At 38.5% G+C, this 288358-nt stretch overlaps 7 protein-coding genes and 1 long non-coding RNA gene across 18 annotated transcripts; 4 read left to right on the plus strand and 4 right to left on the minus strand.

The window, feature by feature from the left end:
- Positions 1 to 3698: 3698 nt before the first annotated feature.
- Positions 3699 to 39944, minus strand: mcrs1 (microspherule protein 1). Of its 3 annotated transcripts, none has more exons than XM_039747334.1 (15): positions 39761 to 39944; positions 35956 to 36059; positions 27660 to 27813; positions 27325 to 27499; positions 26092 to 26256; positions 25879 to 25988; positions 25676 to 25784; positions 20682 to 20820; positions 20395 to 20470; positions 20113 to 20141; positions 19146 to 19238; positions 18914 to 18996; positions 18710 to 18797; positions 10474 to 10601; positions 3699 to 3884 (listed from the first exon to the last, which is right to left on the minus strand). In XM_039747334.1, the coding sequence occupies exons 2-15, from the start codon at positions 35966 to 35968 to the stop codon at positions 3798 to 3800; spliced, it is 1449 nt and encodes a 482-aa protein (XP_039603268.1). In that variant the 5' UTR covers positions 35969 to 36059; positions 39761 to 39944; the 3' UTR covers positions 3699 to 3797. The 3 variants fall into 3 exon arrangements, with proteins under 3 accessions (XP_039603268.1, XP_039603269.1, XP_039603267.1); XM_039747335.1 differs by lacking the exon at positions 39761 to 39944 and adding an exon at positions 39390 to 39574 and having other exon boundaries at positions 27361 to 27499; XM_039747333.1 differs by lacking the exon at positions 39761 to 39944 and adding an exon at positions 39390 to 39571.
- Positions 38629 to 72001, plus strand: LOC120525222 (protein S100-B-like). 4 transcript variants are annotated; one of them, XM_039747339.1, is made up of 4 exons: positions 38629 to 38729; positions 43485 to 43583; positions 63909 to 64045; positions 70588 to 72001. In XM_039747339.1, the coding sequence occupies exons 3-4, from the start codon at positions 63917 to 63919 to the stop codon at positions 70735 to 70737; spliced, it is 279 nt and encodes a 92-aa protein (XP_039603273.1). In that variant the 5' UTR covers positions 38629 to 38729; positions 43485 to 43583; positions 63909 to 63916; the 3' UTR covers positions 70738 to 72001. The 4 variants fall into 4 exon arrangements, with proteins under 4 accessions (XP_039603273.1, XP_039603272.1, XP_039603274.1 ...); XM_039747338.1 differs by lacking the exon at positions 38629 to 38729 and adding an exon at positions 39131 to 39272; XM_039747340.1 differs by lacking the exon at positions 38629 to 38729 and adding an exon at positions 40022 to 40042.
- Positions 72002 to 73959: 1958 nt separating this feature from the next.
- pan2 (poly(A) specific ribonuclease subunit PAN2) lies at positions 73960 to 125082 on the minus strand. 5 transcript variants are annotated; one of them, XM_039747343.1, is made up of 28 exons: positions 124996 to 125082; positions 121911 to 122009; positions 120060 to 120095; positions 119546 to 119847; positions 118614 to 118783; positions 118368 to 118488; positions 114926 to 115003; positions 113342 to 113609; positions 112789 to 113134; positions 112187 to 112283; positions 108978 to 109097; positions 108777 to 108896; positions 106065 to 106193; positions 102103 to 102302; positions 101601 to 101749; positions 101363 to 101469; positions 99759 to 99857; positions 85134 to 85207; positions 84755 to 84896; positions 78450 to 78587; positions 78310 to 78369; positions 77911 to 78001; positions 76630 to 76787; positions 76397 to 76540; positions 76128 to 76307; positions 75648 to 75741; positions 75034 to 75240; positions 73960 to 74455 (listed from the first exon to the last, which is right to left on the minus strand). In XM_039747343.1, the coding sequence occupies exons 4-28, from the start codon at positions 119837 to 119839 to the stop codon at positions 74430 to 74432; spliced, it is 3612 nt and encodes a 1203-aa protein (XP_039603277.1). In that variant the 5' UTR covers positions 119840 to 119847; positions 120060 to 120095; positions 121911 to 122009; positions 124996 to 125082; the 3' UTR covers positions 73960 to 74429. The 5 variants fall into 5 exon arrangements, with proteins under 5 accessions (XP_039603277.1, XP_039603275.1, XP_039603278.1 ...); XM_039747341.1 differs by lacking the exon at positions 120060 to 120095; XM_039747344.1 differs by lacking the exon at positions 120060 to 120095 and having other exon boundaries at positions 121907 to 122009.
- Positions 125083 to 165268: 40186 nt separating this feature from the next.
- On the plus strand, positions 165269 to 174464 carry LOC120526780 (interleukin-23 subunit alpha-like). The gene is made up of 4 exons (XM_039749929.1): positions 165269 to 165408; positions 165919 to 166017; positions 169186 to 169314; positions 173184 to 174464. Exons 1-4 carry the CDS (start codon positions 165397 to 165399, stop codon positions 173370 to 173372), a joined length of 429 nt encoding a protein of 142 aa, XP_039605863.1. The 5' UTR covers positions 165269 to 165396; the 3' UTR covers positions 173373 to 174464.
- A 21147-nt stretch (positions 174465 to 195611) lies between these two features.
- ormdl2 (ORMDL sphingolipid biosynthesis regulator 2) lies at positions 195612 to 206196 on the plus strand. Its single transcript, XM_039747346.1, has 4 exons — positions 195612 to 195773; positions 196273 to 196450; positions 203595 to 203746; positions 204921 to 206196. The coding sequence occupies exons 2-4, from the start codon at positions 196277 to 196279 to the stop codon at positions 205054 to 205056; spliced, it is 462 nt and encodes a 153-aa protein (XP_039603280.1). The 5' UTR covers positions 195612 to 195773; positions 196273 to 196276; the 3' UTR covers positions 205057 to 206196.
- A 3698-nt stretch (positions 206197 to 209894) lies between these two features.
- dnajc14 (DnaJ (Hsp40) homolog, subfamily C, member 14) lies at positions 209895 to 233715 on the minus strand. 2 transcript variants are annotated; one of them, XM_039747348.1, is made up of 7 exons: positions 233558 to 233715; positions 226564 to 228231; positions 222043 to 222149; positions 221727 to 221846; positions 217819 to 217979; positions 217461 to 217563; positions 209895 to 210323 (listed from the first exon to the last, which is right to left on the minus strand). In XM_039747348.1, the coding sequence occupies exons 2-7, from the start codon at positions 228184 to 228186 to the stop codon at positions 210242 to 210244; spliced, it is 2196 nt and encodes a 731-aa protein (XP_039603282.1). In that variant the 5' UTR covers positions 228187 to 228231; positions 233558 to 233715; the 3' UTR covers positions 209895 to 210241. The 2 variants fall into 2 exon arrangements, with proteins under 2 accessions (XP_039603282.1, XP_039603281.1); XM_039747347.1 differs by having other exon boundaries at positions 209895 to 211529; positions 233558 to 233711.
- Positions 233716 to 233793: 78 nt separating this feature from the next.
- LOC120525228 lies at positions 233794 to 245659 on the plus strand. The gene is made up of 2 exons (XR_005632911.1): positions 233794 to 234058; positions 245221 to 245659. It is a non-coding gene; the product is annotated as an uncharacterized LOC120525228 (long non-coding RNA).
- On the minus strand, positions 242348 to 261426 carry nemp1 (nuclear envelope integral membrane protein 1). Its single transcript, XM_039747349.1, has 9 exons — positions 261228 to 261426; positions 260647 to 260771; positions 260282 to 260501; positions 257677 to 257749; positions 250278 to 250371; positions 249447 to 249561; positions 246700 to 246925; positions 244550 to 244723; positions 242348 to 244234 (listed from the first exon to the last, which is right to left on the minus strand). Exons 1-9 carry the CDS (start codon positions 261370 to 261372, stop codon positions 244039 to 244041), a joined length of 1368 nt encoding a protein of 455 aa, XP_039603283.1. The 5' UTR covers positions 261373 to 261426; the 3' UTR covers positions 242348 to 244038.
- Between the last annotated feature and the right edge of the window lie 26932 nt (positions 261427 to 288358).

Consider the following 288358-nt stretch of genomic DNA (forward strand, 5'->3'; position numbering starts at 1 on the left):
GACCAGAACTTGCATTACTATTACTGTTGATTGTATTGATTTCCCAGCAAACCTTTTTTTTTCTGTTTGTTTTTTTCTGTAACTCTCTCTTTACCAGCCTGCTTGGCCCCCATTCTAAAACTGCTCAGTCATGGCATACATTTGCATCCGTTTTGCATCAAAAGTTGAGTGCACTTTAATGTGTCAGAAACAAATGTACAACTCAATATGCTTTTTCTTCCTCATTTGCTACGTTTTAATTGCACTGATGCTCTTTAATACTGTAGTTTAAACATCACAAAAACAGACAAGCCCTTGTTAGATTCTATTATTTATGGAAATAATGAGTACAAGTGTGATCACAAAGGCTGCTAAACAGAAAAGAGGACACCATTACAATTAGCAAGAGCTGCACGGAATTGAAAATACGACTTCTTAAGGAGAAGTGAATTAGCTGCAGTACGAGACAATTTCTTATTATTGTTTATTAACTGCACAGCTTTCAAATGGTGTGCTGTCTGATGTCTCAATCATTCCAAACGCATCTGTTACACAAAACTATTTTCTGCATCCTCTCTTCCACTCACCTTGGAATTAGTGGGTTGTTGGTTTGCTCTTCGTGTTTTTGAGTGTAAAATGTTTCAGGAGATTAGCTGCCTCATACAAGGAAAGCAGGGTTCACATCGCAAGTGATCCCACTGTGGAGTTGGTGTGTTCTCCCAATGTCTGTATGGGGATTCCTCCCACAGTCCAAAGACATGCAAGTTAGGGGAACTGCCATTACTAAACTGGCCTGCATGTTTCACACTGTGATGGACTGGCACCTTCTCCAGGGCTTGTTCCTGTTTTGTATCCCCTTCTTGCTGCGACAGGCTCTCGCCTCCCAATGAACTTGCTCATGATAAGTGGGTTTGGAAGATGGAAGAATGAGGATTTCTTACATCATTATTATTATTTTTAAACTTACCTTTCTGATTAAAGTGCTCAAAAATTAGTAGTAAGAGTAGTTACTTGAATCATTTGCATTGTGGGCAACACAGTTAAGTCTTAAAAGCCTGTACAGAGCCGCGACCGAATTTGCTCATTGGATGATGAAAATTACTTTGTTGCCCATCCTTGGAGCATCAGTTCTGAAAATATTTTATAAAGACTGCATATGCTGGGCTAAAATGGTGTTGAAAAAAGTACAACTGTTCTTGCTACAGTTGATTTTGAAAGCATTCAGACTCCTTCACTCTTTGTTAGGTTTTAGATTTGAGTTACAATCATTTAAATTCACTTGAAACACGACTTGGATGCATCCCATTCTTCTGATCATCATCAAGATGTTCCTACACCATTCAATTGCCTGGACATTAATAGGCAAGGCACACAACGGTCTATAGGAAGCCCACAGTTCATGTTTATCAGAACAAAAAACCAGCCATGACGTCAAGGGAAGTACATGCAGAGTTTAGGGACAGGATTGTGTTGAGGAACACATCTTGGGAAGGCTACAAAAATTTCCTTCAACATTGAAGGTTCTCAAAAGCACAGTTGCCTTCATAATTTTTAAATGGAAATCTGGAACAACCACAACTCTTCCTAGAAGTGGCCATTCAGCCAAATCCAGTCAACATTGTGGAAGAAAGGTCTTGATAAGAGTGGCGTCCAAGAACCAGATGGTCATTTGGGCCAAGCTCCACATAATCTGTGCCATCACTGCAACACTACACTGATCTGGGCTTTATAACAGTGTGGCAAGATCGAAGCCTCTCCTCAGTAAAAGACAATTGGAAGTCCACAAAAAGGTGCCTAAAGGACACTCAGACTGTGAGAAACAAGATACTCTGGGGTCTGATGAAACCAAGATTAGTATCATGTCTGGAGGAAATCCAGCACTACTCATAACATGTGCAATGCCATTCCAAGGGTGAAGCATGGTGGTGGCAGTATCTTGATGTGGAGTTATTTTTCAATGGCAGGGATTGGGGGACTAGACAATGTTGAAGAACAGCTGAACAGAGCAAGGTTCAGATATCCTCAATGAAAACCTACTCCTGAGCTTTCAGACTGAGCCAGAGCTTTCATCTTCTGGCAATGACAATGACAATGACCCTAAGCACAAAGCAAAGACAACACAGGAGTGGCCTAAGGACATCTCTGGGAATGTCATTGAGTGGCCCAGCCAGAACCCGGACTTGAACCCAATTGAATATCTCTGAACAGACCTGAAAAAAGCTGCCCACTGTCTGTTTCCATCCACCCTGACAAATCATACCCAAGATGACTTTAGGCTGGAATGGCTGTCAAAGGGGCTTCAACTAAGTACTAAGTAAAGGGTCTGAATACTTGTGTCTATGTGATATTGAAGTTTATTACTTAGCAAAAAAAAAAAAGGTAAAATCCGGTTTTGCTTTGTTATTCAGAGGTATTGAGTGTTGCTTGATGTGGGGAAAAATTAATTTAAATGATTTTAGAAGAAGGCTGCAACAGAACATACATGCCATGATCGGGTGGAATATATGGTGATATCGTATTGTCTTTGATATATGGTGATATCGTATTGTCTTTGATATATGGTGATATCGTATTGTCTTTGAATGGCCACTTCTGGCTGCTGTGTCACTTAAGTGCTATAAAAAATTCAATAAAATCTTTGCCAGGCACTGTCAACTACTCAAATATCCTGAAAAATAAAAAATGACACTTGGTTTTGGTTGCTTGATTTTTTTAGGTCCCTTACCACTTCTCTTTTTTGCAATCACAGAAATCAGCTCAGGTCAGTCCTTGACAACTTTTAAACACATATTGCTGTAAGAAAATGGCAGATAGACAGCTTTCTTGTCAAGTACAAAAGAAAATGTCTGCTTTTTTACCTTTCTTTAGTTATTTCAATGACTTTAAAATCACTTTTCAACATTGTTAATATTCATCTAAGCTACCTCAGCCAACATGCAATGTGACTGTAATCCAAGTATACCTTCCAGCATAACACGAGTGTAAACTGCATTCTGGTTTTGTAGCTCTGGGTTGGTACACTTCCTAAAAAAAACTGATAGTGTAGCTTAAAATGAAGATTTAGGTCAACTCCATTACATTTATGCAACAACCAAAGGGAAAAAATGAGAAACTTATATTTTAGTCCTGCATTTGTATATCTTGACCACCTGCAGCAAACTACTTACAGTGATGCAAAGAATTGGGTCAGGTCCTGCAGGACCCTTACAGCAATGCAGGCCTCAAGATTACTTCAGAGGTCTGAAAAGAGGAGTTCAAAAGTTCAAAGGTTTCATCTGTAGGTCGAGAATCTAAATTATTCAGCTGCTGCAAAAGTTCACACTTGTTAAATTTTTCAAAGAATGAATCTTGTACATTTGCTTCTCTTTAACCCCCAATATAAGTTTTCGTGACCCAAGGGAAAAAAAAAAAAAACCAAAACGTTAGAACATTTAAATATTTTATTAGTCTTGTAAGACTATAGCTGCATTTTCAACTGTTGGCAGGTAATTATAGTTACTCTTTTTTCTGAACACAAAGTGTGCTCTGTAGGCTGCTCTTTACACAGTTAAAGTCCAGGCAGGAGAGCTGCTGCCCTTTACAGATAAACAGACTTGGCTAGGTCCCATCCTGCACCTGCCCCCAGCTCGAAAAGTACTGTAACTGCATAGCTCCAGCAGCAACACATCAACATGAAGAAGTGGCCACTAGAGGACAAGTATTAATCTGGCATGGGGACTTGTATCTTTTCCTGTTGCTACATGGCGGTGTGCAGATGGACACACACAGGAGAGGAAAAAAAAAAAAAAGAAAGTAACGAGCCTTGAATCTTCTGTTCGTCACTGCTGGGTAATCTTTGCTGCCTCAGCTTTGATGAGGGAGATGAGGTCTTGATTGATCAAAAAAACAAAGCGAAGTCCTGCAATCTGTCAAAGACAATGAGAGTTGTGTGAAAACATTGCAAAGACTGATCCCAAACTGCGTGAAACTGGTGTATGAGGTGTGATATTATGTAAAGTAGATTTTTTTGTCTTAAAGAGATTAAAGGTGGTGGAATGTTTTCAGTAACTTCACTTTAAGATGTGGAGCATTGGTGCAAAGAATTTTTAACAAATATGCATCAGCATGTAGGAGCTCTAAAAGGAAGAACTCACCCATAAATATACAGAAGACAGTCATGTGATCAATGTGATAAAACATTCTTAGGTAATATTACCAAAAAAAAAAATCTCAATCTCTATTGCAGAAACAATTATATTTCTTAAAGTACAAGCCATGAAACCCTAAAAACCATTTACCACATCACATCTCCCATTACCAGAATGCCATGCCTGAGCGCCACTGCCATTGAGCAGTGTAGACTGTACAGCATTGACTTCCTGCTTAATCCGTTACAATGTTTAAAGATGCTGGAGCCTGTTCCGGTGTAATTGGTCACTAGACATCCATTTTCACCAAGAAAATAAATAGAAAACCAATGTCTTTAGGGTGTCAGAGAAATCAAACACCCTGAGAAAACCAACACATGGAAATTCCTTCATCAACTTTTTCAGGAATTGAATTTTATTTCCTTAAGCTGTGAGGCAGTTTGTCAGTGAAGCAGGGTGCCTTACTGAATTAGCTATAATAAAGTGTTACACGAACGTCAAATAAGGAAAAAAAAAAACATGAATAAAAATGAATTAATCTTGAGTAACAGGAAAAACCAGTTTGGAGAAGAAATTTGTGGCTTTGTAACATTGTTTTATATTGAGAGAAGAGAGAGCTTGACTACTAATGCCCTCTAACATATGAACATTTAAGTCTATACAGTTTATGATGATATCTGGGAACAGAAAATCCCCAACACAACCAATCACAGAACCAAAAGGCAACTTTAGGAGGAAGTACAGGAAGAATCCAAAATATGTTTTAAGGGCTGAGTGACAAGACAACAGTGAGAGGTGATCTTTTAGCAAATATCTCAAAAACCTAAGCAATGCTTAACACATATTTTAGTGCATATTGTCCATAGATTGCATCATGCTCTATCTCCAGACACTTTGGCGCTCCAGGAAGATGAATCTCTTCAGGGTGGAGTTAAATTACCTGCATATGGAACCAGTATGAGGGTATGACAGTCAGGGAGACATGCAAAGGCCTGCTGAATGTTTGCTTCAGAGGTGACTGCCATACATGATTTGCTTACAGTATGATAGAAAATTATTAACATTATCAAAATCATTCACAATGCTTATTAGCACAGTAATGTCATGGGGGAGAGATTTAATAATAAGCAACAGAGTAATTAACAAATATACCCAGATTGTTTTACTAAAAAACATTACACATAGTAAACATTTTAAAGAAATGTCTAAAAAAAAAAAAAAAAAGTACATTACGCGCCTCAAGAAAAGAAACAATAAAATTACATCACATGTATAAAGCCATCCTCAACTGTAAAACATTTTTAAAATGCTCTGCAGTCTTTATCATCTGAAAAAGTACAGAACAGAACACCTTGTGTCTTTCATTTTCCCACTGTCAACTCGGTCTAGGTTGAAAAGTGAACTGTGGCTATGCTCCCACTTCTACTCTCGTCTTTATTTTTTTTCTCCCATTTGTTATCAGACCATTTTAGTTTCTTCTTTTATGTAATCACTTTCCTGTTACAATTATCTGTTCGTGTGCTGTTTTTAACCATAACCAATTTTTAACTGTGGCACCGATTCATGCATACTTCCTGAGTGAAGTTTCGTTATATAGTACTTTATTATGACTACTGATAGATCAATCTCTCTAAATATTTGCCATTCTTTACATTTTCTCAGTCATTGTGACCTCTCACTTATTCACAAGCCCGTGTTTTATAAGGTACTGAATATGTTCACACATGCTTCTGTGTAAGATGCCCATAAATACACTTTGTGGTTACTAGATTAGGTACATGTATCTAATACTGGGTATAACTTGCTTTTGCCATCAGAACAGCCCAAGTCCTTTGAGATTCAGGTTCAACAAGTTGCTGGTAAAATTCTGATGCCTTTTGGTGAATGTTAGCTCAGTATTATTATTTGGTCCCTGCAGAAATTTCTATCAGACATTCTTGCTTCAAACCTCCTATTCCAATTAATCTTAAAGGTGTTCTAGGAGACTGAGATATAGGAACTGTGCAAGCCATTGAAGTAAACCAAAGTACTGCCACTTACTTGAAACAAGCTTGAGATTATGCATTTTTGTAAAAAGGTACGTTACTATGTTACTCAACTGACACAATCCAATTTAAAATGGGTTGCCTTAAAGCTTTCAAATAGCCCTCAACTGGTATTACCAGACCTAATGTGTGTGTGTTTATAAAGAAAACATTCCCTACGCCCTTACACTATCATATTTGGCCTAGAAAAGTGACAGCTCATGGTAGATCCACATACTGTTGTTTACTCTACATTTTGACCCCAAAAATCAGCATGCCATAGCAGATACCAGGATTTGTACCATAAAACATTTCGCCAAATATCAGTTTTTTAATTTTGGTGATCCAACACTGTAGCCTTATCATACTGTGCTTAGCTAAGAAGAGTGGAACCCAAGTGCATTGATGTGCTGATATATGCCATCTGCTTTAAATCTAAAGTGTTGTATATTCAGAGATGCTCTACAGTACATCACTGTTTAAAAAGCTGTTTGAATATTTTTGGCCTTTTTATAAGCTTGAATGAGTCTGACCATTCTTCTCTACCTTCTCTCATTAGAAGAACTGGAGGGCCTAGTCTAGTGCACGAAAATTCTAGGAGGCGTTTCCAAGATGCCAGAACCATCACATCTGACACCAACAATCATACCATGGTCAAAATTATAATGCTTGGACAAAAAAACTCTCCACGATATACATTGAATTTCAGCCTCATTATGGGTTATTTGGAGGAGTGGGCTATGAGTGTTAACAAGCAGGTACAGCTAATAAGGTGGCCAATGAGTGCATATTTCATTTGTTGTGCGGTACGTATCCAGTCATATTTTTAAGGTAAAACTTGTACCTACATTTAGGTCTGCAGATTTTACCTTTCAATTTAATGTACAGGTCCACCAATGTCTTTATGTAATACATTTTGTTTTTTAGTCATTCACACCAGAAAAGATTTCCTGAAACTGCCATCCAGATGGCCACTGGTGATGATGAATGGTGTTAATCATAATATGTATGTTATCTACTTTGAAAGTCATGCGTTTCCTGTTTCCTAGGGTCAGTATAGTTTTAACTCAAATGTGCAAGACTGTAATTAGGCATAACAATGGTTGTATGGCAACAAAGTAGATACAGAAAAGCAGATGAAAGGTAAAGAGTGTACTTCTGACAGAAAATATTCATAAAGAACAATATAACACAGGGAAACCTTTAACAAATCCTTGGAGAATGAAGGGAAATGCAAATTGCATCACTTAAGTAACAAAACTAAAAAAAAAAAAAAAACCTCAGCTGGAGAAAGAAATGCCCAAAAAGGATCCAAGTTTATACTGACAAAATGTATTCAGCCTCTGAATGGTGCTCAGAATAATTTGAAAGACTAACACAGTACTAGGTTTTAGATTACAAAAATAATAATCTAGAAAACATACAGCTGGAATCCTTTAATGTGCTAGTAAAACCATACTTGGTTTACCGAGTGAAAACCTCATCCCCAACTATATTTTTAAATAAACTATACAATTCAGGTACCTTTCCACAAAATGCAATTGCAACAACTAAACATCTTAATGAAATCACTTATTTGTTGCTGTTGTCTCTTTTTAACTGAAGTTTTTTTTTTTTATAAACCAAGCAATTAAATTTGACTATATATACTCTGCATGCTGCTTTCCCTGCAAAAACATGAAGGACAAAGAGCCGGTCACTCTCCACTTCCCTGTGATGCTGCTCTCCAACAAGGAGCTGTTGGGCAGAGGTCTAGCGACACCAGTTCTTGGAAGGCTAAAAATTGTGTATCTGGTCATTAGTGCTGAACCAATAACTAAGACTTAAATATTAGAAAATAAAACAATCCTTGTTTTATTATAATGGAATGAGAGTTAAAAATTCTGGGGGCTAAAAACATACCTCATACAGTATAACATATATAATACTGTATATAATGTATAACATAAGCTATGAGATAATTCATGCTGAGTTTTAACAGTAATTTGTTATTAAAACTTCCTCTAAACTGAACTCTATTCATTAACATCCATAAAAGTAACTGCACAGATACTCATCTTCAATTTTTTTCAATGTTATTTATTTTTTAAATCTTTTTTTTTTGGTAACACATTGTTGCTTGGGTTGGGTTACATTTACACTTCCAGATTTTGCTTTGCATGTGGTCAAAACACGGCATTGATGAAGAATTATGACACTGTAATTTACGATCTATTCTTTAAAGGACACATGTAACCACTGTAGCTTTTAGGTTAATGTAACAAACACTTAAAAAAAAATACTGTCTCTTCACAAAGCACCTCAAGATTGGTCCAGAATTTCCACACTCAACTCCTGTCCTGAATATACAGGTATACAAAAATCATACAACTGTAGTTTTGTTAGAAAAACAGTCCCAATGCTGAATGAAAGCTAACTATGGTACTCAGTTGCAATTTCCTGCTAAACACTCAAATGTATTTTATATACAGTATCCTGTGAGACACTTTGGTTAAATGCATCAGACAAATAACAGTAATAATAACCCCTCAGTAATCATAAATTACAAATGTCTCCATTTAAGATATGTGTTTAACCAATTATCATCAATTTCATCAGCATTTTTGGGTAAAAATTTTCCATGGAAACACTATGCGGAACAAACAAAATGAGAAACATAGTGCAAAGTGCACTCTTTTCAGTTTTCCATCTGACTGAATCAGCCTGTGTGTGCAGATAACTTGAAAATGGCCTCTACAGGAAACACAAATTGGCATTTAAGCACCCTTGCCAGCAGGCATTTAGAAATTTGACAGCCTCGGGCTGCTGACTACTCAAGAGGAAAGAGTGAAAAAAAGGACATCATTGTTTGGATTATTGGAAATAAAAAGGATTAATCACACATATGTAAAAGGCTGTTCCTCAAAGTGAGAATACAAGATATCAACCTGAAAAATCTGGCAATGTTACATAATAGAGCACAAAGTAATAAAATGCTGATTGCTGACATGAAATTTTCAATACAATTTTGAATATTCAAATTATTATATACATTCAGATATATTCATAATTTAGAAATAAAGGCGACAGTTCTATTGCACACATCAAAATTTTAAGGTGTGATATTTAAGTTTTTTTTTATATGAGGTTTGCAAAAAGCGCAACATTTTCCTTTTATATACATGGTTTAAAAAGATGCAGAATACTTTTAAATCGTGGAGATTTTTTTAAAAATCTGTCTTTATATGTAAATATGTATACAAACAATAATCAACATCAGAAGTCATTTCATAACCTAGTGCATTCTACTAAGGCTAAGAAAATTCAGTATCTTAAGTGGGTTGTTTTTGAAGAATTATTTATTTTTTGTTAATCTTCATGGGCACTGACAATCCAGAAGACTTTTTCTAACTAATCAGTGAAACATACACCATGTATTGCCATTATTGATCACACATATAAAATAAAAGAAATCAGGAAAAACTAAATTTACACATGGAGAATGAAGCAAATCTGTAATAAACTGCTTGATCTGCATCATTTAAGAACTGACTTGAAGAAAGAAACTAAATTTTATATAAAAATAATATGAAAATAAAAAGGCAACTAGCTTATTAAAATTGAAAAATAGATTCAAACTTCTCTTGCCTTTAAGCAAATAATATTACTTGATGAAGAGGCAAATAAAACAAGATCGACAGACACTACCAATCATCTTCTTCTTTCGGCGGCTCCTGTTGGGGGTCGCCACAGCAGATCATCTGTTTCCATATCTTTCTGTCCTCTGCATCTTGTTCTGTTACACCCATCACCTGCATGCCCTCTCTCACCACATCTATAAACCTTCTCTTAGACCTTTCCTCTTTTTCTCTTGCCTGGCAGCTCTATCCTTAGCATCCTTCTCCCAATATACCCAGCATCTCTCTTCTGCACATGTCCAAACCAACACAATCTCGCCTCTCTAACTTTGTCACCCAACTGTCCAACTTGAGCTGACCCTCTAATGTACTCATTTCTAATCCTGTTCATTCTCGTCACGCCTAGTGCAAGTGCCTCCTGATTTTTGGTCAGTGCCACCGTCTCCAACCCATATAACATAGCTGGTCTCACTATCGTCCTGTAGACCTTCCCTTTCACTCTTGATGATACCAGTCTGCCACAAATCACTCCTGACACTCTTCTCCACCCATTCCACCCCGAGCGCACTCTCTTTTTCACCTCTCTTCCACAATCCAATGAAGGTGATAAAAACAAAATTAAAATAATCTAAGGATGTCATCATTTAGCAAAGAGTCTAGTAAGTTATTCAAATTGTAGTCAAAATAGTAGGAAACAAACTACAAAATCACTATGATATTCCTTACCTCCACCACAGAGTTATTGTTGAGCTTCCATTTGTTTCCAGTTAGCACTGGTCGGCCATCAACATAGATGGGTCTTCGTCCTTCATTGGCAATGAAAAAATCACCATTGTTTTTCAGTTTAATGATTCCTAAACAAAAAGTGACGCATATGATAACATTAGTTATGAGAAAATGTCTAGGATTTTAGGAAGACTGAAAATGAAAAGCTATGAACACTTGGTAACATTCTTATTAACGGAGATCAACCGAATGTAGTGAAACTCTTGCTAGATACAAAACTGAAAGAGAGCAATAAATAAGAAACATAAATACTCTACATCCCTCATGCTACATTTTATTAGTATGCCTCATGTCCATTGTGCAGTTTTATTTTTAATAGCACATATAGAAATTGAAATAAAATAATAATGTTTGCAAATTAAGTCTCAAAATGCCCACAAACAGGTCCAATGCAGTTTTGAAAAAGACATGCAATAAAATGACATACACCTAGTACTGTGCTAGCATTAGAGGAAATTTAAGTTTTAAGCATTTAGGTGTGAAATGCTTTTGATTTTACAGTGTTCAATGTTCTTTAAAGTAACTCAGCTGTAATACTGTCAAGTCATGAAATTGGGCCGGTGGCTTCAAACTTTTACTTCACCCTATTCATGTTACAAGGAAGCCATTCACTTATTGCTCAAATATTCAATGTAGTAAAAAATACTTTATTATGCTGGCTATTGCAGTTTTGTCATAGAAGCTTTAGTATAAAGTGATACACATTGTAATCTAGGATTACCGTAATAGGCAATACATCACTGTATAATACTACTACTCTCTCTATATTTCTAATGTGTGTTATCAGGATTCCTCTGCATTTTTGGTGTTACCCTGTTAATATTAATATATAATATAATATAATATATAATTATTCTGAAATTTGTGGACGCTGCCCTTCCGTGCTTAATGGGCAGAAGGTCCAAACAATTCCCAAGTCCAAAACTTAACATGAAGAGGTCGGTACATCTTCTTAGATGTAAACCCTCCATCATCTTAAAAGAATTTATCACAAAAGCAACCTTGAATGTTGCGGGGTTTTAGATGACCTGAACTCACCTTAAGGAACAGTAGGTAGTCGTGAAGCGCAATTTACAAAGAGAGTTTTGCTTCGATGGCGCCGATCACATTCATTCGCAATGATTTCCACTCTCCCAGGAGCTAACAGGGCACTTGAAGTGTCACAAACAGTGAAACTGTGAAGCTCTCGACCCGGCAGAGCAGCCCGACATTCCGCACCACAGAGTGTCCACTTTGTTCTCACGACCCCTCGCCGCTGAAGGCGGTGTCGTCTTCACATTGTTTACAGCTCGGCGCAGTTAAAAAGTAGAAAGACGCAAAGCTGTTTTCCTCATCTCTTCTACTATCAAGTACTGCCAATTAAAAAAAAGTTATAATGTGGCAGTTTCCGTGACAGTCACGTGAACGAATAAATAAACCTCTCTGTAAGAACACGCCTGGCTCAGCCGGAGGGCTGGGAGAGGGTGACGCGGGGCACACTTCTAAGGGATTGATTGCCGTGTTTTTGTTTACTTCTTTTCAATATCAGTAAAGTAACTCTCACACAAAAAATAACATTTCATAAAGGCGTCGACAAACAAAGTGATTAGTTCCTATATTATAATATGTTCTGTGGTCATACGTAATTTCCGTTTCGCGTGGTCATACGTAATTTCCATTCAAATGCGGAAAGAATTTTATATATATATATATAGATTATATAAATACATTTACTTAATCATGCTGTCCCCAAATCAAGTAAACAGGGTAATAGTGCTGGATATAAAGACCTGTCTACAGAGCTAGGGCACAGGATTACGTCGAAGCACAGATCTGCAATTCCCATGTGCACTGTGGCATCTATAATTCTTAAAGAGAATAAGTTTGGAACAATCACAAATCTTCTAAGTGTTGGCTGCCTGGCCAAAAAGCAGTCAGGGAAGAAGGGCCTTGGTAAGAAAGGTGATCCAGCATCCGATGATCACTCTGGCTGGGCTCCAGAAAACCCATATGGAGATGAGAGAAACTTAATAGAAGGATAAGCATTGACTGCAACACTACACTAAATCAGGGTTTTATGACAGAGTGGCTGAAAACACGACAGCCCACCTGGAGTTTGCAAAAAGGCTCCTAAAGGACTCTCAGACTGTGAGAAACAAGATTCTCAGGTCTGATGAAAGCAAGATTCTCAGGTCTGATGAAAGCAAGATTTAACTGTTCGGCCTCAACTGTAAGCATCACATCTGGTGGAAACCAAGCAGCAGTCATCACCTGTGTAATACCATTCAAACAGTAAAAAATGGTGATAGAAGTATCAGGCTGTGTGGTTGTTTTTCAGAGACTGAGAGACTAGTCAAGTTTGAATAAAGGAGCAAAGTAAAGAGATATTCTTAACGAAAACCCGCTCCAGAACACACTGGACCTTGCACTGGGATGAAGGTTCACCTTCCTGCAGCACAATGACCCCAGCTTAGGGTCAACTATGTGAATGTCCCCGAGTTGCCCAGCCAGAAACTTAAACTTGAACCAAACCCAACCCAACATCTCTAGTGTGACCTGAAATTAGATGTGCACCGACTGTTTCCAACCAACCTGAAATAGTCAGAGAGGATATGCAGAGATGAATGGCAGAAAATTCCCAAATTCATGCGTGTGAAGCTCGTTACATCATACACTAAAAAGACTCCAAGCCATATTGTTGAAGAGGCTTCAAGTAAGTAAGTAAAAAGTCTGAATGCTTGTGTCAATGTATTAGTTTTTTATTTTAATAAATTTATAAAAAATTCTAAAATCCTATTTTTTTCTATGATTTAAGCATAAGGTTGCAACATAAAACGTGTTAAATGTGAGGAGTTCTGAATACTTTCTGGAAGCACTGCTACTACTGCCATCTAGTGGTTAAAACAAATACATGCCACAGTTTTTGATTTAAACTGCTTTAATTAAACTCATTTAAGGTCAAGTGGTTTCTTTGACTATACATTGTTATTAGATGAAGTACCCAGTGTTGCTTGTAAATGCACATGTTGCTTAATTACACTAAAGTCTGAATTAGTCCAATCAAAGTCAATTATTATTTGCATAAAAACAAATCACTTTTCCCATTTTCTCCATGATGCTTAAATGGTTGTCACCAGTAAAGTAATAACAGGTGAGTGAAGCAACTGCTATACGCATCATAAATGATAACTAGAAAAGCTGCAGGTACAAATATGAGAGTGGGAGGTGGGCTTACCAACACTCCTTGTTTAGTTCTTGTTCTTTTTCTTGCTTGCTCATTTAAGTATTGTAATAACAATGGAAATAAGGAACAAATCTAATGTACAATGCAACATATTCTTGATTATAGGTTACTCTTGAATATTAGCAGAAAATCTAACATTCTCAACATTTTAACTAGATATACTATAAACTGTGAATTCCGATGACAATATTATTAAATAAATATTAATAAAACACACACATACTAATTATTAAGCCAGTTTTACAATAAATTTGTCATTTACAGCAAGAGAGACTGGTCACATGCAAATGTGCTTTTTGTACACAGTCATTATTTTATGAGTTAAATTTATATGAACATCTCTTAAATCCTTGACATGGATAATTCAACCATAAAAATCTATTGTATATTTTTAATACATCAATTTGTTATTTTATAAGCAGTTAAAGTGTTAAATGGTCCGTAATTGTAATCCTTTTCTAAAAAATGTATTTCTGGTAATTCATGTAACAATTAGATGTCTCATTAAATAACACATTTCAAAATGTAACTTTATACTCCAAATAATGATAACTCACAAAGTCAAAAGCTTCCTTAAAACTGACTAAATGGCTTAATCCATGTTTTTAAGATGACAACTGAACTACTTCAAGTAAATATACAGAAAAAAAAACACTTGTGATTTAACTAAGAAAAAGAACATAGCCTACTTGTTTTATAGACTGAATTAGCATCACTCTTTGTGGTCAGCATTTTCTGACTGTGGTTAGTAAAGGAAATTATGCAGGGTTTTTTTCCCCAGATATATTCTTGATTCTTCAAAATACAAGTACATATTATCATTATATTTCTGTCTGTGGAACTTCTGCTCAGCGTAAAGAAAAAAAATAATTTAACTGGAAAAACTGAGAGGTTTTAAACTGCTACTTTTTTGAATAAATCTTTTCCAGTAATAAAGCTGCTAAATCTATCAACTTCCATCTCAACAATTTGTTAGTGTAATAAATGAACAAACAGTCTTTTCTATGTGACTCTCTGTGGTCAGTTGCCCAACTCAAACACTTCAATAAGATGACTTCATAGTCTGTCACACCCATTCACAAAGAATCTACCACATCTTGATGATGAATGCACAGCTGTAGTTATGGTACATGATATTGTAAAGGTGCATGTAATTTTCGTGTATTTTATACATATATATGTATTTGAGTGTATGGGGGTATTTATAAGAAACTATATGATATGTGGGAGGATGTGGGAAGAATGCTAAAAATTTGATTCAAGAAGTATTTTTACTTAAGAGTATTTAAGTATATGACATGCAAACTGCTAAAGAAACAGGAAAATAATAGAGTCTGAAAAAAATAAATTGTACTGTTGCATGATTAATTATTAAAAAAAAGAAATTATTAAATAACCTCATATATCCATGTTGTGTAATGGAAAGCATACGCAAAATATACATACTAATTTGACTTGTATTATTTATCAAAAGTCATATTAATGACACACATTTAGAAAAAGAAACAGTGTACTATGGCAAGTAAGTTTCAAACAAAAAGTCTCAATATTTGTAAGGAAAACTAAAGAAACTGCACAGCAGCATTACTAATTTCAAACAGTAATCATCAAGCAAATGCATGTTAAGAAAATAATCAAAATGATCCCTGAATATCAGTTAGTCTGTACTTATCAATTATAAACTATTATATGCAGCAAAGACTTCAGTGAAGACAAGATAAAAGGTTATAATTTTTCAAATAAATGCAAATTAATAAAAACAATCGATGAAAAAGGTACTGACATCCAAAAGACAAAAGGTTTTTGACATTAGGGAAGTAATCAACGTAGCACCACCATACAAAAGCGATTTGTTTTAAACTCAAACCACAAGTAATGTATCATGTCCAAACAGCAAATAGAGAAAATATATAAACAAACTACAGTAAAGTTCACTGTGGTTGTGTCATACTCCCTTAACTGTACTTAATTGTTGACAAAGGGGAAGAAAAAAAATTAACAGAAAACAAAGCAAACATAAGTAGTCAGACAGTGCAGGAGTTTTTGCAGCAAAAAGGGGTCAAGATATAATTTATTGATGGTAAGCACTGTGTCATCAACTGGTAATACATGTCATGAGACCCATTTTTAACAGACACAGAAGCATGATAGAGTTTTGCCATCACAATTTTCAGTGGGGAGTTCTTTTTTTTTTTTTGGCTGCACTCAGGAAAGCAAATGCATTGCTCTAATTGTGAAGCCTATACGTTTGTTAGCACAGATATTTTCGCATGAAAAATTGCTAAATATATCAAACATACAAATTTATATTAATACATGCATATTTAGGAAATGATGTGTGCTAAATGCACCTCATGCAAGTATGTATTATGCATAGAAGAGAAACATATTTTTAAAAGTGTTGCTGCAAATTTCCCCAGCTTATCCTTTAGGACAACAATGTATTGCTTTGATCACAATATGCAGGTATGAATTTTACTATAGTATCTTTCCATATCAGCTATGACTTTTATTAGTTATTCAGTATTTTTAAACATTCTATTAGTTAAAAAAAGAAAAAAAAAATACTTTTGTGAGCTTTTTCTAATGTTTGAGGAAGAGTTCTTGTATGCAGATAATTCCCCACTTCTTGGGAGGTGGAGTTTACACTATGCAATGAAGCTGTTTTGTTCTATATTCTTAAAATTTAACATCTCATTTAAATGTTGGCAGGAATGTCCTGTCTCTACTTTATAGTGTCACTACTGCCACTAACATGTGCAAAAACAAAGTCACTGCAATCTATATTTAATGCACAGCTGCTCACAGGTCTTGGCCAATACATTGGGCTGTTATACTGTACTATGAAATATTAAGATGCAGCTACTTACAAAAGACAGACAGAACTTTATGTGCATTCTGTAATATACCAAAACTTTCACATTCTAAGATCTTGACCAATGACCACAAAATGTCCTGCATGCAGCTTTATTTTAACTGGTAACTTTAAACTCCAACTAATTAGCGGTGTTAAATATGTGTACTTTGTAATGACCCGTCTTGAAAAGGCAACAAAGTAAAACCATTATTATACGATATGTATTAAAAACATGTATCTGATTTAAAAAATACTTTAAAACAATCTACTCAGGTACAGAAATGAGATTAAACATAATATGTTTTTTGCACCACTGTACGTTAGTAACAACTGATTTTTCAAGCAATGGACATTGCCTACCCTTATCTTGTGTACTGTTCTATAGATGGAAGGATAGTAAAACATTTGCAGGAAAACCCAGATACTCATCATGCCAAGGCAAAGGGGACAGAAAAATATAATTCTCAGGTAATTCCACCAAGAAGGTATCTTGTGTTATTACATGAAGTTGCAGATAGTAAGAAGTGGCCGATTAGAGAAATATCTATACATATTCAAAGGGCTTTTGCTTGCTTACACAAATTACTGAAATATAACTGCTCAAAAATTTAAAAGAACTCTTTTTTAGTCAGAGTATAGCATCAAGTCAATGAAAGTTCTGGGCTATTGATCTGGTCAGTTAAGTAGAAGAGGGGGTTGTTAATCAGTTTTAGCTGCTTTGGTGTTAATGAAATTAAGAACAGGTTCACTTTTCCCTCCTCGTCTTTTCTGACTTATTTCACTAGTTTTGCATGTGGCTATGGTCAGTGTCACTACTGTTGTATGAGGCAATACCTGGACCCTAACAGAGGTTACACAGGTAGTTCAACTTCTCCAGGATGGCACATCAGTATGTGCCATTGTCAGGTTTGCTGTGTCTCCCAGCACAGTCTCAAGGGCATTGAGGAGATTCTCGGAGATAGGCAGTTACTCTAGGAGAGCTGAACAGGGCCATAAAAGGTCCTTAACAAATCAGCAGGACTGGTATCTGCTCCTTTGGGCAAGGAGGAACAGGATGAGCACTGCCAGAGCCCTACAAAATGACATCCAGCAGGCCACTGGTGTGAATGTCTCTGACCAAACAATCAGAAACAGACTTCATGAGGGGGGCCTGAGGACCCGACGTCCTCTAGTGGGTCCTGTGCTCACTGCCTGGCACTGTGGAGCTCAACTGGCATTTGTCATAGAATACCAAAATTGAAAGGTCCATCACTGGCGCCCAGTGCTTTTCACAGATGAGAGCAGGTTTGCTCTGAGCACATATGAGAGACGTGAAAGGTTTTCAAGAAGCCGTGGAGAATGTTATGCTCTCTGTAACATCGTTCAGCATGACCGGTTTGGTGGTGGGTCAGTGATGGTCTGGGGAGGCATATCCATGGAGGGATGCACAGACCTCTACAGGCTAAACAACAGCACCTTGACTGCCATTAGGTATCGGGATGAAATCCTTGGACACATTGTTAGACCCTGTGCTGGTGCAGTAGGTCCTGCGTTCCTCCTGGTGCACAACAATGCCAGGCCTCATGTGACGAGAGTATGCACGCAGTTCCCAAAGAATGAAGGAATTGATACCATTGACTGGCCCCAACACTTGCCTGACCTAAATCCAATAGTACATCTCTGGGACATTATGTTTTGGTCCATCCAACGTCGCCAGGTTGCACCTCAACTGTTCAGGAGCTCAGTAATGCCCTGGTCCAGATCTGGAAAGAGATCCTTCAGGACACAATCCATCGTCTCATTAGGAACATACCCTGACATTGTCAGGCATGCATACAAGCATGGCCATACAAACTACCGAGGACGATCTGGAGTTGCTGCAATGAAATTTTGGCAAAATGGACTAGTCTGCCGCATCATTTTTTTACTTTGATTTTCGGGATGTCTTTGAATTCAGCCCTCTGTAGGCCGATAATTTTCATTTCCATCAAATGGTACAGCATCCTTTCATTCCTGACACATTACCCAGTCCATATCAGTATAGGATATCCATCATGATTTTCCTTTATTTTTTTGAGCAGTTATATTATAACAGCTTTACAGTCTAGTAGCCTCACCTTGTCTTCGTGAGATCTTCCAGGCTGGCCCTTCTAATGACAGGTCAACATCAATCTGTCTGTCCTTGGTGGCACGGCCCAATGTAATCTGCATACACAACAAAAGTCCAGCAACCTTAGCCATGCACCTGAAGCCAACCCATCCATGATGGCAACTCAGAGAGAACAGTTTCCGTTGCAAAAAGTATAAAATTAACATACTACCTCTCGAGATCGCATCAAATAGCGAACCATCCTCCCTCGCAGAGCAGCAAGTGTTTGGTTGTCAAAATCTGGAGAATTCATCCCTAAAAGGGAATGAATGAAATTATATGACTTTTCAGAATCTGCACAACCCCCTACATCTTACCTGACCACAACCCACCACAAAACTAGCAGGTTTTTGTATGACTAATAAAAGTATGGACAATGAAACACTACCAGGTAGCTTACTCACCTGTAATGCTGTCCACCAAGACCTGCCAACGTGGCAACTCCTGCTCAAGTTGACGAATCTCTCTCTTCTGGTGACGATCGGCAATCATGAGCTCTACATAGGTAGATAGAGGGTACATTATTTGTTCCAAGGGGAAATTTAGGTTTTTCCAGAAGCTAAAGAAATATTATAACAACTAATTCCCAACCATCAACAGCAAAATATACTGAGCTACAGTATCACAGTGAGACATGATAAAGGCATTTTGTTTTAAGTATAAAGGATTACCAATACAATAATACACTGGCTAAAGGTGCTCAATGATACTGTGTCACAGAGAGGGTGCTAAGCACTGTTAATGATGGCCATCAGTTTTGTTTTCATTCTCTCCCACATTACTACTTCCAGGGGGCCAAAAGTGCATCCCAGACCTAAGCCTGCCTCATTAATTAGCTTGTTGATTTGGTGGGACTTTCCTGAAGAAAAATCACACTGGTTATCACAGAGTTACAGAACAAGTAATGAATGTTACTATACAAATTAAAGGAACACAGCCTCCTAAGAAAGTAACAATCTACAATGCCCTATCTATTTCTAGACTAGTTCACTCCCTCACTGATGTGGCCCCTGAAGTATATATAGCAGTGCACCACCTCCATATTCATTCCCTGAATGGTGATCAGGAATAAAACTTCTTGGGTGTGGTGAAAGTCAATAAGTGGCCCCTTGGTTATACTGATGCTGGTTTGTGGAAAATTCTCTTTAATAGAAAAAACACACTTCTCTCCCTGACTCCTATACTCTGTCTCATCCTCCTTAATAATACAGATATTGCTAGTGCAGAATCATTACAGAATTTCCGTAAATAACACAACTTTGTGTTATACTTATAGTTTGACCTTTGAATCACAACTAAAAGCTGTGTGTCTTTGTAAAAATATCAACACAATTCAGAAAGAGCACAGACTACACAAATAAATGAACTCACCATGCTCGAGGACTTCATCTCTAGTGTCCCTAAAATATACCAAAAAAATTAAAAAGGAACTATTAATGTAGAATTTCTACCCATACTTTCTAGAAACCTGCTATTTCAATGATGTTAATATTTTCTTACTAAAAATATTCTGTAACAGGCAAACTCCTTCAATTCTCAGAACACTAAAAAATTTACAACAGTATTATAAACTTTAGCCTTATAATCCACCAACAATGAATGACCCCTTTAACTCTAAAGTTTCAAAATAAAATGAACATATTGTATACATACTTCAGCTTGTTATCATCGACCAGCTGTTCAGCATCAGAAAAGTTAAGAACTTGGTCTCCTTTGGGTAATGGCTGGACTAAAACCACAAAAGAAAAAGGCCCTCACTTATGACATTTAAATAAAGATGTCCACTAAAATGGAGTGAGAATAGTTGACATGGTCAAAACAAGCAGAGAACAGACGTAAAAAGGAAAAGAAAACAGCACTAGTATGAAAAGAAGGCAATGACATATACTTAAGAGTTTAGCAAAAGACTGTTATATAAGAAGAGTGTGAACCCTCTTTACCTGTCTGGTCGTCCAAGAGGTAGTACTGCTTTAGCAGTTGCCAGTGTATTTGTAGGCTCTTTGCCGTTCGTGAAGGGTAAAAAACACCAGGGTGCTTGTTCAGCAGCTCTTGAAAAACATCAATCTTCGGCTGGCTTGTCTAAAATGGGGAAGCAAGAGTGCGAGATACCATTTAGAACAATTCTGATGACAAATGGCTATTCAGCATAACAAAGCCTACAAATCCCAATTGTCCCAAAATTACATTAAGTCACGTTTTGAAAGTTCCTAAAGTAAAACTTTCTACACTAATTGGTAATTATTTTCTATGTGTGTATGGTTTTCTTTGTGAAGGAAAAACTTTGTAATGTTTGTGCAAAATTTCCCCTTAAGTTTTCACCTGTCTTCAAGTTGAAGAATTTAAAGTAGTAACTGTGATCCATCGTACTAATTCTTTTTATAATTAAAAAACTTCAATCATATTACCTCTTAATTTCCATTTGCTTAATCTCAAAATGTATAACTCTTTCCATTTATCTTCACAGCTCAAATCCAGAAGTCCTTAGATCAGTCTAACTGCTTTTCTCTGGACTTTCTCTAGCACTGCTTTTTATTATTGTATTATGAAGACTAAATTATGCACACAGATTTCCAGAAGAGGTATTACTTGTGTGTTTTATAGGTTAAGTGTTATTTCCCATTCTTCTATTCATTGTGCTATATACAGTATCCTAAAATCTAATTAGCCTGATGGGTAAACTACGATTGACAGGTACTTCTTACAAGTTGAATTTTGAAGTTTCAGATTGCCCATTGTGTATTCAAATATACCATTTGTACTTCCTGTGTGTAATTACTCACATTTATTCAAATTAAATTTCGTCTTGCACAAATTTGCCCATACCTGTACTCTGTGCAGATATCTTGGCAATGATCTGGCTGAAGACTTTTTGCTATTACACTGAAGTTTGGTATCATCTTCAGCAGGTTTTTATACTCTTATCTGAATTATATATGGATTGCGTGCTGAGCCACTCGAAGGGCATTGGGGTGACCCTCCGTTGGAGAAAGCGATTGTATTTAAAGAGTTGTTATACAGAAGAGTATGAGGGGCACAGGAGGAAGATGGTTTGGTCCTTAGTTACTATAGATAGAAAATTGGTCACTTGAGTATTTCATTACAACTGTCTATTTTAAATAACAATGAATAATAAAACATAGTAAAAAGTAAAAAAAAAAAAGTAGTTGTAAAAAAGTAAAACATAATAAAAAGTAAATAAAAAAATGTAATTATATTAACACCACTTCAAAAACAATATTATGAATTACTTTATCCTCTAACTTAAATTCTATAAACGCTTTTTTGCATTTCTGTTTGCATATTGTTTGGGATATTATCTCTTATTTTTTTCATTGGAGGATTCTCTTTGTTCTTGATTTTTTTAAATGTAGCTCTTTTTTGTTCATTTTCATTTTTTCAACGTTCATTATTAGCTCTTGCCACTACTTTTCTATCGCAATCTAAAATTTGATGTTCTTGAATAGATAATCTGCTTTCCTGCCTTGCTATAATAACCGACTACGTTGATGAGCGAGTTAGCAACACTGAGAGTGTCATGGGGTGGTACGGAGAAAGGATGTGTACAGTAGGAGTAATGACTGGGCAAGCAGTGTGGAGGGGTGTGGTCAAGGCTGAATAATGCAGACATGACAGAAAACTTTAATATAATAGATAGTAGGGGGCTTCACTCGCCAACCCCCGTGTTAGGTTTTCCGGATACACACTTTTATGATTTTTTTTTTCTTTGAATTGTTGCTATTTCATTAGTTTCACTTTTATTTCAGAACTTCTGTAAAAACAATATTTGGAATCTTTCGAGTCCCAATATGCTGAATCTTTTAAATGAGGTCAGTGAAACACATATTTAATGACTTTGTACCATAATTGAGGATAGGTTTCTCGGTTTGGAATTTCAGCACAGACAAAACGATCTACATCATCAGCAGCTAATAATTTTTTTTGCAAAGTAACCAATAAATGCATGTGAGGTAAACCCCGTTTTTGAAATTCTCTGACTTAAACTTCAAAGCCTTACAATATTTACATACTTCTAACATATCACCTATGTCCATATATTTGATCTCTATTCGCCTTTTCGTTATTTCTCCAAGTAATAATTTCTCTTTTTTTGCGCTAATGCAATGTTTACTTTCTTTGTTTTGACACTGTCGTTTTTTTCTGCCTTTATATTCTGTATCTTGCTCTGCATGTGTTTTGCACCTATATTTTGAGTCTTTTGAATTTCACTTTTCATTATCTCTAACCTGCTCTGCATGTGTTTGCCCCCCTTGTTTTTTAACCTCTTTATGACACTTTACTTTGTTTTCTACTCTGTCTTTTATTTCTGACCTCGCTTTGTCCTGCTTTTTTTTCCCCAATGACACCTGGTCCGTGGTGATTATTTTCCCTTTCTCGAGTAATAATTTCCATTTGTTTGTGCTACTGCAATCTTTACTTTCTTTTTTTTATACTTTAACTTTCCTACTTTCATATTTCATACTTTAACTTTCTCCACGTGTATTGCGTCACTTTTTTTTTTTTTGAGCCTTTCGAATTCCACTGCTTTCATTATCTCTAACATGCTCTGCATGTGTATAGCGTCAACGTTTCTGAACGTGTTTATGAAGTTCTACTTTGTCTTTTACTCTCTGTCTTTTAATTCTGAGCCCAATTGGATGTGCTTTTTTTCAATTCCACTTGTTCCGGGCTGATAGTTACTTTCCTTATTTTCTGAATTTGTACCTAGATGATTCTTTTTCTTTTTTCTCTCCAACGCTTTTGAATCTCCATTCTCCGCGCTGCTTTCTTCTTCGCTTAGTCGTCGACGTTTAATTTCTAACGTATTGTCCTTATATGCTTTATATGTGCTGAGAGCCCTGCATCTGTGTGTGCTCAAAGACTTACACGACTGAGTGTTTTGCTGCCCATAGTCTTATTTGATATTGTTTGTAAGTAGGGTGTGTCTTGCAAGAATCTCATGTTCTACATCATGACGAGACGGTCCTGGGTCAATCTCTTGGCAAAGTCTCATGTTTAAGGTCCCAGCGAGACGCTCCATGGCCAATCTCTTTCATCTCGTGGGTCTTTTAAGAGTCTTCCACGATCTTAACGTGAAGATCATGTCTCTTCTCTTGTCTTACTCTCCCAGGATTTTTTTTTTTTTTTTATATATAAATCGATATATAGATAGATATATAGATAAAAAAAGAGCAGCACTGATCTCTGAGGGATATAACTTAACATCTCCCAGTTCTGAAAAAGTTCACCTCACAAGAACTGTTTTTGTTGTTGTACCTAATTTTCTCTGTGCCTTGAATTCCCCACTTACTTCACAGACTTCCAATGTATTTGTGAAACATGATCTTCATCCTCTAACGGTTTACCAATATACCTGTCTCTGACATTCGATACTAAACCTGTTTCCTTAACCTCCTTGGCGTGTACCCCGAGCATGACTCGGGCTCAGAGTTTTATGCAATTATGTTTAACCCCAAATCAGGCTCAAGGTGACATGTAACGATATGCTTTTTAGTTTTAAGCCTGAATAACTCTTTGAAGAGTATTGTGCTGTCAATTAGTGGATGAAATAACCTCATGCTGAAAAAAGAAAAAAACATGAATATTACTTCTATGCTTTCAGCTACATTATGATATTTATGAGTGAGGTAGCACCTCCAACAAAATACATTATAGCAAACAAAAAATTGTAAAGTAAATTTTACAACAAACTGAAATTGAACCATTGCTCAAATTCAGCAATAGTGATAATGATGTCAACTGGTCATCAGACATTGACATGAAAACTGAATCTGATCTGAAACTGTACAACTGAACAGCTGTGATATGCCTAGTGGATTCAGTTACATGAAGCTTCACTGTGGTGTGACAGTAGCTGTGTGACAAAAAGGCAAAATAACTGAACAGGTGCAAGGACAAGCAAGACATTAGCCCCCTAACCACTGTTCACAATGCGACAATTGTCAATATTTGTGTTAGGAGAAACGTGTAAGTCACTAAGCCTTGCACTGTGGTAGCCTGCAATAACACAAGGAGTGTGTCAATAGTGCAGGTCAGGCAATGATATTCTACCCTCTCACACGCAAACAGCAGAAAAAAAATGAGTGCGCAAAGAAATAAACTTCTTTTGTCCCAATCGGGCTGTGTGTTTGTGACTGTCTCAAAATGTATCACATGAAGGGCATGTACTAAATCTGTATCAGTACAGTAGTGGACACTAGACATACCTTTTCTACTGCATTTATGTTGAGGTTTTCATATTTGCCAGTTTCTTTTATATGTAATAAAATTTTTTTCTTGTTGGAAAAAAGAAATTCAATGCTTCTGTTTTAACCGAGGGTAAACATAACACTAAAACAGGTTAAAAATTGCTACTCTTAATTTACCTGTGATGCATGCGACACTTACTGGCATACAGTTAATTGTATTAACTTGATCATCTTGTTGAATAATGGGATAATATTTGCTAGCCTTCATACCTTAGGAATTAGACCGTGGGAAACAATTTTTGAAAATAAGTGTCATCAAGTAAAATATGCACATACTAACCTCCTTAAGTACTCTGGATTTTATCTAATCCTGGCAGTTTGTTAGATTTTAGCCTATTTAATCGATGCAGCACTTTTCCTCTAAAATTTCCAAACAATTGGGTACCTCAATGACTGCCCCTCTTATGGTTGGGAGGTTATCCATTTCTTCACATGTGTAAACTTCAGAAAATTGCAAAGTCAGAGCATTCACTGTTTCACTGTCTAGATCTTTATTTTGCTCTCATTGCTCCTGATACACGTTGTCTCCCCATCACCTGTCCTTTAACCACTGTAATGCTGGATAGCAAAGATTTACACTGCCTCCAGATGCACTTTCAGCTGCCTGTAATTGCTACCTGAGGTCAAGGTAAAATACTTATTGTTAAGTTCATAGGCATGTAACTTACTGATCCAATTTTGGCAAGAAGTGCCTCCTCTGCTCTGCTGAATAGTGCCTTACTCTGAATGGCAGCAATAGCCTCTGGGTGAAGCTGCCTCATTGCTTGCCATGCCAGCCTGCATAGGAAATCAAGCATTGCATAAATCAGAAAAAACAAGTACTGACCAGATAAAACTTAAAAGCTGAATATCTTAAAACTTTGGACCTTACTTGGAAATAACTGTGTCATATAGCAAGGCATACCAGCGCTCCTGTATCTCACGCAGAGTGAAGCGGCAGCTGAACTTTACTCCGAGATGAACAGCCACTAAATCAGTGGTCTATTAAAAGAAGGAAAAAAAAATAAGGCAGCACAACGGAATGGATTGCAATGTCAGTGTTTTATTTGATTATGACACAGTTATGTCTTTAGAGTTGCCTTACCTGTAGTACAGCATTGATAAGCAAAAGATCATCTGTGGGCTTCCACCTTCCCAGGTCTTTGGTGACCTGTAGCGGCTGTTTACTTTTTTTTACCCGTTTGGTCAAACTAGGAGGAATGCTAACAGTGGCCAGAGGGGGTGTAGGTGTGCTGCTTGCTTTAGATATCTGGAAAGGAAGAATGTAGAATAAGTAACATACTGCAATTATCTTTTCTTTGTATAATGTCATATCAGTTAGGTTAATCCACACCACCATTTCTGAAAAGTACATTAAACAGACAGTTGCAGAGCAGTCAATGTAGGTGGATCTCTGACAGATAGCTTCTAAGTATAGAAACAACTGAAGCAATATGCCTAACAACCTTATATTACAGTATATGGGTTTCATAAAACATACAGTCTCAGAAGATATGCGCATTATACCACATCAAACTCAAAATGCTTATTATTACAGTTGGTAAGTGGCAAGTGTACTCCAATATACAGTACATGAAAAAGATTTATATGATAAAAAGAAGAATTCCTCACAGAACAAAAGAAAAAGGAAAAACCAAAATAGTCAAAGCACACGGTTTGCTCTGAATGCTTTTCAGGATGTGGAGGAGGATGTGTACTTTCTTTCAAAATGTACTATAACCATTTCTAAAACGTGTAACCTAAAAAATGTTTTTATTCTCAAAATTTCACTGTATACTTAACAGGATATTTACACATATAGCTGGTACAAGGAATGCTTTAAAAAGAATTCACTATATAAATCTCAATTTAATGATCACTATAAAGTTAAACAATTCTAGTTAAAAATGGCCTTAACTTGTTTCAGTATTCAGCTTTGTGCTTTTGCTCATAATAAATTTATAATGTGAAATAAAAATGTATTTTGTCTACAACTATGTGAAAAAAAGAAAACAGTCTAAACATACAGACAACATAAACAAAAACCACTCACTTTCTTTCAGACATCAGATTTGAAGCACTTTGAGCATTAGAAATGTGATATAGAGAAAATATTATTATTATTTACTCTATATTAATAGAAAACCATTATTAAAAATATGGTCATTTTTTTTTAAATGAAATACGTAGAATGATTCACGTGACAACAAATATTTATACATTATCAGTACCCGTAACAGTGGTTAGCCACTAAACAATTTGGAGTCATGCATGAAACAAGCACATAAAATAAAACCACCAAGAACTGCCAAACAGTATCTATCACTTCAGAGGTCACCTGCTGTTGCCCAATTAGAATCCCAAAGCTCTGCACCTTCTTCTTCTCGCTGGATGAAACTTCACTGCCTGAATAGCGTGCTGGTTCTGCTACCGGAGGACCCTTAGCACGGGATGAAGACTTTGCCAGACTGCTCTCCACCAACTCATCATCAAACTTTTTACGTTTTATTGACCTAGGGATAAAGGATGTTTTTAAAAGCTGAAAAATGGTAGACTTAGTTATGCATTATTTTTTCATTGTTGGTCATCACTAATCATATTAGAAGAGTATTTCACACCTTGACCAATATCTACAACCCATGTCATCAAGAACAGCCTCTGAAAGCTACTAACCTAGAAGAGCTCCTCCTTTTAGGCACTCCTACACTAAATGCTTGAGCTGCAGTACGTTTTAGATCTTTTGCCCCTGTCAAGTCCTCATCTTCAGAACGACTTTGTGGCATAGCACTCCCAGCAGACAGAGATATGCCACCTGTGGCCTGCATGTCTGCAAAACAAAGAAAATATTAATTCCCAACATTTGAGTGACTCAAATCAGCAGCTCTCAGGACTGGAAGAATTTACTTTTTTTTGTTTTTTGTACTGGCTGCATGGTGGCACAATGAGTAGCTTTGCAGCCTCAGAACGGCATTCAGTGTGGCAGAGTGGTTAAGGTTTTGAACGTCAAACACTGAGGTGGGTTCAAATCCGGCTACTGACACTGTGTGACCCTGAGCATGTCACTTCACCTGCCTGTGGTCCAATTGTAAAAAGAAAAGAAATGTAACCAATTGTATCTCAAATGTTAGAAGTCACTTTGGATAAAGGCGTCGGCTAAGTAAATGTAAATACGTCCTACTAGGTGCAAATCCCACACCAAGACATTATCTTCATGGATTTTAGTGCTTCCCCCCATGGCTACATTGGTTTTACCATGTTGTTTTCCTTTTAACAAAACCCAAAAAGAAATGTGTCATTTTTTTGTTAATCATTTTGTGTAACTAAAATAGAAATAACAAAATGTTTGAAAACTAGAAAAAAAATAAATAAATAAAACTAAACAAGTTTTTGTAATTTTAATTTTCACCACACTAGTCTTTGTGTATAATATACATCAAGTATGGAGTGGCTGGTGATTTAGTAAATATTATTTAAAACTGCAAAGTAGTAAATTTGGTAAGGAACAAACTGATTCATAAGCATGAGCAAGTTACCCCTTGTTGTCACCATCCGAATCTGTGGATTTCATAGGTTATTTCAAACATCAGTAAGCTAATCTTAACACATTTAGAATGCTGCAGTATTGCAAAAACAAAGTAGCTTTGAGTAGTTTGCATCTCAGATTGAGGGGACTCTTTCTAGTCTGTTTACTTTGCAGTGTCAAAGAGGTCAGGCTGGGATAGAAACAAAATATACGTTATATATTGGTTTCATAAAATATATAGTCTGTTTACACCTTTGTTTGAATGGCATTATTGAGGGGAGGTGGAATGGTTTGTGCAGCTATATTTTGCATAATGTTACAGGTAACTAGAAAAATAACAATTTGCACACATGCCATCACCAGAGACTAAACATGCCAATTAAAGAATTTAAAAACATTCTACAGTATATACACTCTCATATCACTAAACTCCAAATGCTTATTATTACAGTTGGCAAGGGGGTAAGTGTACTCCAATATAATAATAAAAAAAAAACCAATTGCTCACAGTACAAAAGAAAGTGTAAAAACCAAAATAGTTAAAGTACACTGTTTGCACTGAATGTTATTTAGGATGTGGAGGAGGATGTGTACTTTCTTTCAAAATGTACAATAATGATTTCTATCCAAAAACATGTAACCTGAAGATTTTTTTTTATCCTCAAAGCTCACCCTACTTGCATACATAACAGGATATTTACACATACAGTATGTCTGGTACACTGAATGCTTTATAAGGAATTCACTATATAAATATAATATAACAGTCACTATAAAGTTAAACAATTCTGGTTAAACAATGGCTTTAACTTGTTTCAGCATTCAACTTTGTGTTTTTGCAGCTGTTACTTATAAGTTTATAATGTGAAATAAACAACTATGTTAAAAAAAATTAAATACTCTAAATGTATACACAACAAAAACAAAAAAACAGCTGTTAAATGGTCAATGCTGTCAATTACTTGGCCATAAAACTGATAACGAAATCCACTTGTATCCTATTCATTGTTCCTTATCACCATAGGTGATTATAACGCATACATTTATATTTTACATGTAATTGTACAAAAATTGTGTATTTGTTGCTTTGTTCCGTATCATTTGTTTCTCAATTTAATTCAAAAATTTGACTTTGAAAATATTTATTAATTTTGATATTACTTTGCATCCTGCATTACTAACATTTTACCTTTTTTCTATTGTACTTCTTTGACTATTTTTGAAGCACTTTGAGCATTCGAATGGTGCTACACAAACACAATGCATTAATATTATTGCACAGTGTCATGAGCTCAGGTTTGATTGCTGAAGTGCTCAGTGTCTGTATAAGAGTACATAAAATATGTAACTAAGCATTCTCATTTGCCAAACTCGTTTATTCTACATGTGCTGTTAAATTACATCCTACCAGTTTAGGCGCAAAGGAAGCTACCCAGGTTTTGCAAGTTGCTTATTAAATGATCTGAGATTTTGTTATAACGGACATTTAGTATTCAATGTAAATGGAGTTCTTGTACTAATGTAGTATATACCAAGGCTGTGGAATCAGAAGCGATTAATGGGTTACAAGAGTTGGAAAAATGTTTCAACTCGGATGAAATGTAAATTGTAGTATAATGTGATAAAGTTTTCAATTTCACAGATACTAATTCAAATTTTTTTCTTCTAGTCTTTTGATAAAAATAAAACCTTTAATTTTGTAAGTTTTGTCTTTTATTTAATGTTGCTCAATGTTTGTAACTTCTTTAATAAATATTATAAAAAAGCCAAAATGGCATTGCTACAGCTTTAAAACCCAAACTTTAACAGGTTAGGATGCTAAAAAGCAGCCTGATGTATGTTGTGTGCTTTGAGTCAACATAGTAAATACACTGCTGTCCAAACATTTGGGGTCACCAGTATCATCTGCAACAGTGAAAATACGATTCTGGGATGCTGGCCTTAGGGTCAGAGTTTCAAAGAAAAAACCATATGTGAAACTAGCAAATAAAAATAAAGGTTAAAACTGGCAAAAAAAACACAGCCACTGGACAGAAGATGACTGGAAAAGTGTACTATGCTAAGAATCCTGGAGTCATCTTTTTTCTGTTGCAGATGACACTTTTGCAGACAAATATGCATTTGGTGTGCACTTAGTGATGAAGGAAACTGAGGGCCTGTAAGGTATTTGTTTCACAAACTCCAATGTTTTTTATCTTACCATCTTGTCAGTATTTCATAAAATAAGCAAGTAAGAATTCCTTGAAAAAAAATAATTGTTTTGAAAATGACTGAATGACATATAGTACACATCAGTAGAATATAAGAGGATATGTGTGCATCTGTCTTACTACTCACAAATGGAATATCAAAAAAAAAAAGAAAGAATTTTTCAAACAAATAAACAATTTGCTTAAAACTGCTGAAGGTTAAAGTAACAAATAACAGCAGAGAACACTGGTTATTTGCTTCTTGCATTTTAGATTATATTGGAAGCCTTTCATATTATCAGGAGACAAGAGAGTTCTGTCACAGAGAGTAAAATTATACTTAAGTTGACAGGTACAATATGAATGACATATCATTTGACAACTAAAAAGAAGACTGTTTTACACTTGAACGACTGTGTCTGTGTTAGTTTTTTTCACACCAAAAATGTTAATTGTTGAAAAACTAAATCCAAATAAAAATAAAAAAATAGAAAATGGCAAAAAAAAAACTAAATAAAAGCAAACTAAAAAATATTTTAAAACTAGAAAAACACTGGTTTTACTTCAAGTACTCCGTTTTTTATACCACATCTTCCAAAACATGTTGGAGATACTTAATTGGCTTTGATTCTTCTCTTGTGACGAGTGCTGAGGGGTTTTCTCTGACTCCCATCTTGTGAATCTAAACTTGATTAAGTGGGTTTAAGAATTTTATAAATTTTAGGCCACTGCAAGAGATGTTGAAAACAAGTCCAAGATGATTTTGTCACAACACACTTAATGAGCTCAAAATCTGAAATGCAGTTGGTATGTCTACAAAAAACAACATACAGACTGGCTTTCATTCATAAACACTAATATTTTAACCTACCAAATACAGCTTCTTACATTTACTGGTTTATGGTTTGAGCTCCCACTGTCATCCAGAAGAAAACTCTTTCCTGCACATCTTTAGTTCTCTCTTTTCTTTAGTATTCTTCATTATAATTTATTATTTGCAGAATACTACTTTGGACACATACAATCAGAATGAAAATGAGATCTGCTACAATTTTTTCCCATTTTATTTCTCAAAAGAATTTCTTTGAATTTCTAGATGTGTGTACATAAAAGGATAACATACCTTAAAGAAAGAACTAACTGGCCTCAGATCCTGTTTAATGCCTTTACGGTCAGAATGTTGAAGAAAGAAGGTAATCAGGGTAAAAAATAAAGGTAAACAAGAAATTAGAGAATTAGACCAAGAGAATGCTTTTAGACTAACATTCATCATGACTGAAAATGCCAAAAGTGTTAGGAACAAGGGACGTGAGCTCCAAGCCTGTACCCGCTATCTTTGAAAGGATTAGCAGATCTGATTGATATGCCTTTCAATGCCCTGGATAACAATATTGGACCCTTACTTAGCTGTCGATTTATTGGGACTTTATTTTTGTGAAGATGGAGGGTAATCACAACTTTGAGAAAAAAACAAAGACACTGCAGTTTGCATATTTATTAATATGAAATACCACAACCCATTTTATATTAGAAGAATAAGGAAAAAATCTAACTTTTTTTTATGTTGTTCATCTGCTGACATTTCAGCTACTGCTACTACTGATATAAGCTGACCTGAGCACTTAGAATGCATTCAGATTAATCACGAGAGACTTTATTTTCGACAGTTTGAAAAAACTGTGTGCCAGACTCCTTGCACTGCATTAAATTCAATATCTGGAGCATAAATCTAGGTGTTCTTGATTTGTGCTTGATTGGCAACATTAACATCACTTGTAGCTCTAGAGGGGACTGCCAAGTATTGGCTACTGTGATCACAACACATAAAAAACATTTAATAAACGAGGAGACCATTTAGCCTATCAAACTTGTTATAGCTAAGTTGTTCCAATATTGGCTCCAGCAGACCCCCCGTGACCCTGTAGTTAGGATACAGCAGGTTGGATAATTGATGGATTTTATGCATATGCTTTTTAAAAAGTTGTCAGAGTTTCAGCTTCAACTGCATGACCCTGTGGTTACAGATTTCCACAATATTTGTATTGAAGAACTCATTCAGTCTTCAATTTACTTCCGATTGCTTTTCACAGGTGTTTTCAAATTTTTTGATTCCACAAATAATTGTAAAAATTTTGTTTGGATTACTTTTATCAATAACTTTGAGAATTTTGATGACCTGAATAAGGTCCTCTTACAATTTTCCCTGAACAAAGCTAACAAAGTTAAATTCCCTTATCTCAGTGGTTTTTATGTTTAGTCTGAGGCACCCACTGTGATTTCAAGTTTTTATACCAAACAAATTAACAATCAGCGAGTCATTTTGTATCTTTAATTGATCTCATTGATTGACTACCGGACCTTTCTTCCTTCTCTTATTTCACATTCAAATTGTAACACTGACATTTATAGCAATGGGTTAAGGAAAAATGCCAAGATCTGTGTGTCTTTTAAATGGTGACCCTGTTGTGTTTGCTAGGTGTCCCATTTGTCATGCAAACTGCCTCTCTATCAATGTCTCTGCTATTGTAAGTTGAGTATTTGTTATTTTTGAGTCTGACTGGATTCCAGAATTGTACCTTGCTGGGTTGTTTTTACTCAAGGTGGACAGTGTGTTTGGATGTTTTACTGGCTCTAGCCAACAGGTGGAACTGGTGTAAAAACTGTACCACACAGGAAAAAGCAAACCACCGGGATCCCCAGAGTAAAAATAGTGAGATTCAAAGTAGTCTGTCCTGTCCATATGATTCTAAACAGCAAATATGCAAACTTTGGTCCAAATTGGTCAAAGGATATAGGACTGCATAGGGAATAAATAGACAGATAGATTAAGAAATATTTGCTTTTTTTCCTTACCTTGAATTTATAAAGAGTTTTGCAATTTATTATTTTTTTTAATTCATGATTTTTGTGCAGTCTTCTCTCTTAAATGTATAGAACATAACCTTTTAATTCCTGGAAAATCACTTAGCACCTCTAATATTAACGGATATGTATTGAGGAACACAGAAAACAGAACTGTACACAGTACTCCACATGCATTCTCATTTTACAATCTGAGCATAATGTCCTTTGATTTATACTTACTTAAGAGTATTTACAAATAAACCCAATGTTTGCCTTTTTAATTGTTTCTGTACATTGCCAAAATGATGTGAATAGTGTGTCAAATACCTATAGCCTTTCCTGAAGCTGCTTCCTGTACAGTATCACCCTAATATTTACAAACAATGTTTATATTGCTTGCAAATAGAGTTTGCACTTCTCTACATTAAACTGCATTTTCCAAAGTTTTTGGACAACTTGCTCAAATCTTGACAATCATGGCACAAGTTTTTCTACACACTGTGTTGCATATCATAAAAATAAAAGTTAAAAGGAGGCTTGAGGTTGATCAGCTTAAAGAAACAAGACACTTCATGGTTGTTTTCAAAGCAAAGCTAGGATATTCTTGCTGGTGAATAGAGAACATCAATGAGTCAGCAATATACGTCTCAGGACATGTCTGCATCTTCACAGAAATGTACATTTAAAAAGACAAGACCTAGATAAGTCCAGAAATAAAAAGAGCTGCTAAATCAGAAAAGTTATCTGCACAGTGCAAAATGGGTAAATGATTGTGAAGAGAAGATTAAGAAATTTAAGGAAATACTGCATATAATGAAGATGCAAAGAAAGCATGATATGGATTACTAACAAATTTTGGCTATAAGACCAGGAGTGACTGTACAACTGCTGAAAGGTTATTTCTTTTTAAAACAATCGCTTATTAATTTTTCACAGGTTGTTTATTTTCTTTGGTCTATGTCCAGGTGCTCTAACTTCAGTGTAAATTAACTGATTTCAATAGACAGTATTAAGGCACCGTCTTCAAGAACTTATTCCCTTCTAGGAATTGAACTTTTCTGCATATTCAGGATCAAGAGGTTTTAAGGAAGCACTGCCAGACACACTGAACAGTACCTGATCTTCTGGAGGAAACTCAGTTATAGTTATAGTAATGCCCATACTATAGATTTTATTATTGTTCTCCATACTATATATCCACATCTACTAAATGAGACATTGATGGCTTTTGGAGTTGATTTGAAAATTAATTCTTTGGTTGCACAATTCATTGTATATCACTTCAAGCACAGGAGTTTTGCCTCTGCTCTGTAAAGTCTAAAAGCAATTAACAGTAGTACAGGGTTCTGTTCTCTCTTTAGTATTATACATTTAACGGACAAATGTTTGCTGCACTTTACATATAAAACTCACATATATACACTGAGAATATTGCACTGGTGTAGTGTTTAATAAATAAACAACTCTTTCCAAGGAGTTGGTAACAGTAAGCTATTGAATTTTAATACACACCACTCTGATAATGTCAATTGTCAATGTAAATATGAATAAAACTCAATTATAAATTGTTAAATGAGAGAGCCAATAGTACGACCTTCTCAAATAAACAGAGAATTAGCTAAGTAAGTCACATCCCACAAATATTTTGGAAATAAAGGTCACTTGTTTTTGACTAAACCCAGGAATTTACACACAAACTGGTTTACTTATAGAAATGAATACTGTTGAAATCCATAATTGTTCTAGGTATATGTTTTAAAGTGTGCTGTCCTTTGTACCTATCTGTGTTTTTGAAAAGAAAAACAAAACTACAATGTATGATTAAATAAGCAGAGAGATTAGGATTGATCAAATGCTGTGGAGAAACTAAATGCTGACTTAGTGCTAAAATGCTTGATCAAATCCTTAAACATCCTGTTTACTGTTAATTCCATGTCAACCATTTGACAATCAATACAATTCTGAAATGCAAAATAAAAATGCGTTGCACAAGATCACTTATACCTTCAGCAATTAGAGTACTTTATAAAAAAGAGTAATATAGATTATCTGAAGTAGTACTGGAACTCCATTTTATCTTATTGCTTGTATAGGCTTTATGTTTCTACAATCTTCCTTGTTTTCATTACTTATTTGTCATGCACATTACCAAATTAATTTTCCCATTTAGTGATAATAAAGTTTACTTTGACCTTCACCATTATGATGCACTTCACTCCTCCTCCTCCTACTACTGACGTACTAAGGATATGGTGGAAGAAAAGAAATGGACAGGTACTCAAACTTTAAAGTTATTCCACAAAACTTATTAGTTAGAGGGGAACACAATGCAGTTTTCTGGAAGTACTCTAGAAGTGTGTTAAAGCGAGAAATTAGTTTTCATGGTTTCTATATGTGCAGTAAGGTACCTTACCCTTCTCCATCATGTCCCCACAGCCTGAAGGTGGATTGTGCCTTCAGGCACACTTTTGCGTCATGATTTCTTTTTAGACCTGCCACTTCCAGGCGAGTATTCACCTATATGAAAATAAAAATAACTAAATAAATAAATGATCAAACAAATAAGTGTATACAAAGAAGAACCTGTGATGTCAAATAGTAAGGAAGAGGATTAGAAAAGGACTTCCATAAATGCCAAAAAAAGTATCACAGCTTATTTGAACATTCTAATTTAATTCAGACAACACAGCAAAAAATTAAGACTTCTGAAACCCAGTAAAATATAAACCATCCATACATCCATCATCCAACCCGTTATATCCTAACTACAGGGTCACGAGGGCCTGCTGGAGCCAATCTTAGCCAAAACAGGGCGTAAGGCAGGAAACAAACCCCGGGCAGGGCACACACACACACACACCCACACACACACTAGGGAGAATACAAACCATTTTGAGTAAATAGAACCATTTCACTATAAAATGTAATAAACAACTTGTTCTCTTGTATGCCTCCTATATTTTGTATTAATGTTAGGCTCCCTTCATCACATTCCAAGGACATTGAGCCAAATATTTTGTTGTCAGTGTGGAGTTTTCATGTTCTCTGGCTACGGCAAAATTCCCCAACACATGTGTGTACTTGTGATTCTTAATTAGTACTGAGAGAACACAGGGGTGAACATATAGGACCTGCAAACAACTGGCACCATGTCCAAAGCTGGTTCCAGAGTTGTGGCCGACAACACTAGGATATATCAGTTACCCTGACATCTAAGTGAAGAAGTCATGACAACGTCTTAATGACCTCGGACGCCTTAGGGATTTGCATGCTACCTTTCCAGTTACTAAGGAACTTCTACTACCCACCATTGTAAGTATCCTGTTAGGAAATATTACTGCCTGGTTTGAAAACAGCATGCAGCAGGAACAGAAGGCCGTACAGAGAGCGGGTACAAGTCAGCTGAATGCATCATTGAGTGTGCATTGTCAGACTTACAGGACATCTACACCAAATGATGTCAGACAGGGTCAACGAAATTATCAGCGATACCAGCCATCGCAACAACAGCCTCTCTTCCATGCTGTAGCCAAGAAAACACAACCGCTGCCTGAAAACCAGTTCAAGAAGCCTGAAGAGAAGCTTTTTTAAGTAGTCTATCAGCATCTTTAATGAGGACGGTGTCTATAACTACATTGTGCCCTGTAGTTAATTCTCTTATATTATTGAGTTATTTATTTATTATATACTTTAAAACTCTTATATAATGCATACTGCTGCATTCTTTTAACATGATTTCTATTGATATTCATAAAGTTGTGTCTTATTTATCATTCTTTTATATGCTTCTTTGATTGACAGTCTTCGAGTTTATCAACTAAGCATTTCACTACATACTATGTGTATAGTTGTACGTGACAAGTACAATTTTATTTGATTAGACTAATTCACCTAAGCAAAGTAGATAGGATGGCATTACAGCAGCACTGATTAGCACCATTTTAAATTTTTCAGTTATGAACCTAGCTGCAACACCAAAATGGATACTTGCCATTTCTAAATGTTTGTCTGCCTGTTACATTGCTATTACTATCAGTATAAAAATTCTTTTAAAGAATCAATGCTATTTGGTGGTTAATGCTGCGACAAAATAATTTTTGTCCTCAGATCAAGTGGCTCTGATAGTAGGGTACTGCACCGGCAATCAGAAGGTTGCCGGTTCACATCCTGTAAATGCCAGAGTTGACTCTGTTGGCCCTTGAGCAAGGCACTTAATTGCTTTGTCCTGGGTATGATGTTAATCTGCATCCAGCTCTGTAAACAGGTCGACCAACTTACAGGGGAAAAAAAACCTTGGGTCGGTGGCAGGATTGGCACTCCAGCCACTGTAAAAAAAAACCTCACACTATTTCAGTGTGGTGATAAGTTGTCACCCACTGCACTCGGGTCCCAAACCAGGTGATTTGCCATGTGCTGGGTGCGGCAAGGTTGTATCAGCGCATGCTGCCAACTTTTCTCACTCTTTTAAATTATATTCAATAACATCTGACCATCTGATTGACAAGACAACAGCTTTAGTTTAAAAAAAAAAAAGGCAATTTCCATTCATCTGAAGTTTACAAGGGCATGCTGTTTGTTCATAAATAAAGCATTTAACAAGAAAAAGATAAACCCTGTTAAATGTACATATTACTGAAATGGAACGGAAAGGTTGTTCTTTCAAAGCAATGCTTGTAGCACTGCTTCAACATGGTGTGCATGTTTTCTTAAATGTTTACACTTACTGCTGGTGGTGCTGAATTGATCCATATTTGTTGTTTTCTAAAAATATATTATTAATTTGTTTAGAGTAATTAGGACATATGCCTAGACAGTCTAATCTTGACATCTCTTGACTTTATTTGTGCAAAGTGTTCCATTTGCAGCTCATACTCCTCTTTAGCCTTATTGTTGTGCGGCATTTGTGAGCTACCTTGAATCTACTAGGGCTCTTGAAAGTTCTAGTAAATAAGTGTACAATATTAAACGTAGACTGGAAAGATCACCTGGAATTTCAATCTAGACATTTCTCCATGCCCACCTGCATTGATTCATCTACATCTAGACTGTTAGATAATCTGTCAAATTTACTTCTACTTAACCAAACTCTCGTACGGATACATTTTCAAAATCACACTTCCTTGCTCGTAATTCTGGAAATCCACGGGCATCGACAAAAAACATAGCTTGACGGAATACAATCAGAAGGTAGATTACAATCACACTGGAATAATTTTGAACACCTGCTGATCAGCATGTCTTCTGAAACACTTAAAGGAAGTGATGTCAGAACATTAAAAATGAATTATTCCATCGGATACTGGCATAATTTGTTTTCTTCCAGGAGAATAAAACGGACAGATGATTATGCCGCTTGCACACCTATTGGACATCGAAACACACATACCCGCGACAGACACTCGCGACAAGCATGACCATGAGGATGGAGCAGAACAAAGCGAAAGTGACGCTGTGCCGCCCTTTTAAAGGCAATGCGTGGTTTAAGGCTTGTATCTTTGCAACCCAATCTCATTTGTTTTTAAAGCAGTGCAAAATCTGAAATAGCACGATCAACTTCAGATGCGGCTAGCCTGCAATCATAAGTGGACACCGACCCACTTCAGTCCATTTCCTGTAGCCACTTAACCCATTTACCATGCAGCATTAACATGCAGAAAGGCACACTTAACTTGAGGAACCCATAAAATCCTTGCATTTCTAAAATTATTCTGTGACACGTTTCGCAGTAAGGTAGGTTTAACTGCAATTGGCTACGGCGCGATAATTTATAATTTGTATCACATGAAGGCCGCTAATCCTCGGAGTCACTTAGCCCGCTTAACCGCCACAGTCACCCTCCCACCTTACCGCAGTGTCTGGCTCGGCAGCTTCTACGGCCAGCTTGATGCACAGGCTCGCTGTTTGCTCTCTGTTTTAATGTCAATTTTATTTTAATCCAGCAGTTTAAATAACAACAACAAAAAACAAATAAACAAAACAAAGCCTTTCAAAGTCTGTTTCCGCTTGGTAGCGGAAATAGCGTTTGAAGCTAACCCGCTGTTAACTGTTCACGTGATCTGAGTTAGCAGTCTGGACCTGGTGACGTCACATATGGGGTACGCCTTCTAGTTGACGTAACTGGTGCTTTCGCCCATGTAAATATTGTTTTACTCCAAGATACAGCAATGCCCTTCTCCTTTTATCAAAATCACAATCGCAATCACTTTTATAATACTTACTATGTAGGAATTTAACTTTGTAGTTTTGAGCTGCTTATAGCACAACAGGGCGAAGTGGTGACTCAGGCTAGGGATCTGCCGGTTCGAATGCCGTAAACGCCAGAAATTACTATACACCGTTGGGACCTTCAGCAAGGCCTTTAACCTTCGTCCTGGGTATGACGTTTATCTGCATCCAGAGCTGCAAGCAGGTCCTCCAATTTACAGGGAAAACTTGGGGGTTGGTGGCATGATTGCCACTCCAGCCACCGTAAAAAAAACTAACACTGTTCCAGTGTGATGGTGAGGTGTCACCCGCTGCAGTCGGGTCCTAATTCAGGTGGTTCGTCGTGTAGTAGGTGCGGCAACGCGCGGTCAGCGCATGCTCCCAACCTCTATAGCATACAAATAACACAGAAATAGCATACATTGTAAACATTTGCAGAACAGTGTAATGCGTAATTATAATGGGGATGTGCACATGACAGCGTGTGTGTATGCATGCACATATACTGTACATAAGTACACACACAATCGGACCATCATACAATTTATGAAAGAACACAGAAGTGTGGGAGACAGAATGAATTACTGGTTTGCAAGAGCTATAGATGTGAGAAAGAAACTGTTCATTTTTCTGTTAGTTTTTGTTTTAATTGACCTAAGCAGTTTACCAGAGGAGCATTTTTTGGAACAAGTGATGATCTGGGTTGGATGAGTCTGTGATGATCCTTTTTGACATGGTTTATGACACTAGATGCATAATGGTCAGCAGCAGATGGAAGAGAACAGCAGTTTATTTTCTGAGCAGCCTTCACAACACACACTTTAATTTATTTTTGGAGAACACCGTTGCTGAACCAAACCAGACAGCAATGGAGAATGCTTTCAAACTTTCAACTATGGCTTTGTAGAATTGTTCTAGGATGGGTTGGGAAATATTTATTTTCTTTAGTTGGTGTAAAAAGTACATTTTTTTAGTGATGGCAGTGGTGTTAATGTCCCAGTTAAGAGTGTTTGTGATAGTTATGCCCATAAATTTGAATGATTCCACAATACTGACTGTAGAATCATTAATTTCTAGAGGGAGAGCTTGCAACTGCTTTTCAGTGAAAGTCAATTACCATTTCCACCGTCTTGGTGGTATTGAGTACCAGGTTATTGATTTTACATTTATTTATTTGGCTGACACCTTTATCCAAAGCAACTTTCAGCATAATGAGATACATTTCTTTTTGATTTTCCAAGTCGAGCAAAAACATGTGAAGTGACTTGCTCAGGGTCACAATGAGGATATGAACCCACATCCTCTGGGTTTCAAATCCAAAGCCTTAACCAATACACCACACTACTGACTGGCAGCACGCCACCGCTCAAGACAAGTCACCTCCTTTCTATATGAGGTTTCATTTCCAGTGGTAATTAGTCCAATGATGTTGTTTTTATCAGCAAACTGATTTTTTACTAAAGGGTCAGTGAACCCACAGTCATTTGTGTACAAGGAATATGAGGTGTTTGAGGAGCACCTGTGCTGATACAGAGATGGTCTGAGAGGTGGGAGCCTATTCAAATGTACTGTTGTCTGTTAGGTTAGGTGAATTGGCATTGCTAAACTAGCACTAGTGTGCATGTGTGTGTGTTTGTGTGAGAGTTTGTATTCTTGCTGCGATGGACTAGCATCCTGTGCAAGACTATTTCCTGTCTTGCACCCAGAATTGCTGGGATAGGCTTTGGCTCCCCACGACCATAAACTGGATTAAGCAGGTTTCAGAATAAAATGGCATGACATAATTACTACAGTGCCCAACCATTATTCTGTTATAGCAGCTATGTCTATCATTTCCTTTACACATATACTATAATTTTTTCAAAATAAAGTCATGTGTTGAATAATGATATTGAAATCTCATGATTTTGATAAATAGGAGTGAAACCTAAAGCAGGACTTTACATGCTTTTTTTATTTGGTAAGAGCATTTATATATATTTCTATATACAAAAATGCATAATTTCATATGCATCAAGTGGCAGAATATGTTTTTTTTATTATTTTGTTTTGGCTAGTGATTCGTACATTGAAGCTTAATAGTTGCCTGATCCTCTGTGAGGTAAACCACTCTACTTAAGTATATAATTAATTGCCGTTGACACATAAGCAACTGTTGTTTTTATATGGTTATTTTGGAGCTTTTGCAGCATTTTATGAACTGATTATTTCAAGGGGAAAATGAAGAAATAGTTTGTCATTTTGAGAAAAGCTCCTTGCAATGGCAAGCAGGATGAGATGGAGTCAGATTTGTGTCTTCTTCTTTCTGACCCACCCACCTCTAACCATGCTAACAAAGATAATGTTACATTGGAAGGGTCAGATATCCTTACCCTGCCCACGTCAGTCACCACCCTTCGCTGTGCATCCCCGTCACATTGACTCCCATCCCTTCCCTATCCCAGCAGGGAGGAGTAGTTACCATGAACCTGCCTTGAATAAGGTAAGGAAAATGGATGGATGTAAGAACAAAGCAAAATTGGTATGAAAATAGCATTAAATAAAGATAGAAAGCAGTTCTTTTAGGTTGAGTTTGTGTAAACAAATTAATATTCAACATTTTTGGAATATTATTTTTAATAAGGTTGAATGATTGTTTATGTAAATAGTGGCACATTTTTGGTGCTGCTACCTCTCTACTTAAAGGACTGGTTTCTAAATCCAAGCCTGATCACAGCCTTTGTGGAGTCTGTACAATTTGCTAACATCTCGGTGGATTTTTCATTGTGTACTGCAGGTTTCCTCACATACGGTATGTGTGTCAGGTTAATTGATGACCCTTACCACGTCCAAAATGAGTACTTCCTTGAAAGTCTGGGACTCTATCCAAATATGGCCCCTGCTGGTTTAGGTTCCAGCAGTGCAATTCCAGACTGCATTATACAGGCTTAGTAAATTAAAACACTAGAAAGATTTAAACAAGAACAGGCCATTCAGTCCAACAAAGCTCACTCCTCTTACTCACTTAATTTCTCCAAAATTATAAATTGAGTTTTGAATGTCCTGAAAGTTCTATTATCCACCACAGTACTTGGTAACTTATTCCTTGTGTCAAAGTTTCTCTGTGTGAAAAAACAGCCTAATGTTTGTGCAGAATTTACCCTTAACAAGATTCCAAGCAGTTGCTGGTCAATGGAAGAAAAAAAAAAAAAAAACTTTTATTCTTTTCTTTTGTTTGAACAGTTTCAGAAGGTTTAAATCTGGATTACAAAGGCCCTCAAAAGGCCCTCTCAGTTCTTTTACAGTGAGAGCTATAAGAGAACTGCTTCTCTTAACATACAACCTGGGAAGGATCATAGTGTGATTCCATGACAAAACCCTTGGTTTAGATATAAGATATATTTATAATTAATGGGTTAAGATTATAATCTGTCACTTTTTTGATTTGGTCTCATTTCAAATCTGACTACTACCCATCGTTTTGATGCTTTAGTTATTAGACCCAATTTTTATGGTCACTCCTCAGCTTGTTTAGTACAAAGATCACATAGCCTTTGCCAGCCTAAATAAAGTAATTGATCTTGTGGCTTTAAAGAAAGGTTTATATACACAAGGAAGGAACAAAATATTTTAGTCCTGAACCTGAAAAGGGCTATTCTATGGTGATGGTTTTATAAATGGTTAAAAGTTTGTCTGCTAAAATATATCATTTACTACTTTCTAGCATTTGTAGTTAATAATGTAGTTTTTCTGTTTCAGAACCAAGTCAATATTGATGCTGAAAACCACAGAATGAAATATTGCACTACGACTGATAGTGGTTTATGTAGGGGAGAGGCCCTGGCACACATTGAATAGGTGAGTATGATTCTCCAGCATTAATCATCCATTGTATTTATATATATATAAATATAGATATATATTGTGGTGGACGATTAGAGGTGGTACCCAGCCAGGACACCCAGGAGGACTGGAGGAGGGCTTGCGCCTCCTCCAGACCACGAGGGGGCGACCGCCGTGGTTGTGTTGGGGGCCACGGGTAGAGGGCTTGGAAGCCCAACCCTGTAGGGGCCCGTGGTCACCTGCATATGCTGGGTTCAAGTCCAACTGTCTGTTAATGGCGTTTTCAATAGAGAGCCACGATTCAGCCATCTCTCTGGCACTCTTAGTATTGGCTCTGATTTTTACTTTCACAGTGTCCCAGTTAAATGTGTGTCCGGTGGAACTTGTATGTGAACACTGAGACCAGAAGTGACATCATGGTTTTCAGTCTTCCAGTCTCCAGAGAGAGGAAGAGAAAAGGCATTTGTTGACAGTGCCCTCTGGCTTTCCAGAGGATTAATACAATTATCTGAGCTCTTAAACTGAGTGGAGTGGTGGATCTGAGGCTAGGGATCTATAACGACAATTGGAAGGTTGCCAGTTTGAATCCCATAAACGCCAGAAGAAGCTCTAGACCATTGGACCCTTGAGCAAGGCCCTTAACCTGCAATTGCTTCATCCTGAATATGATGGTAATTATGCATCCAGCCCTGCAAGCAGGTCCTCCAACTAATAGGGAAAACTTGGGGGTTGCTGGCATGATTGCCACTCCAACCACTGTAAAAAACCACATACTGTTTCAGTGTGATGCTGATGTGTCACCCACTGCACTCGGGTCCCAATCCAGGTGGTTTGTCATGTGGTGGGTGCAGCAACGTGTTCTCAGCGCGTGCTTCCAACCTAAACTGTCCCCTATTCGCAAGTGTGTGACAATATATACAGTGTATATACAGTATATATATATATATATAACAGTAACACCCTAGTCTATTCATTTAGGGCCAATTCACATTTAAGTATTGTAAATTTCCAGCTTTTGTTAGATGTTTTTCAAGTATTTTAATGTTGCTTTACAGGAATGTGTGTTTCTTCAAGGGGCATTTTTCCAGTGCTTTTCAAACATTTTTCCAGCACATTCAAAGAAGCATTTTGCAGGGAAAATATGATTGACATAATTTCTATTTTATAATTTGTAAGGTGTTGTGAAGTGATTGTTGTGTTTCCAGAATGCCTTCTTTGACATTAGGGCTTTAAATCCTGGTGATCACAGTAATGAAGAGCGGGTGTCATCAGCATCGTGAGTGCACATTGGGTTCACCCAGTTGTACAGCAAAGGGAGTCGAGAGAGCAATTCTGGGCTCTCTGTCAAGCATGCCCCTCTGATCATGGAGCTTAAATTACTATGCCTTACACACTCATCTCATAGCTGGCGTGTTAACCCCGTCATTAGCTGATTGGCACTGTAAAGAATTCATATCCAAGCAAATTGATTATTTTCTAGAGACAAATGCATCCTCAAAAGGCTCTGTAGAAAAAGTCTGGGAAATTCTGAAGGCATTTTTAATAGGACAGATATATATCTTTCTCACAAAAATAAATTGGATACTAAGAAGGCGTCCGAGTTAATCAACAAAATTACCAGAAAAGATCTAGAATACGCCAGGTCTCCAAATGAGGCACTTTATGGTCAAAGACAGGTTTTGCAATCAGAATTTAACTTCTTGACAACTAAAGAAACGGAACATCTCATTTTAAATCACAACATCATTATTATGAACATGGAGAGAAGGGCTAATAAGATCTTAACTCAACTAATCCACAAGCAATGCAATAACAGTAATTGCCAACACAGACAGAAATAAAACCATTGACCATAAAAATATAACCCACACATTTAGAGAGTACTGTAAGTCCTTATATTCTATTTATTTTAAAGAAGATAAGACACAGTATAATGAGTTTTTTGATGCATTACAGGTACCAACCACAGCTAAATACTCCTAGTGCTGTGGAACTGGATAAACCTCTGAAACTCTCAGAATTATTTGATGCTATGAACTCATTTCAGAGTAGGAAAGCAACTGGCCCAGATGGCTACCCAGTGGAATTTTATACAAAAAATTTAAAATAAATTAGCCCCACTATTATTAGCAACATTTATAAAAGCTAGAGGCAACAAAATTCTACCTCAAACTTTTAAGCAAGCATTAATTTCTGTCTTTACTAAGAAAAATAAGGACTTACTACAATGTGCAATATACAGACCAGTCTCAGTCCTGAATAATGACATTAGGATACTCTCCAAAGTTTTAGCCAGAAGGATTGACAAAGTGTTTCCTTCTGTAATATCACAAGACGAAACCAGATTTATTAAAGGCAGACACTTAGCTTCTAATCTTCAATGTTTGTTTAATGTAATATATTTAACCCATTAAATCTAACACCCCAGAGATCTTATTATCTTTGGATGCAGATAAAGCATTTAATATGGCTGATTGAGACCACGTACTCACTACATTGAACAAATTTGGGTTTGGCCCAAACATATGTGCATGGATCAAACTACTCTATACTAGTCCAGAAGCCTCAGTTTGTATTAACAACATTATTTCAGACTACTTCAAACTAGAACTTTAAAATGCCCTTAGGTACCTAATAAGACTTCTAGCAGTTTACTATTTTTAAATATTTTTTATTGATTTTATAACATTTCATACAATCAAGTCAAGCTTAAAAAAACAAAATTCAACCCCTACCTAAAAGACAGAGAGGAGAGCAAACAACCAGAGCAAATCTTTAAAAGCAGCAAGGAAGGAAGAGAATCCCTTCCCTGATATAGAAGCTTATTCTAAAATGTTACTGATTAGATCCTGCCATATTTATAAGTTTTGAATAAATCCTGTAAGTGAGAATTAGATTTTTTTTTAAATTTTATATAGTATAGAACATCAGTTACCCACTGACTTAAAGAGGTGGGATGGGATTCTTCCAACTACAGTTTGTTTGTCCTTCTCCACTTTAAGCCCAACAGGCAGTCCACCAAACAAGAGCAGTTAATGAGTTAGGAGTGACTGTGACACCAAGGCTGTCTGATAGACATTCAAAGATTTTTGACCAGAATAATGTGAATTTGATGCCAAAATATGTGGCCCAGTGAGGTTGGAGCTATACTGTAAAGTTCACAGGTTGGATGCATGCATTTAGGACAATTTTAAGCAAGATAAATGCACTCGATAAAAGATTTTAAGTTGAATGATTGAATTCTTTGCATTCAATCCAAGTTCTTCCACTGCTCCATGGTCCAGTTCTGATGCTCATGTGTAGAAGCTTTCAGCTGTGGACAGGGTTCGGCATGTCCACTCTAGCCTGTCTGTGGCTACACAGCCGCTTATGCATTGTGTGTTCTCACACCTAGAGAAGAGGTTTAGGTTTCCCTTGTGCCACTAGAACAGCAATGACCTGTTGACCTGGCTAGCATTACATTTTAACACCTTTTTATGCTACAGAAGCTCTTCTGTAGGATTGGACCAGACTGGCAAGCCTTCACTCCCCATGTGCATCAATGAGCCTTGGGGGACCCACAATCACTTTTAGTAGGTAACCACTGCATACTGGGAACACCCCACAAGACCTGCGGTGTTGGAGATGTTCTGACCCTGATGTTTTGGCCCTTGTCAAAATCGCTCAGATCTTTACACTTGCCCATTTTTCCTACTTCTAACGCATCACATTCAAAAACTAACTGTTCACTTGCTGTCTTATATATCCCACCCATAGGCACAAGCCATTACGTGATTCACTTCACTTGTCAGCAGTTTTAATGTTGTGGCTGATTGGTATATGTATGTACAATATAAATATATATAGACGGAGACACTCAAAATTTAAATCTGCTTGTGTGAAACAAGCCCCACCACAAATTCCTAGACAGTGGACTGAGAACTCCAGATACCTCAGCCTGTTTGGTGCCATCTACTGGAGGGCACTGGAAGTAGGCTGGACAGGACACATCCTAGTAGAGTCACTGGAAATTTAAAGGTGCCAGCTCCCAGGAAAGCTGGAATGAAAGATGGAAAATTGCCATGTCCAGTAATGTGAATCCAAAAGAGAATAAATGCTGATCATAATTGAAAGTTGTGTCACAAACTCCACACAGAGCCATAGCAAGGTTTGGGGCAGCCACCCGTATAATTGGTTTCCTGGCTGCAAATGAATGTTTTAAATAATTGCACTGCTGTGCACAAAACCAAGGCCAAAACCGAACTGAGGGAATAGGGAAAAGGTAGAGGCTTTTAAAGGGGAAGACAGGAAGTGAGAACAAAGGGGTCAGGCTCAGGAAGGTCTTCAGCCATAGGTTCAAGCTTGGACGTGACATCACAGGGGCCGGAGCCGGCAAGGTCTTCTTCAATAGGCTCGGTCCCGGAAGTGACGTCAAGGTGGCCAGGTGATATTTCCCATGACTGGTCTGCAGGCAAGGGAAAAGAAGAGTCAGTGCACTCTGCCACATGATTCAGAACTGCCCTTACTCAAGCCTTTTAGCTTCCTCCCATGCGCACGTATGTGACAGCTGATATGAATGAGAAGCAGACACTAATAACAGAGCCCTAGCCTGCTAACAGGGGGCTAACATTGCATATTTAATTTGCCAATGATTCAGTATTTCCTTCAAGGGAGAGCATAATTCTGTTAACTGAGGAAAAGAAGTCTCTCTCCTGAAACAAGAACTGTTGAAAATTCAATTTCCAGTATGTCTGGAAATAAAGGCACTTACAGTATCGCTGACCTGCTAGGTGCCCTATAAAATTATGCTATACTTTATTGTGTTTGCCATTTTCTCTAAGGAAATCTGGATAGGAATCATTGTTAATATGTCATGTCAGATGCTCATGCATGTGTGGTTACATTAAAGTTACCTGCAATTTAATATACTGCATGGCATATGAGATCATGTACCCAGGAAATTAAAATCAGATGTTTTGAAATAAATGAAATGTTGTGAAAAATGCCTTTGATTTTGACGAAGAGTCTTTGATTTTATATATAGAATGCTAAGCCTTGCCTATTTTTATACTTGTAATTGGAACTAATGAAAGTGTTGTCATCATCATTTACTTTCAGCTTTTGTGTACTGCATTTTAAGAGATACTATTAAAACTAGAGTTCCAATACATTTGACCATGTGTTTATGTATGTGTGCACATACACACAATTTAGAACTTTAAAAATGATCTATTAGAAAATAAGTAAAAATAGCATAGTTGTCCAGCTAATACTTTCTGCCACATGCAATTGTGCTGAAATCTGAAAGAGAGACTATAGGAGAGGGCAGTGTGTTCCTTGCTGGTGTGCTAAGATTGGAGATGGCATGGAGTAAACTAACAAGTTACACATCTGACAGAAAGATGGGGAACATCTTTTTTTAAGCTTAAAATAAACGTTTAACATTTTTGCAACGTGCCGTGCTCATTCCAACGCTTTGCCTTTACAAAATGATATTAGTGTCGGTTTAAGTACCTCCTCTGCTCATCTGCTTACTCAGTTATGAAGGCATTAGGCTCGCGCCCCGAGGGATACCCACTTGCCCCGCAGTAACCGCTGAAAGCCTTTTAGATGCCGTCAGGCAAGGAAGTGGGGGCAGCGACTCGAAAGGAGCAAGGGCGGGGTGTTTATATAAGGGATTGTTTGCAGCAGTAGTCTGGTGACACGCAGGGATGTGGAGACGAGGTTCCAAGGGGAAGGAGAAGAGCGAAGCCGATGGGTCCACCTCCTCAGGTACGTTACGCCGTTCAATCGATGCGCACCTCTCAGGTGGGCAACACGTGAACCCTCGTTACCCTTATTAACGGCCTCACTGGTATAATTCAAAAAGGAGGAGAATAACAGGAAAAAACTGTATGAGTAGCCGTATGTCACGTCACACCAAAACTTATTACCGCACTTTTAAAAGCGTTCCAGTGAAGGGTGATAATATTATGTGAGCCATCCTATTTGTATGAGTCGGGTGGAGTTGTACTTGAAAACTACGGGACTCTCATAGGCAACCGCATCCTGATTACTCGGAGGACCAGGGGGAGTTGGGGTGGAGGACATGAATTGCGTAAACTGCAGTAATCTACTGCGCTCTTCCCTCTGTAATTAGGGCAGAGTGTACGTTTACGTCGTCGGTCCACACCGGCGCTATTTCAAGACATTTATTTGGACTAAATATACAAAACAAGTCATAGTCGTTCATCTACTTTCTAACTTGCTCTTCCATTTAGGGTTGCAGAGGGCCCATGCCTAAACTGACGAATACGGGCGCAAATGGAATGACATCCCATTACTGGACCGCTGCGCAGGCACCGCTAACGGAGGCGGGATGGTCTTTAAGAGGAGGAAGACTGGAGTAGCAGGGGGCTTGGACTTAATCAACTGTATTTTGTATACCAGCCTTATTTTATATAGCGCCTTCTATGCACTTTTTTAACAAGTAGAAGACAGACCTGTTAACCAAAGTTGTAAAAAGTAATCAAAAACGGTACATGAATAAAAGTGGAAATACTTCTTCCAATTTTTACTTTTACTGAAGTAAGAAATATTTTAGTTAAAAAATAATTAAAGTAAAAAAGTATCAGCTTTCAAAAGTACTCAAGTACCTAAGCTAAACGTACATTTTATAATTGTAAGAAGGTGCAAGGCTTTTTTCTAGAGAACACAATTTGTTTATTTTATTATTAAACAAAACTCAAACAATATGCATTGCTACAGAAATGCACTTGAGAATAAGGAATCACACAAATGCAATCCTGCCTTTAATAAATACATACGTGCAGTCAGTGTCATGGTGATAAACCAGTGTGGTACTATTGAGTGTGCATATGACTTACACTGTGCCTCCCCTATTGGGATACCTGGCAACAGTATAGCTCATCATCCCTACTTGGGAGAATAATAACAAACTAAATTACAAAAATAAGAATAAAAAATTTGGACGTGTGCTTCAGTAGGCTTTACACACATAAGGAGCCAAGTTACCCAAACTATTCTATAACATTTCAGTAATTACATACCGCTCTGATGCTGATCTTTCTGATCATAAAATAGGTCCTTATAATAACAATTGACAAGAAGCGTTCATAATTAATTGTAGAATCACAGTATTTAAGGGTTCCTCTAGAGTGCCTCTTTCTCTTACATGATTTGGCTCAAAAACTAATCAGCACATTGTTATCTAACAGGTTTAAGTTTCGAGTTTGGTGTTTTTCTGTCCCTCTGCTTTAGCTCTAGACTGTTCTCAAGAAACTGTGACACACAGACACCCATCATTGAGGTATTGATGTTTTCTGTATCAGGTGGTCCTAAAACGTTGAGATTTGTCGAAAACTGGACATTGAAACTTTTGACATAGACCATAAAACGATAGGTTAAGTGAACATCTTTTAACCTTACCACTTGAGTAGATACACAATATAAAAAATGATTGAAAGACAACACAGTTTTTGTTTATTGTAGTTCAATGAAGTAAAAATGGATTTTAAAAGGGCAGTTTTTATATTAAATAGTAATACAACAATTTCAAAATTGTGGTTTATCTTTAAAAAGAATGGAGGCCACTGGCATGTTTCCCCCCTTATCTTTTCTGACTGTTTTTTCACTAGTTTTTCATTTGGCTACAGTCAGTGTCACTTTTGGTAGCATGAGGCGATACCTGGACCCAACAGAGGTTGCAAGGGTAGTCCAACTTCTCCAGGATGGCATGGCACATCAATACGTGCCATTGGCAGAAGGTTTGCTATGCTGTGTCTCCCAGCACAATCTCAAGGGCATGGAGGAGATTCCAGGAGACAGGCAGATACTCTAGGAAAGCTGGACAGGACCATAGAAGGTCCTTAACCTATCAGCAGGACTGGTGTCTGCTCATTAGGGCAAGGAGGAACAGGATGAGAACTGCCAGAGCCCTACAAAATGACCTCAAGCAGGCCACTGGTGTGAATGTCTCTGACCAAACAATCAGTTCATTGCCTGGCACCGTGGAGCTTGATTGGCATTTGCCAAAGAATACCAGAATTGGCAGGTCCACCACTAGTGCCAAGTGCTTTTCACAGATGAGAGCAGGTTCACCCTGAGCACATGTTACAGACGTGAAAGAGTCTGGAGAAGCCTTGGAGAATTTATGTTGTCTGTAACATCATTCAGCATAATCGGTTTGGTGGTGGGTCAGTGATGGTCTGGGGAGGCATATCCATGGAGGGACACACAGACCTCTACAGGCTAGACAATGGCACCTTGACTGTCATTAGGTATCGGAGTGCAATCCTTGGACCCTTTGTTAGATCCTATGCTGGTACAGTGGGTCCTGGGTTCCTCCTGGTGTACGACAATGTCCGGCCTCGTGTGGCGAGAGTATGTAGGCAGTTCCTGGAGGATGAAGGAATTGATACCAATGACTGACCCCTACGCTCGCCTGACCTAAATCCAATAGAACACCTCTGGGACATTATGTTTCGGTCCATCTGACGCCGACAGGTTGCACCTCAGACTGTCCAGGAGTTCAGTGATGTTCTGGTCCAGATCTGGGGGGAGAGCCCCCAGGACACTATCTGTCATCTCATTAGGAGCATGCGCCCCGACATTGTCAGGCATACAAGCACTTGGGGGCCATACAAACCACTGAGTATGATTCTGAGTTGCTGCAAATAAGTTTTGGCAAAATGGACTAGCCTGCTGCATCATTTTTAGACTTTAATTTTTGGGGTGTCTTTGAATTCAGCCCTCTGTAGGTTGATAATTTTCATTTTCATCAAACGATGTGGCATTCTTTCATTCGTAACACATCACCCAGTCCATATCAGTATAGATATCCACCATGATGTGTTTTCCTCATTGAGATCTGATGTGTTTTCAAAGTGTTTCTTTAGTTTTTTGAGCAATTTATATAGAGTTCAATCACTTTCAGCTGCAAGGACTTTGGAGTTTTGTTCACATTAACAGTGAACACCTCTCTGCAATAAAGTCAGGATTCAGGATGGCAAAGTCCTCAAGTGTTTGTGAGCTGTGATCATTCAAACTGGATCATCGAACAGGTTTTGCATGTTTAAGTTTTCTCAGATTACTGTAAAGTTTGTTGAAATGAGTTCACCTGTAACTGTTCTCTTCTGACCCAATGATGAAGCCTCTGATAGACATGCAACTTACCAATTGACACAGTAGAGATGACACTACCAGTTAGTGCACGTTACTCCTTGTCTCACCAGACATGCGGGTTGAAGTCCAGGAATAACCCATTTTAGTTTGTCCACTACCAGAAACACATTTCTATTCTCATTACCTTCTTTTATATTTGTAAGTGGTGCTCTTTATATGACACAAACTCAGAGTCACTCCTGAAGTTCTGCTGCCAATAAAATCCATCACTGATACAATGGATGAAACATGGATGAAACAGGGTCATTTCGCCCTTCTCTCAGCCCAGGTCTAGTCTTCCCAAGTTTGACAAACCTATTGATCGGGCAGACTCAGCCCCCATTCCAGTCCATTTGTGGCCTGTTCATGTCCTGTCACTTGTTTTCTGCGGTTTCAAAGGAGGCACACATTTAGTTTCAGGCAAACAAGAAAGAAAGGATATACAGGTAATGAACCCGTGAATTGACTTCTCAAACCTGCTTCTCTCTCAGAGTCATAAATTTACTGATCTGGTGCCTCATGTGTAAACGGTGCATACACACAAAAATGTTGCGTAAGCCCATTTCCACATTCAAATTCGTAATGTATAAAATCTAAACTTGGTGTAAAGCCACACACATTTTCATGGTAGCTCCAACCCTGACGTACGCAAGTTCTCCGTTCAGTTTTTCAAACTGGCAGCACCCAGTGTCAAAGCAGTGCTACTGTTCCAGTGTGGTTTCCCTTTCTTTTTTAGATCCACATCTCTGATACAGCTTTATAAATACACGGAAATTAACTGTTTATTAGTTTAATGCATCTGATTGTAATTAACCTGTAACAATATAATGGTCCACAGAATGGTCAAGCTATTCTAAATACCATAGCTGCTTTAGCGTTGTTTCTCTCACTGCACCTTTTTTCTTCTTCTTCTTTCAGCTGCTCCCATTAAGGGTTGCCACAGCGGATTATCTTTTTCCATATTACTCTCACTGCACCACTCAGAGTATTTATATCACTGTATCTGAGTGGGGAATCACAGCTCTACAGCAGCTGACTGGAAAGAGAATTATCTGTATACAGCATCAAGCACACGCTGCCTTAGCCATGCTGTCTATAGAACTGCTCTCATACGACAAACGCTTCAGAGCCTTTCCTCGAGGTCCAGAAACAGTTTCATCCCAAGAACTCTAAATGCACTCCATCAATCCATCAAGTGCTCCTCGTAGAATGCTTTGTACTTATAGGTAAAATTACCTCACTGTAAACTTGCACTACAGTTATAATATTGCACAACCTGAGCCACTTTATAAAGCGCATATTTACATATGATGACAATATCATTTTTAATGTGAAATGCAGCAAAATATGTTTATTATATTATACAGATAAAACTTCATTTAAATAATCTACAGTATATTGTTAATAATTAAACATGTGAGGACAAGGTGCTGCAGCGCTAGCGAGGAGCTGGCGCTCCATTCACGGATTGTTCCTGCATCGCTCTGTATTCTTGCTGGGGCTGGCGCGACACTGGAAAGGACAGATGGATAGAATAATTAAACACGTACTACAAAGATATTCCAATTTTCCTTAAAAGTTTTGAAGAATCGGCGTTCTAAACTTACAGATGGCTTAACATCTATTACAAAGCTGATTGTGTGGTGATTGGTTACTTGGAGAAAGAAAAGGAAGGACAGGAATTGGAGGTTAGTACGTTTGAGAGAGACAGTACTGCTGCAATAAATGATTTAATCGAAGGTCACGCATAGTGCAGCAAGCATCTTGCGTAAGGCATGAAGAATCACTGCGCCACCGTGTTCCCATATTTAATAACATGATTAAACTCCTATCATCATGAAAATGATATCAGGTATACATCTAAGTATTTTAATTATTCAGAGAACTGTAATATTATGAATGTAATTGATTCTGTGTCCTGTCGGAGGAAGAGAAAGCCCGGAAGCATTTAGGGATTCACACACACAGAACACATAGAAAATCAAATACAAAACAAAGCATTTAACGTGCTACTTTAGTTACGATGGGATTTGAGAAACTAGTAAATTAAACAATTTTAAGATGAAGTTTATGATGTTTTACTTTAATGATAAAATAAACTACGTGATTAAAGTCGAAATTTACAGATTAAAGTTAATATTTCGTGCTTTTTCCCACTTTGTGCCTATTTTTTTTTCTCTGTACCCTAATATGCTTTCATATGACACTCAGCTGGTGAGCTATGACTCGCCTTTTCATGGCAACTTTAATATCTGAGAATTTCTTTTTTATTTCGGGCACTGTGTGACTTTGTCAACTTGAGCTTTCGAGTTTCTTCGACACACTATGTCACTCGATCAACTTCCTTTTGTTGTTTATACCACTGTTTAAACCAACAAATAGTACATTTTTCCTTGCCTCCACTTGATATTCTCTGAAATTCTTCTATTTCCCCCCTGTGCTTTTGCCATTGCCTTTTCACAGAACGCTGAGCTGAGGCATAATTCTGGGAGGAGATGGGGTCGGACAGCAGGCGTGTGCACGAGCGTTACTTTTCACACTGATCGGGATTTATGTAGCAGAAGAACGTGGAAGTTGGTGTTCGCACAGATTTATGTATCTGTTTTTTTTTGTGCGTAAGCACATTTCCGCTGTTGTCCGTACGCCATGTTATAGTGTGAATTCTACGCACGGCGTTATGCATGAGGCCCCTGGTAAGTAGCAGATGTCCCAGAACAACAACTGGCTTATTTGTGCATTTTAAAAACAGTTATACAATAACTTCCCTTCCTGCTCTTATATTGTTAGACATCTGTAATGGAAATATTATAAACCTATATGCTAGATATTATTCTTTGTTGCACACTGCATGGTAACTTTTTATGCATAAACCAGCCAAATGCAACATCACTTTATTAAGAACATCTGATAAGGGCAGGGATATTATAAATCTTTACAAGAAGCTTAGTGTGCCCACTCCTGTTTTAGAATAGAACTTGTGGATTGGTACGTGTGTATCGTTCAGGACTTTTATGTCAGCATTCCAAGTAGAATTTTCTGAAGGCAAAGTGTTCACCTACTGCTTATTTAGTCCTTAATATTAATATGGGCTTGTCATTCCTACATGGCGTGGCCAAAATGTATGCAAATACCCTTAAATGAAAGTCTGCCTTGTGCACTTTGATCTCCATGATTTTTAGTTTTAAACTGTGGAGCTGAGGGGTAAATCAAGGGAAAATGTGTCTTTGCCCCAAACATTATGGAGGGCACTGTATTTCTTAAATTGAACACTGGCTGAAATTTTGTTTGTAACATTATTTTGTTTACATTTTTATTAACATTTTGGTTATTTACCAGTACTCAGGGATGTGACTACATGCTTTGTCCATATATTCTTCCACTGCTACATACTGCTGTTTCTTTCTTAGGTTTTTACAAATTCATGTAGCAATTACTGTGTTCCATTTCAAAACCACAAACTGGTGGCAGGAAGAAAGGATAGTAGATCATCGGTATTAAACCTTTTTGTGTTTCATGTACCCCAGGAGAATTTTGAATTGCTTAAACAGAGAAAATTAATTAAAAATTATATTTTTATATAGATATATTAACTATCTGAGTGCCAATGAATGTAAGGTACACTTTTGCAGGCCGCATTCACACATACCTGGTAAGTCCCATTCAACCTCAATGGATAACACATAGACACAGATCTATCTATCAATCATATAATGCCATTACTATCTATCTATCTATCTATTGTATAGTGCCATTACTGTGTTTAGTATCTATCTATCTATCTATCTATCTATCTATCTATCGTAAAAGAATACACAAACAAGCATAAAGGTTTGGGGTTTCCGGCCCCGTATAGTGTAGAAATATCACAAAATATGGTACAGTTATCATCAATGGTAAGTACGTGATTGTATCACAGAGTCGACCGCCCAAAAATGGCGGAGGAGGAACATTTATGGAGGAGGGACCGGAAGAAGAGAGGTATGCTGGGTAGGAGCCAAGATGGATGGTGGGATTGCTGACGTCACAAGGAGTGAACAGAGGAAGGGCAGAAGTAGCGTAGTGCGGGTAGTGATGCAGGCAGATTCATGGCGGCAGTGCGTCTTTCTTTCTGCGGGAAACAGAGAAAGGTTAGTACCCCACCACTCCCTCCTGGCATATGATTTCGCAATATCATTTGGGTCCGTCCACGGCCCCCTACTCGCACGTGCGTGACACGACCCCCCCTCAGCCCAGACCCATCAGGTCGGGCGGACCGAACTGAGAGGTCGTGGAGTTGGGAGAGAGCATCGGCATTGGCCTGAAGGTTGCCCCGACGATAAGTGCCGGTGAACTCTTAGGGCTGCAGGTTCAGAAACCACCTGGTGACTCGGGGATTCAACTCCTTATGCAGTGCCATCCACTGAAGAGCAGCGTGATCAGTCACCAGAGTGAACTCACAACCCAACAGGTAATACCACAGATGAGTTACCGCCCACTTAATGGCCAAGGCTTCCCTCTCCACTGCCGCATACCTGGTCTCCTGGTCCAGCAATTTCCACCTCAGGTACATCACGGGGTGCTTGACACCATCGACGCTTTAGCTCAACACGACACCCAGGCCTGTGTCCGAAGCATCGGTCTGGAGAATAAAAGGCAGAGAAAAATCAGGGGTTTTAATATTGGTGCCGAGGTTAGGGCCTTCTTCAAGTCACTAAATGCTTGTTCCGCTTTGTCATTCCATAACACATATAAGGGAGCGCCCTTCTTTGTCAAGTTATTCAAGGGTGCTGCCCTTTCAGAGAAGTGGGGCACGAACCGGCGGTAGTACCTCGCTAGCCCTAAGAAAGCCTGCACCTGTCTCTTGATATTCGGACGGGGCCATTCCAGGATGTCTTTTACTTTGGAACATTGTGGTTTCACCTGTCCCCGTCCCACTAGGTAGCCTAAATACAGTACTTGGCCTCCTTCAGGCCGAAGAAACATTTACGAGGATTGATGCGGAGACCAGCCTTCGCTGGTGTCGTGAGGACAGCGAATACCTGCAATAGATGTTCCTCCCAGGTGCCGGAATAGATGACTACGTCATCCAGGTAGGCGGTACAATAGGACTGGTGAGGCTTTAGCATTCTTTCTACCAGACGCTGGAAGGTCGCTGGTGCCCCATGCAGCCCAAATGGCAGGACCTTATATTGCCAATGTTCACTAGGGGTACTGAAGGCAGTTTTTTCTTTGGCAGATGCCGTTAAGGGAATTTGCCAGTACCCTTTAGTCATGTCCAGGGTAGTCAAATATCGAGCCATACCCAATCGTTCAATGAGGCCATCCACCCGGGGCATCGGGTAGGCATCGAATTTGGAGACCTGGTTAAGACGTCTAAAGTCGTTACAGAATCTCCAAGAGCCATCTGGCTTGGAAAATGAGAACGATAGGACTGGACCCGGGACTATGGCTTTCTTCAATAATGTCCATGTCCAACATGTGTTGGACTTCAAGTTCCACCTCTGCACGTTTTGCTTCCAGGAGGTGATAGGGTCTCTCCCGGACTACCATGCCGGGTTCTGTGATGATGTCGTGCTCAATCAGTGAAGCACGGCCCGGTGACTCGCTCACCACTTCTGGGACGGACAGGATCGTTTGTTGTAAGTCCTGTCGCTGTAGGGGCGTTAGGTCTGGTCCGAGGTTAAGGGCTGGAGTGCAAGCAAAAAGGGAGAGGGTCCTACCAGGGTCAGGAGCTTCGTCCCTGTCTTTCCAAGGTTTTAACAAATTCACATGGTATACCCTCTTGCTCGGCCGACGATTTGGCTGTTTCACCAAATAATCGACGAGTCCCTTTCTTTCCTTAACCTCGTATGGCCCTTGCCAATGAGCCAATAGTTTGGAGTGGGAGGTGGGAATGAGCACCATCACTCGATCCCCAGGATGGAATTCCCAGAGAGTCGAATTGCAGTTATAACACCGTGCTTGCTCTGCTTGCGCACGAGTCATGTGATCTTTTAGGAGGGGTCTAATTCTGTTTAGTCTGTCGCGCAGTTGCACCACATACTCTAATACATTCATGGAGGGCAGAGTCTTAGCTTCCCATCCTTCTTTTATTATATCCAAATGTCTCCGAGGCTGGCGTCCATATAACAGTTCAAAAGGGGAGAAACCCGTAGAGGCTTGGGGTACCTCCCAATAAGCAAAAAGTACAAGAGGCAAGAGCTGATCCCAGTTCCTACCGTCCGCACTGACTACCTTGCGCAGCATCTGCTTGAGAGTCTGATTGAACCGTTCTACCAACCCGTCTGTTTGCGAGTGATAGAAAGACATCTTCAGATGCTTAATATGGAGTAACTTGGCAGCCTCCCTGAACGTATCCGAGGTAAAGGGTGTACCCTGGTCTGTTAGGACTTGTTTGGGTATACCCACCCTAGAAAATAGGTTGACCAATTCCCGTGCGATGTTTTCTGTGTTAGCGGAGCGCAGCGCAGCGGAAGCGCCTCTGGATATCGAGTCGCGTAATCAAACATGACCAATATATATTTATGGCCACGGTTCGAGGGCTCCAGGGGTCCTACAGGGTCTACCCCTATCCTGTCAAAGGGAACGTCAATCGGGGTATTGGAACGAGAGGAGCACGGTCCCTCCTAGGTATCTGACAGGTCTGACATTCCGGGCAGGACTGACAGAAACATTGGACCTCCTCATTAATTCTGGGCCAATAAAAATGGAGCTTTATTCTCTCTAAGGTTTTCTCGGCCCCGAGGTGGGCGCCTAGGAGGTGGGCATGAGCTAGTTCGCAAACCTCCCGCCAGAAGGTACGCGGTACTAGCAACAACTTCCGTACCTCGCCCTCATGCGTCGCGACTTGAGATTATTTTCTAAAACAAAGTAGGGCTCCCGTGGTATGGAACTGTCAGCCTGGCGGCTGCCGGGGAAAACAATAGCATTCCGGGCAAACTTCAGGGAATCATCATTCCACTGTTCCCTTTTAAATGATGCAGGCGTGGATCTGAACTGATGATCCATGCTGGCTAGAGGATCTTGTGAGTCGGGGAAAATAATGGTTCCTTGGCTCATGCCCTCCCCAGCGGATACTTCCTGAGTTTCTTCACCCCGGCTCTCTATGTCATCATTGTCTGCCTGAGTGCACGGTGTGGGAGCTGCGGGGAGGGTGACGGGGAGGGTGGGGATGGTGGGGAGGGTGACCCGCCCTGGGAGGGTGACCCGCCCATCCATAACCAGACCCAATGAGGCCCCAGGAGTGGTTGTTATTTTACCGCTGGTTGTATATGACCAGTCGTGCCCCAAAATCACTGGAAAAGGGGGCTCATGTAACACAGCAACCGACAACCGGCAATATAACACTCCGCGGAACGATATGATCTGGTCGTACCATGTACACAAGTGACTTGTAATTGTTGTTTTAGCCACTGTTGCCGTAAAATATAACAGCGAGCTACAATGGTTATGTTGCTGCCGGAATCAAATAGAGCCACAACCAAGTACCCATTCACCAATACCACTCCCGTATTAGGGATAGCCAGAGGGTGTGACAGAGCACAGTACCTTTCAGCAGTGGCCCAAGTGCAGTCCATAGACTCGACGTTGAGTGGACAGGCTGGTAACAGACACTTCAAACAGCGCGGAGAGGCCGGCTTTTCTCTGGGCTTCGTTGAGGTTTCCACAGCGCGGCAAGTGGGCTCGGGGTGACGGCACGACCCGGTCGGGCCCTGCGAGCTGACCTTTCCGACCCCCCAGTTCGGTGAACCGCAAGCTGACGCTCCAGGACGTCCAAGAGACCCTTCATGTCTTTGAAGGGGTGGTGTCAGACCTGCTGGGCGAGGTAACTGGGCATGGCGTTGACTAGCCCCTCACACGCCACTGTTTCTACGACTTTCCGGGCTTGGGGACCTTCGAGCCGTAACCAGCGCCCTATCTTGCCCCAGAATTCAAAGGCCTGGGCTCTTGCCAGCCGATCGGGGACAAATTGCCAGTTACGCCACTCACTCGCCTGCTGGTCCGACGTGATGCCGTAGCACCCCAGGATCTCTGCTTTCAGGAGGTCATAATTCGCAGCCTCCTCCTTGGGGAGGTTGTAATAAGCCTGCTGCGCGGGACAATCGGAGGAGGTGGAGGTCGTGGCGGATCTGGTCTTACCGTCTCTACTCCAATCTTGCCTTAGTATCTTCGAGTTCCCACTTTGTTGCAGCCTGCTCGAGTTGAAGGGACTGTATCTGTGCCGCCATCCTTTGCTGCACGCTGTTCAGGTCCTGTCCTTCTGACATATTCAGACATTTGAATCCTGCCAGCTACGCCACTGTAAAAGAATACACAAACAAACATAAAGGTTTGAGGTTTCCGGCCCCGTATACTGTAGAAATATCACATAATATGGTATAGTTATCATCAACAGTCAGCACGTGATTGTATCACAGAGTCGACCGCCCAAAGATGGCGGAGGAGGAACATTTATGGAGGAGGGACCGGAAGAAGAGAGGTATGCTGGGTAGGAGCCGAGATGGATGGTGGGATTGCTGACATCACAAGGAGAAGACAGAGGAAGGGCGGAAGTAGTGTAGTGCAGGTAGTGATGCAGGCACATTCATGGCGGCAGTGCGTCTTTCTTTCTGCAGGAAACAAAGAGAGAAAGGTTAGTACCCCGCCACTCCCTCCTGGCATATGATTTTGCGATATCATTTGGGTCCGTGCGCGGCCCCCTACTTGCATCTATCTATCTATCTATCTATCTATCTATCTATCTATCTATCTATCTATCTATCTATCTATCTATCTATCTATCTATCATATGTGGTACTAGGACATAGCCTGCTGGTTTTCCCATGAAGAGCCTTCTTGTCAAGCAAGGGCTGATGGTATGTGGTCCAAAAACATTTTGAGCTCCAAAATAAACAGCGTGTGTCGAGGATGTTAATAGTTAAAGTGTTAACTGCTGTTCTTGAGATTCTGTCTGGTCATTAAGACTAGAGCTTGCTGGTGATACATGTTGCAGTATCTAAATTATCCTGTGCCCGAACCATTGGAATGAAGGCTGTAGAAGAAAACCCCCTGAGGAAGACAAGGCAAGTTCAATCAATTAGATTTTTATTCAGTCACAGAGTTGAGTACCTGGATTCTGTGTTGCAAGGCAGAAGAACAAAGTTACATTTTTTGATTGGCTTTTTATAATTTCTTCTTCCTCCCCCTTCCCCTTACTTAATCAAAAAGCATAATATCGTTTACTTAAGCATTTTATTTTATTATGCCAATGGGCCATCTGTTCTTATTTTTATCACTTGTCAGATAGACCCTAAAGAAGGAAAGATCATCTTTCCTGTGTCAAATAGACACGTTTCTAAAGAAACTGGAACTTGTCCTAGGTCAGCTTACTGCACTGTCTTATGACAGACGCATGTATGAATAACCTGCCATTATAGCAAAACGACTTTGTCAGCTATTAACCCTAAGTAGCTTGAAAGTAGTAATTTTTTCTTTCACAAGGCATACAGTATGTTACTAGAGTACAGTTGTAGGGTATAGACCTATGTTAAATGAGGCCAGCCAGTGCAAACATTTAGCAGGTGCTTTTTATCCAAAGCAACGTACATGTTCTTGATGCAGAACAATTACTGCTATATATTTAATATAAACTGCTAAAAAAAAACTTAAAGGAACACTTTTTAATCAGAGTATAACAATAACAATAGGTGCACTAGAGAAAAAAAAAACAGGAATGGTTTAACAGGTGGAGGCCACTGACATTTTCCCTCCTCATCTTTTCTGACTGTTTTTTCACTAGTTTTGCATTTTGCTGCGGTCAGTGTCACTACCGGTAGCATGAGGCGATACCTGGACCCTACAGAGGTTGCAAGGGTAGTCCAGCTTCTCCATGATGGCAAATCAGTATGTATCATTGCCAGAAGGTTTGCAGTGTCTCCCAGCACAGCCAGGCAGTTACTCTAGGAGAGCTGGACAGGACCCTAGAAGGTCCTTAACCCATCAGCAGGACTGGTATCTGCTCTTTTGGGCAAGGAGGAACAGGATGAGCTCTGCCACAACCCTACAAAATGACCTCCAGCAGACCATGGTGTGAACATCTCTGACCAAACAATCAGAAACAGACTTCATGAGGGTAGCCTGAGGGCCCGACATCCTCTAGTGGGCCCTGTGCTCACTGCCTGGCGCTATGGAGCTTGATTGGCTTTTGCCATACAATACCAGAATTGGCAGGTCCACCACTAGTGCCAAGTGCTTTTCACAGATGAGAGCAGGTTCACCCTGAGCACATGTTACAGACGTGAAAGAGTCTGGAGAAGCCATGGAGAATTTATGCTGTCTGTAACATCATTCAGCATAATCGGTTTGGTGGTGGGTCAGTGATGGTCTGGGGAGGCATATCCATGGAGGGACACACAGACCTCTACAGGCTAGACAATGGCACCTTGACTGTCATTAGGTATCGGAGTGAAATCCTTGGACCCTTTGTTAGATCCTATGCTGGTACAGTGGGTCCTGGGTTCCTCCTGGTGTACGACAATGCCTGGCCTCATGTGGCGAGAGTATGTAGGCAGTTCCTGGAGGATGAAGGAATTGATACCAATGACTGACCCCTACGCTCGCCTGACCTAAATCCAATAGAACACCTCTGGGACATTATATTTCGGTCCATCTGACAACGACAGGCTGCACCTCAGACTGTCCAGGAGTTCAGTAATGTTCTGGTCCAGATCTGGGGGGAGAGCCCCCAGGACACTATCTGTCATCTCATTAGGAGCATGCGCCCCGACATTGTCAGGCATGCATACAAGCACTTGGGGGCCATACAAACCTCTGAGTATGATTCTGAGTTGCTGCAAATAAGTTTTGGCAAAATGGACTAGCCTGCTGCATCATTTTTAGACTTTAATTTTTGGGGTGTCTTTCAATTCAGCCCTCTGTAGGTTGATAATTTTCATTTTCATCAAACGATGTGGCATCCTTTCATTCGTAACACATACCAGTCCATATCAGTATAGATATCCTGCAGGATTTTTTCCCAGTAAGATCTGATCTGTTTTCAAAGTGTTCCTTTAATCTTTTTGAGCAGTATATTTGCAAAATAGGAAAATTAAGTGAGTCATCAAGGACACAATGTGTATCAGAGGCAAGAATGTAACAAATTAAGATAATTTCAGTCTAATATGAGTGGTAATGCTGCTTTACCAGTTTCCAAAGTGACAGTCTCGATTCATGTGTCAACAGGGAGCGGCATGTCTGAGATCGAGAACAGCATGGTGTGCATCATCCAGATCTTTCATAAGTATTCAGGGCAGGAGTGCAAACTGAAGAAGGCGGAGCTGAAGGAGCTCATCAACAATGAGCTGTGCCACTTCATACAGGTGGGTGGAGCCATACTAGATGGGGTGGAGCCAATGGGTTGGCTGCTCACACGGTTAAGCTCATGGGATACCAAGTCGAAGGATGTCATTTGCAGTGTGTGGAGAGTGACATCTTTTTCTAATTTTCTTGCATATTTCCAAGAGGATACAAAAAATTTGATGAATCAAACTGCGTTGCTTCCTTAATTGTAAACATTTCACAGTTTAAAATGATACCTTACAGTCAGGTCCATAAATATTTGGACAGTGACATGATTTTCAGAATTTTGGCTCTGTACACCATCACAATGGATTTGAAACAAAGTAAATAATGTAATGATCATTTTCAAAATTTCATTGAAAATCCTTTATAGTCAATTACTCCCTGAAGATTGGGAACCCCTGGCCATCTCCAACTGCTGAGTTTTCTCTCTTTGCCAGTTTGTTACTGCAGCTGTCTTCAGTTGCTGTTTGTTTGTTGGACTTTCTGCCATCAGTTTTGTCTTCCGCAAGTAAAATGCATGACCAATTGGGTTGATGTCAGTTGATTGACTTGAACTTTGAGGAATATTTCACTTCTTTACCTTGAAAAGCATTTGGTTTACTTTTGCAGTATGTTTTGGCTTATTATTCATCTGTATTATGAAGCATTGTCCTATCAGGTTTGGCACATTTGCCTGAATCTGAGCAGATAGTATAGCTCTGTACACTTCATAAATCATCCTGCTACTTATGCCAGCAGTCATATCATCAATAAATACCAGTGACCAACTTCCATTTGCAGCCATAAATGACCATGCCATAAAACTACCTCCACAATGTTTCACAGATGATGTGGTTTTCATGAGATTATGAGCCATTTCCTCTCTTCTCCATACTCTTCTCTTTCCAACATTCTGGTCTATATTGATCTTAATTTCCTTTGTCCAAAAGTAATTGTTCCAGAACTGAACAGGATTTTAAAAATGTTTTCTGACAAAGTCTAATCTGCCCTTTCTATAGTTGTAGTTTAGCAGTGGTTTGCACCTTGTGGTAAACCCTCTGTCTTTACTTTCATGAAGTCTTCTCTTGATCGTAGACTTTGGCAATGATAGGTCTACGTCCCAGAGAGTGTTCTTGGTTTGGCTAAATGTTGTGGAGGGTTCTTCTTTACCAATGACAGAATTCTACAATCACCGAGCACAGTTGTCTTCTGTGGTTTTCTAAACTTTCTGGTGTTGCTGAGCTCACCAATGTGTTCCTTCTTTTTATGAACCTACCAAATGATTGATTTGACCACTCCTGGGGATTCATGCATAATGGCATGCATAGAATTCACACTATAACTTGGCGTAAGCACAAAAGCGGAAATATGCTTACGCACAAAAAATTCCAGATGCATAATTTGTGCGAATGCAAACTTCCACATTCTTCTGTTCCATAAATCCTGGTCAGCGTGAAAAGTAACGCACATGCACGCACCTGTTGTCCCGCCCAAATTCCTCCCAGAATTACTCCTCTTTGAATATGCAAATTAACATAAATAGCCCTTAAGCTCAGCATTCTGTGAAAAGGCAATGGCAAAAGCACAGGGGTGAAATAGAAGAAGTTCAGTGAATATCAAGTGGAGGCAAAGAAAAACGTACTATTTGTTGGTTTAAACAGTGGTATAAACAACAAAAGGAAGTTGATCGAGTGACATAGTGTGTCGGAGAAACTCGAAAGCTCAAGTTCACAAAGTCGCACAGTGCCCGAAATAAAAAAGAAATTCTCAGATATTAAAGTTGCCATGAAAAGGCGAGTCGTAGCTCACTGTCTAAGTTTCAAATGAAAGCTTACTAGGGTACAGAGAAAAAAAAAATAGACACACAGTGTGAAAAAAGCACGAAATGTCAACTTCAATCCCGACATTTCCACTTCAATCACGTAGATTATTTTGTCATTAAAGTAGAACATCATAAACTTCATCTTAAAATCGTTTAATTTACTAGTTTCTCAAATTCCATCGTAAATAAAGTAGCACGTTAAATGCTTTGTTTTGTATCTGATCTTCTATGTGCTCTATGTGTGTGAATCACTATTTGCTTTCGGGCTTTATCTTCCTGCGACAGGACACAGAATCCATTACATTTGTGATATTACAGCTCTCTGAATAATTAAAATACTGAGATGTATACTTGATATCATTTTCATGATGATAGGAGTTAAAGCATGTTATTAAACATGGGAACATGGTGGCGCAGTGATTGTGTGCGACCTTCGATGAAATACTTCACTGCAGTAGTACTCTTTCTTTCAAACATACTAACCACCAATTCCTGTCCTTACTTTTCTTTCTCCAAACACCTAATCGCCATACAATCAACTCTGTAATAGACGTTAAGCCATCTGTAAGCTTAGAGCGCCGATTCTTCAGAACCTTTAAGGAACATTGAAATATCTTCGTAGTATGTGTTTAATTATTGTGTCCTTCCAGTGTCACGGCAGTCCCAGCAAGCATACAGCGCGAGGCAGGAACAATCCGTGAACTGAGTGCCAGCTCCTTGCTAGCGCAGCGACAGTGTCCTCACATGTTTAGTTATTATCAATAAATGATTATTTAAATAAAGTTAAAGTTTTATCTGTGTAATATAATAAACATTTTGCTGCATTTCATCTTAAAAATGATATCCTCATCATATGTAAATACGAGCTTTATAAAGTGGCTCAGGTTGTGCGATATTATAACTGTATCGCAAGTTTTACAGTGAGGTGATTGTACTTATAAGTACAAACAGTTCTACAAGGAGCACTTGATGGACTGATTGAGTGCGTTTATAGTTCTTGGGATGAAACTGTTTCTGAACGGCAAAGTCCGTACAGGAACGGTTTTGAAGCGTTTGTCATATGAGTGCAGTTCAATAGACAGTGCGCATGGATGAGGCAGCGTGTGCTTGATGCTGTATACTGATAATTCTTTCTGATTAGCTGCTCCGAGTGAGAGTAATATGGAAAAAGATGATCCGCTGTGGCAACCCATAACAGGAGCAGCTGAAAGAAGAAAAAGAAGGTGCAGTGAGAGTAACAATGCTAAAGCAGTTATGGTATTTAGAATAGTTTAATCATTCTGTGGACCATTATATTGTTACAGGTTAATAACAATCAGATGCATTAAACTAATAAACAATATGCAGTTAGTTTTAGTGTATTTATAAAGCCGCGTCAGGGATGTGGATCTAAAAAAGAAAGGGTAACCAAACAGGAACAAGTAGCACTGCTTTGACGCTGGGTGCTGCCAGTTTGCAAAACCGAGCACAGAACTTGCGTACGCCAGGGTATGAGCTACCGTGGAAATGTGCGTGGCTTTACGCCAAGCTTAGGTTTTATACATCGCGATTTGAACGTGGAAACAGGCTTACGCAACATTTTTGTGGGTACGCACTGTTTATACATGAGGCCCCTGGTGTTTCTGCTATCTCTCTAAATTGCATGTTTTGTTTCTCAGCCTGGGTGGTTTTTACTTGAATGAACAGCTCTTTGTACCTCATATTGAAAGCTCACAGTGACAGCTTCCAAATGCACATTAGAATCAATTCCAGACCTTTAACCTGCTTAATAGTTAATGAAATAATGAGGGAACTGCTCACAACTGGCTGTGGAATAGCTTACTAGTCAAATGTCCAAATATTTCGGAGCCCCTGAAAACAGTGGCACCATGTATCAAAATGGCTGTCATTCCTAAACGGCCCATACAATATTTTTGGTAAACCCCTTAAATTAAGGCTGCCAGTCTACACTTTAATTATATAATGGGCTGCTTTATTTCAAATCCATTGTGGTGGCATACAGAGCCAAAATGATGAAAATTGCCTCAAGGTTCAAATACTTATGTACATGACCTTAATTAAAAAAACATTACATCAGAGTGGACTGTGTGATCTGTTATGAATAAATGCAGAATTGTAGACATTAAGGACAATTAACATACGAGGGGTGCTCAGATATAAACAGGAATTTATAAGCTACACTTTATTGAATACAATGAAATGACTTACACACTATTTTTCTATATAGTCTCCTGCCATTCCAATCCACTTGTTCCAGCGCTCAGAAAGCTTCTTAATCCCAGGAGAGTAGAAGTCTTTTTGACTGCATGTTGACCCATTCTTGCACAGCATCAATAACCTCCTCTTTCGAGTTGAATTTCTTCCTTCCTAAAAATTCCTCAAGTGGACCGAAGACATGATAGTCCCTCTCTGAATGACTTGCACCACCATACACTCTCAGCTGAGACAGACACTCATCTGCAAACTGTTTTTTAAGTCTCAAATAAATCTGAGATATAATGACTCCATCATTTGTCAAAAATTGAATAATGTGCTGCGTGCGCAACACTACTGTGTACCTCCTGCTCTGACATGTTGATTACAACTGACAGGAAATGGAGAAAGAGCAGCTAGCACTACTAACAACAAGTTCATATACTGTATGCGTGTGTTTGTCCAAGGAGTCAGGTCTACCTTGCACTCTTTATAAGAAAAGAGCAGGAAAATTCCATAACTGAACACCCCACGTACTTAATGTATGACAATTGCGCTTGAGCTGTAGATCACAGACTGACGACCACACATTCTTCTTCAGCACTTTCCTCAATTATGGTAAACTGCCCAGGCCTTGAAACAGCAAAGCATCCCCACACCATGTTTGAAAACTGGAAAACTGAGTTAGTTTTATGCCAGATGTAACAGGATCCATGTCTTCCAAAAAGTTCCATTTTTTACTCAACAATCCACAGAACATTGTCCCAAAAGTTTTGGGTGGTAATCGAGGTGTTTTTTGTCAAAGGTTGGACAAACCTTTTATATTTCTTTTGTTCTCCAGAGGTTTTTGTCTTGCTGCTCCCACGTGAATATCATTTTTGCCCAGTGTCTTTCTAATGCTGGAATCAGGAATGATGACATTAACTGAGCTGAGAGAGGCCTGCAGTTCCTAAGATGCCTGTCTGGGTTTTTCTTTGTCTTCCTGGATACGTTTTCAATGTGCTCTTGGAGTAATTTTGCTAGACTGGCCACTATTGGGACAGATTCTCCACTGTTCCACGCTTTCCCCATTTGGAGATAGTGGCTGTCACGGTGGTTTGCTGGAGTCCCAGTGATTTAAAGATTACTTTCCAAACTGGTATTTTCAATAATGTCTGAAAGTTCTTATCATTTAGGCATGGTTTGCTGCATGTTGAGACCTTTTAATCCACTTCAGTTTGCTAGAAAGTGATGTTTAGATTCAGTAGGGCTGGCAGAAATCAAGCTTGGGTGTGTCTAATCAAATTTAACACATTATCAGTTAAATTTAGTTCATTGATTGATTGAATGACTAAGGGGCAATTACTCTTCCTCATGGGTGATGGAGCTGTTTGTTTAAAATTGGTGTATTGTGTTTACTTAGGTTGTCTTTTGTATTACTCAAAATGTATTTGGAGATCAGAAACAATCATATTATGAATAAGTAAAAATGTAGGAAAACAGGAATGGGGCAAATAATTTTTCACGGGACTGTGGATCCATGTAAACACACACCTTGCAGATCATGGGTTCGTGTCCCAGACCCTCTCTGTGTGGTAGCACTTTGAGTAGCGAGAAGAGTGCTATATAAATGTAATGAATTATTATTTTTATTATTGTTTCACACACACATTATATTCTATATATATTTTAACCACAGTGTGGGTATTTGATATAAGCCTTATAGTTCAAGTTTAAGTTTTAATTGATACAATTACCAATTCATTCACCCATTTCATTAATTTTCTCAATTAAACTTCATGCTTATAAGGCGATGGTGCCTTTTCCTATCAGCATACAGTTCAAGATATACGCCAACCCAGGAGGGGATGATCGACCAGTGCACTGCAATTCTTATCTACCTGGATTCTCCCAGTTACATCATCAAATAATCAAAAGGAAAGAAAGACTGCACTTATTCAATGTAACAGTTACAATGATTTACAAAGGAAGCAGCATATGGATTTGTCAATGCACAATGCAAACATTTCTGGCAAAGTCGCTTTATTTTAGTAGTGTTACCAGTGCATCCCTGGTACGGATGGGTAAGTCGAATTGTTATTTTGTACCGGCATTACAATTCTCCTGATGCTCTGTCTTTCCTGTTTTATTGTGCTAATAAGCCGCATTACAACATGATTGGTACAGCATAGCAAATTTAAAGAATCCTATTGCTTCATCTTCCCAAGGGAAGGCATTACGGTGCCTTTTTCAGTATGACCTCACTTATTGGAACAATCTGCCCAGAAATCCCCATCAGTCTTAGAAGCAGTCTAACACACTTGGGTGGTAGAACTGGGCATAGCTTCCTTACATATAAAAAGGAATTTACTCTAGCAATACTAATTGAGAGAGCTTAATGTTCAAACAACATAACAACTTACTTAATTTCTTGTGGTTCACCGTATAGTAGAAAATAATGGTGTATTATGTGTTCATCTTTAGTCAAGTCATGATTTATTAATAAAACTGTGGTAGATGAGCCTATGAACCTTCAGACCAGTTCAAGCTGTAATCTTGGCTTTCTTTGTTTCCTTTCTCTCTTAGAAAATCGGTGATCAGGAGACACTTGATCAGCTTTTTCTGGACTTAGACCAGAACGGGGATCTGGAGATTGACTTCCAGGAGTTCATTGCTCTAATTGCCATGGTGACTTCTGCCTGCCATGAGCTTTTCATTTCAACACAACATGAATAGGATGCTCAAATAGAACTTGAACATTGTCCAAGGTGAACAATAAAGAGACCTTTCAGTAACATTGTGATTAACATTAGATACCCTTTTGTGAGCCCTCTGGACTGAGGCAGATTTTTTTGAATGGAACATTCCTCTAAAAACGTTTGTTTGAAATGAACTTAAAAGTCCATTTTCCGTTATTTTTGATAGACTTTCAACTAGATGTCTTCCTTATTCTGGGAAGATGTTGAAGTTGCTATTTTCTTCTGTGTCATCTCTGGATCACAGCTAACCTGTCCTTCTCTGGTAGGACTATGGACCAGTGGTATATGTTTTTCTCCAGTCAGCCCTTTTTGTGTCTACTTTGAACAGATTGTCGAATTCAGCTTAGTTTTACTGTTGTTAAACTGCAAGTTAGAAAACTTAAATACTTTGAAGTCATAAAATGCCTGGCAGGGAAGCACCTGTTAATATGCATTGACCACCACGGTTTTACCTAGTAAATTATGCCCGCTACAGACTGTATACTTAATCTCGTTACTACTCTTGAACTCCCTGCCTATAGAACAGGGCTCTGAAATTCATCTTTGGAAGGACTGTTTCAGCAGAGTATTACAGCAGAAGCCAATAAATCCTGTTATTTATATTTTACTCTATAGAGTAGTTTAAAGCAGTGTCAGACATGCCTTCCACAGAATCGGAAGAAATTTCTTCCTGCTATGCTAGTCAACTACATACCTTTAAACTGCTAACTTTACCAGACTTCTTACTTCCCTCTTTTTACATCATGGCATCTACAGAAACAATGTAAATAGGTCTGGGAAATTTTCCAATTTGTGAAATGTGGAGGCTGCTGCATATTCTGTCAAATACGTTACTAATAATCAGGCGACCTCGGTCTGTGTTCTGGTAACTGACTGTATTACCGGGGACAGCAGTACTGAAAGTAAAATAAAGGAAGGGCCTTGGAATTGTACTAAGACGGTTTAACATGGTATGTTAAAGGAATAGGAGTTTTAGAAAGATCACGTCAAACACATAATGTACTGTGATTGAAGTTATGACAGTTTATCATTAAACCTAAATGCAAACAAGAAACAATTTAAGTTAAAAGAAAAACCTAACCCCAAATGAGCATTTGTAGACACAAAGATACCACCAGGCAGTGTGTTTGAGAATCCTGCTGTAGAATATGGCTCCTTGTGAGGTGTATGCATGTGCCAGGCAAGCACCTGGGGTGAGTAATAGTACATTTAATATGGAACAATACCAATAAAAAGTTTCAGGCTGGTTTCCACCTCTGTGTTTTCATTTATCTCATTACAGCCAACTTTAATGTGTTTTTAAGAACATTTACGTAATGACTGGCCATTACTTTTAGCACCAGTAAAAATCCACATGAATCAAACATGTGGGACAGGCATATCTCATTTAGCAGAATTTGTTAGTCAACTGTATTATACAGCAAGGATGACTTGGGTTATATTATACTGGGTTCCCCCGCTCACTTCGCGTTTTTGTAGCTCGTGTTGTGAAAAGGGGGGATGAACGCACTCCAAGGAGATGCGACCGCTCCTCCAAAACCCCCTCTTAAACAGTGATACAATGGGAATAAATAGTTTTATTTTTTTTTTTACCTCCTCTTTGCTCGATTTGCTGCTGTGTGATCTTCACCTCGGCGCTTTGAACATTTAAAAGCCTGTACAGCAGCTCTCTTTGTCATCTACTATTTGTATTTTATTTCCAACCCCAGCGTGGTTAAATCTGTTGGCACAAAACCTTGTCTCGCAGGATGCGAGTTCTTGATATTTTTTAATTTATAATTTAAAAATGAAATACGAATCTGAAAATCTAACATCACATTAAAGTTCGAAAAACTCTGAAAAGAATGATACCAAACATATATATATATAGGTGTTAAAATTAGCCTGATTTAAAGCGTGAGAAAAAATCATTGCACTTTTAGGCTTAGGATTATATATATAGAGAGCAGATTATAAGGATGACTTCGGTTTCAAGGTAAGGTGGTTATGCTCACTAATCACAGAAGCAGAGAGCACATTCAAGTAATTTCACTGTACTCTGTAAATGTGACAATAATTACAGAAGAATGTAGTGTTGAATTAATTACTGCAGCAAATTGTAAATGTCAAACAGCTATGATACCTCCCAGAATAGTGTGAGAGTAAATACATTCCCATTCTTAATATTATGTACATTTAAAACTCAAAGCACCATGTTACCCAAGTCTTTCAAAATATGACATAAATGGCTTTTGAATTGTGAATTGTTTAAACGTAAGTATCCTACAGTAACAATGGTAATCCTAGCGTCATGTTTGTGATGTAATTATTTTCTTCACTGAGTTTTTGATGCCGTGGTATTGTTTTTAAACAATTGTTAGGCAGCCAGCAGTTAATGTGCTCATTTTTAAGCCCTCTGTGTATTAGTCACACACGTAATTTGATTTAGAAATCAATTTAGTAAAACATTGTTTTAAAATAAGGCCCATAATTATATTAATTGACAGAATTCTTTCCCATTATGTACACTTGGAATCATATAGGCCAAAGTTGCTGCAATTACGTATATACTGTTTTCATTAGAAGCAAATCTTAGTTATCCTTCCCCTGCAGTGTACTGGGTACAAGGAAGGAACTAACCCTGGACAGAGACAACAGAGCTCTACTCTAATCTAATATGTACTCTTACACATGCAACCACACTTAACCTAACACTCTCATGTTTGGGATTTGGAAAGAAACTGCCTTACACAGAGAAAACATTTATTTGCACGGAAAGAACGTGGGAATTCCATAAAGAAAGTGATCGGTCTAAAAACTGAACCTGGACCCGTGAAGCTGAGAGGCGGCAGCAGCAGCACTATCTTCTGTGCAATTCTACTGCTCAAAAGTAAACAATGTCTTTGCTACAATTCTCACTTCATTAAGTCAACTTTTCTTCAGATTCATTAGCTTGACAGACATCTGTTGATTGGGGAGAACGGAACATACATCTGGGCCCAGTAAGACTGTAAACTGGATGCAGACTGACAAATTACATTAGGAATCACAACTGCAAGGGTTTGGATTTTGAACACAGCCCACCTTCCACTCTTTTCCCTTGTCTCATTTCATGAAAGGGTTTTCTTCTGTAGCATTCTGAAATGGGAACCAAGTCTGAGAAAAAGCTGACGGATGAGGCCAGAATGCTTTTCCAACTTTAAGGAACACCACACAAACATAACAAAAATCAGAACTTTATTCATTTATACTGTTTTTTTTTTCCTTTTTCTTTGTTAAATAAAAAAGGAGGTGAAATAACACCCACCTGATAAGTTCAGTTCACAAAATAAAGTGAAAGAGTTCAAAATAATGCCTGTTTAACCTATTTGTGCGAAGTAGGTCCACCGGCATAGTGCTTGCAATTACTCAGATATGCCTGTCCTGATAAGAGGTGACTGAACTGCTAAAAAAAGGCCCACCTTGGCAGGATAAATTTATAACAGGTGGCACATCAGAAGTTGTTTGTTGAGGTAGTGGTAATTAATATGTAATTACCAAATTAAAAAAAGGGGAATGGACAAATCCAGGCAGCAAAATTGCAATGAGGGGCAAAAAGTTCATGGTTAACAAAAAAAGATGAGCTTGTGCCAAGTCACCTTCCGGAAACACTACTCTGGTTACAGATGTCTCTTCTTTTCAAGATTTGTCTCATAGTCCAATCACAGCAGGGAAGTCTGTGGAAACAAAAGGACAAAAAGTATTTCAAACTGGTGGCTTCAGCCCATAAATTATGCAATTTCATTTTTTTTTAATCAGATGTACTATGATTGGTTACAATGATACAGGAGTCAAACTTAATTCAGGCACAGTAGCCCCAGGAGTACAATAACACACAGTACAGTGGTTCCGATTCAAGGTAGGTACTACCATAAGATTACAACCTCTTCCCTATTATATACAAGACCTTTAATAAAATTATTGTTATTCTGCTTGAGTGAAATGTTTGGGACTATCCATCCATCCATTATTCAACCCGCTATATCCTAACTACAGGGTCACTGGGATCTGCTGGACTATTACATGTGAATTATCACTGTATATGGAGGTGATACAGAGTCTTCTTTGCCACTCCACATAATAATGGGAACTTGATACAACTCTTACGGTCAGATGCAAATCACTTTAAATTCTTTTTTAAATTTAAGAATATTTGTCAGATTGGACAGCTTCAAAATATTTTTGTTGGGTTTTGCCAATCTGACACTTTCAAGTTTAACAGCCTACAGTCTCTAAGAACTAACTGAGGACTTACTCTTGGGACTGCTTTGGCCCTCATTGCCATCACAATCTGGAACCTTCCAGTCAATTTTTCTGCCTTTCTCGTATAACGCCTTCAACACCTTGCGGAAGTCCTCTTGGCGGTTACCACCATGGCTAAGCTCTAAGTACTTCCTGTATAACTGCAGGGCAGTTCGTGCATCCTCAATGCTGTCATGGGTTTCACTCTGAATCTTCAGGTCTGTAAAATTGGAAACAAAAGTGGTGGAAGCATTAATCGAGGAAGTAAAGAAAAATTAAACAGCACACTGGTATTTTAAGTCTTTCCCACCACTGCTAATGACCCTAATCACAAAGATGAAGGATGACTAATGGCTAAATGCCCTTAGTTATATTATCCTTCTGCACTATTCAAAGCTTCAACAGGGGCATAAGTGACAAAATAGCAGGAGCATCATGCTTACTATGAATGGCAATCATCACATTAAATCAAAACCTGCTTTACTCTTGCCTCCACCCACAAACTTTAGTTTCTCAAAGCATCAGATCACTTCCATTTACCACTGGTCACTACCCTTAGTCTGGAGATGCACCTTAGGATTCTTTATTTAAAATGTTACATAGAAGCAGAAACTTGGAAAGCCTCACCAAGAAAGTACCAGGCCAGGAAGCGCAGAGAGATCATTCTCTTGCGGGGCATATGAAACAGATACACAGTGTCAATTACTTGGTCCTTCAGAACCTATAAGTGAGCCAAACATTAGGATATCAATAAATTAGCAACAGACACAATGTGCAATTTTCATAGAATACTGGATAAAAAAAAGATATAGTGTGCTATGTTTCCAAATAACACATAATTCTGCAATTTAATACATTCTACATTTCATTTAGATGATTAATATGTATGTACTCTATACTGTGCTAAACTACATTATGTCTATTAGGAACTAATAAGAAGTTACTTCAGTTTCCCATACCAAGACCATTTCTTATAGACAGAGCACATAAGAATTTTTTTGTTTTAGGCACATAAAGACATTTAAAATGCAAATTAAAGGCATAATAATGGATTCTTTTTTAGGTAAATAGCAAATTACAATGCTTAGCAATACAAAATGAACAAACCAGAAGATTAATGACTCTGAAGTCTTTCTGTAGCCCATGGCCCACAAACTTGACCCCAACATCAATCAGAAAGCGCAACTTCAGGTAAGTAGATTTGAGAGTGGTCAGGTGCTTTGAAGAAATCTTAGCATCTAGGTCTCCAGGTTTAATTCCTGAGTACTGTGTCAGATAGTCCACAACCTTAGGAGTAAAGAAAGATGTTGTATTTGAAATATGAAGAATTGTTGGGGGAGCTTATGCTTGTGTTCTACTATGAAAATGTTTCTAACCTGTTCTTGAGTAGAGATGTAGTCATCTATGAATGGCACCCCTTCATTAGGTCCTTGGCCACGCACACATGTGATTCTAGCCACAGACATCTGACTTGGCTTGATGGTAGACTTTGTTCCGTCACTTCTTAACTCTGCCTCTTCCTGCAAGATTGGAGAGAAGCAAAGAGAGTACTGAGCATGTTTGTTATTATCATCTGAAAAAGTGCAGTGTTCACTGGTCTCTTACTCACTTGATTGAGTGTCACAAACTCAGCATCCAAGCCCACTAGATCCCCAGCCTGTGGCATCTCACTGAGCATTAGTGGGATGAATGTAGCATGTGTCTTTCGCTGCTTCCTTGCAAGAGAAGCCTCAGCTAGTAGTACACTGGCCTCAATGGGGTTCTTGACTTGCATTCACAAAAAGGTAATTACATTAAAAAAGTCAGAACTGGTAAGAATTACAGATACGTAAAATATTGCTACATATTTATGACTGCCATTAAAAACTAATGTAATGTAAAACTAACGTTTTCATGTGAAATGGCTGAATTTTTTTTTAAATACAAATGGAAAACAAAGTAGAGGAAATCAGTTACACTACTATTGACCAGTATATTATTTAGCCAATAAATCACTAACTTTAACAGAGCTGTCTAACCACTCCCTTTATAATATGATATAAAGGAGTATATATAAATAATTAAATACAAATGTAAAATCGTAAAATTTGTTTTTCTTAAGCATTTAAAAAGAAATTGTTAATAAGAGAAAACCTCCTTACATTCTTTAAAGATACTTTATTTTTCATCTTTAATGCAACCTATACTTATTATGTAATATTAGAAAACCAACAAATTATTAATTAAAAAGCACCTATAGTGAACACCATTTTAATGTGGTTTACTATTACTGAAAGACAGTGTCACTGCTTACGTCTGGGAGGTTAGGGGCCTTGCTTAGGATCACACAGTTAAGTGACCGATCCCCGTTGTAGTTTAAAGTCCAGTCACTAGGTCACCTGCTACAGCTTTGCATCAACATTCTCCAGCAGTTAAAAGATCAGTGGCCCCAGCGCTAATCCCTGATGGTCGCCTAGTTCTAAAAAAAGTTCCATAACACATTGCTTCTTGTGTTTTAACTAGTTTTGCACCCATTTCACATTATGCATTTACCTTTCACTTCTTTTAGTTTTATAACTCAAATCAAGATAAATAATATAATATGCACCACTCTATGTTGCTTCCTCATAGAATTCCAGCATATTATTGAAACGCATTTCCCTTCCAGGTAGACCCCATGCTGACTGTTCATTAACACTAGAATACCTGAAGCCTACGGGAAAATTCGTAATCCTGGGCCACCTTAAATTCCCTCGCACCTCCTCATCGAAAAAAAACAAAATGGGCATCTAACTAAAGATTTTAAAGGGAGGGGGGTATGTGCTCTGCATTGAATAAGATGAAATGTAGTCATTCTAATTAAACATTTAAAAATCAATAAAATAAATAAAAAAAAGCCTTGGCCTCTTACTGCGCAGGTCGTATTTTGTATGATAGTTCCTCCTGGCATAGTACAGGATAGCAGGCACTTTCCAACTAAGACTGAACTGTGTTGATTCATACTGAAAGACAATTAAAATCCAAGAAGATAAAGTTCAGAATAAGAAGGGCATAGTACAATTTTGTTCCTTATATATTCAAAAAGAGATGGCCTTCAATATGATACTGATAAAAACTTAAGACAACAAACATCATTATTACATAATTCGTCAGCTTTCTTTATGCAAAGAGTTTTCCTAGTTATTTAGGGGAGTCTTAACTGATGCAAAACCCACACCCAATCTCCCCAAAAGAAACCACTCCTGTGAACTCAACAGTTGTGTGCTGAAACGTTCTCCCCAACCAGAATCCATTTGGTCAGAATTTTCACCTTGTCAATAGGTTCGATGAGGAAGTCATTAAACAGGTACCATTGTTGATGAGTGACTCCCTGCAAAAAAAAAAAAAACTACATATAAGGATGAACATGAGATACTAAGCTGTAGAATGTACGTCTCAGAACTCACTCACCTCTTTCCTTTGATGGTAAGTCTCACTGACTTTGATATGTGCCACCAAATTACCTCCAGTTCTTGAGTCAAGGATGTGAGGCACAGTGGCCACCAGATCATAGACTACATTGCCAGCAGCCTCTTCTTCTGGACTCAGCTGCCAAAAAACAAAGAGAAAATCTCAGTGACCATATAACTAGGTGATACAGTCAAAATAAGGTTATTCCTACAATGGCCTTCTGTACAAAATATACCAGAATTAGACTGTGGCATTAGTAAAGGAACTATACAAATTAAATGTGTTGTCAATCAGTAAATTTTATAGGTACTTGCAGAGAAAAATGTACTGCTTCTACATTCTCATATGGCGGACATCTTCTATTCCCATTACAAACTGCTCTTTCAACATTTATATCTAGTTGTTGGGTTAACTTTGTTTTAAAGAATGTTAAAGATAAGAAAATGGTTGAAATGTAACATATGAAAATCAAATTCTCCTTTCAAACTAGGACCTCTATCTCTCTCTTTCCCCTCCAGATGATAGCAGCTCTTGAAAGATGGGCTACACTGAATTTTTCATTCTCCACCTGCACAAACTGATGTAATATAGATTTTTCCTACTGACACACAGTTATGAGAATTGTGTGTAGATGACACCTTGGCTAGAACCGTTCATCATTTCCATCAACAGTAGTTACATTCATCGTTTCCAGGTGAAGTGTAAATGTGGACTAAGCTATAACAAAGCTCTGTAAAAAAAGGTTAATAATAAAGGATTCCCTGCCACCCCCATAACCGTTATCTGTATTTGAGATGCAAATATAGTTTAGTGCATTTTACTTATATATGCCTGATTAACAAATAATTTACTATGAAAACAGCACATGTATAGTATGTACCTCATACTGGAATGTAAATATGTAACCCCCAGAATACTAAAAACACAGTGCATACACAGAGCAGCCACATTATTAAAACCACAAACAGATGAAGTGAGTAACATTGATTATCTTGTTACAACGGCACCTGTCAAGGAATGGGAAATGCTAGGCATTGAGTGAGCTGTCAGTTCATGAAGGTGACATGTGAACTGTCCATAACTGAAAACCAAGTAAGGAAACAACTAAGGTAAGCTACAGGACCAGATGGAGTCAGTCCTCAAGCTCTTATGTTCTGTGCTGACCAACTCTGTGGTGTCCTCTGTCACCAGTTCACACTGTCCCTATGGCTTCAGAAAGTGCTGATGCCTTGGAAAACATCCTGAATTGTTCATTTTCCAAAAAATGCAGGCACCTTTTCGCCTAATGACAACAGAACAGTGGCACTTATGTCTCAAATTATGAAGACCTTTGAAAGGATGGCCCTGGACTAGATGAGTCCTCTTGTGGAGGACCTCCTGGACCCTCTACAGTTCCCCTATCAGACTGGAGTGAAGGATGAAATTATCTATCTGCTTCACAAGACTTATTCTCATATGGACAAGCTGGCAGCACTGTGAGGATTATGTTTTCTGATTTCTCCAGCCTGTTCAATAGCATCCAGCCACCCCTCTTAAAGGGTACACTTAGAGATATGCAGGTGTCCTGTTATCCTCACAGGTGTCACAGTGGTAGTGCTGATGCTTTGCAGTAAGGAAACTGTGAAAGATTGTGGGTTCGCTTCCTGGTTCCTCCCTGTGTGGATAGCGCTTTGAGTACTGAGAAAAGCACTATATAAATGTAATGAATTATTTTATTATTATAATGGAGTATCTGTCTAACAGACCAGTTTGTGAAACTCAAAAGACACTATTTTTCTGATACGGATGTGAACAACACTGGAGCACCACAAAGAACAGTTCTGTCTCCTTTTCTCTTCACTCTATACACATCCTGCTACGAATATAACACCAGGTCATGTCACTTGCAGAAATTTTCTGATGATTCTGCACGTTTTGATAAAGTGGATGAAACAGAGTATAGGAGTCAGTTGGAGGACATTGTTTCTTGCTGCAAAGACAATAGGTCTTGTGGTATTTTCACAGTACGCAGTGGTTAGTACTTTATGAAAAGTGGCCCGAGGAAGGACAACAAATTGCTGAAAAACTTAATACTGGCTATGAGAGAAAGGTGTCAGAACACACAGTGCATTGCAGCTTCTGCATTTGGGGCTGCATAGCCACAGAAAGGTCAGAGTGCCTATGCTAACCCCTGTCTATTGCGAAAAGCACTTACAATGGTCATTTCAGTGTCAGAACTGGCCCTTGGAACAATGGAAGAAAACATCTTCAAAAACGTCTGATGAATCATGTTTTCTTATAGATCATGTGGACAGCCTGATGTGTGTGTGTTGTTTACCTGGGGAAGTGTTTGCTACAGGATGCATTCTGGGAAGAGGGCAAGCTGACTGAGGCAGTGTGATGCTTTGGGCAATGTTCTGCTGAGAAGCCTTGGTTCCTGGCATTCATGTGGATGTTACTCTGACATGTACCACCTCCTTAAAAGAATGTTACTGATCATGTACACCGCTTCATAGCAACAGTATTCCATGATGGCAGTGGACTCTTTCAGAAACATAAAGCCATGTCACACTGCAAATGCAGCAGGAATGGTTTGAGAAGCATAACAAAGTGTTCACGGTGTTGCCTTGGCCCAAATTCCCCAGATCCCAACTGCCTGTGGGATGTGCTAGAAAAAAAAGTCCGAACCACTGAGGCCCCACCTTGGAACTAATGTTTTGGTGCCAGAAACCACAAGACACCTTCGGAAGTCTTGTGGAGTCCATGACTCAATGGGTCAGAGCTGTTCTAGGGGGCTGTCTAATTAGACAAAAAATAAGGTTTGAATATTCAAACTGAAAATAAATATAAAGTATATTCAAATATATTCCAACGTAGGTTAATAATTCTGGGAGTTGCATGTATGTCTGCATGTACTTTTTTATATTTTATTATTATGGTATTACGGTCACAGAAAGAACAAACACCAACACCAAAAAAAAACAAAAAACAAACCCTAGCTGTACTTGGCATCTGTTATTTAAACATAAGAGCTACTAAGCCACTGTACTCTATAAAAGGGAAACATCTGCACTACAGTCTTGTTTTCAGTCTAGTACTGTTGAGCCTTAAACCACTCAGCTTGTTTGGCATGGAAGGTGTAAATATCACGGCCCTGTGTGGGAGGTTTGGCAGTGATATTCTACGCATGCAAGGGTGGAGTGGAGGTGGGGGTGGGAGGTTTGGTCTGTGCATGTCAGTTTGGGGTATAATAAAATTGAAAGGGATACCTGGGACCACTCAGTATTACAAACGTGCAGTGTTTACAGTGTCCATCCTCTCTCTCTTCTAAGTTGTGCTAGTGCTGTTGTTTACAGCTTGTTTTTGATGTGACAAATCCAACTCCTCCCATATTTCTCTCTCCAGGTGTGTAGTATAACTCCAGTGTGCAACCACATTTTACTGCATCCTCGGTGAACCTTCCATCTTCCACTTCAGAAGTCATGCTATATATCATCCCTTTTCTTTTCCCTTGTCAAAACAGCTCAGCTTATTCACTCATCTGTCCATGCTATTGGCGAGTGGTGCTGGCAGTGTTTAACTGGCAGCCTGTCTGTGCTGAGCAGAAAAAGATGGAGTGCCTTAAAAGAGCCCACACGCTATAGCATTATTATTGGCAAATGTCAACAAATAACAAAAACTATTGGCTAATTTTCTGTATCATCACCAAATTTTAATGAAATCAATCAAAGCATTTTTGAGATTTTTGGGGTATTTATATCTTCTATTCTTTTTGTTTTTGTACTCTTGAAAATTGATATACTGAAATGGCCTCCCTTAGCCTAGCCCCCTTGATGTACCATCCTGTCAAATTTCAGCTTTTCATTATTATTATTTTATTATTTATTTTTGTTAATGACTGAGCGAATGAGTGAATAAGTCAGTCAACTTTACATTACATATACTGTATATTGATAAATGAATTGAACACAGTGCCAGTACACGTGGCTTCTAAGGATTTAAGCTCCCTTTTTGCTTTCTGTCCTGACAAGGATCAGAAGGAATAAGTGTCACTTAGTAAGGCCACAACAAGATGAGAACAGTGAACGAAGTAGAAGTGCAGGCAAAAGGCAGGCAGGTCGAAGATGGACTTGTTTTATTATTTTGGAGGTGTCCAATGGATAACAGCAGGGTACCGCATATATCGTAAACTAAAAACCTATTAACTCACCCGGAACAAAGGGACCGTCACAGTATCAAGGCAATGTTTCCACAATCTGTCTCTTTTTTTTCTCCTTTACAAATGCAGCAATAGTTTAAAGGTGGCCTGAATATTTTCAATTGCACCTCATTGTTTTAAGCATTGTGTGTAAAAATCAATAGCAATGGATTAATTGTGGTACATGGCATGGTGCCTGACAAGGCACTTTATAGAGGGGAATTTTTAAGTGGTGTAATAAAAGGAAAATCACAATTACACCAGTTATTTTCCATTTACTTTAATAAGACGGTCTTAGTCTGAAACAGGTAGCGTTCTCAGGTTTAAGAGTGAATGGTACAGAATCCGATGCAAGATGGTACTTTTAGGGCACCAAAGAATCATTTAGAAAAACTGCTCAGAGTACACTTGTAGATCAAAGTGCATTGCAGTGGGAAAGAGGAAGATAGAGAAAAAAAAAGATGTTTTTAAGAAGTCTGGATATAAATATTACTAATGAAAACAACAAGCTAACTATTCAAAAGTATAAAAAGGGTGATCGTGGAGGTGAAGTGCAAAAACAGATCAGTAAAATACTGCAGCTTTGAATTGGGTAACTGGACTAATGGGATGCCAAAATTTGTGCAGGTAAAACAAACAACCATTCTTTTACAAATTAAATGTCAGGTTTACTATGCTGACACATTAGTGGGATATAATTTCAGCTTTACTGTCTGCCAAATAAAAAGGAATGAAAAATGACAATATACTGTAGAATTGAATGTTCAAAATATTGCATAAAACAATAAACTGTTAAATTATTATATCCTGATAGTATCATATTGCAGTGTACTTGGCAATCCCACCACCAATACCCAAAAAAGAGTAAAACAGAGTTGTACCTAGCATGATGTACATCATGGGAAACCATAGCAATGCAGTGGACCCAAAGGCTTTGGTCTGAATACTATGCTCAGTCCTGTCTGTTTGGGGTTGGTTCATGGCTTTAACCTGACATTGTCTGACCCACCAATAACCCTGAACTGGGTTAAACATGTTTTATATATTATATTATATTATATTATATCATATAAAATGCTCGACCACCACCACCTATAAGTATTTTCCTTATCACCATTTTAATGTCTCAGTACATATTTTTACTTATTTATTCTATTTATAACTTATTCCGCAATATCATTTTTATGCTTCTCTCTCTCACACACAAAATATTTTCCACCCGTCTTTCTCATTATGTGTAGGTTAGTAAAAAAAAAAAAAAAGAAGACGACATTACAATTTTAAGTCGCTTTTCCTATTACTCAAAGCACTTTACATAGAGAGTGTGGAGCAACTTCAATTGCCATCAATGTGCAGCATCCATGTGGATAATAAGATGGCAGCTATTTTGTGGCAGCATGCTCACCACATATTACCTATAAGGTGGTGAAGAAGGGAGAGAGACAGTTAGGCAACTAGAGACAGGGAATGATGAGGGGACTAGAATGACCAGGCCTTGGTGGCAAGTTAGCCTGGACATTGGGAAACACTCTGTTCTTTATGAAGGATGTCCAGGACCTGTTCTAAAGTGCATGTGGCATGTATTTCAACACTAATGGTCAGTCTTTCTTCTGCCTTCACCCGCTGCACTTGGGTTTCAAACCAGGTGGTTCAGCATGAGGTGGGTGTATGTTCCCAACCTTTCCCTATATCTTCATTTCCATCCATTCATCCATCCATTATCCGACCCATTATATCCTAACTACAGGGTCACGGGGGTCTGCTGGCGCCAATCCCAGCCAACACAGGGCGCAAGGCAGGAAGCAAACCCCAGGCAGGACTGTGAGAGGAAACCGGAGTACCCGGAGGAAACCTGCGCAGACACAGGGAGAACATGCAAACTCCACACAGGGATGACCCGGGAAGCGAACCCAGGTATCCTAACTGCGAGGCAGCAGCGCTACCCACAGCACCACCGTGCCGGCCCGTACCTTAATTTTAAATACTTTGTAATACTCTGAAAATGAAAAAAAGCTGTATCAATCCTCACATTCACATTCTTTTTGTTTCCAAATTTATCCCCCCTTCAGCTTCACTTCTGCTTTTAACAGACTTACTGGGATAATGTTTAATTAAATCCACTTCTTACCTCCTCACTCTCATTCCAACTGCAGACATCAAGTTCTTTATTTTTGTTGAGGTTCAGTCGCAAGGACAAAGGAATCCACACATGCCTCAGCTCCTCTGTGGAGCTATAGAGGTTCAACCCCTCTACCGTGCAGAGATCTTCCCTGTAAATGTGAACACGTTTATTTGTATGTTTTCATCAACAAGCTAGATTAAATAATTCTGGTGTTTTGCCAAAATTCTCACTTTTTGGAAACAACAAATGCCTTTTCTTGAAAGGTAAGATACAAAATTAGTTATTATTTAGCATACAAATCAGTTATTTTGGAAGCATCAGCAGCTATATGAACAGTGAACCCATCCTGCTATGCCCATTTTTCAAATAATGAAGCAGTACATACCATTCTGTAGGGTGAATGTCTTTAGGTTTTGGGATATCCACCTCTTCCTTTTTCAATAATTTTTTGAATGAATACTGGCATGGTAAGAAAAAGAAAACAAGATATAATTAAATAAAATGGCTAACAATAGCACTTGGTAAGGAAGGACTCTTAAATTCTAAATGCATTGATTTTATTGTCAAGTCAAGTCTTAGACATCTAAACCATGAGCCTGATTGTAATATGTGAACCTAGAGATGAGGGGAAGGCTACTATCTGACCAGAATGATCCAGCCTTCTCACTACCTCTTAACAATGCAACCCAGGTCTTTGGAAATTAAATCTCACATCTTTAAAGGAATACGAAATTCTGATTTATTTAAAATAGTTCTGTATTTGATATCTAAAATGATGAATGTGGTCATTTTCTTTTTTAATTTAACTTTGATTTTACTTATTTATTTTTGACTTTTGTATGCAATACAGGTTGAAAATCATAATTCAAAACGTATGGCACTAGAAGTATTTTGGAATATTTACATATTTTGCATATTTTCATCTTCCTAAAACACCCACCTTCAATTTCACCAGTCTGTACATTTTAAACTACCGGAGTTTCAGGGAGAAAGCAAAAGAAACTAAGCAAAAGTCTTGACACTGTGAGAAAGTAAATAGCTAGAAGCTATTATCCTCTCAAGATCTCAGTAGCACAAGGTAACTGAAGCTTAAAGATTAATGTATACATGAAGAGACAGGGAGACCAATTTAGCTACATGGTTCCAAATGTTTGAGAAGTGCTTCTGTCTATTACAATATTTCTGTCATTTTGACTATTGCATGGTCTTTTGACTAAGGTACGACAACAGAAAATGGAGTTTAGATAAGCATTGTGGTCTATTTATATACCGTGTGTTAAAGCATCTACCGTATATTCAGGCATGACATGTTTGTATTTCCAACTGACAGTAATGTTAACTTCCTTTAGTTATTCATTCAGATGTGTGAAAAGTGAAAGCTATGCAGCCTTCTCCGTGCTTTTTCTGGTTTTATTTGGCACATTTACTGATTTGGGTGTTTTGGGTACCGTAATCTGCATTTGTTGTGGTTCTCTCTTATCAACTCTCTTTAACAGCAGTCCTTTTCACTTCCTTTTGATAGGGTGTGACACATCGCTTATGTTTAATGCATATTGTACAATTCATATTTCTGCAAACATAGCTGCCAATTCCTTCAACCTTAGATCAACTCCTTCGCTATTGTTGTAACTGTACAAGAGATGGCATACACAGCAGCTGTAACGTATCCTTTACTTTTACCACTAGTCCAGTGATGTCTTCAAATGCAAATGTATAACCTGAGGTTACAGATAGGTCTGTTCCTTGCAACAGGTTATGTTTATTTTAAACACATGCAATGTGTTCTGGGCACATGTGACAAACATTTATATGTTTATGTACTGTATGTATTATATGTCTCGGTCAGCGAGACTAGGTTAGGAGTGAAAATTTTCCCTTGGGATGTCATGTGTATGTTCAAAAAGTTTCAGATTTTGAAATTTCGGATCAGGGACAATCAACCTGTATGTTTAAGTTCCTTGGAAAGGATAATGCCAATAAAAACTACTGTTATTTGAGGGACATTTTCCTGTCTACTATTGCTTCACTAATTCTGTTCTGTTATGTTTGATTTGTTGTTGGATACTATACCTCTGGAGAACCAGCTCAGACTTGTACCTGTCACAAGTGTCTAAATGTATTGCTGTTTTAAGTTAAAAACTAAAATAATTATATTGACACAAATATTGATACTTCGTTATATGTACTGTATATTTGTGTCTTTTTTGTCTATTGCTGTAATCCTGTAATTTCCTTCAAGATTAATAAGTCAGTTTGTTTATGTCTATCTATATTCAGATCCTTTACTGTGACACTTGAAATATATCTCAGGTCTTCTACACTTTGTCTGGATTCCACCTGTGGTAGATTCAATTGATTGCACATAATTGGAAAAGGCTCAAATCTGTCTATATAAGGTCCCACAGTTGACAATGCGTATCAGAGCAAAGACGATGCCATAAGGTTTAAGGAATTGCCTGCAGATCTTAGAAACAGGATTGTTTTGTGCCACAGACTTGGGGAAGGGTAACAAAAACACATGTAGCACTTAAGGTTCTCAATAGCCCAGTGGCCTTCAAAAAATCTTAAATGGAATAAGTTTGGCACAACCATGACTCTTAGTAAAGCTTGTTGAATGGCCGAACAAGAGCAATTGAGGGAGAAGGGCCTTGGTAAGAGAGTTAGCCAAGAACACAGTGGTCACTCTGGCTTAGCACCAGAGAACTTGAGAAACCTCCAAAAGGCCAACCACCACTCCACCGATTAGCCTTTAGGGCAGAGTGGCCAGATGACTCATGAAAGTCAGCTTGGAGTTTGCAAAAAGACACCTAAAGTACTCTCTCTGCACTGGTTATAGTAGTAAATGACTTGGAGGTTAATGCAGACAAAGGGCTGCATATCTGCTCTTGAGTGCAGCATTTGACACCATTGATCACAGTAATCTTATAAATTGCCTTAGTCAAAGAGTGGGCCTCTCCAGCAACATCTTAAATTGGTTTCAGTCTTACTTAACAGGTAGAAAATTCTTTGTTAGTTGTGGTGATTACACCTTGGAGATCCATGATATTTTATATGGGGTACCACAAGGATCTATTCTGGGTCCACTGCTCTTTTCGATCCATTAGGTCAGATTAATCTCAAAGCATAAGGTGAGCTACCAAAGCTATATAGATGACATACAGCTGTATTCATTGATGACCCAGACGCTCTTGGCTCTTTGATCCTATGTCTTACTTGTATTTCCAAATGGATAAGTGGCAACATTTTCAAACTAAATAAGGAGAAAACAGAAACCTTAGTTATTGGCAAAAATGTATATAGTGAAGATATTAGAAATAAACTTGATCCCTTAGGCTTAAAGGAGGTAAAGCATTTAAGAGTAACTATTGACTCTGACTTAAATTTTAAATCACATATTAATTAGATTTCTAGAACTAATTTTTTTCACTTAAGCAATATAGACTAAAGTTAGACATCTCATCACTTTGCAAGATGCTAAAAAATTACTTCATGCTTTTGTTTTCAGTCGACTAGATTTGAATGCAGCAGGAAGAATATTAACTAGCAAAAGAAAATCTGAGCACATGGCATCAGCTTTAGCATTGTTACATTGGTTACCTGTGTCATTTAGAACTGACTTATACTACTAATGGTTTACAAAGCCTTAAATATTCTCACCCTGTACTATATTTTGGAATGTCTGTCTCCTGACACTCCAAGATATAACCTCAGATCTTCAAATGAAGGTTTGCTTATAAATCTAAGAGCTAACTGGAAAAGAAGTGATAAGGTGGTCTTTTGCTGTTATGTACATAAAATCTGGAATGCTTTATAGAAATTTGCAAGGTAATACTGCAGAATAATTTTTAAAAACTTCTAAAAACCCATTATTTTTAAATGGGTTTTTCGTAGCTACATTTTAGTTTTATCCCTATTACACCACAAGGGGATTTAATTATTTTCCTCTGTGTTCAGCAACTCCCTACGCATCTGTACTTATTCTCTGCGGTCTTTTCCAGTTCTTCTTGGTGGTGATCTGCAGCACCACTACCTGATCAAGGTACCATGATGCCCTGTGGATTGAATGGCAGGTGTCCCAGATGTCCACATGACTATCAACATCAATTACTTCAATGTGAGGCCTGAAAACCATGAGAACTAATTTAGAATACCTATGTTAGGTAGAATGCCCAGTGGGGATGTGTGGTCTTATCGCCTTAAATCTCTTCAGATTTTGTTTCTGTCTCCAGCCTAACATGAGTTCCCCCCCCGTCCATTCAACCTTACTTTTTTCTTTGTTACATACTGTATAATATTGTTGAATAATCTTGCTAGTTTATGTTTTATATTAACTTTCTTTATTTCATTTTGTAAAACACTTTGAGTTACATTGTTTGTATGAAAACATGCTATATAAATAAATGTTGTTGTTGTCTTACCATGACTAACAAGTTTCTTTGGTCTGATGAAACCAATATTGAACTGCTTGGCCTTAAGTTTAAGTGTCAGGTCTAGAGGAAACCAAGCACTGCTCATCACATGTGCAATGCCATTCCAATGGTGAAGCATGGTTTCAGCAGCATCATGATGTGGGGTTGTTTTTTAGCAGTAAGGGTTGGGAAAGTAGTTAGTGTTAAGGAAAAACAAAAATATGGAAGTACAGAAGAATCCTTAAAAGAAAACCTGATCCAGAAGGTCCAGGACCTCAGACTAGACCAAAGGTTCACCTTCCTTTACCTTCCAACAGAATAATGAACCTAAGCACAAAGCAAAGACAACACAGGAGTGGCTTAGGATCAGCTCTATGAATGTTGTTGAGTGGCTCAGTCAGAGATCACCAATGTGTTTGGCCACATAACCCATGGCAATGGACACATATTTTTACTGGACCATGTGAGAGACACATGTATGACCATGGTTGATGCTCATTTGAAATATTTAGAAATGTAGATAATTGATTCCATAGCCACAGTCAAAGCCATTCAAGTGCTGAGAAATCTCGTGAGACATTATGGAATACCTGAAAGCCTTATTAGTAATAACAGATCACCTTAATTTAATCCTAACCTTTAACTGAGGTCTCCTAAGGAATCAAATACTATTTAAGAATACTGGACACTCTTCCACTGACGTAATGGTTGTATACAGTTATATAATAATAAGCATGTTCTGCTATGATGGGGAGTAACCCCTTAAGTGGTTTGACGGTTGGGATAGCCTGCTTCCTACCACTAGTATAGTTTGTCATTAAATAAATGAAATTGCTTCAGAATTATTTTTTAATGTGATAAGAGGAAATACGATGTAGGTGTAATGATCTCTGAATACAACTCACAATATATGAAAAAATAATTGCAGTCTTACAACGGGGGCATCATCTTTAGTGGAAGTGACTGCAGCCAAATTCTTCCTATAGTTCAACATCAGTCTTCATGTCACCACTGTCACACACGTGTGCATGGGAAGCAGCTGAAGGGCTTAGGAAATACTGTTTATACATCTGCCCATGGGGGGGCGGGGTGCACTGACGCTCTTTCTGAGTTCTCTGCAGGTCTTACCCGGGAAATCCCACCAGGAGCCGCCATTTCCAGGAAGGACACATCACTTCCGGTTCCGGCCCCAAGAATGAGGTCACTTCCGGTTCCGGCCCCAAGGATGATGTCACTTCCAGTTCCGGCCCAGAGGACGACATCATTTCCGCCCTCTGTGCTATAAAGCTCACTGCCTTTGCTTAGGCAGGCAGTTCTGTTTTGGACTCTGTTGTGTAAACAACTGTGTAACAATGCCTCAAAGACTTTTGCAGCCGGGAAACCGTAATAAACGGGTGGCTGCCCCAAACCTTTCCACGTCTCTGGTCTCCACTTATTACAGTGGCGTAGTCGGCAGGATGGTGTCCCCGATGAACCGGGACACGAACTATCACGGAACCAGGTGGGTGAGTACGGGGCCGAGTTTGGGGCGGGAGTCGCCAGAGGGTCAGGAAGGGCGGTGCAGGCTCTGCTCCATGAGCATAACTCGGTGGGGACCACCCATCTCGTGGAGAACGTAGAGGGGACCCACAGGCGTGGGCTGGCTTCTGGGGAACACACACGAGTGGCTCAGTATGCTCTCCTTGGCAGGAAAGCCGAGCTGCCCATCGGGACCAAGGTCCCAGTTAGCGATGGGTTGTCCCCAGGCCGGCAGGTGAAGGAAATCATAAACTGGGAGTTTAACCCAAGCAAAGGGCTGTCAGAGCAGGCTATGGCTCTCTGGCAACAGGTGGGTGAGTGGCTACGCCATTCGAGTTAACCCCTTACAAATAGTGCAGCAAGTGGCCTGTTTTCTGCTGCTAAAAGACTACCCCAGGAATTTGCCCAGCCGCCTGGGGAATTCCATTCTATGGACGAGCTGCTGCAGCTCTTGCAAACCCAGAGGCCGGCTGTGAAACCTGGGAGGGCAGAACAGCCGCTCTGTGGACTACCGGGAGCTATGTCCCACTAAAGCAGTCCCTTCCACGCATTCCAGAGCTTGTTCCGAAGTCGCCGGGCCGTCTGGCTTGCGACCTGTCGGGGAACAAGGCGGACCGTAGGGGACAATGGCGGGGTTGTTTGTGTGCCCTTAGCAATCCCTGGCGGATAAACATACGGGGAGCTTCTTATTAATGGACATAAGATAACAGCGCTGTTCGATTCCGGCAGTAGCGTGTCTGTCGTTGCTCGCCGTTTATTCTACCGCAACAGTGGATTAAAAAGAAGACCAGTCTAAAATGTATACGGAGATATCCGCACATACAATACCGCCCGGTGTTACGTATGTCTCGGAGGAACCCTTCGACAGCTTACCGTGGCGGTGCATCCGGATCCTCCGTTTCCCGTAATCCTCGGGCGAGACTGGTCTGATAGTAACGCGTAGTTTAGAAAGCATTCCCCGAAAAACTTATGGCCTCGTTATAGATGACAACGATTCATCTCAAGTTGCTTCCACACCGTGTAATCAGCCGACAGGGAGTGGGGCGGTAGGCCAAGAGAGTGACGAAGACACTCCCGGACCGTCGCGGGCTACTACGTCATCCACTAGCGCCCGGCAGCGAGGAGGAATCTCCGCCCCTTGAGGTCAGACCGACCCCTCTCTGAGTTGCACTTTCAGTTTAGAGCAACACCGCTTCTTTCAAGAGAGAACAGTGGAATGGCGACTCTCTGAAACACATAAAGAATGCAGTGGTTCTCGTTAGCGCCAACGCGCATTTGCCCATGCCACAGGGACCTCACTTTGTCATTGATAATGATTTGTTGTATCGGGTCGCTGAACATGAGGGAAGGTCCGAAGTTGTTGCTAATCCCGCGGACCTACCGCGGCAGGTTTGCGAGTTAGCACACTCCCACCTTCTTGGAGGCCATCTCGGCTCCGATAAAACATTAGAGCGAATTAAGCTCCGTTTTTTCTGGCTGGGGATTAATGAGGAGGTTCGCGCTTTTGCTTTCCTGTCCGGAATGTCAACTGCGGCAAATTCCTAGGAGGACCGTGCTCCTCTGGTTCCCCTTCCCTTATTGGCGTTCCCTTTGATAGGATTGGGGTTGACATAGTAGGACCCTAGAACCCTCAGCCGAGGATATAAATATATACTCGTCCTCGTGGATTATGCTACCCGATTCCCTGAAGCCGTTCCGTTGCTCGGCTACCACAAAAATATTGCACGGGAACTAGTAGGAGTCTTTTAGTAGGCATTCCTAGAAGTCCTGACGGACCAAGGAACGCCTTTTACCTCGGAAACGTTCAAGGAGACTGCCAAGTTACTGAAAATAAAGCATTTAAAGACCTCGGTGTATCATCCTCAAACCGATGGCCTAGTGGAGAGATTTAATCAAACTCTCAAGCAAATGCTACGTAAGGTAGTCAGCAAGGATGGGAGGGATTGGGACCAACTCCTCCCCCTTGTCCTCTTTGCATATCGGGAAGTTCCTCAAGCCTCTACGGGTTCTCTCCATTTGAATTACTGTACGGAAGACAACCCGGGGTTTATTGGATATTTTAAAGAGGGCTGGGAAGGGAGGCACAGCCCTCCACTAATATTTTGGAATATATCGCCCAATTGCGCGATAGATTTGATGCAATAAGACCGATTCTAAAAGTCATATAGAGGAGGCAATCAGCACAGGCCCGCCTTTATGACCGTGGCACGACTCTCCGGGAGTTCCAACCGGGGGATCGCGTCATGGTATTGGTCCCAACTTCTCACTCTAAACTGCTCGCCCATTGGCTAGGCCCCTCTGAAATTAAGGAAAGGAAGGGATTGGTTGACTATTTGGTGAAACAGCCCAATCGCCGACCAGCTGGCGAATATATCATGTAAACCTGCTGAAACCGTGGAAGGAGAGGGTCCCGATCCCTCCTCCGGACAGCCCTGCTCTCTCTTGCTGAAGTAAGTTCCCTTAATTTCGTGAGCAGCTACCCCCAGGCAGAAACAAGAGCTCGAAGCAGCTATCCGCTCTGTCCCAGAGGTGGTAAGTGAAAAACCCGGTCGGACCTCTCTGATTGCGCACGACATATTGACTGACCGGGGGTGATCGTCCGTGGCGACCCTACAGACTCCGGAGGCAAAGAAAGTAGAAGTGGAACTGGAAATCAAGCGAATGCTGGCACTAGGAGTAATCGAGGAAAGTAGTAGTCCCTGGTCCAGTCCCATCGTCTTGATTGCTAAGCCTGGCGGCAGTTGGAGGTTTTGCAATGACTTCCGTCGGCTTAACCAAGTTTCCAGATTGATGCTTATCCCATGCCTCGCGTGGATGACCTCCTCGAGACTGGGACCAGCCAAATTCTTGACTACACTTGACATGACAAAGGGGTACTGGCAGGTTCCTTTAACGGAGTCCGCGAAGGAAAAAACCGCGTTTAGCACTCCTAGCGGACACTGGCAGTATCGTGTCCTTCCATTCGGTTACACGGCCTGCGACTTTTCAGCGTCTGGTGGACAAAGTGCTCCGGCCCCATAACTCGTTCTGTGCTGCCTATCTGGATGGCGTCGTCATCTATTCCAGCACCTGGAAGGAACACATACAGCAGGTCACAGCAGTATTACGGACACTGGGAGAGGCGGGCTCGAATCAACCCCAAGAAATGTTTCTTTGGATTGAGGGAAGCCAAATATTTGGGCTACCTAGTGGGCCGGGGTACTGTGAGGCCACAGTGTTCCAAGTTGCAAGCCATAATGGCCTGGCCCGTCCAAAACCAAGCGGCAAGTCCAATCCTTTCTCGGTTTGGCGGGTACTACCGCCGGTTTGTGCCTCGCTTCTCGAGAGCGCGCCCTGACCGATTTGACAAAGAAAAGAGCTCCTAATACGGTGGTATGGTCTGATAAAGCGGGGCTGCATTCAGTGACTTAAAAGGGCTCTGACTTCAGCACCTATCTTGATCTCCCCTAACTTCTCTCTCCCTTTTATCCTCCAGACGGACGCTTCGGACACAGGCTTGGGTGCCGTGTTGAGCCAAAGCGTCGGCGGTGTTGAACACCCGTTATGTACCTGAGCGGAAACTGTTGGACAGGGAGACCAGGTACGGCGGTGGAGAAAGAGGCTCTGGCGATCAAATGGGCGGTAACTCAGCTGCGGTACTACCTCTTGGGTCGCGTGTTCACTCTGGTGACGGATCATGCACCACTGAAGTGGATGGCCCTTCACAGGGAGTCGAATCCACGGGTCACGAGGTGGTTTCTTGACCTGCAGCAGTACAAGTATACGCTCGTTCATCGACAGGGGTCTCTTCATGCCAACGCCGATGCCCTCTCCGGGCCCACGACCTCGGTGCAGGTCGCCCGACCCGGCGGGTCTGGGCTGAGGGGGGAGTCTTGTCACACTGCGTGTGCATGGGAAGCAGCTGAAGGGCTTAGGAAATACTGTTTATACATCTGCCCAGGGGCGGGTGCACTGGCGCTCTTTCTGAGTTCTCTGCAGGTCTTACCGGAAATCCCACCAGGAGCCGCCATTTCCAGGAAGGACACATCACTTCCGGTTCCGGCCCCCAAGAATGAGGTCACTTCCGGTTCCGGCCCCAAGGATGATGTCACTTCCAGTTCCGGCCCAGAGGACGACATCATTTCCGCCCTCTGTGCTATAAAGCTCACTGCCTTTGCTTAGGCAGGCAGTTCTGTTTTGGACTCTGTTGTGTAAACAACTGTGTAACAATGCCTCAAAGACTTTTGCAGCCGGGAAACCGTAATAAACGGGTGGCTGCCCCAAACCTTTCCACGTCTCTGGTCTCCACTTATTACACCACAGAGGAATTTTAGTCCACCCTTCTTTGCCCAGTTGCTTCAGTTCAGACACATTCATTAGGTTTTTGTGTATGAATTGTCTGTTTCAGATTATGCCACATCATATCTGTTGAGTTTAGAAATTAACTTTTGACTAGGCCAGTCCAAAATGTTAATTTCACATATTTTCAGCTATTTACATGTGAACTTGCTTCTGTTTTGTGTATAATGTACTTCAGCTGAAGCTAATGGATGGATGACCTGACATTACTATTAAGAGTTTTCCAAGCTGTCCATATTTGTAAGCAGCAAAGTACACCCACACAATCACACTGCCACTGCCATATTAGATAACAGGTATAGTATTCTTACTATGGAATGTGCAAATATATTATGTCAATCATAATGGGACCTATAATAGAACAGTTTATGAAAAGGTTTGATGATTTTCAAGGCATTGTCTGGTAAATCAGAGACAAAGATTTATTTTTTTCTTCATTACCAATGGTTTCTGCCTTACTACCATCCAATAAAGCAAAATATTCTACAGGGTCTCTTTCATTGTGAAGTTAAGAACACTAGCTTTTGTTGAAGCAAGAGAAACATACATCTCTCTGGACATTTTTAGGATCCTTTGAGAGTTTCTGAATGATTTTACACTGCACTCTTAGGGTAATTTTGGCAAGCTAATCACTACTGTGAAGATTCATTACTATTGTTGGTGTTTTCGATTTGGAGATTATGGCTTTGAAATAACTCTGAAGCTCTTTCCATAGTAACAGATCCCTTCAGCAGTTGTCTTTGACTGTGACAGTAAATGCTTGGTGAATCGTTGTGATCGCAACTTGACTCTGATGTTAAGGACCAAAATAAGTAAGATTTACATTGAGTAAGCAGGATTGTAATCAAGCCTGGCTATACTCCGTCATCTAAATCTAATTATTTCCTTAACTTTAGTTAATTAACTGGGGGGCAATTTTGTTTTACAGTTGGTGCTCATTGGTATTGAATTCATTAAATAAACAACTTAAAAATGGTCTGTGTCCTTTATCTATTATGAGAATTTGGATGAATGACTGAAAACATTCAGTTTCATAAATTTGCAATAATAGAAGAAACCAAGAGAGGCAAAGTACTTTTTGATGTACTGACTTTAAAACAGAAATAACAAAAAAAAAAACAAATACTGGGATACTAAAGATAATTCTCAGACAAATATCCTAGTTAATTCATCTCATGCATTTCTTTAAAAATATTTCAAGGATTTTGATGAAAAAACATTAACTGAACAAGCACGTCATGTGTTTAAAAATGCCCTCCAAAAGAATTTACATTGTTAAATTTCTCTAAGTTCAAGATAAAAAAATATGTCGTAGCAGGCAGGGAAAAAAAGCACACAGTAGTATGAAACCATTTGGATGATTATCTTTCCTGTTTAACAATAAAAAAAAACTTAAATTGTCATATTCACTCATGTTGCTAAACTCATCTTCAAGGCAATATTCTATTTTTTTTTCAGTGCACCACAATTACACACAAATTACTTTTATAATAATGTGATACTCTCTTTAAAACCTTGCAATATGGTGCACTGGTAGTTGTTGACCAAGCTCCACTAGTCTTATAAGTCAGAGTATCACGCATTTCCACTTCAACTCACATTTGGAGATTTATTACTGTTACCGATTATCTTCATACAAAGTGATATATTTGTTAAAAACTAACTAACCGTATCTGGACATTTACTAGAACTGTCCGGAAAACATTTAATGAAAAGTTAAGGAGAGAAACAACTTACTATGCTTCACAAAAAAAATTCAAAAGGACACCAGTATTAATCTTCAAAATTAATGATAATTATGCATAATCAGCTATACAAAAATAGTTCAATGCGCAACCTGCAACAGAAATGAAGTGATTACTATTTAAATCAAGTCATTCTTATTATGGACAGAGGGGAAAAAAAATTAAGAACATGATAGCCCATTAAATATATAAGAAACAGGTTTAGAGTGCTATTACAGAAACCAACAATACTGGTAGACGCAAAATTATTAACCAGAGAGAAATAAGCAACATTTAAAAGAATATTTTACAATTCAACAAGTTATTTACAAAACCAAAATAAACAATAGAATGTAATTACATTTATTAGTAGTGCACAAAATCATTGATGGAATCAAATGGGCTAACTTATTCACAATATTAAGACATTTTGGGTTTGGATCCAACATATCTGCATAGAGTAAGCTATACAAGGTCTGACAATTAAGTACGCAAACACATCCTAGAAAAAGTGCTACATACCTCACTGCCAAATATCATTACAGTCACCTTCGAAGTACTCCCCTTGGGAAGCTATGCACCGATGCCAGTGCCTAGTCCACCCTTCAAAGCAATTTTGGAAATCTTTTTCTGGAATGGCCATCATAGCTGTTGTCATATTACGTTTGATGTCCTGAATGTCATCAAAATGTCTTCCTTTCAATATTTACTTTATCTTCAGATAAAGAAAAAAGTCACTGGGGGCCAGATCAGGTGAGTAGGGATGGTGTTCCAATACAGTTATTTGTTTACTGGCTAAACACTCCCTCACAGACAGTGCCATTGAGCTGGTGTTTGTTGATTGCTCTAATGCAAGCTCTGACATTCTTGCGTTGGGACACAAGAACACACAATAACACTAATGAACGCCACGCAGCAAGACACCGCCACACGTTGACATGAACACAGCTGTCAGACACTGGCATACCAATGTTAAGACACCTTACTGAGCTGTTTGTACAGTGCTGCCAAAGTACACACACGGTGGCAACTTCGTGAACTTAATTGTCAGACCTCGTATATTATGATTTAAATCAATAGCTATTGCAATCAAATCTCTTACCATGCACTTGTTTAAACATTTAGAAATTTGGGAAATTGGAAAGGGATAAACTTAGAAAAAAATTTCTAAGCGGATGACTTGATACTCTACAGTACATTACTGATTTGTACTCATCAGTTCCATATTGACTAATTTAATGGATGCATTTTACAAAATTTAAATGTCACAAGAATAACACCATATTTTTTTATGAACAGTCTTACATATTTGCTTATCTTAAGGTGATATCTTTCAACTGCCTAGAAATCATAATTAAGTGATGGTTTAAACACTTTCTCAATTATTTTATTTTATGCAACCTGATTGATTGTCTTAAACAACACCTTACCAACTTGACATGACTTCATGTCATTTTAGCTGGAAGAATTCATATTTTTTCCAGTGCATTCCAACATATACAGTAATATATAAAAATCCTTCTTTAAAAACATTGGATGAAATTGCAGCTTAATTTATTTTCTGACTTTCAATTTAATACTTGGTAGTAAATATATATACTGTACTATGATACTATGGAAGGTATTGGACAGAAATAAACCTGTACCCATATGAGATAATTGGTGCCATAGAGAGAAAACATTGCAAATAATACTCCATGTAAGCTCAGCTCTGTGCACCAGTTTCCATTATGTCTGCCAACTATGAAGAAGTTTGGTGATTCAATATTACCAGTACAGAAGACACTAGAGCCTAAGATGTTACTCTGAACAGGCCCGCACCTAGAAAATTCTGGGCCCCAGGCAGCTGACAGGGTTCGGAACCCTTTCGTGTTTCAAATATGTGCGTATATAAAAAAAAAAAAAAAAACTCAAAAAAGGGTGGGCCCCTATCTAGCTCGGGTCCCTGACAAGTGTCATTGTTGTCACCCCCCTAGGTGCGGGTCTGCTCTGAACTGCGCCCTTCTAAGGTAATCATATTTCCACCATTACTAACATAAATAATATTTGTTATTTAGAATATTCTGGGCATTGGGAAGCTTCAAAAGGTCTGTGCAAAGATAATATATTTACACCATCTGAACAACTGTGCCTCCAATATAAACTTTTATCAAAATATTTCTACATACAACTAGAAGGTTTAGCAAAAGAAACTTGGACAGTTTTCCTTATTGTTTCTTACTATCTACGGCTGCAAGGAAGAAGTAGAATAACCAGCTAGTATAGTGGTGTATTCAAAAGAGTACACCACTACATAAACTGAGACAGTGCTGGGAACAGGACTTAGTCTTAGGTTGAAGTGCATCTTAGACAACAACCTGCTTGTGGGAAAATGCCTTACTGGGTCACATGTTTTGGGAATGGTCTCTTCTTAGACCTAACAGGAATAAAACCTTTACTTATTTAATAGATGGTGTTCGGTTCAAAATAATCCCTAATTGTATATTTGCAGTATCACCCAATGAAATTACAAAAAAAAAAAATCCACAATGAGAACTTGCCCTACACTGCTAACACTTTGTCTTATCTTCCTCATCCAGACAAAATAGAAAAGGATGTCCTATTTTACTTACAATTTGTAAAAAAATAAAGACACTTTACAAGGCACATTTCAAACAAATACAAGATATCAGGTACATTTCCATGAAATGATCATGACAGCACCTTGATAATTGACAGTAAATATATGTAAGGGCGCTATGACATTTTGCATGCTTTACCTGGCAATTTTCTTGCTTTTGTTCAAACATATGCCAACCAACCTGGGAAATTGTCTAAAATTATTTTAGGTATCAGATCCTAGGGAATTTTGACTCAGCTTTGTTCATGCATGCCCTCAACCAAATAATTTAAAAGTAAATTCTTCATATAGCCTGCATTTATTTAAGAAGCTGTAGACTTGAAGCATCTCAGCAGATTTACCATTCATTAGAAATAAACTAGCCCAGCTCAAATAAATAGTGAAAGAAAAACAGTTATTACCTCAGCTTGAACTCTCCAAAACTCTGCTTCTTTTGCACTATTCACCTCACAATTGATTGCCAAAACATCAGGCAGACAGCGGATGTTCCGTGTTTGGACCTTAAGAGTAGAGAGAAGATAGCAGAAAACATTTTAGAAAAAGAGTCTTCAGAAACCTCCCACCAAAAAAAAAAACAAACAAAAAAAAAAAAACTTGTGCCCTGGAGCAGGCAGAACAGATATCTTAAGAGTTATTCAATAACCATATGGATTCCAAAAATGTAGTCTACATCTATACTACCAAGTTTTCATTTAAAAATCCAATTTTTAAATCAAAACAATCTATCTATACTAGTGTTTTTACATTGTTTATGAAGGATTATGAAGCAATAAAACTACTAAAAATGTATATGATGTAGTTGTTCTCCTACTTTCAGCATGCGTGCACTAGCAAAAAAAAAAAGAACTGGTGTCAGTGCCTCCAGCCACAGTATTTATCACAAAAGTGTAGTGACCAGTAAATTCTGCACATGTATTTTAGAATAATAATTTTAGGGTAACACAGCTTTCATCTTAAAGAAATAGCATAAAGGGTTAAAAAAATGTCAAAAACCTTTGTAGGAATATCAGGAGACTACATAAAGGTCAAGTGAACAACAAAATGTACTGAAAGATGACTAAGAAATCAGCAGATGTCCTGTAAAACAACCAGATTGGACAGTTGTTATATGCACAGACATTTTAAGGATGGTGGCTCAACTCAAAAGTATAAGATGAACCAGAACATAATAGATTTTAATTTTATATAAATCATTTGGGTGTAAACCAATGAACCAACCAGAGTAAATGTATGCATTGATTCACACTGTACGGAAATTCAATAGTTTATAAAATTAACCTCTATTCTTTATTTCTCTAATCATTCTGACCATGCTGTAACAGACTGCTTCTGAAGAACGCTCCCTCTAAAGCATTTTGTTGAGAAGTAATTAAAAGACACCATGAACAGCTTTTCTCTGGCCCGATATCTGATTGGTCCTGTTAGAGGATGTTTCTTTCATAAGATGTTACATTTCTACTACAATATACAACATTCAAACTTTACAAAATGCAATATAGATACATCCAAGAAATCAATTCTCTAAACGCCATGGAAAGTAACTCTTCAGTGTCTGGTATTTTTGAATATGGTTTGTAAAGGGAGATTATTTGGAAAATAAGGTGTAATTAGTAGGATGTATGTATTGAGCAAAAGCAACATAGAGGATGATCCTGTGATTTTAATAGTCCATGTTTTGACTTGTACACATTACAATGCCAAACCAGCATGTTTAAAAGTATAGGCCCTGTTTTGAAGTATTAAAATCGCACAGGAAGGATGGATGAAAGCTGAGAGTGGAGAATGATGTCTGCGTTTTTAAATGAAAACATAGTAGTGTGAATGTTGTTGTAAAATTTCTTAGAGTAAACCACTCCACTTCGTCCCACTGAGGCCAAACAAAATTAAATGGATTACTTTGAACCAAAGAATGAATGGTCATGGGTACTATGACTAAACAAGTGAATATCCAATCCCCTGTGCTGTCTGGCGGTTACTCACAACTTTGTAGGTGGACAAAACTCACTGTTGGCTGATATTTCTCACAGTTCTCACACCAAGCTTGTGTGTTTTGCTCAAGGCAAATGCTTTTCTTCAGGATATCAGCAAAGCTGCTTTCCTTTATGGTTTTTTCTGAAATGTAAATATGTAACTTATCAGTGGCTAAATATCTTGGTATCACCTAAGACTGCTAACAAATCATCTACAGTTGAAGCAGATTATAGTGCACTCATGAAGTAGGAGAGTATAGTCATCATACTAACCAGTGCTGCTAAGATCTGGGTAGTGCATAGTGAAGAGCAGAGTAAGTGTAGACCTTACTGTTTCCTTCCCACAGCGACATGTACTGCTGTTCTCAACCTCACAGCCAAAAAGTCGGCCTATCACCGACTCCCCAGGAGAGCCAAACACACTGTGAAATACAAAATTAAAATTTACCAATCTTATACAGCTTACTTCTAGATAGATAGATAGATAGATAATATAATGCATTTACAAACTAAGGGAAACGTGCAGCAAAACAGAGAGGAATTTGTAAACTCTAAATGGAATTTCAGTTCCCACCAGGTGCCTCATCCTTCAATTATAACTGATGGTAGAAGACATAGCAATGCTATTTTATGAAAGACTTTCATCTTTATAATAGCTCAGTGGTATAAAATGCTATTTTTTGTCAGCTCTGCAAAAATACCCCTCAAGAAGAACACTCAGGGAACCATATAAGGTCTTTAAGTGAAATAAGAGGTCTTTAAGATAATGACTTGCCTGTTTCCAATACCCCGGTAAGCTTGTGGGCCCTCTTGTTCTTGTGTCTCTTGGTGCAACTGAGTGAGAATGAAGCGATTCCAGCTTTGGATTAGGCGGCCAAGATTAACCTTTCCAGTCTGTTCATCAGAATCAGCTAGGATGAGACCTAGGGCCGAAGCCTCTGGGATGGTGCGGAATGCTCGCAAGAAGTTGCTGGCCTGCAAAGTAATTAAGGTAACAAACAACACACAATAACAAATCAAGGTTTAAAAAAAAAAAAAAATTAATCTACACTCCCGCCAATATCTCATCAACAAGTTCCCATTTGTCTACAATGTACATTTTACAAGAATACAGGTGGTACTTACTTCAGAATATCATTAATGAATAATTTCCAAGTTACAGAAAAAAAATCTGGAGCACTCCTGGCATAGAGAATTACATTTTATAAAGTTTTAGATAAGAGATTTTCCCTTTGGGTTCTGAGGAATAGATTAGGAGGTTCCCTAAGCAGATCTTCATGTGAGCAATAGTAGTATTGGATATCACAATATTTCTCACTACATTATCCTGTGAAGTGTTATTGGTGGCAGGGGAAAGCGGAGTTAGACAGCACAGGATGGTGGTCTGTAGGATGATGTTGGAGATCAAGAAGTAGAGTAGAGTGAGGGTAGAGCCAAAGATCAAATGGTGGAAACTGAAAAAGAAAGACTGCAAGGTTGAGTTTAGAAAGGAGGTAAGACAGGCACTGGGTGACAATGAACAGATACCAGACAGCTGGGCAACTACAGCAGAAGTAGCAAGGGTGACAGCAAGAAGGGAGCTTGGCATGACATTAGGATAGAGGAAGGGTAAGTACAGGAGAGTATACAGAGGAAGAGGATGGTGAAGAAGAAGTGGGATAGTCAGAGAGATGCAGAAAGTAGTCTAGAATACATTGAAAAAAAGGCTAAATAAAAGGTGTATGGTGAGTTGTATGAGACGTTGGACACTAAGGAGGTAGAAAAGGGGGACCAAGCTGGAAAAGATGTGCAGCAGGTTAGGGTCATAAAGGATAAAGATGGAAACATACTCACAAGTGAGGAGGGTGTGTTGAGAAGATGGAAAGAGTAGCTGATAAACAAAGAGAGAGAGAGAGAGAGAAGGTTGGATGATGTGGAGACAGTGAATCAGGAAGTGAAACAGATTAGCAAGGAGAAAGTAAGGACAGCCACAGCATGAAGTTATTGGAAAGAGTAGTGGAAGCTAGGTTAAGATTAGTAAGCAGCAGTATGGTTTCATGCCAAGAAAGAGCACAACAGATGAAATGCTTGCTCTGAGGGTGTTGATGGTGAAGTATAAAGAAGGCCAGAAGGAGTTGCATTGTGTCTTTGAAGACCTATAGAAAGTATATGACAGGGTGCCTCGAGGGGAGTTGTGGTATTGTATGAGGAAGTCGGGAGTGGCAGAGGAGTATGTAAGTGTGATACAGGATATGTACAAGGGAAGTGCGACAGTGGTGAGCTCTGCGGTAGGAGTGACGGATCCATTCAATGTGGAGGTGGGATTATGTCGGGGAACGGCTCAGAGCCCTTGCTTATTTGCAATGGTGATGGACAGGTTGACAGACGTGATTAGACAGGAGTCCCCTTAAACTATGATGTTTGCTGATGACAATGTGATCTGTAGCGAGTAGGGAGCAGGTTAAGGGGACCCTGGAGAGGTGGAGATATGCTCTAGAAAGGAGAGGAATTAAGGTCAGTAGGAACAAGAATACGCATGTAGGAATGAGAGGAAGATCAGTGGAATGGTGAGGATGCAGGGATTAGAGTTGGCGAAGGTGGATGAGTTTAAATACTTGGGATCAACAGTACAGGGTAATGGGGATTGTGGAAAAGAGGTGAAAAAGAGAGTGCAGGCAGGGTGGAATGGGTGGAGAAGAGTGTCAGGCGTAATTTGTTATTAGCAACAGTGAAAGGGAAAATCTACAGGATGGTAGTGAGACCAGCTTTGTTATATGGGTTGGAGAAGGTGGCAATGACTAGAGTTAACGGGGATGGACAGGATTAGAAATGAGCACATTAGAGGGCTGGTTCAGGTTGGATGGTTGGGAGACAAAGTCAGAGAGGCAAGATTGCATTGGTTTGGACATGTGCAGAGGAGAGATGTTGGGTATATTGGGAAAAGGATGTTAAAGATAGAGCTGCCAGGTAAGAGGAAAAGAGGAAGGCCTAAGAAAAGATTTATGGATATAGTGAGAGAGGACAAGGTGATTAGTGTGACAGACCAAGATGCAGAAGACAGGAAGATATAGAAAAAGATGATCTGCTGTGGCAACCCCTAACAGGAGCAGCTGAAAGAAGAAGATCCTGTGAGGTGTTATTCTGAATTTTGTGTTAAAAGATTAGGAATAATTTTAGATCTAGGCCTGTGTGAAAGAGACATGCATGTTTTAAATCAAAATATTCTGAATGGAGACAATTCACACAATATATGACCTACAGATGTAGGCGATTACTAACACAGATACTGTAGATACTGTACATATAAATGTGTATTTTTTTGGCTGAATTATGGGACACTCTGCACACTATAGATGGCTTCAACTTCAACTTTTTTATCTGAAATTTTTATTGAAAAATCCCTTCAGCATTGTTTTCAAAGGTCATCTAGGGGTGAATTCCTGGAAATATACTGATAAGAATCTAGAAATATTGCCTGTGTCATAATCAAAACTGGCCAATTACGCTTCAGGGAAATATACTGATAGAAGATGAGGGAAAGTGGGCAAGTTGCTTTTGACAAAGTTTCTAGCTTGTATACAGAAAAAGGTGAGGTTTGCGAAACAATCATATTTAATATGCAGTAGTTTAATCAGCGCATTCACAGTATCTATACAGAAATTTCTAAAGGTCCATAAAAAGAGTGAATTCTAAATATTAAATACTGTATGGGTAAAAGGAGGATGGAAAATAGAATTACAATGTGCGTGGCAAACACATAAGAACATCTCACCCTTAAAGTATGTCCCACAATCATACCATGTCTTAAACAAATCATTGACTACTTAATTGCTAATAGATTAACAACAATTAGCAGTGCAGGCTTGTGTGATTCAACTTGGTACTTTCCAACATGGGACAACAGTTTAAGCGCTGCAGGTGGGAGCCACTTATTGAGCAACAACATATGGGATTATACCTCTTTTTTTTTTTTTAAGTTGAAGTTGTAATACAGGTAACGGAAATTTTTTATTTTGTTACACCTCATTATTTCAGGCATTGTGTATCATGTCAGCAGCCAAAAGTGTGTGTAAAACTGCAGGTTATCTCGCATAACTAAAATGAGCATTGCCAAGATTGAAAGGGCCCTTTAAGAATGGTATGAGACTTCTTATACTAACAAGAGAAAAATCAGAAATAATGCCAGTTAATTACCACTGTCTTTAATAAGAAAATAGGCCAGTGCTTGTTACATTGATGGATGCTTAACAGTTCTTGCATAAAACCTGTAAATCAGGGATCTCACGTTAAAGACATGAGAAGTGAGATAGAAAAATCTGTCCCAAAATGCACTGTGAATAATTATGTTTAAGGAGAAGACATTTTCCTAATAATGACATAAGCTACCAATCAAAAATATGAATACATTTATTTGAAGTTTTAATTTTAGCTTTTGAAAATACACACAAAAGAAACCGAGAAATACTAAAGGAGACGAAACTAAAATGGATGGAAAAATATTTTTTAGCCACACGTTTTTTGAGCCCCAGCTGTTCATGTAAATGTTATATTTTGAAAAAGAAAAAAAAACACCAAACTGATTACTTCCCCAATATTTAATTTCACAGGAATCTGCATTACTTGGATAATGCATGCTTAAACAAAAACAGAATATGTGAATTTGTCAACAAACATTAGCAGAAACCTTCTACATAGGTCCAGTAACAAGACAGAAACGTTTAAAGTAAAGTGGATATAATTAACAAAAGTGACTGTTACCTGGCAGGGGTCTCCTCTTGACAGGTCCAACATGTGGAACAGAAAGCCAAGCTCACAAGCCAGACAGAATTCCTTCTGGCACAGATGGGACTGAACAAGGCATCGAATTGGCTCTAAAAAGTATAGCACCTAGAAAGTAGTTACAGGGGAGACATTACTTTTCCAATAAAAAAGCTCCTTTGTGGTAGAGCACAACAGCTGTTCAGTAAATACAATACTTTACATACACTTTACATATCAAGTCAGGCTGACATATACTGGCTGCCGCTCTGATTCACCCCATTTATACATTTATTCATGTAGGGTTTTATTCCATCTTAAATCATAATTTGCTGACAATCATGAATTAATCCAGTATGTTTATTTACTAAAACATTTCTGCTGTTAACTGTTGGACTGCAGTTACAACCATTTTATTCCAAGATATAAAATAATCTATCCATAATATTGATATTTTGAACATTTAGTGTCTTCATTATAACAGGACTGATGTATATATTTGATTTACATGTCACTATATGATAGTGTTTTGTACTATTTTTAAACCTGCAGATATGAGTACAAAAAAGCCGGTGATTTTTTTCAAGTGAATTTCAACTGATCTTGACCTAGCAACTTTCTTTTTTTTTTTTTTTACTAATGAAAGAAACAAACTAGTTTTGACATGAAAGAAAAAATAGTAGCTGTCAATAATGGTTAGAAATAGTGTTGTACACCAGTGTTTTTCAATACTGTTAACGGGTTGGCAGCTGAGGTTAGGTTAGGAGCACGCACAGATACAGCGCATGGCTGCACCCAGCACACAACAAACCACCTCAGGATCCAGATTAGGTACAATGGGTGATACCTCAGCACCATACTAGTTCAGATGAAGTGGGAAAAGTGTGAGGTTTTTTATGGTGGTTGGAGTGCCAATTCTGCCACCAACCCCCAAATTTTTCCCTGCATTATGGAGGGGCCTACATGCAGGGATGGATGAAGAGTAATGTCATAGCCAGGACGGCTAGCAGCTGAGCAGGGCAAAAAAAAAAAAAAAAAATCACCAAGGAGGACCCATTTCTTGATATCATATTCTGGAATTTTTACATAGGCATATTCAGTTTTTCTATGCACTACTTATGCCATGTGGGATGATCTTAGATATTGTTGAAGTTCTCATGGCACGCAAAAAACTTCATGTACATCACTGAATTTTAAATGTTATGGGGGAAAATATTGTCTGGAGTTGTAACTGATGAAAGACAGATTAAACTGTGCCCTGAGGTCAAATGGTTAAGAACCACTGCTGTGCACTACAAATGTCGTCACCATTTTCAATCATATTATGCTTTCATATGCATATGCCACCAAATGTTCCCAGCAGCCACTCAATAAGCTCCATCAATACCAAGAAGTTGATCAACAGTTGCCTAATCAGCTGGGTCATCAGAACCTGCTGCTTATAATTCCTAGTGTTCTAAGAATGTGTTCCAGTTATACCATCTCAGAGAGCACAGGTGTTGGGAAAAGTAAGTAACACTCTTAGAAATTCTTCAGCAAAGACAGCATATTTATGCTGAGGGATAAATCATTAGTTAGTGGTAGTTTTTCATGCCATTATTATGCCTTTTCAACTATTTGAAGTACTTCATTTTCCAAAACTGTAGGAAGCACAAAATCAACATACTATATACATACTCGTGATTTATCTTAAATTATTTGTTGTGATTTAAAGCACAGTAATATTGCTTTGCTGTCATTTAACCAATTAAGTTATAAATGTTTTCTGTAAAATAAATAATAAAGCATTATAGATTTTTGATGATACCATACTTCCATTAATGAACATTTTCAGAGAAGACCTAAGAAACCCATGTTACGACATCAGCATGAAAGGAAACTGATTTGAAACTCAGAAGCAGCCTGTCATTCTTCTATAAAGGCTATCAACATCCATTTCTGCCTAATTATAGAAGTAAAATATACATTTCATTAATTTTAAGAAAAACTGGAGGAACCACACATTCACAAAAAAAGGGTAAAATTTGGAGTAGATCAAAAGGTTTTTACTTCATTAGATACATCACCAAGTCATGAATTTGACTCAATCAGGAATGTGACTTGAACCACTTAATAAGGAGTCTTCACCCATGAAAATAGTTCTGACACCTGTCTTGACACTGATACCACGTGTTTAGGAGAAATCTAGCAACAATGGGTACCGCTGATTTGACTTTGTGTCAAATGAGTGGTTGCTCACGGAGTCCTGAATGAGGCACATTACCTGCATTGTGTGGAAGCATCAGTTATAGAACTATGACTTGCAGTATACTCATTGTTGAGGACTCAAGCGGTTGGACAAGGCCAAGAGGATGCCCACATAACACCTGGCTGAGGCAGATAGATGGTCATTCCAAAGGTGGAATTAGACTGCTTGTCTGTCTGGGCAGTTGCTAACTGGAATCCCAAGCTGTTTCGTCAAGTGGTTGGTGCAGTAATGCGCCGTACCAGTGCAACCTGACCTGACTCGACATAAATGCCCATAATGTGTGTTGATCCAATGTACTGCAGTTAGTGGTTATTTTCTATTGGGAGAACCTCTCATATAATAAATAAATCTGTTAACCCATAAGTATCAATAAATTATTTGGAAAAGGCTAATGTGTAAAATCTTGCAAATAAATTTGCAAACTTCTTATTAAAATTGAACCCTTGCTTCTACTCCCAACTTACTTGAATCATGCAGTTGCAATATGCATTGGGAATGTGTGGCTCTAGCCCTGCAAACAAAGTTTTGTTGTAGTGCTTGAAGTCAAAGTCTTCCAGGCCCAGCTTGGAATATTTAATGGTCACCTGAGAAATTTCAAAACAGTAGAGTAAGAGTATGATTCAACATCAGGAGGATCGTTTAAGAAACACTTGGAAAACCAGTACCTTCCTGTACTTCTTAGGAACCATATACAGATGAGGTTCCTCCTCTCTCCCAATTGGGGACTCCGGCACTTGGCTATAGCTATCATATTCACTGTCATTCTCCTTTGTCTTATATGGCACCTGGAATGAGACAAGTATACTTTATAACCTATCCCAAGTTTTCAAACTTTCCACTACATTTTACTCAGCTATGATGGCACACTTTATAAGAGAAGATGGCTATGAGTCACTCAAATACCTACAGTTTTAAGGTAACAGGTCTGTAGTCAATAAGACAACACACAGAGGAAGGTTTATGTCAGTGGGGAAATCCTAAGATTTTAAAAAACATCTAAAAACAAAACTGTTCCAACATTTTAAAAATACCTAAAAAGAAAAGCATGTTGACTGACAAAGGATTAAAGTGTCCTTGTTGAAATAAGGTTTAACAGATGCTTATCTGCGGTCTAGTTTGAAACTGCGTTACATCATGCTCCTGAATGACAAAGGGCACATTCATAATTTTTGTACATCAAATATACAGTTAAACACACTTAGTATGTGAAAGCAAAGAGTTTCACTTTGTTCTCATTAGTTAAATGAAGACCATACAAGTACCAGCCACCTCCATTATTATCTGTGTTTATATCATTTTCAATTTTGTTCTTAACATCAGCTTTGGCCCTCTGTACTGTGTGCTGGAAGTGATAACAGTTCTTACCCACAGGGTGTGAAATGCATAAACTTAACATTTTGATCTTGTCTAACTGCTTATGTTAAACTGGTTTCAGACAACCATTAAACTATGAAGATTACTTGTATACCCATGTTGCATGTCTATACTGAAATTTTATTTTTATTATCTTGAACAAACATTAGTTAATGCAATTGACCCTGTTATTGCAATAAATACCATACATTTTTGAATGTAAATTGCAAAAATAATGTTAGACAAAGCACAGAAAAATACATTAAAAAGAAAAACTAATGAGATGACTGTACACATTTTTATGAGTTATACAACAAAGAGGAAACGTCTTAAAGAACACTTCTCTAAAGAGAAGGTGAAAGTCATGCAACATCCGGGAGGAAATATACATTGTGCATACACACTAATATTTGTACGCACACTAATAGTTTTCCAATCTAAATAACTTATGAAGTGTTCTGCATCCATTGACAATGGTGCACCGAATTATGTCATGTTAACAAACATTGTACCTAGATTAAACAGAGCTTTATGGAAAAGAATCATCAGCGTTTGTATTTACGGTAGAATCAAACATTTTTGGAAATGTAGTTCACTGCCACTCTGACTTTGCAAAGGACCATGTTGTCTTGTCATGTGTTCATAGTAAGATCAATATTGTCCAAAAGAGACAACTTTATACAGAAGAGATGTTTATTTAGCCAGTTTCAAGAACTAGAAAGGCAGAAAAGGCCTTTGATGGCAATCAAGTGACAAAGTTCTTTTACAGGGGCAAATCAAAGTCAGAATCTAATACCAGGTAGGAGTCAAAAACCTAAAGGACTATGACAGAACCAAGGGTCAACATTCAAAACCAGAGGTCAAAAAATTAAGGTAACAAAAAATTTTGTTATGAATCCAAAGATTTGAGCTTGTGGCCATGTGTGCCACCAACTTATAAAGCGACAGTGTGATAATTTCATAAGCTACACCCAAATGATATTGCATGTCACAATTAAATGAAAAACAGCAGCAGTTTTAAGATCAAACAACATGTTTCTGATCATAATAAGATGCTGTGAAATGGCACTGTAGATAAAAAAACCTTATGGTGGTATAATACACCAAAACAAATAAACAACAATTAAAAAGCAGGAGCAGAGACACGTTCTTGTCAATACTGTTATATCTAGGAATATCTTATAAGACAAACACAAGTTAGACCTTTTCTACCACTGCAAGACACGGAGTAGGTGAGACATGCTTTTGTTTTAAGATGACAAGATTACTGTAATGCACTCTTAGCAGGATTGGGGAAGAGACATAAACAGGCTACATATAATTGTCAGATTAGCATCCAAAACTACAGCAGCAAACACCCCAGCTGCACCATATGATAGTGTGGTGCTCAACATTTCTGCTGTTCCACCTGACAAAATAGTGCTCAACATTCTTGTTGTGTTGCCTGACAGTACTGAGTCAACAACACAATGAGCTGGCATTCCATTACTCAAAAGAACAGATTGAGTGTCACTGCAGGTGAGCCTATTAAAAAGGTGATATTGATACAGTCACATAATCACCACTGTAGTATGGCTAAAGTGAGTGATACTTCAAAGGATAGCACACTACCTAAAAGATCAATGAAATGAGCAAAAATCCATTAGGTCAGTGCTGGCAAGCACCACACAGTGCTACTATTAACTAAAGAAAGTAGAGTTTAAACAAGAAAGCAGATAAGAGAAACCCTTGTCTCATTCAACTCTTTATTTTAACTTATTTATCATTTACTTCAGCAGTATTTATAATAACCTTGGTTTTATACGATAATATCTTGAATACTTTCTATAAATGTTTTCAAATTCTCCAGATCCACTTGCAAACAAATTTATGAAAAGCTCCTCCAAATCTTTATTCACTACTACAAATTCTCCATTGTCTCTTATTGTCAGAATATAAAGGGGGTCTTATTCTACTGATATTATTCTAAAATATTAAAGTTTGTACACACAGAAATAAAAGTTAACATTCAGTACTTCCACCTTATCCATCCATCCAGTGTCTAAACCCACATCTCAAATCTGAACTGCTTATATTTATAGCAACAATACAAATTTTGAATTTACTGTACCAAATTTTAAAGAACAAACTGAACTGTATGTACATGAGAGTAGTAAACAATGGACACAATTTAATAGTGCCCCTTTCCTGTCTAAAGCATAACATTCTTTAATTCCCTTGCATTACATATAACACATACTCTAGTATTATGCCTTTAGTAGTGACAGTATATTTTTAGCTACCAAAATGGGCCCCCTATATTTTGTGTTTATATTTCTAAGCAACAGCTTACCCTACTGAAGTTATATATTTTCAATGGAGAAAAAACTGAAATGCTTCATTAATATATAATTTAAACTCATAAAGCATGAACTGTATCAATTTTCAATACTTATACCAGGTTCATTGTCGATAATATTTTGGACAGGGTAGACAGCAATGGCAAAAAATTCTGTTACCCAATGAAACCTCTAAGATTTACCTGATTTCGCAGCTTGTTTCTGGGATTAGGAGCATATCCAATAAAACCTACTGTCTTCATGGTGCGCAGAATCTCTGGGTCAACTGGTGGAGCACGTCTATATGTTAAGCACATGAGAAAATTAAGACAATAAAAATAATATTTGGTCTGAACCAAAAATATTGGCATTAATAACTTTACAAGCCAAAAGTGGAGTGTTTCTTCTCAAGTCACGTGTTATCAGATTACCTTCTTGGATTGTTGGGAGTACATGAAAATGTAACTTAAGATCTAATACCTAAAGTTAAATATGTCAACAAAATGTTTTTGCATAAAATCTGATCAGCTCACAAAATGTCTGTTCCCTCACTTAGTAGGGATGTTGCCAAACAGCTAATCAGCAGAAGTGTTTTGAACTGGCTACTCGTGCTTGTGATAAACAGATGTAAGAAAGAAACTTAACAAGAATAGCTCTAAATGTATCAGTCATTTTCAAAAATTTGGGGTTTTGGGGGTTGCTTTTCAAAGAAGAGATTTACAGGCACAGCTTTATCTATCTTGGCATTTGTCAAAAGAAAAATTGTAATAGCAGGGGACTATAAATCTCAACTCTGTTCATTCACCTGGGTTGAGGACTAGAAAAAGCAGAAGGCCAGTCAGAGAGAAGAGGCTCTGATCCAGTCAGTGGAAATGGAATAAGAGACAGAGGCATCAGCTCATGGTTCCAGTCCAGGTGATGCACAGTGTCCACCATGCAAGGAAGTGCAAACTCTGTTTCACGTGAATATCTGTTGAAAGTGACATCTGCTGCATCTGCCCAAAGATGGACACACCCCCCAGAGTCCCCAAACACCAGGGCCTGCTTGCTGGAGGACACATCAAAGCTCATCACCAACTGACCCACAGTATTTATATGAAATATATCAGCCACATTTGCCAAGCCTGTGGGCTCACAGAACTGGCACTGACCTGAGGGAGGAAAGAAGGAAGAGACCATCAAAAGGACTCAAAACATAAATTGTCTTGGATTATGCTTTTCCCAGTGATACCTTAATATAACAGTGCACTCCCACTCCTAATACCTTTATACCCTCATCAAAAACAACCTCCAACTGCATTTATAATAAAAATGCATTCATCCCCTATTTTATTAGAGTAGAAGCTTATATTTGTTACCTGTCTGTGAAATAATAGCTAAACGGGATGTATAGGTTGGGATGAACCTCAGAAAGAGGGGATCAACATGGACTTGCAGTGGAGTGATAGCTCTCATCATTCGGAGGTCATACACCATCAGGAAACGGTCACATGCTAGTCCATTCATCCGGCTAGAGAAACCGCATGTAACCAGTAGGTTGCCATGTACATCAAAATCTGACAGGCTTCCAGAATAGGCATCAAACTCCTGCTCCAGCTGAAAGGTTCGCAAGTCCCGGAGAGTTACCTTCATACCAAAAAAAAAAAAAAAAAAATTTACTGAAGACTGATGTCTCTTGACTATAATATGCCCAAAAGACCTCATTTTCACACCATGCTGGCAAAGCCCTTACATTTTAATATTCTGGCCAACTGGACCATGTCTTCATAGAAAGATCAGTAGGACACCCTTTAAAATGGTGACTAGATACACACTAGGAGTGTGCAATATTGAGAAAAAAAGATTTGTCGATTTTTTCTTGGATTTTTGTTACTAACAATAAGTTGACTATATTTTATATCCATCAAAAATGTGTTCCAGCTCAGCCTTGTTAATAGGATTTTAACTGTTGTTTTCTAATAATATTAATGGAATCAACACATTTATTAATTTACTTAAAACTGAATGTAGAACTAGGGTCTTGTACCGTGTTAGCCATTATGAATATAGTAAGAAGTCAAGCAAAATGACACCTTTTATTGGCTAACTATAAAGATTACAATATGCAAGCTATCGAGGCAACTCAGGTCCCTTCTTCGCTTAAAACTGATTGTAAACAAAATACAAAAACATTACCAAGTATTACTAGGATCAAACAGTGTAAGTATGATTGAGCCATTTCAAAATTGCCTACAGGATTTACTTTGTAAAAATTTGCACAAAACAACAAAAACCATTATAAATGACTGCAATAGACACTTCCCCTTAATATAAACAAGACATGGATCCAAGGAAAAAAAACAAACTAATCAATCATAGTACAGGATATGGATAAACATTTATCTTCTTTAAGGTGAACTGCAGAATATAAGCAAGAACAAAAATCTAATCTATTGTACTTTAAGTCATTAAACACATAGTTCACATTCTATCAAATACTGCTCAAGAAAAAAAAATATTATAGCATTTAATGAGCACACACAGTAGTTTATCCTACTAGCTTATACTTTTGATGGCAGAATATGCAAAATCAAATCAGTACAACATTATCAGAATGGTCCCTAATATAAATACTGATAGCTTGAACTTCAGCCACAGCCTTGCCACATGCAATATCTTAGCTGCTCTATCTTTAAAATTATACATATGTTATATATTAAATACACACATATTCTGATTGTCTCTGTTCATTTTTATTATCTTGTGACATTTATGAAACGGCAAAAAAGACACTGCAAGAACACTTCACAACTACATTTCAACAAAAGAAGTTATTTATATGCAACATTCACTTTTAAAATTTATTTTCTTCACTTTTATCATAATTACCATCCTATTTATGTGTTATAACCTTGTTGGGAGGGCGTTCCTCTGTTACAAGCGGCAACAGAAACTGAACTTACCTTGCCTGAGGTGTGACCACAGAAGAAAAATCGGTTGGACTGTCTCATAATGGCAACCCCAGGAACTTCTACGGAGAACTGATAGACAAATAAATCAGTCAAACAGAAGACAACAGCACACAAAGATCATACAAATTTGCAAACAAATGCAGTAAAACAGAATAATGGATATATAATCTAAAGCACATTTGCTCAACTTTGGCCCTGGAGGGCCACAGAGATTACAGATTTTTACTTTAAGCAAACTCTTAATTAAAAAGCAATTAATTTAGTTTAAGCAACATTTAATTTAATTAGATATTCAATTCCTTGTAACTATTATCATTCTATTGTTTACATCATGATACTGTATATAAGGATGTTATTGTTCTAGTTGATATATATGTGTTTTTAAGAATGTTTACATTCGTTTTTTCATTCTTTGTTACTTATTCTTTAACATTATTGCCTAATCTTATTTGTTTCTCTTTTCTCGTAACTTTCTTTTTGACATCTTATGAAGGACTTTGAATTACATTGTTTGTATGAAAATGTACTATATAAACGAATGTTGTTGTATGTAAAATTTCATAAAGCCTGTATTTGAACTTTTCTGAGAAAATCTACAAAACTGACTGGGAGGGATTTAGAAATTCAAACCCTCAAATTTCTTTCTATCCCAATGTATTTTATTAAACTCAACTATGTAATAAAGAACATACATGCAGGTTAAACAGGGGGTAATTCTAAGTGATTAGCTGTTTTCTTCCTCCTTGTTTTAGGCCCATGATTATTTTTTTATTTACAATTAAAGAAATTATAATTTCGACAGGCAAGTGAATTACAATGAAAGAAAAGGGTAAAAAAACAAATAAGGTGACTCGTGCACTTAAACTAATATACTGCTGGACAGGCCACTCTAGACAGCTTCAGGTACAATAATGAGATGCTAAGAAATAAAATACAAAACACTTTAAACATTTGTTGCTTAACATGTTTTAGGATTAAAGTTTAACATAAATATATCTGGATGGCATGATGGCATAGTGGTTAGATCTACTACTTATGGATCTACCATCCAGAAGAATATTATGTTCAGTTCCTGCTTGCATAAAGTCTGCATATTCTCTTCATGCTTGAATGGAGTTTCTCCAGGTGCTCTGGTTTTCTTTCAAAATTCTCCTAAAAAAACATTTCAGATTGACTGGCGATTTTTAATTTTACCTAGTCTTAGTGTGGGTGTATACATTAGGTTTACCCTATAACACACTAACATATAATGCAGGGTAAATTCTTGCCTTGTGCCCTATACTGGTAAAATAATCTCCTGCTACCCTCTGACCAAGTGTTCCTGAATTGGATTAAGTGGATTTCATAATGTCACAGTATGTCAAATATATCACTTAAAAACAATTACTGCCCACCCCCCCCAAGTCTACAGGATTCTCTTAAAAATATTCATCCATCCATCTTTTAAACGTGCTTATCCCAGTGTCAGATAAGAATCCACAGCTTATTGCAGATTTATCAGATACAAAGGAGGAACCGGCAGTGCAGTCCATCACTAAGCATGTTTATACTTGGATGATTTAGATTCAACAATAAATTTAACAAGTACTTCTTTGGAATATAAGAAACTTTACTATTCACTAAAAAACCACGTGAACACAACAGATTCTGGAATTTCAGTGGATTCAGAAAGTATTCAGAGCCTTTCACTTTGTGTTCCCTTTATTGTGTTGTACATTACACTTTAAATAAATAAATGTGCTATTCCTGCCCATCAATCTTTGCCTAATAAACCACAATGACAAGGTGAAAACATGTTTTCAGAAGGTTTTGCAAACTTATTAAAAATCAAAAAGTGATTCATCTGATTCAACTGACTCATTCATATAGGTATTCAGGCTCTTAGTTCAGTAGTTTGTTGAAGTCCCTTTGGCAGTGATTACAGCTTTGAGTCTTCTTGAGAAAATCTCTACAGGCTTTGCACACCTAGATTTGGGCAGTTTATTCCTGTCAGATCGTTTCAAGCTGCATTAGATTAGATGGGAAGCATCTGGAAACTGACATCTTCAGATCTTTCCACATATTTTCTGTTCTGTTTAGCTATGGCTGGGCTAATCAAGGATAGTCAGAGAAGCCACTCAAGCATTGTCTTGGCACTATGCTTAGGGTCACTGATTCCTGATAGGTATTCCTGATAAGCAAACCATTGTCCCAGGCTGAGGTCACATCTACTCAGTCGCAGGTTTTCTTCAAGGACATCTTTGTATTTGCTTTCATCCTTCCCTTAATTCTAACCAGTATCTCTATCCCTGCTGCTGAGATGCACTTGCCACAGCATGCTTTAACATAGGGATGGTATTTGGCAGGCAATAAGTAATGAACAGTGTTTGCCAGACAAATGTTTGGAGCTGCTCCCCAAATGGTTGGTTTTTGTCCCATTAGACCATAGAATCTTTTTCCTCATGATCTCAGTGCAATTTAAATGCATGCCATTTAGCAAACTCCAAGCATATGCCTTTTAACCAAACATGTTGCTGAGAAGATTGTCCTTTGGCAGGTTCTCTTTTCTCAGCATAAGACTCCTGAAGCTTTGTTAGAATGACTATTGCATTCTTGGTCACTTCCCTAACCAAGGCCCTAGTCTTGATGGTTCCAAACTTCTTCCATTTCACAATTACTGAAGCCACTGTGTTGGAAACACTCAAAAGCTTCAGAAATTTTTTAAACCCTTGCCCTGATTTATGTCTCACTACAATTTGATTATGGAGGTCTACAGAGAGTTCCTTTGACATCATGGCTTGGTTTTAGTCCCGACATACAGTGTAAATTGTGGGACCTTATATACACTGGCTTGTGCCTTACTAAGGTATGTTCAATCAATTCAGTTCATCACTGGTGGACTCAAATCAGGTTCTAGACACATCTCAATGAGAATTAATGCAAACAGGATATACCGGATCAAAATCTAAAGTGCCACAACAAAGGGTCAGAATACTTTTATAAATGAGAGATATCTGTTTTTTATTTTTAATAAATCTGCTAACCTCTCTGAAAACATGCTTTCAGTTTGTCATGATGAGATGTTAAGTGAAGACTGATGGCAAAAATGGAAAATGCATCTGTTTAAAATTAAATCTATAATACAATAAAACGTGCAGAAAGTGAAGGGGTTTAAATACTTTCTGAATCCACTGGGAATATTATAGAAACTTCAATCATCCTCATCCTACATCTTTCTACAGTTTTGAAGTCATCACCAGCCCCTATATTCCTATTGTGTGCATTTGATACAATGTGTACCATAATACTCCATACTTTCTGTTCATCTCAGCAGAACCTAAAAACTATACTGACAGTGTGCCAAGGTTAAAGCTATTACATTTTTTTGTGAAACTATTTCTTAGCACCCCACAAGAATAAATAGTAAAATCTAGCATTTTAACTAGCATCTCACCCGTTGCGTCTCTTGAATAGTGGTAAGGTCAACCTCTACCACATAATTCTGTAGTCCACCCATCAGTGCTGTGGTACTGTCAGTGAGTAGTAAGCTATGCATATCTACAGATTCTTCCATTCTGCAATTAAAAGAAAGGAAACATCAAAAAATAAAAAAACACCATAACCATATAGAGATTTTGCATTTCAACAAGCCTAGCCAGCCTTTCCACCTTTAACAGTCAGCTTAACCAAAGTCACTTACGGAAAGTCAAACATGATCAGGCCACCGCGTGTCAGACACTTAAGGTTGTTCTTAGACAGGAATAACACTCCATTCTCCAAAGTTTGAATCTGTCGAATGTCATCAGATGCATGGACCTGAAATGAAGAGTATCGTCCCATTGTTGGGCCAAAAAAGGAAGTGGCATGACCCTGTTAAGAAGGACAAATGAAATGTGTTACACAAAATAAAGACAAAATAATTACAACTTGTGCACTTTTAGAGATGGGCAGCACTTACTTGTGTGCTTCTTTCTCATCCTTACCCGAGAAAGACAAACAAAGATAAAGAAATAGCTTTAATCAAAAAAAAAAAAAGCTGTAATTTCAAAATTAAACTTCTCTCTAACACAGATTTTTTTTTACTTATTTTAGGAAATGTGTAGTAAACAAATCTCAGAATTTAAATTTTTTTTCCACGATGGGAGCACCTTTTGAAGCTCTTCAAGCAGCAACATGGCTAGATCTATTTTTTTGGGGAAGCCTGAACTGAAACATAAAACTCACCTCTTGTGCAGGTATATTGGGCTGGAGAATCAGATCACCTTTTAATTCTTTCCATGAAAAAAAAAACTATTTGTTTGTTCTTATTTACAGTGTGATGCTTTTTTTTATTTTCATCCTGTTTTTACAAATGGTGGTTGGATCCCTTTTAACCTATTGACTGAGCATTGCTCATGTTTTCATAATACTAACACACGTATAGCTTGAAAAATTAACATTACCTTTGCTGGTAAAATTATGAACGAAAACTGAATAGAACTTTACAAACAGAACTTAAAAAATGGTCCATTATCTGATGCACACAAATCTGGATAAGCTTTTGTGTGTGTAGTGTACATATAAATTCAAACACACATACATGGATGTTTTTAGCAAATAGTTTCGGAATAATGCACTTTTGAATTTACATACCCTGTGATTACCAATCCACAAAAGCTCTTCATGTATATCAAAATGTGTTGCAGACACAGGAACTCCCACTTCAGACACTACTGTGTGTAACTCTGAATACATGCCCTCCATAAGGTGGACCGGCTCAGCCACCTGAACTGGCACACCTAGTGCTTCAGGGTCCAATTCAACGCCCTGTAGTAAAGCTGGGTCTAGACGAGGGTCCAGAGGAGGTGATAATCCAGGATCTAGGCTGGCATGAAGGGCTGGGGAGAAATCCCCCAAACCTGGGTCAAGTCCATCAAAATTCATCATTGGAGCAGCTGTATGGAAAACAGAGAGGACAACTAAATTGTAAATTAGAACAGAAGCTTTGATGTTAATTTCTTTCATGCAAGATTAAAGCATAACATGCTCAAAGTTTAATTAAGTTTAATCTTATGTAGATATGTTACCACTTAAAAAAGAAACAAACACAGTGTTAGTACACACTACATACACATAACTTGTCAACAGCAACTCATTATGCTATTACCAGTGTTTACCACAAACCAATTCCCTGTATTTCTTCCTAAAACAAAGAAATGAATGAAATGTAGTTACTGTATCCATGACTCACTTAGTATGTTACAAACACATGAAACCTTATAAATTGTCCCAATATATTTGTTTAATTCATTAGAAGTGTGTTCCTTAATTTTGCGTGACAGCTGCAGTAAGGAAAAAAAAATCAAATCCCCATACCGTAAAATAATACAGAATGGGGTGTATTTCAGGATATTATGAATTCTTAGCTAAGAAAACAAAAAAAGAAGAAAAAAAAGATGTAAGCTCAAAAATAAGCAGTTGGTTATAAAAAGAAATGAATAACTTTCACTTGCTCAAAACACTGTTAAGTCTTTCAAAATCAAAGCACTATTTCTGGGCGAACTACCTGCAATAAAAATCTTGCATACAATATATTCTGCATTTCAAAAGAAAGTTTACCACAGACTGTGAAAATAACCCTGGAGCAACATATGAAACTGGTGAAGCAGAAGGTACAATAACTAAATAGTCATTTGAGAATAATTAGTGAAAGCAAGCTGTATGCTTCGTTACAAAAGAGGGAATTCCTTACTATGTAAATACAACAGCGTTTACACTTTCTTGTGCTTGAGCAAATAAAAAATTATAAATAAATAAATGATCCTAATTGGAAATGTTTTTTTAGACCACACAGAGACAAAAGATAGAAATGGGGGATACAACAGCTCAAAATACTAATAATTAATAAAACAGCTTTAACAATTTACTAGTGTTTGTGAGTAAACGGACAGACATCAGTAAAAAAAAAAAAAAAATCTCCTATTTATGTAACACAGACAAATAGACAGACCGAACTTTGTCTCCTGGGAGAAATGTGAATGCTTACAAAAGCTCTTTAAGTAAATAAATACAGATAAATGATAGATAAATATACACACACATACAAACACTATGGTTTAAATACAGACCAGAATGACTAAAAATGAAGAAAATAACAAAGAAGGAAACTTTTTACTTGGCATTTACAGTTACAGTGAGGCATTATACAAGTGTATCGCTGTAGGTGAAAAACAGCCCCAGTTGCATTTCCTAAGGCACTTATGCTGAAAGCTTTTTTGGCTTAAAATTACTCCATGTTAGTGTGTCAGGCAGATGTTATGCAACATTGTTCATAAAGGCGCTCAGTTCTGCTTTAACTCTCTCCTTCACTACAAACTCCTGGGGTCCAGAGTGCATTTTATAACTGAGTTTGCCCTTTTAATCAACTTGTTAATTCAGTGGGCCTCTCTTAAAGTGATGTTACCAGCCCAGCACAGCATATCATAGAAAATCGCACTGGCCATCACAGAGTTATAGAAGATGTGAAGGATGTCATTACCCACATTAAAGGAACACAGTTCCCTAAGAAAAAAAGGACGTTCTCTGCCCTTTGTTATATACAGCAGATCCTCTGTGTTATGAGACTAGACCAATATGTCATTGATGTGGACCCACAAGTGTTTGTAGGAGTGTACAACCTCCACATCCCAGAATAGTGACCAGACATAGAGGCTCTCTGATATTAAATTACAGATAATTACTTCTATACCAAGAAACAAAGTTCTGCACCTGATGCACCTGACTCCTAAACTCTGCCTCATCCCCTTTCTCGATACACCCCATAAGTTGAGAATCATCTAAGAATTTCTGCAAGTAACATGACCTGGTTTTATATTTATAATCTGAGGTGTACAGAGTGAGGAGTAAAGAAGACTACACTGTACCTTGTGGTGCTCCATTGTTACTGACAATTGGGCCTCATAAAATATTGGGATAATAACTGAAGTATAAGGACATTCAAGAGGAAATGCTTACTCACAGTACCACAAAATGAACTACTCCAAGGTGTAAAGATTACTGACAAGCCGGATGCTGTGCGGACTGATAATTTTCAGGCTCCTTGGTGTGGAGTGTCTTTCTGTAAGAACAGATTACAAAAAGAGATGGTAAAAGTGGAAGCTAGGTGAAACAGACAGGCTGGCGTGTAGAAAGTAAAAACATTTTTGAAATTATGTTTAAAACAATGTTAGCCCATAAAACGCAAGAGACACTTTAGCATACCACATTGAAAACAAAAATTGAGGGAGCATAATAATGTAAATGAAGGTTACAAAAAGAGGATAGTTGTTATTGACTGTCTTGAGTTCTGTAACATTTCCAACAGCACACAAGCAACAGGTAAGAAAAGCACAAAGAAAAGCTTAAGGATATTAGAAATAACTTTTAAATCATTTAACACGAAAAATAAAATGGTCATACCTAACCACACAGGAGCTCATCTTCTACATATACCCACCGAAGTTTGTAAAAAAATATAGTATATATGTATAATATGGACATTTTGTTGCTGACTGTGAATGTGGAGCACAAAATAACTGCAAGTAGTTAACCAAGTGTAACTTATGTAGTACTACAGTACATATGTTTAAGTTTTACCCACAGTTAACAGAACCAAAACAAAAGCTTTTCAGGAAAGAGTGATAATGATGCTAAGTTTCTCATCAGAAGGAGAAAGTGAAGAACTGTATATATCATAATTATGCATTATTATGTATAAATAGCCTTTTTTTTAAAAAAAAAACAAAAAAACATTTATATTTATATCTGCAGGCAGCGCAGCAGTGTAGTGCTTAATTGTGCTGCTTTGCAAATCTAGTGACCTTGGTCAAATCTTTACACTTGGTTACCGAGTGTGAATTTTGAACACTGTTCATGGGCCTATTTGGGTATTTCATAGGTACTTCATGTTACTTCTGTGCAATGTTATGGTTGATTGGCAAATTTGAATTAGCTCAGTATGGTGCATGTGCCTTAAAATGGGCTGGTTCTGCCACATACAAAATATGGTTAAGATATTTTAAAAAAATAATCAACGGTTGTTTATATTGTCCTTTAATGGTTCAGTTGTTTTAGATGGATTTTTAAAGAATGAAATTTCACATTTCAGGTGTGTCGGTTGCAGATATGTATAAAGTAACGAAAGAAAAAAGGTCCTGGGAGACAGAAAAACTGAAAATACTTTCTGAAGCTCTGCAAGTAAGAAGGCTGTATAAAGATGTATATGTTAATCTGATGGGTGACTCAACAATAGCTCAACATAGTCAATGTGAACACTGATGGACTTGTACCTGCTGCTGTCATGATAGGTTCCATACTAATGAGCAACTTAACAAAAAAGAATAAATGTATTTAGCTATAGCTATTTAGTGATAAACTGAAATTAAAATTATTTTAGATTTTATTATCCAAAACTAATCTATTACATCAAGAAGAAATATTATTGCATACAAATTATTGAATTGTTAAAAGAAAAATGTACTAGCCTACAGTCTGAACTTGTCCTGCAGCTTCTTTCCAGGGGATATTTATCTTTTTACGTAACTGGGATTATACAAATATAAAAATGAATGTCAGACCTTTTTTGAAAATATGTGTCAACTATTCATTAAGAAGTATGAATTGCAGAGAAAAGTTTCTAACTCTTTTGTAAAATATTAAATATTTTTAAAAAGATGGTTATATGTATTCATTAATTACCTTCACCACAAACACTGGGGAAAATGATACTGGAGGCAAAGGGGGCACGGCCAAGTATAGGGGCTTCCAATAGAGTAACTTTTTGTTTGTGTTGCTTAAAGATAATTTAATGACTTTTTTATTAAAATAATTTATAGTGTAAGAGATAAACTGATACATGGTTTCAGGTACAAGGAGTACATCAGGTAAGCTAATTTCCTTGTGTGTACATTCATGCTTATCATGGCATTAGCAAACATAAACGTGTTGCATGCTGGTCAGACATGCCGTAAAATTTCACTGTTTTCTGGGCACACAACTATACTAATCCTACTACTACTTCAGTGCAATTTGTATGATAATGCTTAATACAATTGTTTTCAAGAGTCATTACTGTAGACGACTGTGGCTGCAGGTGCTGATTTCAACCAACGTCTGCCTTTAACTGGACTCCTACCATTAAGCAAGCTGTTAATAGTCCAGTTTCTACTTTTTTTTTAATGTAAATTCTGAAATTACAATTTATTTGACCAGCTCTTTACTGGAATGTGGCAAACAAGGGGAGAATTTGTTTTCTTCATGCTCTTTCTCTTTTTTAACACGTTGATTATTTAAGCCTTTTTTCTTAATAATTAGTATACAACGAACGGTTCATCTTCAAGCATGCCATGATATTTACATTCATATCTGTATGGGTGGTCTGCATTTAAATTTAACTAAGGCAGAACTGCAGAAAAAAATGAATTACTTGTAACACTAATGGGAATTGAGTATTTAAAGCTACGGCAAAAAATTATAATTTCTCCTAAATTCTGCTTTAATTGTAAAACAACAGACGAACAGGACTGAGGTAAATACTAAATTTGATCAATTAGAAGTACGACTGACCCACGAGTAACCGAAACTGCTTATAATAAAACCTTCCGCCACCGCGGTAAAATGAGTCTGCAGTTGAGAAACGTGTTACTAGTCATCTGCAGACACGGGATACCGGGGGCTGCTCGAGTACCCCGCCTGGCCCCGATCTCTTTCATGCCCTCAATATGCAAATGTAATGGCCTCCCAAGTTTCCCCTCATACATGTGTATGATAGAAGTCCTCACGAACTGGATTCACGTATGACGCCCCAGTTCCTCGCTATACTTGACACGTGCCTTTGTTATCATCGTCTACCTATTCGCACACGCATGAGGTCTTCTTACAAAAATGAATGCGTAACTTAGCTATCCGTACCCCTCACATTCACCAGTAAACCTCCTAATAGCCTGCGCTCGTAAAAACGTTTATGTATGATGTTCTATACACCTATACGTAAGTATAATAAGCATATTCAGGAATGAAACGCTTAAAAAAACAGCCCCATAACACCCTACAAGCACTAATGTTACCATCCAGTGAGGTTGCCCGCTCCTCTGGTCCATGATATAAACACAACAGCACTTCCGACCTCAGCGTCGAATCGCGCACCAAAGGCGGAGCTTTCCAGTTTGATTAACAACTATTTCTTCCAATCGGAGCCAACCGTTTACGGGTTTGTCACAGCAGCTGGCCAATCTGTCCGGCTAACACGGTGCATGCAAAAGCGCATTGATTTGACGTCAGAACAGCTGAGCGGGAAGAAAATAAACGATACAGAAATGTGGCTGGTATAGGACTTTCAGACTCACGAGTATTGGCGTTTATGAACACCTGTTTGAAACTATATGCGTCCTCTTGTTGTAGACCACCTGGACCCACTGCAGTTTGCCTGTCGGCCAAAGATTGGAGTGGAGGATGCAATTATTTGTCTGCCCCACAAGGTTTAGTCTCACCTGGACAAAGCTGACAACACTGTGAGGAATATGGTTTCTGATTTCTCCAGTGCCTTCAGTACCATCCAGCTAACTCAGGGATGTTCAGGTGGATGAGCCTATGGTGTCCTGGATAAAGGACTATCTGTTGTGCAGAACCACAGTTTGTGAGACTCAAGGACTGTGTTTCTAAAACAAATGTGAGAAACACTGGAGCACCACAAAGAACAGTCCTGGCTCCTTTTATCTTCACTCTGTACACCTCAGATTATAAATATAACACCAGGTCATGTCACTTGCACAAGTTCTCGGATGATTCTGCAATTATGGGATGCATTGATAAAAGGGATGAGGCAGAGTATAGGAGTCCGGTGAAGAAGTTTGTTTCTTAGTGCAGAGACAATTGTCTGCATCTTAACATCAGCAGAACGAAGGAACTGGTTATTGACTTTCACCGCACTAAAAAGCTTCTATGTCTGGTCACTATTCAAGGAGTGGATGTAGAGGTTTTCCACTCCTACATGTACTTGGGGGTTCACATTAATGACAGGTTGGATTAGTCTTGGACCACAGAGGAACTATATAAGAAAGGGCAGAACTGGCTCTTTTTTTCTAACTAAACTAACTGTGTTAGTTTAATGTGGGATGTGACATCCTTCACATGTTCTCTTACTCTGTGATGGCCAGTGCAATTTTCTATGCAGTAGTGTGCTGAGCTTTTAACATCACTTCAAGAGGGGCCCACAGAATCAACAAGCTAATTAAAAGGGCAAGTTCAGTTATATGATGCACTCTGGATTCCCAGGAGGTTTTAGCAAAAGAGAGAATTAAAATAAAATTTAGCACCATTCTTTCTCTGACACACTGTATGTATTATTGCACCCAATGTATTATTGAGCAGAAGTGTGTCAAGAAATGCTACTGGGGCTCATTTATACCAACAGTAATATGTCTGCTTAATGCCTCACTGTGACAATCAGAACAAAGTCTGAACTTTCCTTCTTTTGAATCTTCTTGCTTTATAGTCATTCTGATGTATGTTTAGACCAAAGTCAGTCCGTCAGTCATTCTCCAACCCACTATATCCTAACACAGGGTCACGGGGGTCTGCTGGAGCCAATCCCAGCCAACACAGGGTGCAAGGCAGGGAACAAATCCCAGGGCAGGGTGCCAGCCACACACCAAGCACACACTAGGGACAATTTAGGATCGCCAATGCACCTAGCCTGCATGTCTTTGGACTGTGGGAGGAAACCGGAGCATCGGGAGGAAACCCACACAGACACAGGGAGGACATGCAACCTCCATGCAGTTAGGATCCGGGAAGCAAACCCAGGTCTCCTTACTGCGTGGCAGCAGCGCTAACCACTGCGCCACCGTGCCGCCCCTAGACCAAAATGTATGTGTTTATTTATTTATTTGAAGAGCTTGTGTAAAATGCTACATTTTCCACTGTGGACAAATAACGTTCTTTCTATCTGTTCACACCATTTCCTATATCATTTATTTATTTTGCAGGCAGGCCAGGTATATGTGTAACCTTATAAGCAATAAACTAAGATAAATGATTCAACATTCAGGTTTAAAGCCATGTATGCATGGTACAATGAAACTGTTACTTTCATGCCTCGCACAGAGTATGGAAAGTACTGTACAATCCCAAAAACACACACAAAAATACATTCAGTGCAATATATGCAAGAAACAGTCATGCAGTTCGGACCTAGGTTTTTATATCAATATTTTATTAGTTGAAGGTCGACAAACTTTTAAAACACTGAATACTGTTATATTTAAGATTAAGGAGTCTTTATTTGCCTTTTGTATAAAAGCACATAGGACATTTTAATCAATCTGTACAGTCAGGTACATGGAACAGTACAGGTCACTCATATACCATACGACACAACAAGTACAAGACAGCACAAATACAGCACAGAACACTTACTTAACTAAGTAGTATGTTGAAGAATGTTTTATTTGTGTTTAAAGTACAATTTACTTATACTAACTATGGTGCACATTATTGAAAAGAGAACAGCTTTTTTGAACTGAGGGGTGCCTAGCTTTGATACTAGCATACCTATAGCTGGAACTCAGTTTGGAAAACAGACTGTACCCAAGGTGAATAGGGTCTTGCACAAAGTTGCATCAGTCCTCTTTCTGCAGCATTTGGTTTATATGGCTTCCATTGTGGGAAGAATAGAGCTAATAATACACTGTGCTTGCTTCACCATCCTTTTTAGTGATTTATTTTCCTGGGATTTGGCGTTTCCATAGCAGACTGTGATCATTCCTGTCAGTACGTTCTCAGTAGTGGTGCAGAAGAAGCTCATCAGTATTTATTTTGCATATCGAATTTCCTCAGGGTGCTGCTGTATTTTTTTAAATGAAGCCAGTGACGTGTTGTGACCAATTTACTTTCTCTGACATGTAGAGACTGAGAAATTTGAAACTGCCCCCTTTCCATCAGTGTTCCAGAAATGTAGACTGGTGAGTGAAGTCTAGAATAGTTTTGCTTATGTTCAAGGTAAGTTTGCTGGTGTGAAAACCAGTTCTTCCAAATTACAATAAATAAAGAACTTAAGAATGTGAGCTCAAACACAACACTTCCTTTTAATCACTCACTACTTCTTGCATACAGTCTTCTGTACATCACTATTCAGTGCAAACATGTACGTTAATGGAAATGTCATACAGGCACTACAAAGGACAAAATACAAATCAACATCCCCCTTATAAAGAACAACATATACAGAGCACATTTTCAAACAAAAAAGAGGTGTAAAAAAGGTAACATAAAAAAATACAAATTTTTAAAGGTAAAAAATAAACAAATTGATGAATGAATAAAAATTAAAATATTGAAAAATTCCTGTGGGAATTAAGCAAAAGTTAAATTGTTGAGAGTAGGCAATTTTGAAGTATCTAACATAAAGTATATAGGCTGAAATAAATATCACACTTGATAACATATGCTTTCGTCAGATGGTTTGAGAGGAGGGGAAAACAAATGCTCTGGTTGATAGGACGATGGAAAAAAAAAAATCCTCCAAGACCAAAAGATCACCTGGTCCTACCTGGATATTCTACATAAACATGAGAAAGTGACTCATAATTGTTGCCCTAACCTAGAAAATTTGATGTTCAGGTTTCATTCATAGTTGTAGCATTCATATCCTTCCTAACATCAAAGGCAGCTCCATAGGGCATACTCTGTTTAGGTTCAGCAATAGTAGGTCTAATGTAAACCTTAACCTTATCCATTTTATATTCATTTTAGTTGTTTTGCTAAGGAAAAAGGACACAGAATTATACTCTCTCTGTATATAGTGTTCATGGGATTTCCGATAACTTAACAACGTTTTAAATGTTTTAATGTTTTTTTCACACCTGTGAAGTGTAAAAGAGAGAGTATAATAGAAATATCAGGTCATCTGAGGTAGATATCCACAGGTTCTCCCCAAAGGCGTTCTCCAGCATCCACATGTACTGTATATCTTTGCCAACCCTTTTCAGGTTAGTCCAAGTACTGTGGCACGCGGCTGGGGGTGGTAACCAGCTGGGATGCCCAGGAGGACCGGAGGAGGGCTTGCGCCTTCTCCAGACCATGAGGGGGCGACCGCACTGGTTGCTTTCGGGGCCACGGGTGCAGAGCTTTGAAGCTCAACCCTGTAGGGGCCCGTGGTCACTGCCAGGGGGCGCCCCAATGCCTGGAGAGCCCTGAACATCAGCACTTCCGCCACACCAGGAAGTGCTTGGGGGAAGAGGAGCAAGGACACCCAGAGTGCTTCTGGGGATACAGCCGGCACTTCTGCCACACTGTGGCGTGTCGGTGGAAGATTGCCGGAGCACACCTGAAGCACATCGGGGGGGACATAAAAGGGGCCGCCTCCCATCATTCAGGGCTGGAGTCGGGTGGAAGAGGATGAGGTCTGGATAGAGAGAGAAGGAGGCAGTCTGAAGGAAAGGCATTGTGGACAGAGGCCTGAACTGTTGGGGTGATTGGTGCTGCGGCACTGGGTTTGTGCACTACTTTATTGTGTAAATAAACGTGTGTTGGACTTGAAATGATGTCCGTCTGTCTGTGTCCGGGCTGCTTCCCACAGTACATATATTGTTAACAGGTGCATAAAATCAAACACATCACCAAACAATCTCTGTTGACAAAAACTGACAGTAGAAAAGGTCATACTGAAGACCTCAGTAACTTTAAATGTGGTGCTGTCATGGGATGCCACCTATTTCACAAGTCAGTACGTGAACTTTCTGCCTGCTAGATCTTCCCTGGTCAACAGTAAGTACAATTATTGTGAAATGGAAATGTCTACATGCAACAACAGCTCAGCCACAAAGTAGTAAACAACACAAACTTACAGAGTGGTACTGCCAAGTGCTGAAGTGCATAGTGTGTAAAAATCATCTGTTTCAAACTGCCTTTGGTAGCAACATCAATACAAGAACTGTGCTTTGGGAGCTTCTTTAAATGGGTTTCCATGGCTAAGCAGCTGCACTAAAGCCTAAAATTATTGATTACAATGTTAAATATCAGCTGGAATAGTGTAAAGCACATCGTCACTGGACTATGGAGCAATGAAAACATGTTCTTTTGAGTGATGATGAATCATATTACACTATCTGGCAGTCTGATGAATGAGTATGGACTTGGTATGTGCCAGAGGAATGCTACCTTCTGGTCTACTGTACACTGTGCCTACTGTAAAGGTTGGTGGAGTTGGGGTAGTAGTTTGGGAAAGTTTTTTAAGGTTTGGGCTAGGCTCATTTGTTCCATTAAGGTTACTAATGAGGCTGCAGCATACAAAGACATTTTAGAAAGTTGTACTCTTCTATCTTTGTGGCAACAGTTAGGGGGAAAATTTTATGTTCCAGCATTACTCCTTTGCAAAAAGCCATGTCCATAAACTTATTGTTTGATGAGGATGGTGTGGAGGAACTCGAGTGGCCTGCACTGAGCCTTGATCTCAACCTTATCAAATATCTTAGGGATGAATTGGAACATTGATTGTGAGCCAGGTCTTCTTGTCCATCATCAGTATATGACCTCACAAAATTTGTATTTGCTGAATGGGCAAAAGCTCCCACAGACACACTTCAAAATCTTGTGGAAAGCCTTTGTGAAGGCTGTTTTAGCACAATTTTGGCACAATTCTATATTATTGCCCCTGGTTTAGAAATGGAATATCAAACAGGCACATGCTGTATACTGTAGGTGTTATGGTTAGGTGTCTACAGTCTTCTCCTAGATTTCTGCATTCAGTCCATGGCCACTAGGTGGCATGATAACATAGTGGTTAGAATTGGTGTTTCATATATTCAATGCCCAAAGGTAAAAACTTGTTTGCAGTTGTTGTCAGTGTGGAGTGTACGTATTCTTCCTGGGCCTTTGTGAGTTTTTCTTTGGATATTCCAATTTTCCTCTCATATTCCCAAAGATGTGTGAGTGTTGGACTAATTGATGAATATAAATTGGCCCCACTCAAACTATGGTGTGAATCAGCTCTGTAATCAGCTGATTCTTGGCTTCTATAGATTTGGGAATGTAATAATATTATTTATATGATGTATTTTTTGAAAAGTGTGTCTTTTCCACAGACTAAACATCAGCACAGTTTAGACATGTACTGTATATGCATATTTTCTCTATGGAGTTCAAAACCTGGCATATTGTTCAAAATAATAATATAAAATGTTAGCAAAGTTTTTTTTTTCCATATTGAGCCATTTCATGAATAGCTGTACCTCAAGAAACAGCTCAAAACACTTGTTTTTTTCCCCCAATTTTATATACCTCCTCCACTTGTATTTAAGTTTTAATTTCATGTATTGCGTTCAGCACCCTGCCTGCTTTGCTCACATCTGTCTGCCAGTGTGTAAACATGGCTCTCTGTCTCTCTCTGTTTGATGTCTTTATGTAAGCAAAAACAAAGCTCTTGATTAATTACTACACTAATCACAGATCATAACACATGTACATACTGTATGCATATTATACATATATTGTTTAATGATTTTCATCATTTGGTTCCAAATTATGTATTTGCTTATGCATACTTTTTTGGTGGGTTTACAAGGAATGTGCAAAGCACTATTACAATAGCCACTGTCTGTCTGTCTTCCCATATGAAACAACTCGGCCTGCACATGGATGAATTTTGTTGAAATGTTTTATTCTTCAAGGGAAGTTGTTGAGACAGTTCAATTTTCATTGAGATGTCTTGTATAGATCATGCTGTATGCTATTTTAAAATTTCAAAATCTCCCATTGAAAAGCATTGGCAAATTTGCAAACTTGTCTATATTAAAACAAAGAATTTAGCTTACTGTTTCAATTTTATTTTGTGGGCAGTTTCTCCAACTTGTGACTTGCAAGTATGAATTAGCTTGCTGTTTCAATTTTATTTTTAGAGCAGTTACACCAACAAAGTATTTTGTGTACTTTCCTAATTTTCACCTCTGATACCCACTATTGACAGCAAACAGATCCCCAGTACAAGTTAATAAAGTACCAGCAAACTGTGTGTGTGAAAAGGAAGTCGCTGTCACTGGCTCCTTGAGCGCATGTGAGATAGCAAATCTGTCAGCTAGTTTGCGAGGCATGCGGAAACCTCTATATCAGCAAGATGTTTCTGCTGCTTGTACATGACGTCTTCCCAGCAGCTTGAACATGAGCAGAAGAAAACTAGCAAATCAGCACCTCAGTCCTCCCAATGTTTTAAGTCAAAACAGGTAAGTTAAATGATCTTCGTAAATATAAAAATATAAAATGCAATCAATAAAATTAAAAGGTTATCTAGATATGGATGAAGTATTTGTGCTGTTATGCACAAGCGTAAATAAACATTTACTCAGCATTAACCTTACATTAAGCCAACCTACAGATTATGATGATTTACTATTTCCCCGCAAATATAATTTACTAAGTGACCAGACTTGCCATTGACTGGGACAGTCCTGGTAAAAAACTGAAGAATATCAAAATGTCCATGTTTTAAAAGGCTGTACATCTAATAAAACATTGCTCCACGGAAACAAATATCCTCTCAATATATTTAGAATAGCGCAAATTAAGCTCCAAGAAGAAGCCATACCCCACCCCTATACCCCTGGACCTCCACCTTCTCCTTGAGGTAATTTACGTATAATTGCACAGTGAAAATTTCTGAGTGGGAAAAGTTGATTAAAAATTTTTGTTAAATTTGAACAGAATCACGATAAGGACAGCAGAACCAGGCAAAAACAGAGTGCTGACATTTACTTGTTTTTCCTGTTCCCTGATCTCTCTCTGATGAAGATGACATAAAGCAGGCATTACAGAAATGAGTATGAGATTAATGCATGGGCATATCTTTTACACAAGTGTCTCAGTTTGGAACTTTGAAATTCTGACCTTTCTATAATTTACCATCAAAGTACAATGTTCATCTAATATCTGGAATAGTCAGTCAGTGCAATAAAGTTTAATTTTTCACTTATATTATTCCCTAACATTTGTCATAACTGACTAGCTCTGTAAGTCTCATTTCAGAAAAAATAGAAGGGCCAGACATGCTCAGATAAAGGAGAAATTAATTTTAAATGTTTTATTATTTATATATGTTAATTATTAAGTGCAAATAATGGTGTGTTTGTGTCTTTTAATGTGTGTGTGTGTGTGTGTGTGTGTGAATGAGAATGTTCCTTGGGGTGTTACTAGCCTGTTAAGGCCTGTTTTCAGCCTTTTGCCCTGTCCTGGTTAGATTCGACTTTGGCCCCTGAAACCCTGAGATGGATTATGAAGGTTCTAGAACCTACCTACTGAACTCATTCCATTGAAGGCTACAGTGCCTGCACAGTCCTTGAACGCACATGAATGTTACACCTTGTGTGTGCCATTCCTAACTTGTTCTTGTCGGTAACAGTCTGTATGATTTGTGCAGATATTTATTTTATAACATTTATCAGCATACTGGCATCTCATATGTTGCATTCAGTGCTCTATAAAACTTCTTGAATATTTTTTTCTCTACATTATAGGCAGACAATTTAAAGGACTGGCACCAGGAAAGAATCTGTAAGGGGGCTCTTGAAGTTCTGAGGAATGTAGTGATATTTTGGTGGAAACTAGGCCCTTTCAACTACTCAGCAAAACTTTACTTTTATCTTCATTCCCAATGTACAGTAAATTAACATCTCCCTATTAAAATTTGACATTATAAAGTCACAGACTTTTATTTTATTAATTTATATTTTATTACCTTATTAACCTCTGCTCACAAAGTAATATGGTTGTACTGTATATATCATTTCCCCCAATAATCTTAATTGACCAGCAGGGCAATTTATACATAAATGTTAATGCATAATAAATGCACTATATGTTAAATATCCACTATTGTAATTAGGAAGCTCAGTTCACCTGAAAAACAAAAATACAAACACAAGACAAATTTGGGTACATCAACAAAGACAACAAAGACTGTTGTTTTTAGTCCCACTTGTAGCGTTTCAGTAGTGGAGGTGGTGTGGAATAGACAGATATGGGACTGCGTTATATGGAAATCTCAATTTTGGTGTGACTTAGGTCTTAGCGATAGTTATCTGACCACTGATAAAGTACAAGTATTTTGAGCACTCAGATTAAGTGGATGAAAGTGTGCTTTGCAATATGGTAAGGTCTTGTCTTCTTCCATCTGTTGCTTGTCTGCTCATACAGTATACAATGAAACAGTGAACGTATCATGCATCTTTGTTTAGCATGGATTCCGTTTTGCTGAGGAGACAGAAGGACACATTGCAGGTAATATTGTCCTGCTTGAAATGTCACCCCCACTAAAAACAACAATTTGCAAACAGCAGAGTTAAACCACCTGCTCTAAACTCTTCCTTATCTGTTCCTTGTTCCATTTTATTGTTATCACTGTCAGGCAACATGGGGAGAGCTGATGTGGAAAAGAGTGTTGCAGATTTTATTTAATGTTCAGAAGAAGTTGTGAACAAGCAAATAACAGTGCTGAACACTGCAATGTTGGCTGTTTTCTTATATATTATATCAAATCAAAAAATTACACAGTAGTACTCTTGGTAGCAAACCCATTGCTAAAGTAAGCACAGCTAGCGGCAGGGATTTCACTGTCATTGGGGGATTACCGAAATTTTCAGTGCTGACATCAAAGCCTGGAAAATTTGACAGTTCTGGAGTCTTATTTATAAACTTTGCATATATTTGAGCATTTAAATATGCATATGCAAAAAAACTAGGAAAATATGTATGCCAAAATAAAATCAGATTTATAAAACCTGGCATTTCTGCGCATTTTAACTCTTGTGAACTTTGACCCGGACACAGACAGACGGACATCTTTGTTTTCACCCAACACACCGTTTATTTACACTACTATTTACAGATAATAAACTCAGTGCACTTCCCAGTGCCTTCTGCACCGTTCCCCCAAATGTCCAGGCCTCACAGTCCTTGTGCCTTTCTTTCCTGGCCGCCTCTAGTCCTCTCTCCAGCTCTGTCCACTTCCACCCGACATCCACTGCTCACTGAAGGGAGGCGGCTCCTTATATATGCATCCCGGACAAGCACCAGGTGTTCCCGGCATTCTTCCCTTGGCCACGCCCCAGCGTGGCGGAAGTGCCGGCTGTCCTCCCGGCAGCTCTCCGGGTGTCCTCCAAAGTCTTCCCCGGCACTTCCTGGTGTGGCGGAAGTGCCGGGCTCCCGGGATAATCAGGCACTGGGGCGCCGCCTGGCGGTGGCCAAGGGTCCCTACAGGGCTGGGCTTCCAAGCCCTCTACCCGAGGCCCCCAACATAACCAGGATGGACGCCCCCTCGCGGTCTGGAGGAGGCACAAGCCCTCCTCTTGTCCTCCTGGGCGTCCCGGCCGGGCTCCAGCCCTGGCCGGGGACCACACTATAAATCACAATCATCTTGTAGATGTGCATAATATAATATGCCTCACACCCTGAAACACTCATACATAGACTATGCTAATGAACCTCGTACATAAGCAATCACAAAGCTGTAGACCTTCACTGACTGGTAGTGCAGCCTCTCACCCTCTACCGCCAATTGCATTTCAGGACTTCTGTGGTGCACTAGATACTGCACTGAACCATCTTTTCTCAGCACTCTGGAGTTGGGCAAAGATTAAGGTAACAGTGTCTGACTGGGTAGCCATTATCACTTGGAACACGTAAGGACATGATTACTGTTACAATGGATATTATAGGACATTTAAAAAACTGCAGAATCAGCCAGTTACCTTACCAACATGCCAGCCATCATGTACAACAGCACCACATGCAAGTCACGTGCCAATGCTACTTTCCCTTAAAATAAATGAATAATGAGTTGATCCAGGCTAGAGAGCCACAAAGTTTGTCAGCCTCACCTTTGCGTCACAGATAACTTGTATATTAATGGGATGTTACTGCTCGCAGTTAACAAAAACAGCGTAATTCTCACTAAGTGCCCTTATTGCTATGAGTGCTCTCAATTGCCCTGATTACATTAGGAAAACCAAATGCTTCTTAGAAGCCTAAATTGGCTCATAAGCCAGCCATCACCATGAGCAAATAAAAAAATGTTTAAAAATCCTGCTGGTTCGTAAAGGCTTTTCCCCTTCATATAAGGCCTTTTGCATGGTTTCAAATAACGGCAGACAAACCATGCTATATCAAACTATTAGGCTGTGAATAGACTGTAGAACATGGAACTTATAGTTGTCTGCTCACATGAAGTAAATCAAGCCTGTGTTTTTACTGCATTGTGGTTTCTGGTCCTGAAAAGTGACAACAGGCATTTGTGCAGTGCAAGTACACAGCATTGGCCTTCTTCAAAGGGAACTAAAATAGTCTATAACTCATATTTATGAGTCAATACCTCATATTTATCACTTTTGAGCTTTAACTTGTTTGTCATTTAAAAACATATTAAACATAATGTGACATTATAATAACAACGTGGTGATATGAATTCTTACATTTTGCTGGCTTGGCTGCATTTCCCTACTTGATCAAGGGTGTCATCGTTTCTCACTCTCTCTGAAATATGACACATGGATGGCTCAGAGTTGCCTTAAAGTTCTCCCATCAAGTTTTCTTTTATAAATCCTGACTTTTGCATGTAAAGTTGTGTACAAACTTGTCACACTTCTTACCATGTGTGAACAAGTTTAATAAAACTGAACCCGGGCCATTTCCTTTTCCCAATAATACCTAAAAGGATTGTTTGTTGAGACACTGTTCATACTTGACCTGTACCTGCTAGGGTTTTTTTTTTTTTGATTTGGTTGTGTTTTGTTTTACCTAAAAAACATATGAGATACATTTTCAGACTCACTTAATACATTTCATAGTTGAATGCAGTCTTCGGACAAAAACCTGACAGAGGATTGGAACAAAGGGCTCTAGACCTATTAGGCAGTGATGCCAACCAGACACAGATGCACTCTTCCTTTCTTTACTTAATCATCCCTTTCCTTGTGTTTACTTTATACATTAAATTGGCCTGGAAATATCAGTTATTTTTAAATGCAATTATAACATGTAATTTGCCTGCCCTATCACAGGCTTTGTCTATGTCTAAATTTAGAAAAGCCGATTTCCATTGACTTTTGTAGGAAATGTAATTGCAGTACTTAATATGCAAAGATCATTCATTACTTTTCTACCAGGTATAGGGCACATTTAATTACATTATATTGTTTTCCAGGAATTCCATTTTAGGTAGTAATTATTATTTAAAAAGTGTAATCTTGTCCCAGGCTGCCCACTGCAATCCAGTGGGGCTACCATCTAGTGCTCTGGGGAGGTAATGCCCTGTGTACGCTTTCTCCCCTGGTCTTTCCATTTGTGGGCATCCCAGCAGGGTAAAGCCTACACCCCATACTAACTCTCACACTAGGCCCATGTAAAGTTTCCAACTCACCCATCTTTATAATGTAGGAGTAAACTGAATTACCCAAAGAAAAACCTACAAAGGCAAGGGGATAATGGGCAAAATCCACATAGACAGCAACTGGACATGGAACTTGTACTCAGAATGTCAGCATGCTTTCTTTGTGCAATCAAATATAGCTCTAAAACAAATCTTTCATGGTAAAATTTTGAGAGTGAACTTCAATTCTCAGGTGTTATGAGATATGCATCTAGCAAAATAGCATATTCACCAAGGTCATTCTGTTCTGCCTATAGAGAAATGTTCTTTTACATTTAAAGTGTCATTGTATTTGCATTTTAAGTGTTTGTCTCTCACTGTAACAATATGTCCAGTTAAGTGAGATTTGAAAATTAATGGAAATTTTTCTGACCCTCCAAGAATAATAGGGGAAATTAATGGCTTTACATCTCTCTATCGCAGGACAGTAAAGTGCTGGTACTACATCTAGTATTGTGTAAACATACAGTACAACAACACTAAGGGGATCTGATATTATAGGTCTGGGTCTCCAGGACGACGTAAATATTATTGCACACAAATAAGGATGTGAAACCACAAGAGAATTTCTGAAATGTCAGAAAATAAAAAGATTACATAAGAGTGGAAAGGTAAGTACACTGTCATCATCTTCTTTTCATTTTGGCCATTGCAACTCTGGTGACTCTAATGCTGGAAATCCAGGAAAGCTGCAGTAAACTGTATACATTACTCCTAATAGCAATGGCAAAAATCTTCCTATTAGATGGTTAGCCTAATTATGACTAATGTGATTAACACATTTCAGTTTTTTTATATTAATTGACACTTGCACAAAAGCGACTTGCATATTACATTACATATTTTTTACATGGTTTTTAACAACAGGAGCACTGTGACTCCCTGAAGGTGTTTGGGTTTGGATTGGCACACTGATTGTTTATACTCTAGCACTTTTGCAACTACCGTAGGTCTGAAGCTGCTATTGTGTGTATTGGTGCCTTCTTCAGGGTCATTTGCTGCTTTAAGCTCAAGGCTCCCAGAATTGGCTTTAGCACCTAAATGGTCCTGAAACAGGTTGAACAGTTTTATGTTAAGTAAGATCTCTTGTGCTTGTACACATCCTATGGTCGGCTGAGGCTCCTTTGCATGTCCTCAAGTGCAAGGCAGCAGAAGACCATACTGCTCAGTTGTGATAAAGACTGAAAAGAGAGCTGGTCTTTCCTGACATCTGCAGTACATAAAACCTGAGCATCATGGAATATTTCTGTATATTTCATTATAATCAGATTAATTTTTAATTATTACTAGGGGACTCCACTCCCCTGCTCGCTTCGCTCTCCCACCCCCAGGTTTGGTTTACCGGATATACAATTTAAAGAGATTGTTATTTTCATGGGAATTGTTACATATGCATTATTTTCACTTTTACTTTGAAACTTTTGTAAAAATAATACTGTACTTGTCCTTTATTTCCAGCTCTGGGCATGGTTAAATCTCTCTCTCGCAGGACATCTAACGCTGCTCGCGTTGTGAAGGGGGGTCGGCTTAACGCAAGCTAAGGATAAGCAGTTGGATCATCTGCTGGCTTGTTGCTGCTGCTGCTGCTGCTGGTGAGCTGCGTATTCTGCTTGTCGCGCTGCATGTCGATCATTTTAAAGCCTGTACAACAACTGTCCTTTTTCCACTTCGCATCTCTGCTGCTCGTGTTGTGAAGGGGTGGTTTGCTTGAACGCATGTTAAGGAGTAACAGTCGGTTCATCTGCTGGCTTGCTGCTGCTGGCGAGCCGCGTGTTCTGCTTGTCATTGTTTTAAGAGCTGGGAGCACATGAAGTGTGTCTGCCAAAACATTCCAACAACTGCTAGGTTAGATGTCCGGAAACTTGTTTTAAATGTTGTCTCACTGCCTTGTCTTGCATTATGTTAAAGTGTCTCTCACGAGACGTCAAATTGTCTTCCAAGAAGATCCGAGAAGATAACGTCTCATCTCCCTTCCAAGATTTTTTTTTTTTAATAATAGAGAGATACAGTAGTCTTTATTTTGGTACTGCTATCACAACACCATTTTGTTTGACATGAACAATTACATTCTATTTTCTTCTGTCAAGGGTGATACCATATTGTTTACTGTTGCTTTGCCTATTGTATGTTATATTGTCTTGTTCCACCTATATAAGATGGAAGTGCACAGTTTCTGGCATCCTAACTTTCAATTTCTTTGGTTTCTCATTTCTCTTTAGCATACTGGGAGCATGAAAGGAATACTTTAGTGTTAGGATTTCTTACTTTTTCTCCCTGTAACAGATTCCATAAATAGCAATAAACAAATGATTAGAGATTTGTGAAATACCAAAGAGTTTATGATTTTAAAGGACTATTGCTGTGTACTGTACAATAACACAGGCTAAGTTCAGGTTTTCTTGATCTGCCAGCATCCTGCTAGGTAGCCTATTATACATTAAAGATTTCTGTTTTGTCCACATATCAAGAACCTTTTCAAAGGACCAACTTCATATGCACGTATAAATATTTTGCACCTGGCCTTTGGTTTTCCTTTTTGAATTCCTGATGATCCCTTTAGCTAATCTTCTTTTCCTGGTCCATTTTAATATTTCTTGTCCTTCTGGATGAGTATCTTTTCACTCTACTCACATTAATTTGATGGGTTACTAATTAAAATTTCTGCACTCTCACAATTTGATAATACTAGATCCCTGGCATTAAGCATGCTTCCTAACTCATTTACCCCTTCACCTTACCTCATTTAATTAGTTTAGATTCAATAAGCAATGCTTAAGGGAAAAGCTTCTAGTTTTGAGGTTTACTTGCTGGGCATCTACAATGACATCATGAAATGAATTATGAAATCTTGCAGTAATTCTGAGTTTTGTTATGTATTTAGTTTAGGTAGAGGGCTATGCAACTCTGTACTAGGTACATTGGCCCAAAGGTTAATTATTGATTTTGTGGTTATACCAGTTAATCTTTTGTTTAAACTCTTTATTAAGTTCCTTAGCAGATTTTTGGCAATGGAAAGCAGGGCCTAGCCAGTGCAGGTTGTCTGGGCATCTATAGAGGGTATATCCTACTAGAGACATGCTGGGCGTAATTCACTGAGAGGACACCCCAGATGAGATGCTAGAGATGCTGCTGATTATATGTACCTCTCATAAAGCCTGGGAGCATCTTTGAATTACCTAGAAGTTGCCTGACACTATACTCTGAATTAGGTTTGTATTGACCAGTTCAGGTTGTTAGCACCAGAACATTCTAGTTGATTGAAAATGATTATTATGAAGATTACTCCTAACAGTTTAAGAAATACCAAAAAGATTCTATCATTGCACTAATGCTTTTTTATTGTTTTATTTCAGATATAATTCTTTCTGATAACTTCAGATAAATATGGCAGCTCACTGTACTTCAGACTAGATGTATTAGTTCCCAAAGTGCCGTTCGCATGAGTCAAGTGATCTGCAACATGATGGTTGTCATATCTGAGCTTTCAAATCTTTATGTCAGAATATTGTTTTCTTAACAATATTTTAAAATTTAAACCTACCTACTGTTCAATTACATAAACCTTTACTTAGTAACAATGAATCATTGAGCAACCTTGTTTGTCATATAATAAAAGGCACAGCAATTTTATTTCTACAGCCTATTGTGGAACAGAGTGACTTGCAGAGTCCCATAAATAGTGCAAGCTGGGCCATCCTCTTTAATTGCAAAACAACAGAAAGCATTGTCAAAGAAATAAATGGGCATACAGGAGCACCAAAACACATAGTACTGCCTGTTGCCAATATGAGAGATGTGACTCAGAGCTCCATTCTGAAGAGAGTTTGTATCATAAATGAGATACCACATTCCGGGGGGAGCCTGTTTAATATTCTTCTGACCAAAAGTGACAGGACTTGTGGAGACAACGGGGTGAGGTTAGTGAGCTTCACAGGCTGTCTTCTTTGAGACATGACAGTTAGCGGTAGTGCCTCCTCTTGTCCTGGGGTGTTACCAGAGACCTGAACAGATCTGGCAAGGTGTCCCTCAGACACAGATGTGTGAAAATGTTTTATAATGACCATGTGCAATGGAAGGGGATAGATGGAGGAATGAACTTGTACTCAGACAATGTTGGTGACCCTACAAAAAGCTCTAAATGCCATCTAACTGCTCAACTCTTTGCTGGGACACTTGATTTCCTACTCTTGCAGTTTGGTTCCCTTTTTATGCATTCCTGCATTTGTAAGATTGATCATTTTCATTTAGATATTTTTATATGTGTACATAATTGGTTTTGATTCTTAATCTAGAGCAGGGGTGGGCAAAGTCAGTCCTGGAGGGCCACAGTGGCTGCCATTGCTTAACTAGAAAATAATCTTGCCAATAATTTAATTTCATGACTTGTTAATGCTTTAAATCTGCCATGTCAGGTCATTCTCATATCCTAGATTTTGTTTCCTTTCTAAGGATATTGTCCAAATTATTTGAAGTCTAAAATTGAGGAGTAATTCTCAGCCATTTACTTTTTTCTCTTCACAGTATTTAATTAAACCAAATAGTGCACATTAAATACACACAGGTGTAAATGGAAACAAATTAAATGGAGAAAGACTAGTTTCTTTTGTCATTTGCATCTTATTGCTAATAAGGAGCAATTAAAAAGCAAGAATACAGCTGTTTAAGACTAAAATATGCAATAAGGGTTCAATATCTTAATGAGCGAGATAACTAAAATGGAGAAGTGTTACCTGAACAATAAGTGCTTCTGATTAAGTAACTGGGTTAGAACAAAGACCTGCAGCCACTGCGGCCCTCCAGGAATGACTTTGCCCACCCCTGATCTAGAGTATCTAGATTTGTTTGCAATTTGATTGCTTTCTTTAGCAATTAATTTTTTATATTTTAAATATAGTGAATTTTGAAACCTTTGGAGATTTTTGAGCTTTTGGATAAACATAATAAATTACTGTAAATATGAATAGTTTTGTTTATTTTGGGCAAGGGATTTGGCAGTCCCCTCTTCCATAAAGTGTAGACCTAAGGCATGTATTGAATTTGAGGCCTTATTTTAAACATTCAGACCTTTCTTCAGTTTTGTAGCCTGTATTCACAACATTGATATACTCAGTAAGAAAGTCCTTAATGTAAGACTGGACAGAAAGAAGCCACACGTGAAAAAACCTATATACATCCTTACCTGCAATTTCTGCTGGATGTCTTACAGAGAATGCTACACATAACACTAATATGAGCAGTAGTATTTCAGTAGTATGAATACATACAACGACAGTTGACATAAACAGCAATATCCATTACTGAGAATATATTTAACAGAAAATTCTGGAGATAAAATGGTCACTTAGCTTCGTAACATTGTCCATATTAGAATGTAAAATAGCTAGCTAGCTGTTGTCATGTTACGGCCAGGATTTTATCCCTGGCTTAAGTATCTTCGCTTTCTATTCAATGTTTTTGTAGTTCTTTAAATATTATTTAGTACATTGTCTTTTTTATTTTCTTTATTTGTGAGTATTGTTTTGTTTGCTAATTTTACATTATTGATTTATGTTGCTTGTGCACATAGTTGAACTTTAAGTTATAACCCTTGCTCTTTGGGATTTGTGTCTGGGGGATCGGGGCCACCAAATGTTGCAGCTGGTTAACTGATGGCACTACTACAAGTATTTAATAGCCCAGCGGACCACAGAATGACTAATAGTACCTACTTCTGTCTTTCAGTGTCCCTTTTTGGACTTTGGATTACAAGTTTCATAACTGATTTAGGATTTAATTCTTTTGGTCATGGACTCTGTATTTGGCTAAAGATTACATTTTTTTGGTATTGTGGACTAATTTTGTTTACTTTTTTTATAATGTAATTTTATTTTTGCTTTTGGTTTGTCTTTTGAAAATGTATTAATACATCTTTTAAAGAAATATAAGAACATTAATTTTGGGGTCAGATGATTGAAAATTGCTCTTTACTTTTCCTTTTTTAATTCAAATGCTGTCATACATGTGTGTTGGAGGACTCCCTTACAGTCTCTGTCAAGATTAATAATAGCCCACCAGGGACAGATGAGGTGCTGCTGCTAACACTGTCTTCTTTTTTCCCTTACAGATCAGAGAATCCACCCACGCCCCTTCCGGTCCCGCCGACACAAGACCTGGAAGTGTCAAAAGGAGGCGTCACTTTTGGCACGAGCAAGCTGTAGGATGCAGCTCCTTAAAATCTAGACCCAATTGAAAGTATTTGTTAAACTCCCATATGGGATTTGTGCAAACACTTTATGTTTCCTTCACAAAACTTTTTTTTCTTTCATCCTACAACGAGTAAAAGGACAACCCAGTTGGTGTCCCAAACATTTTTCGACCTTGAGTCTGTCACTAATGTGCCCAACCACAATGCCTACCCTTTTTTGTGAGGCCTGTATAGCCCTGAAGTCTACCTTTCAGGTTTAGTGTAAAGCCCGTTTATGGTAATAAGGCAGATAACTACTAAGGCTGACTCCTGAAGGTGAAGCCATCTTTAAGGTTCAGATGAGCCAGACACCTCAGTTACAATCAGAATAACTTCAAGAAACAACTACTACCCAATGAATATTTCTGTAGATTAAATAAATCAACTGGCTGATGTGTACTACTGTATAATTTGACTTGTAGCATTGATAACTGAATACTGTTAATGCATTCTAGAGATTCAATATAATTTTCCAGACAGTCATCTGAATAGACAAGCATTTCCTGTACTGAGCATATCGGAACCAGTAATTTTCATTACATCTTCATTCACCAACTGTAAGCCAAAACAAATGACACAAAGGTACCATTAAAATGGAAAAAAGTTACTTTTATCTCATGGTCTTCTCTCTTCTTTTTTGTCTTGCTTTTCTCTGCTACTGATAGATACAACTTTTTAATGACACCATTGCCATTTGATCACAGTGCAATGGTATTTGTGACATTGCAGCTCATTCAATAGCAGGGCTATTGGACAGGTAATGATGAGCTAGAGGTGTGCCTAAGAAGCTGCCGTAGGCATTCTAACTGAGATCTGATCCATTTAATTATCTGATGAAGAGAAACTCTGCTACTGGAATTGTTAAATAAATGAAGGTGATATGTCTGTTATAAAATAAATAAGGGCTCCTAGTTTGCAGCATGCAGTCTAAAAGTCACAAAGGATGTGTGGGACACAATTTTTCAATAACGTGTGCCATAATCTGAATCTTCTGGAGCCTGACAAGGTACTGGCCCAAAGAGCTGGTGCATTGAAGGTCTGTTATGAAGGAGTTGTTAAAATTCCTTCTAGCCTAAAAAATCAAATGAAACAAAAAGCACAGCAGAGACAGAGAAAAATTAGTGACCTAAGTTTATAACCAGGAAAGCTTCATGATTTGAGCATGAAGACGGGGCAGAATTTTCAGTGTTTGTACTTCTTTTGTCTTATACTTGTGGGGTTACAGTTAGTGAAAAAATGACACACCTTCCTTGGTTGATATGAGGAGAGACACAACCACTATAACTAAATAAAACAGCCAATGTGCCAAAGAATACCCCAAGGTGATTTTAAAATTTACCATTGTTAAAAGAACTCAGTTTATTTGGGTAGTTACCTTTCTATTACTGTTTTATGCTGTCATCCTGCTCTGGGAATTGCCAGACACCATCTCTGCCTTATCTAATGTTAAATCCGTTCTTCCCTTTTTGCTGTGCTCTTCTTGCTCCTAAACTGAAACAGGATGAGGCAGTTATGGAAGAACTCAGAGGAATGCTTAGTAACTTATTTGGAAAGTTTTGGTTTTGTTTTGATATGTGATGATTTTCTAAAATTCTCGATTTACCAGTTGATCTACATCCATGTCCTCACCTATGATCAGGAGCTATAGGTAATAAGGGAAATAATTAGAGCGTGAGTACAAATGACAGAAATGAGGTTTCTTTGTAGAGTGGTAGGGTGAAAAACTGACAATGTGCGAGAGACGCAGAGTAAAGTTGCTGCTGCTCTGGATTGAGTTGAGTCAGTTGTAGTGGTTTGGACATGTCATAAGGAAGCCCCCCAGGTGGCCTTTGCTAGTCCTGCTACATGCATGTCTACATGTATACAGAGACCCTGTGGCAAACCCAGGACATGCTGGAGGGATTATATCCTTTGGCTGATTTGGGAACACCTGAGAATTCCCTGGGAAGAGCTGGGATCTGTAGTTAGGGACTGAGAAGTCTGGGCTGACTTGTGGCTGCCACCACAACCCTCACCAGGGAAAGTGGTTACAGAAAATGAATGAATGAATTTTTATTTCATATTGTTTCAATTGTTACTGTTTCCCAGTGACTTTTCTTCAGTGCCATTTTGTGTCCTAACTAAGAAGGAAAGAATTAGTTTTTGAATAGTGAATAAGAGTTTGATTTTGGTCCAACATGTGGTGGAAAATAAAGAATGATTTCTGTAAAGACACTACTAAATGACATTTCCTTTATTGATTCCCCCCAAGAGAAGACTTTTTATATCTCTGCTATTTTCTAAAATCTTTATTTAATAGAAATGGCATTTTTCATACAGAACACTGATAGCATATGAAGGAAAAGTTAGACAATGAGATGATACCACAAACCAGTGTGACTTGCTTCTTGCTGGATGCTTGACTTTTCGGTGATCTCAGGGTAGTCTGGGTAATGGCCTCTTGATCTCCTCAGTTTCAGAACTGATTGAGAAAAGCAGAACTCACCATAAGGCATGTTTACAAAATACAGGATTAAAACTGAAGAAAAACCTATGCTCTCAAAAAAGAAAGATGAAATTGGGAAGGAAGTTTATGTCCAACAAATAACATGCCTTACATACCCAACTGTTGATTTCATTTTGTGCTGAAGAGAATACAGGTTTAAACTAAAAATCTGTAGCATGACTTCAAAAGTGCCGTCAGTCAATGATCCTCCAGTAATTTGGCAGACACAGAACAATTCTCTAAGGAATGATGAGCAAACAGTGCCAGATTGCCAACAGACATATATAATTTTCAGTGATGTGTGGTGGGGTTCATGGCTGGTGAGAAACTGACTCCTTCAGAGTCAGATTTACAAACATATGAACCCAAAAGAGAAGCTTATTCACTATTCAACTGGCAGCATGACTACTGGTTGTGTTTCATACCTCATCAGCATTCTTTACACACACATCGGTAAGGCGCATATTTGGCTAAGAAAGAACGTAGAGGCAAGAGAGAGCGAGGAAAGCGCATTTGCTTTGCACCCTCCATATGTTCTAAATTTGCCGTTGCAATTCCACAGTTCATAGTCATTCAATACAAATGAAAGTACAGAGTGGTGTACAAAAAAATGGATTTCAATTTTGACCTTAGTTGAAATATTTAGTTGTTTTTAAAAGCTTTTAATTCTGATGCTTTAATCAATTTTAATACAGACTGTTCAACAAAAGGATAACAAGAATAACAAAAGAATATTTTGTTTATGGTCAAAATTAAGTTTTTAAATATTGGATTGTTTTTTTCTTAGTCTGATCCCATTTTTTAAAAAACTGAAAACCTTTTATGTTCTTGCCTTTATTTGTAAAGGAAGTCCATGCGCCTATTCTTCTCCACGAAAATCTCCATCACTTTTTTGTAAAAGTCCTTCCTTATTTTTTTATAGGATATGCTCAAATTATGACTATGAAAATTATCAAAATTATTGGAATCATACAGAAAACAAATTTATAGCACAGACCAGTGGACAAATTTATTTTGTTATCATTATTAGTTTTTTTACTTTTCATGATGACAGGTGAGGCTCTGCCTCAACCTGCCTCCCCTGAATGCACATCCCTGAACATTTCTTTCCATACTGATCACCAACCAAAGGAGATTTACAGATACGGTATAGTCTATCTGTTTCCTTATTTTTGCATTTGGATCCCTGCAGCATTAAATGACATTGAAAATGTCAAAGTTGTGATGTAAACAACAACATTTATTTCTATAGCACATGTTTATACATATCATGTAGCTCAAGGTGCTTTACAGGATATCAAGGAAGTAGTTATATGTAAATAAAAACAAATTACAATTATATAGGAATAATAATGCATAAATAGTAAACAAAAATGAATAATGCAAATTTACATAAGAGAGATATACAGTATATACAACATAATTAAGAGAAATGGAGTCCTTGAATTTTTAATAGCTTTTTAAGTCCCTAAATGGCAGTCCAATGATAAGATCAGTTGGCCAGAGTGGGCAGAAAAAATACAGTCCAATGCATTATCCAACAGTGCATACAACCTGCCAGCCAGTTTACAGATTCATCAATATTTTTATGTCTGACATCTAATACTGTAATTCTGGTACATTATGTCTTATATTTGCTAAATAAATTGGGATGTACAGCATTTAACATAATTTTACATGGATTTATTAGTTATTATACTAGTAGTTTTAACTTCATCCATGCATTGCGGGGTGATAAAAAAGGGAATAGACCAATACATACAAATCTGAATAAAAACATACATAAGGTTAATAGATGCTAAGTTGCTGTGTTAGAGATTAATAACAATATTTAAGGTTGGATTGTAGCATAAACATGTTTGGCATGCAAAGGATTTACTTTGTACAAATGACAACATAAATAACATTTTTTAGCATGATATGTATAGTATTAAGCCAATTTGGGGAGACGGTGGCGCTGTCAGTGGAATCAAACATTTTTGAAGATGAGAATCAACCCTAAAAGTGCCCCCACTCTTTTAGCAAGATACTTAGATTAAGAAATGGGAGTCTTAATACAAAACACCTCCTTATGTCAAATTAGGTATAAAAATGTAGAGCAAGCAAACTTATTTGCCCAGAGGGCCTCTTGGATGGAGAGCCCAACAAACTAACAAGTCGGATGATTAGTTCATATAAATTTAATTTGGCTCTGTCACATGCTTAGTACGATTGATATTTCCATAGTCTCCAAGGGAAATTCCCCTGAAAACATCTGGAACTTTTGGATTTTTTTATGTTCCCATACTGCTCTAGGGCATCTGAGGGATCATCATATTGCGTGTGGCAAAAGTGTAAAAAGATTCCATCAGAGTGTCAACATTGTGTAATCACAGGGTGATTCTGGTTTAAAGCCATTCATAAGGTGCCGTACATTGTAAAATAACAGAGGATTTTCAAATATGAATGGTGAAACCACAAGTTATCCCTGCCCCTTTTGGTTTTTCACACAAATGACTGAAATGTCATTCAAGTTCCCATTTAGTGCATTCCTAGAATACAACATGTGTGACTAAGTGAGCAAATGTGACAGATAACACACAATCATGCAACAAATAAAAAATAGCTACATTAATAACTCCTTTCAGGTTGCTAATTTGAAATAAAGGAAAGTATTAATTCTGCTTTAACAACTTATGAAGTACATGATATCCTAAAATCTTCACTTCTATCCCTACATACAGTACATCTACCCAGATTTAATTTCTGATTGGTCTAATATCCAAACCTTAAGAAATGTTTTAGCAATTATGGAACATAACGTAACATGCTAACATCTGTTTAATCTAATTAAGGAACACAAGTGTTGGGGTCTACCACAACAGCAAAGGGTGCAAGGCAGGAAAGGCCCTGGACAGGGCACCAGAATATCACAATGCCCCTCTCCCACACACAAACTCACACATACTCATGTAGGGCTATCTTAAAGTCAGCGGTTAAGCTAAACTGCATTTCTTTGGGGCTGTAAGAGAAACATCCACATGAGCATAGGGTGAAAAGTCACCTCTGAACAGATAATAACAGGGAATGGAATCTCGATGTGGCAGCAGCACTAACCACTATAGGCACCATCAAGGAACAACAAGTGTTAAAACTGTGTGTTCTTTTCATTCATGATTATACAAAGGTATTAGCCAATTGGTGAGATGGGGTGATTACATATTTTCTTTATTTTTCTTTCTGAAACACACTTTATTTTTCCAGTGTCTTAGTATTAATTATATCTAAATATACACTTAATAAGTAAATTATTATGAATGCTATGCTAATACTGGGTAGGGCATCCTTTTCCTCTCAGAAAAACCTCAGTTCCTCATGGCATGGATTATTCAAGATTTTGGAAACATTGCTTTGAGATTCTAGTTAATATTGACATAATTGCATCACACAAATTCTGCAGGTTTGTCAGCTGCACATTTATGCTGCGAGTCTTCCATTTGTTTGTTTCGATTGGCTTCAGATCTGCCATCTGGGAAGGCCACTGAAGAGCACACTCAACTCATTGTCATGCTCACAAAACCAGTTTGAGACAAATGTTTCTTTGTGACATGGTGCATCATCATGCTGGAGGTGGACATTAGAAGATGTGTAAATTGAAGAAATGCACATGATCAGTTATAATGCTCAAATAGTCAGTGGCATTCAAGCAATCATTGATTGATCCAAAGTGTGTCAAGAAAACATTCCTCACATCATTACAGCACTTCCACAATCTTGGACTTTTGACGCAAGGCTGTTGGGTGCATGGTCTCATGTTTTTGATGCCTGCCATCTTGTGTCTCAGCAGAAATCAAGGTTTATCAGACCAAGCTACATTTTCCCAGTCTTCAACTATATAGTTTTGGTGAATATATGCCCACTGGAGCCTTGGATTTGTGTTCTTAGCTGACAGGAGTAGAACTTGACATGATTTTCTACCATTGTAGTCCATCATCCTCAAGGTTTCACATATTGTGCATTCTGAAATGCTTTTCTGCTCACCCCAGTTGTACAGAGTGATTATTTGAGTTACTGTAACCTTTCTGTCAGCTCAAACCATTCTGGCCATTTTCCTCTGACCCCTTTCATCAACAAGGCATTTCTGTCGGCAGAACTGCTGCTGTTGTTTTTCGTACCACTCGGAGTAAACTCTAGATACTGTTGTGTATTTTTTTCTAGCACTTACAGTAGAAGTTGATATTACAGTCCATATTTTGTAACCTTGGCAGAATGTAATACTGATTCTACACATTCAAGGGTTAGTGTCAATCAACGAATCATCTTTCATTCACCCATTGGCAATCCTGCTTAATTATCCTCTTAATTCTGGTTGTAATGTAAAGAGAGAGGACAACATCTCAGGTCTATTTCATTTAGTCACATTCACATTGACCCAAACTTAGTGTTTAACAGTAGTTATCTTAACTACTAAGAATGGCTAACATTTACTCGCGCCGATTAAAATGTAAAGATGTCAGTTTTGGTAAGTTCAAGTCCTTTGAGTATCTCGCCGTTGTTGTTCATGGAGATTCTCAAGTTCTAGTATTATCCGTGTATAGACCTCCTAAATATAACGCGTCTTTTTTTGAGGAATTCTCTGACTTAATGTCAATTTTAATTACTAACTATGACACACTCCTAATAGTTTTCGACTTTAATTTTCATATAGATAATCAGTGTGATCTAAAAGTAAAAGAATTTATGAACCTACTGGATTCTTTTGATTTGAGACAGCTCGTAAATCAGCCTACACATAAAGCAGGTCATACGTTAGACTTAGTGATTACTAAAGGACTGAAAGTTGATATAAAACAGATCATTGATATTGGTCTATCAGACCATTTTCTTCTACTTTTTAATATAGAAATAATGATAAAAAACACTCATGAGAAGCATATTGTTAAAAAACGCTTTTTTGACTCGGCAGCAGCTTTAAAACTTACAAACATTCTAAGCAATCAGTCCGTTTATAGTGCCAGCTATAATAGTGAGGATAATGTAAATAGTAAGGTGGAAAGATTTAATACTAAAGTGAGAGCTGCTGTTGACATAGTTGCACCTGAAAAGACAGTGAAAAAATCTTCTAGCATTGTTATACCATGGAAGACCCAAAGAGTGTCTGATTTAAAGAGAACATGCCATAGGGCTGAGCGTAAATGGAGGAAGAGTAAACTTACTATCCACCACGAAATATTAAAAGTCAAAATAACAGAATACAATAACACTGTCCGTCTTGAGAGACGCTGCTATTTCTCAAGATTATAAATAACAATGCTAGTAATCCCAGAGTCTTATTTTCAACAATTGATCGCCTACTAAACCCAGGTAGCTCAAAGGAATGCCTCCAAAGTCTTCCAGTGAAACCTGTGAGGCTATCGCTGTATTTTCAATCAAAAATTAATGATATTAGAAATAACATAGTATATCTCCCCAACACTAAGGATCCCCCTAAACCCCAGCATCCTGTTATAAACAAATTAAACTCTTCCACTAGGATAGATTTACCTGATTTACAAAAAAAAAATCTCTCAATTAAAATCCTCCACCTGCAACCAACAAGGTTTTTTAAAGAAGTATCAGGCGTGCTAATTGATAATGTTCTTGACATAGTAAATTCGTCACTAGATACTGGGGTCTTCCCAGACTGTCTTAAGACTGCTGTAGTTAAACCCCTACTTAAGAAACATAATCTTGACCCTCGCTCTTGAAAATTTTAGACCCATCTCTAACCTGCCTTTCTTAAGTAAAGTTCTGGAGAAGGCAGTCATTATGCAGTTAAATGACCACCTCAATAAACATGCTATTCTTGATAAATTTCAGTCGGTTTTAGAACAAATCACAGCACAGAAACTGCACTCGTTAAAGTAGTAAATGATTTGCGAGTAAATGCAGACAGAGGCCATTTATCTGTTCTCATCCTCTTAGATCTGAGTGCTGCATTTGACACCATTGATCACAATATTCTTAGAAATCGCCTTAGTCAATGGGTGGGCCTCTCTGGCAGTGTCTTAAATTGGTTTGAATCCTACCTGACAGGGAGAAAATATTTTGTTAGTTGTGGGAATTACAACTCGAAGACACATGATATCCAATATGGTGTTCCACAAGGCTCTATCCTGGGTCCGCTGTTAATTCTCAATCTACATGCTTCCGTTAGGTCAGATTATCTCAGGGCACAACGTGAGCTACCACAGCTATGCTGATGACACACAGCTGTACTTATCAATAGCACCTGATGACACCGATTCTATTGATTCACTAACACAATGTCTGACTTGTATCTCAGAATGGATGAATAGTAACTTTCTCAAGTTAAATAAAGAGAAACTGAAATTTTAGTGATCAGCAATAATGGATACAATGAGGCTATTAGAAATAAACTGGATACATTAGGATTAAAAGTCAAGACGGAGGTAAAAAGCTTAGGGGTGATTGTTGACTGTAATCTGAATTTTAAATCACATATTAATCAGATCATTAGGACAGCATTTTTTCACTTAAGAAACATAAGTAAAGTTAGACCTCTTATATCACTGAAAGATGCTGAGAAATTAGTTCACGCTTTTGTTTTCATTCGACTAGATTACTGTAACGCACTCCTCTCAGGACTACCCAAAAAGACATAAATCATTTGCAACTAGTGCAGAATGCAGCTGCTAGAATCCTAACTAGGAAAAGAAAATCGAACACATTTCTCCAGTTTTGATGTCACTACACTGGTTACCTGTGTCATTCAGGATTGACTTTAAAATTCTGCTTATGGTTTATAAAGCCTTAAATAATCTCGCCCCATCTTATATATCGGAATGTCTGACACCTTATATTCCAAATCGTAACCTCAGATCCTCAAATGAGTGTCTCCTTAGAATTCCAAGAACAAAACTTAAAAGAAGTGGTGAGGCGGCCTTCTGCTGTTATGCACCTAAAATCTGGAATAGCCTGCCAATAGGAATTCGCCAGGCTGATACAGTAGAGCAGTTTAAAACACTGCTGAAAACACATTACTTTAACATGGCCTTTCTATAACTTCAATTTAACTTAATCCTGATACTCTGTATGTTCAATTCATCATAATAACTATTCATGGTGGCTCTAAAATCCATACTGACCCCTACTCTCTTTTCTGTTTCTTTTTCCGGTTTCTTTGTGGTGGTGGCCTGCGCCACCTCCACCTACTCAAAGCTTCATGATGCTCCAACAATGATGGATGGATTAAAAGGCAGAAGTCTACGTGACCATCATCATCATCAAGCCCTTCCGTGAGAATCCAAAATCCAAAGAGGACTTTCATTTATGTTAGGTAGAATGCCCAGAGGGGACTGGGCGGTCTCATGGTCTGGAATCCCTACAGATTTTATTTTTCTCCAGCCGTCTGGAGTTTTTGTTTTTCTGTCCCCTGGCCATTGAACCTTACTCTTATTCGATGTTAATTAATGTTGATTTATTTTGTTTTTTTATTGTATCTTTTATTTTTCTATTCTTTATTATGTAAAGCACTTCGAGCTACTGTTTGTATGAAAATGTGCTATATAAATAAATGTTGTTGTTGTTCTTGTTAACAAGTTGAATTTAAACTATGAGAGACAACCTGAGTCCCAGCACATAAGACAACTACTGTACCTGTGAATTTAAAAGCAACCCCAGGGCAAAACTGGATGTTAGTACAGATGGATGTGGATTAAAGAATTGTCCCAGGACTGTAACTCAGACTGGTCCACTTAAACAATTCACTACATGTACACTTCACATTACTTAATGCTTTGTAAGTAAGGAGTTATCGTGTACTCACTTACATAAGGGCACACACTATGCAGAAGCTGCACTGTCCCCATGACTCTCTCTGACACTTCTGCAGCTGCTTTGTCTTCCTGCTTCCCTGTAGACATTAAAAGAAATGAACAATATTTGAGGGTGTAATATGTACAAAGTTACATTTTAGTCATAAACTGCTTGCTAACTATTCTTAACACCACTCCACATGCATAATGTTTGAAAACTTGAATGCTTGTAAATAAAGCATGAAATTATTTATATCTTTGGCTGCATGAAACTAGAAGTACATTCAAAAGAGGCCTGCTAACTATGTTGTGGTTAACACCATGTTGCTATCATTTCAGGGTAGCACCGCTGTTTCTGCTTAATAAATCATTTTAAAGGTCTATTAATTTGAGCGTCCCGATGAACTGCCTTGGCTTGTGCAGCATGGTAAGCGGTCATGTTGAAAAGGATGCTAAGTTGACCACTTCTACACTCTGACACGGCTGCCATACCCCCCTCTCATAAATCGATAGGTTTCCTAACAGCAAGGCCCACCAGGAATAATCTCAGTAGTCTTTATAGTCAGTCGATCTTTGGTTGGAAGTTAGTAGTGCTTGTTGCTGAACCACTCATCAATCAATCAATCAATCAATCAATCAATCAATTCTTGTAGATCAACCTAACCAGAAAAAAAGGGACAGATACAACAGTGATAGCGATCTGATGGGGTATTCCAGCAGAAAACACTGCATGGATCCAAAGTTAATTAAGTAAAAGTTAAAAATTTGTTTGACAGGGGTGGTGGACGCCAGCAGCAGTGCTGGCTGTGCTTTGCCCAGCGCCCCACTCTAATGATGAGGCCAGGCTTTTTAACAACATTCTAGTGTTTCTTAATATCAAGCCCCACATGGATAACTTATATGGAATGCAGTGTTTAAGTTTAAAAACGGCATATCTTGATTGTGTACATCTTGTCGCCTCCACATATTATTCAGCTAAATGGTTAAGCACATCAGGGACACTGGAGCGCAAAAACAGCAAGAAGAAGCTCTCTTGACTTAAACTTTTGTTCTGCTCACTCACTTATTTCTTTCTTGCCAACTATAGCAGTAGGTTGTCGTACTTGTTAGCCATTACGGATGCAATGAAAAGTCAAGCAGAATAACATATTTTATTGGCTAACTGAACAATTACAATATGCAAGCTTTCGAGGCAGCTAAGGTCTCTTCTTCAGGCAAGATTTTGCCTTAGCTGTCTCGAAAGCTTGTATATTGTATCTGTTCAGTAACCAATAAAATATGACATTTTGCTGGACTTCTTATTTCTAGCCAACTGACGACTATACACCTAGTCAAAGGTGCAATGACAAAAGTGTATACGAAGAAGAGCGAAGTAACGAGGTGGAGAGAGACGGATCGTCCGCTGAAGAGAGCGATCGCGCAAATAACACAAAACAGTGCGACTGTTGTAAAAATGAGAAATGGATGAACGTACAGCAAGTTATAATGCTGACAGTGCCAGTAGTCCATCACAAGTTACCAGTACTGATCCGCATTGGGCCCAAAATCATACGCTCACCCCGATGTAATAATTATCGATTACACTCTCAGTCCTTGAAATTAGTGTGCGTTGTGCGTCATGCGCATTATTATCGCAGGGTTGCTCGCGATCTCATTTTTTTTCTTTTGCTGAAATGGCATCCCGCTCGTTAATGGGTGTTGTAGTGAGCTTTGTTATTTTATTATTTTTAAAGAAAGTACGTACTATCGAGAACATTTATACATTTATCATGGGCCCTTAGCCTGCAATTGCTCCGTCATGGGTATGTCGTTAATCCGCATCCAGCCCTGCAAGCAGATCCTCTAAATTGCAGGAGAAACTTGGGGATTGGTGGCTGGATTGGCAATGCAGTCACTGTTAAAAAACCTGTCACAGTGTTCCATTCCATTTGAACTAGTGTGGTACTGAGGTGTCAACCGTTGCACGATTGCTCTGGTGTCCTAATACTGTATGAGATCGTGAGGTGGTTGTATCAGTGTATGTTCTCAGCCGTACCCCTGGACGATACAGTCGTATCACACACATCTTCGTAATGGGCAAGAAACGTAAATTATTTTTTACAAATTACAAAAAAAGCACATATTTTCCCGCAAACTAGTTAAACATTATTTTAACAAAAACAGTGACAACTGAGTAATTAACTATAGCGTTACTTTGTATTACACGATATGCATGGAGTAATAACTCATAGTTACATTGTTATACAGGTTATTGCACAATAATTACAGGGTAATTGTGGACACTTAATATAAAGTGTTACCTTTCTGTCTGCCAATAATCTACAAACGTTGATCTTAAAAGAAAACTGAAACAGACAGCTGTGCTTAATATTATGTTCTTGAAGTGAGATGGCATAAAAATCACTAGAATAGTCCAGGGGATGTCACGTGGACAGCAATGAATAGGTAAATTCATTTAAAATACAATGGAGCGATAAAAGGAGTCCTGTGTGTACAGCATGAAAAGTTTTTGTGGTGCGCCCTTGACCCGACCCTTCACTCTTCCATCGGAAAAGCCAAAAACAACACCTGCCTTATTCTTTTATGCAAATTAGCGGTTCCCGCTGCGGCTTGCCAGCTGTTCCGACGTCACAGTTGTGATTCAGGGGATCTGGCCGTCCACAATAATGACAAATGAGGAAGCGAGCAATTTTACGTATATCCTACTTTATTCAGATACTCTCTAATGTGTGAAAAGTGTATTCCACGTAAACTACGCACACCTTTTCTCTTTTCCCCAGACGCGGAGATCCATAGTGTGAAAAGCAGCACGCGATTGAGTCACAGAATAGACCGTCGCAGTCCCCTTCTATGCCCCCTTGTATAGCCTTAACTCATCATACACTTCCATCACTTTTTATGACGAATAACAGGTGACAGTTGCGTGCCAATAGGGTGAAATGTATATTGCGAACTGACTAAAAAGAGAGAACTGGACAAGTGTAATATCAATGAATCCAAATAAATAAATAAATGATAAAAAGGGTGCATGTCCTTATAGCTGGCATTTACTTTTTCCATTTATCTGAGTGTTTGTTTCTGTTCCTGTGCAGTTTATGTTGTACTTTTCATGAAGGGCATAATCCCTTTATCTTTACCACTGTAATATGATCTCTTCACTTTTAACTTATTAAGGGCATACTTGAATTGGAACAAGAAAAAAGGAAAAAAAAAGTCAGATGTTTTTTGCTGAGCTTTTAACCTTCAATTATATCCCACTTTCAGTGTTGGATTATAAGCCATGTGATTGTAGATTCAAATCCCACCACTGACACTGTGTGACCCTGAGCAAGTCACTTCACCCACCTGTGCTCCAACTGGAAAAACAAAACAAATGTAACAATTGCATTGCAGATGTTGTAAATTGCTTTGGATTAAAGCATTGGCCAAACAAATTACTAATATTACTTTACTTGTTGTACCATATAAGCATTAAATATGCACACAAATAAATAAAAAGTACAACATAGCTAGTTAGCTAGATAGCAGGCAGTTTATTCTGTCTTTTACAGAAATTCAATAAATAACTATTTTTATTAGGAAAGAAACTAAAAAAAAAAACAAAACAAACAAACTTCTGACTTGGCTAAAGATGTAAAAAGCAGTCCCAGTCATGCTCAAGCATTATGAAGAAGTATTGCTGTTGGTATAAAGGAGCCCCAGTAGCATTTCTTGACACACTACTGCTGAATAATTCATTGGCTGAAAGTCCTCAGTGTTAGTATGCAGCGTTGTTCATAATAACACCCAGTTTTGTTTGAATTCTCTCCATTGCTATGACCTCCAGGGGTTCCAGAGTGCATCTCATAACTGACCCTGCCCTTTTAATTACCTTCTTAATTCGGTGGGACTCTCTTGAAGTGATCTTACCAACAAAACATAAAAAAATCACATTGGCCATCACAGAGTTGTAGAAGATGTGAAGAATGTCATTACATATAATAAAGGAGCTCAGTCTCTTAAGATAAAAAGAGTCTCATCTGCCTTTCACTGTATTAAGAGACCAGTCCATCCTGTCATTAATTTTGTCCCCCAAGTACTTGTAGCAGTGTACCATCTCCACATCCATAGTGACCAGACATAGAGGCTCTTTGGCACGGTGAAAGTTAATAATCAGGTCTTTGGTTTCACTGATGCTAAGTTGCAGATAACTCTTTTTGCACCAAGAAACAAAGTTCTCCCTCTGACTCTTATGCTATGTCTCATTTCCCTTAATAATACAACCGATAAATGTGGAATCATCTGAGCATTTCTGCAATTGCCATGACCTAATGTTATATTTACTGTCCAAGGTAAGGGTGAACCGAAAGGCTGTTCCTTGTGGTGCTGCAGTTTTGCCAACATCCAACTCACAGACACTGTCCTTTAGTCTCACAAACTTTGATCAGCCCGACAGATTTTCCATTATCCAGAACACCATAGGCTCATCCACCATTAAGACTTAAAAACTGACCCAATATGATTAGAAATAGTTATGTTTTAAACAGACTAATATAAAGTGGTGTCACTTCAACTAGAGAGCAAAACTCTTTATTCGAGCAAACCTAATCATACTTCCATTTTTATGTCTGCTTCACTGAATTATTGGTATGGTGGGTCAGAGCATATGAGGACAACATCAGATGTAAGCAGGTAGCAAATGTGTTTGGAGTGCCAGTCTATCAGATGGCATGTGCATGTATAAAGGGAATGTAGAGGTACCAATAAACCTAACACACACACACACACACACACATTAGCTTGAGCTCCAGTGTGGCTGGGATAGGCTTCACCACAACCCAAAATTGGATTAAGAAGGTTTGAGAACGTTACATTGGTCTTCAGTCACAGATACAGTTCCAATGCGCTTTATAAGTAAAGGATTATATCATTATTTTTTTACATGTATTAATTAAAAATAACAGATAATAAGCGGATTGCCTTTATGAATGACAAATGAGTTCTCATTCAGCAACTCTTATACACAGTAGGCCAGATTATTGTGAACAATATTTAATGCTTTGCTACTGCAACAAAGGGTAAAGTAAGATACATAAAATACTACAACAAATGCTAAGTATTGATTAACCACAAAATATATACCAACCATATGAGTTAGTGGATTACCAATTAGACCGATAACACATTCAACTCATTGTGAAGTAATTGTCTTCTTTTTTGAATTTTTAAAGTGTTCCTTATGTTATCCATGCAATTTCCGCTATGAACAATCTTTCTGTGTTAACTGGAAATGTCCATTGATTTACCAATTAGACAAAAGAAAACTGGTGCAGCTCAACTTAAAATTTCAGACAGATTCCTGATCCCCTTACTAGCTTTATCTACAAATGCCTTACATCACATGGAGTCCATTCAGTTTCCTTCTGGACTTTCTTCTGTGAAGATTCCCTGTGAAGGCATCAGGTTCCATTCTCTACTCCCTGTCTAAGGTCATTATATTCAGTTGTTTCTCCAGTATAGAATGGGCCAGTGTAAATAAATATGGGCCAGTATGACTCACTATGGACTGGTATCCTATCTGTGGTTTATTATTATAATTAACTAGGGGGCTTCACCCCCTGCTCGCTTCGCTTGCAAACCCCCCAGCCTGCGCTACGTGCCAGCCACTTTATGTCTCTGTCGCTCACGTATGTGGATTTCACTTTCACCAAACAACAAATCTATTAATTCTTGAGGATACGCCTCTTCATTGGGAAGAAACACTACTTTTCCCTGATGGCAACACGAATTAGACGATCTACAAGCCTCCGACTTAAAGTTTAAATCCGAAAAAATATATTTGATCTCTTTTCGCTTTTCTGTTATTTCACTGAGTAATAAATTCCATTTGTTTGTGCTAATGTGATCTTTACTATCATTTTCTTGAGACTTTAGTACTTTTAGTACTTTCATTATCTCTAACCTGCTCTGCAAGTGTACCGCCCAACGTTTTTAACTTGTTTACGATGTTCTACTTTGTCATCTACTCTTTGGCGTGGTTAAACCTCTTGGCACAAAGTCTTGTCTTGCCGGACATTAAAGTATCTCTCTGAAAAAGTCACATCTCCTCCCACAATTTTTTTATATAATAGAGAGATTTATCTACAATAATCAGTCCAGCATTGGATTGGAAAAATGCAGTTTAAGGCGATGAATGAAAGGATGGATCTTTGAAATATAGCCTGTATCCTGCATTTCTACTTCTTATTTGTGAATCAAACTCTATTTAAGAATCAACTGTTTCAATCTTTTACAGAATATGATACTAGAAAAAAACTCTCTCAAAGTGTGAAGGAAGGCACACATTCAAAGCCACTTACTTACTTACCTAAGTGTTGCCAAAAGAGCAGGACAGACAGGCACTTCAGTGGTGTAACTCTGCAGTGGTTTTATCAAATGAAATCACAGGCCCGTCCAAAAAGATTATTTTATAGAACAGCAGTGAATGAATGATAAAATTAAATTTCTTCAAGGAATATTTCATCCACACGATTCACAACATATATTGCCATTTTCTTCCATCTAGGGCAGTATAAGATAGCACAATAGCAATGCACAGCTACACTCCATTTAACATTATTGTAAAGGTGATATAGAGCTCCCAGGCTGGCTCTCTGTCCTCTGGAGGCCTAAGTTCCATTACTTTGATTTTTTCTGATGTGTCCAATAATAGGGCCGGGTTTGAGAAGGAGAGCGGATCTGGGGGAGGCTTCTCCTTTTTGTTGTTTTCTTTTGTATTATTTTTTACATATAATCAAACATTGTTAGAAATTGGTCACTTTTATCATGCTATCTTTTTTACATATAGTAAAAGGTAATCATAAAAAATAGGTTCTCTCTATTAATATTTATAACACATATTGTATCTTGATTATCCTTTACTGAAATGCGTGTCAAATTATACAATGTGTGCTTTTAACTTTCTTTTGAAACGCAACTAATGTACCTTATGGTTTAGTGAATTTAGAAATAACTCTGATAATAATTTTATACTTTCATGATCTGAACACACCCTTAGTTTTTTTTCCCTAATCCTTTTTAAGTGTAACCGATTTTACACTAATAATGAAAGGTGAGATTCGGTCTTTCATTTTGGACAGCTGAGAAGCAGTGCTGTCACACATTTCCAAAAAGGATATTGAAATGTCACACAGTTCTTGAATGGTCAATCATTGTTGATTTCTCATTCCTCTTTATACAATACAATACAATTTATTTTTGTATAGCCCAAAATTACACAAAAAGTGCTGCAATGGGCTTTAACAGGCCCTGCCTCTTGACAGCCCCCCAGCTTTGAACCTCTAAGAAGACATGGAAAAACTCCCAAAAAAAAGCCCTTGTAGGGAAAAAAATGGAAGAAACCTTTGGAAAGGCAGTTCAAAGAGAGACCCTTTCCAGGTAGGTTGGGCGTTATATACTATATATATATATACTCAGCAAAAAAAGAAACGTCCCTTTTTCAGGACTGTGTATTTCAACAATAATGTTTTAAAAATCCAAATAACTTTACAGATCTTCATTGTAAAGGGTTTAAACAATGTTTTCCATACATGTTCAATTAACCATAATCAATTAATTAACATGCACCTGTGGAATGGTCGTTAAGACCTTAACAGCTTACAGAAAGTAGGCATTTAAGGTCACAGTTCTAAAAACGCAGGACACTAAAGAGACTTGTCTACCGACTGTGAAAAACACCCAAAGAAAGATGCCCAGGGTCCCTGCTCATCTGCGTGAACGTGCATTAGGCATGCTGCAGGGAGGCATGAGGACTGCTGATGTGGCTAGGGCAATAAATTGCCATGTCCGCACTGTGAGACGCCTAAGACAGCGCTACAGGGAGATAGGAAGGACAGCTGATCATCCTCGCAGTGGAAGATCACGTGTAACAACACCTGCACAGGATGGGTACATCCGAATATCACACCTGCGTGACAGGTACAGGATGACCACAACAACTGCCCGAGTCACACCAGGAACACACAATCCCTCCATCAGTGCTCAGACTGTCCACAATAGGCTGAGAGAGGCTGGACTGAGGGCTTGTAGGCCTGTTGTAAGGCAGGTCCTTACCAGACATCACCAGCAACAACGCTGCCTATGGGCACAAACCCACCTTCGCTGCACCAGACAGGAGTGGCAAAAAGTGCTCTTCACTGATGAGCCACGGTTTTGTCTCACCAGGGGTGATGGACAGATTCGTGTTTATCGTCGAAGGAATTGAGCATGTCTGGGACCTGTTGGATCGCAGGGTGAGGGCTAGGGCCATTCCCCCCAGAAATGTCCAGGAACTTGCAGGTGCCTTAGTGGAAGAGTGGGGTAACATCTCACAGCAAGAACTGACAAATCTGGTCCAGTCCATGAGGAGGAGATGCACTGCAGTACTTCAAGCAGCTGGTGGCCACACCAGATACTGACTGGTACTTTTGATTTTGAGCCTCCCTTCATTCAGGGACACATTGTGAAACATTTTTAGTTTATGTCTGATGGTGTTGACTCTTTTAGTGTTCATACAAATATTTACACATTAAGTTTACTGAAAGTAAAAATAGTTAAAAGTCAAAGGACATTTCTTTTTTTGCTGAGTATATATATATATATATATATATATATATATATATATATATATATATATATATATATATATATATATACACCCAGAAGGAAAGTGAAGAGAAAAAAAGTGAAGGACTGAGAATTACTCCTCCGTTTTAGACATCAAATCATTTAAGTGATATCCTTAGAAAGGGATAACAAAAATCTAGGATATGAGAATGACCTGACATGGCAGATATAAAGCACTAACAAGCCATGAAATATTTTCTAATTTGGCAACTGGGTTGGAACAAAAACCTGCAGCCACAGCAGCCCTCCAGGACTGACTTTGACCACCCCTGAACTAAACTGTCTAAAATTCTTTTCAAACTTTTTGAAGACAAAGTCTTTCATTTCCAGTTCAGCAACTTGTAAAATCCCAACGGCTTGGGGATATTTGCATTTTAAAACAATGCTTGTCACTAACTCATCTCTTTCTTCCAGATAAATATATGAAGTACAAGCAGGTTGGAGACCATTTCACCCATGCAGTCCTAACCACTGAAGTGCCAGTTTCTGGCTGTCAAAGAAGCACAAGAGGAAGAAAAGTGAAACTTCTGAATGTAAAATGATTGATGTAAATTCTGTAGTTTATTTCTTTTTAGATCTTCTTCTGCATTTTTTTCTGGTGGCTGGTAGGCCAACCTTTCATTTTTATATTAATGTGATATAAATCATATATTTTTAAAATTAAATTGGCACTGATTTTAAAAATTACAGTACAATACCTGAATTGCAAGTCCTGTCAGACTTAAAAGCCAACATCTCTTACTCGATACATTTTCTATTAATGATTGTTCATTTTACATCTTTAAGAATTTTTACATAATCATTTAACTGCTTTGCTTACATGTGACCGACATTTAATTGAATGTAATCTTTAATTAGCTTAAGTGTATAACACTGTTACTTTGTCATCAAAAGCAAAGCATTATATGTAATACACAGCAGCAGCTGCCCTCCAAGATTTCTTCAGGCAGCCTTCCATACAACACAACTCCATTTGTCCATCCATCCTTCCTTTAACTTTCCTAGCCCTCCTCCTCCTTAACAAGATTCCAGACTGACAGCATTGGAAGCAGGCAGTAATGAGGCACACACTCACTAATGCAGGGCCAGTTTAGAGATGTCACTCAGTTAAATACAAGAAAACTGGAAATTGTGGATAAAACCATCACAGACAATGAAACACAGCAGCTTTCTACAATAAGAATAATAAACTATTAATACACAATATAATATTCAAGATTTAGCAGTAGACCCGGGTTCGCTTCCTGGGTCTTCCCTGCGTGGAGTTTGCATGTTCTCCCCGTGTCTGCGTGGGTTTCCTCCGGGTACTCCAGTTTCCTCCCACAGTCCAAAGACCCACAGTCCCAGGTGTGTGTGCTTAGTGTATGTATGTGTGTGTATGCCCTGCGGTGGGCTGGCACCCTGCCCAGGGTTTGTTTCCTGCCTTGAGGCCTGTGTTGGCTGGGATTGGCTCCAGCAGACCCCCGTGATTCTGTAGTTAGGATATAGCAGTTTGGATAATGGATGGATGGATGGATTTAGCAGTATCCCTAAACCTACTAGAATTTCAAATGCTTATAGCTATATATATAGGGATAAAAGAGTTCTCAAATAGTTTGCCTTGAACCATGGATCATAAATCCAAAAGCCTGACATAATAAACTAAACTTAAGAAGCAGAAAATGGCTACTGCCAAGAAACTCTTGTCCCAGCTATAAGAGCCATGAGGGTTCAAAGGTCCTCCTCAGCACTAAACAGAGCGGTTTTCTAATTTAAATTGAGCATTTGTTAAAACTTTGCAGTTAATTTTGGATATACGTGTAATTTTATTTGCTTAGGAAATGCTTTCCCAAACCCAAGCAGCTTACAAAAGAGAACAACATAATCGAGTAAATAACAGTAGGAGGACTGTTTGTGAACAAATGTTACAGGAGATGAAAAAATTATGAGCACATGGTGATGATCTTACATTTAGGCTGCATTAGCATAATATAAAACCACTTTACATTTCCGGAATAAGACCTAATGAAATTACATTAATAAAAATGTATTTTTTAAAAGAATTTGAACACGTTGTTAAAGAAACAAGGGATGTGCGTTCTTGCATGCATTTGCCTGACGTGACCTTAACTGAAAAACAGATATCTAAAACTAATAGTTAGAGCGAGGGAAATTCTTTATATATTTGTATGTAAATATTATGCTTTTATGAATTTGTATATATACTTATTAGGATAACTGTCATTTGGTGTGTACATATATATATATATATATATATATATATATATATATATATATATATATATATATAAATCCGTCCCTTTGCCACAGATTTACTAAATAATTGATATGGAAATAAAAAAGAAAGATAAATAATTGTTTTCGTATTATTTCTCTTTCCATTTAAAAACACAAGCATACAATTCAACAACTTCTTTTACTTTAAAATTAAGAAGTTTTTAACGAGCCTAATGAGATTTCTGTTGTTGCAGTCGTCTAATCTGCGGAGTCTTCCGTTTAAATGAGGAAGTCGAATTTGGAAATGCACGTAACTTGACCAGGTGTCTCCTCCTTTTTAATACCACAAATATTAATAATGAAACCAAAATCGCCTCGAGTGTCTCTGCTATGTACCTCTCAGGTATCTGCAACTCCTGGGGAAGTCCCTTTAGCTCACCTTGCTGGTGACTCAACACTCAAAGTAAAATATAAAAAAACTCCCAACGCGATGTCCCGGAGATCACTAGCATCCTCTGCTCCACAACAAAGTAACGAGATAAACAAACAAGCAAAGGAGCCACAATGCCTGGAGCTCATCTTGCCGTTTTGTGTGTGCTGCTGCTAGCGTTGCGAAATGCCTGCGGGAGTCCGCTTCCCGACTGGAACCACTGCCGCGAGTCTTCGAGGAACTTAAACGATATCGTTAACAGTATGATCGCCCAGGTAATCACAGATGGGAACTTCGGTCGAGAAACTTTCGCTCTTTCGCACAAATATGAAATTGTTATATATTCTCTTTATGGTTAGGATTTTGTTTTAAGATTTAACCCATTCGGAATAGAAAACAAAATCCAACTGTAATAAATCAATTTAGAGTACCTTAATTCATTGTGTATCGTTCATGGTAAAACGCGCTATTTAATCATAATTTATGGGTCGGTAAAAATGAAACTGAACAAAACAGATATATAAAGCATATCTAGCTGTTGAGGTTAAAAAATTCATATCATTAGATTTCGAAGCGTTCTTAAAGACACCTCGATGTTGTTTTGGCATGCGACGTTCATGGGAATGATACAATGTGTAAAATATACAAATGTCAGACCGTGCAAATGCCGGCTCAAACTAATTAGAAAGATAACGGTAAAATGTTTTATTTATAAAGGCTTAGAAACACTATGAATTAGGTCAACTTTTGTGGAGACCCGTTTCACATTTCTTTCTTTTTTCCAGATGCAGGATGTTAAAGTAAAGGTTATCATGATGGATGGTGTTCCTTATATCGAATCTGCAGACAGGTGTGATCCTGCTGGCCTTCGATCGAACTCTAAGGTAAGTGTACGATGGCAGGCGAATTTTCCTTTACAGTACTGACAAAAATCCAGAAAACGCTAAATTTGATCGTGTTTATTCTTGTTCAGTTTCTAAATTTTGTACTAGAAATATGCCTCTGGCCATGCAAAATGCTTAAGGCAGCTTAAGGTAAACCGTTTCGCGGCTCTTAAAATGCTTTGCCTCTGACTGTGCTATTTTAGGTCAAACCCCTTTTAGCTCCATTTACTAAATCCCTGGGCAATTAAGATGATAGACAATTAGTCACAAGTCACTCAATACGACTCGTTAAAAAAAACAGTGTGGTGGATTAGTAAAGGTGGGGTTCTGAGGGTGATGGTTTTAAAATCTTTTTTAATAATAATAATAATTTGAATGTTCTTTTTAAGCCTTTATATGCAGGATTCATATGTAAGTTTCTGTCAATGGCATTTTCATTTGATAGCCACGATTTAGCCAGCTCTCTGATTTACCCTGAATCTTGCTTGCACCGTGTCCCAGTTAAACGTGTGTCTGGTTGAATTGGTATATCAGAGACCTTGTGTCCTTCCTTCTGACAAATTTGTAATGTTCTTATACGTCTCCCTTTGTGGATTTCTATGCAAACCGTATCAGAGACCTTCTCTCTCTCTCTCAATATATATTTCATCCTATTGTAAAAAAAAATAAATAAATAAAATTACTGTGATATTCCTAATAATCATCAGAGGCAAACGTAGCTATGCTGCTCGATAGATAGATAGATAGATAGATAGATAGATAGATAGATAGATAGATAGATAGATAGATTTATATAATGTATATATGTAAGCGTACTGAGAGTTGTTCGCTACAAAAAAGTCATATTCAAGTAAATTGTGATTTCTGTCGTTTGGCATCGAGTATACTCACTGTATTAAAAATTGACATCTCGCGGTTTCTCAGCTTCAGCGTACACATATTATAAGTCATCCCTCTCAATGTGGCATTACGATAAAATCATTCATGTCTATGTCACATTCTTGAGTAAATCCTCAACCTTGATGTTAAATATAAACGTCTGCTTTATAGCGCTAGTATAAATAAAATATTATTTTTGAATAATTTCTTGAATGGAATGTTTAATTTTTTGCTGCATCCAATAAATTAATTGATCAGACAGTTACACATGTGTTTTTCCCCCCCCTCTCTCTCTCTCTCTCTCTCATATATATATATATATATATATATATATATATATATATATATATATATATATATATATATATATATATATATATATATATATATATATATATATATATATGCAGCTGGAGATCCACAAAAGGAAAAAATGAATCACGTATCATAAAGTAGTTTTTATTCCTGAACTTTCAGCCCCTGCCAGGGGCCTTCATCAGAACATAATGCTTAGACTTACAAAAATCAAAGGCATTATATAGCAAAAATGACGTGGAGGTATTATAATAGCCAGCTTTCGATGAAAGTTCGTTGAAAGAAGACATTCTTTCATTCTTTATCTTAAACGTCAGCACGACAAATCTTGATCAGAGATTCGGGGAGCGCTATTTTATTATGCCTTAGTTGGACGTGTTTGGGACTTTTTTTTTTTGTTTGTTTAAATTAATGTAAGACGACAATGAGAAGGTGCACAATATACAACAAAACATATAAAAAATCGTGCCAGTCCAATAAAATTAATGTTAGTGGAGTCTGTCGAGAATGCCATTTTTACTGGTTCAGGATGCTGCAGCGTTTATCAACGTCAGAGGCTGCGATTTTATGCAACCCTTTAACACCGGTCAGTACGGTCGGAAATTATTTTTAAATGATCATATCCCGTTCTATTTTGTTCTTTTTTCGTACGTTTAAGGAGGTTTTGTGATCCATGGTTTTGAGTTTAAGTATTTCTTGAACGGTTCAAACTTTCATTTTTTAAGACCAGCACATTGTGTATGTGTATTTGCTTGTTTGGAAGTAGTGGTCATTATAGTAGGAGATACTGACATTTCCATGAAGGTGGTGCAATTGTCAGCCATAGGCTTTTCTGTTATTTACATAAGAACATAAGAAATTTGACAAACGAGTGGAGGCCAATCAGCCCGTCAGGGTCGTTTAACACTAGAATTACCAGAGCCTACAAAAAAACTCGTAGATCCGTCTCACCTTAAATCGCTTCTCATCTCATCGTCAGCGTCTTTTGTCCTTTAAATGTGTTGATAAGCAGCAAGCAGTCTGCTATCACATCCCCCACCGGCACACAGTTTTCTCAGCTCAAGTCTGTTTACCTGCGCGTCAGTTGCTTGGAGTTGTATAGAGTGAGAAGTCAAGCAAAATCACACCTTTTATAAATACTATGTCATTTAATGTGTGTTCCGTATCTACAGCGATCTACTGTATGTACACACATCGTTAAAAAAGAAATGTTTTTCATGTTTTAGTAATAATTGACAAAATGTAGACATGAAGTTTATAATGTGTGAAACCTGAAGTCCGAATATCACATTAAACACTTTCACAAAAGGTACAAATATAACAGAACAAGTGCACTTTTATTCAAAAATATAACTGCAGAAAAACAACACGCGTTAGGGTGCGACATTGACATGCATTTATTACGACTGCTTCGGTGGCGCAACGGTATCAGCTGTTGACTGGTTATCGAAGCTTTACGGGTTCGATTCTGGATGAGTCTATTTTGAGAAGTGAACTGCTCTTATTTTTAGTATTTTAGAATAAAAACATACATTTGACTTCAGTCTGTAACAGCCGGTGTAAATGTACGTTACTCTTAATAGCAAAGAGCTAACTTTCCCAATTTCGCAAAGGCTTCCGTTTCAACTACATGTCTCGGTCGTTTGTTTCAGATTTTCACAACTGAAATGCTTATAGCTTCCGTCCTAAATGTATTTTCCCCCGTGACAGAAGCAACAGTAAAATCAGTAATATAATGAACATAAACATTGTTGCAAAAGGGAGTATTGTAACAACAACGATGAACAATTATTTTTATGGAAAGTAAAATTAACGATTAAAAGGTTTATAGTATATAGTTTTCTGGTATATGACAAGTAATGACATATATACCTACGGAATACCTGACATTGTGTTCCTTAGTGAGACGTTACAATTATAATGCACATTCGCAAACGCATGGTTGACCGTCTTGTACTCTCATTTCATTTCCAGCTCTGTCTCTCGAAGATTTCAGCAATTTTGCAGACATACATTGGCTTGTTTGAGAAGATGGGCGGTTCCTGTGACTGGGATAATAGTGACCTTAAAGAAGAAATGTTATACCTGCAGAAGCATTTGAAGGTAGGTTGTTAAACCGTGATTGTAAATGCTGGTAATCAAGTGAGGTTAAATGTGGCTGCAGGATTCAATTAGATGATAGACTGCTATCTTCATTTTATGAGTCCTTAATTTTTACTGTACCAGATTTTTCGACTTCGCCATTTCAAGAAAGTACCGAAGTGGCTGTATCTGTTTGAATCTGATGCATGGTTGTTAGAATACCTAATTTTAACATAATAGTCCAGGCTCACAGGGAGCCCAAGCCTATCCAGGCAGCACTGGGCACAGGCAGGAAAGAGCCCTGAACAAAGCGCCAGATAATCACTTATACAGTCAGTTTGGACTCGCCATTAAACATGAACTATGCCATTGTGGACGTAGGAGGACAATACACATAAACACAACAAGAACTTGCAAGCTCCTCATAACTTTAGGACCTGGTGTTTATTTAATGAAGCGGCGAAGCTAACCACAGCGTTTACAGTCTTTTTAGCCGCCAGACATATTTGCCAACCAACAATAATACAAAAAGCAAATGATGTACTAATGTGAGTTAAAACACACGGCGCAATGCGCATTTACCAGTGTCGCTAATTTTCCATGCCTTCATTCAAATCTACACATTATAATATTATGACCGAGTCATAGTGGGCTACTAGTACATTTTGCTCCTGTATCCTTCTTAAACCAGTTTTAAACACCTCAGAAATCCACTGCTTTGATTAATTATTTATGAACACATACATTTTGATGGGGTTGATGACATACGGTGGGCGCAGATGGTAGCGATTGCTATTCGCTGTTGCCTCCCATCTCGTGAACAGGCAGTTTCACTGTCAAGCCTGAGACCGTCCCTGCTTTGCGTGCCAGCTCCTCAGAAAAGTGCTAACTACTGACTATGGTCTCACGCCACCCTGTATTGAAGAAGCGAACTCGATTTTTTAAAATGAACACTAGAAAACATTCTAGTTCGATTTTGAAAAAGAATTTAAAGTGAATGTTCACCGTCCTTTATTGTATTATAAACAAATATAACCTATAAACAGCTTACGTTAATTTTCGTAATTTTAAAATATCTTCGTTAAGAGTTTGTATGGTTATCTTCTTCTTCTTTCTCATCGGTAAAGAAATGACAGTCTATATAGTATCGCCTGTTATTACAGTAAAAGCACTTGGCAGGAACATTTACTGAAAATCCTTCACCTCACCCATTTGTCATAGTCATCCATGTTTTGCCAAACGATTAATCGACAGTTTATCTTTCGCTTGAAGTCAACTGATGTGGTCACAAGGAATGAATGGAAAACGACTGGACTAATCATCTGACTGTCCCGTTGTTTCCTTATCATTACATTCACCAAAAACTCCCTCGCTAACTCGTGCTTTATTTTACGTAAAAGGCAGATTGTTGTGTATTTATTACCCAACTGAAATACGTTATAAAGTATTGTGAAAAATTCTCTAAGGATTGTTTTATTTGTGTTGCCTTTTAATGTACCGTTGTGCAGTGTCGAAAGTTCCGCTGCGAGGCGCTATGTAAAATAAACAAGTATTGGCTGAAAGTCTTACTTCCAGCTGGGCTTTGAGTCCTTATAGGCTCTTTATCTGTTTTTGCATTTACTAGTTGTACACGTGGACTTATCACTTTTAAAAATAAAGGTGCCATCGGATAATTTCTGTGTATGTTTTAAGTTTCTTTGAGTTTAAGTTACTTCAAAAAGCGCTTAAGGCTGGTTGTTGCTTGGTATTTCGGTATGCAGGTGGACAACAGTACGTGTTGGCATTTTCAACACTAAAATGAAGCTTACGCTTGATCATGCGTACCTTACCGGTCTGAACAGTTGTTCGTTTGAATAGCAGTTGATCATAGCAGTTAGTGCTCATAAGAGATGACAGATTTTTTTTTTTAAGATAAAATGAAGGTCTGGGAAACAATGATCTGGTCTGGACCAGAAAACATACTAGTGGTGTTTTCAGAAACAAACAACAACAATTAGGGGTTCTCAAACTTAAAGAGTAAGTCATTTACAATTAAGGTAAAATATATCTTTGGCATTAAGAATAACTTGTAACTAATTAAGAAAGTAGCTTGAACGAAAACCCGCAGCCACGTGGGCCCTCGAAGATCTGAGTTTGACACCTGTGAATTATAAGTAGAATGTTGATCTTTTTATGATCAACCACATCTCATCTCAGACTCAACCTTAACAATTCATTTAAGGTTTACCGCAAACGTTTGTCATATAATATGGATAAAACACAATATAAAACGTTACTACAAATAGCATAACCATAAAAACGATAAAGCTATTTAGTTTATAACTTTTTCCCCCCATTTGGACGGTTTTCTTTGAAACACAATCCAGATTGAACAGAAAGACGTACTGCGAGATGAACGCTGAAATCCAGGTAGACAAAGAAATTGCTATTCCATAGTGGTTCACGTGATAATGTATATAAAAGATACAGAGGTTGATATCATTGATGATATTCCAATTTTGATGATGCTTGAGTTTTAAGGGGCACTTATCAAACCGTTCATCGCATGGCCTGATGGGAACTGTAGTACCCATGTCGGCATTGGCGCAAAATTGTGGATAAAATGAATACATGGGGACCTGGGGGTTTTACATTGATATATAACAAGTGTAAATCAAAAAGTAAACACAGTTTTAAAAATTACGCAGCGGATAGGAGCTGCCAGTGGCATATGGGTAGTTCGAACATGTTGGGCAGCGCGTTGTCATTTCAATTCTAGTTAAAGCCAAAGTGAAATGAACGTGGATGCTCCGCTTGTTGAACAACAGTGTGCAGTGATATTTCTTTGGGAAGTGGGAGTGAAACGTACTTAAATTCACCAAAGGATGTTGGCACATTATCGAAGTGAAATAGCATGACTCAACAAAATGTTTATGAATGGGTAGAATGGTTTAAAGTGGGAAGAACAAGTATAACCGTCGAAGCTCAGTCTGGGTGAACATCATCATCACGCACACAAGCCCACAATCGGCATGACAAATGCACTCTTCAGAGAAAACGTTGAATCTACACATGCCACAGTGCATGATGACTTGGGGTCTGTAAAGATTCAGCAAGATGAATATGCAAAAAGCTTACTGATCTTTAACACCCTATGGTGAATCTCAGCAGGTTTCACTTCCTTTTCTGTTGTGTGACAAATGATACCAGCTTGACTGCAAGGGTGAGGCACACCAGTAATAAAAACGTTCTACTGTACTTGCAGAAGGATTTCCTTTTATTTCTAAAACATACATATAAGGTTACATAAAAGTAAAGTTCCATGTCAAAATAAAGTAATGCATCAATGGACTGTCATGTTCAAATCACTATCTGCATGGAGTCTGCATGTTCCCCTTGTTTCTCTAAAGTATTCCAGTTCACTCCCACAATCCAAAAGAAGTGTGTGTTAAATTTACTGGAGACTCTGGTTTGGTGTGAATGTGTGATGGGCTGAGATCTCAAACTGGGTTGATTCCTGCCTTGCAGAAGCAGGTTTGATAACAGACAGATGAATGGATGGAAACTTTTGCTGCTCAGATTTCATCAGATTGAAGAGATGAAAAACTGACAGTCCATCACAACACACAGCCAAATACTGCAGGTCTCTTCATTCAGATCAATCAATCAATCAATCAATCAATCATTCAATCAATCAATCAATCATGCCTATTTTATACTTGCCTCTTTCTTTGTGCTACTTGGAGGTGACAATTTCAGCAGTCATATTTAATTCATCTGTTTAACTGAACCAGTTTCTTTTTATTTTTTGTCAGTGCTTGGCACATGGAGCTATTCTAGGTCATTTTCTTAATATATCCTTGTTTAGACATCTTAAATTGAATTACTTTTATTTCTCTGTCTTTTTATAGGCTCGTGGCATCAATGAGTCTGGGAAAAAAATGGGTGCGGTGCAAGCGTGGATGTGCCACAGTTTACCACAAGCACTCCTTCAAAGGCTCACGTCCTTCTCATCAATTGTCGCCCGTGTTTTTGCTCCTGGAGACCCTGCCAAGCATACAGAGGATGACAACAGCTTTTTAGGATGTGGTTTACAGTGAGAAATTTCACAACCCACATAAAAGGTCACTTGGATCCTTATACACATGCCCACTTATAGTTTACTAAAGGAGACCACCCCCCCAACTTACCACAATTTTACAGACTTATCCTGATCTCTAAAACCTATTTAAAAAGCAAAGCCAGTTTAAAATCTACCTTTACCAGAAATCATGGACTCCAATACTTAATGCGTATGTTTTGTGGATAATCGTATGGGTATTCACACTCTGCACTGACCTACTAGCCGTCAGAGAGTTTAGAAAATTCTGAAAACAAAGTTATCTTTACTGCTTATGACAACATTCCTGAAAGGTTCTTTTATTTGCATCTTCTGTTCTCAAATGTAAGCACATTAGGGTGAAAATAAGAGACCCGTGGGAAGTGAGAAGTGTGAATTTTGCTGGTAACTAGCAGATCAAACACTAGATTAGGTTAAAAAGTTCTCAACATGATCTGCTCAGTCCAGGATATTGATGTGCAAATATGCTCTCAGGCCAAGATGAGTGTTCCACCTTGAGGATGATACCTCAAAACACTATAAGAAGTGTTGCTTTCCTAATGCTCATATCAGGCATGACTGTTGAAGTCAAAGAATGGATGTTGTGTTTAATAATCTCACCTTATTTTACATAGCTACTACTATTCACCAGTGTCGTCTGTTCTAAGGTGCTATGGTTGTCAGGTCTAATTTACAGTATGGTAAGTAGGCATAAGTAGAAGGTTTTACAGTGGTAAACACTGCTTCCCCACCCCTCCAGGGACTTCAGTTAATTGTCACCAATCTAAACACTGTCTGAGTTTAGTTTGGATGTTTTACTTGTGTCATTCTATTATTCTCCCACAGTTTTGAATATTAAATTAATTGGTGTCTCTAAATTTTCCCAGTGTGAGTGTGTGAATGAGAGTGCCTTGCAATGGACTGCTTGGGGACAATCCTTGCCTTGTACAGAGTGCTGCCAGAAGAGGCCTTGACTAGCTGCAACCTTAAAATGGTAACGTAGGGCATTGAAAAGTATAAGGAGAGAATGCCTTTATAAAGTATCTCCTTGTGTTCATTTTAGATGAAGCAATACTTGTATACACCAATTGAGAACAGATACATTGTGCCATTTCATTTTATATTATTAAGTTTATGTATTTAGTTTTATTTATGGAATAACTTCATCTTTAAATATTTAAATTATATATTTATTATTTATTAAATTATAAATAAAATATGTTCTTATTGCAGTGTCATTTACTTAAAACAGTTATTTATGAAGTAAAAGTAAAATTTTCATGAAGTTTTATTTGTTCTGTTTTGTTAATAAAGGTGTATTTGGATTAATACGTTTTTTGAGTAACATTTATTTCCATGCATAAACATCATCTATTTAAAAGTGCTTAATTTGGATTTTTCCAAATCTTTTTCTTCTTCTTTGTACCATGAAACATTATGCAATTTTTACTTTTGAACAATATTCTATTTTGTAAAACTATAATTCTTCATATCCTTCAACAATAAAGTAATTACTAGAATAAAAAATGCAGCTGGCTCCATTGTTATTCGCCTTCCACACTTAAAAATAAAGGTGCCAGAGTGGTACTTCAGAGTGCTGCCATAAAGTAATGATTTGGTTCCCAAAAGACCTATCCTCATGAAGGTTCCAGAGAGAACCTTTATTTATGTAGATCCATAACAGGCTTCATACAGTAAATAGCCATGAACAGATGGTAACAGATTTGTGAAATACCAATGGCTGACGACTTCCAAAGGATTCTTGCTGCATATGTACTGTACTGTATGTCAGTGGTTCTCAAACTGTGGGGCGGGCCCCCCTAGGGGTGCGCAAAGTAACAAAAAAGGGGGGAGTGAAGATGTGGAAAAAAGAAAACAAGAATCAAAAATATGAAAAATACATCAATTGAAACCAAAACAAATTAACTTAAACTACATTCTGATACTAGAAAATCTAGAGTTAGATAAATGTCGATAAAAGTTAAGTAGGTATAATAAAATATGCATCTATGATATATCATTAATTAAAAAAGAACAAATTGGTATTAGCAGGCTCCTTTAAAAAAAAACGTTAGGGGTAAGCGATTAAAACTGTTATGAAAACTCGGGTCACAAATACTTAAAGGTTGAGAAACACTGCTGTATGAAACACAGGCTCAGCTCGGGTTTTCTTAGTCTGTTAGTGTTCTGCTAGGTAGCATCCCATGCATTAAAGATTTTTGGTTTTTTTTCTACATATTAGGAAGGTTTTCAAAGCACAAAGAACCAACTTTATATACAAAAAGCCCATCCCAGAATGAAATGGTGCTTTGTCAAGTAATGGTGCCATGAAGAACCTTATAGTTCCATTAAAGAACTGTTATTTTTAAGAATGGTCTTAGTTTAAACTTTATAGAAGTAACTTCATTAGAAACTCTATCGGCAATGTTTTTACAATATGATTCTGCATATTTTGCAGCTGTAGACAATGTTTTGGTTAAATATTCTTTGCAAAGTTGCTCAGGTTTCACCCAATTGTTTATGCACATATATGTCATTCAGTCCCAGCTTGGGAGCTTTGGGTATGTCAGCGCAAACAATTTCAAACTAGTTCAGGGTCACTGGGAGCTGGAAACGTCCATGGCAGTGCAGGGGTTAAGACCCTATTCAAGGCTCCAGTACATCACAGGGCCCACTCATGCAGGGACCCCCGACACCAGCCATAACTGACTTGCAGACCAACAAGTGCAGATACAGCATTATTCATCCAAATGCCGATGTTTCTTTGTATTGATCTCAAGCAAAATGTATAATAATGTCATTAAATTAGGTGCCACATTAGATACTAACATATTTACACAACCATCATTCGCATTGAGATTAGCATGCTATGCAGGAAGAGCTACCAATTGGGAAAAGCACAGTAGTTGGCAGTACATTATTTATAGGCAATGATAAAAGACAAACAAAATAAAATCTTGAGATAACAAGCATGGCAACAACACATTATCATTTGGCATGCCAGCACAAAGTCACAGTCACTTAAACTGAGAGTGTTCTCCATGAAGTCGAGCAATGCTTGCATGTAGCTGATCCACAAAGTTAAGCACTGCAGCTGCAGAAACGAACAACCTTTGCTGCAAACATTTGACCGCCCATGTAGAGCTACAAACGACACCATTTCACATGGTCTGGAGATCAAGGACAATAAAACTTATACTATAAAGAATATATCTGCAAACCTTGCAGCAGTCCTCCTGTATTTCTATTTCGCATTTGGAAATTTGGACAATTAATGAAAGGGATTGAATTGCAAGTAACATTAGAGACATTATTTGAAAATGTTCATAAGCTTTACCTGGCTAATGAGGACATTTCTCACTTTCTGTGTTCTTTTTTTGTATAGCTGAAGGGGAGTCTGTGATGCAGCCATTTCTTTGCAGTATATTTTCAGAATTATTTGGCAAATTTGCAAAGCTTTGTAAGCACTTCAAGGTTCGTTTTATGTCCAAGAATTTAAATTTTTTATTATATTGCACAAGAGAAAATCTGGAAGAAATATTTCATATACTTTTAGTCATTATATTGGATAAAGTTCATATCCTTAAATCAAAATGGATCAAGGATGTTCTGTCTTTCAGAACCTTTGAGGTGGATTTCAAATGTTATTTAAAGGCTGTAACAGTTTTGAAAAATGCTGAAGTAAATACAACTTTTGAATCAAGTAAATAATATATTTTGGTTAAATAATGTTTATTTTTGTTACCTCCATATAAAATTAATGTAGGTCTTTTATTTTGTAAAATTCCTAATTGTACTCCTTTTGTTTGGAGACATTTATGTGAAGCTATGCAAAATTTCTTATAATTAATAAAAATAATAACCAAAAAATTATAGCGAGCAACATTACCTTTATTTAATACACTAACTCATATATAATTGAACAAAGTAGTTTAAGATCAGTAAAATAGTCATTGCAGTGCATACAAAAAATAAACAAAAATAAAAAAAAACAAGACTCTCAAACTAATAAATTACAGTACTGTATATAAACAAATTTAAGCACAAAGTAATGGGTATCAGTTTATAAACCTCAATCCATATCATCATATCATATCATATTAGAAAGTTTTTAAAATACAAAGAACCTGTTCCAGAATAAAATGGTGCATTGCCAAGCACTGAAACTATGAAGAGCCACACGACCCAGTAAAGAATCATGAAGTGCCATCAAAGGTCCTAATAAAAATCCTGCTACAGATCTTAGATTATATAAGAACATATGCACTCATCCTGATAATTCTAGCTTTAGGGTATATGCTATAGATGTGTTGAAACAGTGTGATCGAGTGACGCTGCAGTCAGCGTCCATAAAGTGATTCATCAGTGTCCCAGTTTGAGGATGTGAAAAGGGGATGGATGTTATTTACTGTACTTCAGAACATATTAAGGACTAAACATTTTTATAAAAAAAATACAAGAACATTATCACAGGCTTCAGGCCTGTTTTCAGATTTACGGAGGCCAATGATAACATTTAAATCCTTTTAGCACAAGTTAAGAATGTTGGAGTGTTTTGCCAAGGGAGAATTTTTTCCGGCCTGCTACAATACCCTTCTCAGAACTTCAGAAGATTACTTGAGTGTGTAAACACAGATTTTTAAGAAACCAGCTTTCTGCCTTAACTGGGTTACTCACCTTACTCTGGTTTTTGTAAACACACTCAGTGTCAACTCACTTAAATGATAAAATACACACCGAAGCATCTCTGAATTACTCTGTTACTCAGGGTTCTCCAACTCCAGTCCTGGAGAGCTACTGTGACTGCAAGTTGTCATTCTAACTCTTTTCTTTTCAGTTTTTGCTGCTAGTTAACTATTTCCCTTTATTTTAATTGACACTCTTGAGACTCTGACCACTGAATTGATTCTTTTTTCCTTAAACGGCACCTAAGCATAAATTTGATGTGAAGTGAGCCAACAGATGACCAACTAAGTTGGGGCCTCAAACTCCAACCAACTTCAGGTCATTCAGTTACTTAATTTAAAGCCAATTCTCAATGCTAATTAAATCTATTATTTAATTCCATGGCGCTCATTCTGCCAAGGCAGACATTTTCAAAACTGCTGATTTTCTTTTTTAAGAGTGCTGTCAAGATGTTTTGTGCACTTGAGCACACCAACATTACTGAGGCTTTCACCTTTCTTTATTTTCAGTTACTGTGTGATGGACGCAGGTTGTTGTTTATGTGTTGGTACATTTGGTGCCTTAATATTGTTTGGTTGTTAATTAAGAGAAAAATAAATAATTAAGGGTCCTGAGTCTTAAGATTTGCATCAATTAAAATTAAGGCAAAGAGTTAATTAGCAGCAAAATCTGGTCACTAATTAAGAAAAGGGTTTGAATGAAAACCTGCAGCCACCGTAGCTCTCCAGGACTGGAGTTCAAGACCCCTGCTCTAACTGAAGTTGTTAGACCACTCCCCAGAGGTGGAGATTACAACAATCTCCTGTTAAAATGAGATGTATACTGGGTCTACAAATTGGGAACAGTTACTCCAGGTGGGCTCAATGAGCTGTTTGAACTGAGTTGGTACCATTGATCTTCAGTAAGAGTAAGCACAGCTCTTGTAATTCTCCATTACTGGAGTTAGAAAGTCTTCTTGTTTTCCTGTACTGTTCTGTTGTTAACATTTGTTGTTTTCCTGTTTAGTCAGATCTTGTATGTGTAGGTGAGTTATATTAAGCGGGCTGGTTGGCGTACTTTGGCTGGTGACCACGGTACCTTGTTACTTTCTAAACTTGTATTACAGTACTTTAATTACACTAGTATATTAAATTCTACAGAATATTATAAAAGAATAGTACTGTCTTGATGTTGATTACATGCAGCTATATCCCAAACTGGATTAAAGTCTTTTATGGCCCTGATGACTGCATACTTCCCATAATGCTCTGGGTATCATAACATTTGTGTAATGTTTTTGTATAGTGCTCCTAACTGAGCGGGGGCTAAGAATGCTGTAACAAGTTCAAAGATAAAATGTAATCACAAATTTTACAGATTACTAATTACATAATGCGCACACACAAGGAGTGACCCGACATTTGCGCGATAGACATATGAGCGCCGACAAAATAGAGCCCATTAAAACGTGGCGTCAAAATCGCGCCGACAAAATAGCGAAAGTTTCATTAAATATGAATTACTAGTTTAAAGCATATATAATAATGTTTATTTTAGAAGTCAATATTATGAGACACGGCACGCAGATAGTCCTTAAGATCACGCCCTGCATATGTAGGAAGAATTGCAGCAAGACGTCTTGATAGTTGAGCGTATTTAGACTTGCTGGTTGCCTGACTGCTGGTAATTCCGCTTTGTATACGACGCGTTATGCCAACCCTCAACTGAGTTATTTGTTTGCGGCATGCCATAAGCACGGCACGCAGATAGTCCTTAAGATCACGCCCTGTATATGCAGGAAGAATTGCAGCAAGACGTCTTGATAGTTGAGCATATTTAGACTTGCTGGCTGCCTGACTGCTGGTAATTCCGCTTTGTATACGATTGCGTCTCAATCGACCAACGTAATTGTCCTCCCAGTAATCATAAACATTCTGGAGATTGTCGGGTCTACTCTCACTCAGTTCATCGAAAGCGGACCCAACATCTTCCGGAGGAACAAAACTCGGTGCAATTAGCATCTTTGAATACAGTTATAACCTAGCACATAAAGTGTACATAATGTGCACGTATGCGTCCCACTCTCTTGGCCTCGCTCGCGTTTTTGTCGTGGCGATTTTGTCGGCGTGCATTTGTCGAAAACCAGTTAGCGAGTTTGTCGGCACTCAATTGTCCGTCGCGGTTTTGTTGGGGCTCATATGTCTATCGCGCTTTTGTCGGTGAACCACACAAGGTACATATATCTTTAGAGATACAGTGGAACCTCGGTTCACGAACGTCTCTGAACATGTACACATCGGGTTACGACCAAAAAGTTCGCCAAACTTTTGAATCTGCTCACGACCACACACTCCGGTGACGAACAAGCCATTTTCTTTTCCGGTTTGTACACGCCAATGATTTCTGCATGTGTTCAGTCTCTCCCTGTGCATTTGCTGTGAACTCTTTGTACTCTGTTTCGTTTCCCTTCCGGTTTGTACGTGCTGGTGATTTATGCACATCTTCAGTTTCTCCCTGTACAGTACATTGTTCTCGGTCAGACGTGCATCGCGCACAGGGACTTAACCTCAAAACTGTAATCTCCTCTTTACCCAGTTCCTCCTCACTTCCTTCATGCCAGAACTCTACGTACGCAAGGTTAGTTTTCTTGGTTGTTTATACTTAGTGTTTGTATAAATTAAGGAATTTTTAAATGTTCATTTTTTTCCCTGTGCTTAAAACTCATTAAAAAAAGTGTTTACAGCGATCAGTTCGTAAGGCTATAGCGTGAACTCTTGCAATGTTAGTTTTCTCTGTTCAAGGTTTTCTCAGTGTTATTCAATGTTTTTACATTTAGTTTACAATTACACTGTGCATTCTATTCTAATTAACTATTTTTGTGCTTAAAAATCTTTAAAAAATATATATTTACATCCAGCTTGTACAGTCCGGAACGGATTAATTGTATTTACAATCCTATAGGGAAATTACTTCAGGTCACGACCAAATCGGGTTGCGACCAGAGTTTTGGAATGAATTACGGTTGTGTCCCGAGGTTCCACTGTATTGTAAAAAAAATGTTCCAAACTGATTAACATAAATGGAACCTAACAACATCTGTCCAATAAATTAAGATCTTGAACTTAACTTTCCCAGTTGGCAGCAGAGGACAGGAAAGCACAGTCTCAAGTGTGCAGCATCCTTGGAGAAAATAAACTCCCTCTTATAACAAAGTCAGAGTTCTGGAGACCTTTGGAAAACTGTCCAGCCACCCCCTCCTGGCATTCTACAGTAGACTCTGTCCTGGGCCATCTACAATGATGACAGAACCTTTACATTCATTGATTTGCAAATACTTCACAAGATGCCCAGAGGGAAAAAAACAAAAACTTGGTCAAAAATAGACAGTTTATTGCCAAGTAATCAAAAATATCACTGGGTCAAAATAAAATTAAAATTGAAAATAAAAATGAGAAAATCATTGGAAATGTGTCAGAACCAGAGATCAATAACAACAACAACAAAATGGATCAGGACTGTAAGTCATTATTTTATTATTTACTTTAAAGGTGGACTTTCACTATAATGCACTGCCATCTTTTACACTGAAATGGGCAAAAACATGGTTACAGCCAGAACAAAGGAAGAACAAAATACCAACCACTGTGAGATTTCAAAACACCATCATGAAACAATAAAAAATAATAAGACAATTGCTAAAAGTTATGAAAAAACAAATAAATACAGAATAACCCAACACGTCTCATTCACATATTTTGATATCTGAAATCATCCACCCACTTCTCCATTTCCTTGTCCCATAAACACTTGATACATGATGGAAACCAATCACACACATGCACATAGCCAAGCTGAACTAGTTAAATTAAGATGCACATCTCTGGGAGAAACTAGAGTGACTGATTTAAAACAAACTGTACAGACATTGGGAGAATGTGTAAGTTCTCAACAGATGGGATCTGAACCTATAGCATTCTGAAACACACCAACCACTACACCATCATGCTCTCTCAGTTTGATCACATATTTGTTCAAACAATATTACACTTTTAGTATTGTTTCATTCATTTTCCACTTCAATCAGGTGAACAAATAAAACATTGAAATAGAGAACTACTTTATGTGGCCTTACACTTGAAGAAAACATCAGTTCTGTTATTAGCTGGAGATTCATCTCCAATTTTAATAAACTTGGAGGGTCTAAACTTCCATTTAGTGAATTCAGTCCGAATTTCGGTTTCCTATCTTTAGCTCTCACATTACTGCACCCAAAGTCTGGTTTCTTCTTTCTCTGACATAGAAATATAGCACAGTTAAGGTGGTTTGCAAGTGTATAGAATACAGAAAAAAACAAGTTCATTGGGGCCTAGGGATGCTCATCTTACAACAGACTAATTGGCAACACTAAGTTGGCCAAATGTGAGTGTGATGGACTAGCGCTCTGCCTTAGGTTGGCTCCCACCTTATGCCAAATAGACTTTTTCCCCCATCAACCCGGAATTTGGATTAAGTAGGCTAGAAAGTAAATGGATGGTAATGACAGCTTCAGTGCTCAAGGTGTTGAAATTGCACTCTTTCAACTTTAAATTTGATAGCAATAATCTTAATTGGTAGTAGTGAGCATGATTATTTTAATTAAGTATATAAAGTACAATAATTGTTTCTGTGATGTAAGCCAAATGGCAAATGGGGATGGATGGATGGATACTTATTAAATTATGCTTGCAGACTGAGAGGTCAGAAGACATATAAACTCCATAACCCTACAATTTAAGACTTTTATGTTTCACTGCCTCCATAAAACATGGAATGAAGGCTTCCATTGGTTTCCCCCCTCTCCTTCTTTGGCATAAAATCTTGAATTACTTCATTCCCATTTCTCTTTCAAAAGTGATTAATTCTTGTTTTTTTACTTTATACTTCAGTCACAAGACACAGTTCCCTCCTGCTGCTGTTGGTGTCCTTCTGCATCCCTCAGCTTTTAGTTGATCTTAAATGAATGGGTCTCCCAGAGCAGCTCACACTTTCGACATTCCCTCCCAGACTTTAATCACTCTTTGCAGAGATGGCCAAGCATCTTTGTTTCACTTCTCTAATTATCAAACATCAAAATTGCTCCATGTCTTGTGGCATTTGACTTGTTTTTTTAAACAAATCCAGTCACAGTCAAGTAACACATGGAGCTATAGGGGTGGTGTTTGTTTAGGCAAATGAGTTGTCAAATCACAGCCATTGCTTTTTTATCTTCAAACATCAGTCACATTATAAAGGAATGCTGGCTCTCTACACACAGGTTCAAGCTCATGTTTATTGTCGTGTAGCTCATTATACATTACGTACACGTGTGGCGTATGGTGTATTATGTACACCATAATACAATAGATTTGTTACTTACTGTACATGTCTCTACAGAACAGTAACAGAATAACAACAACAAAGACACACACACACAAAGTATGCATAGCATGCAATTTACATTTACACAATGATATACAGTGGATTCAGAAAGTGTTTAGATCTCCCTCACTTTTTCACTGTTTCCTGTGTTTCAGCCTTGTGCTCAAATCATTTCAATTAATTTTTCCCCACATCAAGCAACACCCAATTATCTAGAAAGACAAGGCAAAAACAGAATTACAGAAGTTTTTGCAAATTCATTAAAATGAAAAATGGAAATATCACATTGATATGAGTATTTAGACTATTTAATACAATACAATACAATACAATACAGTTTATTTTTGTATAGCCCAAAATCACACAGGAAGTGCCGCAATGGGCTTTAACAGGCCCTGCCTCTTGACAGCCCCCCAGCCTTGACTCTCTGAGAAGACAAGGAAAAACTCCCAATAAAACCTTGTAGGGAAAATGGAAGAAACCTCGGGAAAGGCAGTTCAAAGAGAGACCCCTTTCCAGGTAGGTTGGGCGTGCAGTGGGTGTCAAAAGTAGGGGGTCAATACAATACAATATACAGAACAGAACAATTCCTTAAGACAGCATAATAATAAAAATTTTAGAAGTACGGTTTAACAGTAGATGATATGACATAATTAGGTTTGGATATTTTTAGAGTCCTGGAGACCTCATCCATCTAGCTGCCTCCCCATTTGGCCATGCCACGGCTGAAACGTTGATCCGATGAAAGGACCCCTCTTTCCCATGATTCCTGTGATCCTCCATCAGGGATGACTTTACCATAGGCAGGCAAACAACTTGGCAGGTGGGCCGTGGCACCAATGGCCACATTTGGGTACCGAGAAAAGAAACAGAATAGGTGAGGGTTAGTATTCAAATATAATTGGACAGCTATTTTGTTAATGTTATTCAGGTCTCTTCGGAGATGATTGATTGGGCTCAAGTCTTGATTCTGGCTGGGCCATTTGAGGACATTTGTGGAGTTGTCCCTAAGCCACTCATGTGTTGTCTTTGCTTTATGCTTAGGGTTATTGTCATGTTGGAAGGTGAACCTTTTGCACAGTCTGAGGTCCAGAACACCCCAGAGCAGGTTTTCATTAAGAATATCTCTGTACTTTGTTCTGTTTCAGCATTCCCTTAATCCTAACTAGTGTCCCAGTCCCTGCTACTGAAAAACAACCCCACAGCATGATGCTGCCAACATGATGATTCGCCATTGGAATAGTATTTTGTAGTGTTGCCTGGTTTCCCGATGTGACTCTTAGAATTGTGGCCAAACAGTTCCATTTTGGTTTCATCAGACCAGAGGAAGGGACAGGCTTAGGTGTCCAAAAAACAAAAGTGAGGTCACACATCATTGGCCCTTGATTCTTCAGATCTGCAGAGAGAATGAACCAAGAGGCTGTAGAAGTCACTCGAGGTGGAATTGCAAGTTGACAGGCCCTGAAGGTGTGTCCAAAGAATGTGTGTGTAATATATTATAATCTTAGATTCTGTGTTCTGTCTTCATTGCCTTCCATTCCCATGTTTAATGCAAAATCAATCATATATGCACTTGTTAATTCAATTAGAATTTTTGATTGACATGCACTTTTCTAATAAGTATGTTTATGATACCTTCCCATGGTAAATTAGTGCTGGTCATACCTCAGTGTTGTAGGTGGAAGCTTGTCGTACATCTAAAACCATTAATGCAGCCCATTTTTCAAAAAATGACTGCGCAGATATTATAACATGGCTGAAACCAAACCATCTCATCTCATTTTCTGAAACTGCTTTTCCTTGTGAGGGTCGTGGTGGTAGCAGGCCTGGCAGGTCAGCCCAGACTCACTGAAATGAAACCTCTGGTGTTTCAGTCATAGAAAGTGATGAGCGAAACAGTATGGTTTCATATCACATTCTTTTTTGTGAAGTTTCTGCTAAAATTAATTGTGTATGAGATGTTGCAATTGCAAAATGCAAATCACACTTAAATGAGATTTTATAGGCCTTTTTGAGTTTCTGGGACTGAAAAGCAAGGAATATCATTCTCAATGGCTATTACACAGCAGAAACTGCCTACACTTTCCTCACTTGCCCTTCAATGCTGACCTGATCTTCCACTGTTCTTTCAGTGTGGCTCCATGCACTTACATCTGGTTTGCACACTGCTTTCTTGCACATTTTTGCAACAGGTTAAGCGTTACACTACTGATATTGAGTTAGAGGTTAACACTATCTGTGCTCATCTTCTCTGACTTCATAAGGTGATCCAAGCAAGAACCCAGTCCAATGGATTTTTAGAACCAGAAAAGCACGTCCAAAATGCTCGCATATATAACTGCTATTCGGCCATGTTTCCCGTTTCATGGCTCTGTACAAGAATAAATTTTGCCATGCTGTTGTACGTGATGTGATAAATGAAACAAATGACACAGATTAAGAGTTGGGGAGCATCCCCGTATACTGGCTGCAGGATCCAGTCATTGGCAACCAGGTCAAAATTAAATGAAAATACACATTTGACAACAAAACATGGTGTTGCGGAGCTTTTATAGGGAAAAATCAATGAAAGGAGGAAATTGAAAGAACGGATGTAATGATGATTGGGGAAGGCCGGGGATGACATCAGAAACAGAGGATGGAACTGAAGTCATTAGGACACGACTGGAAGTGAGGTCATTCCATGGAGTCAGAAGGAAATTGTCTTCATCGTGCGGGTGCTGGTGGAGATCAGAGCGTTAAATGAAGTATGGGCTTTTTATTCTGGAGTTTTCTTGTAGATGCAAAGGACAGAAGAGTATTAATACTGTGTTCCTGATCCCCATTTCTCCGGCTGACTGTCCCCAAATCGTGAGTGTGTGACACGACCCCCCAAGCCCCCCAGCCTAGACCTGTCGGGTTGGCCATCCCAAACCGAGAGGTTGAAAACACAGGAAAGTACATCGGCATTGGCTTGGAGAGTACCATGACAATAAACGACCTTGAACCACACAACAGTTCGATTCCCTGTGTATGGCCATCCACTGGAGGGCTGTATGATCCGTAACTAAGGTGAACTCCAGTCCAAATAGATAGTACCTATTTAATCACCAGGGCCTCCCGTTCCACCGCCGCATACCTGGTCTCCTGGTCTAGCAGTTTCCGACTCAGGTACATCACGGGGTGTTCAGCACCATCGATACTTTGGCTCAGCACGGCACCAAGACCTGTCTCCGAAGCATAGGTCTAGAGAATAAAAGGAGCATTAAAATCAGGAGTCCTCAATATTGGTGCTGACATAAGGGCCTCTTTTAGGTCACAAAATGCAAGCTCAGCCTCTTTATCCCATACCACATTAAAAGGAGCCCTCTTCTTTGTACAACTGGTCAAGGGCGTAGCTCTCTCCAAGAAGCCAGGTACAAACTGGTGGTAGTAGCTTGATAAACCCAGGAAGGCTTATATCTGCCCCTTGGTGGTCAGTCAGGACCAGTTCAGAATGACATCAACTTTGGAACACTGTGATCTAATGGTTCCTCTGCCCACTAGGTAGCTCAAGTATCTGGCTTCGTTCAACCCGAAGAAGCATTTCTTTGCATTGATACGTAGACCAGAACAAGCTAGTGTCACCAAAATTGAGCAGACCTGCAACATGTGTTCTTCCCATGTGTCGGAATAGATGATAATGTCATCTAAGTAGGCGGCACTATATGAACTGTGGTGCTTTAACACTCTGTCCACCAAATGCTGGAAGGTTGCTGGTGTTCCGTGCAATCCAAATGGGAGAACCATGTATTGCCAGTGTCCACTAGGGGTGCTAAAGGAGGTTTTTTCTTTTGCAGAGTCCATTAAGAGAATTTGCCAGTATCCCTTCGCCATGTCAAGAGTAGTTATGTATTGTGTATTTCCCAGCCTCTCGAGGAGTTCATCTACTTGGGGCATAGGCTATGCATCAAACTTAGAGACCTGATTGAGACTATTTTTTTCTGAGAAAAGGATCAGGGTTGGTCAGGGAGGAGATCTGCCTCCCTCTCCCTGTGCGGTTTCAACAAGTTGAGGTGGTGTATACACCCCCTCAGACATAGGGAAAAATCAACGACAGGAGGAAATTGAAAAAACGGATATGATGATGATTGGGGAAGACCGGAGATGACGTCAGAAACAGTGGACGGAACTGAAGTTATTAGGATTAGGGCGGAACCAAAAGTGAGGTTATTCCATGGAGTCGGAAGGAAACTGTCTTCATCGTGTGGGTGCTAGTGAAGATCGGCGCGTTAAATGAGGTACAGGATTTTTATTTTGGCATTTTCCTGTAGATGCAAAGGAGAGAAGAGTATTAATACCATGTTCCTGATCCCCATTTCTCGTGCTTTCACATGCAATTGAGCCAGTTGACTATCCTTTAATCGCACGTGTGTGACAGTGATTAGAAAGAAACACCTCGTGTTTTGCAAATTTTGTGCAAAATGATTTTTCTTGTTACTAATTACAGATCTCTGCCTCCCAATCTGATATTAAAGTGAAGAAATAGCACATTGTGGGTGACAAAATACAGTTGTGGCAGGACATTATGGTAGGATGCTTGAATGTGATTATATTGCGCATACTGTATACTTGTGTTGTTTGTCTTTGTGATACTCCAGTCTGCCGCTGAGTTTAGATCAACATAGTTTATAGCAGTTGATTGTTTGTTTTCTCTTAATATGGTCTTATGTCTACTGCATCCACTGTGGTGTTAAAAGCCTTTAATGCACTTTTGGCTTGATGCATCTTTCTTAGGGTGCCTAAGCTTAATGTTGTTTTTAGTGGTTCATCAGTGCTACATAAGATGAGGGTGACTTAGATCCTAGCTAATGTGCAGCAGCTTGGAGGCTGTTCCTCTATGAAGGATTCTCTCTTTTTAAAGTGTTAAGAAAGTGCCACTGTAACCTAGGCGTCACGTGTTTACAACTGGCCACTAGAAGTTACCATATTGCAAATGTCCATACTGGAACATGTCATGGCGTGTCCCACCCACTCCATGACAAAACTCAATGTCCCCATGGGATTAATAAAATTGATCTAATCTTATTTCATTTAAAACACTTGGTGTAGTTGGCAGCCACAGGGGATGCACAAACCAGTGTGTGTCTTCGTGCAGGTCCCAAACCTGGACAAATGGGGAGGGTTATGTCAGGAAGGGCATCCGGTGTAAAATGTTGCCAGATCAACATGCGGACAAGATGATCCGCTGTGGCAACCCCTAACAGGAGCAGCAGAAGAAGAAGAAGAAGAAGAAGAAGAAGAAGAAGAAGGTGTAGCCGGGAGGATTTACAGGTCAGCAGGGGAAGTGTATTGGGCCTGTTGGTGTTATGCAGGGTGGGGATTGAGTTAAATGTCAGATGACATCACCAGGAAGCACATCACTTGCAGCAGTTTAGATGTTGTTCCTGTGCACGAAAGCATAGGAGTTTCTCCAGTCATACAAACTATTAAGGTGCAGCTGCAATACGTGCCTTAGTATTGTAAATTTCATGAATTTGTGGCTGGCCATCAACAGTTATCACAGAGTAAATGTCTGGAATAGAACAGATTGTGATGTGTCCTACGCACATTCATGAGAATACACTGCTCTTTGGTTAAATCTGGCGTGGAATTTGAACAAAAGGCCTCCTTTGTTTATATTTGTCGGCTCAGTCTACTATTTCACTGATTATTGTGTCAGCATTTACTCTTTTACTTTAAATCATGTTGACATCAAAATTGACGGAGTTAAATCATATTCTAGATTGTAAATTAATCTTAAAGTGTGTGTCCCACGGGAAATCCAGATTGGAGTACTCAGGTCAACTTTAGTAACTCCTTGCTGCTTATTGGCATTAAAATTCCCCTTTCCTGTACTATGGGTATTTTACTATAAGCGGTAACTTAAAAACGCGCTTGGAATTTTAATGCGCTGACCCTGTAGTAGCACCATTCCACCAAAATATCTTTGTGTTCATTCATAAATTAACTAACTGTAAGCTAGGAAGTGAGCGGATGCTCTTCGGAAGTCGGCAAGTTATCCTTTGTTTAGAAGAGGAAGTGCTTCATTTTACATCCGCAAATATTCCGCAGACGATCAGGACGGTGTGTGCGTACACGTGTAATAACAGGACTGCAGAACGGGGCCGTCCTTCTCGTCAGGTTCGTCACCAGCTCCGACATTCATAGGCTATTTTTGGGAAAATTACCGGAGCGTTAGGTGTATGTAGTCTGTGTCTTACATAACACAAATGTAATCTGAAATCCCCCAAGCCCCGACCTTGGACATCATGTTCTCCTTCCTGCAGCATGCGCTCTGTGGTGGTAGGCAGGCCTTCCCAGAACTGGAACTAGTCTCACTTACGTTGACGTAAGGATGGGTTGGATCCTGGGAACAGAAATATGAGGACTTCTACATCGCATGCTTCCCCCTGTAAAAACAAAAGCCTAACAGTCACATTCTAAAAATGTGCACTGCAGCTAAACGTATTCGGTACGTATGTTAATAGTAACAGTTATGATCCACCTGACTAAATCATCAAAATTTGGCTAAAACAGAACTAACGCGGCCCTCCCACCAATATCTAATTTAAATCCAAAGACACGCCCACCAGTCTTAGAGCCAAGTGCCTCTAAACATTCGCAATACCTTGTGCTTTGTAGCTGCTGTGTTTTTTGACAGCAGTGTTATTAACTCTTTATAAGAGTGGAAACAGCTAATTAAAATATCATCTGAGGATTCGCATGGATAGATATATGTAGATATATTTCCACACCATTACTGATGATTTGGGATTTTCAGCATTCTATAAATATGTGCTGAGACACAAATGATTACTTTTGGAAAAGAAAATTATAACAATTTGCGTGGGTTTTCTTCGGGCACTCAGGTCTTCCGCTCACCACCCCGAAATTGTGCTGTTTCGGTTAATGGTAGGTTACAAACTGGCCACTGTGCCCGGCGCCGACTCAGGCTTTCCGTCCAGAATTGCTGAACCGGAACTGGAATGAAAATGTAACGTTACCGGCGTGTTGTAGACTTGCAAATTACTCAATTATTTTTATTGACAAGTAATAAACATTGAGACTTACCGTAATTACTAATAGTAGTTATTAATTTAAATAAATGTTAAAGCAGATGCCGGTTTATGTACTTGTAAGTGGATCGTCATGTACTGATCACTTTATACGCAATTTGAATACAAACAGCTATTTTTGGTAAAATTGTAGACGTTGTGTGTGTTAATAGGCATGTGCTAACATACAGAGACTACTGGCTAAAACATAATATCTGACTGACTCAATGAGACAAATAATCAGATTAGTAATAAAAATATTTAATTCACAGTGTGCGCAAATACTGTTACTTGATTTGTAAGTTTTAAAAGTTTTAAATTTTAGTTTTTATCTAACTATCCCTTTTATTAGATCTATCTATCTATCTATCTATCTATCTATCTATCTATCTATCTATCTATCTATCTATCTATCTATCTAAAAAATTATTCTTTAGCTCAGCAGCACTCTTAAAAATACCGGTTCTTTAATGGCATTATATGGTTCTTTACTGCGTTATGTGTTTCATCTTAGAATTTTTTCTTGACAAAGCATTTTTTTTTCTGGGAAGTTTTCTTTGCATATGAAGTTATTTCTTTTTTTTTTAAAAAAAAAAACAAAAAACAAAACAAAACTTCCAAATATGCAGAAAATAAAACTTGAAATCTTTAATGTATGTATAGGCTACCTAAGAAAATCTAGACTTAAGCTGTATCATTGTATGCAGCAAGAGTCCTTTAAAAATCATGACCCATTGGTATTTCACAAATCTGTTTACTATTCATGGTTCTTTACTGTATGGAGCCTGTTATAGTTCTATATAAATAAAGGTTCTTTCTGGAGTCTTCATTTGGATGTGTCTTTAGGAAACCAAAAATGTTTCCTCAAAGGCATCGCTTTAAAGAACCACTCTGGCACCTTTATTTTTAAGTGTGAAGTAATGCTTATGAGAATCAATCTTTTCTATTCAATAATTTAAACTTTTCACAATTACTTAAAATTTGTTAAATAACATTGATTCTGGTGCAGGAGGTAAGCTTTTGAAACGTGCACATGATATGAAAATTAGAAGAATAGCAGGCACTGAAGAGACAACAAAAACAGTTCAAGAAGACTTGGGCAAGTTTCAGAACTGGATGAACACTTGGAAAATGCAGGTTAATGTAGAAAACTGCAAAGTGCTACATAGGGGATAAGGAAAGAGAGAGCAGTTGGGAGCATGCGCTGATTTTACTGCATGTTGCCACATCCACCACACAAAGAACCACCTGGACTTGGACCCGAATGCAGCTGTGCACCACACTGGAACAGTGCGAGTTTTTTTACAGTGGCTGGAGTGCCAATCCTACCACCAGCCCCCAAGTTTTTTCTGTAAGGTGGAGGACCTGCTCATGGGGCTGGACACAGATTAACGTCTTACCCAGGACAAAGCTGTTGCAGGTTAAGGGCCTTGCTCAAGGGCCCAACAGAGTAGAGTCCCTTCTAGCATTTATTGGATTCAAAGCAATTTGATAAAGAAACATCAGTTATAAATACAAAATGTGAGACAGTCTCCTAAAGAAAAGCAACCCCTGAAAAAGAATTAGGGGTTTATGTTGACACCACATTTTCATTTTGTAATCAATTTGCAGAAGCAATTAAAAAGGCAAATAAAATGTTAGGTTATATCATAAAAATTGTGGAATATAAATCAAGAAATGCTATACACAGACTATCCAATGCACTAGCAACACTGCATCTGGGGTGTTGTGTGCTACAAGAAAGACATAGCAGCATGTGAACCTCTGCATAGAAGAACAAGCAGACACATCCCAGAACTTAAGGACATGTTGTACTCCAGCAGACTCAAAAAATGTAAACCTGTTTAGTCTCGAGTAGAGAAGACACTCTGTGGGGATCCGATCCAGGTTTTCAAAATTCTCAAAGGCATTGATAAAGTAGATCCAGCAGAACATTTTCAGTTTAAGGGTAAATCACTCGAGGACAGCAGTGGACATTAAGGGGATGTGCATTTAGGGCTGAAGCCAGGAAGCACTTCGTTATGCAAATAGTTGGACTCTGGAACAACAAACTACAGAGACATGTAGTTGAAGCAGAAACCTTGACAACTTTTAAGAAGAATCTGGATGAGATACAGGAATAGCTTAGCTATTAGCTAAACAAGAAAATCTGATGGACTGAATGGGCTCCTCTTGTTTTTCAAGTTTCTTATGTCTTATATAAGAAAGACTGAACAGTCTTGCATGTCAAGCGAGTTTTCTTGATGTCATTAAAGACTTCACAAGAGCAAAAGCTAGGAGGTGAATTCTGCAAAAAATTGTTCAGTTAAGATATATTTTATTTACTTGATTAACATGGTGTTTAAAGGATATTTTGTTGCATTTGGTATGATACAAAATTCAAGCTAATAATCTTTTGTATTTAGTACAGTATTTGTTTTGCATTTCGTTTGAAATATTAAATAATCTCACATTGCCATTTTTTACATCTGTGGCAGAAATTGACATCTTAATTAAAGAAAGAAATGTATCCTCTAGTAGGACACGTTTGACAAAACCTGTTTAAGTCAGTAATCAGGAAGGATGAAGCCTCTCCACTGCGTCCTTTATTCGCTCTTACAGAGAATGCTGAAGAGGGAGCGCTCATCACAGCAGTCTGATACAGCATGGTCGGAAAGCCCAAAATGTACAGGTAGAGGGTTATATTTATAGACAATTGAATTTGCATATCAGTGCTGAATTAATGTTTACATATCATACTCTGTTTAAAAGACATGAGATGTTTTAGCATTGAGCACAACCAGCCTAAAATAAAACAATATCCTTGTTCTTCATATCTCTTGAATTCAGCTCTTATTCTGTTATGAAAACTGTATACGTACGTGCCAACTAGCAAGTCTTACTTGGTGCATAAAAGAACATTACATCAGCCAGTTTCTTGAACCATCCCCTGGAACATTCTGCTTATTTTCTTGACCATTTCAGCAGTCTCTTCATGACATTAGAAAAACAAGTGCTTATATATTTCAATGTGCACTGCAAACCAAAATAATGAACTACTGTTACCTCTACATTATTCTTTCACACATCACTCGTGAACAAGAGCCTGAGATACTACACCTCCACTAAGGGTAATAGTTCCCCTCTCATCTGGAGAAAGCAACCTACTCTTTTCCAGGAGAGAACCATGACTTTAGACTTGGAATTGCAGATCCTGCTGCTTCACACTTGGCAGCAGATCACTTGAATGCATAACAAAGGTCATAGTCAGATCCCCCAAGTAAATGAGAGAGAGAAGACAACATTATAGTCCACCCCAGTTTCATTCAAGGATTTCAACACATAGACACCATTTACACTTTCTTTTTTAAGTTGTATTTTTTGTCTCTTTTTTCTTATTATGTGCCACATGAAATCAACTCCAGCTTCCTTAAAACATGTGCCAGCCAGCTCTGTGGAGTCCTTCAGCACCTGTTCTACCTATACCTGAGTTTGGAGAAGGCTTTGCAGCTGTGGAAAACATCCAGTGTGTTCCCAGTGTCAAAGAAAGGGAATTCTAGTGATCCCAAAGACTTCAGAACAGGTGCTGTTACTTCATACATCATGGAGACCTTTTGAGAGGCTGGTCCTGAAACAGTTCCAACAACTGGTTTCAGAACATCTTGATCCTCTGCAATTTGCCTAACAAGTGCACATACTGTACATGCAGAGGATGCTCTGATCTACATGCTCCATAGAACCTATGCACACTTAGACAAAACCGGCTCCACCGTAAGTATAATGTTCTTTGATTTTTCCTGTGCCTTTAACGCCATTCTCCTCGTTGACTGGAGAAAAAGCTTAAAGCTGTTCATCTTGCTGCTTCCACAGTCTCCTGCATCATGGAGTAACTGACCAACAGACAGCAATTTCAGAGGCTGAGGATCTGTGTGTCACAAATGATGATGTGTATTACTGGGGCATCTCAGGGAACTGTCCTGTCTCCCTTGCTGTTTGGACTTCCAGTATAATACCAGTACTTGCCATCTACAGACATTCACAGATGGCTCCTCCATCATAAGCTGCATTAATAATGGAGAAGACTCAGAGTACAGAAGACTTGTAGCAGACTTGTATTGTGACGCAGGGAGGACCACTTCTGGTGTGCCATTGAACCTCTGAGACTAGTCACCATTCAAGAAGAGGATGTAGAAGTGGTGCAGTGCTACTGTACAAGAAGGGCCAGAGCAGACAGTACTAATTAAGGACACTCAGGTCTTTTGATGTATGCAGCAAGTTCATGAAAATGTTCTCTCAATCCATAGTAGTCAGTCAAGAGCCCCGTTTTGGGGGGGTGAGTACAGCGACCACCCCAGGCCCCGTGCCTAAGAGGGCCCCGCTTTTGAGGTCTGCGCGTCCAAATCGAGCGGATCTGTTAAGTTATATTCTCCAGTTATATTTTGATAAAGTCCGCATGTTACCTTGCAAAAATTTACCTGAATGCTGTAATGAGAAAATCTGGTGTTTGTTAACATTATTTTTTATTAAAGTCGCACACAAGTTTATACAGTCCACACATACCGGTAACAGCGTTTGACATAACCGGCCCCGCGTGGGGTTGGTCAGTCGTAGGTCCTGCACACCCCTAAGGCTGCCTCTGTGGCCAATATATTGACCTACACTGTGGTCTCCAGGGGAATTCACTAACCCTGGACACATTGGAAGCGGTTGTGGAAAAGAAAATGAAGTAAAATTGGAAGCTATAATGAAAAATCCCCTCCATCCACTCCAGGAGGCGCTCTCTTGGAACATGTTTAGCTACAGGCTTATTCCTCCATGGTGTGCCAATAATCGCCTCTGGGGGATTGCTATTAGACGATTCAGTACTTCCTTCCGACATCTAAAACTAAATGTTTATACTCTTTAAAGTCACTTGTATTTATTTTGCTACTTATGTGCAATATTAAAGATAGTATTTATCTATCTGTTGATTGATCGATTGCATTTTTTGTCCTGTGCCATCAATCCCTTTGGGATTAATTGATAGGATTCAAATCGCTGAATTACGTTACACGTAGACGTCTGAGGACTATTATTTTGATACATGATCTATTTACGATGATAGGAAGTTGAGTGTTCTCTAAAGGAAGTAAAACCTGTATCTTTTATTTTGACACGGTTCCTTTGCGATGGAGACAGGAAGTCGGTGTGTAGCGCAGCCAGGCTTGGTTCGGTTCAGTCTGCGACTGTAGCGGCTTGGAAGAAAAAAGACGTGCACAAAGTGTTGGAGTCGGCCCGGATTAGAGGGCGTGACCGCGGATACTTGGGTGAGTAAAGTATACAGCAGGAATACTGGGACGAAGTGTAGGCAGGAAGATTAGGACTTTTCCGGCGGCGAATCGGGAGGACCTTGGCGGAAAAGCATCTTGGGGAGGGCGAGACTCGACTAATTCATCATAAGTGGCGTTGTGCTGCAGGTTGAGAGGTGCAGGGTTGAGGTTTGCATCACTGTCGAAAACGTCACCGTCTTTGTTCGGGTTCCAATCCATTCCTGTGTGTGTGTGTGCTGCTGTTAGGGTACCAGAAAGTTTACCATCTCTGAAGCAGCACCTTGTAGTTTGACAAGATTTGCGGGATTTGAAGAATGTAAGCAGAGCTATTTATGCGGTATGTATGTGACATTGTTTTGGAATGTAGTTAAATTTGACGTTTTAAAGTATTTACAATCGTTTTGTTTTTCAAAACCGACAACGTTTAAGTACTGAGTGCTGAGTGGAGTAGTAGATCTGATCGAAATCTCAAGGTCCATTTTCTTGTCTTTTCCAGCACAATGAACGTCGGGGTGGCCCACAGTGAAGTGAACCCCAACACGAGGGTCATGAACAGCCGTGGGATCTGGCTGGCTTATCTTATATTTGTAAGTCTTCTACACTTGGTTCTTCTCAGCATTCCCTTCTTGAGCGTGCCACTGGTGTGGACTCTGACCAATGTCATTCACAACCTGGTAAGCAGTGTGATTTATGTTTTTAAAGTGTGTTCGCAGTATGTCTGAATACTATAGGCAGATTTCTTGGTGGTGGCAATGATACTGATGGGTTGAATTTGCAAGAATTTGTTGTGTAGGATCATCCAACGTTTTGCTTGACTGATAATGTGAATTTCCCCTTGGGATTAATAAAGTATCTATCTAATCTAATATACTGACTGCATCAGAAGCAATTGGACCTGGCCCATTGATTAAGACATTAAATTGTAAACCTCAAGCCTACAGCTCCAATCATCAGCGTGTTATCAGTATGGGACAGTCATATGTTGGAAATAATAGTATAAAAGAATGCAAAAATAATAAAGATTTTTTATTTGTTTAGAGTCTGCAGTCAGTTAATTTGTTTTGTCACTCCAGGTAATGTCATTATACTTTTTATTATGCTTGGACTCCTTGTTGAGCATGGGGGTAACCCCTGTTAGTAAATATTTTTATTAACACATTTCATTAAAATGTGTGAAGCGACTGGGTGGCAACACTGTGTTTCAAGACTGTCTTGCCCACTAAAGCTCATGGGCTTTACAATGTGGGTCTCAGGAGCTGGTGCGCAGCTTCCAAAGATAACTAATTTGTTTATCATCTTAAACTTAAAAGGAATGGACTTGTCTGAATTCATGCTATGTGTAAGAATATTACATCCTGGTGTTTGGACACTGCACTTCAGAGGCATACAGTCTGTTAAAAATGATTTGCCTGTGCTTAAGTACTAACCATTATCAAGAGTTTATTACTTGTGAAGCCCACATGTACAGTAGCTCCTACTACAGCCTTGTGTAAGAAAACTGCAGCAGTATTCACACACTACTCGTCCCAGATGAATCACACTTTACATTTGAGCAGACTATGACTTGCACACTTAAGTTAGCCTAATAAATAGTCAGTTGACAGTTTCACTGAATCACAGTGATGACGCCATACCAAGAAATGGCATGGATTTATGAAGAGTGATCAGGGAGCTTCAAACCTGTGCCTGTGTACTTAGGGCAGCACCTTCTTTGGTTTTAATGGTGTACCATCTCTTTGCATTGGTTTCAAAACGGTTACAGAGCTGTTTCAGGCAGCAACCTTTCCTGATCACCTAGAAAGTGTCTTTGAAGGTATTCTTTAAATCACACATTTTTAAATACTATATTTCATATAATGCATGTATTGCATGCTCATATTTAATATTTAAAAGTACATTTTTAGTTGTTTTATTAGACCATACTATATGACTATAGATTAAAATCCTTAAGCAGATTTGGTGATGGATTTAGTTTGATTTATGCTGTATATATACCTCTAAAACAATTTCTAAAGTTCATGGTAGGTTCTTTATCTGTCCATTCATCCATTTCTTCCAGTACAGGATTATGGGGAAGCCAAGGTCTTAAGGCAGCATCCAGGCACAAGGCAGGAAAGCACAGGCCTCTACACCACGCTGTTTAACATGCTTTTAGTCCGCAGAAGTGTATCAAGAAGTGCTAATGGGGCTTCATTATGCCTACAGCAGCACATTTCGATAATCCCTCACAGGGACTGCTGTCTTACTTTAGACAAGCCAGACGTTTCCTTCTTTTTTGAGATTCTTTTATGTGTATTTGAGAGAGTTTCTTTTTGTTTGTTACAATAATATTTCTTGAGCTTCTGGAAAAAGCTAAAGTTTTGCCCTTGGTACAAATAAAGTATAGTCTGTCTGATCAGCTGCCCTTGACAGTTCATTACGCCAACGCACATCCTTACTCAGGCAAGTTTGGAATCAGCACCCAACCCTCACATCTTGGCCAATTTGTTACGAAAACTGAGTAATGTGGAGGAAAACTCACACAGACACAGGGAGAATGATCAGGAGTGCAATTTAAATCCAGAATGCTAGGTGAAATAGAGGAGCTTTATTTACTGATGATGTTACTCACCCGTTTAATTTGAAATGTACTTTATAATGCTGTAAAGTTATGACTGGAAGGAAGGCTTTTTGTGTGAAAACTTTTGTTTTATCTGCTTAAATTAATAAGCACAATGTAATTTTGTGTTACTGTTATTTTATTTTTTTTTTGTTTGTCCCTTTGCACCATATGACTAGATCATGACATTGCATGACTCACAGCTGTCACCCAGTTAATGTGTAATGCGACATACAGTTGGGGCCAAACACCACACCACAGCAGGACTCAATTGTTCATGACCTCCTGCTGATATTGTATTTCTTGTGATACCATGATCATTTTACTGCTTTAGGTACACTGTAGTTGACCACTGGGATTTAGCGGTGTTAAATTTAAATGAAGTTATCCTTAGGTGACCAAAGCTGCATATATATTACACTTAATGGATCTGTGTTTTTACATTTTATTGATATACGTAAAAAGGTTGTGGAATAGGACTTACAATTATACCATATAGATAAGACAATTTCCAGGAACTGGTAGTCATTTTTTGTGTTCATGACAGACTGATGCAATATTCAGGCATTTTTTTGTTTCTAGTCACACCCTGAGATATTTTTCAAAACTTGGAGATATAGTTTAAAAGATTATCTTGCATGGTGTGATGCACAAAATGTTAAGGGATAAGTTCAGTATTTTTCAAGTCAGTTATGTCTTCACAATCATGGTAAATATTATCGTGGTGGAGGGGTTTGTGTGTTCCAATGATCCTAGGAGCTCTGTTGTCCGGGGCTTTATGCCCCTGGTAGGGCCACTCAAGGCAAACTGGTCCTAGGTGAGGGATGAGACAAAGAGCGGTTCAACAGATCTTCTATGATGAATAAAAATTTGGACTGTGTTTTCTCTCGCCCGGACGCAGGTCACCGGACCGGGGTCCTCCTCTGGAGCCAGGCCTGGAGGTTGGGCTCGATGGCGAACGTCTGGTGGCCGGCCCTGCACCCATGGGGCTCAGCCGGGCACAGCCTGAAGAGGCAACATGGGTCCCCCTTCACGTGGGCTCACCAGCTATGGGAGGGGTCAAGGAGGTTGGGTGCAGTGTGAGTTGGGTGGTGGCCGAAGGCGGTCCGATCCTCGGCTACAGAAGCTGGCTCTTGGGACGTGGAATGCCACCTCTCTGAAGGGGAAGGAGCCTGAGCTAGTGCATGAGGTCGAGAGGTTCTGGCTAGATATAGTTGGGCTAACCTCGATGCACAGCTTGGACTCTGGAACCAATCGCCTTGAGAGGGGCTGGACTCTCTACTACTCTGGAGTTGTCCCCGGTGAGAGGCACCGAGCGGGTGTGGGCATACTTATTGCCCCCCGACTTGGAGCCTGTACATTGGGGTTTACCCTGGGTGGCCTCCCTCCACCTTCGGGTGGGGGCACAAGTCCTGACTGTTGTTTGTGCGTATGCGCCAAACAGCGGTTTGGAGTACCCACCCTTTTTGGAGTCCCTGGAGGGGGTGCTAGAGGGCATACCCTCTGGGGACTCCCTTGTACTGCTGGGAGACTTCAGTGCTCATGTGGGCAATGACATTGAGACCTGGAAGGGCATGAGTGGGAGGAATGGCCCCCCCGATCTGAACCCGAGCTGTGTTTTGTTATTGGACTTCTGTGCTCATCATGGATTGTCCATAACGAACACCATGTTCAAGCATAGGGGTGTTCATATGTGCACTTGGCACCAGGACACACTAGGCCTCAGTTGGATGATCAACTTTGTGGTTGTGTCGTCTGATTGCGGCCACATGTCTTGGACACTCGGGTGAAGAGGGGAGCGGAGCTGTCAACTGATCACCACCTGGTGGTGAGTAGGCTTCGATGGTGGGGGAGGATGCCGGTTAGGACTGGTAGGCCCAAATGTGTTGTGAGGATCTGCTGGGAATGTCTGGCAGAGTTCCCTGTCAGAAGCATCTTCAACTGACACCTCCAGCAAAACTTTGCCCTTTGTCACCGATTCTGTTAATAACTTTTATGGACAGAATTTCTAGGCGCAGCCAGGGTGTTGAGGGGGTCCGGTTTTGTGGCCTCAGGATTGGGTCACTGCTTTGTGCAGATGATGTTGTCCTGTTTGCTTCATCAGGCCGTGATCTTCAGCTCTCTCTGGATCGGTTCACAGCTGAGTGTGAAGCGGCTGGAATGGGAATCCGCACCTCCAAATCCGAGACCATGGTCATCAGCCGGAAAAGGGTGAAGTGCCCTCTCAGTGTTGGGAGCGAGATCCTGCCCCAAGTGGAGGAGTTCAAGTATCTCGGGGTCTTGTTCACAAGTGAGGGAAGAATGGAGCGTGAGATCGACAGGCGGATCGGTGGGGTGTCCACAGTGATGCGAGTTCTGCATCGGTCTGCCGTGGTGAAAAAGGAGCTGAGCCATAAGGCAAAGCTCTCAATTTAAGATCTACGTTCCTACCCTCACCTACGGTCATGAGGTATGGGTAGTGACCGAAAGAACGAGATCGCGAATACAAGAGGCTGAAATGAGTTTCCTCCGCTGTATGGGCTTTCCCTTAAAGATAGGGTGAGAAGCTCAGTCATCCGAGAGGGGCTCAGAGTAGAGCCGCTGCTCCTCCGCATTGAGAGGAGTCAGATAAGGTGGCTCGGGCATCTGATCAGGATGCCTCCCTGGTGTGGTGTTCCGGGCACGTCCAACTGGGAGGAGGCCCCAGGGAAGACCCAGGACACGCTGGAGGGACTGTGTCTCCCGGCAGGCATGGGAACGCCTCGGGATTCTCGTGGAAGAGCTAAAAGAAGTGGCTGGGGAGAGAGAAATCTGGGCATCTTTGCTCAAACTGCTGCCCCCGCGAACTGACATTAGATAAGCGGAAGAGGATGGATGGATAGTTTGCCATGCACATTTGCATTCTAAAGTGCAGCTTTTTTATTTATAAATTTCAGAAATACCATTTCTATTCTTGCAGCTTACAAATGGAGCGTAAATAGGTTCGTAGGTTAATAAAAAGCCTTAAAACTTATCAAATACTTCCATTTTGAAGTAGCAAAGGTTTTTACTTAAGAAAACATGCCTTCCATATTTGAGGCATCCTTGTGATAATGAAAGGAAACTAGAAATAACTATTTATCACAGATTCTTGGAAGTGATTTTCTTGAGATAAAACATTTCCTGTTTGCTTGTTTGCTGACTGCCTCCAGCGTATGTGGAGTTATGACTTTCCAAAAGCCCCCAGCACCCATGCCATATTCTGCTTATAATCCAGCTTTTGCATTTGCACTTCCATTTCTGCAGGGGTTAGGTTATGGCTTATAACAAAAGACAGATACACGCTCAAATATAATAGAGAACTGGCACTGCTAAAGTGGGTCAAGTGCTTCTGTGTTTGTGTGCCTTGCGATAGACTGCCGCTCCGTCCAGGTAATGTTCCTGCTTTGCATCCGACGCTTGCTGGAAAAGGCCACAGCTGCCTTGCGGCCCTGCCTGGGATAAGCAGGTTAGGAAGATGGATGGATTTTTATTATTATTGACTCTACAGTGGAGAAATACATATGAATAGATTATTGTAGATGTTGCTTTCCATTTGTTCCGATCCAGGGCATCATGGGGTGGCACTGATTTAGTACATATTATCATTCAGCCTATTGAGCCAGTGTTTCTTTGAGCACACACACACACAGAGCTGTTTTCTCTTCGGGGTAAGGCGCAAGGCTGCCTTTGCCATAGACGGCTCATTGCTGTTGGTCAAGTGGGCACACCATTGGAGATGTGGTATTCTGTTGAAATAGAGCAGGGGTCCGCAATCACAGTCCTGGAGGGCCGCAGTGGCTGCAGGTTTTTGTTCTAACCCCATTGCTTAATTAGAAAGCTATTCTTGAAAATAATTTAATTTCATATTTTGTTAGTGCTTTTACTCGGCTAGGTCAGGTCATTCTCTTATCTTAGATTTTCTTCCCTTTTCTAAGGATATCATCCAAATGATTTGAAGGCTAAAATGGATGGGTAATTCTCAGTCCTTCACTTTTTTCTCTTCACTTTCCTTAAAAGTGTTTAATTAAACCCAGTAGTGCAGTGAAATACACACAGGTGCAAATCGTAACAAGCTTAATGGAGAAATGCTGGTCTCTTGTCATTTTCATGTTATTGCTAATTAGATGCAATTAAAAACTGAGAATACAGCTGTTTAAGTCTAAAATAAGCAATAAGAGTTCAAAATCTTAACGAGCGAGACAACTAAAATGAAGCAGAAGTGTTAATTGAGCAATAAGTGCTTCGTATTAAGCAACTGGGTTGGAGCAAAAACCTGCAGCCCTCCAGGACCGTGATTGAGGACTCCTGAAATAGAGTAGTGATTGGATGGTATTGAGGACAGCAATTACATTTTCTGCAGTGAAGGAGACTGGGTTTTGCGTGTACATGGAGTTTTCATGTTCTTCCTAGATGTTGCCCTGTGATGGACTCGCGCCCCATTCAGGGATTGTTCCTGCAGTGTTTCTGATGCTTGCTGGGATAGACTCCAGCTCCCCCTTGACCCTGTCCTGGATAAGTAGGTTAACAGGAAGGGTGAATGGATGTCTTATCTGTTCAGGTTTTGTCACTGGATTATTTACTTCATGTCTGCTCAATATTCTCTATTACTGAGGCACACATGTATTCAAAATGTAGTGGCAATAGGCAATCTTTGTGACATTAAGAAATTAGCTTCTGTATAATGAAAGAATGAAAGAAATGCTAAGTGTGCCCTTTTCAGTTATTATGCCAAGTTGTCAGCAGAACAAAGACAGCAAATCACATCTTTGCTTCACCATCCAATAACTGTGCTTGATGTTGACTTTCTAAGGGGAATCCACATGGAGGAAGACAAAATGGTTTGTTGGCAAATGTATAGACAGACCTTTTAAAATGGCTGAATCTCACAATAATAGTTTTAAAACAACATGGATACACTGTTTTGTAATATGTATGTATTTTCAAGATCAATACATAATAACATTTTTGTCTTGAAAAATGGACTTATTTGGTAAACTTTAGGGCTTTTCAATTCAACTATGGAATTGTGAACCCATATGCCACACTGTAAGCTGCAAGAACAGACAAGGTAATTTTCAAACTAAAAGCTTCACTAGAACACAATTTTATGTGGGAAATTGATTATGAAAAAAAAACTAAGAAAAAAATCAAGTGTTTTTAAAGGATATGTTTTGTATTTTTCAATTTTTGGCTAATTTGCTCTGTGCCTTTTCTTTCAGGTGATGTACTTATTTCTACACACTGTCAAAGGCACCCCTTTTGAAACGCCAGACCAGGGAAAAGCTCGTCTTCTCACACACTGGGAGCAAATGGACTATGGGGTACAATTCACATCCTCGCGCAAGTTCCTTACTATCTCACCAATCATTTTGTAAGCATCTCTCCATCTTTTCTTTGTGTTTGCCCTATCAAGTTTAGACACGATGTTTTATTTTTTGTTTATGTTAACTGAAAAACTATATTGTTGTTAGCTATTTTACATGCATGTAGACAGCCATGCCTTACCCTTTACACTTTTAATCTGGTAAAGACATGAGCTCCCTGGTGTTGGAGCGCCTGATGGCAAGTGTTAAAGAGCAAGTTATGGAAACTCCCATGTTTAACACAGATGCGGTAGTGAAAGCAAGCTGGCTAATGTTTTGCCAACGCATGCCAAGAACATAAAAAAAAATCCCGTACACAGGGCACCTCAAGCTTAGAACTCAGTGTTAGGGAAAAGCTGTAGGAATAACGCAAAGCAGACAACCTTGCTGTTTGGTTTTTGCCCAATGCTCATTTATTTGGAATTAGACTGTAGCTTAGGTGCAAGCCATCATCCTCATTAACATTTGTTAGATTTCAATATTAAAGGTTTCAGTTTTACCCTTGGATATGGGCTGCCTGGAGTACATGGGGTAAGTCAAGAACCAATCCCAGATGAGGTGGCAGGCACACTTGTATGCACGTATGCATTCACTAGTTTAAAGATGCTTATTATTCCAACATACAAGTGATGAGAATGTGGGAAGAAATCCTGAATAACTCATGCAGATGTGGGAGATTTTGCCACTTCTACTGTGTCCTGTTGTGAGTCGGCGGCACCACCATTGAATATTCTGTAGACAAATTATACCGTCAGATCAATGCTAAGTTTAAATCATGCCGTACTTAAACAGTTCAGTGTGCCTGGAGACGAAACACACGGCAGCATTGCATGGTTAGCCTGGGTTGGTAATGTGAGAAAGTGTTGTGTGCACCTATTCATGGCAGCACTGTGGTCCACACCAGCACACATTCATACCAGGTAATTTCACAATGAACTGCTTTCACAGAATATAGTTGGAAGCGGCACAACTTTTTCCTTGAATGTTGAGTATACGTTTGAGCATGTGACCCACTCTCCAAAGTTACTGCTTGAGCCAAAAGCAGCCTAATGAATCTGTTGCTCCCTCCTAGGGCTTTATACACCTTTTTGAGTTGAGCTGTTTTTCTGGACGAGTGTCCGTGCTAATGCAATTATTGTCATGTGCCCCAATACTCATTGCCAATCCTTGCTTGTGATTCAGGTACCTGCTTGCCAGCTTTTACACCAAATACGATGCTACACACTTTCTGATCAACACAGGCTCCCTGCTGAGTGTGCTCCTTCCCAAGCTGCCTCAGTTCCATGGTGTGAGGATCTTCGGGATCAACAAGTACTGAAGCACTAACTTTGGATGAACCGTTTTGTAGACTGCAGCTTACTGGCATAGAGGCTGCCACCTCTCAGTGACTGTCGGAGAAGACGGTGTGAGTTTTGTGTACATACTCATATTTCTGAGTTCCATTTCCATTAAGAAAAGATGATTCATGCACTGTTTTTGCAGAACTCCTGAACTCCAAGAATGGTCGTTAAATTTGTGATTGGGTCATCTTACCCTAAGAATAACAAAACCTGAGAAACGAGAAGGAGAAAGAGAGAGGCACACTGGGAACATGACTGTGTACATTTGTATCACTTTTTCTTTAATGACCAAAATATGGAAGTGATGGGGAAGCAAGCACAGAAGGGAAGGGTGGTGGGCACTTTTTGGGTTGTAAATGTTTGAATTTGAAAGTTGAACGGATACATTATTGAAAGCTCTTGAATTCTTCAGTGGTGTGGAAGTCTAGGAGAATGATGCTTTGTAACCGGGTGAGGGTGGGATTAGATGCACATTTTTGCTCTCTTTGCTGTCCTTCTTGGGCAAATTTGTATATAAAGTTTGGAAATACAGCTGTAATGGGAATTAGTGAGCAGCTGCACACAGCACTTCCCATCCGACATTTGCCTGGATTATTGGTTGCATTCCTTCAGAGGTTCCTAGCTCTGCACACCATGGCTGGATGCATATTCCGGACTGATTTTCTAAGAAGAAAAAGTGGAGAGGATGTGGATGGAAAATGCTAGAAGCATGTGTATAGTGAACCAAAACCTCCAAGTTGTAACTGACAAATCAATGTAACTTTAGCAGCTTCATGCATCATGCAGCCTGGACCACATTTCTTGCTGGAAGGGTTTCCTGCTCTTTTCTTATATAAGAAATATGTTTGTGCTTTAAAAAGTAGAGTTTTTGGTCCAGCGGTGTAGCATAATGGAAAAAGAAAGTTTTTTTTTTTTTTAAATATAATTTCCTTTTAAGAGTTTCTTCCTCTCTCTTTGTGTAATAAATTTATATTTTACTGTGAGATCATGCTGTTTGGATGAAAAGAGGACTTGCAGGAACTTACTGCTGATCCTGCTGCCTACAGGACAAGTTTGAAACCGTATCATGAGTGATATTTTATTCTGCTTTATATAAAATAAACACTTTGAAAATGTTATGATGTCACAAGTGTCTCTGAAGGCCGCTTGGTTTCTTACAGTAGCTTGCAATGACAGTGCATTTTCCCCATGCTTATAGTACCAGAAATGATAAAAGCATGTTTTAGGGTTTCAGTGCGTTTGACATCGTCATATACAGAAGGTAGGGTGACACAAGATGACAAAGTAAGAAATTGTTGCTGCGCGGTCTTCACGTCCAGTTCTTTTGGTAACACCTGCTGGCCAACATCGTAGCCGATTACAGATGGAATGATTAGATAGACTGACTGACTGACAGACAGAACTTTGTCCCCAGATGTCATGCTATTGGCCCCAGCAGCATTTCTTCACACACGTCTGCTGAATGATTTGTTGGCGGAGTCCTCAGTGCTAGCTGTCAAGAGAAATGATGTGCAGCATTGTTCATTATGGCATTCAGTTTTGTTTTAATTCTCTCCTTTGCTCAGACCGCCAGTCGGTCCAGAGTGCATTCTACATCTGAGCCTGCCCTTTTAAATTGGCTTGTTGATTCAGTGGGCCTCTGTTGAAATGATGTTACCTGGGCTGGGAAAGTGTAGTGTAGAAAATCTCACTGGCCATCGCAGAGATGTAGAAGAGGTGGAGGACGACGAGCCTGCTCTGGCCCTTCCTATATAGTCCCTTTGTAGGCTGAGACCAGTACAGCCTATCACTTATGTGGACCCCCAAATACTTGTATGACTGCATGAAGTCTACATCCAGTGATCGGACATAGAGACTGGTGCAGCGAATGTCAATAACCAGTTCCTTGGTTTTGCTGATGTTATGTTGCAGACAATTCTCTTTGTACCAAGAAACTAATTTCTCGATCTGACTCCTTTACTCTGTCTCCTCGTCTTTGTCAATACACCCCATAAGTGCGGAATTGTCTTGAGAATTTCTGAAAGTGACATGACCTGATGTTAATTTATTGGGGCCCTGAATGATCAGACCGTGGTGGGTAATTTAGCCAAGACATCAGGGAATGCCCTACTGTTCATGAAGGATGCCAGGGATCTTTACGTCCACAGAGAGTCAATACCATTTTTAAGGTACTTGGGGGATTTTTGGATCCACGCGCAGACCACGGTGTAAGTGCCCCCATTGGACTTACCAACACTTCTTCCAGCAGCAACCCAAGCTTATCCCAGATATCTCCTATCCAAGTACTGGTTGGGAACTCAAAAGCATAATTCAGAATTCAGTCTTAAAATTTTTTGCCTGTTTTAGTAAAAGTTCATAACTAGTGCACAAATCTTTTTTTTTTTTGTTACTCTGATATTCTAAAAAAGAGCAAGAAACATATTTATCACATACTATCTTCTTATTAAACATAACCAGATATAATGTACACATTGTGCTTAGAAGGAAAATCCATTCTTCTCAGGGTGGAAAGGCATGGGGAAAGATCTGAAATGAGCCACGCTATTGTGAAATCCCCTGAAATGGCTCTTGTCTTGCCAAGTGCGACAATTGTCTAGAAATTGATGTGTATATACATTTACTGGAATGATCTTCTCTGGTATATCCTGGACTGAGCTCTGCTGTAGGCTGGAGAAGTGGTGCACTGAGCATAGTATGTTCAGAAGAACAGGCATCAATTACTTTAATGAAACGATCTGGCTATTTTGAGCACCTAAATGGCAGTTTGGCGGTAGTTCCAGGTTGTGGAATGCTGCGATTCCACATTGTTGTTAAACCTGATGCAACACAACCAATTATGCGTTTGAATAGCCCTTCCAACCACAAGTGAACAAGCTGCCAAAGTGTGATCCTGAAACTGGTTGTCCAGGTTTTGCAAGGGGATATTTACGAATAGCAGGATGCATTAGCTTTTGCAGAAATGACTTTCAGTGTAACCTTTCCAACTAACATTCCCGGACAAACTGAAAGACATTCTGGCAAGTGGGGTGTCTGCAGGAAGAACACAGTTTCTTCTTCTTCTTATCGGAATAATTTCCTTGTTATTTATCCATCTGTAAAGCAAGACCCTTCAGTGCATAAGAAAGTATGCAGACCCCCCTCCTTTTACACATTTTTTTATGTTGCGGCTTTGGGCTAAAATCATTTACATTCATTTTTATCTTATCAAACTACACGAAGTGCAACAGGATTGTAGACAGTTTTGCAAGTTTATTAGAACTAAAAAAAAAAAAAACCCTGAAATATCCCAATGCAAGTATTCAGACCCTTTACACAGAACTTAGTTAAAGCCCCTTTGGCAGCCATTACAGTTTGGAGTCTTCTAAGGTATGGCAGGACAAGACTGGTACAGCCACATTTGGGGATTCTCTGCAGATTCTCACAGGCCCTCAAGTTCGATGAAGGCTGTCAGCAGTGGACAGTTATTTTCATGTCTCTCAAGAGATGTTTGAATGGGTTCAAGTCTCGGTAGTGGCAGGACCACTCAGGGACATTCCCAGGGTTGTTTCTTAGCCAGTGCTGCAGTGGCTTTACTTTGTGTTTAGGGGTCATTGTCCTGCGGGAAAGTGAACCTTTGGCCCAGTCTGGTGTTCCGAGTACTCTAAAGCAGGTTTTCGTTTAGGATAGCTCTGTACTTTGATCTGTTCTGCTTTCTACCAGGCCCTGCTGTTGAAAAAGGCAACCCACAGTGCTGTGCTGCCCTCTCCACTGGAATGGTATCACACTGGTGATGAGCAGTCCTTGGTTGCCACCAGAAATGACATTAACTTTGAATTCATCAGACCCGAGGATCTTACTTCTCAGACTGCATCTTTGTAAACTCCAAGCGGGTGTAAAAGTGTCTTTTACCGTGGAGAGGCTCAAGATCATCGGAGTGTTGCAGTGATGGCAATTCTCTGGTGTTCAAAAACCTGATGTTCATGATGGCTGGTCACCTCACTTACCAAGGACCTCTGTCTAGGTTGCACAGTTTAGCCAGGTAGTCAGGTCGATGAAGAATTGATGCTGTTCTAGACTTCTACCATTTAAGAATGATGGAGGTAGCTGTGCTCTTGGGAACCGTCAGTGCTGCTGTACGTTTTTATAGTGTTGCCCAGATCTGCACCTTGACACAATCCTGTCTCTAAGCTCCGCAGGCAATTCCTTCGACTTCATGACTTTTTTTTTTGCTTTGATACACATAGTCAACAGTGGGAACTTCTATAGACAATTGTGTGCCTTTCCTAAATATGTCCACAAACAATTAAAATTTAGCACATGTGGACCCCAAACAAGGTGCAGGAACATCTAAATGATGATCAGTAAAGCTGAGATGGACCTGAGCCAAATTTCAAGTGTCGTAGCAAAGGTTCTGTATACTTGTCCATCTATCCAACCCGCTATATCGTAACTACAGGGTCACAGGGGTCTGCTGGAGCCAATCCCAACCAACACAGGTCTGTATACTTGTGTCAAAGTGATATATATTTTTTTATTTTTAATAAATTCACAAAAAATGCTTGATCCGTTTTCACTTTGTCATTCTCAGGTATTGAGTGTTGCTTGATGAGGGAAAAAAAATAATTTAAATGATTTCAGTACAAGGCTACAACATAAAATGTGAAAAGAGTGAAAGGGTATGAATACTTTCTAAATCCACCGTAATTTCGACATCCATTAAACTATCCTATGGCAGGCCCTTGGAAGCTTGAATGTCTCCACTAACATGTTGCACATCTCATAGCATACCAGCATTTACATTATTCAGCCCAGCTGAAATATTTGATACAAATCAGAAATTAATCTGCAGAATCTTTTTATTCTGAGAAAAACAAAATCATTGTTTGTAGCCCAAATGAAATAGCCCTGATATAAAATTCTGTAACCCCCCACCGCCAACCACCCTGCCAAAAAAGCCACATCCTTATGTAAAACATGAATTATCCCTTCAAACCCACCGGAAATTTACTCACAAGAAAAAGAAGTTCAAGTGTTCTGTAAAGAGGGAAGTCTGTTGAAATAACATGCTTGGTTTTAAAGCACACCTCCTAGAAATGTGTGCTGGCGAAGCCGGATGACTTTTCTTGCAAATCACTCCGGTGTTTTCCATTGAAAAGCAGGGTCCATCATGGTGTATTTCCCAAGTCAATGAAGAGAATTTATTACAACACAGAACAGCAAAGTGTAATCAAATCTCCAAGGGGCAATTTTACTAAATCTCCTGTGCCTACATCAGGGACAAAGAAAAAGAAAATGAAGGACAAGTAAATAAAAATGGGAGGGAGGCTGCAGGGGAAAGCATTAAAGAAGAAAGCAAAAAAAAAATAAATTGGGATGTACTGCCAATGCAGCTTGCTCAATATCCAAAACACAAAAGAATATTGTCAGAACAAATCTTTCCATTAATTAAGATTTGTTAGCATTCAAAACAACAATGGTGTAATGGTATCAATGCCACAGCGTGGCCCATCATTATTTGGAGGGCTAGCACTGCTGCACAGCAATTGTTCTCGCTTCTGTTCATGCACATTATGGGCCAGCAAATCACTCCCAGAAGCAAGTTTACTTAACACTCCTGGAGTCCATTTTATATATATTCTGGAAAGCAGATTTTATTTATTTTTGGATGAGAGTATCACTTGGTTTATTGTAACATGGCTAAAAAAAAACCCCAAAAAAAAACAAATGGCTTCTGCCTGGCTTTTTATTGATTGTCAAACATATCAACCTTCAGGCTCAAGTTCACATGGCCATTATATGTAAGAGAAAATGCCCAGAGGATTCTCTCTCTTTATACTTACAGGGCAACTGCATTGGCCTTTGGCATGACAAATTAGTAAGAGGAAAGTATTAACAATTATTTCCCCTTACTAGATCTATCTATTTAGAGTTTGGGTTGGAAATGGTGGATCATTCAAGGTGCTGCTAGGCAAAGGTCCAAAGTGACTAAAGCTTACATTTTCTTCAGTTCTCAAGAACGAAACCTTTTCACTTAGGTACGTACAAGCAACTCCCGACATCAACATGCTTCGCTTCTGTTCACATGTTTGTTTCCTGGTGTTGCACATGGTCCACTTATTGAGCCATACAGTACATAGCATGCAGCAGGTCCAAGGCTGCCCCCCTCCCCCCGGCCCCCAAAAGCAGTCCTCCTCAGCGCGGGAAAGGCCGACGAGCCTTCTTCTTGCGACGTGCTTTGCTGCTGTCAGTCCTCACTCCGTTGTCTGCTCGGCTTGGCCCACTGGGTGGGTTAGTGAAAGGGAAGCCAGGTGCATTCTGGGCTCCTGGACTGCTGGTACTGGTATTGCTCCCTGGTGGAGGTGGCGGAGAGAAAAAGCCACCATTAGGCATCTGGTTGGGTGAGCCTTGGAAAATGCGGTTTAAAATATCCTGCAGGTCGGCAGCTGAACCCGGAGAGCCTTCAGAGGGAGTCCTGTACGGGAAAGGAGGACATGTCAAAGATGCAAACTTTAGTATGTATGAGGACAGCCTCTCTGAGCAATGATCTTGCGTGCGCTGTGCTGTTGACAGTTGGAGGCAGATCATCCACAATTTCCCTCTCCTTCTATTGTGACAGTGTGAGTTGGCTCCACACTAACAGTCCCTTCTGGAAGCCTCCTGAAAATCGCTAGTAACATTATTGACAATAAGATGAGGTGGGCAAATGGGGACACGTGCAGCCAGACAAAGGGGTAGGTGCAAAAATGAACAAGTGCCTTTATTTAAAACACTCCAGATCCAAACAGAATTCAAAAGTGTAGTGTTCAAAAACCCACACATAGATAATTCATAAAACTGTGTCATCTGTGGAGGCCAAATCTCAACAAATAAATATCCATAAAAGCAAGGTTAAAATCTTAACGCAGGAATCTTTTCTTTAAAATCAAGTCCCCAGTGCTTCCCTTTAAAATGGAGGTCTTCCTGGCTTACCCTCTCAGGTCTCACAGCCCAGAGAGACGTCAAATCAACAGACACAGTCATCCTTCTTCCATGGGTTCAGGTCCCTACTGTCCATGGCTCCCAGCCCAAGCCTCACCGACTCCCGCAGCAAGTTGCACCACATTACACCGTCTCCCTCAACTGCTCTACCAGAGTGATCCACTTCAGCAGCCCTAAGCGTCAGCCACATGCTCCCCCCTCAAGGGGCTCTCCTCTTGACTGTCTGCCATCTCTCTTTTCCTCTCTTTCACCTGCTTATGCACCAGTTCTCTCTATCGTCTTCCTGCCTGCTTCTCTCAATTTCTTGTTTCTTGTTCTTTTCGTTCTCCTCCACCCCATCACATGCAGGCTGCTTTTATCCTGGCTAATTGAGTGCAGGTGCGAGAAACCACTCCCTCCATGGCATCATTGAGACGCCTGACTCATCTGCCCACCTCCGCATGTGTATGCAGCAAGGCCAGCCAGCACCTCCATTAACACTAGAATTACCAGAGCCTACGAAAAAACTCGTAAATCCGTCCCACCTTAAATCGCTTCTTAAATCCCTTCACACCTCTCTGCCAGCGTCCTTTGTCCTCTAAATGTGCTGATAATCTGTAATCTGAATTTTAAAATCGCATATTCATCAGACCACTAGGACAGCATTTTTTCACTTAAGAAACATAGCTAAAGTTAGACCTCTTATATCATTGAAAGATGCAGAGAAATTAATTCACGCTTTTGTTTTCAGTCGACTAGATTACTGTAACGCACTCCTCTCAGGACTACCCAAAAAAGTCATAAATCACTTGCAACGAGTGCAGAATGCAGCTGCTAGAATCCTAACTGGGAAAAGAAAATCCGAACACATTTCTCCAGTTTTGATGTCACTACACTGGTTGCCTGTGTCATTCAGGATTGACTTTAAAATACTGCTTATGGTTTATAAAGCTTTAAATAATCTCGCTCCATCTTATATATCGGAATGCCTGACGCGTTATATTCCAAATCGTAACCTTAGATCTTCAAATGAGTGTCTCCTTATAATTCCAAAAGCTAAACTTAAAAGAAGTGGTGAGGCGGCCTACTGCTGTTATGCACCTAAAATCTGGAATAGCCGGCCAATAGGAATTCGCCAGGCAAATACAGTGGAGCACTTTAAAACACTGCTGAAAACACATTACTTTAACATGGCCTTTTTATAACTTCACTTTAACTTAATCCTGATACTCTGCATGTTCAATTAATCACAATAACTATTCATAGTGGCTCTAAAATCCATACTGACCCCTACTCTGTCTTCTGTTTCTTTTTCCGGTTTCTTTGTGGTGGCGGCCTGTGCCACAACCACCTACTCAAAGCATCATGATGCACCAACATTGATGGACTGAAAGCCAGAAGTCTACGTGACCATCATCATCAGGTCCTTCCATGAAAACCCTAAATACAAAGAGGACTGTTTGACTTATGTTAGGTAGATTGCCCAGAGGGACTGGGCGGTCTCTTGGTCTGGAACCCCTACAGATTTTATTTTTTCTCCAGCCTTTGGAGTTTTTTTTTGTTTTTTCTGTCCACCCTGGCCATCGGACCTTACTCTTATTCTATGTTAATTAATGTTGACTTATGTTTATTTTTTATTGTGTCTTCTATTTTTCTATTCATTTTGTAAAGCACTTTGAGCTACATTTTTTTGTATGAATATGTGCTATATAAATAAATGTTGATTGATTGATTGATAAAGAGAAGCTAGGAGCAGCCGGCTATTCCATCCCCCCACCAATTTAGAACGTGCACGAACTTCTCTCAGCTCATGCCTTGATTGAGTATCTGGGAGTGAAGTGAAGTTTTAGAGTGGAAATAATAGATCATTATTTGGAACACACGCATTTCATGTCTGTTCCATTTCTACAGTAATCTGTGTCAACACATTGTTAAAACAGAAACGTTTTTTATATTCTAGTAGTAGATGACAAAATGTATATATATATGTATATGTATATATAAAATGTATGAATCCTGAAGTCCAAATATCAAAGAAACATTTTCACAAAAGGTACAAATATAACACAACAATTGAACTTTTATTAACTGCAGAAACAAAAAGCTGCCTTAACATGCAAGATGGGGAGTGTCTGATGACTGCATATAGCGCTGAAGTTACTGCTCCTTACCATTCTCTCCTCTGCATGTCCTGGAGTACAAAAGAAACAGCATACAGCAACATGCGGGGACTGGCAGGAACACTCAATTGCACCATGCAAGCTGTCGTATCAATCACCGACTGTAACTTGCTTTCTTTTTTCTTCGGTTATACAGGTAGTCTTGAATAAAAGTGCACTTGTTTTGTTATACTTTTACACCAACATATGTTCCTGTGATTGAGTATGCTCAAAAAATACACCTGTAAAGCCACAAAAAGTGCACGCAGACACTTCATTTTGCAAACATTGGTATGAGAATGCAGTCACAAGTACACTGCAGAGCTATAGCGCGTCTTTATGTGAAAACAGCCGTGTCAGATGTGGTTGTAAGGATTGATTCTGAACGCGACTGAGAGAATGAAAAGTGAATTAAAAAAAAAAAAAAAAAAAAAAAAGCTAACTTTTATAAGGATCATAAATTACACCGGCTGTTACAGACTGAAATCAAATGTATGCTTTTATTTTAAAATAGTAAGACTATGAGCAGTTTACTTCTCAAAACGGAGTAGTGCAGGTTCGAACTCGCGACCTTTTGGTTCCCAGTCGGCAGCTGACTCTATTGCGCCACGGAGGCAATCATAACAAACAGTTAGTTTATGCTTACATTTTGTCATCTACTAATAGAATATAAAAAACGTTTCTGTTTTAACAATGTGTTTACACAGATTACTTTCCACTCTAAAACTTCACTTCACTCCCAGATACTCAATCAAGGCATGAGCTGGGAGAGAAGTTCGTGCACATTCTAAATTGGTGGGGGGATGGAATAGCCAGCTGCTTCTAGCTTCCCTTTATCAGCACATTTAGAGGACAAAGGACGCTGGCGGAGAGGTGTGAAGGGATTTAGGAAGCGATTTAAGGTGGGACGGATTTACGAGTTTTTTCGTAGGCTCTGGTAATTCTAGTGTTAACCGCAGAACGAAACGCACTCACACACACCAGCACCCAACTGCCTCCTGCACCTTCTTGGGGCTCCATTATTTCTTTAAAATTAGCCACCTATTAGTGAACTGCAGAACTGCTATACCACACCTAGTATTCCCTCCCCTGTCCCCTGTATATTAGTTACCATTATAGCCCCTTCTTTCTCTGGCATACTAAAAACTCTCTAACATAATAACAGCCCCACAGACTCCACTGTTACTTCAGTGAGGGGGCGGACCTCTGTCAGGAGGCACTCAGAATGACTTTCTTCACAGATAGGGGGTACCCTTCTCATATTGGGAAGAGGGCCCTCAATCAAGCCAGGAGTAGACTGTAGACCTCATTACATTAAGTCACAGAGAATCTCACTGGTCCCCCATTCCACCATAACACTCTCTCTCAGGCCATCAAACACAAGTTCCCCATTTTGGAGACCGATTCTTCTACAGGAGCCTTTTTTTCTCACCCTCCCTTGACCACCTAACCTACAGACAGAGGAGAGCCGCTTTCCTTGCTAGGCACTTTGAGCCACTATGTCACTTACAAATACGTCACCAACAAAACCCTTATATCTGGTCCCTCTGGGGAATTCAGTATTAAACAAAACGGGCCTCTTGCCAGTCCAAAATCGCATTCATTGCATTTCTTGTAGGAAGTATCCACAAGTGAAACAGGGGGATGGCTAGCAGACTGTTTCAAGGGACACATTTGAGCCGTTAACATCAGCGACCTTACAATTGTAGAAGACTTCACACTGATCTCTTTGTTTGTGATCTTTCACTGGGCTTCAAAAACACTTTACAAAGAAAAAGAGAAGAAGCTGAGCTCATTCAGCCTGAGATCACATGTTTCTCCAAGTCTTAATGGCCAACTAACTTTTTAATCTCTCTCTTTATCTTCTCTAATGGGAGCCTTTTCACACCTACTCTCATTCACATAACTTCACGCACCTAAACTTTCCTCATTTCATATTCCCTACCTTTGTTGCCTTATTCTACTGCTACACATTACCTGCCCTTTCCTTTTTAATTGCTCACCTGATGAAGGCTATAATGCAAAAACATTGCGTCTTCAACTTTTTCTTTCAGCGCATAGAAATAACCTTTAAACATTGTTTCAACACATTGACGTAGGCCTAAAACTGTTAATAAAATAGATAAAGGCAAAAACTAGCCCTAAGCACAACATGCTTGCTCCCAGTATAGTCACACTTATTCATGTACTATGGTGCTGTGCATTATAAAACCAGTGCACTCGGGCTCCAAGTGTGTATATGCATGCAGCAGCAAAGCTGTGCGGTCCCAGAGTGGTTGGTGGGGAGATATATCATGAAGGCACATGAGGGCATTATCGGTTCAGCCAATTTCCTCATTGAAACTTGGCAGGGTGTAATTAAGGAACTTGCAGGTACAAAAGGAGCCAAAATAGGTTAGAGGGATGAGGAGAAACTAAGGTTCAAGAAAAGAGTATTGGGAGTGTGAGCCAATGTGATTGGAAAGAGTCAGCGGTCAGTGGCTCTGTGAAGGAGTGAGGAACAACACCCCAGTGGCAAGTCGATCCTGCCGAGCACCAAAGAGGAGCAGGGAATGACTGAGTACTCCAGGGGTAGGTGGCAGGACAATCGATGTCCGACTACAAGCATCCCAATGCACACCAATGCATGGTGGTCAGGATGAAAGTTGGTGTGAGGAACCACAGCTGATGGCATCTTAGCCTAGCTACAAGACCCAAGGCTGAGCTGGGGAGACAGAAGGAGAAAGACAAGCTGGGGTGGCAGGATATCGAGGAAAAGAAACCCAATGTCTGTGTACTTTTTTTCTTAGATTTTAATGTATGGGAAGACTTTATTTATTGTTGTTTTTTATCTTCACAAATGCACTAATTTTATCATGGAATATTTATTGACTTAATTTAGTAATTGAAGCCTGCACTGTTGGCATTCTGAATTGTGGAATAAAAACACTAAATCACAATTTGCACCACTTTTCTTTTGTTGTTTTGTGTTTTCACTTGCCCCAAGTCCATCTTGGTCTATGACTAGTGATGACCCAGGTGCAAGAGGTGAAGATGTCAGCTGTTGGCAACCTGGGCATCCATCACATGTAGACATATATGGACAAAGATTTATGATGAATATTAGTACAACACAGTAATACATGATGCACACACACAAGATGTAAAGCATCCAGACAAACGCATAATATATTAGGTAGAAGCTCTACTGCATACAGAATAGTGCTGTAAAAGCTTCTCTAGTGTTGGCTAAATTAATTCCAACAAGAATATACCCACAAATACATGACCACTACACGGACACTGACCTGTGTCTCCCTGAATTGGTACCACTTCGGGATCCAAAGGAGATGTGATAGGGGACGCGATGAGTGTCTGGGGAGATTCCGATCCGCTGGCAGCCAGCCCATTCTAATAAGTTTAAAAACATCACATTATGTCTTACCAACAATATTGATGCCAGCGTTTCCTAACATACTCTAGTTTAAAAAAGAAAAAAATCTTTGACTTTATCTATTAGGAAAAAAGGAAAATCTCCCAGATCTATTTCTTGATAGTCATACATATAGTATACACTTCCAGAGTTCTCACACTAAACTGCTAACCATAATGCATATAAAGATGAAGATAACAGATCATTTTGAAAGCTGCCTAAGAGATCAATACCTGTTATGTCATAGACCTTTCCGTCCATCAAGGCAAAATATGTGATGCGTAGACCCAGCATACTCGACTCTGCCCAGAAGTCACCCTCCTCGGCGGCATGCATTTGTTTGCAGTCCCCACAATATCTTGCAGCTGCTGGCTCCCTGTCCATTTCAAACCTCCTGCAGAGAAGACACAAAAGCGAGCAGCTCTCACAGTTTAAAGCAGCTTGCATAACATGAAGATCTCTTCTAACCAAACCGCAAAATAGAATACCACTGTGTTATGCAGCTTTTGGAGTTCTAAAAGCAGAATTAAGTGTATATTTTTATTTCCATTTTTCACCTGCATTTCCCCAGTGTTAGAAAAGTAAACCAGTGTTGCAGTGATAATAAAATAATCTTCTAATGACTCCAATATTGTAGGTTAAGCTATTTGGACATGCAAAGGGGAGTAGAACAGAAGCAGAGAAAAGGAGATACTGGGTGAAACCAATAAAGTGAGTGGATGAAACTGAGGGAGAGAAGCTGGTGCACCAAAACGGTTTTAGTTAAAAGTAATTATCAAGGCCACTAGAATGAATGTACATTCTTCAATTAAACTTTTCCACCATCCCAAATTAAAAAAAAATTAAATAGCTGGCAAAGTAGGGTTATTTACAGATAAAATATTTTATGCATAGGTGTTCATATTTTACATTTGAATTATTTTAGAAATATACTACTGCAATTTGAACAACCTGACTAATCATCAGTCCATCTTTTTTCTAACCCACTTATCAACTTCAGGGCCACGGGAATCAGGTGGCAAAGTGGCAGAATTGACGAATGCAAAGCTGGGCCACTTCATTGCAGGGCACACTCACACCATGCCAGTTTGGAGTCTGCCAGTTCACTTACAGGTCTTTGGGTTATAGAAAGAAGCTTATACAACTAAACATGGAAATGTGAGGAAACGGCAGTAACCAATGTGCCTAAGTGCCATCTTAAAGTGCATATGACACATTAAATGGCCAAAGACTTCTTACTACCATAGAAAATGTGTATCTAATGGTCCAGTCATCCAATACTGGGTGTGCTAAATCAAATTTCTGTGGTGTAGAAACCTCAGCCTATCTTAGCAGCAAGGCAGGAACCAATGTTAGATGGGTGCTAGTCCATCATGGAGTATAGTCATGCATATGTAAGGATGTGCTCTGTGATAAACTGGACCCACACTCATACATAAGTTAGTCCGGAGCTACCTCTCCTAACATATGAGGATAATAACTGCAGTCATCAGAGAAAAAACATGTAGATAAAGGGAGAGCATGCAAATGCCACAAAGAAAGTGCCCAGGATAAAATCTGAAGCGAGGACTCTGGGTCTGTGAAGCAGCAACACTAATCACGGTGCCACCCAAAATTCTAAAGTAAAAGAGACATTTATATCAAAGTATTTTATAGTATTAACTCTGATGCATGCTTAGCCTATTGATATCTTCAAGCAAATTTTTTTTGACACAATCAAAATGCGAATGCATTAATTTTGTAGCTTTTATAAAAACCTGAATGCTCTTTGGCAAATCGGTATCTAATTTCAGGGCTGCTTTGGCTGCTACAAATGTTTCTGGTTAACACCTACACGGAAGCAATGCATACACATAATCAAAAGAAATATATATATATATATATATATATATATATATATATATATATATATATATATATATATATTATATTATATATATATATATATATATATATATATATATATTATATTATATTATATATATATTATATTATATATATATATATATATATATATATTATATATATATATATATATATATATATATATATATATATATATATATATATATATATATATATATATATATATATATACATACAGTGGAGGAAATAATTATTTGACACATACATACATACATACATACGCTGATTTGGCCAAGGAATATGACATCTGTATGGAAATTATCATGTGGTTCTGTAATACTTTATGTGCATCCAATAGTGTGTTTCTTACTAAAGGTAGTGACAACTATATATGAAAATTAACTTCTAACTTAAATGGCTTAATATATCAAGAACTCCTATGAAATTCCCCAGTACATAATTTCCATAATGTGCTAAGTGTGATGTTATCTCAATGCTAGGACTGAGACACGTCTATTATCAGCACCCATAAATGTAATAACATTATTTAACACATAATGCCAACTACATACAAAATACCTTGGATAATTCAATATAAAATGTGGTGACAGGTATCTAATATTTGTAAAACCTGAGTTTGCACAATCCCACTGCACAATAACCTCTTATATTCTGAAGTTAGATAAATGCAGTGGATTCAGAATGTTTTCCAACCCCTTCACTTTTTACACATGTTGCTGTGTTCCAACCTTATGCTAAAATAATTTCATTTTGTTCTCTCATCAAGCAGCACTCAAAAGCCCAGAATAAAGAAGCAAAAAGCAAGAAACAGAAACATCAAATTGACACAACTATTCAGACCCTTTCCTCAGTATTTAATTGAGGCCGCTTTGGCAGATATTACAACCTGGATTCTTCTTGGGTATGATGTGACAAGAATACAGAATAAATAAAGAGTAAGAACAAAAAACACAATTTCTTTCTGGTAAATTCTGGAAAATGTCAAATGCTACATTTAATTATTGGATAGATGTATCGTGTATGGTTAGTTCTCAATTTTAATTAAAATTGCCTTTACTACACTACTGGCACGTAGACGTAATCCTAACTTACCTCTTCTAAGCCAGTGGTAACTGATGTTATATACTATTTCAAACTGGAAAAAATCAAATTCGCACTTAGAGGATCTGTACAAAACTTTTTCAAAACCTGGTAGGATCTAATCAATAACATTTCAGAATAAACATTTAAATTGAGGAAGCAGGTTCTCTCCCCTCTTTTACTCCATTTAGCTTTATTAATCTATTAATTTATCTATTCACTTATCTTTACTAGCATAAAGTTTTACACTACTGGCCTAGCTCTCTTTCTCAGGGGTGGGGGTTGATTTGTTTTAAACCTTTCTTTGGTAAAACTTGAGTTGTGTATGGAGTATTATTTGCTTAAAAAAAAAAAATCAAGAAATATGCCACATGTTTGGTTACAGTTTGTAAATCTAAATGTGTCTACCAGCTTCAAAAGACTACACATTGGTTTGTGCCTTGTGTGAAATAGATTTGAAATCCCCTACTGTACAACCCTGCATTGGAAGAATGCAGGATGTATGGAATAAATGATACTGGGCTTTTAATATGAATACAAATGGGAGTTGGCCAACACAAATCCTGAATAATGGGAGGCATGTTTTCTCTTTTTATCTGTGTGGACCTTCCATCACACTCCTAAAGAACTGCATGGAAAACTGGCAAATCCAAACAGTGGCATTGTGGTTTCCTGCCTGCCACCTCATGCTGCTGCCACGCCATGTCTGTCATACCATGCCATATCAAATCTGGAATAATGCCAGGCTTTAATGACTAGTGCTAGATTTTTCAACCAACTGACTTAGGGTATAGCAGGTTGGATAATGACTGACTGACATAGAAAGCACTAAATAGCCATGGAAAAAAGGCTTTGTAATCACATTGAACAGGAAAAAGTAGAAATGGAAAAGAATTACCCTGCCACAAATAATCAAGGAGTCAAAATACAATTCTTTATCCAATTTGCAGAATTTCATAATTCTTAAACAAAGGTAAACATCACTGAATTACTAATAACTGGCATTGATCTGGGAAAGTATTTTTTGTTAATATTTAAAACCGATAGAGCTGCCTGAACTTGACATAGTGAGGACTATCAAACACACAGCATATATCTGGGGAAGAGGAATCAAAACATAAGAGGGGGATATCTATTAGATGCAAGACTGATCACCCCAGAGCCCAGGTCTTACTTGTGCTTGCCTTCACACTTGCTGCACATCATAGTGTTCATGGCCTCTCTCAGATCATCTTGAAGCTTTGCAAGAAACTCGTTCATAGACTTGGTGATTTCACTTTCAGCCATTCGTTTCCTGGCAGAGGAACACACCCTTATTAGAATTTGATTATACAAAAATGTAGCAATTTCCGCATTGTTGTATGCTAATGAAAATAGAAAGGAATTCACGTTTTGGAAGACAGAAACTGATAGGCAAGTCTCATTCCTATTTGACCCCAAGCTATAGTCATATTTCGAGAAGGTTTTCTGACCCCATTAATTACACTCACATCTCATACTCTCTCCTGCTTTCTGGATTGCTCACAATATCCCAGGCTGCTCTCAGAACTTTGAAGGCCTCTTCTGCACGGGGATGCTTGTTCTTGTCAGGGTGGACCTGAGGGAAAACATGGCAAATCAGAGGAGTAGTCAGCACCTTAAAGAAAGTCTTATTTAATATCTTTATTCTTTGGATCTTAGGCATTACACATACATTCATGTGAAAAAGTGGAAATTGGTCCTGAAATTAAGCACAAGGTGTCTGGAGTAGCAGTTCTTTGCCACTATCTACCAAAACTGTGGAACAGCATTGCTAAAACATTAAAAGAAGTTGTCTCTGCTGATATTTTTAAATGACAGGTTAAAACTTGCTTGTTTACTCTGCTTTTAATTGATTTTTAAAATGTATATTTTTCTATTGCTTTGTGTTATTTACTTTTAGCATCTTTTTTGTTAATTTTTTTGTTTTGTTAATCAAATTCTTAATTGGCTTACAATTTTATTTTTTTTAAATACCTGCAAAATTGTACAAAATGTGCTGCATAAATAAATGTATCATTTATATATATATATGATTAATGCTACTATATATATTCATAAGAGGATTCGTTACAGATGGCACCATTAGTATGGGTACGGGACACATCCACCGGGTACATGCTGGAGGAATGACATCTCTCAGCTTGTCTTAGAATGCCTGGGTTTTTCCACAAGCAGATTTTGTTTGGTACATGCGAAAATCTGGTCTGATATGTTAAATCTGTTCTCATCTTATAGTTTGCACTTTCTGTACTCTGAATGTGTGTTAAATGTTAAAGTTGCAGCATATGAATTCCCCTTTGGGAAAATGAATATGAAAACTATCACTAACAGTAGTGGATGAAAATTAAGCTGGCAAGTAACTGACTTTAGTTTCTATCTTATTATTTATCACAGAAGAGGGGTGTCACTATTTCCATAGGATCCATGATGCTCAGGATAACGGAATGTCAAGCACATGTAACCTCCAAAAAGTTCACGTGTGTCAAACGACCCATATAAGAAGCATCAACTGTAGACCTAACTAGAGCACTCCAGAAGAGTGTGACGCAAAGGCTTACAAACGGTTGCATTCTCAAGAGTGTGGCTGAAAATTAGCATAGCAGTATACCTAAGATATATTAGCAAGCAATGGTGCTCTGAAGGGGTTAGCTGTCACACCTACATTGGTTCCTAAACCTTGAAGTTAAGTGCAATATCTAAAAGAAACAAGTGTACAAGTGAAAAATGCCTCTTGCAGGATTCTTAAGAAGAGCCGACTGTGCACAGACTGAGATTAAGCACACTTTACAGCACTTCTGATAAGATAGTGAAAGAATAAGTTAGTAGAGAAAGAAATGCAGCAGCTTGGCACTATGAGAAACAGTCACATAGGGAAGTGAATAGGAGAATCAAAAATAAAAAGATCACTGTCTCTCTGTGGTGACCTTCTTTACACACTATCATGCTTATATGTGTCCTTTACGCCTGCAGAGAGTGGTAAAGACTGCTGAGAAGATCACCGGGACCTCACTGCCCTCTCTGCAGAGCATCTACAACTGCAGAGTCCGAAGGAGAACTGCCTCGACCCTCAGGGACCCTATCCACCCCAAACACGTACTTTTCACATTTCTACCCTCAGGCAGGAGGTATAGGAGTATGAAATGCAGGACTTCCAGGCTAAAGAACTCGATTTGCCAAGGCCATTAGACTCCTGAATAACTGACTGGAGTTTATAACATGGGCCACCTCATTGTATCTACCTCACACAACTGTATTTGACTTGTCCATCACACACCTACCTGCACATTACACTTTATACTTCTGTTTTTTTATACTTTATGCTGCCTCGGTTACTTATTATCTATTTGCTACTTATTATTTATGTTTATCTTTATACGTTGGTTTTGGCATTTGGTGTGGACAGCAAAGAAAGAATTTCATTGTACAGGGAAACATGTTTCCTTACTGTGCACGACAATAAACTTTGAAGTTTGGACTTCGTACCAAAGAACATCAACTTTTCAGCAAGATCTTATCTATACACATCTTTGATTTCTGCAATACTTTTTTGACTTGAAATCCATTATATCAATCAACGTAGTTATTTCAGGCATGCTTTGGTACACTAGACTTTGCTAAAAAGTGTACTACCTAAAACACTGAACTCTAGCTCAAGTGCCACTTCTTCTCATAGTGCCTCTTTAGGAAGCAGCCTATTGGCCTCATCTGATAAAATGATGGATCACAAAATCATTGGCTCCAGGCTCAAAGAGACATAATATGCAACCTTAATGGGGGAAAAAAAAAAAAAAACTTGGAAAAATGTCAATTGTACGTTTGGGGTTACATGCACCCAAGAAACAAATGGCAAAATGTCTACTCCTTCCTTTAAAAACCTTTACAGGCACCAGATCTATAGACTCTCCACATGCTCAATCCTCTTGTTCCGACTGTAACTTCTGCTTTAGGTGGGACCCCTCTGCCAACAGTGTGGCTGTAACAAAGGCTAGAGCAATCCCTTTCATTCTGAAAGGCCACCTGGTGGTCGACTGGAAGAGTGGAAGACTTAAACTAGGGTGCCACAAGTCTAAACCTTTTTAAGGTTTACCAAGTAGCATGACTAAGGCAGGAACAGTATGCAAAAGTTACTGTTCATCTTGCTAAAGAAAAGAGTTGACTGATCACCACTTGCCCAGCTGACAAACTTAATGCGAGCAGAAGAGGACACTGTGTGTAAAAATTCCAAGAGAAAAATGTAACACCGCCCACAACCAGAAAGTGAGACTAAAGCAAAAATGAAAAGAGCTCAAGAGCAAAAGAAAGAAAATCATGCTTGAACCTCCTTTGCAGTGCTGAAGAAAACTGACTGTAAAGGAAAAAGAATCGCCACAACAAACCATAAGTACACCTATGTTGATTTTGAGAACTATTAATTGAAACTTAGTTGTTAGGATAATGCCAGCTGGTGTATTTTTTTTTATTGGTGTCAGTGTATCTGCAATGTAATAACTAAGAAAGTATTCTTTACAAAGGTTATTACTTTTCAGTTACAGTGATACTAATAGTTTCTCTTTCTAAATCTAGTAGTAAAGTGCAGAGCAGCATCTCACTCTCACCGTCACCGTCTCTCTCTCTCTCACACACACACACACACACACACAGGCAGTATGGGGGCGATAAACTAGTGTAGACTAGCTATGAGTAAATGAACACCATAGTGTAGCCACTAGCAACCTGATAAAGGACATGAATTGAAAGATCAGGATTCATAAGTTATATGCCTTTTTCTCTGGGTGCGAAAAAAGTATTAAACTAGCATACATTTATGTTTTATGTTCTTGTTATTGTATTCATCTGTATACACATATATTGATACTTGCGTATGTATATCCATTTTCTATTATTCTTATATCATGAATAAATTGTATCATTTTCTTTATTGAAGCAAGCATGTTTGGGTTATTTGTTAAAAAAATGGTCTATCACCATAACCACAACAGAGAAAATGAATGTTATGCTGTGTAAAATGTAAATAAAACAGAATAGTACGATTTTCAAATCATTATATACATTTAATTAAAAATAGATAGATAGATAGATAGATAGATAGATAGATACTTTATTAATCCCAAGGGGAAATTCACATAATAGTACAAAGACAACACATCAAATAAAGAAATGGAGAAATGTACTAGAAAAGAAACCCTGAACTATTGAGCGGCTGTAATTCTTTATCAGGCAAAAATGTGGGACAACATTTCACTTTCAAAACTACACAAATTGGTCTCCCAAATGTTTACAGAGTATTGTTAAAATGCAACACAGTGGCAAACGTGCCCTGTCCCAAGTCCTTTGAAACATGCTGCCTGCCATGAACTTCAAAATAAGCATATATTTTTACATTTCTTAGTGTCAACATTTCAAATGTCGTCTTTGTTCTATTTTCAAATAAAATATGGAGTTAAATAATTTGCATATTATTGTATTCTCTTTTTAATTACGTCTTACACAGCATCCCAACTTTTTTTTGAAAACGGGTGTATTTAATGTAGCCTCATTCATAAATTGCATAGATCTTATGGTTGTGGCATTCACTATTATGACACTATAGAGTGGAGACTCATTGTATGTTGATTAGAGAAACTTTCACAGCATTTGCAAAGAAGTGTGTGATTTATATCATTTAAAAGATCAGAAATAAAGCAATCGATTAAGCAAATCAGTGTGGGTTGTGGGTCTTTGTGTTCCTCATCTACAGGAACTGCTATCTTGACCCTTAAATGTCCCTACCCAACTAGTAAAACAAGTGCATTTAATCTCATTTGACTACTGCTAACCTAAACCCCAAACACAAGCATGGATGAAATGCTGACAAGCTACTAAAAACTCCAGTTTTTAACGTGAGATTTTATACATCATTAACAAAGTCTTCTCTATGCTCCCTCAAAACATATAACAGGAAACACCAAAATAAGACAACTTAATAGTGGAATCCTCCCCTGAATACTTACCAACACAGCAAGCTGCCGGTAAGCTTTTTTGAGTTCACTGTCTGCAGCATTCGACTCCACCCCCAGCACTTTGAATGGATCCACTTCCTCCTCAGGCATGGAGGCCATTGCCAGTAGCCTCTCCAATTCCTGGCCAGGTTCATACCTGCTTGCTGCACCACTGGAAGGAGATTCAGGACACCTCAAAGTGGAAGGACCCCACAGTTTTGCAGTCCTAATTTGAACCCATGCCCATAGCTTCTGCCATGCTTTTACAAGCATGACCCAAGTCCTTGTTTCCCGAAGCATGTTCCACAAATTCTGGAAAATGTCCACAGCCTGTGCTATAAAATTATGTTTATTTTGCTGCTGATCAAGGGGGCCAAAGCACTTTTCCATCAGTCTTCTGAAACCAGAACTTAACCAGCGCCAGAAAAGCCTCAGACATCCAATCGAAAGCATTAGGACAAGAAAAACCAGGGCTAGCAGCATCTTGAACAAACGGTATGTGATGCTTATAAGCCATCTACAGGACTTGTGCAGCTTTTCCAAACTCTTCCGTGCTCTACACTGCACCCACCTGGCCGAGTTCCACACTCTGCCCTGGAGGGAACCCAAATCAGTGCCCTGAGCCATCAATTCTGAACAACAAGAATAGGCCAGTGTTCCTCCAACCTCGACATATTCCCCACAACGATGAGTCACAAATACAATCAGGTCCACCACCATGCGAAAACAGGCCAAGCACCAGGGTCCCACAGCTTCCTGTAGCAGGTCCCAGCATACCAACAGAGACCATGAAGTAGCACCTTTAACTTTCTGCTGTTGATGAAGTGGATGGGTGTTCCGGCGCCTGGCATGTTTTTGTTTTCCAGCACCATTGAAAGCTGCAGGAATTCGGGAGGAGGGGGGCTCACCACATTGTCTCTGTGACAAATCAGGTTCTTTGTGGGCGTTAGCTTGGTTTCTTGCCTTTTTATTCCCAACTCCCTTCCTCCAGTTAATACCTCCTTCCTTAAATCCACTACTAATGCTCCCACTCCAGCCCTGTTCATCGTCTAGATCACCTTGTTCACCTTCCTCATGTTCAGGAAAGTCTCCACTATCCCTTGCATTAATAGTGTCATCTTCTGGACAAGTACAGCCCTGATGGCCTTCTGTAGGACCAGAGTTTTTAAGAAATCCTTCTTCTTTTTGGGTCATGCAATCAAATGAGCTGCTGAATACCCATGTAGGATCCTGCAATTCTGTATCCCCAGGTTTGGTTTTTAAAACAGAAACATCCTCATAGGAGTCAGTAGAAAGGAAATTATCAAGGCATTTCTTTCCTGAAGTGGTACCAGCTACAGAAAATCCATTTTGAACTGGGCTTTCCCTGGTCTTGGTGTGTCGCACTTGATCAGAATTTAATCCTTCAGGTTCTTCATCCTTGCCAGGGAAGGGGTTCTCATCATAATCCCACTTCTCATGATCTGCATTTATGGGTTGCTTCTCCTCTTCTCTTAGTGGATGGGTCCATCCAGTGTCTTGTGGCTCCCTTGCATGGGGGGCATGGGAGCTGCACCAAACACCATCTATGGTCCCAGTCTGCAGCAGTGTGGGTGCTTTGTGCTTTATACTTCCACTGCATTCCTTCTTATCCATCACAAACCCAGGAACATTCTGACTTCATGTTTTGAACATGTTGACCTAAAAAAAAAAAAACATACATAAACATTTATATTTTGACTAACTCTTTCACTCCAATTATCCCTTCACATGAATATGAAAGGCTATTTTGTGGACAATTATTTGTTGTTGCTGCCAAAGTCCTAGAGCTTATAGTAACTAGAAAATAATTTTACATAGACCTTTTCTTGACTGCCACTGAAAATGGGAAAAAAACATGTACAGGTCAATATATATATATATATATATATATATATATATATATATATATATATATATATATATATATATATATATATATATATATATATATATATATATATATATATATATATATATATATATAAATCAGAAGTATTCACACCCTAAACTATTTATTCATTTTTACAAGCATTTGCAATCCTAAAATACGAATGCAGTTTGCATTACTGTATTAGACAAACAAAATGGAGCCAGGAATTTTAATATATAATAGAAATGTGGCCCTACAACTCTTTCTTGAAGAAATAATATAACTTCCTTCAAGAAAAAAACAAGATATTAATTACTGGTTTCTTTAGTAGTATGAACACTGAACACAGATATGGATATATTACTTTAAGATAACTACAAATGGGGAGGAAGGATGTCACCTTTTAACCAGAAATGAAAATGAAAGAACGAAAACATAATGATAAAATCAGAGGTTGAAGTTGCATCCTTTCAGTCAGCTGCTTTAGAGAAACTGCAAGCCTTCTGCATTGTTAACTACTGTTAGTTTTTTATTTCAAGTTATACTGTACTAAATTAAATAAAAAATAAATTAAAAATACACACACCCATCCCATGATGCCCAGCCTTCCCCACAACACCATATAGCACAGTGTTTTGAAATAAATAAGAGAAAGGAAGGACCAAAATAGTACAAATCTGTTCTGGGCCACAAAACATATGGATGAAAAGTCTGAATCACCCTAATTTGGGGTGTTCATGAGAAACGTAAAGATTTACCTACATCAGGTAGAAATTCATGCAGTACTGGTCAAATGTTTTAGAACACCTCACTTTTCAAAGAAAAGGACACAGGTTAATGCCTAGTTCTGACCAAAGCCTGGAGGAGGTATGTTTTGAGTCATTGTCTTGCTGTATCTGACCTACTAGACGCAGACTAGAAGGTATTGCACAATGCTGCAAAATAGAATGCTAGTCACTAAGTTTGCCTCCAGTAAAAGACCCCAGACCATTACACTTCCTCCTCCATGTTTGACAGTTGGTGTCATACACTGAGGAACCTTCCTTTCACCAACTCAATGGCATACAAACACCCTGTGTGATGAACTGAAGATTTCAAATTTTTATTCATCAGTCCATAAGACTTTCTTCCAGGCTGCAGCAGTCTACAGCTGGTATTTCATGGCCCAGGCAAGCCTTGGTTTCTTATTTTGTCCTTTAAGGAATGGCTTTCATACTGCCACTCACTCTGTCAAAACTGCAGCACAAAGTCTCCTCATCACAGTAGAAACTGAGACTTGTTTTTTTTCCCCAACTGTAAGCTGTGCTTTAAGCTTTTGTACTGTGAGGTGCCTATCACATAAGCTGGTGACTCTCAGAAACGTATCTTCTGATTGGGTTGTGACTGAGTCTGCCAGGTCTCTTCCTATCAGAGTTTCTTCCACTTTCCAATTGCCTTTGGATTATGAAGGACACCACACTCTGTGACATGTTGATTTATTTATTTATTTGAAATTTTGCTAAATGAAAGGCTAACATTTCTAAAGGTAACAATGCTCTATTCTCATTTCATTTAACTGCGGTTTTCTCGCCATTATCACTGGAATATTGTCCAAGTCATAAATCAGAGCGTGTAGTAACACAGTCTGTTCCAACTCTGCTTTATGACAGACAGAAGGTTTTTAAGTAACCAATGGAAGTTGGAACACCTGTGCAAATAGTTTACTTCAACTTTCAAGGCTTAATTTACTTTAACTGTTGTAGAACATATGTAGGTTGCAACCTATTAGCTGTTCCCTGAAGAAGGTCCATTAAGTTTAACCTCTGGCAATTTACTGCTTACCTTTCACACCCTTTTAGGTCATTTACTGCATTTCAACCAATTACATTTAAAGAAAACCTGAGATGTTCTAAAACGTATCACTGGTAATGTCACACCAAATGCCATTGTTACCAATCCCAATTTGTGAAAAGAAATAACTTTGACCTTGTGTATCCCATCGGGGGGTAAACCCCTGAGATGACAGAGGTGGCATGCACAACTTCAAGTCCTCCTGATCATTTTTGCTACTCTTTATCAATATTCTCAGAAAATGAAAAATCTACAATGTGATAAAGATTTGTGTTGGAAGAATGAAGAAACTAAAAAGGATTATAATTAAAAAAAACAAATTTTAGTATCTGCTACAACTATTTTCTTAATTATGAAACTGTTTGAAACAAAAACTTTCAGCCACTGCGGCCCTCCAGGACCGTAATGGAGGCCCCTGCTTTAGGATAGTACTAATAAATACAGGTAAAATTCCATTACAACTAATACCTTTACAACGAAATTCATTACAACGAAGCATTTTTATGGTCCCGACAGTTTCCCCATATGACACGAGTCTATAGATATCTCATTACTACGAAGTATATTCAGCAGATACTTTCATTACAGCGAAGTGCCCAAAAGACCTTGAAATGCCTGACTGAATCATCTACAGAGCAGCTAGTTCTGTGGTCCCAGCTCAGTTGTGCACAACGATTGCCAAGCAGAAACACACAAAAAAAATTCTTTCTTCAAACTTTTCTTTTACTGTTTTTTGCTGTTTTTGTTTTCGGTGGTTTTCAGTGATACCTTTTGCTTATTGCTCGTCAAGATTTGAAAAACATCCATTGGAATTTAACTCATTGTCACCCTCCTTTAGAAACGAGAGACACGAAAAAACAATAACAGTTCATATTAGGAAAAAAACATTTTTGCAGCTCTTGATTGCGGAAAAAAGAAAAAAGACGTTGCCAGTGAATTTGGAATTTCACCATCGACACTGTCAACTTTCTTCAAAGACCAAGCAAAAAAAAAAAAAAAAGAAGAAGAAAAATCTCGGGTTGCAAATGTATGTGAACTGCTGCATTTGAAGACGTCGAAAAAGCCATTTTTATGTGGTTCAGTGATGCTCGTTCAAGAAACATTCCTATTAATGCGGCACTCATTTAAGAAAATGTGAGGTTTCTAAACTCTCTTGGGACCTCCCCTAACTGGACAACACACCAAAGAGTGTTGCGAATTGCGATCACCACGTCTGTGGAAGACTGTTTATATGTTGCCAGGGCAACAGCAGCGTGTCTCTGCCAAAGCAAACTCGATGTTGATGTAAGGAACATTTTAAATGCAGGGAACAGTATTACTTGGCCACTAAACCTGGGCACACTGTATCTGTGTATAGGAAAGTGGCAGATCACGTTACAATAAATAACCGTGCTGTTCCTGTTTCAAGCTGAATGAAGCTGGGTTAGCTAAAGTACTGAGACTTAGCCTCGTGTTTTGGGGTGTAAGACGGGGACTTATAGGGCAACCCCGATCTTTTAGGATTTGCTTGTGGTGCCTCACTGCACCGCTGTGAGCCTGTTGTTGCTGTAGATAATGTACACGTTGAATTCCTCCCACCAAATCGCACAGTAGTGCTTCAGCCATTGGATGTGGGCATCATTTGAACCCTGAAAGTGTATTATCACAAGGAAATGCTGAGAAAAATTCTTGTCACCATAACTTAAAATTAACCAGAAAGAAGCTATTGAAATGATTGTAGACGCCTGGACGCAAGTTAAAGAAAGCACTATAGAAACAAATACAGAAATTTTCATTACAACAAAATATTTTTTAGGTCTGTGGAAGCGCGTTGTAACGGAATTTTATCTGCATGTTAAAAAAGGTAGCTGGGATTTAGAAACCCAAAGCTAACAAAGTGGATCATTAGAAAGGCCTAACACAAATAATTTGTGGGGAGTGAAATACAAGCAATGCACAAAGTTGAACGCACAAACTATGCTGATGGGCATTTCTTAAGGCAAAAAGTGGTGTTCTTAAACATCAGGTCCCAATTAAAATGACTAGACTGTGATAAATCACATTTCCAAACTGACTGAATGGGCAAGGACTTGCAGCCAGCCTTGTGTAAAAAAAACATAAGTAGCAAAGACAGATTTTTGTCTGAGTGGATAAAGAATGAGAAAAGTTTAAAACAAAAAATAAATAAAAAGAATGAGAAAAGAGTGGCCAAAGTAATAACACAACATCTGATAACAGACAAAACCTGGACATAAAATAGGAGGATGGAATAGAAAAATCCTGCAGTTGATAAGAGTGGAGGTAAGGCAGAAAAACTGCCCAAGTTTAAATACAGACATGTGCTAGAAACAGAACAGTACAATAGGAGGTATTTTATAAGAAGAAAAAAAAAAACCAATATTTCACAAAGTTGCATTATGCACAGAGAATCGGGTAATTTCAGAAGACAGATGTTTGTTGAGTAATTATTTCACATGGGGCCAATATTGTCACCCATACAGATTAGAATTGAAATTCTTACTTGCATGTATAATGCAATACCTCGCTACTATTGCGGAGTATAAACACTTCACCTCGAAACACCTGTCTTTATGCGAAATAAGTACCTTATCTTAAGTAAGAATTACTATAGCACGTGAAGAATTGCCCTAAAAAAGTACTCTCGCCATACAGATTTATTCTTCATGACAAGAACACCAGATATATACTTAAGAAGTTTCCAATTACACCGTTAAGCACTGAAGTAAAGGACTATGCACAATGAACTTGATGAATCAATGAGAAAGTGCTCTCGGCCCACACAAACGTGAAAAAGGTTTTAACTGTATATTAAACTGTGTGTGAACGAACTGGACAGCAGACCTTTACGTTTTTCTCGAGGTCATTCCCAGGTGTTTTACAAGTACACAAAGCAAAAGCTGGCAAGTCCATCATGGTGTGTTGCACGAAAGGAGAACTGACGTAAAACAGGGACACGGTCGTTATATCGTTGCTTCTGTCATACGAACACGATATGCACGTTAAATGAGATTTCACAAGCAGTTTGACGGACTTAGGGCGTACTTCATGAAGGGACATCAATGCATAAGCACATGGCAAGACCATTATAGTACACTGCATAGGGACAGATGAGTTACACATTGGAATACACAAGGGCGACGACATATCAACAAGGAGTAACACCTGAAAATACAAATTTACACGAGGGCACAACTGAAATATCAAGAAGGTACTACATCAAGGAATCGGCGGGAGGCTGCTCCGGCGCAGTACACACCATCGGCGGTAGGAAGTAAGCGAACTTACACCCTGGCTATCAGACGCCACGGTCCGATGTCAGGCCCAGAGGACACGTCACATGCGCTGAGCACCCGAGACAAAAAATGCAACTGCCACCGTCTGTCGTTCTGTCCTTCCTTCCGCCCTCTCCAAGACAAACCCACCCCGCCTCTGTTGTTGTTTATTCCCTTCCACTTCCGGGGCGACAACAATCTCGCGAGATTAAACGTGCTGGCGTCATGAGCGCGTTTAAATATTTATGGACGCGCTTTTAATTTCTCACTGCAGGTGGCGTTTTTGTGTCGCACTCTGTTGACCAATTTGGTAGTTGTATCCGATGAATTTTATATATTATCGAGTCTATAAAAAGCCGTTGATTTTAAGACGCATACAACGCCATGCTGTCGTAAATTATGTAGCGCTGTTGATTTATTCCAATAGGAATGTAAAACAACGCTCCACAGGCGCACCAAGTGAGAGTTTGACCCTCAACATCTGAAGGGGACTAGGCTGCAGTGTGCTGATTAGGTATGTACATGAGATACCACGCTTCTCTTGACAGTGTTACGAAGAGCGTTAAAATGTACAGTCACATGTTAATCTCTGTCGTTTTTCGTTGCCATGAGTTTCTCAGTTCTTAAAGAAAATTATGTATCACATGAAGGCGTCGTCCGTTGAAATGTACACAAATTGAACACATTAGGTACATCTATTAAATTACCGGGCTGGACTCCCATAAAATGTAGTCATTTCACTATAGACCACTAGTCTAGTGAGTCCAGACGGAATTATCAAACGATAATGTAGCGTGAATAACATCGAAATCCTGCAATGCAAAGGCTACCAGCACTGGTCTGTTTTCTGAAACACGACGCCCCCAGTTTCTCCAGTCTGTGTATTTTAAACCACTGCTGGGGTTTCAGAGAGAGAGCAAAAGACTTGATGCTGAGGGAGAATATCCATCCATCCATCCATCCATTATCCAACCTGCTATATCCCAACTGCGGGGTCTGCTAGAGCCAAACCCAGCCAACACAGGGCGCAAGGCACGAAACAAACCATGAGCAGGGCGCCAGCCCACAGCATGAGAGAGAATAAAACGGCTAAAATTGCAGTTAGCCAATTCAGGAGCTCAGTAGCACAAGGTAACTGAATCTTAATTAATTTGCATGTTGCTGTGTCAGTGGAGACAGACGCACACATGTAGACCACAGCAGCTACTGGGGTGCTATGTGTGTGAGAAGTGCCTTTGCTACCATATCTTTCTGTCATTTTAATTTATTGCATGACTATATGGCATAATAACAGTGAATACAGTTTAAGTAAGCCTTGTGGTCTTTGGATATGCAAAAATGTTCAACATCAGCTTTCTTAATGGTAGTTGCTTTCACAGAGTATGACACACCATTCAATTCAATTGCGTATTTTGCAGTTCATATTTTCAAGAATATGGCTACCAATTCTTTGAAGCATACATCGACTATTACACTATCATCGTAAAGCTGAACAACAGAGAGCACCTGTGACAACGTATTCCATTCATCCATTGATGCAGTTGAAACCACTGTGTAATGTGATGCTACATAAAGTTTTTCTTCTTACATCAGGTTGTTTATTTTTTTAAATGTGCAATTTGATCTCTGCACATGCAACACACTTACATCTAGTAGGGTTATTTTTTTTAACTTTTTGACTGTAGATGGTTCATTTTAAACGGAAGCTTGCTCTTTTTTGGGCCAGATTAATGAGAACACTTCTAATTTTTGAGTTCAAAATCACCCCCCTCACTTCATGAAGTTGCAGCTCTTATTAGGATTAAACAACTTGGTTTCATTTGTTTCTACAATAAAAAAATGTTTTAACAAACATGACCCATTTGTAAAATGTATTATACTACTTTTCAATCTAACAATTTAACCTAAAAATAACAACTAGACAGTTAAAATTACTGCCAGTGTTTGGGAACTGCATACACCAGGAGCACCTGTCTCTGCAGAGAGTGTGGTGCAGTCAGCGCAGTGCATGACTGGGTGTGCAGTCGCTAACCTCCAGGGCATCTACACCAAAGTGATGTCAGACCAGGGCAAATGGCCTCTTCTCTGTGCTGATGTCAGGAAAACACTACCACTTCCTGTAGACCAGTTTGGAGAGAGTTAGCTTCTTTCTTCGTATATGAGGACTGTGCTGCATGATGCTCTTTTGTAAGTTTTTGTTTACATTATCACATTTTATAATTCTAATATACATAGTATACATTTAACAATGATTTTTTTTAAAAAGTACTGCAATATTATGTATATTATTGTCTTTTTATGTTCTTTAATGCACAGTCTTGGAGTTCAGCAACTAAGCATTTCATTATATACTGTATTGTGTGTATAGCTTATACAGCGGAGAAAATAAGAATTCAACGTGTAATTTTTCTCAGTAAATCTATTTCTAATGGGGTTATTGACATGAATTTTTCACTAGATGTTGGTAACAACCCAAGTAATCCACAAATAGAAATAAATCAAAATAAACAAGCTCATAAACTATGTGTAATAAAGTGAAATGACACAGGGAAAAAGTACTGAACACATGAAGAAAAGGATGTGCATAAAGGCATGGAAAGCCAAGAAACCAGCTGGAATCTGTCAGTATTTAGAAAGCAATCCTACCCCCTATCAGTGCAAATTAATATCAGCTGGTTTAGCCCTAATTGATGGCCTATAAAAAGGTTTCTCATTACCAAGGTGTCACACAAGAAGCATCTCATGATGGGTAAAAGCAAAGAGCTCTCTTAAGACCTTTGCATCCTTACTGCTGCAAAACATACTGATGGCATTGGTTACAGACATATTTCTAAACTTCTGAATGTTCTAGTGAGCACTGTTGGGGCCATAATCCGGAAGTGAAAAGATCATCATTTCACCATAAACCGGCCATGACCAGGTGCTCCTCACAAGATTTCTGACAGATTAGTCAAAAGAATAATCAGAAGAGTTGTCCAAGAGCCAGTGACCACTCACTGAGAGCTTCAAAAAGAACTGGAATTAGTAGGTACAGCTGTTTCAAAAAAGACAATAAGTAATGCACTCAACCAACATGACCTCTATGCACGCTCACCGCACAAGACTCCACTGCTGAAGAAAAAGCATGCTGAAGCTTGTTTAAAGTTTGTTGCACAACATTTGGACAAGCCAGTGAAATACTGGGAGAATATAGTCTGGTCAGATGAGACCAAAATTGAACACTTTGGATGTCATTGCACACCCCATGTTTGGAGGAGAAATGGCACTTAACATCACCCCAAAAATGCTATATCAACATGCTGTTTTTCAGCATATGGTATTGGCAGACTTCATATAATTGAAGCCACTGGGCATAAGAATCCGCTGCCATCTACCAGGATGCTGAAGATGAAACGAGAGTGTGTATTTCAGCAAGACAATGATCCCAAACACACAGCCAAGGAAATTCTCAGTTGATTTCAGAGAAAGAAAATAAAGCTGCTAGAATGGCCCAGTCAATCATCTGACTTGAATTCAATTGAAAAATCTATGGAAAGAACTGAAGATCAGAGTTCACAGAAGACGCCTCCAGAACCTTCAAGATTTGAAGACAGTTTTTGTGGAAGAATGGGCCAAAATCACACCTGAGCAATGCTACTATTTTCTCCATACAGGAGGCATCTTGAAGCTGTCATAACCAACAAAGGCATTTCTACTAAGTATTAAATAAATGTCAGTAATGTTCAGTACTTATTTCCTGTGTCATTCCACTTTATTACACATAATTTATGGACTTGTTTTGATGTTTTTGCATGTGTGGATTACTTGCGTTGTTACTGACATCTGGTGAAATTTTCATATCAATTGCCCCATTAGAAATATATTTACTGAGATAAATTCTGACATGTTCAATACAGTTCAATACAGGAAAATACAGTTATTTTCCCCACTGTATGTAATAAATACAGTAAGATCTGAATTGAACATTAAGATGCAAAATAAGCCACCAGATACATTTATTGGGACATTGTTGTCACATATAGAAAATACAGCCGAAATCCTACTTGCATGTGTTAACATGCAACATATTGCCACTCACTGTCATGATTCGTGAGTGCAGCTTTACCTCAAAGAAATCTTCCTTTCCTAAATTAACTACCTTGATACTTATGCATTCTTTATCATAAAAATGTAAGAACATATTATTGTACACAAGTAATTGATGCGATAAATGATAATCATGATCAGACTTCTTCAAAATAATGAGATATACAAGTTCATCCACTTTTTAAATTGTATCACAAAAATCAACCAATGGGTCACTTAAATGGCTCTGGCCATAATGTTGAGTGAGAGGATAGATACATGCTGTGATCACCACCATGTGAACATTTGACTACTAACTTGATCTCTTTTAGAGCTATAGTATATGTCCATCATCTATCATACAATATGTTTTAATATTGTTTTTGAAAAAAGGGATATCTGAGAAATATGAATCTTTTCTGGTTTGCAAAATATTTTTGGAACTGTTTGGTGTGGTAGAATGAAGAATGAAAGCAAGTCAGTTTAAACTATGGCAAAATAAGTGTGTTCCATTAGCAGCAGTAATTGACTAATTAACTAAAGAAAAGTGGCATAAATAAAAAACCTTGAGCCACAATAACCTTCTATACTCTGAGTTTGACAGCTCTGGCGTAAACTGAAGTTAGTTAGTGTTTGGAACCATCATAAGATGATGGCACATTATGCTCTTGGATATTTGACCTTAAAGAGATACATGTGGTAAGAAACAATGCTTAGCATACTTACTAACATACAAATGCTTTGCTGGTATTATCATAATGCAGAGCAAACATTCCAGACCTAACCACACTCCCAGTATCAACTTATTCTGCTGACACAAGGCAGGATGGGTAAACTGATTTGCACGTTTACCCCCAATTCTGACACTACCATCTGCATGTTGGAGCAAAAATCTAGATATGTCAAACTAGTCACTGTTTTTCCAATCATCGGTCATCTGGTTCCAGTGAGCATGTCCTAACTGTAGCTTAATTTTCATGTTCTTAGCTCACAGCAGTTAAACCTAGCACGGTTGTCTCCACCTATAGTTCACCTGCTTGAAGATGGGGCGCGTGTTCAGAGATGCCATTTCTCACACCACAGTTACAAAGAGCTGCTAGCTGAGTACTTGTGACCTTTCTATTACATTCAGTATGTCTGTTGCCCCACATCACGTGTTTTCATTCACAGTAATCCTACTTACAGGATGTTTATTGTTTACCAGCTACAGTATGTAAGCCATGTGCTGTAAAAAGCCCAGGGTCCTAGAAACTATTTAAATCGTCAGGAAAACAAATGAAATATTGAGATGTCAGGTTAATTGAAAGGAACTACTCTGGGCATCTCTCACCTAGGGGGATTCCTTTTGCTGATGTGCTCGCATCGTTTTTGCATTAGCGCTGGGAGGAAAAGTAAAAGGGATGCCATTGTGTCGATTTTAGTAGCTAAGCGACTTTGTCTTTCTTCTGAGGTTTCGTTTTGCTGCTGTGCTGGCCTCACTTGTATTATTAGTGGCTAAGCGAGTTTTCTGTTTCTTCGGAGGCGGAGCCCTTACCCCGACTCCGCCTCTCACTTCCATGCTTAGAAGATTATATATAAGATTACACTATCCTTAGCTGAGCTCAGTTAATTAGCTGCTATTTTTTTTCTTTTCTCTTATTCTACATTACGTATACGTTTATTATAAGACATTTAGAAATATTTCCATTTTTGCTATAGATTTAAATGCTTAACTCTTTTGTTTCTTTTATATTTTACCATTTCTCTGTGCACTTTGCTCCCTTCATTGTATCTTATTAATGACAATTAAAAACAAGCAGAGCAGATACCCAGGCAATGACACTGAATAATCAAAGGCTGCAACTACTTTAGCGCCAGACCCACTAATTAGTAAATAATGGATTAATTAAATAATTAGAACACCCAGAAAAACAGAAGGGACATCAAAATGAAAATCTTGTTAAAAAATTCCAATATAACTACTTATCACATATACAATTTTTTTTTCACCAAACCTAGTTTTCTAATTTCTATATTGTTCCCAAAACACAGAATCTGGGAAATATCAGTTCACTTAATTAGCCCAAGATTCCATTTAAAAACAGAAGCTGGTTGGAACAAAAACCCACAGCCACAGGGGGTCCCCAGAACCGACGTTGAGAACCCCTGGTTTAGATGATGTGTCTTGGAAATTGTGTTTAGTCAAACAAGTAAACTGCTTGACCATCTCTCTGCTTTCTCTCACACAGTGGTAAGTAAATCTCCCTAAGCCATTGTGTGTATAAATGCATAGCATACTGTTAATTCATTTTCTGACCTTGATCTCCCTCTCATATTTTCGATTTGCATACAATAGGCTAATAAATAAAATCAAAACATTTATTTTTGTTGCATATACAATTCTGATATAAAATTAGAGGCAAAAATACAGCATACCATTTTATTTCAGCTTTAACATTGTATAATTCCAGTTTGTGTATAGTATAGCAAACTTCCAAGAGACAGGAGCTGTGACTGAAATGGTGGTTGCATCCTTTATTATGCCATTTGGAATAAGGTGGCCTAAGCTATCCTGTTCACCTGTGAAAAAAGTGCAAATCAGCACGGCATTACAAACTGTAAATTTTTAAAATAAATCAGTCCTTGGTGTACTTGATAATTGGCATTGACTAGGTTCTCCAAGGAAAATTGCAGTTGACTGAAAAATGTAATTTGTGAAAACTAAAGCGAAATGTTCTTGAAACCGCCACCCCCGACAGAAGTGAGGTGTTCATAGCAGATTTTTAAAGATTAATTATACAGGGGACACTGGAAGATGCAAACTCTTTAACATTAAAGCCAGAATAGTCTTTTGGTAAAACCTGCAGCCACAAACCAAAATGTACAGAAAAAAGTAATAGAGAAGAGCAGAGCTAAACCTGTAACAATGTAATAGCAAGATGGATGTCAGGAGAAAGGAATCAACTACAGATTGTTTTTCATACTAATTGTATTTTATTTTACCAAAATAAAAATGATTAAAATCGAATTATCTTTTACTCTTACTGCCTTCCAACTTTTACACACTGGAATTTAGAATTTATTCATCTCTTTGTTTTAAAAACATATGAATTTTATTTTAAAATGCAAACTTTAATAATACTTGTCCAGTGCTTTTGTCTCCATACAATGCACAGTTCTTCATTCCTCCTGTTGGCTTTCAGCAGAACTTGTAAAACTGGTATATTTTTATATTGCTTGTCAATAATTTCCCATACTGCACTTTTCATGATACTAATCACTAGGCAAAGTTGATTTGCTTCCCTTCTGTTAAGTTACGTATGGAACTTCCCATACAGTACTTTAGCATGCTTGTCTTACTTATACTCATCTTTTTTTCTTATTCTTTTGAATTTCAAGTAATACGTTTTTAGATTTTTGCATATTTTGGTTATATTTACATATACATGTTCGGCATCTTCTACCTTTTTTACTTTTGGACCTCCAGATTACTTTTCCTTTTAAGCTAGATTTACTGTGTGTTTGTATCCAAGACATATGTGCCATTTCCCATGTCAGGTCTGTTGAGCAATACTTTGTTGGCAGTTGTTTGCAAAGCAGTTCTGGGTGCACTCCTAGATTTTTCTTTAATCTAAATCAACACTTGTCTTTGCTCTGTGGTTCTCTAAGTTTCCAGTTACTCCAGCATTATTTTCTTCAGACTTTAAAATAGATCGTTCAAATCGTCTTTCCATTCTTTTTTAAGTGTTTTAATATTTGGAAAGCTCTAGGTTTATTACTGGGATGAGGGAATACACCATATTTCTTAACTAATGAACCAGCTTACTTTTACTATATATTAAAGGAAGCAGGGTAGGAAGACCTTTCCCTCTCTTCAGTTGTACCAATCATAACTTTTCTTCTGGATCATCATTCACAGTTGTTTCCTCGATATGTTAGGGCCTTTTTCAGCAGGAAGAAAGATTAAGTTTCATTTCTGCCTTATCAGGGTTACATTATCCATATTTGCTAGTTTTCCATTGTCAGTGAGTACTGGTGTTCCTTAAAAAGGATCCAATTATCTAACTATTGTAATAAAGACTCCATGCGTATAAAAAAAGAACTTGCAGACAAAGGACATCCTTTCTATTTTAATTTCTCCTGGCATCTGCTACCTATTAAGTTTAATGTACTGTAGCATGCTTTCTGGAAAGCAAGATTAATAATTATTTAAATATACAAATATTCTAAAACATTAAAGTCCTTTTCTAGCTCAAAGACCAATATTACCCTAAAAATTCTCCTTTCTTCTTCAAACTCCATTTTTCTTCTTAGGTTTTCTTTAATTTTCAATCCAGCAACTACACATGGCTGGTAATTTCTTCTAGCTTTTTCCTAATTGTACATAACCCAATATAAATCATAAGATGATCCAAAGTACACCAGTTCAGCTTGGAACCACACAATTGGTGTCACTGGTTTGACTCCGACATGGCCAAAACGGTGGCTAACTCATTTCATGTTTACAGGACCTCTTAAGCATACAAAAATGGCCAATGAATCCATCGTGACAATACAAGACAACTCACTTTTACTTCACTTGTTGCAAAGGCAACTGATGTTAGAACTGCGTGTGATAGAGCAGCCATATGCAATGGTTTGTAATTGTGTCTGAGAACATGTTCATCTTGGGGTATTTCTAGTACAAGGATTTGTTTCACAGCAGCCCAGAACTGAAATAAGCAGGCACAAACACATACCATTTAATTCCTGTATTTCCAATTCTTTACTGATTGGAAGAAATAAAAACACAAAAAAGCAACACAACACAATGAGAAATGTTACATTAAAGTGATATCTAAAAGAATTTAAAAAGAAAAAAAAACAAAACAGCATTAGGGAAGCTCTGCTGTACTTTGGCTTTAGGAACCATCTGCTTATTTTCTGTCTTTTCTCCATTAAAAATACAATCCAGAGTTTATATCAACACCATCAGATGCAAGGCATAGTTTATAAAAACCATCATCTAAAGAAGTCCATGTATTCCATGTATTTTTGCACAGAGATCCATAGATACTAGTAAAGGAGTGACTAATTGTCATGCTTCAAAACCAACTTCTGCAAGCACCACTCTGCCACTGTGGAATAAATGCTTTTTTCAAAAGCTAAAATTATTTCAGCTCCTTTATAGTAAGGCACCATAGTTAACATTACCAGTTGGATATAAGCAATTTATTTCATCCTTTCTTTCAAAAATCAGGATAGAGTAGCTTTGCTATCCACCCTATAATTAATAACCAAATCAGTCACAGAGAGATTCTCATTATTCTTGGCCCATTTATGGAAACAGATCATCAACTCCATGAACATGCTACTCACCTGGTACAAACAGTACTACTTTTCATATGGGCTGCACAAAGGGGTTAAAGAAAAAAGTGGCATGACGTTTCATACAAATATATTCAAAAGAATAAAATGATCAACTTGAAGTGCTGGTTTCACACCACAATATGTGGCAAAATCAACTACATACAAAATATGATAACACCATAGAAGTCAAAACATAATGAGACTTTGTCACCAGTCTGATTCAAATGAGGTTACAATTTATAATGCATGTTAAAAGTGACAAAAAAAAAATCAACCTAGAAATCTACACATTATAAATGTAAGCCTCATTTAGAACTAAAAAAACAGATCTCACACTATGAGATAGTACTCATAAGTAACAGACCGTGATTAAACTTGGACTGGACCCACACCTGAAATCCATCACATAACCAAATGATACATTTCCCCTGTGGTCTTAAAAAGACTTCCAACCTGTAAGAAAACAGAGGTCAGTGGAAATCTTCCAAGTACATTTAAACATAGGGTGCTGCATGAAGGATATCGTTAACACTGAATGGATTTATTTTGACATTAAACTTAACTGCAACAGGACCTTAACTAAAAACACACACAGAAAAAAGTATAGATATGTATTTGTATGTGAATTGGATGTGAAGGTCTTTATCTCCTCAGTAGACTCGACTCAAGACAGTTTGAAAAGAATTAAAAATAAACACACTATGAAAGATTAAAAGTTTGTGGGTTAAATACTCTTGAAACTGCGGACATCAGTAACTTATAAAATACACATTCCATGGACCCTGAAAATATATACCAACAAAGATTTAATACCATGTAAAAACTTAACCAAAATGCGTTGATCAAGGAGAAGTGTGACGAGGACTGGTTTAACACATTCTTAAAAAAGGCAAAATAATAATGACTTCACTGGTACCTTGGGAGATCTAGCACCTGTACCACTGCAACTGGTATTATATAAACAAAATGTTTTTCACAATTTGTTTCAGTTGATCTACACCAACCTTTACCTGTATTCCACTGATGTGCAATTCATATAGAATACACATGCAAGCACAACAGGAAGGAAACATTCTCATCTCTGTATGCTTTCCTCATTGCTTAGATGCCAAAATCCACTCTCTGCCGACACAAGGGCATATTGTTTGCTACGGTTTCTTCACCATTCATGCTGCTGTCATCATCAGATTCAAATAGTTCATCCTGAAGGAAGGAGCCCCCCAGCCCATAGTCCTGTTCATGCATAGATACTTCATTTGGAGTCAAATGGGAAGAGCCTTCCACAAAATCAGCAAACCTGCAAGAGAAAATTGGGCGGGAATGTAAAGCAATTGAAAAACCTCCAGAAAGATTGAACAGCCTTGCACTACAACACATATAAATATAGGCAACTCTACCCTCAATGCCTCACATTTAACTTTTCAAGAAAAAATGTAAACTCAATACCAAATGATATGCATGATGTACAAATACTACAGATACTTATTGATAAGATAACACATTAAAGCCACTCATTGTCTTCAGAAATGTGTATTCACATATCAAAAGACACACACACACACACCACACACTTCCCCAGCTGTTTACACACAACCAACAATAACACAATTACCGTTTTGGGGATTGTAGTCTGGAGACAGCCTTCCAAGCACTGAAATCTGGGCTGCAGCAATACTTCCGCAGCTCTTCCAGGGCATGTTGCGTCTCCACTTCACCTTGCTTCTGGTACTCTTCTTCAGTCAGAAGCTGGGGAGGAGCAGGTTTTGCAGTCCAACGGCAGAGCTTTCTGAAAACAATGAAATACATGTTCAAAAAGTGAAGAGTGACTAGACACACAAGCATACATCTTGGATGCACAGAAGGATTACAAGATTTAAAATAAATATTGACACCCACATACACTCCCAGAAATGTTAATGTTTGTGATAGAAATTGATACCTTTATAAAATCGCGATATCCTAATCTGATTTAAACAAACAGCCAAGAAATAACTAGTATTGCTTATGTCTGATTTTTGAAATGACTTTAGTTTATTATTCACATACAATTGCAAATAACCATTTTCAGCAGCCATTCCCTTAGTTTCAGAATGGTCGTAGTTTATCCTTAATTCATCATTTTATATGCCAATTGTTTTTCAAGAAACCTTTGAAGGTTACCACTAGCACCACTAAAACCTGATATTCTGTTTAGGAATGCCAGTACGTTGCAAACCAAGTAAAGTTCAGCTCTGGGTTCAAAAATGACCAAAATGAAGCAGCTTTATGTGTCTTTTTTTGCAGAAAGAAGATTATTCCATGTGACAGACTGTCAAGAAACTGAAGATTTCATACAATGGTCGCTACTGCTGTCTTGAGATAAGACAGCAAACTGGATCTAACCCGTATAGAAAAAGAAACGAAGGCAGAGATGCACAACTGCCTAAAACGATGAAGACACCAGAGTCTATAGTTTGAGTAACAAATGCCTTACACATTGCTCAATTCGCTTGTTCCTTAAATACACACCATGTACAAGTGTCATTTGTAATAGTGCAAAGACAAATCTGGGTGTTGACCATTATACACATTTCCAAACAGTATTTAATAATTTTTTTTTTTTTTGCCAGTTTCATCAGATATGTCATTTTCTTTGAAACTCTGCCTCTAAAGCCTGGATTGGTCTTTTTACTGTTGGAGACAACACTGGTATTTGACGAGTAAAAATCTTTTTAAGCAGTAATCTCCATTCATGTCTTGACTGTATTTGTAAATCATTTTAACGGTATCCCGATACAAACTGCATAATTTCTATGAAAAATAGGTTGAAAAATTGGACTGGTAGCATATGTATTCATATATTATCTCTCTCTCTCTTATATATGCACATCCTTTCAAGATGGCAAAAAAGCTTTTTAAAATTAGCAACAAAGTTTATATTCAGCTGGCTTAGTTGTTGCCTAAATCATTAAGGGTATTAGGCAGATACATGACAGTGGCCAGGCCTGGCAGAAGATGTACTTCAAAAGGGAAATCCACATTAATAACTGGTAAAATCCCTTTAAGTGCCAGCATTAAACTAACAGAAGATGCTTAGGGCTGTAAAGCTGATGGGATAATTCCCTAAACAGGGGGGTGACTGAGATGATGGGCTAGAAGATTCTCTCATGAAAGAGGTGAGGCAAAGGTTAGATTTTCAGAGGAGCGGTCAGGCCCTAACCATGGGGAAGATGTAGTGTGAATTATAAAGGCGTTGCTTTTTAAATAGGTTATTCCTCCTAATAAGAGTGCAAAACCTGCCAATAGGATATCCACGGTTGAATTATTTGGTTCTGCTGGTTATTAGTATTCATCCTTTGATGCCTTTTGGGTTCCATTCACTAAATCAACTTATGATAAACATCTGGACTTCGCACAACTTGAATTTCCAATAGAGTGCTACAGTGATGAATTGTCTCGTATACATCAATGCAAATGCACTATATATGTACACACACTCATTCTTACAGACAAGCGGATTGAAGAAAAAAGCAGAATACAGACTTGTTTACATAGGGACAATTCAGTTACACCTTAATAGATATTGATGCAATATTTACAGTTAAACAAGCAGCAAAATACATTCTACATTTTTCCATCCAAAGGCCCAAATGGGGACAGGGTCTGTTAGTTTTTACAGGAAAAATACATTTTCAAAAATAATGCTACATCAGATTTTCATAATCTGGGTAATTAAGAAAATACAAGTAAAAATACAAAACAAAAATGACTCATATTTCATACCGATGAATAAACATAATAAGACGGACTGGATACTCTAAATTCTTGCAGCAGAATGCAGAGATGATGATTGCCAAGGATACTTGTGGGACCTGGATTCCCATGTAGATGAAGAGTAAGCCAATGATCTGCAGTGCCCATGAAAGTATGGTCATGCTTCGTTCCTCCACAAGTGGGCCATATCGATAGCACACAGCAAAGCTGACAAAGCCAACTGTAGTCACATAGCCTAAAAAAATAAACAGTCAAAAAATAAGACCAACTTAAATGGAGATTTAACACAAACAGGAGACATTTTTAAGCATTTTAATCATGCAATGATTTTACTGTATGAGAACAGGTTGAAAGTTACATTTATGCCTTTTATGCTATCCCACACTACAGTATAACACATAATTAAAAACAACACAAGTCTACACAACTGTGAAACAAAATAAATAGAACAACTTCTTTCTCCATGCTAATGAATTATCCTTATCACTGCAAATTCATGGCAAAGTGGAGGTAAAACCATGCCACTAACCAGCCTTTGCATTAGCACCTCAGTCCTGGATATAGCTTTGTTGTATAAACAATCCCTGTGTAGGGTAAAACAGTGTTCATATGATTTAATCTGACCCAGGTCTGAATGTTCAACATTCAAAGCTACAGTATTCCAGATTAAGTTTATTGCTCAATTTCTTTTTCCAATAAATGAAGCTTTTGTCAGTACATTATCTGTAGACCATTCAGAAGTTGAGTGGAAGACAGTGTGTAGATGGGTGCAAAATTAGCTCAAACTCTGCAAACAAAATGTTATTGTTCAAAGAAAATTTTCATTGGTAGGAGATGGTACACACTTCATGAACCTTTCAAGTCTCAACTTTGTGATACTTTGCATAGGTTATGTGAATAAGGATCGACAAACGGGCAGCACGGTGGCGCAGTGGTAGCGCTGCTGCCTCACAGTTAGGAGACCCAGGTTTGCTTCCCGGGTCCTCCCTGCGTGGAGTTTGCATGTTCTCCCCGTGTCTGCGTGGGTTTCCTCCAGGCACTCCGGTTTCCTCCTACAGTCCAAAGACATGCCAGTTAGGTGGATTAGCAATTCTAAATTGGCCCTAGTGTGTGCATGTGTTTGTGTGTGTCCTGCGGTGGGTTGGCACCCTTCCCAGGATTGGTTCCTGCCTTGTGCCCTGTGTTGGCTGGGATTGGCTCCAGCAGACCCCTGTGACCCTGTGTTCGGATTCAGCGGGTTGGAAAATGGATGGATGGATTGACAAACTATATTGGGCTGAATGGCCTTTTTTTTGTCAAGAAACAACCATTACATTCTTAAAATTGCACTGAAAAAGTGTCAAATTCATTTAAAATCTGTTGCCCATTAAATTTAATCTGATGGACACACATTTTTGACCTTGCACACTGTATTCTTATTTAACCAGAATTCTTAAAAATACACGGCAAAGATGTTATTTAATCTTTCATTACAAAGGGCTTATTTTTAAAATCTACAACTCCAGCTTTCCATTAACTAAAATTAGAACAAGTTAGTGGTACAAATGTGAAGTGGCTCTGCTAGCTGCCACACAAGTGCAATGAAATTATTTATTTGCCAACTGTTAATATTCTTACATTTATTTCTTATCAGTCATCCACAAATAAACCCTGAGTGAGCAGAAGACCTTTGTACCCAGGAAGCCTTAAGGCTGCCAACACCACAAATGAAGGAAGTGAAAACAGATGTACGTAAGCAGGGAGGGTTATAAGCAAGGCTAAACAGATTTATTGCTGCCTTGTCTGCTCTTCACTAATGTGTCATGACTAGAAAACAAAGCATCAGCGTTCTAAAAAAGTTTTAATATTTACTGAAGCCGAATTTATATTTAAAAAAAAAAAAAAAAAAAAATAAATAATACAAGATTCTGTTATACAACTGGATGACTTCATATCACCCCTGTAAGGCAAGAGTGTCGAGTCTAATAGGAGAAGGCGGCGAGATCAAAGTATTTTTGGCAGCAATGAAAGGTGTTCAAAGCACAGTAGTTATAGCAAGATCCTAGAAATTGTAATGGATGTAAGACAATCAATCACTCTAAGAGCCAAGAGAATCTCTTGTAAATTTAGTAATTTTTGCAATTCTCTCAGCAGATATTGAAACTATCATTTAGGGGCATTTCATGATAAAGTTGACATTCTTGAATGTATTGCTTGCATTTGCCCCAAACACTTGTTTTGGTAAGTAAAACCCTATGCAGTATTTTTTTTTTTTTATAACAAAGACTTGTGTCTGCGAATTAAGAAACAAATGGATACATTAGACATACTACTATATTCTATTTCCTGTTTAGATTTTCAACAGGAGCCCAATCCTCCAGAAGCATCACCTGGTTCTACATGTACAGTAAATTTCAGAATACATCACACTAACTGGTTTCAAGTGGACTATTCAAAAACCTTTGCTTTGCTAATGCCATTATATACATACCAATACCATGTTTTCACCGTCACAGGTTAAAATCAGCCACTTTTCCTTCTGAAGGTCAGTGCTAGACTTTGACAAGGTTTGTATTGCCGGGAGTCACCTTTGGTTTTTCAACAGCAAACTTACACTTTTTGTCCTAAAAAACTTTTTTTTTTTTTTTTAATGAAAGGGAAATAACATTTTAAATAATACATTTGTATGTTTATGATGAAAGGCATATCCAGATAAAAAGTGCCTGGACAGATGGGTCCAAAGAACTGCATCTCAGACAACTAATCACTATGCTTACCTATAACATACTGCCAATGGTCTTTGAGAAGAAGTTGCATATTCCTAAATGCCAGTTGGATGATATACAGGGAAAAGGACCAGCCACCTACCACCAGTAAGTAAAATGGGCTTTTCTGTAAGACAGCAAAATCCAGAGGCACTGATCTTAATACAGTGTACCTTATTTTAGCAAATCTGACACAAACATACATACACTTAATTAACTAGTAGAGAAAATGACAGTCAAAATTCTATTAAAAACAGTATTAAAATTTATATTCAGTTTAGACAAAGATACGCGACAACCCAAATATCAGAAATATTACAGATTAGCATTAATACACCTCACGAGTTAACTCTGTCAAGTTATTTTTAAACCTGGTGAGTTAACCAACCAAAATAACCAAACTCATAGACATTAACTAACCCTCAATTAAGAGCATATGATTCCATAGTTTACTTCTTTTGGTTATCCACCACAACAGGGAAAGTTCAGCTTTAACGCAAGTGGTGGTTTAATGTAGAGATGTCTTTAACACTACAAGAAATAAAGTGCTGATCACATGAAAGTGCAGAACGTTCAAAAGCAATTCTGATAAAATTAACACATGCTATTGAAATATGTAAAAGAATCGGTCAACTAAGGATGCATTGGGAAAGGTTAGCAGGGGCATCTTTGAAGTTAGAAACATTAGGCTCATGGCAAGTTCAAATGAAACCTTTGCCATGCTGTTTCTCATCCACTCTAAAAGTTAGTCATCTCCAGTTCTGTTCATCTTCATCACTTACGTCAAACATTTCATATTGAGGAGTGTTATTTTGATGCTCCACTAGCCATGAGGAGTATTACCTTTGGCAGTAATCTCGCTAAAATAAAGATGAGGATGATGAGTGATGCAATTAGACCAGTACTCATTCCAATAGAATAGTAAAAAATCTGGCTCCTGCAATACCAAAAAAAAAAGTGCACATTAATTAGGACACTGCTTAATACCAACCACTTCCAAATATAAAAGTATGCAAGTATACATTACATTCCCCAAACAATATACACATATTGATATATAATCATTATTAAAAATTCTAGTACAGTATTTTAGTTAAATAACACGGCTGATACTATTAACACTATTACTACATGGCTCCTCTACTACTTTTAGCACCGTTCTATAACAATACTAAAAGCATCACTATATTAATGTTATACTGGAATTTTGGTATATTAGTTGTATTATTAATCATAAAATAGTAACTTGAAAACCGAATTTCAATATAATGAGGGAGGGTTGTTACTGGTATGTGGTGGTGAGCTGTACATCAGTTCAATAAAATTGGGCTTTATGTTAAAAACTACAATTAAAAATGTTAAGTTAAAATATGAATTTTAAAACCAAAGACTTGGTAACTTATTTTTATAATCTCATACTAAGAACGAAGTGATTGTTCTTGTCAGCTCCAAAACTAGCCAAAACATATCCACCACTGGAATGATAAAAAATGAATGGCTAATGATATTTGTTTAGTCAACAATGTGTGTAATCAAATTTATCCTGAAACTGTGAATATCAAGTTCTCTCTCATTTAGAATTTGTAGTCCATTACTGTAGACTGTATTACATTTCATTGTAAACAAAATCTCTCTCTAGATCTATTTATTTTACACACACATTTTTAAAAATTAATCTCACTTCTGATATCAAAATGTATAGACACACACAGGTCTGAACACACACCAGAATGACCAAAAGGGAAGAAAATTTAAAAAGACATAAAACTTCCGACTTGGCAGTCACAGTGAGGCATTATGCAGGCCTAACAGTCCCAGTAGCATTTCTTGATGCACTTCTGAATAATTCATTGGCTGAAAGTGCTCAGTGTTCGTGTGTCACACACACACACACACACACACAGACAGAGAATGTGCAGAATTGTTCATACTGCAAACTTTAGTTAAATTTCTCTCCTTTGCTACTACCTCTAGGGGGTCCAGAGTATGTCCTATAACTCAATTTGCCCCTATAATTAAATTAGCTTGTTAATGTGACGTTACCAGTGCAGCACACCACAGCACAGAAAAATCACACTGGCCATCAAAGAGTTGTAGAAGATGTAAAGGATGTCACTACCCACCTCAAAGGAACTCAGCCTCCTAAGGAAAAACAAAAAACAAAAAAACAGCCTATTCTGCCCTTACTTAAATAGTTCCTCTGTGTTCCAAGACCAGTCCAACCTGTCACTAATGTGAAACACCCCATTCCCCAGTACCTGTTGAAGCACACCACCTCTACATCGACTCCCCAAGTGGTAACTGGAAATAGAAGCTCTTTGGTATAGCTTAAGCCAATAACCATATCCTTGATTTTGCCGATGTTAAGATGCAGACAGTTCTCTTTAAACCAAGAATCAAAGTTCTCCACTTGTCTCATCCCCCTTATCAATACAGCCTAGAAGTGCAGAATCATCTAAGAGTTTCTGCAAGTGACATGACCTGGTGTTATATTTATAGTTTGAAATGTACAGAGTGAAGAGAAAAGGAGACAGGACTGTTCCTTGTGGTGCACCAGTGTTTCTCACATTTGTATCAGAAACACAATCCCCAAGTCTCACAAACAGCAGTGTGTCCGAAAGATAGTCCATTATCTAGGACTCCACAGGCTCGTTCACACATATATCTCTGAGCTTACCCCAAAACAGGGATAGCTGAATGGTATTAAAGGCACTGGAAACATCACAAAATCTAAGTGAGAATAGGCCCTGTGGAGCACACAGATAATTGCATTCCCCACTCCAGTTTTTGTCCAATAGACAAACTGCATTGGGTTCATGCGGTCTGCCACAAGAGGACTCATAGTCCAGGACCAGTCTTTTGAAGGTCTTCATGTTGTGAGACAGAAGTGCTACTTGTTCCAGGAACAAGGCAGGATGTTTCCCACGGCAGTGGGACTTTCTGGAGCCTTAGGGTCAGACTAAATAGGTGATAGAGGATGCCGCAAAGTTGGTCAGCACAGGCCTTAAGAACTCAAGGACTGACTCCATCTAGTCCCATAACGTTTCCTGTGTGTAGGCTTCTGAATTGTCTCCTTACTTGTGTCCACCTCTGACCATCATTATGGGCCCTCCATAACCGAGGACCCATTCAGTTGGTCAGAGGTGGACTTGTCAATGGCCAATCCAGGTAATGTGATAGAAGTTGGTGATGTAGTAGGAATGATGCGAGGAGAATGGCCATTGGAACATGCTTAATTCCACTGGTTGTTAAAATCAGTTTTTGAGGAATGACAGGCAAATGTCAGTTTCAAAGTAATATTTATCACAGCATTGACTGGTTTCATGAGGTTTTGCCATCTTTGGATACCTGGGGCTGCTAATTATGTAAATCTGGATTTACACCCAAATAGTAGTTTAATTCATGCACTATACTGCTGTCTTACATAGATAATGATATTTATTCAGAGGATTGTAAGGGAAGAGCTTGAGGGGGGGGAAAAAAAAAAAAAAAAAAGTGTCGTATGTAAAAGAATATGGCACTCTGCATTACGGATCCATACTCTGCAATTCTACATGTTCTAAATTCACTGGTGGAGTTATACAAAATTTCAGGGTTCAAAACTAATTTGAAAAACAGTATATTATTTCCCTACAATAAATATATTGTATCCACATACAATGTGGCCAGATTGCATTAAAACCTGCCATTAAAATGTGTCACCATGTCCAGTTACATTTATCTGTGCAGCACAGTACACCACAGCTGCTAAACTGTAGTTACAATAGAAACTGACTACTTTTGAGTGGCTCAACAAAAAAAAGTGAAAAGGAGGAGAAGACATTGCTTATCAAAAACAAAAAAAAAAATAAAGTTCTAATTTTAACATGATGCCAAAAATGACTGTTTCATGAAGATAACTGTACCTCGACTGGCCACCCTTCCATACCTTAACGGCCGTGTTACCGTTGTACAAGATTCCTTTCTTTTCTGCTGACTTGATTGTTGTATGTGGACAGAAAATGCATATACATTTCCACTCATGCTAAATTAGATTGTTGTTCATTTCTCTCTGGATGTTCTTTAATTTAGATCAACATTCTCTCATATTTCTGGACTTTCACTCTTATATCCTGATTTTGGCTCAGTGGCTGCTGGCCTTCCTAACCCACTAAAACGTCCAAGAAAAGAAAAGTTGATAAAGAGGGCAGGCAGTTTCAAGAGACACGAGGCATTACATACAATTGTAATGAGCAAAGATACCCCTGTGTGCCTGATTTGTAAAGATAATAATATAGTAGTTCTTTTGTTGATAGATTCTGACCCACATTGGGCATATAAAGTGTTCTTTGGTTTGGCCCCAAATAAAGTGGAATTTGACATTTCTGGTCTTTTGTGTTAACTGCTAAAATTAGATCTTATGCTACTAAAAATGGAAGAATCAACATTCATGTACAACAGAAACAAAAACAAAACCTGCTTAAAACCTGAAAAAAATAAATTCACATCACGCACAACAATTCAATACTTTTTTCACAATCTGACAGACATTTATCATGGATGTTCTCACCTAAATAAGCATGTTGAACAACTACTAACCTTTTGGATATAATTCTGTTTCTGTGGGATTACTTCACATAAAAATTTCTCTGCTTTGCATATACAGTCATATGAAAAAGTACATACACCCCATGAAATGTTTTTTTCTTTTATAACATGTGGACATATCATGATTTGATCTTCATTTATATAGTATCCATAGATACTGTAAATGCAAAACAACAAGCATCATGCCACGTTTATATTTTGTAGCCTATGGTATAATTTAAACAAATAAATTTTGCATGTGGGGAAAAAAATAACCACAGCCATACATTTAACACCAGGGCCAGATTGGTAATCTCACACCCACAAGATAAATAATGTCACGCTATATAAAAGGACAGTTTAGCACATAAAAATAAGCAAGAGTTCACTGGTCTCTGAAACCTTGACGATTATGCTGTCAATGCCAAATCCAACAAGATTTGACTTGATCCTCTCTACTGACATGAACATAAATGCCTCAAGTGACTCCTGTGTAGCAGAGGTCCTCAGCCTGTTCTTCACAAGCTTAACTATGGTGAAGCTTTATTCATAGGCCACTTGTGTCACAGATAAGGTCAACATGAACTTGTAGTAAAAGCCAATGACATGGTAAGCATTAGTCAACAGGTTGTAGCGAGACAGAAGAAAATTGCAGCATATGGTGCACTTTTGCAAGCTGATAAATTTGTGCTCATCAACTCCAGGGTCTCATCAGAATCTCAAGGATTATCTTCTGAATCTGTGAGCTCCTTCACTGTCCTCATGCATTAAGCTTTTTTTTTTTTTTAAGCTCACAAATGGGTAGGCAAGCTAAAACCCTTATTGTCAGATAGCACTGGTTGAGCTATAAATAAAAAAAAAAATAAAAAAATCCTAATAATTTTATTCATATACTACATTAAAAGTACAATCAAATTACTTTCCAGATAACAATAAATTACATTGGCAGGATGACACCGGACGTTTGCCTTTACTCCTGCTGCTGCTGCGTTGTTCTTCTATGTGAGTGGACGTTTCTTGCGGGGAGGGCTTCTGTTCTCTTTCTCTGATCTGAGTTCACCTCTGTTATAGCGCGTCTTTATTTGAAAACAGCAGTGTTACTTAGAGTCAGATCTTGGGTGTTAAGAGTGTGATCGTCATTGAGAGAATAAAACTGGAGTAACTTATTCAGTGCAGCCCCCAAGTTTTATTGTCCGATTCACGTTCAAGCTTCCAGACACACACACCCCTCTTCCGATCGGTCACCGTTTTCAAATAAAGACGTGGTACAAACTTGTTTTGTTACACCCTCTCTTTATTTGAAAACCGTGTCAAGAACCGCAAGAAACGTCCACTCACATACAAGAACAATGCAGCTGCAGCAGGCATAAAGGCGAAAGTCCGGCATCATCCTGCCAATCGCCTGTCCTTCAAAGAAGCAGCACGGCTTACAGAGCTCGCCAACGCTACAACGTCCAGATCTAAACACTAGCGTGGTGTATGTGCCCAAAAAAAGTCTAACTACATTCTCGTACCAATGCTCGCATACTAAAGTGTCAGCAGGTATTTTTCATGGTATTACACGTGCAATTTGTGAGCATGCCCTTGACGATCAAACAGAGGAAGCTCTGCAGTATACTTGTGACTCTATGCTGTAGGAAGATAAGTAAATAAAGTAAAACTAGTAAAATTAAATAAAAAGACGCTAACTTTGACAAGTACTATACGTTTACAGCGGCTGTTACAGACGCAAATCAAATGTATGCTTTTATTGTATAATATTAACAATGAGAACAGCTTACTACTCAAAACATTTATTTTGGGAGACGTTAAGACTCGAATCTAGAACCTTCTGAATTGGAGTCAGCAGCTCTAACCAGTTTACTACCTGAGAAGTGAGGACAAAATGCAACACTAACCGGTTTTCTTTTTTCTTCGGTTATAGTCTTGGAAAAAAGTGCATTTGTTCTGTTATACTTGTATCTTTTGTGAAAGTGTTTCTTTGAGATTTGGAATTCAGGCTTCAAACATTATACACTTCATGCCTACATTTTGTCAATTATTATTAAAACATGAAAAACGTTTGTTTTAACGATGTGTTTACTGTGCATAGATCGTTGTAGACACAGAACACACATGCATGTGTTCCAAATAACGATATACTATTTATAAAAAGGTGTCATTTTGCTTGACTTCTCACTCTATACAACTCTAAGCAACTGACACGCAGGTAAACAAACTTGAGCGGAGAACATGGTGCTTGAGGGGCGTGTGATATCAGGCTGCTTGCTGTTTGCTGCTTATCAACACATTTAAAGGACCAAAGATGCTGACAGAAAGGTGAGAAACGTTTTAAGGTGGGATGGATCTACGAGTTTTTTCATAGGATACAGTAATTCTGGTGTTAAGGAAATTGCGAGACAATCTGTCTGAAGATCGATCCGAATCTAAAGGCTAACCTTGCAACATGACAATGACGCTAAACATACCAGTTAATCTACCAATGAATGGTCGAAAAAGAAAGAAACTGAGGGTTCTGAAATGGCTAAGTCAGAGCCTGGATATGAATTCCATTGAGGTGCTGGGAGTGGGTGATGTCTGAAATATGTAAGACACCTCCAAAACATCTGCATGGGTTAAAAAAAAAAAAAAAAAAAGTTTGTGTCAGAGGATTGGCTTTTCTTCTGTGGAGAGGCAATAACAGTTATGATATGCATACTTATTCTACAGATAGAAAAAAAAGGCAGATCTGCTCATTTTTTTGTTCAATAAATTATTGCAAAGCCATGTTTATAAAAAAAAAAAAAATCGCACCAGCCCACTACATTACCTTGATCTAAAGATCCTATTTGAATGAAGACTAAATCTTGATATGTCCACATGTTATATATATGATCCAATTAAAGATGAAGCAATGTGCATCTTACTTAATGTGATAAATCAGTATGTTACAGCAGTAAAAGCTCATTTATTATTCCTCATGTTGGAAAAATCATAGAAGCATGATGTTAATGTTACTAGTATTAATACTTGAAACAGCTGTCTAATTAATCAAATCAATGACATTTATATGCAAGCTCTCATTTACTGCAATCAAAACCCATACAACACACCTCACACTGACAAACTCAGAGCACTATGCACATAAAAACACACCTGAAGTTCATATACAACTTAGATATTATACACACATGCAAACCGTGAATTTCAGCTGTCTTCAGGATCCAACACACACAAACACGGTATACATAGCAAATAGTTAATTATCTGGCAGATTACTTGTCAAAATGCCTTTATAATGCCTCATTCTGACTACTTTATATTCTTAGCCAAGTAAGGATTTGTTGGTGTTGGCTATATGACTTCTATATTCAGCTGCTGTATAAGCCAACATTTATTTGCCTTGGTACAAATAAGTTGCTATTAAAAAAAAAAAAATCTAACAATGCTGAAAATGTTCCTTTAGGTGGCAAGACCCACCGAGTTACGGCAAGTTCAACATTTACACCAATTAAGCCACTAAAATTATACACAGTAAAAGGCCCTCATAATAAAAAATGGAATAGGCACAACTAGTTGTCACTTGAACTGAAATAGATTCTAAACCCCTCTCCATGCAACTTTAAAAAATGTGTATTTAGAACAGGTCATTTGTAAAATCTGGATTACAAGAAGAGTAATGAAATTCTAAAATTACCTGCTAAGAGGCTCAGCAAAGAAGAAAAGGAAAAAGCCACCCAAGAATATCAAGAACAGACACAGGTCAAACTCTGCAGGAGAAAAACAGTATTAAAAAGGGAATTCATTATAAAACTCTGAGAAATAGAGAAAAACAAACTTTTAATACCACAGACAACTTCTCTTTGGAACAGACTTTGCACAAGTGCAGGTTTTGCTTTCAACTTGCAGGGGTTTAGGTTTCTTAGGGTCCCCCCTTTACATATTAAAAAAAATATATACACACACACACAAAATAATCAGCATGAGATTCTCACATTTCACAAGATCACATACAATTTTACAGTTACACTAAGCAATATAAACTAGTTTAAAATATTTTAAAGTAGAACATCATTTAAATTTCTATGTATTGTGTTGAACACTAAAAACATGACCCTTTTTTAAATGTACTTGAGGACTTGGACTGAAGGACCTGGATCGAAAGCTGTAGAAATCCAGATTCAAAATCTGCCTGACTCTTGCAACTAGCACCAAGCAATTCAATTAAGATGACTATGCTACCATTCTTCAAATGATATGGTAAACAGCTTTTGATACTGTTCACAATTGTGAATTGTTTAAAACATTTATAGCTTGATAAAATTATTCATCATTTTGAAAGATATCAACGGGACAGTATTGTTTTATAGACTATCAGTAGCATTGCTACCTCACAGATCCAGAACCTTGGGAGCTGATCCCAGCTGGAGCTTCCTACGCACTGGGCTCTCAAACTCTCCCACATCCCAAGCATGTACAGGTTAGGTTAACTGGCTACTCTAAACAAGTGGAGTACATATGGAGTACTCTACAATGGAGTGACAACCAGAGGAAAAATAGTATATGCCCTACAGCCAATGATGCGGAGACAGTCACCCGCTCCATAACCCTACACGGGACATGCAGATTAGAAAATGGATGGAAGAAAGAAAAAAAAAAAAAGGCAGTAAAACACAAGTGTTTAAAACATTAGTTGTTGCAAGGAACAAAAAAAAAAAAAAAAAAAAAGTGTACCACAACACTGCTAAACTCCCCCAAATGGGTCACTTTGGATCTATTTAAGACTTACACAAGAGGGATTCTGTGATTATAAACTGACAACATCCCTTCATTTTGGACTCTAACTTGAGTTAGAGTTTAGCTAAATAATTTCCAATTACTCTATATGAAAGCTCATGTTAATTACTTGTAAAACAACTCTGTAGCTTTCACTAGATGGTGTACACTCGGATACAAAAATATATATATACCCTAAAACTCAAGAGAGTCATTTTTGTGAAACTCTGCATTAGTAACAAACACACTCGAGGAACTGCCATCAGATTTAGTAACACCAAACTGCCACACCAGCAGTGCTAAGACAGACATTTGGCTTTCTTGCTATTCTAGCTACATCAGGGAAATGCTGCTGTGCACTGCAGTCTGCTTGTTGATGCAATATAAAAAAAAAAAAAGGTACTTTCAATCATCATGACGCAAATTGGTGGGGGCCACCGCCCCCATTCTTCCACCCCATTCGCTTATCTTAACCCCATTGTTTTTAAGGCCCTTGTGTTAATTATTGTATGTCCTCCCATCCCTTACCCTTATCTTAACACCAATTGACTAAGTCCCTAATGTTAAAATAGTACTTAGATTACCTTAACCTCACCCATTTCCTTTTTTTTTTTTGAAGTTTTATTAATTTTATTGCAATCATTCCATACAAATCAAAAATTTTTTACAAAAAGTAAAATTGAGTTAAGACCAAATCGACCCCCACCCCTGAGAGAGAGAGAGCAAGGCAAAAGGCGTAACATTTAAGGCTTGTAAACATACCTAAATTAATAAGTTTGATAAGCCAATAGAGATGAATGCAGAAGACAAAGTACCCATTCCCTTATCTTAACCTTGTGTCACGATAATAGAAAAGTACCCAAAAAAGTCCAAATTATAACAAGAAGTGAAGCAACACCCCACTCTTCGTTGTGAATAAATGTTGTACTAGGGTGTTGTGCCGTGTTAGCCATTATGAATGTTGTGAAAAGTCAAGCAAAATGACACCTTTTATTGGCTACCTAAAAAGAAAACAATATGCAAGCTTTCGAGGCAAGATGTGCGTAGCTTGCATATTGTAATCTTTTTAGTTAGCCAATAAAAGGTGTCATTTTGCTTGACTATTCACTGTGAATAAATGTATAATTTTAAAAAAGTGTTGCTCTTTAAGACTACCATCACATGAAAGTTAAACTGGCTTCCTACAGAATTTGTATAAATAAAATGGGTAAGTTATGGGTAATGGGTAACAGGAAAAAAAAAATAATACAAAACATTAAACTCAATATGTGAGACACATTTGACTGAATAAAGACTTGTGTAAAATGTACAACATGATTTAATGAGGATTTAAATAATCTGTCAGCAGTCAATCTACATAGGTTGCACATTTGAGGTTAATTTCACTGTACATTATAGAGATTTTAATTCACTCATTTCTACTGGAAAGACTAACCAATTCAGCCTACTGCTCAAAGAAAGGCTATTCACACTAAAGTCAAATGGACTCACAAACTGCAAGTACCCTGGACACAAAAATATCTTACTTCGTGCAGGCTGGATAGTGTAAATTGCGTCAAGGATGGTTGGATCCACTTTGAAGCAGATCTTGGTTTTGTAGAGCTCTACATCAATGGTGGTCTCATTTGACTGCTCCTTAATGAAGTAATTAAATAAATTCCAAAATTGGATCTGCTCCAGCTCTTTCAACTTCATCTCATCCTCAACCACTGTCACTTTCAACTTTCCAGTGCTGCGAATACGAATCTTGAGAATCAACATAGAACAAGATTAGGAAAACAAACAATGAGGACCAATGCCATGAGTTTTATAAAGACAAAAAGAATGTCAGTTGTATTAACACTAGTCCGATTTAAAATAAAAATAAATACATAAAAAAAACACAACTGACTTGTAGTCTGGTCCAAATCTCCATCCAGCCAGGAGCCATAGTGTTCCTATAGCAAAAATGCTTTGGTTGGACAAACTTCTCCTCAGGTCCATCGTAGATGTTAATCACAGTCACACCGGGGTTTGCTGTGTAAAAAAACAAAAACACATCAGATAAGTTAAGATGTTCTGTTTGTTGACTGCTTGACAATATACGCTTCAATTGCTAACCACCCAGTTCAATCTAAACACTCATATTTTATCTTGGTCTATAATTGTTAGAAAATCTATAGATGTGAACTTAACCTCTGAACATCTGACGCTACATAAATAAAATTTGTATAAAATTACTTTTTAGTTGAGATTAAACAAACCTGTCAAGTTGAAAAAAACAGCAGTTGTACTTCGAGACAGTATATTTAAGCTCCCAATAACACCCTCCTGTGGACTAATTTAACTAATAGCCCTACACAGAAGCGATGTAAATATTACTTTTATCGAACTGCTTTTGGTAGTCTGCAATGTATTAAAGGTAGGCATTTCTGCCACCGTCAAGGTAAAAACCGCTCTCCAAATGGACATATAAAATTGGCGACTTCTTACCTACTAACCCAAACACACCATTTCTTACAGTGAGAAAAAATAATAATACCACAACCAATGGGGCAGAAAAACGACTAAACCGTCGACTAGATTTCATGTCTCCCGCCATGACGGCCATGAGTACTTCCAGTATTAACAACTTCATGTAGAAACATAATCGAACAACCAGCCAATCATCGTCAAGATTAAAGTCTGAGCGACGGGCCCAGCTCCCAAAGAAAAAAAACTTGTATTTTTTTTCTGAAGGCGGGCGGAAGGGAGTTTCGTCCAATTACAAATCTAGGGTGGAAACTAAAACGGAAAGACCTGGGTTTGACGTCACAAACAACGACGCATTCTGAAGCGGTTCCAAATGGGAATGTGTTCGTTAAATTACACGGAAGTTCTGTGTGAATAGGTATAGTGATGTAGCACCTATAAAATAATATGGTGCATTTCGTATTAAATAACATTTATTTCAGGCGTATAATCGATGTTGGTGGGTTTCGTCATAACGAATCAATGAGGTCAATTCTAGCTCTTAATTACTTCTGTTTAAAGCCTCAGAACTAAACCATGGGAGAATGAGAAACATACGCACCACTTTGTGTTTCTCTGCCCTGATGATTTTGCATGTGGTTTTGTTTTACACTACAATCGGCTACTGCATTTCTTATTTTTCAAAAGTTCGACCAGTTCTTTTTTTCTTTACCGAGTAATTAAGTGGCGTTAATTCTGTGACATTAGCAGATTTGTGTGCCCATTATGTGACAGTTTATAAAAGCAAAACTTTTAAGATTTTTTTTTCATTAGTGGTTCCCACTGGTCTGTCCATGATTCATCTGAATTTGTTCTGACAAACTTCACAACTAGTTAGTCATTGTCCTTTTTTAATTAAACTCTTGCATCATTTGTTGGCCTTTTCCTTATTTTATTATCTGTTAATAAAGATGCTGTAGTATTATATGGAATCAATTTAGGTGTTTCTTTGTCATAGATTTTAAAACATTTCACTTTTTTTCAGTTTTATTTTTTAGGATTTGTTTTGTTAATGGGGTCTTCTAAATAGTGATAACTAACAAAATGAAATAGAGTTGCAAAGAATAATGAATACTAAAATGGAGCAGGTTCAGATTTTAATTCAGCCTGTTTATTAACTAGTAATTGACCCAAGATGGTTAAAGCATCCATCCATCTGTTTCTGGAACCTGTTTTTATCTTTATTGGCTTATTGGAGCTGAAGTTTATCCCCCCAGTACTGTTTACTAATTAGCACAACAGTCCTTCATAAGGAAAACTCTCACCCCCTATTATTCTTTACCACATTCATTCATTATGCCCTCCACCCCTTCCAGGGTATGGGCCGCCAAAGGTAGATCTCCAGAGACTTCTGTTCTGGGCCATTCTTTCTAGTTGACTCCAGGTGTAGCCCATCCTTGTGATGTCTGCCTCGAGGTCGCATCGCCAGGTGTTTCTTGGACGGCCTCTCTTCTGCTTTCCTTGGGAGTTCCATCTGAGAGCCTGTCTGGTGATGCTAGTTTGCGGTTTACGTAGGGTGTGCCCTATCCATCCCCATCTTCTCTTCCAGATTTCTGCTTCTACTGAAGGTTGGCAGGTCCTTCCCCATAGGTTGATGTTACTGATGGTGTATGGCCAGCGAATGTGGAGGATCTTTCTGAGACAGGTGTTGATGAATGTACAAGAGAAGACCAGTCTGTTGGCAGCCACATCATCACGGGTTGGACTCTTTACCACTTTACTAAGTACTAATTGCTAGATCAAGATACAGTACAACTTTTATATACACAGTATATATAGTCAGTATCTGGCTTGGATAATACAGAGCTACTGCTGTCAATAACAGGGTTGTAAGTGGCAGTAAGACAAGATCAGACCTATTCAGATGTACCACAGCTATTAGTAGGTATTTTGAGGTCTTTGCCGTGCACCTCCTGGTTAATGTTAGACACTGTGTTTAAAGCTGATGGGATAAAGGTGAATAATTTAATTTCAGAATAATAACTTTGAAAAGGTTTGACAATATCAGATTGACCCACAGAATACCAGTGTGAATGGATGAGTGTAAAATGGCAGTTTTGGAAGCTAAAGGGACTTAGCTTCTGGTCAGTTAATATGCCAAAGTCCAGAGTGTAGATAGCTTAAGTGCAGAGGCTATTCATTGTATGGATAAGATTCTAAGAGAATACCCTGGGGTGCTGGAAACTAACAGTAATTGCAGTAGTGTTATGACTGTAATATTTAAAAATATATTGCTAATGTAGATCAGACTTATGAGTCTTTCTACAGCATGCCTTACTGTAGTCTGGCACATACTACTGATAACAGTCTTCAGGTAATGTTGGGGTTTTTAATTATATTTTGGCTGTAGGTGCTGTATCCGATGGTGTAGCTAGGGGTGGTCTGCCCTGGGTGGCACATTTTTGGGGGCGGCATTATTGGCCAAAAGGCTCAGTACAATTCGTGTGTAAGCAGCAGGGTTCGGAAAAATCTCACTCATGAATGAAAAAAGTAAAATTCTCTGATTTTTATCGACAAATGCTTCAAAAATAATTTTCAGACTGTCCTTCTGTGACAGCATCAGCCTTTATGAGGCAGTAACAAAAATAAACATAAACATTACACCGATAATAATTTCTAGGAAGATAAACAACTAATTTACAATTTATAATTTTGTTTCGTTATTAATCCAAATGCGTTCTTGCTCTGCGCAGAAAATATCCCCACCTATCACTTGTATACTACACTGGTTCTGGTTTTCACAGAGCAATTATATTAAACTAATAATTAGAACATGGCTTATCAGTGCGTCTACACTATATTCTTTTCTATTTAAATAGGTTAACATATTCAGATATGTTGGAGTGCGGCAAATTGAAGCACTGCCTCACCTCGAGCAGCGCGAACCCTAGCTAGGCCACTGGCTGTACCTTGCTCATAGAATGCAGCAGTGACAATACCAGAACTGAAACCTGTTAATAATTTATTAGACATGCTTACCTTTACCCTAGATAGCCTTACCTGGCTGGGATGCTCCGCATCCTGTCCATTACAAAAATAAATATTTTACAAGGATTCTGTGTTTGTCCTTATTCCATCTGGGGATTGGCCCCTCTAGTGGGCATTTTGGGAAGTGTTTTTGGAGGATATCAGTGCCCATTCGGGAACCAGCAGAGAATGCTGGGAGTTGTAATCCAGCAGCAAAGTCCTGCTGGGGTCCCTGGGTGCAGCAAAAGGGCGCTGCAGGGATATGGGATATTCTTCACAACAATATTCTGTCATCATTTAACTCAGTTGGAATCCCCATTAATTTCACTGAATCAGCCCATAATCTAGGAGTTATCTTTGACTGTAGCATGTCATTCAAAGCACATTTTACAAAGTTATCCAAATCATGTTTCTTCCATCTTAAAAATGTTAGGAAATTAAGGCACTTTCTAAATAAACAGAATTCTGAGAAATTAATTCATGCATTTATCTCTAGTAGGATTGACTACTGCAATGCGGTGTTCACTGGATGTTCAAACTGTTCTTTATACAGCCTCCAGTTAATCCAAAATGCTGCTGCAAGAATTATTACAAGAACAAGAAAATACGAACACATAACTCCACTTTTTAAATCCTTACACTGGATCCCGGTTAAGCTTAGGGCAGATTTCAAAATCCTCCTTTTAACATATAAAGCATTAAATGGTCAAGGTCCGGCTTACTTGTCTGAACTTATCATGACTTACAAACCAGAGTGCACATTAAGATCTCAATATGCCAGTCTGTTTATGATTCCAAGGATTAATCAAATAACAGTGGGAGGTCATTACAGGACCCCTAAACTGTGGAATGGTCTGCCTGCTACTATAAGAGATGCCCCTTTCAGTTTCAGCTTTTAAATCCCAGCTGAAGACTCACTACTTAAGTTTAGCATATCCTGACTAGAGCTGCTGATTAACTGTACAGACTGCATCTCTGTTGTTAGTCATTAGCACTAAAACATAAGTAGCATGACAGTTATACAGTGCATTCTGAAAGTATTCACAGCGCATCACTTTTTCCACATTTTGTTATGTTACAGCCTTATTCCAAAATGGATTAAATTCATTTTTTTCCTCAGAATTCTACACACATCACCCCATAATGACAATGTGAAAAAGTTTACTTGAGATTTTTGCAAATTTATTAAAAATAAAAAAATTGAGAAAGCACATGTACATAAGTATTCACAGCCTTTGCCATGAAGCTCAAAATTGAGCTCAGGTGCATCCTGTTTCCCCTGATCATCCTTGAGATGTTTCTGCAGCTTAATTGGAGTCCACCTGTGGTAAATTCAGTTGATTGGACATGATTTGGAAAGGCACACACCTGTCTATATAAGGTCCCACAGTTGACTGTTCATGTCAGAGCACAAACCAAGCATGAAGTCAAAGGAATTGTCTGTAGACCTCCGAGACAGGATTGTCTCGAGGCACAAATCCGGGGAAGGTTATAGAAAAATGTCTGCTGCTTTGAAGGTCCCAATGAGCACAATGGCCTCCATCATCCATAAGTGGAAGAAGTTTGAAACCACCAGGACTCTTCCTAGAGCTGGCCAGCCATCTAAACTGAGCAATCGGGGGAGAAGGGCCTTAGTCAGGGAGAAGACTAAGAACCCGATGGTCACTCTGTCAGAGCTCCAGAGGTCCTCTGTAGAGAGAGGAGAACCTTCCAGAAGGACAGCCATCTCTGCAGCAATCCACCAATCAGGCCTGTATGGTAGAGTGGCCAGACAGAAGCCACTCCTTAGTAAAAGGCACATGGCAGCCTGCCTGGAGTTTGCCAAAAGGCACCTGAAGGACTCTCAAACCATCAGAAACAAAATGGCCTGATGAGACAAAGATTGAACTCTTTGGTGTGAATGCGTTTGGAGGATACCAGGCACCGCTCATCACCAGGCCAATACCATCCCCACAGTGAAGCATGGTGGTGGCAGCATCATGCTGTGGGGATGTTTTTCAGCGGCAGGAACTGGGAGACTAGTCAGGATAAAGGGAAAGATGACTGCAGCAATGTACAGAGACATCCTGGATGAAAACCTGCTCCAGAGCGCTCTTGACCTCAGACTGGAGCTACGGTTCATCTTTCAGCAGGACAACGACCCTAAGCACACAGCCAAGATATCAAAGGAGTGGCTTCAGGACAACTCTGTGAATGTCCTTGAGTGGCCCAGCCAGAGCCCAGACTTGAATCCGACTGAACATCTCTGGAGAGATCTTAAAATGGCTGTGCACCGACGCTTGCTCTCCAACCTGATGGAGCTTGAGAGGTGCTGCAAAGAGGAATGGGCGAAACTGGCCAAGGATAGGTGTGCCAAGCTTGTGTCATCATATTCAAAAAGACTTGAGGCTGTAATTGCTGCCAAAGGTGCGTCGACAAAATACTGAGCAAAGGCTGTGAATACTTATGTACATGTGATTTCTCAGATTTTTTATTTTTAATAAATTTGAAAAAACCTCAAGTAAACTTTTTTCACGTTGTCATTACGGGTTGTTGTGTGTAGAAATCTGAGGAAAAAAATTAATTTAATCCATTTTGGAATAAGGCTGTAACATAACAAAATGTGGAAAAAGTGATGTGCTGTGAATACTTTCCGGATGCACTGTAATTGAATACTAACCCTCACCTATTCTGTTTCTCTTCTTGGTACCACGGCCCACCTGCCAAGTTGTTTTGCCTGCCTAAGGTAAAGTCATCCCTGATGGAGGATCGCAGGAATATTGGGAAAGAGGGGTCCTTTCATCGGATTAGCGCTATTTCAGCTGTGGAATGGCCAAATGGAGGAGGCAGCTTGATGGCTGAGGTCTCCAGGTCTCTAAACAAATCCAAATCATATTATGTGGTATCATCTACTGTTAAATTCTACTCTGTACTTCTAAAATTTGTATTTTTATACTGTACTAGCAAAATACCAGCGGAGAAGTAGTGTGTTAAAGAAGTTATGAAAAACAAAAGGAAACATTTTAAAAATAACGCAACATGATTGTCAATGTAATTGTTTTGTGATTGTTATGAGTGTTGCTGTCATCAAGGATTTGATTATCATTATTTCTTTCAATCAGGTTCGTATTTGGAGGATGTGTTGTGTTCAAGTTATATTACGTGTTTGTCAACTGTTGTAAAGATAACTTTCCCAGTCCTACAAAGTCAGTTCATGTGAGCCGCTCGGAGTACATGCATCAAAGCTTCTCAGCTGTGCTTGTAATATGCTAAGCACAGTCCTTCACCCGTGAATATTTAGCGGCACCGTGTCTCCCTGACCATCTCATCTTCGTTTATTTGTCTTAGGCATGACAAAGGCCAGCGGCAGAGTGTCTATGAACCTAATTTAAAGTTAAGCTTTACACTTTGCTTTCCTATTTGTTTGCATAAGCACAGTCCTTCACCAGCAATTTTAAATCCGTTACAGCAATTTTAACTCTGTTACAAAGTGAGCAAAAGTCTCGTTTATACCCTGCGTCTTCTCATTAAACTTGTATCTTGCAAATATCGTATTCGTCGTAGGCATGACAAACCCCAGTGGCAGCCTGTCTATGAACTTAATTTAAACTTTAGGTTTACACCGTGCTTTGTTCTCGCAGTAGTTGCACTTATGAATATGCTTATATGCGTCACTCGCTTCATATTCTTTTGCTGCCTTCTCAATTGTGTAATGCGTTTTTTGAACAGGTTTCATTCATCGAAGTGATCATTACCCAAATCGGTACTCGTGAATCTAAGATGTTTAACAGGCATTCCTGGTATTAAGTTGTGGATTTGCCTGCGAATATTTAGCAGCAGCGTGTCTATGAACATAATTTAAACTTAAGCTTTACATCTTGCTTTCCTATTGATATGTCTACAAAGGCTTGTTCAGCGTTAGAGGGTTTCCTCAGTAGCTGCACTTATCAATATGCTAAGCACAGTCCCTCACCCACGAATATTTAGCGGCAGCATGTCTCCCTGACCATCTCATCTTTGTTTGCATAAGCGCCGCAAATATTTACCTTATATGGGCAGGCATTCAATTATGTGGGAGGCGTGATGATGCGGGACGCAACTCTGCCTCACATGGCGACCGAGCTGCAGGCTATGGCCATATATATGGATGAAAGTAGGTTCCAGTTATGACCGTTACGCATAGAATTTCGAAATAAAACCTGCCTAACTTTTGTAAGTAAGCTGTAAGGAATGAGCCTGCCAAATTTCAGCCTTCCACCTACAGGGGAAGTTGGAGAGTTAGTGATGAATCAGTGAGTGAGTGAGTGAGTGAGTCAGTCAGTCAGTGAGGGCTTTGCCTTTTATTAGTATAGATTGAGGATTTGTTCTGTTCTGTGTATTGTATTGTATTGTATTGACCCCCTTCTTTTTGATACCCACTGCACGCCCAGCCTACCTGGAAAGGGGTCTCTCTTTGAACTACCTTTCCCAAGGTTTCTTCCATTTTTCCCTACAAGTTTTTTTGGGAGTTTTTTCTTGTCTTCTTAGAGAGTCAAGGCTGAGGTCTGTCAAGAGGCAGGGCCTGTTAAAGCCCATTGCGGCACTTCTTGTGTGATTTTGGGCTATACAAAAATAAATTGTATTGTATATGTTCTCCCTGTTGTGTGGGACTTCTCTGTTACCCAGAAGTACTTCCAACGGGTAACAACCCTGGCACCGGAAGTACTTCCGAGTCCTCAATAAAAGGGACCGCGCTGCCTTGTCCAGGTGAGTCGGAGCTGGGAGGAAGGAAGGCAATACTCAACTGGAGGAGAGTAGTGCGATGGAGAGAGGAGGAAAGGTGATTGAAGGAGAGATAACTTGTGTTTGAGTTTTGTAATAAAACACCTATTTTTTTAAACTTAGGAGTGTCTTGTGTGTTTGTGTTTGAGGTTTGGGGATCTCTAGCACCCGTTACCTTCACAACCTATATGCTAGATATTTTGTCCATTACAATGCTTTCTTTAGATATTTACTTATACTTTCACATTCACAACTTTTGCATGTTAACTTAATTGATAATTCTTTACAGTATTTGTGCTAAGTGACCCTTCGTAGAATTTCTTATGACATTGAACATGTGGAAATTAAAAAATCTATTACAACAAATGTACTAGAATACTATAGCAGCCTTTTTGTTTCTTTGAGATAGATACATATTTATTTGTTTTAAAATTTATGGCTTGTCAAAAGAGTTTTATTGTATTTCCTTTAGGAGAAAGTTGACATCAGTGTACAGTATGATTAACATTTTTAAGAAATGTAGAACTCGTATGGGTTGTTACCCCTCAGTTCTGATTAGGATAAACAGGTATAGGAAATGGACAGATCATATATTATCACCTTAGCACACAAGGCAGGCTTAATAATTTATTTTTTTACATTTACATCTAAGGCACAGGAGTAAATATTCATGACACATGCATTTACTTTTATTTTTTTTTTTTATTTTATTGATTTTATTAAAATAACATTAAGTTTTACTAAACTAGGTTTGAAACAAATCAACATGCACCCATGAGAAAGAGAGCTAGGCCAGCACAGTAAAACTTTAAGCTAGTAAAAATAAGTAAATAGATAAATTAATAAATGAATAAAAATAAACAGAGTAAAAAAAAGAGGAGAGAGAATCCACTTCCTCAATTAAAATGGTTATTCTAAAATGTTATTGATTAGATCCTACCAGGTTTTGAAAAAGTTTTGTACAGATCCTTGTATCCAGCAGGGGGTGCTAGCTCCCTTGTTGGAATACGTTCTTTTGTTATTGTGGCATGTTATATAACCCAAAACTATATAGATATAATATAAAAAAGGTGATATTTCTCCATTAGTGATACGGCGGTAAGAAATCACATAGGAGAAATAACTTAGCTTTCTTTAATGACGGTTTCTGCTGCATAACAGACGCAGAAGTCAAGATAAGAACCCAATTCGGAAGTGAGGGCCTGATGTGTAGAGTCTGTAATTTTCATCGCTGTGTTGGAAGGATTTTCCAAATCGGATGACGTTATCTCCCGTCCACCCGTCGGCTTCAAAGGTGTGCCGGGCAATGTTCCAAGGCTTTATACTCTTTCTCCATGTGCAGGCCCCCACTTAGGTGAATAATACAGGGAGGTCCAGATTTAATTATGCACATCCAGATCGTCTGGGTGACTTTGATTTATGCGGGGACGGTTCCAGTTCGGCATGAAGGTGAGTCTTCATGTCGTCAGTTTGCACACTTCTCGATGATCCGGGATTTTTTCTGTGATTTTCTATATAATAAACTTAATAAGTTATAGCGTAATGAAAATTGCATAATTACATCTGGACCAATCTATACAATTCCAAACAAGGCAAAGAGAGGATACAATTTCATGCTGAGTTTGACACACAGAAATAGTACACGTTGCCCATTTCGCAGTTGTCCGTAATTTGTCTTGTTTTAAAAAAGCTTGTCTAGCAGTTATTATATGGTGAATCCCTGTGTGCTAAATCTGGCTTTCTGTTATCTGTACATGTGAGTAGCAAGAAAAGTAGATTTAAAATATTTGCACAGAGCACAGTGACATATTAAACGTATATTTTGATTACAATCCTCTAAGTGAGCATTTGATTTTTTCCAATTTCAGATGCTATATAACATCAGTTACCCACTGACTTAAAATAGGAGAGTTAGGATTCTTTCAGTTGAGCAAGATGAGTCTACGTGCCAATAGTGAAGGAAAAGGCAATCACAGTTTGTTTGTCCTTCTCCACTTTAAGCCCATCTGGAAGAACACCAATCACAGTTGTTAATGGGATGGAGGGATTGTGACACCAAGGCTGTCTGAAAGGCATTTAAAGATTTTGGTCAATTGATGTCAATTTGGTGCAGGCCCAAAACATGTGGCCCAATGAGGTTGGAATTTGATTGCAATGTTCACAGGTTGGATCTTGCCCTGGAAACATTTTGGACAATTTAAAACAAAAGACAGATGTGCTTGATATATAATTTAAAGTTGAATAATACTTTGCACATAAGTCAAGAGCTCAAGTGAATTCTTTGCATTACTACCTTCCGCTCCTTTTCAGAGATGTTGAGTGAGAGTTCCTTTTCCCACTGTCCTCTTGGATCTTTGAAAGGGAGGGACTGTAAAATGTTTTTATGTATTACAGAGATGCTGTCTGAGTCCTCAAGACTGATCAATATTTTTTCCGGCATAGAGGTAGGTGGGAGGTACCTTGTAACCAGTTTGCCCTTCTTAAAACATTAAAAAATAAAACAAGGGTATATTTAAGACAGAAACTAATGACTGAAAAAAAATTATCTGCTGCAGCAACTAAGTTTGGGAACCCCTGCAATAGAAGGTTCTCTTATGACCGTTACTTAAAGGAGGAACTTTTGTGATTAAAAACTGAGCTTCAGACATTTCAACAAATGTAATGCTAATGACAGCAATTATTCAATGTTTGACAGTTCCATTTTAGGTAGCACTTGGTAGTAAGTCTGTTCAGTATGAGCATGAAACATGGAACCTGCTCTTTGCTGAAATAACTGGTGAAAATCTGAAAAAAGACAAAGCAATAAGATTAGCACAACACAGGATGAAATAATGTTACAGGTTTATTTCAATTAGATTTAAATAGTATTTAAACCTGTTCACATTTGCAAATATTGTTCAATTCATTTTATAAGTCCACTTATATTAACTGGAAATTTTAAATCATCCCAATGGTAGCGTGGCTGAGTATATGAGAACATGTTGTGATGGACTGGTTTCTGGTGATGCCAGGATAGCCTAAGCACCCTGCTCCCACTCATACCCCCGACACCAGGAAGGTAATTAAGTGGTTTTGAAAATAATATGTAAGTTGATTTTTGACACACCAACTGTAGATATCATTTAGATGTGTCTGATTTTTAAGGATGAATTATATTTATTATCATTTTTAGAATAGTGGAATGGTGGCTCTGAGGTTAGAGATCTGTGCCAGCAATCAGAAAGTTGCCTGTTTGAACCCCATAAATAGCAGAATCGACTCTACTCCATTGGGCCCTTGAGCAAGGACCTTAACCTGCAACTGCTTTGTCCCGGGTATGATGTTAACCTGCATCTAGCCTGCAAGCAGGTCCTTCAACTTACAGGGAAAACTTTGGGTTTGATGGCAGGATTGGCACTCCTGCCACTCTGAAAAAAACTCACACTGTTCTAGTGTGGTGCTCAGGTGTCACCCGTTGCACGGCAACACTTGGGTCTCAAATCAGACCATTCATAGTGTGATGGGTGTGGCAACGTGCTGTAATCAGAGCCCACTCCCAGTCTCCTCAGACTCGGTGGCTGCAGTTACCAATTACCACTGAGGCTGCAGTCAGTTTCTTAATTAGTATCCAATTACTTCTATTTATGAATATATATATATATATATATGAAATATATCTTGTTACATTGATTTTAATTGACTTGTACTTTAAGATTCAAACCCTGTAGTTGTTTCCTGCTTTCTTAACCAGACGTCAAATAATACTAAGATGCAAGATGATTAAACTAATCTCATTTGTGACTATGTGCACAGCATTCGTCATCTCTGTTTCAATAAAATGTCCAAATAGAAAAAAAAAGAGGGAGTAAAAAAGAATGATCTGCTCTGATTCACATAACATTTTGTTAGTGCTCTTGGAAAAAAGAATATCAGTTTCAGAAATGTCTAATGCAGAATAGCGAAAACACTAACAAAAGCCATGGGACTAAATAACATCTTTCATTATCAGGAAGATTTGGTGTCAGATTAGAAAATTGGTTGGAGCAAAAAATGGTGGTCTTCCAGGACTGTTCTGAGACACCAGAATGAAGTGGTAGCACATAAGATCATAAGAAATTTGAAAAACAAAAGGAGACTAATCAGACCATCCAGCTTGTTTGTTCAACTAATACTAGCTGTACCAATATCCCATTCAGATATTTCTTAAAGGTTATCAAGGTTTCTCTTTCAACTACATGTCTTGGTAGTTTGTTCCAGATTCCCTCAACCATTTCCCAAAAGAAGTGCCTCCTGGCTTGAGTCCTTAATGCACTTCCCCTTAATTTCAATTCACCCTTAAGTTGAAGCATTTTGGCTATACCTCCAATATCAATGTCTTGAAGAATTTTGAAAACCTGGATTAGGTCCCCAAACAGTCTTCTCTGCTTGAGACTAAATAAGTTTAATACTTTGACCCTGTCAGAGTAGGATATGGCCTTTAGTCTTGGGATGCACTTTGTTCTTCTCCTCTGCACAGCTTCAAGTGCTGCTATGTCTGTCTTGTAGTGTGGGGACCAGAAGTGCTCCTAGCTGGTAATCTGTTCACTTGCTTTGCATGTAATTATTGTTTAAATGCTTGTTAAGGAGAAAAGGAAAAGAAGGGGTTTGAGTCTTAAAAGGCGAGTCAGTTAAAATTGAGGCAAATAATATGTTCCATTAATAGCAGTAACACCCCTGATCTGGGAGCATCAAAAGCAGTGCTGTAAAACTAATGGATTACTTTTAGACTTACCATACCCTGCGGTGCATTTCAGGTTAGATGTAAGCACAGGCAAGACTTTATTTGAGGAGAGGTGCCCACTCCCTTGTGAACTTTTAACAGTCATTAGCTCTGGAGTACCACTGGGCAGATAGCTGACACCATAACATTATTTCAAAAGCACTTTTATTTCCTTCTAAATATTATCACATCAAGCAATTAATGCTGCACACATATAAACAGCATTTAATTAGCTTTGATACACAATTGCTATAATTAGTTATTTAGGAAGAAGCATTCTGTTTAACACTGGTGATTGCTCTGAGTTACAGTATTTGGCTGCTTTAAAGATACTTAGAAACAATTAAATCTGCAAAACACAAGAAATCAAATTAATTAAAATAAAAAGAGATTGATTGAGTAGTCACCTGGATATTAAAATCTGTGACTATAAGAAATGTGCACAAGTATTTCTCAGGAAAAGAAATCTCACAATGTCAGATGTATTTGTGCAATGAAAGATGACACCTAAATATACAGTAAGTGGGTTTTTAATGGGATTCAGTAAATGTTTAAACAGCTGGTGAGGCAGCCACAGTTTGGGATGTATTAACCACAGTGTAATACAGTAATGGAACCAGGGGTGTCAGCAAGGCCCAAACCCCCAGACATGATCACACAGAGTCCCGGGTTCAAATAAAGAATGCTTTTTTTACCAAATTCTTCCACAAATAACACAAGCACAAATACACAAGTTCTCTCTCTCCACAGTACCCCTCCTTTCACCACGGCACTGCCCTCCTCCAGTCGAGTGTTGCTCTACATCCTCACAGCTCCGACTCGCCTGTTTAAGGGAGTGCAGTCCCTTTTATTACGGACCTGGGAATATTTCTGGTGCCAGGGCCATTGCCCGAAGGAAGTACTTCCGGGTCATACAGAAGTTCGACTTATTAAGGAGCACATCTTCCTGCAGCGCCCCATTGCAGCACCCACAGACCCCAGCACGGCTGTACTGCCAAACTACAACTCCAGGCATTCCCCGGTATGAAGGGTAGCTGTCATCTAGCGCCTGAGGAGAATAGAAAGTCCCTAGTGATCTCTTCCCCTTTCGTTGGGCTGTCTGTCCATCTAGTCTGGCCATCTCTTCCAGGTCTTGCCCCTTTTTCTTCCCTGGTTGGGATGCCTGTGTGTCTTCCAGGAGCCTCCTGTCCAGGTAAGGAACCATCCCCTCTTCTGACTGCAATGCCGGTCCAGCCCACGTGATATCTACACACATTAAAAATTTAGAAAACAAAGTGCTGAATTGTATTGTTATTTTGAGTCGCTTTGTTGATGGCGTAATTAAGATGAGTTATTTGAGTTTGTGGGGAAGTGAAATTGGAAGTAGTCTTTAATGCAGTGGGACATTTTAAGATATTATATGAGACAACTGTATGGTGACCCTTTAGATGTTATTCTGGGAATACTGAATCACCCCCTTATTAGTAGTACTAGTGGCAGTAGTAGCATTTCCACATGTACATGAACTCTACAATTGTGGTGGGCTGGCGCCCTGCAAAATCTAAAAAATTTCAGATAACAATCCAACAATGTGTTAACAAGAAAATTAACTGTTAAAATCAAAAGCAAATAATGAGTGTGAGGTTTGTATTTTTGCTCTGAGTGGGCTGGCGCCCTGCCCGGGGTTTGTTTCCTGCCTTGTGCCCTGTGTTGGCTGAGATTGGCTCCAGCAGAACCCCGTGACCCTGTAGTTAGGATATAACGGGTTGGATAATGGACGGATGGATGAACTCTACAAACAAATTCCACAATAACATAGTACAGGCCTTGCCTTTATAGTCACTGTTTGGTGCTTTGGAACAGCCAGACTAACTGTGGTAGACAAGATGAAGCATGTAAGAAATGTATGTAAAGGAAAGCGAAACCTCACTCCAAGAAGGTCATTTTGTCATCTAATAACTCAGAGATCCTAATGTCTCCCCCTCTTGTTGGACATGATTTAGTAGTTTGTTCTAAATTCTTTTTGTAAAGAAGCGTTTCTTAGATTTTGTGTTGTATATACTTAACATATTTACCATTAATTTCTAACTGTGTCCTTGTGATCATTTGTTTTTTCATTCCAAATGTCTAATAAAAGTTTTGTAGGATAAGTTGATAAAGTTAGTGGATGGATCAACGTGCTGTTCTCATATCCATCCATCCATTATCCAACCCGCTATATCCTAAATACAGGGTCACGGGGGTCTGCTGGAGCCAATCCCAAGCAACACAGGCGCAAGGCAGGAAACAAACCCCGGGCAGGGTGCCAGCCCACTCAGAGCAAAAATGCAAACCTCACACTCATTATTTGCTTTTGATTTTAACAGTTAATTTTCTTGTTAACACATTGTTGGATTGTTATCTTAAATGTTTTTTGTTTACAAATAAACACTAGCAGATGATAGAAATCAGTCCAAATAACAGAGTTTCCCTATGGTGAACCATTGAGTCTGCTCCATAGATTTCCAAGAAGGCAGTTTAACAAACCGACACCAAAGATAATTGTGTTGCCGGCTCTCAGCTCCTGGGTTCCAATTCCTGTTGGTGAGGTGCTTAGTTGGCCCTTAATGACCCATTGATTGACTTGTGCTGTATCCTAAAGGATATGCTTTATAATGGATTTATACAGATACTAGTGAAAAGTATGAAAGAGTAAAAAAAAATAGAAAAACTTTTAGAGAAAACAAAACGGAATTTTAGTGTCATTATCACATGCAGAGAGTGCAGCGAAATTCTTACTTGCATGTGCTAAACAACAAGCAGCACATTGCCAGAATCTGGATCCATGATTATAAGTATAACTGCATTACCTCACATCTCTTTTTTACCTATCTTAAAAAAATAATAGCATATGTGGTAGAAATTAAATTTGGAGATATAAAAAATCTGAGCTTAAAATTAGAACCTCTCACTATCAGAAACCAGGCAGGAGAAGAACTGTTTTATACAACTTTAATAGCACCATGAAGAGGGAGCATTTCTCACAAGGAGTCTATTACAGCATGGTCAGAATGGTCAAAATATTAAGGGTAGAGGTCTGTTTTATGAACAAATTAATTATGTTGTACCAACATAAAACCTCTAAACCTTTGGTCGACAATGCTCATCTTGCTTTTCTAATTAACGGTCCTTTTACACTCATGTAGCACTTACCATTACACCATAAAGCAGTGTCTATCAATGCACACATTTACTCTGGTTGGTTCATCAGCTTATACCCAAATGACTTATCCTTCTATATAAAAGCGGTCGGGATTGTCCTTCTGTCCCGTGAGTGCTACGCAGGCGCTGAGTTTCACACACGCCCCGTCCATTTTGCAATGCACGATGGGATTTGTAGTTTCGTTTTTCCAGGTAAAAGATGATTTTCTACTCCAGACTGTGCAATATCTTCTTCCTCTTTCTTACTATATAAAAGCGGTCGGGATTGTCCTTCCGTCCTGTGAGTGGGAAGCGTAGCGGTATTCCGCTTATCACAGACTTACTACTTGCAGCTTGCGTGCAGCGACATGATGTGAGCAGAGTTCTGGTGCTCCCATTGTTCCCTTGCTTTTGTGCGCGATGCGCTGGAAAAATAGACAAAATTATGTCTCTGGAAATAATTAATGTTGATGGAGTACAAATGCCTCACCGCGTAGTAAATATCAGGGGGGTTCAAAAGGGCGACCTCAATATAGAAAAAAAGTTAAAATTTCATCGCAAAAATAACAGAAACTACGAGTATTAAAGTAATACCGCTCAAATGCAATATAACCAAATTAATGAGTTTGTATAAAATATCAAATTGATCTACATATTAAATTGCCTTAAGAAGTGGTCAACTTAAAAGTCGGTCGCCTTAAAAGGCGGGTCAGTCTAGTATAAAATAAAAGTCCATTATTCTGGTTCTTCTTATATCTTTGCGTTGAGCAATCACCCTTGAAATTTCTGTGCATATAACAACTGTCCATTCTGGTTGTTTTACAGGACGTCTGCTGACTTCTTATTCATCTTTCAATACATTTTGCATATTACATCAACCTTTCTTCTGGTACATTCTTTATTTAGTTGACCATCTCAGTATTTTTCTAAAACCAATTTATATATATTTCAGTTGTTACATTTAAATGATATTACTTTTAAATTATTCTCCTAAACATCTTCAGCTAAATGTGAAGCTCAGTGACTTGTGTGGATTAGTTTGATTAATACTAATGGAAACTAAACACAGTGGTGCTCCAGCACCAGGTTTAGGAGGCATAGCTTCCCAAACTATGTCATACCTTTTAGTTTAAGAATACATTGGCTTGGTCTTCTATGCACAACATTTAATGCTACTTTGGCCTTCACACAATACTTTAGGTCCAGTCTCACTTGCTCAGCATAGAGCCTCAATATACGTAATACCACTCCACTTACATTACAATATATAAGGTCTCAGTTGCACATTTAACTTGCTCTGGTACTTTGCCTGTGGGATGAAATGTTGTACCAACATAAACCTCTAAACCTTTGGTCAGCAATGTTCATCTTGCTTTTCTAATCAAAAGTCCTTTTACACTCATGCATTGGGTATAAGGAACCCACACTGGATGGGGTGTCAGTCCATTGCCAGGCACCTTCATGCTCACATTTACAATCAATCACATCGGCTCAGTTTAGAGTGTCAGATTAACTTAGAAGTCATGTCTGGAAGATATAAAAGTAGGTTCCTGGATAAAATCCCACATAAGGCCTACTCTATTTTTACCTTTCCATGAGCTTTGCTTTTAGTTGTGTTTCCATGTAATATAAAAATCACCTACTGTCACTATCTGTCGGCCAATCTATTGGCATCAATCAACAAGGCTCCCAGTGAAATGGCTTTGTGTAAATTATAATCATACATTTCATTTATATAGCGCCTTTCCCATTCTCAAGGCGCTTTACAAAGTGTAAGAAAGAACGGCAGGGTATACAGTACATAGCATTGTACTAAACCAGGTAAATAAATAAAGAAGAGTAAGATAGTAAATTCAGAGAAAATAAGGCCTAACAGACAACATAATTGATGGTCTAGCACACACACACAGGTTACATGAGCATCTTGACAGAGAGGGAAACTGACAGAAGGGTAATAAAGTCAGGTAGAGCTAAACGCCTTCCTGAACAGATGAGCATCTGGCTTCCTTGGCATCCTTCTTCAAATTTTTCAGGAAAGTATAATTTTCATTAAGATATCTCAATTTTTTTCAAATTGTACCATTTGTGTGCCTTTTTGTTCAAACTGTACAATTTTTGAAAATGTGAACAATCTCAATAAAAAGCACTGACGAACTTTCAAAATTCTCTATCTTAAACAGACTTTTTTTGTGAGACTTTATGAGACTTCAATTATAATTGTAATTATAATCAATAATTATTAATAATTGTAATTATAATTATGGATTAGTTTATTGTTTCAAAAAATACCTTAAAAAGAGGTTACCTCCACTTGTATATTTTGAATATATTTTTTTCACTCATCTGACAGCTGCTCCTTACGACTAAATAATGATACACCTGCAGTGTCAGGAATGAGCCAGCAACTCGTGTGGCCTGTGGAAACTGCACCATTGCTTTGCAAAAGCTTCTGTCATATCAGCTCACTTTTTCAGCTGCTTAAACATACCCAGTAAGTATCTTTGTCACACTAAAAGTCAAATATACAAGGAACTAAACTTACACAGAAGTAAAAAAAACTAGCTTACTAAGTGTAGCTTTGTGACTCATGCGTAGAGAGACTACACCTGCCTTGGTATTTCCATTACCCTAAAAACATCTTCATGGCTGCATCATCTGCAGATCATTGAGATTTGTGTGGTAGGTGCAGCAATGCAATATAAAATCAGCGTACGCTCCCATCCTATTATGATTCACTTGATTGACCAAGCTCTTGAGCTGCTCTCCATCATGGTCTGTTTGCAGCCACCAATTTTAGCTTGAGAAATAAATATACATTTTAACTCTCTGTCGAGTACTTCTTTTAAAAAATGTAATGTTTAAAACACATGAAATGTAATTAGCCAGAAAACACCTTCTAACATGGTACATTAATCAATGTCATTTTTCCAATACTTGATCTGAAATCTACTGTCTATGAAAGCTATTTCAGCCACCTCCTATTTGGAATTTTGTGGTTTATAACCATGTAAAACCTTAAAATTCTATTAAATATATGTTATGTATTCTAATAATAAGTATACAGTAATTTCACTCTGTTAGTGTTATGTTTGTATATGACTCATGGTTACAAAATTCTTAATAAAAAAGTGATAACTTACTTTTAGATCTAGTAACTAGGTACCTACACAAAAATTTAAAACATCCCAACTTTCAAACACTGCATACAACTGACTGTTATGCCACGTATCCCCTTTTCTAACTTTTTTAAATTTGGCAGCTTGTTTTTGCTTTCAGTATGAAATAGCAGGTAGTGTTTTCCTATTTTAAGAAGTAGGTCAGAACTGTGAGTGTTTTTTTTAGAAATGTCAGCGGTAGTATCCTTTATAATTTTTAAAGGACCCTTTTAATGAAAAGCATGCAGGCATTCAATTCAAATTAATCCAATTTTATTGTCCTAAAAGAGAAATTTGGTTTGTCAGCATGTTTTACAGAGAGAGCACAACATAACATTTAAGACACATCAACAAAGAACACGGCCATCAAACATAAATTTAATACAAATAAATCAAACATAGCAGTGAGCATAATACTTATGGTGAAACATTAGTTCAAACATATGCATAACATTTAAAACAACATTAAAACCTGACTTATGACTGCTGCAAATGCTAACTGTTCATCCTATGATTTTGTTGTGTGGGGTTCTGATTCATATACTGTATACTTTAGGTCTATTTTGTTCATTTTGGATTCTTTAACTTATGTTAATGTTACTTTTTTGATTATTTGCATTACTCTTTTTTTTTAAATGTGTCTATGTATGTAAGCTGCTAGGGTTACGTTATGTGCATTTTGTGGGTGGTCCACCAAAAGGTGGGAACACCTGTCAATCACCCTATAAATCCAGTGGGTCACCCACCGTTCCTGGCAGTTCTCTTAGAAAAATTTTAAACCAAAGTTGTTTATCTAGTTTGGGTTTGGCAGTATATCCCTCTCTAGTTGGCATTTTTGGAAGTGCTTTTGTGCATCGGGAATCCTAGTTCATAACAGATTTAAACCTGTGGAAATTGAATATAACTGAACTTATTTAGAAGAATAATACCCGTGATCCAATGGCAGCAACTGAAATTGATAATGTAGTGGCTGAGTCCTATCTGGTGAAATGCAGTCGGCTTTCCATATTACTTGCTTATTAAACAGGTCTGTGAGATTTGACTGTTGAGCTTCATTTTACGATTTGATTTTTTCTGTTTATGTTGCCTACATTAAGATTTTCAAACCAGGCAAGCAAAACATAGGTAAAAAGTGACTGTTCTTTAACAAGCATCGTTAGGTCCATTTGTGTCTGTTAAATGTTCAATTAGCGCTATTAAAAAAGGGAGAAACCCTAAATAATAAGGAACAGAACATGAAGCATCCATCCATCCATTTCCCAACCCGCTGAATCCGAACACAGGGTCACAGGGGTCTGCTGGAGCCAATCCCAGCCAACATAGGGCACAAAGCAGGAACCAATCCTGGGCAGGGTGCCAACCCACCACAGGACACACACACAAACACACCCACACACCAAGCACACACTAGGGCCAATTTAGAATCGCCAATCCACCTAACTTGCATGTCTTTGGACTGTGGGAGGAAACCGTGGCGCCGGGAGGAAACCCACGCAGACACGGGGAGAACATGCAAACTCCACGCAGGGAGGACCTGGGAAGCGAACCCAGGTCTCCTAACTGCGAGGCATGTTAGGAATGAAAAGTTTATTTTGATTAATAATCTCAATACTACCTGTTTACATTTTTCAGGGAAGGAAAACAGACACGGTATTGTAATGCAAAAACAAGTTGTGTAATTACAAAAGGAAGTGCTTTAAAAGCACTAATTGGCATTTGATTAACAAAATCTTTTTGAGGAACCCGCTGGAATTACCGAAGAGTAAAAGTTCGGTCTCAATTCCGATTCATTTTCAACATATCCACTAGAGGGCGCCGATCTCCGTTCAACACGTCCGCTATAGAAAATGAAAAAGCTGATGCCAGTCGAATGCCGAGAACGTGCTGAATTATCAGTCTGGTTTAGCTTCTGATTATATTACAACTCTTGAAGGCTATGAAAAGATGTCTGGAGCTTTGAAATTCAAACCGTGTGTAAAGTTATTACACAAATACTGTAGTGCTATATTTCTAGAGACAGAGAACAAGTGAAAAAACAACTCGTCGTCTCTGAACTGAAGAGGGCGATACTCTACCGTTACACGGGCTTCTCGTGTGTATGAAGGCGGTGATGTGGGTGACTTGGATGCTAAGAAGCGTCTGAATGCCACCTCTTCGCTGTTATAAAACCTTGGGCTTCTTTACGCAGTTCGCCGAGTGGGCGGGGCTAGTGACACCCTCCACTGATCGGCTGGAGTGCCGTTAACGTCACGAAGCTACACACGTACACGCTGACTCTTTTGAACTGGCTGCGTGCACAACTAGGAGGGTAAGATGAGTAGACGAGTTGTTCACATCAAGGTACACAAAAAAAAACCCCAGCGACTGTGGAGTATTCACCCCAGTAACACGGGTGACATTTCATTGTGTTACATGAAACATTTTTTTTTTGTTGTTGATTAATGCTGATTCAAGTGAAAAGAAAATTCTACATCCTTATTAATTGTGAGATCAATATATCCGCTGTATTATGAAATATCCATCGGCCAAAATTAAATAAATAAATGAAAGCGCAAATAAATAAAAGTACTATGTATTCACCCCTTCAGTAAAGATTTACATCTTTGGCAAAAATTCCAGTTGCATATTAAGACTCCATTTGATCGTATTTGTTGTACTCAGAAGTTTTTCCAAAATGTAAATGAATTAAGGTTGATTTATTTTTAACATTTCATAATCGTCCAGTCATTAAAGTTAAGGCGTTAAGTGCGACTCTTTGTGCTCTTACATTGTAAATGTGACCTTTGTGACCGGAGGGGGGACTCTCAGATAACGCGCTCTCCCTTGTAAGTGGCCCAACAGTTCTTAGAGGGAACAGAGAGAGAAAAAAACAATTTTAAACCACTAAAACTTTTCAAATAAAAGCAGAAGTTCTGCTAGGAAATATGTGATAGAGATTTTGAACTTTGCAAACATCTGATATTAGCTTTCAATTTTTATTGTGGGTTTAGTGTTTTGACTGAACATTTCTGGCTACTGTAATGAATCTGGATTTTTGGTACCTCATAATTCAGCACATTTAATGCCTGAATTATTTATTTGTTTTGTTTTTTTGGTTGTTCATAGTTTTTGTCATTATGAGGATGACTTAATTTTGACACCATTTAATGATCTTTGTTTTTCATGAACACTGCCATTTTATGCTCATCTTTCATGGCTGCAGTCAGAGCCAGCTCAAGGATACAATGTGCCCCTATGACATGTTGGTTGAAAACACTCAAGAAAGTCCCCCTTCTAGATTGGTGTGGTTGAATCTGTAACTGAAATTGATGTGTGAGTAGTGGAGCCCTTTAAGATTGACGTCTTTGCGAAAAGCAAGGTGTCCCTAGGCTGGAATCTATTTGGCCTATACGTAGAGCCAGTCCTATAGCTGTAGTCATAGTTTGCAGCGTCTATGCCCATTGATGGGAGGGTTACGTGACATATTGGATCATCATACTCTGATTTTTTAAGATGCCAGTACACAGCTTCTAGCATCCTAGCTTGTGATTCCCTCAACTTATTTTGCTTTATTTCTGTAGATTAGAGGAAGCTAGCAGATGCTTCAATGAAGATGTCAGTGTAAAGATCTCTGCCTGTACCTTTTGAGTTTGAGTTTCATTTGCAGTTTCTGACTCTTTCTTTTGGATTTTTGATCTTGTTCTCTGAGAGAGTTTATGCCTGCTTGTTTTTCTTTGGTTTCCATCACTGATAATTGTTTCTACATTCTGCTGTGTGAACTTCTCCTTTCCATGGAAGAGATAATAGCTATGACTCATAATTCTCCTGAATAATCTTTTAGGCCAGCTAGCATTTATCAATCATAAATAAAACAAATTCAAGGCATTTCCACACTCATTGTACATTTGTTCAGAATTTCCAGTTAGTTCAGTTGTATCTCACACTGCAAACCTTCAAGCAAAATAAACATCCAATAAGCAAGTTGTGGAGTTCTTTCATTTTGCAGAAACCTTTTTTTCTAGGAGAAATAAAATTAATTGTCAACAACAGAGTTTCACACAGGTACATTTCCCATAATTGTTATTATTATTATTTTTTCATCAAACACAGCTGCTCTTTGATCAAGATAGACAGATGGATGGATCTTTTTTGTCATTGTTACTTTTAGAAAGGAACAACGAAATTGCAGTTGACCCAGTATGAGGCATAAGAGTTAAAAAGACAAGAAGAGAGAAAATAATAACAAACTGAATAGTAATAAAAGTACTTTACAAAATATACAAATTGCACTGGTTGACTTAAAGTCTATATTGCACATTGAGAGAATGATATGGAGCAGTTTTATTCTGAGTTCAGGGACATGATTGCTTTTGGATAAAAGCTGTTTTTAAGCCCGTTTGTCCTGGTTTTCATTGCTCTATATCTCTTGCCCTATGGCAAAAGCTGGAAGAGGCAATGACCGGGATGTGATGAATCCTGTGAAATGTCTATTGCTTCTTTGCAGCATTGGGAGGTGTAGATTTGTTCCAGAGTTGTGAGGGTACAACCGATTGTCCTCTCCGCTGTCCTGACGACCCTGTGGAGCACTTTCCTTTCTGAGGAAGTGCAGCTGCCGTACCACACACAGTCCATTCGTGAGGACACTCTCGATTGAACAGTGATAAAAGGCAAAGAGCGGATTTTTGGGGAGATGGTTCTTTCTGAGGATTCTAAGAAAATAAAGCCATTGATGTGCCTTCTTCAGCATCTCCTTGGTGTTGACATTCCAGGTCAGGTCATCCTTCAGCTCAATGAAACCCAGAAGCCTGAAGACTGGGACCCTCTCCACACAGGCCCCGCCAATGATGAGTGGCTGGATGTCAGTTTTGTTTTTTCTAAAGTCAATAACAAGCTCCTTCATTTTTGTGGTGTTGAGGAGCAAGTTATTGACTCTGCACCACTCTGACAGCCGCTCCACCTCGTCCCTATATCCCAGCTGACCCTCCTTGCCCGAAATGAGTCCAACTACCATTGTGTCATCCACGAACTTTATGATCTTGTTGCTATTGTGAGTGGGAACACAGTCATATGTGTGGAGGGTGTAGAGGAGCAGGCTGAACACACAACCCTGCGGCGCCCTGGTGTTGTGGCTGACAGCAGTGGAGGTGTGGGGACCCAGCCCGACACTCTGGGAGTGACCAGACAGGAAGTCCAGTATCGAACTGCAGGTGAGTGATGGAAGTCCCAGATCTGCCAGCTTGGACACCAGTCGTTGTGGGAGAATGGTGTTAAATGCCGAGCTGAAGTCCACAAAGAGCAGTCTGGTGCAACTCCCCTGCTGCTCCAGGTGGGTCAGGGCAGCATGAAGGACTATGGCCATAGCGTCCTCCGTGGATCTCTTTACTTTGTAAACAAATTGAAATGGGTCTAGGTCTGCTGGCAGGCAGGTGATGATATGACACCGCACCAGTTTCTCAAAGCACTTCATGATGACAGATGTGAGTGCCACTGGGTGAAAATCATTCAGACTATTCGTGATGGATTTTTTAGGCAGTGGAACAATGATGGAGGCAGGATGGAACAGTGGCCTGGGACAGGTACAACAGGGACTGGTTGAAAATCCTAGTGAAGATTCCAGCCAGTTGATCTGCACAGTTGATCCACACGTTGATCAAAATGCCTATTATTGAACAACAGGAAAACTACTTGAAGATTATGTGCTACTATGTATGGTACAAAGAGGACATGCTTCAAATATACAAGTGTATAAAAGAAGGCAAGCTCTGCCGACAGCATACATCGATGAGCCCCTGTTTTATGATGGTAGACGTATCAGGTGAGTTTACCATAACTGTATGATGTTGCATATACTCTCCAGTAGGCACCATATGAAAGTCAATGTCAATGTAAATTTATTTATTAAGCACATTTAAAACAATATCAGTAATGCTGTATCCAAAGTGCTTTATATTAAAACATACAATAATCATAAATAAAACAAATAGACTAGTATACAATAACATACAATGCAACCAGCAGTAATTTGAAATAAACAAATAACTAAAATTAGGGAAACATCAGTATCAGTGAAGGTCACGGAAAGCTAGAGAATAAAAATGTGTCTTCACTCTAGTTTTAAACAGTTCAATTGAAGGCGATTCCTTAATGTAATTAGGTAAAGAATTCCACAGACGAGGTGCAGGAGCTGTAAAAGCCCTGTCTTCCTTAGTTTTGCACTTAGTACGAGGGACAACAAGAGACAACTGACTGGCAGATCTAAGTTCTCTGGATGGCTGATGTATAACACACAATTCAGATAAATAGGTGGGAGCACACCCCTGTAGTCTTTTAAAAACCAGCAACAAAATTCTAAAATCATTTCTAATGCTGGGCAAGACAGTGGCGCAGTGGTAGCGCTGCTGCCTCGCAGTAAGGAGACCTGGGTTCGCTTCCCATGTTCTCCCAGTGTGGAGTTTGCATGTTCTCCCCATGTCTGCGTGGGTTTCCTCCCACAGTCCATAGACATGCTGGTTAGGTGCATTGGCAATCCTAAATTGTCCCTAGTGTGTGTGTGTGTGCCCTGTGGTGGGCTAGCACCCTGCCCAAGGTTTGCTCCTGCCTTGTGCCCTGTGTTGGCTGGAATTGGCTCCCATGACCCTGTGTTAGGATATAGCGGATTGGAAAATGACTGACTGACTGATTTCTAATACTAGCTGACAGCCATTGTAAAGAGGTTAAAATTGGAAATATAGAGGCAAACATTTTTGCCCTAACCATTCTGAACCAACTACAACCTGTGTATCATGGATTTACTGATCCCAGAATACAAGGAGTTGCAGTAATCAAGCAGAGAGAAGATAAAAGCATCTTTCTCAAGATCTCTAGAAGATAAAAAAAGGCTTAACCTTAAAAGATTAAGCTGGAATAAGCAACTCTTGACTGCATATTTAATCTGTTTCTCAAAAAAGAGGTTACTGTCAAAAATAACCCCAAGATTCCAAACTTGAAGTTTGCAAAAGTCCACAAAAGAGCCAAGAAGTAACCTCAATTTAGGTTCAGATCTTGGATCACATGTCTAATGTCGTAACTCCTAAAACTATTTATTAATAATGTTCATTTTGGAATGTTTGATTAACATTTACTACATATGTCAAATGCCCTGAGAGGATGCCCCATCAACATGCATCACTTTTGTGCTGTAAGATTAGGGGGTTTGATATTTGGTCTCACAGGACACTGCTATTCATTATTTGCAACCTCTGTATATGTTTTGATAGATTTTTTCACAAGTGAATTTACACCTTTTTTTCTTTTTCAACATGTGCAAGAGACATGGGTTAGGTGCTTGAATCCGGTCCTATGCTTGCTCTGATTGACTGCCAATTGTGTTGAGTTGTTAAGTGCAAATTGTTCCACATTTGTACTTGTGTGCATGCTTCTCTTGACCTTTTTATTGTTTTAATTCCCCATATTAACCCTTGTCTCTTTATGGAATCCCCTATCTACCTATAGAAGATTTTTACTGTGCTTGTCATGCACAATTGTTTTTGTAGTGGTAGCTTATGGAGGAGTATGCATTATGCCAGGATGGTCAGGTGGCATACCTAAGGGCCATGAACACCTGAATCAAAACTGATACTGGGCAGGGTGCTCTAGAGCTACAATACTACAACACAAATGAGATAAATTCTTCAGAGGCCTGATCACCCGAGGAATTAAAGGTGACAACAGTGTGCTCTAGGGCCCCAACACCAGATCTATAACCAGAATATCTCCCTTGGCCATAACAATGTAAAAGTGAAAATGGTTCAAAAGTAAGGCTCCAATCTTTAATTAGGCATCATGACTGCTGAAAGGTCTATAATTAAAGTAAGCCTTGCCCCAAATCCAAGGAGCAGGCTGTTCAGTATGCACCAAACAAAACAAGGGTAATGGCTTCTCAGTCTCAAAATGTAGAGGAGAACAATTAAAACCCTTGATTCAAATAACAAAAACAAACTTCCTTTATACCTAAAGCTTTCTTAGGCAAAAATCAATATACATGAATCAGAAACCAGAGCAAAGCAACCAAGAAAGGACTGTCTAAAAGACAAATCAAAAACCAAACAAACAAAGTCCATTATCCACTAATCAAGATTGAAAAACTAAACCAAAGCTTAAAATACCAAAAAATAATCAGAAAATAAAAACACTTACTAAACTGAAATCTAAAGTTGTAATTCAAGCATCCAAAATGAGAGTCCAACAAGAGAAGTATACACTAATGCCACAGCACTAGCTCTTAGGCTCACCCAGACTTATATAGGCCTGGGGCGGTCCCACATATGCAATGTCAGGGGGCCTAATCCCCTTAGGCTCAAGATATAAAATTACAAGGAACATATACATGATTGAGA

Source organism: Polypterus senegalus, chromosome 3, assembly GCF_016835505.1.
Source record: "Polypterus senegalus isolate Bchr_013 chromosome 3, ASM1683550v1, whole genome shotgun sequence".
Taxonomy (NCBI): Eukaryota; Metazoa; Chordata; class Cladistia; order Polypteriformes; family Polypteridae; genus Polypterus; species Polypterus senegalus.

What these genes read in the sequence shown, in the direction of transcription:
- mcrs1 (XM_039747334.1), bottom strand. An exon ending in TATGACACAGTTATTTCCAA is followed by an intron (nt 25,785 to 25,878) that starts GTAAGGTCCAAA and finishes TTTCCTATGCAG; the next exon opens with GCTGGCATGGCAAGCAATGA. An exon ending in GAAGATCTCACGAAGACAAG is followed by an intron (nt 10,602 to 18,709) that starts GTGAGGCTACTA and finishes CTTTTTGTTTAG; the next exon opens with GAATCATTAAACTGAAAAAC.
- LOC120525222 (XM_039747337.1), top strand. Translation starts at nt 49,259, where the DNA reads ATGTGGAGACGAGGTTCCAAGGGGAAGGAGAAGAGCGAAGCCGATGGG. An exon ending in CGATGGGTCCACCTCCTCAG is followed by an intron (nt 49,320 to 63,908) that starts GTACGTTACGCC and finishes ATGTGTCAACAG; the next exon opens with GGAGCGGCATGTCTGAGATC. An exon ending in AGCTGTGCCACTTCATACAG is followed by an intron (nt 64,046 to 70,587) that starts GTGGGTGGAGCC and finishes TTTCTCTCTTAG; the next exon opens with AAAATCGGTGATCAGGAGAC.
- pan2 (XM_039747341.1), bottom strand. Translation starts at nt 119,839, where the DNA reads ATGATGAATTTTGATGGACTTGACCCAGGTTTGGGGGATTTCTCCCCA. An exon ending in CTGATCATGTTTGACTTTCC is followed by an intron (nt 118,489 to 118,613) that starts GTAAGTGACTTT and finishes TTTTAATTGCAG; the next exon opens with AATGGAAGAATCTGTAGATA. An exon ending in CCCAGATCTTAGCAGCACTG is followed by an intron (nt 101,470 to 101,600) that starts GTTAGTATGATG and finishes TTTACATTTCAG; the next exon opens with AAAAAACCATAAAGGAAAGC.
- LOC120526780 (XM_039749929.1), top strand. An exon ending in GCCTTCGATCGAACTCTAAG is followed by an intron (nt 166,018 to 169,185) that starts GTAAGTGTACGA and finishes TTTCATTTCCAG; the next exon opens with CTCTGTCTCTCGAAGATTTC. An exon ending in ACCTGCAGAAGCATTTGAAG is followed by an intron (nt 169,315 to 173,183) that starts GTAGGTTGTTAA and finishes GTCTTTTTATAG; the next exon opens with GCTCGTGGCATCAATGAGTC.
- ormdl2 (XM_039747346.1), top strand. Translation starts at nt 196,277, where the DNA reads ATGAACGTCGGGGTGGCCCACAGTGAAGTGAACCCCAACACGAGGGTC. An exon ending in CCAATGTCATTCACAACCTG is followed by an intron (nt 196,451 to 203,594) that starts GTAAGCAGTGTG and finishes CTTTTCTTTCAG; the next exon opens with GTGATGTACTTATTTCTACA. An exon ending in ACTATCTCACCAATCATTTT is followed by an intron (nt 203,747 to 204,920) that starts GTAAGCATCTCT and finishes CTTGTGATTCAG; the next exon opens with GTACCTGCTTGCCAGCTTTT.
- dnajc14 (XM_039747347.1), bottom strand. Translation starts at nt 228,186, where the DNA reads ATGGATAAGAAGGAATGCAGTGGAAGTATAAAGCACAAAGCACCCACA. An exon ending in ACCGGCAGCTTGCTGTGTTG is followed by an intron (nt 222,150 to 226,563) that starts GTAAGTATTCAG and finishes GTTTTCCCTCAG; the next exon opens with GTCCACCCTGACAAGAACAA. An exon ending in ACCAATTCAGGGAGACACAG is followed by an intron (nt 211,530 to 217,460) that starts GTCAGTGTCCGT and finishes TTTCCCGTACAG; the next exon opens with GACTCCCTCTGAAGGCTCTC.
- nemp1 (XM_039747349.1), bottom strand. Translation starts at nt 261,372, where the DNA reads ATGAAGTTGTTAATACTGGAAGTACTCATGGCCGTCATGGCGGGAGAC. An exon ending in AGATTTGGACCAGACTACAA is followed by an intron (nt 260,502 to 260,646) that starts GTCAGTTGTGTT and finishes TTGATTCTCAAG; the next exon opens with ATTCGTATTCGCAGCACTGG. An exon ending in TTTGCTGAGCCTCTTAGCAG is followed by an intron (nt 250,372 to 257,676) that starts GTAATTTTAGAA and finishes TTGGTATTGCAG; the next exon opens with GAGCCAGATTTTTTACTATT.